General features: G+C 44.4%; 1 protein-coding gene across 1 annotated transcript; it reads left to right on the forward strand.

Moving 5' to 3' along the window:
• The first annotated feature begins 6,891 nt into the window (after window positions 1-6,891).
• On the forward strand, window positions 6,892-133,477 carry FNDC1 (fibronectin type III domain containing 1). Its single transcript, XM_090042275.1, has 20 exons — window positions 6,892-7,038; window positions 62,340-62,546; window positions 66,740-66,838; window positions 68,647-68,764; window positions 71,695-71,882; window positions 72,135-72,242; window positions 75,769-75,957; window positions 76,783-79,887; window positions 82,136-82,254; window positions 85,089-85,200; window positions 89,157-89,531; window positions 97,980-98,045; window positions 103,089-103,250; window positions 106,527-106,757; window positions 110,094-110,202; window positions 124,313-124,392; window positions 126,546-126,575; window positions 128,527-128,688; window positions 130,129-130,251; window positions 131,709-133,477. Exons 1-20 carry the CDS (start codon window positions 6,951-6,953, stop codon window positions 131,822-131,824), a joined length of 5,787 nt encoding a protein of 1,928 aa, XP_089898401.1. The 5' UTR covers window positions 6,892-6,950; the 3' UTR covers window positions 131,825-133,477.
• Window positions 133,478-288,358: the final 154,881 nt, after the last annotated feature.

A 288,358-nucleotide genomic window follows, 5' to 3' on the forward strand; every position in this document is an offset into this window, starting at 1 on the left:
TACCAGAACTAATGCTCTTCCTCAGAGATTAGGTACCTGATTCAGGGCTGCAAGGGATGTGCCTCCATCATTTCAAAATCAGGACTGCTCAAAGGGGAGCGCCTACTTGAAACTGAATCCCTTACCATAATTGACTTCAGTATAAAGCACAATACCCCACCTTTGCTACCGAACACAGTCAGTGGTGGTGTCAAGGCGACCCAGCTTTTTTGCAACAGTGCTTGTAATACTAGTCCAGAAAGCTGGAATCTTGTATTCAATGTTCTCCTCACTGAGGGCATTCAAACCCATATCTCCCATTTCAAAAAAGACTGCCCAGGACATCAAACCATAGGTTAGGCTCCACCCCTCCTATTAAAACTGGCCTGTTGGACATCCAAGGGTACAAGATCTATGGGGTCAGAAGGGGAAAAGACCAAAAAAGGAGTGTGACTATGGACTCGTGAAGTGAGCATTCCCCGGGGAAGGTGGGGACTGCCGCTGCTTGTGTTATTTTTTGTTTTTTTCCCCCACCCAATGACTGCCTAATGTAAAACACATAAAAAGCCAGGAGCAGAACCAGGGACCCACCACCCCTTCTTCCAGAGAAGTGTCCCCTTCCTTGAGGTGCAATTACATGCCCTTTTGCTGGCTCCATGAACTAGTTAGACATTTTACATCAGACAATCACCAACTGAAAATAGAAGTAGTGATAGGTCTCTCTTGCTTTCTTTTCTGAGCTCCTGAAGGTTGCACTCTTGGTTGCCCAACTTCAGCAGAAAGTATGGAGGGTACCTCCACACAGCCTAGCATGTGGCCTGGTGCCCAGGGCAATCACCTGGAAAGTAGGAGGTGTGGACTTGAATCACTTCAGGCTGAGGCAGGTCTAGAGCTCAGCAATTTAACTTCCCAGGCAAGTGCCCTTAACCACTAGTAAGTTACTGAGCGAAAAATAGCTGGCATCACTACACTGAAGTGTGTTTTCAGTATCAAACAGGTATTAGGTATGCTCTGACCCCACCATAAGAACTGGGATACCAATTGGTCCCATACCAAACTGGATTACAGAAGGACTTAGGTAGGTAGGAGTGAGACACCCACACGACTAGTTTGTATCACTTAGGCTCCCTCTTTATGAATTAGACACCTAAACTCCATCCAAGTTACCCTTTGGCCAGGCTGGGTTAGCGTCAGCACTTACTGATGGATTTTAACTTCTCCCAAAAATAAATACTTGAATGATGTACAGTTTGGAATAGCTATTTCTTGGTACCATAAATACTACTTAGATTCTCTTGTCCTATTTCAGGAAAGCATCTCTATTTAGCACAGCATGTGCTATGTGCTTGCTTATGCAATTTCCTGGATTATAGCCTAGAAGAGGGGCTCTCACTCTCATTCACGGTGCATGGAGAGTTTAGTGTGGGAGGAAATTTAAGGGCTCCACTATGTAACAGTGGTCAATGCAGAGAGAACTTATTCCTTAAGTTCAGCGAAATGCAAGACTGAAGTCAATTAGATAAAATGAGAAAGAGACGTTTTAGGACTGATAAGAAGTGTGCACTTTGAAAAGGGCAGAGTTTAGATTAATGAGGCAAATGGTTAAAAAGTTTGAACATCTGAAATATTAACCAAACACTGTTAAATCTTTATATCATTACCTGTATGTTATACTGCCTGCAGGCCACAGGAGGCTGCAGTACATTCATAGAATCATAGAATCATAGAAGTAGGGTCGGAAGGGACCTTGTAGATCTTCAAACCCGACCCCCTGCCTGGGCAGGAGAAAAAGACTGGACTCAAATGAGTCCAGCCAGGTAGGCATCAAGCCTCTTCTTAAAGACCCCCAGGGTAGGAGCCAGCACCACTTCCCTTGGAAGTTGGTTTCAGATCCTAGCCGCCCTAACTGTGAAGTAGTTCTTGCAGATGTCTAATCTAAATCTACTCTCTAGTAACTTGTGTCCATTGTTCCTTGTCATGCCAGGGGGCACTAGGGGAAACAGCGTCTCCCCTAAACCCTTCTGGTCCCCCTAGTGAATTTATAGACAGTCACCGTGTCCCCCCTCAGCCTTCTCTTGTGAAGGCTGAACAGGTTTAGGTCCCGCAGTCTCTCAATGTAGGGTCTGCCCTGCAGTCCCCGGATCATGCGTGTGGCCCTCCGCTGGACCCTTTCAATGTTGTCCACATCCCTCCTGAAATGGGGTTCACAGAACTGGACACAGTACTCCAGCTGTGGCCTGACCAGCGTTGCACAGAGGGGGAGGATCACCTCCCTGGCTCTGCTTGAGATGCACCTGTGGATGCACGACAAGGTACGGTTAGACCTGCCAACCGAGACCTCGCATTGTCAGCTCATGTTCATCTTGGAGTCAATAATGACTCCAAGATCCCTTTCTACCTCTGTGCTCTCAAGAAGGGAGTTTCCCATTCTATAAGTGTGCTGCTGGTTTCTACTGCTTAAGTGCAGCACCCTGCACTTGTCAGTATTGAAACGCATCTTGTTTATGTCAGCCCACTCCTGTAACCTATCCAGGTCTTGTTGCAGTCTTTCCCTCCCTACTAGTGTGCTCACCTCACCCCAAATTTTGGTATCATCAGTGAATTTAAACAGGTTGCAGGCAGAGTTTAGAGGGCTAGTCATGCTTCTTGTCCCTAATGGCTTGAGGCCTTTTTATTTGAGACTTCTACCCTACAAACTGCCACAGATGTCATAAACCATCCAGTATGCTCCACCTATCTGTTCCTGAAACCAAATATTTCAGGACTGGTGGCATGATTTTGTCACTAGTTCCTCATCTCTTGCAAGATGGAACTTAGTCCTGTTATCAAGGGCCCAAGGCCCTGTTCCTATAGCTTAATCTGTTGGTGCAGCCATGCCGTTTTAGGCATTGGGCTCTACATGGTCATGAGCGAATCTCATTGTAGGATTTGGTGGCCCATCAGGTCACTGATTCTGTTTAGCTTTTGGTCAAAGGTTGTGTTTTCATGTATTTTTTCTGTTTAGCTTTTTAACTAGATATTTTGGTTATTCACATTTTTATAGTTTCATAGTTGGTAGGGTCGGAAGGGACCTGAGCAGACCATCAAGTCTGCCAACCCCCTGTCATGGGGAGGAAAGAATGCTGGGGGCAAATGACTGTCAAGAGCAATGGTTTTGTCTAATCTCTTCCATTGTAGGTAAATATATGATTTTTAAAAGTTTGGCTTAGTTTTCACTGCAACCATCCTTTACAAAACTATTCTGGGGCAATCTTTGAGTAATATAGAAGAAGGAACACCAGGAACACAGGTGCACTAGACTGAGACTTCAGACCTGGGCAGGATTCACACAGCTGCTCGTAAGATAGAAGAAGGTTTTGTCTCTCTTCCTCCCCTAAACAGTTGTGTAGGACAGATGTAGAACCTGGCCCTTACTAATTTAGAGTGTAAAGTGGATGTTGAGTTCACAATATCTAAGCATGACAGTGACTGCAAACTATTTGGGATGATAAAAACTGCTGAGGCTACAAGAAAGATTTCATGAAGATTTTACTACAGTGGGGATAGAGCAGTTTTGTGGTGGAGAAAGTGGAACGATACACTATAAACAGCACAATACACATGGACAACAATATAAGCCTCTTATTGTATACATCTCAACAGGCCTCAACCTTGTAGTATCCCCTGAAATAAGATTATCAGACACTATGGGGAAAATCACTGACGATGCTTGTTCAAGATGCAGTGGTAGTTAAAGCATATTGGAATCAGATTCGTAAGTACGTTAAAAGCACAGAAAACGATACAGGTGCTTATTCTGCAAAGACTTACGCCTGTGGTTATCTGCATACACTATGAGTAAATGTCATGGTGAACACTCACAGGGTATGTAAGCACAACCAAATGAAGGTGCGACTGTCACACTAGTTCATGATAATGTCAACCTAGCTAACACGGGGGTAAGAATAGTAATGAGGATGTGGCAGCTCCAGTGTGAACTAGCTACCCTGTATCCCAAGTGAGCTTCTGTAGCCATCTTTGGACTGGTATGCCACCAGTAAAGCTAGCACAGGGGTACTGCTCTTACTCCTGACTGGGCTAGGCAAGTGTTCCTTGTTCATGGAAAATAAAGCATGCGTAAAAATCCTTACAGGTTTTGGGCCACAGAAACAGGAGATGGTCATCTAGTCCAGTTGCTCTCATGGGGCTCATGTACACGCTACAGTTTTTGCCCTTTCATGTGCTGCAACTGCACGTCTGTTTGCATGAGCGAGATTTCCCGACACTTTAAAAGTTTTTCTTGTGCATTAAACTAAAACTCCTCAGACATAGTTTAGTTTGGCTTGGAAGGGATTAAAGTGTTGTGTCCAAGGATTTGTTGCGTGCAAACACAAAGGCACTCAAAGACATGTAATGAGGCTCTTTGTCTACCAGATGGCGGTGCAACTTTTTTTGTAGTTCACCCCTTTGAATTGCTTTCATTTTCGAATTGCTTCCACTTTTTTTTTCCTTGGGTGATTTGCCAGTTCCCTGCTTCCACAGCTGCATGGCAGGACACAGGCATGGGGTTGTGGGGGGGCCCCAGGCTGGGGGTGAGGGGATGGGCAATGTTGGATGGCCTCACTCTCCTACGGTGCTGGCCAAGGACTTGGCTTAAATTGTTTGAAAACCTAGTGCATGTAAACACAGATGTGACGCTCCAAAATAAACGAGTTTAAATTTACAATAAACAAATTTAAATTTTATAAACCTATTTAATTTAACAAGGATTAATACCCATGGTGTGTACAGGCGCCCATGGTGGGCTGAGGCTTTATGCAATTTACTAAAATTAGTGCACAAGATGGTGAGCAGCAGATGCAGTGGAATCAGCCTGCCTCCACCCTGAACAGTTTTGTTGTCCCAGGCATTTTTGTGTTGAGGTGCCATGATACATTTTGTGAGCCACCTTCTGCATGGAAAGAAACAGAGCAGCCTAAAAGCAGGGCAGGTAGTTCAGCAGAGGGGGGCTGGTTAGCTTGGGAACAGCGCAGGTAAGCACAACAGTGTAGTTTCCATTCCAGAGCTTGCATGTGCTGAGTTACGTCTGGTGTCTCTGCAGCGTGCCTGGCAAGAGGACCAGGAGGGAGCTTGGCTGTGGAATGGTTGGTGGAGTTTGAGGGGAGGAGGGTTGTGCAATTGTGTGGGGAGGTAGACTGTAGGGCAGCAGATAGGGTGGGGGTGGCAATGGAAAGTGGGCTGGCACCTGGGGGCGGGGGAGAGGATGAGCCATGGGGAATCAAAAAGGTTGAGAACAACTATTCTAATCCATCCCTTTGCCCTGAGGCAAGATCAACTGTACCTCACTCATTCTTGACACATATTTATCTAACCTACTCTAGAACACCTCTAGTAATGGAGATTTCACAGCCTCTAGGGAACTCATTCCAGCACTTGACTAATTTTACAGATAGGAATTTTTCTTATCATCTAACCTAAAGCTTCCTTCTTGCAGTTTAAACCTCTTACCTTTTGTCCTGTCTTTACTTAAAGTGACATTAAGGCAAACAATCTTTTGGCCTCATAGAGATAGCTGGGCAATTAGAGTTTCTGCTCCCGAGATGTGATCTGCAAAAAGAATGAAAGAAAATAATAGGTGTTGACTATTTTTGGAGTGATTTTGTTCAAGGAAGAGGGGTTGGAATGTTGTTGTGATGGTCTAAGAAATATATGAGAAGTGAGATTTTTTTTGGCGCTATCTTTTATTTAGAAGACATTAGGCAAGGTTTGGGCACAACATGCCCTTCCTCAAGGTCACTTTGTGCCAGAAAGCTTGCCTAACATCTTTCTGAACTACATCATTGGTCCAATAAAAGATATCACTGAAAAAATCTTTACTTCCAAGCAAGGGCTTGTTGCTTAAACCTTACTTGTGTTAAATGTTTAACCTCTTGCAGAAGCTGTACCCAGCCTTTTCTCCCTGTGAGCAAAAAGAGTGGTGCCAGGTTGGGCTACAGGATGGATCTGTTCCATGGGCCTAATCCAGGGCACAGAGCTAGACCAGCTGGGGCTCCACCCAGGTGCATGGAGTCCAGGCCCAATCCAGCTGTGTGGGACTTGGCAATTTGATGATGGAGTAGTGGCAGTGTTTATTGCCATCACTTTCACACTGCCACATTTCTGGACCTGAGGGGAGACCCACAGGTAGGTTGACTTGACTCTGGATCTGGGCTGTGGCCTGGGGGTTGAGCACCTATGCCAAGGGTGGGCAAAATGTGGCCCACGGGCCGGATGCAGCCCACCAGATCATTCTGTCTGCCCCGCGGGGCCCCTAAAAATTTAGAAAATTAATATTTATCTGTCCCTGGCTGCCTATCATGCGGTCCTCGATGGCTTGCCAAAACTCAGTAAGCGGCTCTCAGCCCCAAATAATTCCCTGCCCCTTACCTATGCTATACTGTATTCAGAGAAGAGAAGTCACAGACAGTGCATGGCAGGGGAGAGAGGATGAAATGGGGGCTTTCCATTAATGATTTGATGGGGAAGTTGTGGAGGGGGCTAAAAGTGAACCTCCTCAAATCTCAGCAATGTGGGTGAAGATATTTCTGAGTCTTGAGGGGCTCCACTCCCTGCTCCGCATCCCTGGCACTTGAGGGCCTTCACTCCCAGGTCTGTGAGACTTGGGGGGCTTCATTCCTACCCCCATATCTCTGAGACTTGTGGGGTTTCACTCCCATCCCCGTATCTCTGAGACTCGAGGGCTTCACTCCCACCCCCTGAGGGGACACGAGCTGCACGGGGGGGGGGACGCAGAGGAGCCACCACCCGGTGCGGTGCGGTGCGGTGCGGGGTCCCCGTGGCGATGCTGAGGCGCGGCAGCAGGGGGAGCCGGCGGCCGGGGCTGGCGCGCGGGGCGGGGCGGGGCGGGGCGGGGCGGCGGGGGGCGCGCGCCATTCGGCTGCAGCGGTGAGGAGCGGAGCGGTCCGACGGCTCCATCCCCGCAGCCCGGCTCCATGGCTGCTGCCCGGGCTTCGCTGTTGCCCTGTGCAGCGCTGCTGCTGCTGTTGCTGCTCCTCCCCGCCGCCTGCCCGGCTTCTCCAGGTACAGCCCCGCCAGGTGCATGCAGGCTGGGACGGGGACAGGGAAGCCCCCCGCGCTGGGGGATGGAGCAGCGGTGGGTGCTGGGCTGCCGGGGCAGAGGAGGGCACAGCCTCGCCTCCCTTCTCCCCAGCGGGCGGGGGGCTGCCGGCGCCTCACTCTTGCCTGGCTGGACCCCCGGGAGCAGGCTGAAGAGAGCAGCCAGTGCTGGGGGTGTTGATTTCCACCCCCGGGGCCTCGCGAGGATGAGGAGACTGGGGCCCGTCTGGGAGCCAGGAGCACAGGCTCTGCGTCCTGGGTGTTCAAGGAGTTCAGCCTCCTGATCTGCTTGCAGAAGAGGGGAAGGCGGCTTGTTCCAGTGTCCGTCGTGTCACTAAAACACCTGTCGCTTTCTCCCGGACTTTCTTCCTTCCGCTGGGCTCCTTTGGTTGACCAGGAATCAGGGCTGTTTGCCATGGTGGAGTGAGTCCCTGTTCCCAGATTTCTCTGCCCGCTCCCCCTCCTCCTTTCCCAGTCTCTACACTATAAATCTCTCCAGCTATGTGGAGTGTTAGCTGGATCTTCTCTGGAGCCTCTGATCCTGGCTCATCTCCACCCCACTAGTGCAGGGTTTACAGGTTAAAGGAGGGTCAGTTGGAGGGGACCCAGAGAGCAGAAGCGGACTTCGGGTTCGGGCACAGTGGAGGGGATGAATCAGTAGGAATTGAAGGAGGTTTTATCTCCCAGGCCCCTTGGAAGCTGTGGTGAGGTCCGTGGTTTGTTTCATCTGCTCTCTGGGATTCCTTTGCCTGGTCCAGCATCAGAGCTTGCCCAGTTTTGAAGGTGGCTTCAGAGGGAGCTGAGTTCTGCAGGTTGCAAAGGCAATTAAGGGAACCAACTTTGCAGCTAGAAGTAGGTTCTGCATATCAGAAAAATGAGGACTGCACGTCAGAAATTTGTCCCTTCTTCTTGCACTTGTGTGCTTTACAGCCTTTATTCCCATAGGCATCAGATGCCAACTTACTCTTAAAATATTAGGAAGAGCAATGAGTATGCTTCCCTGTCACCGAGAGAGTTGACCTTCATGACCTTCCCATTCTTGAACACCACTGGGAAGTCAGCAGGGTGCACAGCTCATATTCTTGCAGTTCTGTCAGTGCTGTCACTTCTCAGGTTTGGTGCAAGGATTTCTGGGGTGTCTCTACTTAGCGCTTTGCAAACTTGAGCAGCTCTCTGTACTGGTTCATGGTATTTTTTGGACCCCTGAACAACCTGTGTGCATGTGTCCTTGGCCCCTCAAACTAGTAGCAGCGGAGCAGTCATGTGTGCTCCTTGCTTCTCTCCATTCCAGTCATTATCAAGCCATAGATTCAGCACTGGTGGATGAATTGTTCCTGCTCATAGCTTCGCTGTTGTCACAGCAGGATACAGAGAGAATATAAACAGCAGAGGATGTTTTTAGCAGCAATTTCTCATTCTTGGAAAGTTGCAGCTTATTTCAGAGAGGACTTTGTGCTGGTGGATGCCTTGGCAAAGCCAAGATGCCTGTTTGTTGTTGCAGTCATGGATGCCCCATAAGGAAACAGATGCTTCCGCTGCAGAAGAACTAGCTCAGTGTAGCGGGATGACATTGGCAATCTCAGGTCTACATGACAATCGGGGCTCCAGAATTCCTGAAAGAGGGAACGGATCTTCATGGGCTGGACCAGAAGCTTGCTCTGACATCATAGCATTAAGATATGTCAGTGAAGAAAGCCCCACCAGTCCAAGTAGACTGCCATTAGTGCCTGGAAGTTGGCTGTCTCAGACTGCTATGAATCTGAGATAGGTTATTTTGGCTTTGGCATGTCACCTGTTGACATTGTGGAGGTTTGTGAAACAATTCATAATGTAGAGTAGTAGAAATAAAGACCATACTTAAAATAATAGCTGGCTTTCAGAAAATTGGCTTCTTAAATGTTGGGGGCTATTAATGGATCTATTTGATCTGCTTAATTTGTCCATTACAAAGGATCATTTTTGCAGTCTTGATTGAATGTCATTGTAGGTTGTACAGTCAAGGGGCATGACTCAAAGGTACTGAGGATATGTAGCATTTGTTTGTCTGGACAAACAGGTACCTGTTCACACCAAATATGGATATTAATGTGATATCTCTTCTTACTCTTTTTGAGAACCCTGCTTATTCTCTTCATGCCGTAACTAACTGTTCCCTGAGCACAGAGCACCGGGAAGAAGAAGGTTTAATTGCACACTCAATAATTGCACAAGAGTGCATTTGGAAGGCAGTGCGGCTCTCTGCACAAAAATGTTTGGATGCTAGTGTGCTTGATGCTGTGCATTGTACCATCCTGTACCCCACACAATGTCTGTCAGGAAAAGGGTGAAATGTTTTTCCTGGAATAAGCTCCAGACACTGCTGAGGCGTAGGCTAGGTACGAACACCAGAAAGTGTGCCTGTTGTAATTGGGGCAGAATCCAGGTGAGCAGGGCAAATAAAAGGTGTTTTGTGTACCCACATTCTTGCTTCACAGACTGTCGAAACTGAGGAAAATGGGATGCTATGATAAGGGAATGTGTTTCTATGTAAGTGCATATTACACATATCAGTATTTGTGCCATTGCTTGTGTGGGATGTTAAGCTTTGGATACAACTTCCTGACTTCTTTCTACCCGTATAATAATTACACAGTTCTCTCATAATGAGCCAGATTGCCTATAATTTTTACTCAGGGTTTTTGTACTGTATATTTTTCTTCATTACACCTGTCAGAAGTCATTCTTTATTGTGTTGTGACATGGTATGCAAAATATGAAAAATTAGACATGGCTACCTATTGATAATTAGTCACTAATTAAACTGCTTTTACAATGTTGCATGTGCCTTTGCTTGCAGCAGTATGGAATATCTAGTCAAACTTCTCATATAAAAGGCTGGTAGACAGGTGGTTGCTGCACTTGTGGTTGTCATAATTTGTTTGGTTGTTAGAGTTTTGGGGGTTTTAATGTGCTGTGTATTGTGTTTGATCCTAGCTTCCATCAGGCTCTTTGAGATGGTTTTATACCAGTGCAGAATTTGCATCTCCCAAAGTCATGATACTTGCTCTGCTTACGCCAGGACGCTTGGTGTTTCCCTCTGGCCAGCTAGTGGCATGCTGGGACATTTTTGGTTGAATTGAGCTGAGCAGGTTGAGTGAAGGATTAAATGTTGGGCAGATAGGTATCACTCTAGAGGCGCCTTCTCTTACACGGGAGGTGAGTGGGAAGTTAATAAGTAGGAAGGTCAGAATGGATAGGCTTGGGGAATGGTGGAACTGATAAAGCATGAGCACAGCTACCTCCGTGTTAGCAGCAGCAGCCTCAGTGCAAAGTGGTCTCTAACCCACTGTTTCTCATACTTGAGCTCACACTGAAAGGGTGGTTCTGAGCGTCAAAGTGGGACTGCCCATGCAAAAAGGTTGGAAACTGCTGCACTAATGCATCTCTCCCACCCAGAGGTACCAGTGATCCCAGACTGGAAGCAAGTATAAACCCAGGTTGAAAGGGACATATCTACCTCGTGAGCTGCAATGTGGTGTAGGACTGTAGGTACACCTAACTTGGCTCAGATGCCCTCTAGGTATGGCAACATAGAACTCAACCTGGGCAAATTTACCCTGCATGTCAGCAGTCTTTACTCAGACAAGCTTCTTTACCTAAATAAGGACTACTGTTCTGAGCTAGTGTTTGGTAAGTTGAAAATATTTCACCTGGCTATGCTACCCTTTCACAAATGTTGCCTGTTGTGAAAGCCCACCATTCTCATGATCACTACAGGTGGAATCATGAAGCTTTTCTTGATTTCTTTTTAAACGTCAGGATCCAGTTGCTTCCAGTGCTCCAAATTAAGTGTCTCTGTTTTCATAAAACAAAGCTGTTATTTTTTCCCCCTCAGCTGTACCTGTGTCTGCTACTGTGATCTGTTTCCAATTAGACAGGTCATGACTGCTTCACACACCAACACTTTATTTACCATTTGGTTCTCATCTGATCTTTTAGCGAGGGGACATCTGATACTCATTTTTGTTTCTTAGAGATCAGCGTTATGTGCATTATTCAGTTTTCTTCTGTGAACCGTTTAGATATTTGATTTAACTTTATCTCGGGGAAACTCAGTCTCACATTTCTCTCCCCAATATCGCATGAGGGAATGAACCTTATTCTTTTTTTTCTGACAGCCTTCAGAGGGCGCTCGCAGCACTTCAGCAGTTAGTTGTCAAAGGCTTCAATGTAGAGCAGTGAGAGCAGCTTTATTACCCTTTCTCTCTGTATGAAGGAACCTGCAGGTGAAAAAAACAGCGCAAAGCAACAGTAACTGTGATGGGTTGCTCAGCTGGACAAATGCACTAAAGTACTTCCCAGTGCTGTTAACAGTTAAATGTTATTAACTTGAGAGTACGGTTGCTTTTTTTTTTATTCACAAGGGAAATGGATCCTCCAGTTTCTGTGTCTTGGAACAGTCCTGTCCTTTTGGACCTCCAAGACTAAACATAGAATATGCTGACAGTTTTTGGGGAGAGGGTAATTTTATTTTTCTTTGGCTTCTGAGGGTCTTTGAAGTTATAGCTTTCACCTCTTTTCATATTCTTTAATTATATCTTAGATGAGCTGTGGCTAGCCTGAGGCATGAATGCCATACCTGGCACAGGCAGCCTCTGTGTGTGGCATGCAGCAGATATGAGAGGGAGCAAGCAGCACAGTGGCAGATAGGGCAGGGACCATAAAGCAGAGCATCAGATCAGGCAGGAGAAGGGGATCAGAAAGGCAATTAGGGAGGTTACATAGTTTAATTGGTGGCACATAGCTTAATTTGTGGTCCGCACATTCATAGATACTTCTCTTGCTACCATGGAACTTTTTTACTTTAGTTACGTGAGGCACTTAAATAACTAACTGAGCTTTCTAAGAAGTGAGATCTAGATTTTTAAGGCCTTACTTTATGAGGAGTCAGTTTAATTCCCTTAGACTAAATTAATTTAGAAAGCTGAACTACTGACCATGTGCTTGCTGCATTGTACTTAACTACTTGCTCATACAGGCTGAAAAAAAATCTTAACCAGATCATATTTCATCACGGACGTGCTCGAGTGTGAACCTATTCCACTCTGCTGGAGTCCCTGAAAAACCGCTAATACCAGCTATGGCAGGTCTTCCTCCTTCTGGTGACTTAATCTTGAGCGATGTTACAAAAGTAGATGTGTTAATGGGTTTTCAGAGACTCAAACAGGATCACCCTTAAGCACCTAGGACCCCTCAGGTATCTGGTGGGTGGAATAAGATCCTGAGTCCTGTGCTGGCAGTTTGGTGTCCAAGAATTATGAGTCATAGCCCACAAAAAGAAAGAGTGGCTTAAAATTCCTGTAATACTTAAAATACTAAATGTTGAGTTTTCCTGATTTGCCTTGTGATTTTGAAGCCTTTAAGAGTTCAGGATTTTCTCCCCACCCAGGAGATCTAGGCTAAAAACAGAAGTTACACATAAACCAGTTTAAGTGATCAGAAACTAGTTTAAACCTGTAACAGAAAATAAGTTCAGTGCACATAAACCAGTTTCAAAATGGCCCAAACTGATTTAAGATAAATCTAGTTGAACATAGTATCAGACTTAACAGATTTGGGTCAAACTGGTTTATGGAACTTGTGTCCCAGACCCCTTCCTGGTTTAAGTTAAGCCAAAGTCGCCTGGCATCCTCTGCAGCCATGGGCTGGACTGTGCTGTCTGCTTCAGGAGCAGGGCTAGTCCTGCCTCTCTGATCTCTAGCCAGGGGTGGGGATGTGGCCAGGTAGCAGCTGGCATGGCCCTTTGAGACGAAGGGAGCAGGGAAAAGTTTTATTTCCTCCCTCCCCTCTCCCACTGGGGGACCGCAGCTGAGGTCTGCTGGGCTGGGATGTAGCAGCCCATCAGGCATTTTCCCCACTCCCCACTCCAGCAGCAGGGGCATGGGCACAGCTGGCTGCCATGGCACTGCCATCTTCCTACCTCATCTGCAGCTGCAGGGCTGTGGTAGCGAGGCTGAGCTAGGCCAGCCAACATGCACTGCTGAGGGCAGACACACAAGGGCTACCCAGGCTGGGCTGCAGGGCCCCTGGCTTGGGCAGGGGGACATGGGCAGCGGCTGGCCAAGTAATAGGCTGTATGGGCCGGCTCAGAGATGCTGGCAGGCCTAGAGCCCAGGAGCCACCTGCTGTGGGGGCTTGCAGTCCTTGCATGCCTGTCCTGTGTAACACCCACCAGCTGCAGCCTCACCATAGCCTGTGCGTGGGCTGGGGCCAGCAGGGCTCTTCTGCCTCCTTCACCTCCAGCTGTTGCTGCTGCCATTGCACAGCTTTGGGTGGGTAGGTGGGTGAAAACTTTAGCCCTACAGCTTCTCCCCAGCGCACAGAGCTTTGGCTCTAGCTGCTTTCCACCTGCTCCCCTGCAAGGGCTGCTCATCATGCTGGGTGAGCGGAGCAGGCAAAAAGCACCTGGGCAGAAGCAACCCCTGCCTCCCTTGCTGGTCAGAGTGGTGCAGCAAGGGCAGGAGTGGGAGGGGGAGGAGCTGCTGGAGGCAAGGGGAAGCTGTGGACAGGGCAGGGCGGTTCTGCTCCCTTCACCTACAGCTGTAGCTTCTGCTCCACAGTGCAGTCATAGCTCATTGCTGTGGGTATAATATAAATGGACTGTATTTCTATTTGAAAAGTGTTTGTTTATTAAAGTATGCAGTGTGTTCTAAGGAAGCCCCTGCAGTAATCAATTGGGGGGGAAAAAAGCTAAAAGGTACATCCAAACGTATGTAAGTACATATTAGAATGTGGTCTGGAGAAGTATGTATTTTAAATTGTTCCTCTTTGACTAGAAATCTGATCAGCAAACCCCACCACTTCCTAAAACAAAGTAAATTACCCTTTAAGGCTTATGAAGGTTGGTCATATTTCATTGTTCCAGTAAAGCTGTTTGACCAAAACTTTGCAAGTCTTATGGGCATCTCAAAATGATCATTGTTCTATTGGTCAGCAACCCACTTTGGAGCTTGTGTTCTTCTGTAATTAAAGATATTATTTTTCAAAAGTTTCTTGAAGGAATTGGAGGTTCTTAATTATATAGGTTTGTTGTCATAAGAACGAAAGGTAGTTTGGCATGCATTTACCTAAATCATGTTTGCTGTGCTATACAGGTGGGTGACATTATCAAACAAAAAACTCTTTTGGGGGGGATAAAACATGTTTAACAACACAAACACTTCGTGTGAATTCACATTGGTTTCACAGGGTTGTTCATTTTGGGAAGAGGAGGGAGACAGAAAAATTCTGATCCTCTAGTTAACCAGTATAAATGAGATGGATGCTTTCAGGTACCCTGAGATGTTGCCACTGTACTCTTCAATTGCAAGAGCAGCATCCAGTGTACAAAAAGTGCTAAAGGAGGGCCAGATTCCAGTACTCTCATTTAAGCTGAGTATAAGCAGCCCCCACTGGAATCTGGTCCTAGATGAGAAGCAGCACTGTACTCTTACATAGTCTGCATGTTCCTCCCTTTCTTCATCTCTAAAAGCTGGACCAACTTCAACTACATGAGTAAGTATGTATGTGTGTGTGCCATACCATAGAAGGCTGTAGGAATTGGAAGTAGGGAGTTCTCAGGATCCGGCAGAAAGCACCCAGTGCCTTTTTATGATATGGTCTTTGGACATCTTTCAGCTAGTTCATTGCGACCTTCTCCATTCAGTTTTGCATCTGGCTCCCTAACTGTCGCATCATCTGTTTGACATCTCTTTCTATAGTTAAAGCGCAAATAAATCCAGAGTTACTGACTGCTAGAAATAACCCTGGGTCTGGCTTAGTTTGACTGAGACATTAGCATAGTTTTAAAATATGTGTGTGCGTGTCTTTTAGTATGCATATTTGACAGATAACAAAGGTCCTCCTATCATTAAGGCTCTGAGCTGGGAATTGGAAGAGCTGAACTAAATCATGGCTCTCACACAAGGTTCCAGAGTGACATTGGAGAAAAATGCTTAACCTTTTTGATCTTGTACTTCCCCATTTTCAAAATAGAGTGAGTATTCCTTCCCTTTCCAATGGGATTTTAGAGGATATGCAAGGTATGAAAATACTGCAATCAGAGGTACCATAGAAAAGTCTATAACTAATTTGTCAAGCTACCTACTATGGGCCTAACCTAAAGAACTCTTTACATTAGCTTTGCTGACTTTTCATCAAGGCCCTACCTGTATGTTTTTGAGTTGTTGCAACTATAGCAGTGTTTTAAGAACTTATTTTTCATTGCAAACAGCATCTTATGAGTGTTCAGAAATTCCCACCAGAAATAAGCAAGTTTGTTGAAGGGAAACTTGATGTGCTAAACTTTTAAGCAGCATACATATTATGCTAATAAATAGCAATCTGCTAATTGTCTAAGAGCTCTTTTCCTTTGGAATATTAGCAATCCAATCATTTCTCTTTATATGAAGTTCTTTCATCCCGTTTTCATAAAATGTCCCTAAAAGGCAATTCAGTGAAATGAAGTAATGGAATTTGAGGTACTTACATTGGTTCCAAAACTAGTTGATGGCAAAACAGAACTTGGCTTAAAAGGGGCATTACAAAGTTATTTAGGATAAAAATGAAGGCATCATTTTTTAACTTTTGTTAAAAAAAAATAACTTGAATAATTTTAGCTTTTATTTTGTTTGGCTTTTTCATAAATATATTTATGTTTGCTAAGTCTTGTTGTCTAATCACTGAGAAAACATAACTCAGTGTTTTCTCTTGCCTTAGACTTTCCAAAACAAAAGGATGTGAATGAAATTACTTTTGAGATGCTCGGTAACATAGAGGAAAACTTTTTAACAGAACAACATTGAGGCTTTTTTTTCTTTGACAGCATAACACACATTTGTCCCTGTTTGATCCAAGGCTGTGAGTTCAGTTTCACTAATGAGGAAGAATGCTTTTGGGGTTTATATATAATGTCTGACTCAGGAAAAGCAGACATGTTGAAATCCTGCCACTTCCATGAACTGTCTGTGGGTGTTTCTACATGTGCTATTAATGCTATAAAGGCTTACTGTGCAGTAAGCCTTCCCTTGAAGCATATCTACATGTGCTCCCTCTTGGGAAAAAATCTGTTCCCAATGGGAGCTGCTTCTACCCTGCTTTGCCCCCTGCAGCAGCCAGCAGGGTCTCCAGGCTCCCCAGGGGCTGGCAGGGAGCTGCCCCAGAAGCAGAACGGTTCTTTGCCAGCCCCTGTCTCCGCAGGGAAGCAGAGAGCTCCTTAGTCCTGGTGCTGCCTAGCTCCTGGCTCTTGTGGGGAGCTGGGAGCTGAGCAGCACCGGCACAGGAGGGGGCAGTGAGCTACCCTGTTCTGGTCTTGCTCAGCTCCTGGCTCCCTCCAGGAGCATACTAAAACACCAGGACCAGGGGAGTTCTCCTGGCCCTCTGGTGCTGGGGCTGACAAGGAGGAAATTTGTTCCCAGTCAGCATCTACACGTGCGTTACTATGCAGTATCTACTGCACAATTAGTTTACTATGTGTGTTTACAGGTAGTGGCTAACTGCTCGGTAGACTAATTTACTGTGCAGTAAATGGTTCATATGTGTAGATGATGCTGATTTACTGTGCAGTAGGTTAGTCTGCTGTGCAGTAAAGCGTCTCATGTAGACACACCCCATGTGTACTAGTGCAAAAAACTAAGACCATTATTCTGCAAACTCTATGGTTTAACTTTATTATCATGAATAGTCCCACTGAAGTTGGTCTCTGTTGGGTCAGATATCCAAGTTCTCGTGTCTCAGTTTTCCTGCCTGTAATATGGAAATATTAAAACTTCTGTAAGGTATAGAAGTGCTCTTAGGTTAATGCTGGTAGGCAGTTAGGTGAATGCTGGTGATGGGGGCCAGGAGGACTTGGATAGTTTTGGAGAATGTTAATATATATAGTAGAAACTCATCCTCCATTCTTTACATTCACACCAATCATGTGTGAATTTCAAGCCCAGTTGGGACCACTGTAATATCAATATCAAGCACAGGCTATTTATATTCATTCTTATTTACTATTAACTAGTTTGTTGAGTTAATTGATTTGATAGTGTGTGATCATCTTTGCCAGGTGGCAGCCCATTTTGCTAGACATGGTATAAAGACATAGCTAAATTGCTAGGTGTAAAAAACCCTAAATGTGTAGGTAAAATTATAAAAAGTTAGGAAACACAAAATTTAAAGTTGAAATGATGGTATTAAAATGGAGACCTGTAAAAGTTTTGTATTTCAGTTTCCCTGGCTAAATCTGTAGTTTAAAATATCAATGCTAATGTTGTAAAATGTTCTCCAAATAATTTTAGGATATACTTTTGTTAGAACCTTAAGTTTTCGCATTTCCTGACATTTTCTGATTTCTTTTTTTTTTTTTTTTTAACTGCAACTTCACTACTGTATTAATTCAGGGTCTGATTCTGCAAAGACATGAGCATGTGCTTGCCTTGAAGTCGCTGCTTACAATATGTAAAGTTACTACTTATAATATGTAAAATAAATATGCAAGTTTTGTCAGAATTGGAGCCATAGATTATTTTTTTAAATTTGATAAACAAGTAATTTGACACTTGTGCAATACATATTTACTACCACTAGATGTCTCAAATAATACATTATTATACACTTCCAGATGGTCTGTCAAATGAGCTGTTTGTTCTAACAGGAATTCCTCACCCAAATATTAGAGGCACCACACCTCCCAAAATGTTACACTCAATATTCCAGTTAATTTTATAGAGGTAACAGCTCTGCCACAAAAACCCCACTCCAAAAAGCCCATTAAACTATAAAATAACACAAGTAAAATAGTTATCCTATGAAGCATTGTGCTTGTTTTTTAAACCACATTTCATGGGTGGGAACCCATAGTCGATGAAAATAAAATACAGAGTAATAGGAACAGAAAATGAAAATAGATAGTGAAGGAAATACAGAAGTTTTAGTAAATATTTCCCAGAAGAGCTGGAAAACTATCATGTTACTATTGTCCTAGGGCAAGAGAGCCAGTAAGAGCAGGAATGATGGTACTGATGATTGTGAGACAGGTTCTTTCATTGCCACTAGTGGTCAGAATATGGAAACTCTAGAAAGCAGCAATGTAACCAAAAAGTTCCATAGAGAGGGCAGGTTCCATGGTCTCCACCAGGACTGAAGAGGACTAGAAATCCTGTATGTGTCTGGGAGGGAAATGATAGGCGGTATAGCTCATTTTCTCACACCTTTTCATTGGCAGTAGGGTCGCAGTATTGTTGTAGTCGTGATGGCGCAGGAATGTATGACAGGCAAAGGTTTTTTATATCTCTTATTGTACCAACTGTATAATTGGAGAAATGGTGTACATCAAGCTTCCATTTCCTAGTCTTGTCATGACAGAGAATTCATATTCATTGAAGGCAGCACAAGAGTGTGACTTGAAACTGTCCACGTCTACGTGAAACACTGACTGTGCAGTTGTTATTGTGCAGTCATTTAGTATTGCATACCCAAGTACTAAATGGCTGGAGCCATCCCTGCATGGCTTCGTGTTGATGCTGACTCTGCAGTAGCTTATTACAACTGAGCAGTAGCTCGTTACTACTGCACAGCAGCATTGCATCACGGTTTGTGCCTTGCAGGAGTATCTTGAGTCGTCTTCTGCTGGATGCAGATCACTCTCTGTGTACAATAACATAAGGGAAAGTTTGTGAGTTCAAATGTGTGGACATGGGGACTCTGTGAGGAGGGCTGACGTGCATAGGGGGAGTGGAGCTCTTTGTTCTGTGTCCATATATATTTTAGATCATAAAAAAGTGGAATTTCAGTTAAAGAAATGTTGGGCCTTGGGGCCAATGTTTGTATCTTGAGAGCTTTTGAAAAGCTGTCTTAGTTTTGAGAGAACCTAGCAGTCTATTCTTGAAGTATTATCATTTGTTCTGCAATAGGATAAGTCAAGTTAATTTGGGGCCTGATTATTTTCTCCAGTGGAAGATCCCATGAGATTCAGGAGGGCTCTAAGCTTTCAGTTACAATGTGGTGTCATGGTTGAAGGACCAGTCCAGATTTTGGGCTGCCTTTTGGGGCCTGGCTATGCCCCCTCCACTCAATCGAGGAGTGGGGAAAAGTCTTTGGAGGGCTTCTGTCTTCCCTCCCCTTTGGCAGTGGCTGGCAGATGTGCCCCCTGGCTTCTGGCTTGAGCCGCTACAAATATGTGCATGCATTTCTTGAATCAAAAGTGAACGTGTGTTTATTTTCTAATTGGTTCAATCTCTGTAGCTTAGACTAACCTTGCAAAGACCGAATCAATTCAGCTTTGGGCTTTTTGACTTTCTGTACTTAGCCAAGGAAACCAAGAGCATGACTATATATTAAATTAACTGGTTTGCAAGATTTTTCACAATGCAGCAATAGGGAGTTCCAGAAGCTTTGTTTTTCAATTGCTTACACTATAAAAATCATATATTTTTAACAGTTTCATAAAAATAAGGTAAAAGAAATGAGATGGCAACAACTGAGACTGGAAGATTTTCTGGGTGATTTGGGTTCCCCTCATACTTGAAGAAGTCTCTCTGTACTTGAGGAAATTCTGCTTCACAAAAAAAAATCATTAATGCTTATGAATTGTAGCAGACAGGTCACCCAGGTGATGGTAGCAAGAAGTCTGCTTACCCTTAAGTAGCAAAGTTGTGCAGGCTTCAAGAAAGCACAGCTGGGACTTTATCACCGCAGGAAAACCTCTCACAATTGCTGTCAAACCAGGGCAGTTCTTGCGGTGCTAGTTGTGCCTAATTCATAGATTGCAGAATCGGAAGGGACCCTGAAGGATCATCGTGTCCGACTCCCTGCCCCAGGCAGGAAAAGGACCGAGGTCGGATGAGCTCAACCAGGTGCCTGTCTAATGGGAAGGTGCAGACCAGGGGTGCTCAACCTCCAGCCCAAGTGGGCCCCCTCACAGGCCTAGGAGTCTGGCAGTAGGGGTGTGGTGGCACTGACAGACTTCTAGACCTGTGGGTAGCCCAGCCCCTGGATGCTGAATCCTGCACCCAATCACAACATGCAGGGCCTGGCAGGGGCAGCATTGGGTCCCAGTCGTGGTTCGTAAAGGTCTACAGCAGGGTAGTGCTAGGACCCAGGGGAGAATCCTGGTGTGGGGGGCCAGGAGGGGGCAGCACCAGGCTCCTGGGACTCAATCCCATAGTGCTGTGGTGGGAGGGGTGGTGCTAGGTAGGGCTGTGCGAAGCTTTGGTAGCCGATTTGATTTGGAGGAGATTTGGCCTGATTTGGCAGCCAAATCTCTGAATCTGAATTGAATTGGGAGACCCATTAAAAGGTCCAAATCGAACTGGAAGCCTCTGAATTGATTCAGAGAATCGGCCATAGACTATGCAGGCAGTCCTCAACGATGCTAAACACAGCTGCCTGCAGGTAGTAAGTCTGTTGTGGTGGGCGGAGTGGGGCATGGGGGAGCAGATCAATGCCCCCACAGCAAGGGAGGGGTTGGGGCAGAGGCTGGGACAAGCTGTCTAGCTGGAGCAGGGGAGTGTGGCACTTGGGGAGGGGGGCTCCCACCGCTGTGTGCCACCATGTGCCACTGGTCTGAGAGCTGCTCTTCTGGTGGCTCCTCCAGTGGCTCTCACCGCCGGTCAGGGAGGGTATGGGAGTAGGCGTGTGCCCCCAGATCTGTGTGGGGCAGGCAGGGCTGGGCTGGGCTGCACTCCACAGGGTGAGCGGAGCCAGGATTGCACTCTGTGGGGCCGGCAGAGCCAGGGCTTCATGCCATGTCCAGGATATTGCATGTCTTGCATATTCCCTCCCACTCCATGTGCACCAAATTCTAGACATGAAGAAAGCCTAAGCTTGTGCCAGCCTCAAGGGCCTTGAGACAGAAGACCTCATATTTAGTAGTTGGCATGTACAGAGGAGAGGCAGTGTGGTAAGGAGCGCTTTGTAGTCATGCTTCTGAGTGTGGTATGGAACTATTGTAGCCAGTCCTGTGCTGTGTTTATGCAGGGCCTGACTCGGTATTACTGGGATTCTTTAGGAGCTGTCATAATAGAAATAGTATAGAACAAGCAGCCTTTTCTCCCTTTATGTGAATCCCTTTATCCAATAGTGCTGCAGAAAGAGAAACTTTGATTTTTTTCCTTTTTTTTTTTTTGGGTATGTGTTTCTGTGTGTGCAGTTGGATTTTTCTCTTTCCCATTCTAGGCCAATTCCTGCTGAGTTCTCTTGGTGTCTATGTCTATCCAGCCCTCGTCAGGGTGCTTGGTCAGCAGTTCTACTACTCCTTTACATGGTAACTGAAAACAAAGTGTATTTTCCTTTCGGTGCACCAAAACAATTGTGAATCCTCCTCTGATTGGCTGAGATTTTCTTTCAAGTTGGTGGCAAAACAACAACAGCTATTAGTTGTAATATTTACTGGGATTGGTCTCTCTTCCCAGTTTTTTTTCCTTCCCCATGCCTTTTCATCCAACCTTATTTTTCACATTCAAGTTTTCCTGTCTTAGGTTGTAGAGTCCTTAGAACAGAGATAGGTATTTATTTAGAAAGACCCATACATTTCTGTGCGTCTGTAAGAAAAAAAATAATTTCTGTCTGCTCTCTCCAGCAGCCAATGTCAGAGGCAGTTTCTGTTACTCAAGTCTATGCAAAGAACCGTCCTCCATGCGCAGATCCATTGCAATTAGTGTGGCTATGGCCTAAGGGCTCAGTGGGAAGGAATAAGGGTGGGAGAATCTAGCTGTACATAAGAATGTTAATTGCATACCTCAGTTAAACAATCCTATTTGATTAATAATTATTGACCTGGGCTGGAGAATTTAGGGATTTTCCCTTCCCATTATGGTGGTTGCTGATGTTGTTTACTAAGTGAAGCTTTTTACTGTTCAGAGAGGGCCTGCACCTAACATAATAATTGACCTAACCAGAGGCATAACAGGGCAGCCCTGTGCCCTGGCCAGCGGCCGTTCACAGGGCACTGTTGGCTGCAGCAGCTTTTTTTTGTGCCTTCTCCACTTCTCCTTCAAGGGGGCATTTGGGGCTTCTGCCCAGTTGCCTCCTCTCCCTTCAGTGATGCTACTGATCCACAAAGTGCAAACCCTACCATATTGATTTGGTACATCCATGTTGCACTTTGACATGCACTCTGCACTTGTATAAATGCCTGCGCATGAGATCAGTTAATTCAGAACAGTAAACACAGGGCCAAATCAGCCTCAGTGAACAGTAATTTCAGTAGGCTAAGAAAGTGCAGCCTGAATGCTATTTGTCTTAACTGCACAATAGACATGAATTAATATGAATACCACAAATACCACAGCTTGTGGGTTTTTTTCCTCCCTTTTCCCCTCCCTCTTTTCCTGCATGGAAGTTAATGGCATCTGGAAATTGATAGATAAAACAGACATGTAAAGGCATGCATAAAACACACCTAGAGCAGCTGGTAGAAATAATAGTGCTTCTGACTTGAGGTTGGGTTCTATTCAGAGCACAGCCTGTGGTGTTTTGCATGTTTGGAAAGTTCTTAGCACTTCTGAAGAAAGAGAACATTTTAAGTGATAACAGAAAATGATAATGCAATGTGTATCCTGCTTCTTATCCCCTTCCCTAATGAATGTGGACAGCACTATTGACATACGCTGGTGATAGGCATTGCAGAGTACTTTACTGTATGCATTGGTCACTATCAGGGTTGTTGGTTGTTATTAGTTGTTTGTCCATAGTTTGCTCTTCAGAATGCTGTAGTAGTTTTTTGATCATTACGTAGAAAAATTATTCCTGTTAGCAAATGTTGACTTTCTAATGATGGCCACAGGATTGTTGGTTGTAGTTGTGTTGGTCTAAGGACATAGGCAGGCAAGGTTCTTTGGGCAGATGTAATAACTTTTATTAGATCAACTAATGATGACATTGCAGCTTTTACAAAGCTGATGTTCTCGGAACAGGTTATATTTTGGTAGCTGGAATCACTTAAAATTTGTTGTGAGAGTAGTACCTAACTCTGTCAACTTCAGATCATATAGGTGAGCTATAGTCTGCAGTTTAAAAGCATTGTGCCACACTTATTTATCAGGAGACCTCTTTCCCCTACTCCGTCAAGGTATAGGGACCTTAACATGGGTGTAAGCATAGTTATTTTCACTTTAAGGCCTCTTTATTTTGGTAGGATGATCTAAAATGGTCTTTTGGGCTAGGGACAGACATTACTAGTTTAAGTGATCAGAAACTGGTATAAACCTGTAACAGAACAGCTGTTCAGTGCACATAAACCAGTTTGAAAATGGCTGAAACTAGTTTTAGATAAACCTGATTGAATATAGTATCAGACTTAACTGATTTGGGTCAAACTGGTTTATGCGGTGTCTGTCCCAGATCCCTTCCTGGTTTAAGTTCAACCGGAGTCCCCCAGCATCCTGGCATGCTCTCTGGGCTGAGCGGGGCTGTCTGCTGGAGCAGAGCAGGGTTGACCCTGCTGCTCCCCTTCCTAGCCATAGCACCATCATAGCTCTGGCTGGCTGAGGGACTGCAGCAGCTGCCAGGCTTCTGCCTCCCTGCCACCCCACCCTGGCTGCTCAAGCAGGGAATCCCCCCTCCTGCCCCTCTCCTATGGCAGGGACCCCAGCACAGGGACCTGGGTATCTAGCTTATGCCCCCACCCCTCATGCTAACTAGTGCTGAGAGGTGGCCATGTGGGTCTCCAATTTCATTGGAACAAAGGGCAGACAGCTAGTGGCTTGCAAATGCACCCTGCAGATGAGAAAAGCTTGAAACTAATGAGGGAGATGTTTTCTTTTGCAGGGCTTGAGGGGCTGAAACTTTGTTCTGACAAACAATCTTCTGGGTGCAATCTGTCGGACTAAAGAGGGGACAGAGAAAGGTGTTAGATATAACTTGATTTGCAGACAGTTTGAAGAAGCAGGGAGATGGAGATTGAAAAGCTGATACAGTCAATTTTCCTTGTATCGATGCCGATGCGATATGGGGCTTGGTGCATCAGTGTACCTCTACCTGTTTCCCATGAAGGTTTTTTTTGAAAAAACTCTGTCCCCTTTTATGACCTGCTGTGTGGATCCCTTTGTGCTACCATGTTTGAGTCCCTAGTGCAGGGGTTTTCAACGTTTTTGGAACAGTGTACCCCCAGCAGCTGGATGTGGAGCATGGCGGGGGTGGTGTGTGGCACATGACTGAATGCAGAGTGGTGGCAGCTGCCATGTGCAAGCTTCCCCCACACCCCGTGTCTGGCTAGATGGGCAGTGCCTGCGTGGCTTTGCAGGATGGTGCCACCTGTCCATCGATACCCCCTAGGACCTTTTCAAGTACCCCCGGGGGTATGCGTACCCCCGGTTGACAACCCTTGCTCTAGTGTGTGCTATAATCTAGTGAGGATTATGCTTTCAGCTGTATAGGACTGTGTTCAGTGCTAATGTGTTAGCCAAGGTGGCAGGGGTGCCGCTTTTTAAAAGTTAGTCATTTTAGGTGTTCTTTTTGTAAAACCTTAAAGTAGTTTTTTTAAAGTTAATAGCAGCTGCATTGGAGCACACACCTGATCTGTGGCTGTTCAGATTCCAGGCTGGTTTGGTTCATAACATTCATATGTTGTTGTAGGAATCTAGGATTTCACCCTGGCCTATAGATGAAGTTATGTTTTTTGACAATGAATAATTTAGGGAGCTATTTGAATAGTTGCTTCTAATGAGATGAACTTAAAACGGTCTGATTCAGATTGCTTGGTTGTTAACTAGTTAGTAAGATTAAACTGATGGAAACATATAGAGGACTGGGTGTTTGTGGAAATAATAAAACTGAATTCTTCATAAGAGCCCTTACAATTGCATCATGAAACCTGAAGATGGGTGGAGCTTCTCAGTTGTCCAGTGTCCAGCCATCGTACAAAAACTCTTCGGCCCCTGACATGTTACACTTAAGATGCGATTAACATGGCTAATCTTGTCTGAAGTAGTGACCTGGCCTCATGTTTGTTCAATTAATGGAGTGATAAAGCCGGGAATAAGTCACAAAGTTATGACCAAAATATGTGTAACAACTTTGTGGCTGGTTCCTTTCACACTGCTAATTGAATGTATGGCCAATGCTCCCAGCCTCTGGAGCACACGGGGTGTGGGGATGTGGGGAGGGAAGGTCACCCTGCACTCCCACAGCTAGGGACTCTATCATTGGATTGGGATTCCCACTCAGGAGAGCTCACTGTACTCCTACAGCTGGGAGCCCCAATCAGCTGACCAGTGCTCCCAGCCTCTAGGCCAGGAGTGGGCAAAATATGACATGCCAGGCCATTCCATCTGGCCTGTGGGACCCCTAAAAAATTTAGAAAATTAATATTTATCTGCCCCTGCATGCCTGTCATACGGCCCTTGAAGGCTTGCCAAAACTCAGTAAGTGGACCTCCACCCAAAATTGCCCGCCCCTGCTTTAGGCTCTAGAGCAGTGTTTCTTAACCCATGGGTCATGACCCAAAAGTGGGTTGCAAGAATATATGAAAGGGTAGCAAACAAACGTTAAAAATGGATCAACAGAATTTAAAATGGATTTTCCTTTAAAAGAGAAAAATGTGGGGAATTATGGCTTTTCCCTTGCAGGCTGGCAGAGTTCCAGCCTGCGAGGGGCTACTTGGGGGGGCCCCCCATGCCACACACCTGACCCCCTGCTGCACTCACTAGGGGGTGGGGGGCAGCAGATAGGAAGTGAGGGGCACTGGGTCAGGACTGGCCATCGATGTTTATAAATGGGTCCTGGTACAAAAAAAAGGTTAAGAACTACTGTTCTAGAACACACCATGCCCATCCATGGCTGGGAGCCCCATCAACTGATTAGAGCTGCTGGAGAGCATGGTGTGCCCCCAGGGCTGGGAGCTTTGATCGACTGACAGGACTCCCAGCTGTGGCAGTTTGTCATCCTGGGCTCCCACTGCACTGGCAATATGGCATGGTGGGATCTGATGCTTATCCTACTAATGCATGTCTTCCCATGCCATGTGTGTGGCAGGAGGTGTAACTGTGGGATCACACATCAGATCCCATTGTGCCTTTTTTTTTAAATGGGTTTTATTGGCCTTAATTAGTTAATATCTTTGCTGAATGTTCTGCTAGCAGTTGGCAAACTCAACATGTAAACCACTTTGATAAGTAACCTTTCGTTACTGGAGTTAAGATCAGTGATTGCGGTTATTCTTCTTGGTTACTTGTATCCAACTGTGGCAGGACAAATTTTAGAAATAATGCTCAATACTGTTGAAATTACTGTGCAGCATTTCAACACACTTTTAATGAAGAAATAGCTTTCAGAAACTAGAGAGCTTTTCATTCTTGTGGGTGATGAAATTATGTACAGCAGGGGTGGGCAAAATGTGGCCCACGGGCCAGATGCGGTCCGCCAGCCTGTTATATCTGGCCCATGGGGCCCCTAAAAAAATTTAAAAAATGAATATTTATCTGTCCCTGGCTGCCTGTCATGCAGCCCTCAATGGCTTGCCAAAACTCAGTAAGCAGCCCTCCGTCCAAAATAATTGCCTGCCCTGATGTATAGGTATGTCAAGTTTTGTTTATCTATCACTGTTGTGCATGGAGAGTTATTCAGAACAGTAACCAAATATTCACAATATTTCCTTGATTTTTTTGGATTTATCTGGTGCCTGCAACTTGTTAACTTTTGAGAACTTAAATTTTCAGTAAATACCTTCCCTTCCCACAGAACAAAAATATGTTAGTTACATTACATAACTTAGAATAAAGTAATTTAAAACAATCAAGTGTGGTTTTACTGCAAGATTTGAATTATGAACAGTATAGCATTACAGATAGAAAGGAAAGGAATATGTCAGTGATTTCCATTTGCAGTTTATAGAAACAGATTTCTATCTTTGTTATTTCAAGATGTACTTTTTGATAGTCTAGGGAATGAGCTTCATTTTTGACATGTGTAATAAAAGAGAGGAGATTAATATTGAATCATCGTATCCTGTATGTCTGTTCTTAGCAAGATTGGACTTTTGGGACCTCTGATCTATGAGAAGTCTTTGGCGTGAAAGGAAATCCGAGATATTTGATTTTCTTTTTTGAGTGTATGCTAAACTTTGATTTCCTACTTTCTGAGTCTGAGGAATTTTGGCAGTTTCTAGTGGAAAGTTAAACATGTACTGTAAGAAGAGATGAAATGGAAAGATTTTACATAAAAAAGTGGATTTAAAAAAATCTTCCCTTTATTATGGGACAAAGGAGTAGCTTTAGCATACTGTTAGTTTTAAAGATAGGTCTGAAACCTATCTTTGGTGGGAAGGGGTCAAGCCCCCGCCCAGGCCCCTACTTGGCCCAGCCCCCCAGGGAGTGACAAGAGAAAGAGTGGGGTACTCACCAGTCCCCCTCCTGTAGGGCAGGGCCCCCCAAATCCCAGGCAGGGCCCCCCTGGCCTGAGAAATCAGCGTTCCCCGATGGCAGGCCCACTGCACATGCACGCAGTTTAAAAGGGCCTGCCAAACAGGGGAAGAGAGAGGGAAAAAAAAAAAAAAAGCTCAGTTAGGCTCTGGAGCGGTGAGAGACGCGCGGGTGAAGCCCACTGCGCCCCCCGCTGCCCCGAAGCCCCCCAGACACCCCCTCAGCAGCCGCAGAGCCCCCTGCTGAGCCCCAGCACAGCCGGAGGTAAGTGGACTCGTGGTGGGAAGGGGTTAACTCCTCGCTGCCTGGGAGGAGGCGTGCCGGGCCGGGTCAAGCCCGCGCCCAGGACCCTACTTGGCCCAGCCCCCCAGGGAGCCACGCGACCGGAGCCGCACGAACAGGCCGCGTAAACAGGCGCTTGAGTTAGAACGGAGTTCGCGTGGGAGAGGGTGCGGGAGGGCACGAGACCGTGCCTGCGACCCCCCAGAGTAGTCAGCCCTAGCCGTAGCCAGCCTACCAGAGGCATGACACGGATGGGCAAGCGCCGCACCCCGATGATCCTCTCGGGCTCTGCGGCCCCCCCATTGGGCACCTCAGAGACAGCCACCCAGACGGAGCCCATGGTTCCGGGCTCCACGCAGACGGAGCCCCTGGCTCTTGGCTGTGCGGGCTGCCTGTCCCTTTTTCAGGCTCTGGGGCCCGGGAGCATGGCCACCTCCCCTTGCGGGGTCTGCTCCCTACTGGGGTCTCTGGCGCGCCAGCTGGAGGAGCTCCAGGCCACAGTCCAGAGACTGCGTGCCATCAGGGACTGCGAGCAGGAGATAGACTCCTACTGCCAGGCCCTTCTCCCCCGGGAGCCGCAGGGGAGAGCACCATCTCCCTCCAGGATTAAGGAGGACTCTGGGACCTCCCGCTCTGCCCAGTCAGGGGCATGGACCAAGGTGGTCAAGGGCCCCAAGGCCCGCCACCAAGGCCCCTCCCTCGCCGGAGCTTAGCAACAGGTTCGCACCTCTTGCAGCCCCAGCAGAGCCTGCTCAGTTGCCAGCTCCCGCAGGCAACCCAGGCTCAACCACAGCTACAGCCCCCACTCTTCCCAAGTCAAAACGAAAGGTGTTTGTTGTGGGAGACTCCATCCTGCGGGGCACTGAGGGGGCAATCTGCTGTCCCGACCCCTTAGCCCGGGAAGTCTGCTGCTTCCCGGGGGCCCGCATCCGAGACATTGCGGAGAGGATCCCGCAGCTCCTCCGGCCCACAGACCACTACCCCATGCTCCTTATTCACGTGGGCACCAATGACACGGCTCGGAGCACCCCCAGCCAGGTCATGAGGCGCTACAGGGAGTTGGGAGCGGGGCTTAGGGGTCTGGGAGCTCAGGTGGTGTTTTCGTCAATCCTCCCAGTCTTGGGCTATGGGCTGAGGAGGGAGAGGAGGATCCACGCAGTGAACCAAAGACTGCAGAGCTGGTGTCATCGGGAAGGCTTTGGCTTCCGTGACCACAGCCCGCTCTTTGGCGAGAGAGGCAGCGAGCTGCTGGGAAGAGATGGCCTCCACCTCACTCCCCTGGGGAGGAGGCTCTTCTCAGCCAGGCTGGCTGACCTGCTCCACCGGGCTTTAAACTAAGCCCGCTGGGGGATGGGACGACTGCCAATGCTGGCCCGCTGAGTGACCCTTGCAAAGCCAGCAGACCAAGGCACGTAAGGGAGCCCTCCCCTGCCCCAGCCCTGGCACAATCTGTGGGCAAGGCAAGAGCCCCTAAGGGCACACTTGTCTGCCTGTACACTAATGCCAGGAGCCTGGGTAACAAGCAGGAGGAGCTTGTCCTCCTGCTCAGTGCAAAGAATTATGACGTCATTGGGATAACGGAGACCTGGCGGGACTCCACCCATGACTGGACCACGGGTATAGAGGGCTATACCTTGTACAGGAGGGATTGTGTTGACAGAAGGGGCGGGGGTGTAGCTCTCTATGTGAAGGAAAGCTACATGTCCCTGCAAGCTGATGTTGGCAACCGGCATGGACAGCTAGAGACCCTCTGGGTAAAAATTCTTGGGAAAAATGGCACAGGGGACACAACGGTGGGAGTCTACTACAGACCTCCCACTCAAAGTCCTGAGCTTGACCAGGAGTTCACCCGGGAACTGACTGAGGCCGCTTGCTCCAGGACCTTGGTTGTCATGGGTGACTTCAATTACCCGGACATCTCGTGGGAAGATCACTCAGCTAAATCCGAGTGGTCGCAAAGCTTTCTCTCGTGTGTGGATGACCTCTACCTGACTCAAGAAGTCCATGGGCCAACAAGAGGCAAAGCGCTGCTCGACCTGGTACTGGCTACGGGGGGCGACCTAGTGATCAATGGGAAGCTGGGTGACAGCGACCATGAGCTGATCACCTTCACCATCCGCCGTAAAGCTGGCAAGTCAGTCAGCAACACAGAAGTCCTTGACTTCAGAAAAGCCGACTTTGACAAGCTCAAGAGGCTTGTCGGTCAGGTCCTCAGGGACCATGACCCCAGGGAGATGGGAGTTCAAGAAGAGTGGTTGCTTCTCAAGGAAGTGATCCTCAATGCACAAGCTAAATCTATTCCAACACGGAGGAAAGGCAGCAAGAAGGCACAGCAGCCCTCCTGGCTCTCCAGGGACCTAGCAGACCTCCTGCGGCTAAAAAGGAAAGCCTACAAAGGATGGAGGACGGGATTCACCTCCAAGGAGGATTATTCTGCACTGGTCCGGTCCTTCAGGGAGCAAACCAGGAAAGCCAAGGCTGCAACTGAACTCCAACTAGCTTCAGGCATCAAGGACAACAAAAAGTCCTTTTTCAGATATGTGAGGAGCCGGAGGAAAAGCAAGGGCAATGTTGGACCCCTGCTAAACCAGATGGGGCAACTGACAACTGATGCCCAGGAAAAAGCCAACCTATTAAATAGGTACTTTGCGTCAGTCTTTCATCAGTCCCATGCCTGCTATGGGACAGGGAGATCCGGGTGATGGGGATCCCCTACCCTCCATAAATGCTGACCTCATGAAGGAACACCTTGAGAAGCTGGATACCTTCAAGTCAGCCGGCCCTGACAATCTGCACCCCAGGGTATTCAAGGAGCCCAGCCCCTGGCACGGATCTTTGAAAACTTCTGGCACTCCGGTGTAGTGCCCGAAGAGTGGAAGAAGGCCAATGTGGTGCCGATCTTCAAGAAAGGGAGGAGAGTGGATCCGGCTAACTACAGGCCCATTAGCCTGACTTCTATCCTGGGGAAGATCTTAGAAAAGTTTATTAAGGAGGCCATCCTTGAGGGACTGGCCCAGGCTAACTTTCTAAGGGATAGCCAGCATGGGTTTATTGCGGGTAGGTCTTGTTTGACCAATCTCATTTCCTTCTATGACCAGGTGACCTATCACCTGGACGAGGGAGAAGAGATTGATGTCATATATCCTGACTTCAAAAAAGCCTTTGATCTGGTATCCCACGATCACCTCTTGGCCAAACTGGCCAGTTGTGGCCTTGGCTCCACCACGATCCGGTGGCTGGGAAACTGGCTCCGTGGTCGGACCCAGAGGGTTGTAATCGATGACAGTCACTCATCGTGGTGCCCTGTGACCAGTGGCGTCCCTCAAGGCTCTGTCCTGGGACCCATCCTGTTCAACATCTTCATTAATGATGTGGACATTGGAGTCAGGAGTGGACTGGCCAAGTTCGCCGATGACACCAAACTTTGGGGCAAAGCATCCACGTCAGAAGATAGGCGGGTGATCCAGGCTGACCTGGACAAGCTTAGCAAATGGGCAGATGAGAACCTGATGGTGTTTAACACCAAAAAATGCAAGGTTCTCCACCTTGGGAGGAAAAACCTGCAGCATCCTTATAGGCTCGGCAGTGCTACGTTGGATAGCACTACAGAAGAAAGAGACTTGGGGGTCATCATTGACTACAAGATGAACATGAGCCTGCAATGCGATGCTGCGGCTAGTAAAGCGACCAAAATGCTGGCTTGCATCCATAGATGCTTCTCGAGCAAATCCCGGGACGTCATTCTCCCCTTGTACTTGGCCTTGGTGAGGCCGCAGCTGGAGTACTGCGTCCAGTTTTGGGCTCCACAATTCAAAAAGGATGTGGAGAAGCTTGAGAGACTCCAGAGGAGAGCCACGCGCATGATCAGAGGTCAGGAAAACAGATCTTACGATGACAGGCTGAGAGCCATGGGACTCTTTAGCCTGGAGAAGCGTAGGCTCAGGGGTGATCTGATGGCCACCTACAAGTTTATCAGGGGTGACCACCAGGATCTGGGGGAACGTTTGTTCACCAGAGCGCCCCAAGGGATGACGAGGTTGAATGGTCACAAACTCCTGCAAGACTGTTTCAGGCTGGACATAAGGAAGAATTTCTTTACTGCCTGAGCCCCCAAGGTCTGGAACAGTCTGCCAGCGGAGGTGGTTCAAGCACCTACATTGAACACCTTCAAGAGTAAATTGGATGCTTATCTTGCTGGGATCCTATGACCCCAGCTGACATCCTGCCCTTTGGGCAGGGGGCTGGACTCGATGATCTCCCGAGGTCCCTTCCAGCCCTAATGTCTATGAAATCTATGAAAAGTCCAGATTGAAATATTTCAACATTTAGGGAGAGTGAATTTTGCAGCAGAGGGGTGGGGGTGGGTGGAAACGGAACATCCCTAATTATGAGAAACTTGGATGGACACCTGCACTTTGTTTCCAGAGTTTCTCACATTCCTAAATGTGTTTCTTTTTATAACAACCATTTTCTTAACCTATTACTAGTGTCTTTTAATTAGCTTTTAACTAATTGCTATTAAGAAGTTAAAACTAGTGAACTAGTTAGTAAGATTGAACTGGTGTAAACATACAGAGGAAATGAGTGGTTATGGAAATGCTGCAGCTGAGTTCTTCAGAAGAGCCCTCAAGATGGAACTTGAAACTGAGGATGACTGGAACTTCTCAGTTCCCCAGCTGACTTACTAGACAAAGCTGTCGCCCAGAGAAATACATTTTTGTCTTAACTAGTAGAACTTTTCTGGAAGAAATCATAGGGCATGTCCACACATGTGAGCACGTGTGCCTGCAGCACCTCAAATAGAAGCGGTGCAAATTTGAGCCAGGGCTTTTTTCCTCAGCACACGTGCTCTGATGTGTACTTGGTTGTGGAGCAAATTGTGCCACTTGGGGCAAAATAACCCTGCCTGGCTTCTCCTGGATCTGCAGCCAGGGGAACTAGAGCCCAGCATCTGTGCTGTCCCCAGAAGTATAAAAAACTGACCTGACCTGGCACCAGCAGTATAAAAACCTGCCCTGGCCAGCAGCTCAGGGTTAGTTGCCTTCAGGGGCTTCTGGGGGAGGAGCCTCTGGGAAGAAGTTGGTCTTGCCCCTTCCTGTCCCAGGCTGCTACTGCTATGGATGGTTGCTGCAAACTTGGTCTCACAAGCTTCTAAGGAGAAGATGCCCGGCCCTTTCCTGCTTCTGGCTACTGTTAGCTGCTGGCTTGGCCTCCGAGCTTTTGGAGTAAGTTGGCTGCGCCCTTTCCTGTCTTGTGTGGCTGTTGCTGCTGCTGTTTGCTGCCCCCCTCAGGGGGGGTGTCCTCTGCTGCACACTGCTGCCCCACTCAGGGAGGGGCCCACTGCACCGCACCCCAGCCTCTGCACCCCTGTTCTGGCCTGCTGCCCAGCCTTCCACCAAGCTGCGGTCAGGGGAGAGCCTGGGGAGGGAGCCTGTGTTGCCTGTGGGCCCCTCCCCCATCATCACTGCCAGAGCCTAAAGGAACCTTGCCTGCTCCAGCTGCCTTGGCAGGCCACCCCCAACCTTCACCTCCACTTTTACCAGAAGCACACTGAGTGGCTGAACTGGATGGCTCCTACCATCATTGCTGCTGTTGTTTCTGCTGCTGCCCCCTCTCAGGAATGAGGGAGATTCCCTGCTGCACCACTTGACACCACACCTGCACTGGGTCACTTCCTAATTGACTGACTGCTCCTACCCTCCCCCACAGCTACCTCATAACATCTGATCCTGATTTGTCTTCCTGCCTCTTGCTCTGCTACTGAGTGATCGGCTGGAGGCGTGAGGGGCTTCTGGAAAGATCTTTCATAGACAAAGCCCCTCCACTACTCCAGCCATCTTTTACACCTGCCTCAGCAGCCTTCCCTGTGTGTTTTTTGCCCTTGTGTGGTAAGTCCTGTGGTCCACTCCCCCGACCTGGTTTTTGTTGTGTGGCTGAGTAAGCCAGCTTGAGTTTCCCCAGCCTGTGTGTGTGTGTGTGTTGTTTTTTTTTCCCCCCCTCCCCTCCCCCTCCACATTCTCAAAGCATAGGCCTCCCATTTTTTTTTCTGTGGGGCTACTGCTCCCTTCCTCCTTATCCCCCTTCTTCCCCACAACCCCAGCCTGCCCCTACTGGATTCAACAGCCCTGCAGGATATTTTGTTTTTCTTTATTGTCATTCCTGCCCTCATGTGAAACAATGGCAGGGCAGGAACCTTTCGGGGGGGGGACACAAATGCCCCCACAGAGCTTCCTGCAGCCCCTACTATGGGGGTGGATCCCAGCCAAGCCCCCAAGGGGATGCTTGCCCCTGTAGTCTCCACCCCAGAAGCAGAGTCTAACCAACCTCCTCCAGGGGTGGAGAAGCCTGCAACCTCTGCTGCAGGGGCAGGTGGGAATCCGGTAGGGAGCAAACAGGGCCAGGTGGTCACCCCTGGCCAGGCCCCCCCCCCAGAGCGGTTCCCAAGTCCCCTCTCCCATCACTGGGGACTAAAGGCAAGGGAAATGGGAAGGGCTTCTCTTCAGCCTCCTCTGCAGCTGGAGGTGGGAAGGAAAAGGTCCCTGCCCTGAAGCCTAGACCATCAGCACCTGAGGGGACCAGGTGCACTACACCAGCTAGCACACCCATTCAGCCTGTCCCTGTCCCTAGCTCAGGCCCCACCAACATGGCTCCCGGGGGGGGGGAACCACAGCTATGCATAGGCAGCTATGGGGAGACCGGAAGTGGGGGGGCACTGCCAGCACTTCCAGCTTGGGCAGTGGGGCCCCCTTTCTGGCACTTGCCTGGGGGCATGGGGTTGAAGTGCCAACTGCTCAAGTGGGAGAACCTCCACTTTGAGACCTGGATGCAGGCCGTGGCTTGGGTAGTGGGGGCCCCCCCAAGATCATGGCTGCCTCCTGCTTTCATGGCAAGGGGGTCTTTTTCCTTGCCTTGGAGGCCACTGCACAAAAGGTGGTAGAGAGGGGGCTCGTGGTGAAGGGTGAGTATGTCCCCCTCAAGCCTGTAGAAGAGCTGGGGACCGGGTGGTCCTCAGCTCCATCTCTCTCTATATTCTTAGTTGGGCCCTGCTCCCCCAGCTCCAAACCCTGGGGAGAGTTATCTCCCTGATGGTGGCCCTCTCACTGGGATGCTGAAACCCTGGCCTCCACCACGTGCGCTCTTTCTGTTGCTAGGTCATGATCCAGCTGGCGGTGGGAATGCAGTTGGTGCCTAGTAATTCCTTATCAGGGGGCCCTAGTGAGGATTTTCTATACACTGTGGGACCTGCGGTGCTTCCAGTGCCATGCCCCGGAGCACTGGCATCATGAGTGCCCCATGGGCCAGGCAGGGAGGGCATCAGGTCCCACTAGACAAAGGGGTGCCCCTACCACCAGTGCCCCACCCCCCTCAGGCCCCCCTGACACCCCAGCCACAACTATGAGCCCACCTGTGAGCTCAAGAGACCCCACCCCCCAATCAAGTCTAGTGGAGTCCCAGGGAGGGCACCAGTCCCTGTCATGGCTGCCCCCCACCCCCACAACCCTCACCTTCTCTTGTTGTAGCCTGTCTACCTGAGGACCGCTAAGTGGGTACAGGTCCCTTCTGGGTGTAAAAGCAAGAGGAAGGCCCGGGCATAGCTGGAGCCCTCTGATGTGGAGAATTCCTTTACCCCTCCCAAGACCACCACATGGTCCAAGGGCCTCCACAGCTGTACCTGATACCCCACCCCCATGAAAGATCAAATGGGCAATCCCCATGGAGGAAGTTTCAGGGCTGCTAGATAGTTCCGAACAGGAGCCTGTGGGGGAAGCCCTTCATTCTGCTGACCAAGGCCTACCCCCTGAAACCACAGGCACCGAGGCTGAGGCCTGCCCAAAGGAAGGCCTGGCGGCAGAACCTCCTCCCTCTGATCTAGGGGATACAGAGGCCCTGGGGCTAACCCCAGTGAGTTCTGAGGGTGGAGGTCCCCTTTTCCAGGACCCTGAGGCAGATACCAGAGCCACCCTGGTGCCTGGTGGGTCTCTTCACTCCCAGGAAAACCTCACCTACAGCCTGCCCCGCCTTAGTTCTGCACCAGAGGGGCTCATGGTGGGGTCCCCTAATCAATGGGGTGATCTCATTAGGAACCCTGCACAGACCCCCCCCAGGGCTCCAGTTCTATCCCACCATTTTGTGAAGGAGCCCCACCCCCACCCTTACCTTCACCTCTGTCCTAGGGGGCTGCAGAGCTCTCCCAATCCCAACCAGAGTCTGGGGTTTTAGTGGACCAGGGGGTTCATATGGTTCTAGAACAGCCCTCTGAGCTCCAGGACCAGGAGGAGGACACCCAAGAACCAGGAGGCTCCATAGAGCCTGCAAACCTTTCGGTCCCAGTGGCCCCCAGGGATGAGCTACTTGCATTTCTTGACTGTGACTACACCCACCAGTCCACCAGCAAGGTACAGCTAGCCTTGGACTGCTGAGGAGATTTTGACAGCGTCCTCACTACTGTGAGGACATTGGCGGGGGAAGGCAAGGGGCCTAAAAGCTGCAATGTCTGGATATATAGGTGGGCCCGCAGTTTCATAGATGTCCTCTATACATATGGGAGGGCGCTATGCAAACCGGCTGGCCCCACACTGGGCATTAAGACGCATGAGGGCCCTGTTGAACTGTCTACTCCACCCCCCACCCCCCCGCCATGAGGTTGTTTCAGATCATGACCCTCAATGTCCACAGCTGCAGGAAAGGACTCTGGAGGTGCCAGGTGCTCTCCTTCCTTCAGCAGGTGGGGTACCCCATGGTATTCTTGCAGGAAACCCTGACTACGCCAGCCGACGAACAAAATTGGTGGCTGGAGTGGGGAAGGCAGGGTCTTTTTTAGTACCTCTCAGCCACCTCACCTGGGGTGGCCACCTTGTTCTCCCCAGGCTTGCAGCTGGAGGTTCTCCAGGATGTTGAGATGGTGCCGGGCCACCTGCTGCATCTCTGGGTCCAGGTATGGGGGCTGGTCCTGAACCTTTTGAACGTGTATGCCTCTGCGAAGGACCTGGAGTTGGCGGATTTCTTCTGCCAGGCGGCCACATACATCAGCATCTTCAGCCCTCGCAAGTGCCTGGTCCTTGGCAGGGACTTTAACATCACCCTAGAAGTGCAAGACCAGTCAGGCAAGGAGCAGAACCAGGCTGCCATGGGTGTCCTTGAGGAGATCCTGATGGAATACTCATAGGTGGACGTCTGGTGTGCCTGTCACCTCACTGAACCCCCTACCTTCACTTATGTGAAGGTGGGGGAAGAGCAGGCATGCCACTCCCAGTTAGATTGGGTTTATATCTCTTTGCCGCACTTTGCCCAGGCCCACCCCTCTGGCACCTGGGCGACCCCTTTCAGCTATCACCACCTTGTCTGGGCCCAGGCCACACTAAGGCCTGGGCATCCGGGGTCAGCCTACTGGCATTTCAATGCCAGCCTGCTGGAGGATGTGGGCTTCAGGGACCCTTTCCAGGAGTTCTGGCTGGACTGGCAACGGGCAGCTTTCCTCTTGGCTCAGAGATGGTGGGATGTGGGGAAAGTGCGCATCTGGCTTTTTTGCCATGGCTACACTCAGGGGCAGTGTGAGTGGGAAGTGCTAGAGCTGGAGAGGCGCCTGGCCACTGACCTAACCAACCCATCCCTCTGCGGAGAGTGTCGGGAGAGCCGGAAAGAGCATCGTGCTCTGGACAGCCGCTGCGCCCAGGGTGCATTTGTCTGCTTGTGCATCCAGCTCCTTCGGTAGATGGACTGCAGCTCCCGCTTCTTCTATGCCCTGGAGAAGAGGTGGGGGGCCAAGAAGTACATCATTTGCTTTCTGGTGGGTGACGGCACCCCCTCACGGATCCAAGCAAGATGCACCAGTGTGCGCGGGCCTTCTATGGAGCTTTTCTCCGTGGATCTGACCAATGCTGAGGTCTGTCAGACACTGTGAGAGGGACTCCCACAGATCAGCATGGATAACCGGGACCGGCTGAAAGCACCTACTCTGGCTGAGTTTTTGGCTGCCTGCCACCTGATGCCTGGCAACAAGGCTCCAGGCATTGATGGGCTGACCTCAGAGTTCTACCAGGTTTTCTGGGATGTCCTTGGCCCAGACCTTGCTGTGGTCTGGGCCAAATCCGAAGGAAATGGGGAGCTCTTCCTGTCATGCCAGAGGGCTGTGCTGACCCTTCTTCCAAAGAAGGGAGATCCCTGTAACCTAAGGAATTGGCATCCCACGTCCCTCCTGCACGGACTACAAGGTGGTAGCGGGAGGGTGGCCAGGACCTGGTTTGCCCGCACAACCAGGTCTTGGCATTCCGCCTTCAGGCCCTGCAGCAACTGCTATATGGTGTTAGCAGCCAGGCGGCATGGGGCCACCAGATCGTGCTTTCCTCCACCACTTCTGGGGGTTCCAATATGACTGGCAGCTCTCAGCCTGCAGGGCTTCTCCCTGCAGGACCTGCGAGGGCTTTCAGATTTTTACCAGGACCTCCTCTGGGTCTGGAGGCTGGTCTGTGCTTTCAGGTCCCCCACAACAGTCGCCCAGGGTGCCAACCTGCTTATCAAGCCCCTCCTTTGGAACCCCCAGCTGGAGGTGCCGACGGCAGAGGCGCCCCGGTTGCGACAGAGGTTGATCCTGGCTGGTGTCACGTGTATTGGAGACCTCCTGAACTACGATAGGCAGGAGTGGGTGGACCCATCTGTGCTGGCCCAGCTCATGGGTCTATCCATGACACGTGATACCTGCCGTCTGGTCCAGGAGGTGAAATCTGCCTTACCTCCTGATGCCCTTGCCTTTGTTGACCAGGTCCTGTGCGTTGTGTGATGGGGGGGATTTGGGGTTTGCAGGAGGCAGTGGGAAGGGGGGTAGGGGGATGTGGGTGGGTGTGGAGGGATGTGGGGGATGTGAGTCACTGTGGGGGGGACTGTGGGTGTGGGGGCTGTTTATGTGAGGTGAGTCCCCGGCATGAATGCCGTGGGCCCCCGGCAGTTGGTATGGCATAGTGGCACTGGTGGCGGTGGGAGCATGGCGGCAGTGGTAAGTGGGGAGCTCCTGCAGACACTGCCAGCGCTGTTGGCAGCAGGGGGAGAGGTGGCAAGTGGCGACCACCCGCAGACACTGCTGGCAGCAACAGTGGTGGCCAGTGGCGATTACTGACTACCTGCAGATGCTGTAGGCAGGCAAGGGGGTGGGGAGGAGTGGCAGGCGGCGACCACCCACAGGCACTGCTGATAGTATTGGCAATGCCTTTTCTGAGGGGGTGCACCGCCATGCTCGGGGGTGCACATGCACCCCCTATGCATTGCCAATGGTCCCCTACCCACCACAGGGAAGAGCCCCCCCAGCATATGGACTACCCTGCTTGCAGGGTCCCAGGCCCCCCCAAGGAGCTACAGCACCCCCCCAGCCTCCCCACTGGTCTCCAGTCCCCTGCTCATTTCCCTGCTCTGTTCCAGCCTCCAGAGGCTGGAGAGAATAGAAAAACTAGCAGAAGGCTCATTCCCCCCATCTCCTGTATATTCCCTCTGCCCTCTGTTCATTCCCCCAGCTCCCAGCTTGTTCTCCCAGCTCCCCACCCCCCACTCACAGGCAGTAGTGGAGAACAAGCAGGAGGCTGGAGAGAGCAGGAGAATGTCTCCAGGGGTTGTCTCCAGCCTCCTGCTTGTTCCCCTGCTGTCTGTATCCTCCCGAGACTGGAGACATGCAGGGGAACCAGCAGGGGGCTGGAGACAAGCCCCTGGAAATGAGCTGGAGGCATTCCTCTGCTCTCTCCAGCCTCCTGCTCATTCTCTGCTATCGCTGGTGAGCATGTGGGGGCTGGGAGAGCCAGTGGGGAGGAAGTGGAACAAACGGGGCAGGGGGAACTAATGGGAGGTTGGGGGAACAAACGGGGAGTTGGGAAAGGTCCCCTCCCCCCTCCTCCAGCTTTCCAACCCCCTAGTTACCTGGCAGAAGTTGGGTCGAGGTTCCTGCAGCTTGAACCACTGCCTGCCCAGCACGGCACTGGGCAGGCAGCGTGCTTCAGGACTGGGGAAAGGGTCGACCACAGAGATGCTTTGGTACCCTGCCAGAGCATCTCTGTGGAGAACAGAGCCTCTGGTTGCCTCAGGGCACAGTCCCAGACCGTGCCCTGACCTGGTTTTTTTCCCCCAGGGTTTTGTTTGACCCCTGGATATCCAGGGGTCTAATGTTGCTCCCCCCGCTGCAAATTTGCAGCAGGGGGAGCACTTTTTTGTTCCCACACATGCCTCTTGCAGCATCTCAAAGGGGTTTGAGACACTTTAAGAGACACGTGTGGGCTTGTCTGGATGCACCGATAGAATCCAGGAATTTAAAAAAAAAAAAAAAAAAAGGCTCAACTATATTTATGGCTATTAAGAGCATTCCTAAATAAACTGAGCTTTATAAACTGTCAGGCTTCAGGGCAAAACCAGTAATTGATGAGGTTTGGAAAGAAACTTGATATAGATAAGACCTGTGCTGAGTACCTCAAAGTTCCAGAAATCCAATCAGCATGTCCTGTCTATCAGATTAGTATGTATAATATTTTTTTTATTACCTCAAATATAAAGTACCCAATTCTCAACTCAGTTGTACCAGTTTTTCTCTTATAATACACCCATTAAAATGCAGTTATATCAATGTAAACATACTGTAATGGAGCAGACAGTTTTGACTGTAAAGTAAAATGCAGGTGCTTAGCATAAAGGTGCTTCTGTTGTTTATGTGGCCTAAATACTACAGTCTCAATAGTTGTTGTCCCCCCCTGCCCTCCAAGAAAGGCTACAAAGAGGAAGGCATGAATGGCAGTGCTAAGGGAGTATGGGCTAATTTGTGTCCTGACTTATGTCCCATGGAACCTCACTGAAGAAGAAGTTTCTTTGGCAGAGGAGCTCTGTCTAACCGGGAAGGGAGTGTGTGGTGTTAGACTGGACAAATGACTATCTGGAAATAAAGTTTTACCTTGTCCATAGTAACTTTCAGGGTCTGTGCAGAGGAAGAGGGATCCATGCATTCTGTATGGTGGACAGGGATTAAAATTTGAGAAACACCACTAAAGATGGAAGACTTTAAAGGTAGCTCAGAGTTGGAAGTCATGAAGTCTAAGCTCACCTGTATGGGATACTGTGTGGGGAAAGGAAGGAAATGCCATTGTTAGTTTAAAACTGCACCAGGTTTTTGAAAAAAAAAGTGTGTGTATGTGTGTGTAAGGTAGAGAATAAACCTCTTCTTGGTGACAGGATCATAAAAGACAGCAGTCATTAAAATGAGATTAGATTGCAGATTCTTTTGTATCATGACCTCACTCTTAAAATATGAAATACATTCAACAGAAAGGAACAGTAATACTAGAAGGTGTCATGTTCCTGGCACTGAAAGCACATTTTCTGTCATGATGGATCTTATCATGTGGATCTCTACCTATACTATCTAACGATCTTTCCCATAGAACTGCGTAGATAGTACAAATATACCAGTTGTCAGCATGAGATTTATAGTTTTGTTGGGTTTTTTTTTTTACCAGAGAGATGAAAAGCTTCATATATGTTTTCTATTGCAAGGTCTTTATGTTTTCATTCTTTCTTTTTCCATTAATGTTGGACAAAACTGCTGTTTGTCGCAATGGCATATTATACTGTCATCACCATTTCTTCTACACCACAGAAAAATTGGAGGATACAAGGAGAGCTTTCAATAGCCCTGAAGCCCTGACAGTTAGTAGAATGTATAAAGAAGTGGTAGTAGCTGTAGAGAATAAAGAGGAGAGCCCTGTTCTCTAAGACTTTACAGTATAATCACCCAATTCTTATGCTTTGAAATCAATGGGAACTTGCCCATTGACTTCGGTGGGAGCTGGATCCAGCTTTAAATAGACAAATATTGGAGTATACACCCAGACTCTAGTTCTTGGGTCGTCTTCATGGGAAGCTAGAGAAACTCAGTTGATCTTAGCAGTCTTTCTGTACAAGATAAATTCTTTCTCTCACTCTAGGAATACCATGATCTTTTGGTAGATACTGCTCTAAGTTACCCTCACTCCCAAGTTAAATTGGCTCCAATCAGTATCAGGAAAAGGGAATTGGAAAGATGGCTTTAAGCCACCTCTGTCATTATCTGCACACTCAGGAGTCTTTCACTGAGCAAGGTTCATCCCAGCGTGAAAATAACGCACAATATATTTCTGGCGTTTCCTTTGCTGATACCGTATGTCCTGATTGCTGAACTAGTGTATGTACAGTTCCAGTCTGTTTTGAGATGCAACCAATTCTAAAAAAAAAAAAAAAAAAAAAAGTAAATAGTTAATATTCAAAAAGTCAAATTCTGCCCTGGCTACTGGCTAGCGTGGTTAAGGCTACACCAGTGTTTGTAAATGAACAGCACACAAGAGAGTGATATGGCCAACACCATAACCAGCTGCCTTGGACCTCGGCCAGAATGACCATGTACTCCAACATACTTTTATACAGTTGGGTCAGCTGGAAATGGCCTGTGGCATGAATTAAACTTATAGTTTCGTAGTAGGTAGGGCCGGAAGGGACATAAGCAGATCATCTAGTCCGGCCCCGGCCATGGGCAGGAAAGGATGCTGGGGTCAAATGATGCCAGCTAGGTGGCTCTCTAGCCTCTTTTTGAAGACCCCCAGAGTAGGGGCAGGCACCACTTACCTTGGAAGTTGGTTCCAGCTCCTAGCTGTCCGGACAGTAAAGTAGTGCCTCCTGATATCTAGCTTGAATCTACTCTGTCAACTTATGGCCGTTGCTCCTTGTTACCCCCAGTAGTGCTCGGGGCAACAGGGACTCTCCCATTGCCTGCTGGTCCCCCTTGGCAAGTTTATAGGCGGCCACCAGATCCCGTCTCAGTCTTCTTTGTGGAGGCTGAACAGGTTCAGGTCTCATAGCCTCTCCTCATAGGGCCTGCTTTGCTGCTTCCTAATCATGCGAGTGGCTCTCCTCTGGACCCCCTCCGTGCTGTCCACATCGCTGCTGAAGTGTGGCACCCAGAACTCTGGACGCAGTACTCCAGCTGTGGCCTGATCAGTGTCGCATAGAGGGGGAGGATCACCTCATTGGACCTGCTTGTGATGCATATCTGGATGCATGACAAAGTGCAGTTAGCTTTTCTGACTGCGTCCCCACATTGGCGGTCTGTGTTCATTTTGGAATCAATAATGACTCCAAGATCCTTTTCTGCCTCTGTGCTGATGAGAAGGGAGTTCCCCAGCCTGTAGGTATGCTGCTGGTTCTTCCTCCCCAGGTGCACTACCTTGCACTTGTCCGTATTGAAACCCATCCTATTCTCATCCACCCACCTCTGTAACCTGTTGAGAACTAGTTGTAGCCTATCCCTCTCTTCTAGCGTGCTCACTTCTCCCCACATCTTAGTGTCATGTGCAAACTTGAACAAGGTGTTTTTCACCCCCTCGTCCAAATCGCCGATGAAGCTATTGAACAGTGCGGGCCCGAGGACCGAGCCCTGGGGAATCCCACTGCCCACATGTCTCCAGGTCAAAAATGACCAGTCCACCACCACTCTCTCGGTGTGGCCTTCCAGCCAATTTGCGACCCATCTGACTGTGTAGCCGTGGACACCACAGATGCTTAATTTTTTTAATGAGGATGGGGTGAGAGACAGTGTTGAAGGCCTTCCTAAAGTCCAGGAAGACTATGTCCACTGCAACATCTGCGTCCAAGGCTTTTGTGGCCTGATCATAGAAGGCCACCAGGTTGGTCTGATAGGACCTGCCTCTAATGAACCTGTGTTGGTTGCCCCTAAGCATGAACTCCCTGCTGGCCCCTCGTAGATATGCTCCTGGATAATTTTCTTAAAGAGCTTCCCCGGCACTGAGGTAAGACTAACGGGCATATAGCTTCCTGGCTCCTCTTTCCTCCCTTTCCTGTCTCTTTTCCAGATGTCAGGCACCTCACTTTCACATCTGGAGCTGTAGCAAGATACTTTAACTGCTGTGCAACCACATCTTTAGGTAGTTGAGATTAGGCGTGTGGTTCACCAGCAATCCATGGGCTACTAGTGGTCTCTGAGGCCACGGTTAAGTGGCCTGCAGTAATGCTGCACACCGCTATAGTGTTTTCAGTTCAAAAGTGATGATAAGAGTTCAGCTGTGCAAAAAATTATGAGGAGAGTTGTCTCTTTATCTAAAAAAAAATGGGAGTCTCTGCAATAGACCATGGTGTTCACTGCCACCCTGTTAATGAGAATAAACTAACTAAAATCAGTATGCCTATTTAATTTGTTTGAGTCAGCAGTTTTCTCTATTTTTTCTTTTAATGTTTTGGTTTTCATTGAATGGCTCTTACCCTGTAACTATAATTGTGTTAAGTTTGCTTTCTTGTTTATAGTCTGCAAAGCCCCAGGGTATAAACAAGGACAATAAATGCACAATGAGAAGTTAGAGTGCTGATTTTGAAATACTGAGGGTATGGGCTTGACTATATAGTTCATTCTTTTAGTCCTAATGAAAGGCCAGAATACCATTTCATTCTTGGTAGGAATTGGTTAAGCTTCTTTCTCCTTCAAACCTGAGAAACCTCAGGATATCATTTGCCACTTAAATCATTTTTCTTTTTCACTTTCTGCAACTACATCTTTCCTACTTCTCAAGAATCTCCGTTGGTTTATTGTTGACTTGCATGCTGAATATAATCTCCCAGTCTTTACCATCAACATTCACCATGACTCACATTCTTCACAGCTTCATAGGTGTAACTGGGAATTTAGCGCCCTGGGCACAAGGGGTGCTGAGATCTGGGGAGCAAGTCTCACATCTTCACACTTGGGCTGCTGCTGCTGTTGCCAAACTCCTGCAGCATGGGCTTCTCAGGGGCTGCCATTCTGGTCTCTCTCTTATCCTTGGATGCCCTCCTTACCTACCCTTAATTACGCTACTTCTTAACCCCTCCTTCTGATCTAGCCACCCTTCCAGTGTTTTTCCTAAGTACATTTTCCCCTCATTACACTGTGTTCCAGTAGTGACATGTAACCCTAAAACTGTCTGGTAGGCCCAGACTAAGCACTCTCATTTTTATTCTTTGTCAAACTTCTTGGAAGCTATCTGTTCTGCAACACATTCCAACCATAACCAGTCCCTGAAACCTCAGTCTATTAACTCCCTGTTTGTCCTGTAATGTTTTGCTTGGGTGTGAAGCCTGTAAAGCAGGGAACCTATTACTTATCCAGCTGATTTCAGTAAGTGGCACACTTCACTCTGATCTGAATAATACTTTTCAGACAAATGTCTCTTCTTTATGTAGGTCATTGTAGATAAAGTCTATGGAGAATCACATAATATTGTCATATCTGTATATAACAGCAAAAGGTCATAATGAATATTATATGAGATTGCAGAAAATGGTAGGCCTAATCAATTCAGTTGCAGTTCTGTAGCTTGTTGAATTTAGATTGTGGGTGTGTCTTGGAGGGTAGGGGATTCATTATCAATGTTTTCAGATATTATTTACTTCCCTTTTAGTTGTAAGAAGCATTGCAGTTTGCCTTTTTTTCAAAGGATAACTGAGACTGTAAATATGAGAACAAGAACAATGTTTAGATATTACAGGTATGTCTACACTGCTGTAATATAGGCATGTCTGCAGAAGACAGATACCCAACCTAGCTTCAAATGAGCATACTCAACAACTGGCCCATAGTTTAGCCATGGCAAAATGAAGCTTACAGTGGGCTTATTTACCCTGTTTCTTAGGCAGGTTCTGCAACCTGCATTAAGCTCTGTGCTCTTGGGCCTACAGTGTCACCAGCACCTGATCTAGCTACTTGAAAGCCAATTTCTCTACAATGCTGTGCAGTACTACGGTTGTAGTGTAGCCATAGACTAAGACTAAATACATGCAGGAAAGTTTATTGTACTCTCAGCCTCTACTTTACATGCACTACCTTATCCATGCTGCTTTGGTTTTTTAAATTATCATAAATTGATGTTTGTACCATGTGAAAGGGCTGCCCACTAAGGGTCTGAAAGGGAGCCAGTCACATGAAACAGGAGGCCTGTAGAATGGTACAGCATGGCTGCTGGCAGGGGTCTGAAAAATCTGAGGTTTGTCACTATAAATGGGAGGCAAATATTCTGTCATTACTGAGGATGCGTATAAGAGTAACAATGGCCATTTGCCAATCAGAAGCAATAACCTCAGCAGGATCATGGAGCTATTTACATTTAGAAAAAAATGTTTCTTGTTGTTAAATTGCCCATCTGATAATTAGTTAATTCACCAGTTTGTTCATCTAGCCTGCCCTTAGAGTCCTTATCCAATGAGAAGAATTCCCGCTGCTGACAAGAACTTTGGGTCAAACTCTTAAAAAAACTGCATCAAAAAACCCTCTATTCTGTTTTTACAGTAGGTGTAATTGGGAGGAATAAATGAGAAAAAAATATATGTGCAGCTTAAAAAGTAATTTTTTTTTAATTTAATGGTAACTGCATTGGAGTACACATCTGATCTGTGGTTGCTCAGATTCCAGGCTGGTTTGGTTGATATCACTGATATGTTGATGTAGAAATCTAGACTTTCACCATGGCTGATGCTGGTAGTTTAAATTGTTTTTTGACAATGAATGATTTGGGGAGCTATTGCAATAGTCGCTTCTCTTGAGATGAACTTAATAAAGGCCTGATTCAGATTGGCTAGTTAACAACCAAGCAGCAAAATTGAGCTGATGGAAGAATACAGAGCGAGGTGTTTGTGGAAATATTAAAACTGAGTTCTTCGTAAGAGCCTTTACAATTGCATCTTGAAACCTAGCTTAAGCTCACTCAAGTAGTGTAGATTGGACTCTTCTTTTTGCTCCTAGACTAAAGTTGAAAGGCCATCAGCCTAATTCTGCTTTTGGTGGCACTTGTATATCTGTACTGTTAGCCCCTACTTCTTGAGACAGCTTCTGGTGGGTAGTCAAAGTTAGAACAGAGAAAGCCACATTCTAACAAGGAAGAGGATTCTTTAAATGTTTAGTGGTGCCAGTTGTATTTACAGTTGATCTGGTTGAGCCATGTCAGAGAAAATCCCCACTGTCAAACAGTATCTTTTTCTTAGAGTTGTCATTTAGGTAGGTACTACAGAACAGGGCTGGCACTGGCAAGAAACTGTAGTTGAAAACCTGAGCGAATGCTAATCGGCAGTAGTTGCAGGAAGGGGAGCCTAAGTGAAGAAAGGAGGCTGGAAGGGAGGAGCGTTCTCTAGCAATTACAAGAGGAAACTGAGCGTAAAGACTCCCAAGTTCTCTTTTTGGCTTTGCTGCCAATTTATTGATTGATCTGGGCAAGCTGCTATTAACCTTTCTATGCCTTGGTTTATCTGCAAATAAAATATGTACCTCCTTTCCTTGTGGGGATATTGCAAGACTTGTTAAATTCAACTCCTGAGTGGAAGCTGGATGCTTAACTTGGACTCCTTGGAAAATTAATTTTGAAAATTAGAAAAGACCCTTAGGATGAAGAACACTAGAGGTATTTTTTCAAGATTTTTTTTCCTTTTATTTCTTTTTTTTGCGGGGGAGCAGAAAGATGGGGGCTGAGAGAGGCTCCTCAGAAAAAGTGAGCGAGGGATCTTTAAGTAGCTGCAACTGGGGTTTGGCAAAGAGGAAAAGAGCCTGGATCAAGAAGGGCTTTGGGACACTGAGCTGAGAACAAATGGTAGATCTCTCTCAGGCAGAAGTGTCAGGACCTTGAAAAGTTGCTTGAAGAGAAGGCCATGACAGCAGAAAATGAGAGAACAGCCTTTAATCAAAACAACCAGAAGCAAGAGGGACTAATTAGACAGCCAGCTGGCAGGGGTGCATCTAGCCAAGGGATGGTTTGTGTCATGGATTGAATGCAGATTTTAAAGCAAGTTTACAGTGCTGTTTGTTTACGCCATTGTTTTTTCCCTGGATATTTTGAAATGGGCACTGACAAATGTTCATATTTTTCCAGCTTTTGGTTATTGGGGAATGGAGAATAATTGAAGTTTTTATGACCCATGCAGTACAGAATTCAATAAATTTGATACCACTTTCTCTAACTAATGCATACTTCTATTTTAGAAGACACACAGTTTCAAAAGACTTTTTTAATGGTCTGTTCCTTGCATATCCATTCTTTGTTCTCTCTTAGAAAATAGTTGATAGTCTGTGGATGATATCTGATTTCATATTTTATTCTAAGTTAAATCATTGCTAAATCAAACTGTGTACTGCAGTTCTTGGAGGACTGAAACAGTGGCTCAATGAAAACCATATGTTTCAGAGCTTAGGGTAGTGTATTTTTATGGGTTGAAGCAGAGAACCCAAATGGAGTGAGCCATCTTGGGTACAGAATTGAGAGCCCACCTGGGAAGTTTTAACTGGAATAAGGAGGTGAGGTTTCTTTATCATTCTAATTAGACTTGAAGGACAAATTCTAACAGAGTAAACTTAGCTTCCTTCTGTCACGCCAGAGTGTACATAGGTTTCAACGTAAACCATTTATATCATACAGATAATTGTATATAGCAGTTACACACTACGGACCAATTGCATAAAATACTGAAGGACTTCTGTTGGGCTTTGGATTGGTCCTTGAACCAATATTCAACGATGTACAAGTTTTCAAGGGTCTTTTGCTTCCTTACACGTGATCTCTGCCAAACATTTCACTTGTTTAAACCAACCAAACTGCTCTGGCTTCCAGAGCCCTTTAATCTGGGTGGGAGGGGAGGAGACAGAGCAGACAGAGAGCACAGCCCAGGTGAAGTGCTGCCGGAGGGAGGGAGCACCTATGAACAGCTAATTGCTTAATTGATGAGTCATTAGGCTGTTCCCTGTTTTCCTTTTCCACAATGGGTACTAGTCCTCCTCTCCTCCCCGGCTTCCTCCCTCCCTCCTTCCTGCCTGCCATCTGCCTTCTGATTCCTGCTGGGGCACTACAGGGCTTCCCTTCTGTGCTGGACTGTACCTGCCACAAGCTAAAGGATAACTGGTAAGCTAACCTGTTATTGCTGCATGTATCAGTTAAACGATTAATTGTTTAACGTTTCACATCCCTAGTACAAAACTGCTGTTTAAAAGGGCATATAACTTTGTTAAAACTTGCAGTTGTTTGCAAAAAAGGTAAAATGCATCAATTCTGGATGAACTAGGTCTGTGCTTTATATGCAAATTACTACAGGTATTTATTTCACTGAATCATAGAAATTGAGTTGTTGGAAGGGATCTCAGGAAGTCAGCTAGTCAAACCCCTTGCTCAAAGCAGGAACATATTCAACTAGATCATCCCGGCAAGGCTTAATTTAGCCAGGTCTTAAAAATGTCCAAGGATAGAGATTCCAGAATGTGTCTGGCTTACCTGTTCCAGTGCTTTACTACTCTCCTAGTGAGAGAGTTTTTCCTAATATCTAACCTGTACTTTCCTTGCTGTGACTTGAGACTGTCGTTTCTTGTTCAGTCATCGGTTACCGCTGAGAGCACTTGAGCTCGGGGGTGGGCAGTTATTTGGGTTGGAGGGCAACTTAAGTTTTGGTGAGCTGCTTGGGGCCACATGCATGCACGCATGTGTACACACATACACGCACACACCCACATATGCATGTGTGTGCTCCCCAGCCCTGGCCCACCCACCCTCTCCTCCCCACCCAGAGATGGCAGCTGGATCTGCAGCTTGGGGGATGCAGCCTGGCTGCAGGACTCCATGCTGTCCTGCCCCATCAACAAGGCTCCTGGCTCATGCATTCCCACAGCCCTCCACCCCATGCTGCAGCTTCCAGGAGTCATGAAAGTGGGGCAGTTGGGACTGGACAGTACAGAGGCCTGTGGCCAGATTACATCCCCCCATGGGCATGGGCTGGATCAGCTGCACTTGGGTCCCCGTGTCTACTGGGCAGAAGCAGCCCTGCTTGCCTGGCACTGCACGACTGCCAGAGCCAGAGCTGTCAGGGCTTGCTCAGGGGCTGCCGCAGAGTGCTGGGTGGGCAGAGCCTCTGCCTCTGCTTGTGGACTGCACAGGTGGCAACTCTGACTGGCCTCTGCTGATGCTGTGCTGTGCTGGGTGGGCGGGGCTCCTTCTACCCAGCGTTCTCTGTGGAGCTTGGGAGATGGACTCCAGCCCCGCAGGCCCTGAGCAGGCTGGACTCCTCCTCCCAGGCTACCATGCGCTGCCACTTCTGCCCAGCGTCTCCCATGGCTATCGCAGAGGTGGGAGCTGGTGCTGTTACCCGCATTGCCCTCCAGCAGAGGCAGGGGTCTGTGTGTGGCTCAGCCAGGGCCTGCCATGCAGCCTTGCTGCTTGCTTGTGGGCCGGAGGCAGGCAGCAACACTGCATGGTAGGTCCTGGGCCCTTCATGTCCCTTGCTAGCTGCAACTCCAGTTGCACTTTGACCTTCCTGACTTCATCCCTGTATGCTCAAGCAATACTCTGATATTCCTCCCTCACTGTTTGTCCAAGTTTCTACTTCTTAGAAGCTTCCTTTTTGTGATTTAGCTCATTGAAGAGTTCCCTGCTAAGCCAAGCTGATTTTCTGCCATACTTGCTAGTCTTCCTATGCATTGGGATGGTTTGTTCCCAAGTCTTCAGTAAGGTTTCTTTAAAATACAGCCAGCTCTCCTGGATTCCCTTCTCCCTCACACTGTTCTCCTAGGGGATCCTGCCCATCAGTTCCCAGAGGGAAAATTCCCAGAGTCGAAATCTGCTTTTCTGAAAGCCAGGGTCCTTACTCTGCTCCTCTGCTTTCTTCCTTTCCTCAGGATCCTGAACTCACTCATCTCGTGGTCACTGCTGCCCAAGTTGCCATCTGCTACTACATTCCCCAATTCGTCTGTTTGTGAGCAGCAGGGCAAGAAGAGCATGGCCCCTAGTTGGCCGCTGCAGCACTTGCACCAGGAAGTTGTCTCTTACACTCTCCAGAAACTTTCTGGATTGCCTGCACACTACTGTATTGCCCTCCCAGCAGATATCAGCATGATTGAAGTCCCCCATGAGAACCAGGGCCTGTGATCTGGAACTTGTGCTAGTTTCGTCCACCTCATCCTCCTCATCTGGTGGTTTATAGCAGACCCCCACCACAACATCACCCTTGTTGCTCTCTCTTCTGATCCTAAACCAAGACTTTCAAGAGGCCTGTTTCCAGCTTCATACCGGAGCTTTGAGCAACCATACAGCTCTTTTACATAAAGCATAACTCCTTTTTCTCTTCTTCCCTGCGTGTCCTTCCTGAAGTTTATACCCATCCATGACAGTGCTCCAGTCATGTGAGCTCCCACCAAGTCTTTGTTATTCCAATCATGTCATAGCTCCATAATTGTAGAAGGACTTCCAATTCTTGCTCATATCCTAGGCCCTGTGGATTCATGTACAGACAGGCACCTGAGATGACTAGCCAATTGTCCTACTTTCTCAGGAAGAATGAGAAGGCTTCCCCTGTAGCACCTTCCTGTTTATGCTTCCTCCAGGTCACCCACTTCCCCACTTTTCTTAGGGCTTTGGTCTCCACCCTTCAGCAAACCCAGTTTAAAGCCCTTCTCACTATGTTAGTGAGTTTGTCTGCAAAGATGCTCTTCCCTCTCTTCATCAGATGGATCCTGTCTCTTTCTAGCAGTCCTTGGAGCAACATCCCATAGTTGAAGAAGCCAAAGCTCTGCTGGTAACACCGTACATGCAACCATGTGTTATTCTGCAGGATGTGCCCCCTCCTGGAAGGACTTTTCCCCATGACTGGAAGGATTGGGGAGAACACTATTTGAGCCACTGTCCCTTTCACCCTTGCACCCAGAGCCCCATACTCGCTTTTGATTTGCTCAGGGTCACCCCAGCAGCATCACTGGAAGAGCAGCATGGGGAGGTAGTCAGAAGGCCAGATGCATTTCGGTAATAACTCCACGACATCTTGGATCCAGGCTCCAGGCAAGCATAGACTTCCTGAGACAACAGGTCAGGCCAGCAGATGGATGCCCCTGTTCTCCGCAGAAAGAAGTCTGCAGAGGACAGGCCAACCATCACCACCCATCACTTCCTTTTGGTGGCAATGGTCTCAGTCCTTCCAAATTTGAGGATGCCTGGTCTGGATTCTTCCACCAATGTAATGTGCTTTCTTCACTGTTGCTAGAGCTCCGTATCTGTTCTCCACGCAAACTGCTGCAGCTGGAGATGAAGACTTCTGGTTGCTGCCAAAGGTCACAAGCTTCCAGCTTCCACCTTCCTGGGAGTCCATGTCCTGTTTCTTCTTCAGCTCTGCCTTTGGAAGTCCTTCTTCCATGGTCCTAGAGGTCTTCTTCAGCATTGAATCAATCAAATCCTTATGGTGGAGGATGCTTTGGAGCCTTGCCATCTCTTCCTATAGCTCTCTTGCCTGCTTCCTGCTAGCTTGTGCCTGTTCTCTGCTAGATGCCCCAATGGCAGATTGGGGCAGGGGGCTGGGACCTACCCCACCCCTGCAGCTCTTTCCAAGCCCCATGCCTTGATCACCCAATTAGGGCATGGGGCTGGGACTTAAAGCAGTGACTCCTAACCTCAGGGCTTGAGCCAAATCAAGGTCATGGGAGGTCTGCCCCTTGCTCTGTCCTCCTGCCTGTGGGGCTCTCCTGGTGTACAGTTTGAACAGCACTCGCCACTGCTGCCCCTGCAAGCCTGGCCCACGCTCTGCTCATGCCGCCAGGCATGAGTGAGTTGGTGGCGGGAGTGGGGGTTGCAACCCGGATTTAGGGTCACAGCAAAAAAAGGTTGGGAGCCACTGGTTTAAAGAGTGGTGCTGAAATTAACTTGATTTATGAACCAGTTGCGCACCTCCTTTTCATGGTCTGGAAAGTTACTTGAAATTATTTTTGAAAGTAAGTAGTACAATGTTAAAAATATACATCTGCAGTTCTGAATACATAGGAAAAGGAGGAATGGTACTGTCATGTATTTCTACTGGTGTCTTGGTACATGACTTGTATTTCTTATATAAATGTAATCCTTTTAAACTGGATTCAATAAAGTAAAACACCTTTAGGGAAATATGTAATTTTAGTAAATTGGTTGTGTCTAAATAGGTGGTATCTATTTTTTATTTCCCAGTTTTGAGTCTTTCCCTATGTGCCCAGTGAGGGAATGAATGAGGCTTATATTCTTGGTTTGTGGGTGGACAGGGTACTTTAGATGAAGTGCTCTTTGAAGTTAAATGTTGTTGTTACTGAGGAAGGACACTTTCTATCACAGCATTGTAACCACTTTACTTGAACTTACTGATGTGTAAAGCCTCTGAAGACCAAAGTGTTGTTCACCCCAGTCCTGCCACAAGCCCGTTAGGGGCTCTCAGCCTCCTGGCAGCTCTCGTATCTATGGGACACCTACCAGGGTAAAAGTTAACACGCTTCCCCGTTGGCTTTTGGAGGCCTGTCAGGTTTTCTAGCTCCTCTCTCCTAAGTCTACGAGGGCTTGTAGACTCCTGCCAAGAGCTGTAGAAAGCTCCCACCTTTCCTGAGACTTAGGAGTCTGTAGCAGGAATTTTCTTCTGAAGGCAATGGGAGGCTTTCCAGTCACTTCAATGGGTTTTGGACTGGTCATGGAGGGGTGCTGTGGAACATTAACCTATCAGTGATTCACTGTCAGTTATTTGTAAGTAATAAAGAATGTACTGAACATACTTCTTCTTTGAATTTTACTACTGTATTCGAACTCAGAGGGTTCTTCAAAGGGAGTTTTTGGAAATGTCTGTTAATCCTGTCAATTTAAAAAAATGTATTCTGAATGCCAGGTAGCTTCCTGAAGATTTATGACGAATAGCTTCATATAAATCAGACACTACCACTGGCTACTGGTACACTGCCTGAAATTCTTGGCCCTGGCTCAGGGAATTATGGCACATTTTCCATTGTGTTATTAAGGCAACTAAATTATTCCAGTCCTATTGTCTATAGCTGAGGAGAAATGCAGAAAAAACATTTCTTCCCACACACTTAGAAACGAGAAACAAAGTGTAGAACTTCTTTCAACTCTTAACTGCTTGGCCAAGTGCAAAGAAAGGATCTGATACTGAGTGGTTACAAATCCATCATAAAACTTCCATTGACTGAACTGAGGGTGCAGAATCTGGCCCAGAGCCCGTATAAACACAGTATCTTCCATGAGTGTTGATTCCTTATATCAGAACATTGTATTTTAAAAAGGAAGGAGAGCTTACCTCCTAGGCCTATGGAAAGATCTTGCTCCCACTGAAATCAAAATGGAATTTACCACTGATTTCAGTGGGAGATAGATTAAATTCCTGCCTTTCGTATGTCCAGATGTTGAAGCCCATACATATGTTCAGTACTGTACACCATGCTTGGTCCCACCGAAAGGTATGAGACTACTCGAGGAGTAAACTATTACACAACCTAAGTGGAGCCTCCGACTCCATTGATGAGTGCAATAGGTGATCTTGGGCCTGATTCTCATCTCCTTTGTATCAGTTAGTGATGCAGAATTGGAGTGAGAGATACAAGAATTATGTCTAGTGAGTTTTAAGGCATGTGTGTGCGCATGTGTATGGGAGCGAATTCATATTATTATATAATAATATAGTAGTTGATTTATATATAGTTGATTTATCTCTGTGCTGTAGCTACTGTAGCCAAATAATGGTTATAAAAATAAGCAGGAGAAAAATGAGAGTACCACATCTTCATTGTTGAAGCTGGCGCATCTTTTATTACAGGAAATACCTGTGCAAACTGAACTCTCTTAACTAGGGCCCTGATCCAGCTCTAACTGAAGTTAATAGAAATGCTCTGATTAACTCTGTGGGGCTTGGACGAGGCCTAACATCTCCACTCTTTGCACTCCTCCCCATTCCATAATATTTAATCATGGTGATGTGGCACATTAAACTTTAGGTTGAAAGCAAATAACTTCCCGTGGTATTATATTTTCCTTAAGGTTTTTTCCCCCTGTTGAGGTGATACCAGGGTACTGTAGTGGTGTAACAGTAGCTGAACTTGTGCCTTGGTGGGTAGTTGAGGTGCTGCTTTCTTTCCCTTTTGTCAAAATATTGGTAATATATACTTATTGTTTGTCTCGATGAATAATGGAGTGATATAAAACCTCAGGCAAGATTAATTTGCTATACAAATGAACATAAAGTTTTATGCACTTGACATTGCTAGTGGACGTCCATTTTATTCTCTTTCAGATCCATGCTTTTTCATAATCCATATATTTTCAAATGGAATGAAAATTTAAACTAGCATATCAGAATTATACCCATACTTAAAACAGATGTATGATATTATTTGCCTTGTGAAGACTGAAGAGAAACAAGTGGAAAATAATAACTGTCCCAAGGCACAAATTCATGAGGGATTACCATATTGTAAAGTAATTTATTGACAATGATCATGTACTCGCTTACCAGAAGATGCTGCTTGTAATGATTGACAGCCACACAGGAGAGGGTGCCTGACATGATGCAGATGTTGAAAGCCTGACTTTGTTGAAATCAATGAACGTTTTGCCACTGATGTCTACAAGGCCATGATTTCACCCTGACTTTTTCTGTGACCTTGGACAAGTTTCATCCATATTCTTGAAGGTCCATCTTGTATCCCTCTACTTTTCAGCTGAAGCAGGCCTTTCATGCCACTCTATAATAGGCCAGGGCATTGGACATTATTTTACAAAGTGCAACTGTATTCCTTACCCTGGCATTTAGCATTCATAGCCTTTGCAGCATAAATAATGCAAACTTGGGACCAGGGTCTCTTGCATCGTAGCACTGAGCGCTGCCACCTGGCAGCCAGTGTGATGTTGGAAACGTGAAAGACAGAACTACTTATAAAGCCCTTTTCTCTCTTATTGTTTGTACAAGTACAGCTGAGTGTGTCTCTAGGTACATACAACTGTTTGCTTCACCTGGTCTGTGTTCATGCTGCTTATTTTAAGCTGCCTACATGTAGACCAGGAGCAGCATGTACAGCTGTTCACTGCTTCTAGGAGCCATGTGGGGAACCTGTAAGTAAGTCAGGGGTTAGAGTCTGCAAGGCAGGAGGGCTTCAAAGGTATGGGAAAGGTTGATGGGATTTGGGCTGGCAGGTCTGTGGTGGTGGGGATTGACCAGTCATGGGGCAGGCCAGAGGGCTAAAAATGGCCCAGTCAGGTTTAGGGGGTGATACTAGCATAACTCCAGGGCTGGTTAGGCTGATTTTAAACCCTGGTTAGGTTGATCTACTCCTATAGGGGTAGCCTTTACATTTAGTCAAGATAGCAAAGTTATGTCAGGATTGTATTGTACTCTGTGTCTTGTTGTGGTACTTGCAGTTGGCTAGGACACCCCTGTTTCCTGTCCCCAGTAGTCAACTTCATTAGGTAGGTTGTGGAACATTCTTAGTTGGCTTCCCCTTCGCTCTGGAATAGGCTCCCTTTTGTAGTCTGCCAAAACTTGAATTTGATAACTTGGAGATGCATATGCATATGGTATGGTATTTAGCTCCATTAATGGAAGTATATAACAACTTCTCAGAATACTTCTCTTTATACATGGGCTTTTATGTGGATAACATTGAATAATTTGAAGGGGGTATTCACTACCAGCCTCTTGCTATTTAAATGAAATATTTTAACAATATGGATATGTAGCTCCAACTCTTTAGCCCCAAATTAATACCACAGGTGGGAAAAACACAGACCTTCCAGCTGGCTAAGGAAGAAGAAAGCAAGCATTTAAAAGTAATTGCCTCCCATTATGCTACATTGACAACTGATATTTTTGTGGTAACTAGCTTCAGATATTTGTTAAACCATATTAATACATTTTAATTTGTAGGTTTTTTCCCTACAGGTACAGATGAGTTATAAAGATTCAGTCCTCTTGCTCTGCAGGTGCTTATTTATCAGGAAATCGCTGAGCTCTTTTGAAGAATTTCATTAAGCAAAGCTTTATGCCATAATCATAATGAAGACAAAATCTCTGGCAAATACAACAGACATTTTGACTGTGAAAAGATGATAATAAAGTGTAAGCTGGCTCTGCATTCTTGCAGCTTCCATAGTGTATAAATAGGTAGAGACCTATAGGCGGATAATATGGGTTTTCTTGCTGAGAGATGGTATGAAAGAAATAGTTAATAGGACCACACCTAACTTAAAAATGAAAAGTAAGTATTTATTGAAGTTATGGGCAGCTTCCAAGATGTCTGGGTATCTGTAGCTAATTCCTTTTTCCCAAATAAAGGCCTAGAGAAGTTTTGAACCAAGGGCAAAAATGTTTGGTAGCATTTAAAAAGCATAAAAGGAGAAACGACAAGGGGAATAAGAGAAGATAACAAAAGGCTGGCCCCAGATATAACCCAGGAGTCATAGTCAGCAAACCTCATGCAATGGCAAAGACTCAATTCCAGGTCTGAGCATTTCACTTAACTTGGCTACTAATTCCAACATTCTTGAAGAGAAAAATGACTGGGTGTGAGGAGTTGGGGAGTTCAGCCATATATAAAGATTACTGACTTGGGACCTGACCCAGGGCCCGCTGAAGTCAATTTACATCCTTCCATTGACTTCATTAGACTTTAAACGTTGGGTAACAGTGGCTGTCTCTCTTCCCATGAGAGGCCCCAAAAGTGGGCAGAGTTCAAGTTTGTGTCTGGTGAACCAGTTTAGTTAGCTGCATGGGTTCAGCATACACCATCAGTTCCTGCTGGGAGACTTCTCTGTAGATTCAGAGTTTCTGCCTCCTTCTACAAGAAGGGAGATTTCATTTAAAAGCCATTGCATGAGGTTTGCTGACTATGACTACTGGGTTACATCTGGGGCCAGCCTTTTGTTATCTTCTCTTATTGCTAATCTGCTCTGAGGAGAAGGAAAGACTTCCGCCAGACCCCAAGTAATGATGGATGATCCTATAAATGACTGATCCCCAATCTCTCTCTCACAAATAACATATTGCCCACAAAATTGTCTAGTGTTGCTAGCAGCTACAGTAAATTTTCCTTCCCACAGATGTATGTTACTTTGGGTTAACAGGGAGAGCAACGTATGACATGCTCAATATTGTTGCCCATTAGCCAGAGAAGGTTGGAGACCACCACTCAAAGTGGACTTTTGAATTATTGTGCCATTGCCTTGCCTTTGTCTCCACTTTCTGTTCCATTCTCTTTTCCCCTTTTCTTTTTTTTTCCAGCCTTACCATCTTCTCACTCCGTTCTGAACCAAATTCTCCTCCAATCCTATTTTCATCTCACTTAAGGTTATCAATAATAGACTAGTAAAGCAGCTAGTAAAGTGAGCAAAATGCTGGCTTGCATCCATGCATGCTTATCAGGGGTGACCACCAGTATCTGGGGGAATGTTTGTTCACCAGAGCGCCCCAAGGGATGACGAGGTCAAGTGGTTATAAACTACTGCAAGACCGTTTCAGGCTGGACATAAGGAAGAATTTCTTTACTGTCCGAGCCCCCAAGGTCTGGAACAGCCTGCCAGCGGAGGTGGTTCAAGCACCTACAATGAACACCTTCAAGAGCAAATTGGATGCTTGTCTTGCTGGGAACCTATGACCTCAGCTGACTTCTAGCCCCTCGGGCAGGGGGCTGGACTTGATCTTCCGAGGTCCCTTCCAGCCCTGATGTCTATGAAATAATCATCCGACTTCTACCTCGCCCTCTGCAACCCCTTCTCTTTTTTACCTCTTGTAACCAGTGGGATCTTATGGACCCTTCTGGGTGATGGGGAAACCTCAGCCACATTAATGACAATGTAAGTGCTCAGTGGGAATTCAGGACTTGAATGTTTATAGTTCTGCATGACAGGACCATAAATTAGCCCTGAGTAATGTATATTATCTTTTAGCAACTGATCTTTGAAAGTGAATTGTGCAGTGACACCTGTAGGAAACAGCTACTTAAGGAACCAAGAAAAAGCAGGTGGCTTTTTAATAAAGGTTACGAGGTGACTGAGAATGGTGGAGGGGAATCCCATAAACCACATTGCACTTATTTTCATATAAAAATATTTTATTGTTCATAAAACACTTCAAATCACTCTCCTGCTACCCTTCGGCTGATGTGCACAATTCCAGTCACTCAAGGCTATAATAAACCTGTTTTAATTGGCCGGTTAATCTGGTTTATAGCTCCTTTGGCTTGCCAGAATACTGGAAAGCAGCCAGAAAGCTGAGGTCAGCCCCATATGAACACTTAAAAGGTTGTTCTCTATCTTGGTTGAACACTAGATAGGTGAAAATTAAGGAATGTATGTGATATATGCTAAACTATTATCTGGTTTGTCATTAAAAAACATTTCAAGTGACACATGCAATCTTGCAGAGAGCCCTGTGTACACACTGTGTGTATACTGTATTCCACATGATCAGCAAAATCCAAATCTCTTTATGCAGTCTGTTAGGAGAACCCTCTGGCAAGGTCTGGTTTTATCAGATAAGGGTTTTCCATAATAGAGATAATTTAACATTGTAACTTTGTAAGCCTGGGCATATGACATACTTAGAATGGTGTAATTTATGTTAGTTTTTGTATTCTAAGATCCACTGCAGGGTAGAAGAGCAGCTATCCCAGGGTAGCTGCATGTAATGGGTTGCTATTACTGTGCCTTGCTACTAGGGGGCAAAGGAGCAGGTCATAGTTTTGTCTTGAGCAAATGGCGTTCCTAGAATAGCTGAAGACACATGGCAAGTATACCAGAGTATTCTATACCAGGGTAATTTTCCCAGGGTAATGCTACACTGGATTCAAATAAGTAGGTTTACACTGGTATAGGGTTGTACATATTGTGTCTGATTCTTTTTCATACCAACATAAAAGCTGATTACATCTATGTAATTATCACCTGTCCAAATTCTATGATATTTGGAGGTGGTTGCTTAGGGAAGATTTTTTCATAATAAAGATAACAACAATAGTTACATTTTTAGAACTACTGGCAGCACCTTACCACTCAGCTTCAAAACTGTTAATCATTGTTTGTGAATGGGTCTCCTCTTGGATGTTTTCATTCAGAAAAGCATTTAAAATTGTGCTTGACTTTCTGCACTCCAATTTTCATCGTTAAATCTAGGTACAGATTTAAAAAAAATTCCTTTTTAAAATAAAGTTGCATTTTTCATATTTAAAAATGCCAAAACAAAACAGTCCAACATTTTTTTTTTCCTTGTTGGCCAAACAATTTAACAAATACAATGCTAATTTGTACATAGGTGTCATTGACACACTTCTTTTTGAGGGGTTAAATATTTGAAAAAAGGTTGCCCAGCATTAGGGTTGTCAATTAATCACTGTTAACATGGGTGATTAACGCAAGAACCAATTTAACGTGTTAATTTTTTAATGCATTAATCATGCACGTGGTTTTGGAGCCTGCTCCTGGGCTCCTCTCTGCCACCATCACCACTGCCTCTGGGCTGCCCAGAGGAGCAGTGGTGGCAGTGCAGAGCAGCTACAGGGCAGCCTGAGCACAAGCTCCAAGCCACACAGACACTAGAGGTGCACTGATTATATGTGTGAATTCAGGAATGCAGCCTGGCGGTGTGTGGAGCAGTGCCTAGCAGGTAAGTATGTGGCAGGGGAGGGGAAAGGGGCCGGGTGGGGGCAGATCAAGACCCCCACAGTGAAGGAGGGAGTGGAGCAGGGGCAGGGGCTGGCGTGAATGGGACTCTGGGGCGGGGGCAGGTCATGTGATGGAGCCACAGGAGGCTCATCCAAGGACAGGGCGGTTCCCTGCTGCTGTGCGCACTCCTGCGGGAGGCATGGGGAGCATGTGCCCTCTGGATTTGTGTTTGGGGCAGAGATGGGCTGCCTGCTGTGGACTGGGACCCTACGCCCTGTTGCTTTGCTCCGGGAGCCACGTGATGCTATGTTGTTCCTCCTGCCACGGGGCGGGCCGAGGGTGCAGCGCAGCCAATGTGCAGCTCCCAGGGCAAAGGCAGCAGGGTGCAGAGCCTCTGCCCACATCTTTCCCATGCACAGATCTGAGGGCACGTGCCCCCATGCCTCCCTCTGGGGTGTGCGCAGCAGCAGGGAGTTGGCCCCCCTTGTCCCTGGAGAAGGTTCCCATGGCTCTTGTCCCATGACCCATTCTGGCCCTGGGGTCCCATTTGCCCCTGCCTCTGCCCTACTCCCTCCCTTACTGTGGAGACCTCGATCTGTTCCGCCACCCCTTTGCTTTCCCCCTCACCCCTGCCTCTACCCCTTCCCCTTCCTGTCCACAGAACTACCTCCTGGGTGCTGTTCTATATGCTGCCAGGCTGTGTTCCTATAGGGTTACCATACTTCCAGTTTCAAAAAAGAAGACACCTGTGTGTATGTGGGAGGGGGGCGGGGGGGAGTGTAATATGATTGTGGGGGGAGTAGCGATATGCCCATGCCCTTCTCCTGCCCCTTCCCCTTACTTCCAAGTCACAACCCCCCCCAAGTCCTGCTGCTGCCTCTCACTCCTAACCTGGCATCCTACCTGGGCATGTAGGGATCCCCCTTCCCCAGGCTCCAAAGCCCTCTGTGGGCTCCAAACTCCATACCCACAGCCCCCCACACCTTCACAAATTCCCCCCCCACACCCACATCCCATACTCGCCTCCCAACCATACAAAGTACCTGCATAATTTTGAGTTTTTCTGTGCATAATTTTGACTTTTTATCTCTGCAATTTAAAATCGTGATTAATTGCAACTAATATTTTTAATCACACAACTAATCATGATTAATTTTTTTAATAATTTAACAGCCCTCCCCAGCACTAAATCCGTCCCTATTTTAGAACATTGTTGGGACAATGGAACATCTTTTAAAGCAGTTTGATCATGTGTAGGAGATATGCCTACATCTAAAGAATGTACTAGTCTCTGAAAGGTTCCTGACCCGTTTAAGGTACAGAAGAGTTGGAGAGAGAGCATATAGCTCCAGAAACGCTCATATAGCATCCCTCATAGTTCCCACTCTTTGCAGCTGGTGCAGTGAGATTTTCCCTAATGTTCCTACCTGCTGAGCACTTGTTAGAATGATGCAATCTGTTTAAAGTGGAAACTGAAAAATTGGCAATGTCATTCAGAATGAGCGAATCTGTCACTTGAATAATACACACTGAAGCAGGATGTTACTACCTTATCAGCCAGTAAAAAAATACAGTGACTTTTTATAAAGTACAAATTACTGTGGTGAATGGTTATGGAAGTGTATAATGTAAATTTGTAATTGTCATTTGGCGAAAGCAAAGTTAAATAAGACCATGCCAGTGACCAGTTAGTGATGTGTACTGGGAACAGACATGGCTTTCAATTTACATACTGCATTATTTATAACTTTCCTTTAAAAAAGTATTTCTGCCCTGCATTTTGCATTGACCTTTAACACTTGCCAGAAAATAATGTCCTAGTATGCCTAAAACTGGGGAGGGGATAAAAAAGAAAAAGATGAAACAAGAAAGTTGTCAGACAGCCAAGATGTCTGGCAAGAAGCCTCTCAGTATGGTATGTTTTCACTTTGGGTGTCTTACACCATTCTGTCTGAAGTGCCTGGGAAACGAATGTATTGACTGTTGTATACCCCTTTTGGAAAACATGTTTTTATTGGAAGTGGTTTTAGAGCAACATGAAAAGGAGCTATAAAATAATGACTGATGATCTTTATTTTGGGCTTAATTTATGGATGAGCTTGCAGCCAGATAACAATTCCTGCCTTGTCTGACAAGCTCTTCATAATAACTGTTATGGTGTTTGCTTGCTTGTGTTTTTAAGAGAAGGACATGCCAAGCAGACCTTTGAGAATGCGCATGCGATCCTCAGATGACAAATCCCCTGTCCGGTGGAGGTCGCCCCATTCATCAGGCCTCAGGAGTCCGCACAGATTGCAACGTTATCCCTTTGGGTATGGAGAAAGCAGACGAAAGATGAGCTATTCTTCTCTGTCAAAAGATCAGCGAAACCAGGAGGCTAAAAAACTAGGTGAGGCAAGTTTCCGTGGCACAGGTCGGGCTTAGATGATGCAAGGCTAGCCTTGGCCGCCAGTTCATTATCATATGCTTTCTGTTCCTTTGGTTTCATATACTGCACTGAGATGGTCTTCTGGGGAGAAGAGCAACAACCTATCTTAATCTTTTTTTCCATCTTCTGCTGTTGATTGGTGATCAGAGGCCATATTTGGTTTTATCCATCAAAAGATGTTACTAGTCTATTTGCAGATGCCTAATAAGATTGTGTACACTGTTAGGGCATGATCCCTGTGGAAGTGTGGAGCATAGACTTATAAGGGCATGGTAAAAGATGACAGGATAGAAGATGCCACAGAACCTGATACTATATTTAAAGAGCAGAGAAGTTATTTCTGCCTAATAGCAGGAGTCATGCTGAGGAAGAGGAGTCAGAGCCAAACCTCTCCTTTGCATTCCTGAGAGTCGCATGTAAGCCCAGGCCACCTCATTCTGTGCTCAGACTCCTGTGCTCTTGTGAGGAACAGAATGTATTTCTACTCAAGGCCGGTGGCCATGGAAAATACTTTAATGTAGTAAAGTAAGAGCTGCTGCTTGTGCCATTGCTGAAGCACAGTCTCATGATCCTGTTTTGTTTTGAATGAGGATTTGAAGGTTTAGGTTCGTTTGAGTCAACGGAGCAGGATGGGGCCGCGGAGTTTCAGTCATGGCTCCATCACTCTCTAGTCAAGGGGGAAGGGAACCTTTTCTGGCTGCTGGCCAGATATGCCCATCGTGGGTCAGAGGCAAGTGGGTGCTAGGACTCTGCCTTCACTGTTGCTTGCATCCCTGGCAGCCAGGGGAGAGCAGCTATAGAAGGCATCCCCCCACCATTGAATGCTGCTGAAGGCCCATGTCCATAGGCCAGATCGGGTCTGCAGACTGTTCAGCTGCCCACCTCTGATCTGGTCCCTCAGATGGTGTACTGTCATCGTCCAATGTTGCCAGTCAGAGATCCCTTCCTATTTTGCTTTTACCTATCAGTAAATCTCGTGGCTGTCTTTTACTGACAACTCTGTTGTCCCGTTGCTGTGTGGATGCCCAATAGATGTCATGCTGAAATTCCCCAAAACTGAGTTTGAATTCTGTTGCAGTGTTCTCTGGCCCACTCACTGGACATGTGTCAGATAAGCTGTACCTTGCCTTCAGTTTCCTGACGTCAGTCCTTACTTAAGTGTCTTCCAGAAAGTCCGCCATCCAGAAATGACAGAAATCATCTACTGTGGCCATGCAGTTTCTGTCACTAGAAGTAAAACAGATCTGTTCCAGCCTTCCCATGCAATTACCACACAGTCCATTTCTGTTTGTAAATTGAATTTATTTTTATACCTGAACTGTCCCATGTGTGGTCTCAATCAGAGCTGTATGATGAGTGTATGGTGGCTGAAAAGAAAAATTATTTCCTTTAATGAAAATGAAAAAATTGGGGTGTTTTTTTCCTCACAAATGAATTCCCTTTCTTTCCCCCAAACATTACTCCCCCCCACCCCACATACACATTTAGTTAAACTTGGTCATAAAACATCATTTTGAAACCAGAAAAGTCCTTGAAACATTTCATTTGGAAAACATTAAAACAAAATGTTTTGACTCCATTCTCCCCCTTTTTGGTCACAGAACTATAACTGAAACTTCATATTTTTGGTAAATAAATTATTAATCTTAAAAATTTCACTCCGCTCTTCTTTTTGGTTGAGCATTCATGTGCAGCCAGAGCCTACACTTACTAACTCGTCCAGATATTCCTGTATCTTTTAACAGCGAGGTAGATATTATACCATCAGCTCTTAAATCTTCTGGGATTACTGCTCATTTTCCTGTAAGCAATATCCTTTCTGGCCCACAGCTTATCCCTCACCTGGTATTAGGGGGAAATCTCCTGTGATGCTTGTTCCTTGTGACTTAACTAACCCAGGCATATAGACTGATTTATTGCCTGTTGACCCCTATCTGATTTAGCACTTGTTTGGACTTGTTTAGATCTTCCTAGCAGAGGCACAAAGTTATAGCATGCTACAGGGTCTATCTCTTGTTCCACCCATCCAGCTGCACTGAACTCTGGAAGGTATGCCCAGTTTCTTGTACTTGCCACCAGTAAGGTCTTTTCTGGATGGTACCTTATCTTTGCATCCTGTGCTGGCCTTTTACCACCCTTCATTATAGACATATGGGTGCACTTGGCAGTTGCTGTGTCATGATTTTCTCCAGTGGCTTGCGATTTTGCTGCAGGTCCTCCTGATTCTCAAAGGTGAGCTGATGGAATCACTCCATTTCAAAATCGTGGTCCTTTTCTATCTGAGCACATCTCTTTTCTGGGGTTGTTGTGGTTATGGGCTGCTGAATTTGCATCACAGTTGCTCGTATGCCTTCTGAGGCCTCCACAGCATGGTATTACCTCTTCTTTACTTTTTTTTACTCTTTCACGTGACTGTTCTGGAGACCCTGAAAGTATTCACTCCATGTCTTAATTTTCTGAAGGGTTTACCTCCTGATAGTTGTGTCCATCTCTGTTGGTTTCTGGACTTCACTTTCTTTGGTGTGGACATTTCTGTGAAAGCCCTCAGTTTCTCAGGGTTCAGTTAGATCCGTTGGAAGTCCATGGATTCAGTCTGCAGTAAAGGACCTCAATTCTTGTCAAACTTGGCTTGTCTATATTCAACCTAATATTCCAGTTCTCTACTCTAATGTGTCTGTCTATTCCCTCTTCTTCTGCTTGTTTTTTCCCCATCCAAGAAAAACAGATCCTTTAATGACCTCAGTCTCTTTCAAATCACAGAACTCCACATCAGACACATTTCCAGTGCTTTCCAGTATTATTTCTTGAAACAGTGTCTCTTGCACTCTTGTTTGTTTTCCCCAACAAGATAGTAAGAAAGCTTTATGTTCATTCTTCACATCTGTCCTCCATAGTTGGCTCTGTCAGTAGACTGAACTCTGTTTCTACGCTTGTGCAATGTTTGTTTTTGCCTGGAAATCCAGAATTCCTGATGGACTGAATGTTTCCCTACCACCTGTTTCAAGGTGCCGTTTCATTTTCATTTTAGCTGCATTCTCTTGTAGGTGCTTCAGTGCATTTGCAGCACACAGAAACAGACCCAGTGTCCTTTGCACACAATGCACAGGGCTGGATCTGGTGTGCACTACATACAGTGTTCAGGGCTTGATCCAGTGCATACACTGCATGGCACAGATGTCCAGTTTTGTCACAGGCAGCACACAGGGTGGTCCAGAGTGCCTGTGGTGCCCTCACCAGACCAGCCCTGAATGCTGGATCCAGTATATAGACCTGATTCAGCTCACAAACTGGCCTCATGCCACTCATCTGGCTTTCTGGGCTGATGAGTTCTGATACCCCTTGACTAGACTTCTTTTAAAATTATTTAGAGATGCTTCAACCAGGCCTAAACTGCCCTTCCTGTGCAAGCATAATGATTTCCCACTTCTGCCAAGTCTTTTCTCCAGCAGCTTGTGCTCTTCTGTCCAAATTTCATGCTAGTATAGGGACAGTACCTGGTCAGGTGCTAGCCAGTCATGCAGCGCAGTGTGGAAAAGACGTGTAATTTGGAGCCCAGCAGAGATGCTTTTTGAATGAGAGAAGGAACTCTAGGAGGGACTTTGTGTGTTCTACCCCCAGCATCTACCAGAATGACTCGGGATAAATTGTTTGCAATATTGAGGATCCTGATCCAATACCTATTAAAATCAATGGGGTCTTGTGACTTGGTAAGCATTGGGCCTGGCCTTTTAGTGGTGAAAAATACGATACAATATTGTTTTAAACTTAAATATCTTTTTTTCATTGCCTTTACTCTACATTTCAGCTGCCTTCAAGAGACAGAGCAAATACTATTTTTAGAGGATTTAAACAAAATATTGAGAGGAAAAAACTAAATCTTCAAATGACAAGATTTCTGCAACACTTATTCATGTTATAGCTAGTGTACCTGTTTCTGAAATGCCATGCATACCTCTATTCTTATAGGCATGTTTAAACCTTTAGCTATCAATGCCAACAAGTTCCAGTTACCCTTCAAGGAGATTTGTTTCCTTGTATCTCATAAGAAAATGAAACAAGGTTTTTGCTTCATAATATTGAAACATTTCTTACAAATACTGTGGGGGAAAAAAGGTTACACAAAAGTCATTCTCTTTTTTTCCTCTTGAATATAGCATCTGAATCAGTTTATGTGGTTTCTGTGCCATCACGGAATTCCCAAGGACGAAATCAACCTCTTTATAGGTCAGCTTTAACCAAGAGAAAAGTCACAGGTATGTTTATTTGGAGTCATACAGCAATTTGTATGAGAAGTTCTTGCTTTGTGACTTAGCTCCTGTCCTTTCAAAGCTTATAGGCTTATCTCAAGTTTTTTCTAGAGAGCTGGTTTAGAAAACACTGGCAGGACCCTGGTTTTGACAATGTCTCTGATCACTATTGTCATTCAAATGGTAAATATGATTAAATTCTGGTTAAAGTGATGGGTCCTGCTCTCCCTGCAAGTCACAAAGTGGCAGTGCTTCTTTTAGCTGTAATAGCAACAGGAAAAGGCCTAATAGGAATCGAGGCCTGCATTTTCAGATGGGGTTTCTTGAATTTTAGCTAAGTGGGCATCTGTCTCAGATGCTTGCTCTTCTGAAATGCTGGGCACCAAAACCATTTTTGCCCTTTTTTATGGAATGAGGGCTTGTAGCTGAGGTTAGAAAGGAGTGAGCATGGTCTTGAGTCATGGTTACAGCTCAGCATTTTTCTTACCACTCCATATTGTACTCCATCGAGTACTGAGGGAATTGGTTGAGGTCATTGCAAGACGCCTGGCACAGCTTTACGAGCACTCGTGGTGCTCTGGTGTGGTGCCAGAGGACTGGAACAGGGCCAATGTGGTTTCCATCTTCAAAAAAGGAGGAGGACCCAGGAAACTATAGGCCAGTTAGTCTTACCTTGATCCTGGGTAAGCTTTTTGAGAGATTTATCCTGGTGCATGTCCACGAGGGGCCAGCAGGGGAGATTATGCTTAGGGGCAACCAACACAGGTTCATTAGAGGCAGGTCGTGTCAGACCAACCTAGTGGCCTTCTACGACCAGGTCACCAAATCCTTAGATGCAGGGGTAGCAGTGGACATAGTCTTCCTGGACTTTTGGAAGGCCTGTCTCTCACCCCGTTCTCATAAAGAAACTGGGGGACTCTGGTGTCGACACCCACACAGTCAAATGGGTCGCCAACTGGCTGGAGGGCCACACCCAGAGAGTGGTGATGGACGGGTCATTTTCAACCTGGAGGGATGTGGGCAGTGGGGTCCCCCAAGGCTTGGTCCTCAGGCCCACACTGTTCAACATCTTCATCAGTGACTTGGACAAGGGGGTAAATAGCACCCTGTTCAAATTTGCTGATGACACTAAGATGTTGGGAGGATGTGGGCACGCTAGAAGGGAGGAATAAGCTGCAATCAGACCTAGACAGGTTACAGGGGTGGGTGGACGAGAATAGGATGGGATTCAACAACGACAAGTGCAAGGTGATGCATCTGGGGAGGAACAATCAGCACAATACCTGCAGGCTGGGGAACTCCCTTCTCATCAGTACAGAGGCAGAAAAGGATCTTGGAGTCATCATTGATGCCAAGATGAAGGTGGGCCAGCAGTGTGGGATGCATCTCAAGCAGGGGACCAGCAGGCATTGGGGGAGTCCCTGTTCCCTGAGCACTACCAGGAGTGACTAGGAATAACAGTCACAAGCTGGCAGAAGGTAGATTTAGGCTAGATATCAGGAGGCACTACTTCACTGTCAGGGCAGCTAGGTTCTGGAACCAACTTCCAAGCAAAGTGGTGCTGGCTCCTACCCTGGGGGTCTTTAAGAGGAGGCTAGATGTACACCTTGCTGGGGTTGTTTGACCCCAGTACTCTTTCCTGCCATGGCAGGGGGTCGGACTTGATGATCTGCTCAGGTCCCTTCCAACCCTAGAAACTATGAAACTATTGCACTGAGAACACACTAGGGCTTATCAAACATTTTAGGTATGTTGGCTGGTGATGAAAAGAATGAAATTCTCATTTCTGACTCTGTCTTACCACATAATTTCAGAGGAGGAGGAGCTGGAGGTGGCAAAAGACATAAGTGTTCGAGTTATGTCCTCTCAATCAGTACTCGTTGCTTGGACAGATCCTGTATATGAAAAACAGAAGAAAGTTGTTGCAACCAGGTACTTATCTTTGTTTGCTTTTTCACTTCTGTACTAAAGATGTACTGATTCCTGTTGACTATGGCTTAGTTTCATGTTTAGCTAATAATGTGTGGTTGTGAGCACAGCGTAGTTGAGGGCAAGATAGGAACATAGGAGTGGTCATGCTTGATCAAGCATCCATCCAGACCAATTTCCTGTCCTTGACAGTCGACAGGCTCAGGTGCTTCAGAGGAAGGTGAAAGGAGGGACAGTCTGCCTCATGTTAAATCTCATTCAGATCTCTGGTAATTAGAGACTAACTTAAACTCCAGAGCATAAGGTTGTAAGTTGCTTCCTCAGTTGTTTGGCATTGCTGTTATACAGGGATGGATCCAGGGGGTTGCAGTGGTATGGCCACACACCCCTTTGGTGTGAGCTCTGATTTTACTGTTATGTCAGTCCAGCTCCTGCCAGAGCTCCTGAGCGCTGTTGCTGCTCACCCTTCTTAATTTAGTGACAGGAGAAAAGAGGGAAGGGGGGAGTGACACATAAGCAGTGACCCCTCTGGCTGTGAGGAGTATGCTCAATGAAGGGGTGGGGTGCACTCTTTCCTTTCTATCTTAGCTGTATTGGGCCAAAATATGTGTGAGGTCAAAAAGTCAAGGCTCTGTCTAGCATGTCCCACCATGCTAGCATAGCTCAAGCCAGCCGGTTTCTTGTGGCCTACAAGGGAATGTTGTGAGTGGCATCATATTTGATCTCCTGTGATTCCTTAACCTGGCTGACCAAGTGCCCATGTACAGCTGGGTTGACTGGTGGTGGCTTTTCAGTATGTCTGGCACAAAACTCTGATTTATGCCTCTGGAGCAGTAGCAAGGCGCCTTAACTGCTCTGCCATAAAAACTGTGTTTTTTAGTTGATATTTATAGGGAAAGATATTCCCCACTGGGCTGATTAAAGAGTCTGACAGGAAGCTATAATTTCTCAAACTAGAGGAGTTGTATAATACTGCTGGCCACTTTTCAGACTGAGAGTTACAAGATATTTTTTCCCTCCATTAACGAAAGCAATTGATAGAAACACAAAATCCCATGTTTGGACACAGCTAAATTTTAGGATAGTTATGATCTAAATTTGGGGTTATGCCCATTTCAGAGTTTAGAAAGGCAAGCAAGCTGTTGAGCAAGACTATTGTAATCACTTGGACAACTTTACAGACAAATCTGGAACTGAGAGTGAAACTTGGGCTCAAAAGACAGTGCTGCTGTAAGCCATTATAGATCTTTATTTTTTCCCTTTTCAAATACTAACCTTCCAGAAACCCAGTGGAGTTGGGGTTGAGTAGGTCATGGTCTTGTATGAATGGAGGAACTTGGCATGTAGCAGCATGCCACAATGGTCAAAGGCAAACGTGAACCAAGAAACTAGGAAGTTGCCAGTTGTTTGTATTCATTGGAATGTGTTTCTCAGTATGGGAATAGTTAGGGGCTATGTAGTGCTAGGTTGAAAGTATACCAGAGGACACAGAAGGAGTAATAGCAATGAAGGCTGTAATCTATACTCCCAGAACAAGGAGAAATGGTCTGACTGAAAAAAGAAAAAAAAAAAAACCGGGCTGGCCCCATTGGCAAATATACGGTAATATCATTTGGAGCCTCATGGATCCCCAGGATTTGCCAGGGAAAAAAAAAGTCTTGTCAAAATCAAAATGCAGAGGTGTTTTTTTGGTGTTTTTTTGTTTGTTTGTCTTTGCGGGGGAGGTGTATCTAGAAAAACTAAAACATCACCTGGGATTACTGCAAGTGGACTCAACTAAAGAAACATACATGTTTCCTTGAAAGAGTCTTGGGATTGTTTTTATTTATATTTCAATAACTTCTTCAGACTCCAGTCAGGATCAGGCACTACTGGGAGCTCTTCACTTTATATAGTAATCGCATTTTATAGAATTTAAATACATAAAGAGACTAGACGGTGGAATATGTTACCTTCAGAGGGGGTGACCCTTGACGGTGTAAAGGACCAGTTGTTTGGGTTTTGGGATAAAGTATGCCACAATCTCTCTTCCACTGGAGGAGCCTGCCACTGCATGATTCTGGCCAGGGAGAAGAGTCAGGAGATAAACTAATTTAGCTGTCCCACAGGCAACCTCCATTGGCAAGGGTCCTATTAATCCCATCCATAGCAATGCTATCCTTTCCCTGAGACAACCCCTGGAAGGGCAGTAGGGAAAACACTACATCCTTCATCTACAGCAGATTCCTCCCAGGGTACAACCAGCTCATAAATCATTTAGTTTGATGTTTGGGGAGCTCAGAAGGTCAGTGACTGGGTGTTGTAGTGATTGATGCTGTATAAGTATCTTGGGGTGCCTATATATGTTGTTTGAAACATTCTAATTAGAACGTGCTGCAGCGTCATGTATTCAATATCCTGTGTTTCAAAATGGTGGCGGGAGAGCTTTAACTAAAACTTGTTGAATGAGCTTTAGTTAAACATGAGATGCTGAATACATGTGACACTGTGGCATTGTAATTAGAGTAGTGTGTGCTCATGAACAAGTTATCATGCGGTAAGCAGTGTTGGGGATTTAGAGCATATCAGCTGCTCTGCAGTAACTATGCTTGTACCCCACAGTAAATGAAAACTGAACTGAAATAATTTAGCTCTTAGTGAAATAGGTCTAATGTACTGTGTTGTTATACTAAGTTTTCATTTAATGCAAAATAAGAGCAGGCACATGGGCAGTTACCGAAGAGCAACTGATGCCTTATAGGTCCCCACCTTCGTATATCTTGAGGTAACTTGTTCTTGACTGGAGCATCTCTATGCTCTGAGATGGACTACTAAATTTTTTGGATTATTTTATTAGCCATGCATGTTAATAGAAAAAGATATAAACTATGCTTGATCCTGGTGGCATTACTGGATGGGTTATGAATTTTTACCCCTCTCATTTCCATTCCCAGGCAATATACTGTTCGTTATCGTGAGAAAGGGGAATCAGCAAGGTGGGATTATAAACAGGTGCCTAACCGACGGGTGTTAGTGGATAATCTGATGCCAGACGCCATGTATGAATTTGCGGTCCGCATCTCAGAGGGAGAAAAGGAAGGCATGTGGAGTGTTTCCGTTTACCAACGAACCCCAGAAACTGGTGTGTATTAATGTGTCCTTCAATGTGATATACATTTTGAGACTTTAGAACTAGTTCAACCACACCTGGCTCTGATTGACTGATGTATTTTAATTTTTATCTTTTTAAAATGGTCACACACAAGTTTTTGGAATTGTTGGTTTGGGGTGGGAGGGGTCATAAGGAAGGATACAGGAGGGACATGGCAAATGATATAACCATTACTTCCCACCTTAACTGCTGCTTTTCTGAATATTACCGAATGTTTCACAGCTCCTGCTAGTGCTCCTGAAAATTTAGATGTCTGGCCAGTATCAGGCAAACCAACATCTGTCACTGCATCTTGGGAACCTCTTTCAGAGAGTGAAGGAAAAGTCAAAGGTAGGTTATTACTACCAATTAGTTACTGAATGAGACTGAAGATACTGAACTCTTGAATTTGTGCTATCATTAATGAAGCCAGGCTCTGCTGCTGTATAATATACAATAGTAGGAAGCTGTGCTTCTCTCTAGAAAGACTTCTAGGCTGAGGCAGACTTTGATAAAGGGAACTTTCGTGCAAACAGCAGACCATATCAAGTTTCTTGTTACTGACAGTCCTTACAGCTGAATGAAATGAGACTCTTCTCCTTTCTAATTCAGTGTCAGCCAAGTGAAGTCCCTAACCTTTTCCTGGGATGATACAAAGTTTTTGCTGCTGAAGTGACGTTTTGATCCAAAGGTCTTTGGATGGTTAGGCATGAAAAATAGGATAAGCAACAAAGTATTGAAAAGATTTGTTTCCTGACCGTCTTAAATTTATTATTTAAAAGGTGCTTTTTAATGAACAGGAATAAACTGGATTATGCCTGTTAATTAAAGAACAGGCGTAAAAAAAATTACCTCCTTTTCTTTTTTTTAAAAGGTATGCAACACTTCATGGATATGATATGAAATTTCATGATATGCACTGACTTCTGAGCACTCCACATGCTTTGCCCTAAATTTTCAGAAGTGAAGAATGATTTGGGATGACTCCATTTCTGAGTGGGCTTTTAAAGAGGTTGTGTTTTCAGAAATTCAGTGGACACTACAAAGACTCCTCTAAGGCCCTACGCTTTGGGGATCCACAAACTGCAAAATGACAATCACTTAGGAACCTTAAAGCCAACTATTTCTTCCCAAGATGCAAAATTAGGGGCATCTTTACATGAGCTCTGGCTGGGGGAGAAGAGCATTTTAAGTACAGCGGCTCTTGGGAACCACTCTAATAAAAATGCCCCCAGCATCTTGTGTATTCAGTGTCCTGCACTTCAAAATGGCAATGGAGAAGCTTTAACTAAAGCTTATTCAAAAAGTTTTGGTTAAAGACCCCCTGCCGCCACTTTGAAACGCAGGGATGCTGAATACATATGACGCTGAGCCTGCTGGAGTGTTCTAATTAGAATACAGCAGCAGACTAAGTTAATCGAGTCTGTTTGATCAAGCAGGCTCAATTACTCAAGTCTGCTCTGACACATTCTAATTAGATCACGTCGGAGCAGGCATTCAGCACATGTACAGGTGCCCTAGTTAATTAATTCTGTCCACTCCTATATAAATGTCATTAGAATAAAATAGCAATTACTCTTTGCATGCCTAAATTGCGCTTGGACACTGCAGCTGGATTGTTTGGCTCTGTGACAGGGGCAAGCTTGGGGCAGTCTTAAGTCGGCCTGCCCTCCTGTCTACATGACAGTCTGCCCAGTCTCGCTTGCCATGACTTTGCTGTATCAATGAATTGGTGGTAAATGCGGGCGACTACCCATTACATGCCCTGATGCTAGGGAGTGCTATGCATGTCTCTGCACCATCCCTGCAGATGGCATCCACTATGTCACTATGCTCTCGGCCTATAACCAGGTCAACTTAATCCTATGTCTGGTCTGATTCCCTCACACACTCATACTGCCTTCCTCTCACTGGGGCATCTTGCACTCCACACTCTCTCACAGGGTCTCTTGCCTACCGCGTGATACTGTGCCTCCTTGAGTGTTCCTGTAGGCCATCAGGCTTATCCGAGTCATGCCTCGGGCAGTGACATGCAGACTTTGGGCCTCTCCCGTGACCCTCACCTGGATAATGGCCAGTTGGTTCACTGAATGGAGGGCTAACTCTGCCCTAGCCCCTCACTGGGCTCCTTGCACCCCACAACTTGATCTCCTGGGGGTTGGCCCATGTGCTGCCCTTCTGACCATCCCACAACTCTACTTAGCACACCCCCTTGGACTACCCTTCAGGCTGACCCTCAGCCCTACTCAACCCTTGTCAGGGCCTTCACTACCACCCCATCTCTCTGGGGCTACACAACTATCCCCAGGCCTGCCTTCCTTGGCAGAGTGGAGTTCTAGGTCATGCCCAGGACCAGGAGCCTCCAAGCTATCCCTCTAGCTCCTGCCCTTACCTCCAGGATGTTTCACGCCACAAGGGAGCTGGATGGTGCTGCTCCCTCAGCTGCAACCAGCTAACTGCTGTCTCTGCTTGGCTGACCTTTGTTTGAAAACGACTGCCTTAATCAGCCACCTGGGCTGGAGCAGGCACTGCCCCAGGCTCTTACAAGTAATTTGCAGTTCTATTGCCCCTGCTCTGTGGATGTGCAAGTTCATGTGCATATGGTGTGCATGCTCAGTAGGCATGCAAGGGCCAGGAAGCTATGCATACACATATACTGGTATAGGTCCTAGAAGGAATGCGGAAGACAACAACTTCTCTCCCATGTTTTAGCCCCAATAGCCAAAATATTAAGGTGCTTTCCCATGAAACAGGAGACTCAGATTCTAGGCCCCACTCACCCAGAGGGTAAGGTTTGAACCTGTATCTCTGGCTTCCTAGAATAGTGCTTCATACACCATACTGCAGGTTGAACAGGGCTCATCAATGCACACAATAATGCATTGTTTTCCAGGGCCCACATATCTCCCTTTTGTTGTCTGCTTATGGGCCAGCTTCAAAAGCAATGATAGAGAAGGGCCTGAATAATACGTAACCTGTGGTGTGGTAGATAGAGCATGATGCTTGGCAAGTTTAAACCTCTCATAGGCAATCACTCAGCTCTTGCAGCTAAAATTCCCCCCTGCTAGATTTTTGTCCAGCAACAATTTTGTGCCTTATGTGCATATCCTCTGTGTGTGTGCAGGTAGCCACATACCCCCCCCCACCAGAAAGTGTGTATTCTTCTGAGTGTGCTAGGGTTTACACATGTACACTACGTCTGTGCTGTGCCAGTAATACAGTCTTAAACTATATATAAATGCCAAAAAGGGCACTTATGTGGCTGAACAGCTGCCATTTGAGCACACAAAAGGTAATAGAATTTCATCTTTAGTAGCCACTTCATTATATAAACCACATTTTCTGCTGTTAGATTAATTTAGCTAAATTTGTATTAGAAAAAATGCCTTTGCAAAAGGATAACATAAGGTTTTTAAACCCCCAAATCTTTAATGTTTAAAAACAAAACTGGGATTGGTTGAATCAAATAATATATTACCAGAGCAGTAACTGACCATGTACCAATAATTGACTCTAATTATTTTTTTTTCTGTTAAGCTTTATTTAGAATGCTCAGTTCCCATCAAAATTATTGTTTGGTATATATATCAACAATGGGGATTGTAGTCTAAATATTCTTTAGAAAGACTTAACTTCTGTATCCTGTGTTCTTAATAAGCTAATTTACTTTATGTATTTTTGTTTAATAGACTGAATGAATGTTTATTCAACTTACTATATATCATGTCTTTATGCTCCAGCTGTTGACTCGACGTGCATTGCTAATGTATTAATTTTAGTAATGCACGTTCTAATTCATCCTACCCATACAGTCTGTCCGCTGGAAACAGGACTGTTTTCAGTTTCCTCCTTCCAACCGTCTGCCAAATCATTTCAGAATACATTCTTTCATACGCCCCGGCTCTCAAACCATTCGGAGCAAAGTCCATCACCTATCCTGGAAGTACAACCTCTGCCATAATAGATGGTCTACAGCCTGGGGAACGGTATATTTTCAAAATCCGTGCAGCAAACAGGAGGGGGCAAGGTCCTCAATCTAAAGCCTTCAGTGTCGCTATTCCAGCAAGTAAGCATTCTGTGTTTATGGCTCAGTCTACCCACTTGAGTCATTGTCTTGTTTGTGTTCATTTTTATTCCATTATTTGACATTTTTTAGCATTCCACCAAAGCTGTAGAATTGCAATTCATTAGCGCTGCTTGTTTCATTTAAATAAAAAGTCACAATATGTTTTATAGCAGCTTATCATTGAGCATCTTTGTAATGCATACAAATTGGAACAGAATATTTTTAAAGTTAAACATGTATCTGTCTGTATTGGTACCCACTACATGAAAATATATATTCTCTTTCCTTTATAAAGTTCTAACTCTACTTTATTACTTGCATTATTCCTGACTGAATGTTCCATTATTTGCAACATAAATAAATTTCAATTTTAAAAGTTAATTGGCTAAATCCTACATTCTTTACTTAGGCAAAACTGTCAACTCTCTACTTACTACTAAATGTATGTTGTTACGTTGGTAGAAAACTTGAAATGTTTAAAAGAGTTAATGTAGGGAGCAGATCGTTGGCTGGGGTAAACCAGCATAATGCCATTGAGGTTAAAAAAGCTATGCTGAGTATGTGGCCCCAGTCATTTTCTTTGGTACTCCATTCTTAGATAATAAATTGCTTGTTTGATTCTGTGATGATAAAAGAAGGATATTTCTGTTTCCAAATAGATTTATTAATAGAAAAAGTATTATTATCTGGTGTTCTGAAGCATGATTTGGCTTTTGCTGGCTGAGTGATACTTTTTTTTCCTTGGGGTTTTCTTTTTTGCTGTTGCTATGTGTATATGTAATGTTGTGACTAAAGCAGAGGATTTTTTTTCCTTCCTTTTTACAGCAATTAGAGGTGATTTGGATGTTCATCAGAAAACAAACTTTCAAGATGATTTGGAGTCTAAGAAATCTGGGAATGCTGCCCCTTCATCCCCTTCTCAAACTTCTGTTTCTTCTCAGAAATTATCCACTTCCTCTAAGCATACTGCTGTTCATTCTTCTAGTTCTGTCACTGGTACAGATAAAAATAGTCATCTTTCTGAGTTTAAGAATAAACTCTTGGCTGGCAGTGGGGTCCTAAATAAGTCACAGCTATCCTCTAAAAAGACAGCAGAGTTGGAACCTGATCCCCAAGCCACTGAAGTCACAGATGAGCATGATTCCTCTAATGAATCTCCAACAACACTACCTAAGAACCAGGATCAGAGGAGACATGTTAGGCTCCTGTCACCAAGTAGGCCATTCCACTCTGTCCATTCTTCAGGTAGAATGCCAGTTAGATCACGCACTCCCTCCCTGACGAGGCAGACGAACACAGACAAGCATGGCTCATCATCAACATCCTCATCACAACGCTTCTCCTCCTCTTCCTCAGCATCTTCTTCCATTCCTAAGTACACAGACAATGAAACAAAGCGTCTAAGACAAGACAACCCCAATACGCCGCCTCCTCCTAAAAACCCTTCCGATAGCCTGGCTGGTGAAAACGTACATAATGATCTCCTAGACAGTGTGAAGGAAAAACAAGCAAAGGTAGATTCCGTGCCTTTTAAAGACACAGGGTCAAGTAAAACACCGTCTAGAAATTTGGAGCATACTCATTTGGCTTTACCATCAAGTCGGCAGTCAGCTGTGTCTCACAAGGTAGTCAAGAGCCATCGAACTAAACCAGACCCTGCTTCTGGGCCAGTTGAATTACCTACCTCATCAAGTCCAAATTCTCAAAGTCATTCACACCATCCTTCTTCTAAATTAGTTCATAGTCACAATGATTATGATAGTAAAGAAACCAGAGATAGAGATGAAAATTCAAATTCCAGATTTTCTTCTCATGATGGAGGATCGTCTCCATCACCCCAGAAAAGGCTTCCCACAGGTTCCAAGCCTCACGTGTCAAGGGATCCAAACTTTGCCACTGCAGCCGTGTCAGCAAGGACTGCTGTTTCTGTTTCTGCTAGTCATTCTTCAGCTCACTCACGCTTCCCATTTTCTGCTAACCATAAGTCTGTAGGAAGGGATGTTTCCAATGATGGTGATACTGATAGTGAGGGCTCAGAAGCAGAACATGAAAAGAAAAGACCAGACTCTTCTGTATTTAGGTCTAGGTCATCTTTAGGACAATCCACATCAGAGCGTTTTAATCTGCCCAGGTACAAGTCTTCTCAGACAGCTAATAGATTTCTAAACAGGGTTGGTATTAGCCCAGAATCTAAACTGCAACCCTCTAAATCACCTTATTCTACCGTTTCATCCAAGGTTCATCCTCAGAGTAGTGGACACCTAACTTCAAGCAGTAGGTCTAGTTCCAATACTGACAAAGAATTGGAAGAGGAAAAACCATTACCTTCTACTATAACACATGACCCCTCACCTTCCACTTCTAGAGAGTCTTCAGCCATTTATTCTAAAAGAAGAAGTTCTCAGGTAGATGTTAGTACTCACCACAGAGAACCATACCACTCCAGTTCAGAGGATGAACGTCATGGTAGAGAAACAGAGGCAACTCCCACATCACACTCTTTGTCTACAGTCCGTCAGTCGCCATTGCCTGGACAGTCTTCCTCATCTGCTAGAACTAACCATCAAGTAACAAGTGTTCAGGATCCAAGGTCAAGAACTTCATCATCTTCATCAGCTTCCACTGGGTCTTCATCAGGGTCTGCCACTTCCAAGCATCAACATGGAGAGAAGGACAAAAAAGAGGTAAAGGGAATCCTCGCTAAATCAAAACAAACTATGCCTTTGTCCAAAAAACCTTTAACTGAAAGCTCTCATTTCTCATCCCAAAAAACTCTCCATTCAGAACCCAGCTCTTCCCAAAGGGCAAGACCTAGTCAGTCTCAGCTTCAGTCCTCATTAAATTCTAGAGACCAAAGTAATGAAAAACTACAGGAAGATGAGGATGTAGTAGAGGAGGAGGTGGGTGACAGAGTATATGGCCGTTCTGTATTTCCTAAAGAGATTTCTTCTAAAAGGATACCTACCTCTTTGTCTCAGGGAAGTTCTACTTCATCTCTTTCAAAACAGCAACAATCAGGTTCTCAAACTAGTAATGCTGAAGAAAAACACAAAAGTAGACAGGACCCCATAACCTCTTTCAGAGGATCAAGTTCCTCTCTGCCAGTAAGCAGACATACTGGATCCAGGGTAACCACTTCAGGCAAGCAAATGCCAGATTCACATAAACCATCTTCATCCTATAAACATACTCGGCCTGATACCGACTCTCTCAGTGATGCATCAAGACCCAGTCAGCATAGTAGGGACACTTCTTTATCTTCAAAGTCATCCTCCACTTCTATGAGACCAAATCATCCTACACGTCATTCATATTCCAGGATCCCTACTAGAACAGCATCCCGAACTGAGAAAAAATACAGTCAGTTCCTGCCAAAACCATCAAAAGTTGAATCTTCTCCAAAAGATCATTCCCTCTCTCTACCTAAATCTCGCCAGACAGTTTCAAATGAGGATGATGATTATAGTGAGCATGATCAAAGAGAGGTGGAGGAGAAACCCACATCATCTTCAGCAGCAAGGTGGTCATCTTCCATTTCTAGAGGCAAAGTTGCCAGTGATAAAAGAAAAATGATGGAATCTGTTCTACCTCGCAAAGTAAGTTCTGTAGAAGAAGAGCATGAGGAGGGGGAGGGTGTGGAGCCTCCCCATTTAAAGCATTCTCTTCCTGCATCGTCAGCCAGTTCTGCTTCTGTGGCCTCGAGAGTTTCTCAGTCTCCTAGCAGACAGCATACACCTTCTAAACCAAGCCTGGTCTGGCCACACCTCTCTCCATCTATGTCTGGGCCTTCTCAGCCACATCCTACGCATGCTGCTTCTCCAACTATTTCTTCATCTTCTTCTCCTTCTCTATCCCCCCGTCAGCGACTACTAAACTCAAGGCTGCGAAGCCCTTCTCAACGGCAGTTCATTAGACCTCCTTACAGACAAGGTAAAATGATGCCTCCTCTGCTTCGTTTTAATTGGCTGTCTTAAATGTTGTTTTCCCAACCACTGTTAGATGAAAGGAAAAGCATCTTATCAGGACACAGATTCAATTGTTTATTCTAATGTGCTAGGTATCTTTTGGTAGTATCCAGAGATCATAGCTAGAACTGTTTGCCTATCACTTGAAAACACGGGGTGCTCAGCTTGAAGCACTTGTCAATCACAGACTTGCAATCTGACTTGGACACACAGACCTTCGTGTCTCTGTGGATTCTAATGAAGCCAACAGGGCTCGAGGGGTCTGCCTAAGTGATTCTGATTGTAGAGTCAGGAGCTATGTTTGGAAATCAGACCATACTAATTTTAGACTAAGGACTTGCATAGGTATGGGCTAAAGAACATGTGTATGCTAAGTACAGCTCTTGGGAAGATTGGACTTTCTGGGCAAAGAACAGGGCTTCTGTGCCTTTTATAAATTACAAGAGACTTTTCTAAGCTCTGAATGAAATCCAGTGTTCTGCTCTTTACTCTGCTATGTAAGATGTTTTATTTTGATCTGGTGTGCCTTGCTTTTGCTAGTTCTTAAGTGCTATTCACTCTGGAGGAAATGCAGCTCCTAGGTTATTTCGGGTTGTACCACTGGCTATGATTATTTGCCTTGTGGGCAACTACATTTTGGGTTCTGATATTTTAGTGATTCAGAGTACTGGTGCTTGCCATGGGCTTTCTAGCAGAGTGTGTCTGCTCACAAGCACCTGCTGGTAGTGACTCAAGATTCATTAGAATACTGATTTGTAACCAAATATATCACATTTGATATTCCTGAACAGTCTCTGTGGCTATTCCTTAGTTAGGAGTGCCTGTACTCTCCCTAGTATGCAGTCACTCGGCATTAGCATTGAACCATACTCAGTAGTATTTCTGTTTGATTTAGAACTAAGAGGGGGAGCATTTTCTGCTTGCACTTATTTTGGTACAAATTAGATGTCATCCTTAGTTGTATTTTCCTGAATTACTGTAGTGTAGCTGAGAGGAGTATTGGGTCTAGGGCACATTATCTGATGTTTTTGATGTTTTCGCTGTCTACCTTTTAAAATTGCATAGAAACTAAGGTCTTGATCTGTGTTCCATGCGCCAATAGCACACTTCCTATTAACATCAGTGGGAGTAAGACCAGATCTGCTGTGTATACTTTAAACAAGCCCATAATTTTCTCATTTGAACAAACTGAAGACAAACAACTCTAGAATCCAGACTGAAAAAATATTTAAATACATTTATATTTATTTATTTTATAGAAATTTTAAATCCACAGAGCTAAGGTATTGCATCTGACGTGGTCCATTTTCTCTCGAAAGCTACAAGACATTACTCACATCAGGTCTAATTTTGCTCTTGAATGCACATAAGTGGTTGCCATTCATTTCAAAGAAAGTTCCCTCCTTATAGTACCTGCTTTTGACAGTAATTCTTCAGCTGTGGATCCACAAGTTAGAACTTGCAAGTGCTGGTGACAGGGCTTTCTCAATAGCAGGTCATCAGTTCTACAATTTCTTGCTGGCCAAGACAGATTTCTTACATAGCATGGTGTAAGATGAGATCACTGGAATTCATTAGCAACTAGTTTCATGGCTAGTGATCCCTTAATCGTGGCCTTTTAGGAAAGCTGATTTGAGTGTCATGGGTTCACTTAGAATATATGCTGTGTAGTTTGGGAATTAATTTAAGGATCTGTGGTACATTTTTTTTAAAACTGAGGAGTGCCTCTTCAGAGTTTGCAATAGTGATAAGTGGTTTGGGATTTGTATTTAATTCTGAATTTTGTGATTATTTGTAATAGTTTCTGGGCTGGGTTTTGTGGTATGCCATGGCTGCTTTTGGACACAAAGCAGCTGCATATCTTGTTCCAATAGCCAGTTATACCACATTTGCAGTGCACAATAGCCAAAGAGTGTTCTGCTAAATCTTAGCCTCTGTATTTAATCTGCTTTAACACAGATTTTATGCATTGGGCAGATAGCTTTGTGTGTGAATAATTAAGCATGGATTCAGAAGACAAAAGTGGTTATAAAGCCCTCAATGCCTTAAAATGGTATTTATTTTTATGAGTCACTCTAATCCCCTCTGTCAAAATAACTGTGGGAGCTACTGTTGTAACAGTAAAACTTCCTTAAATAGCCTTTGCTGTAAAATGTGGTTTGATTCTATGCACAGGTTTAACAATACTGAAGATACCGTGTTTACCATTTCAGGTTATAATGGTAGGCCCAATCTTACCACAAAAACAAATGGAAATGGAAAACCACTATCTGGTAATAATGGGAAACCAACTGGACAGAAAATAATTTATGGTCCTCAAGGAACAAAGTGGGTAGGGTAACCTTCATTGCAAATTCAAGATGTTTTGACTTAAAAAAAAATTGTCTTTTTTTTCATCATTGGATTTCCTAATAGTCCATTCTGTCCTTTGAAAATAGATGAAAAAATACTGTTTTTATTTGTTGTGCGTTTTAAAAGGCTTAATTAAAGCTTAATAAATTGGATTTTCAAAGGTACCAAATTACTTGGCAGCATTAACATCATTAAGTTCAGTTTTGTGTTTTTTTCAAATTAATAATGTGATTTGTGTTCCAAAGTCACTTAGGCTAAGTACAGATGGTCCAAAAACCAGAAGTTTAATTGATTCGTTCTTTGCAGTTTAGTTTAAGCTGTGCAGATTGAGCAGACGTTCCCTTTTGATTCTGGAAATGCAGCTATATGCTTGCAGTGGCCCAGGCCAGAAGCCAGGGGTTGTAAGAACACGCCTGGACTGGAGCAGACAGCTTAGGCTAAACTTATGGCTGCTTGTGGCCTGCCCACCTTGTGAGGTTGGGTTTGCAGGGGAGGTGCAAGGTAACCTGGGATGCTAGGGGACTGTGAGTAACTTGGATCTGGAAGGGATCTGGGACAGAAGTTTAACACACTGATTTAATCTAAATCAGTTAAGTCTGATCCTACATCCATTGAGATTTATCATAAACCAGTTTCAGCCATTTTAAAAATGGTTTATGTGCACTGAACTTCTATTGTTACAAATTTTGAACTGGTTTTCAGTTTATGTAATATCTATCTCTAGCCTTAAGGCTTGCCTGAAGAAGGAAAGTGACTATCATGGGTACTGTGGAATAATTCTTCAATAATGCTAATTCCAGAAAGCGCCAGAATAAATATGTCTAAACAGGGAATTCTAGAATGTATATAAAGTATAAATGTACGTCCTATCTTATTTCAGGATAACTTCTCCATTTCGACAATCCCTTGGGCCAATTTCTTAAATATATTTAGATGCCTAACAGGCAGAGATATTTCTAATGGAATTTTAAAAAAATGGCTAGATGCTTAACTCCCATTCATTTCAATAGGAAAACCCCAGAAACTACTACTCTGCATCTTTAGGCAGCAAAATATCATTTAAGATCAGCTCCTGAATGCTTTTAAATTTCACCCAACATGTTTATAACCAGCCTACATATGGTAATTTTTTTTTAAATATAAGCTCTCACTGACATTGAGTAATATGTAGCTTCACAAGTAGTTAAGAGTATGGTATAGCATGAATAAAGGGAGGGGAATAAATAAATTTTGTGACATCTTAATCTCATTACCAACTATTAGATTAACATTAAAGTGCATTGAATGGAGTATGTTTTCAAAATAGTCAGTATTAAAAAAACATTCACATAAGCATTTAAAGCAATCCAGAATATTTTGATTTGGCAGCTAATGGAGTATATCTTTTTTATTAGACTACATGTTAATAATGCCTGGCTTTTCACATGTGAGCATTTTGGGTTTTTTCTAACCATATGGGGCCACCTTTGTAAATACTTAAAATTAAAAGACATATAATTAACCAAAGTGTATAGTATATTTGCAAAAAAAAAAAAAAAAAAAAAAGGTGCTCTTAACTAGCTAAACTCATGAAGAATGTCTTGCATTGAAAGCTTGTCTAACTTTATTCCAGCCATGCAGTTGGTTCAGTAGAAGAGATCATCGACAAAAATCTTGCATAATTTGTGGACCATCACAACTACAAGATCATTCTAACGCTAACATAACCTGAATTAGCTAACTCAGGTTAAAATATTAGTGAAGATAAAGCAATCTGAGTTTGAGCTGCTACCTCAAGTTTTAAAACCCAAGTTCCCTTAAGTGCTCTTTTAAGCTGAATGGACTAACCTGGGTTAAAGATCCAGCTTTTTTTGCATTTCAGACCTATATTACAAGTCTAAAAGCCTGGGCACACAAACCATTTACACCAGTGTGATTTACATTAACTCTGTGTACCAGTGTAATTTAGGAAAGGGCCTGGATGGACAGACAAGCAACTATTGCATGGCTTGTCTTAGACACTTTTTCAGCACTTCACCACTAGGTGGCAGAGGACCAAGTAGTAGCATTAGGAAATGCATAAGCTGTGGATATACAACATCTAAATTGATGTCATTTTCACTGGTGTAGTTTTACCCCTGATTTTTTTCCTTGGGTGATTCTATACCAGATTCAAGTAAGGCTATATTCTCTTTCTCAATTTTTTAACACCAGTATGAAGGCTGATTACACAAGTATAAGATCATAAGAAATAGGGCTGGAAGGGACATGACTAAACTATCCAGGCAGTATCTATTTAACCTGCCCTTGAAAATTTCCAAGGACAAAGATTCCACAACTTCTCTGGATAGCCCGTACCAATGTTTGACCACACTCATAGTCAGAAAGTTCTTCCTATTCTCCAACCTCAGTTTCCTGTACTGAAGTTTAAGGCCACTGCTCCTAGTCCTGTCCTGTACAGCAGCAGAAAAAGGGTTATTTCCATCCTCTTTTATAATCACCCTTCAGATATTTGAAAGTTGTTGTCAAATCCCCCTCTTAGTCTTTTTTTCAACAAACTAAATTACCCTAGTCAGTAGGTTGTGTCCAACCTCTAAGAGCCATTTTCAAAAGCACTTAAGTCTTCCAATAATCTTAGGCTTCTAAGGGAATGGTTCTCAAATAGTAGCAAGGGACCTAATTGCTAATTATGCCCATGAAAATCTCTTTATAAGTGATTCTGTTACTTGTAAAAAACATATTTCATATCCATATTTTCCCAGGTTATAAGAATACAGTAACATTTATTATCACATTCTTTCATGTTATAGGAGTTTCAGTGTACCTTGTTTTTAGATTGTAGATCTTGACCGAGGGCTGGTATTAAATACTGAGGGAAGGTTCCTCCAAGATTCCCAAGGAAACCCTCTCCGAGTGAAGCTAGGAGGAGATGGACGCACTATTGTGGGTAAGTAAGGGGGGGAAAAAAAGAGTGTTCATACAGATGGTGCAAAAGCTTTCATAAACTTGACAAAACTGGCATAGTGGTTTATTAAGGGTGAGGCTGTAGCCCAGTCTCTTGTGGCTACTGGAGGGAATAATGGGAAATAAAAGCCATTGACACCTAGTGTGACCACATTGTTGTGCCCTACATGGCAGCCAGAGTGAAGAAGGGTCATTTGCCAAGTAGTGTCTGCCTCCTTACCACTGGGCAGGGAAGGTTCAAGCCTTGACTAGTCTAACCCCTCTCCCATGAGCTCCAGTCAACATTGCTGAGCCAAAATGAGGAGAAATTAACTGAACCTTAAAATGAATTGTATTAAATTACTTCCTCAGAGGAGCAAGAAAGGTAATAATTCCTTACCACAGCTGTTTCTGGGATGACTTAACTGTAAAGCAGCCTTTACTCAGGTGGGGTATGGGCAAGAGTCCAAATGAGTCCTTGGTCAGCTCCAAAGTCCATTTGAGCCTAGTAGGCTAGCTTAGTTAAGGCACACCAACTTCTTATGCCAACAAGGCACAAGAGAGCATCATATCTAGACACCTTTGACTATCCAACTGGAATGACTAGCTGGAATGACCAGCTGGGTGGACTGGGGACAGGATTCAGGACAAATCTAGAGCAAGATTTAAATATATACCTCCAGATATGCAGCAAGACATCATATCAGTCTCTGCCACCGCACCCCAGCTGAGACCTCACTATTTGTATGTGCTCTGAGACTCTGATTAGGATATTGGAGCCCTGTATGACTAGATGCTGTACAAACAGGAAGGGAAGCACAGCCTCTGCTCTGTAGAGCTTGCAGTTTTATTCTCTTCAACCTACAAATGGGTATGGCTCTAAAATGTACTGTAATGGAAGTATTAGCATGCCCCTGCATTCAGCTTGAAATCACCCCTATACCCAGCTGTCTATGCTAGTAGTTGGAATTATTTCACATAGGTGGTTTTACATGGGTACAGTTATTTGTTGCAGCTTGCCACTTGTGAGCAAGACCACATCTTCTGTGGGCAGAAACCTTTTAATATCATGTGTTAAAGAGTCATGCATGGTGTTCTTGGACTTCCTGGAGCTGGCAGTTAGATGCAAAATGAGCATAAGATGTGTTCCTCTCCCTAGCTGGCCCGAAGAATTTTAGTTGGCTCCCCTCAATCCATCCTAGTTGCTACCATGATTAGTTGCCAAACACAGAAAAGAATCTGAATGTCTGCCTTCATGTTTGCCAACCAAACTTTGACCCAGATATGCATCTGTTTGTGATCTGGCCACCAGACTAAGCCAGAGATGTGTATCTGGAATAACTTTTTCCCTGAAGTGAACTTTTAAGTCATTGATTACAATGTGTGTTTAAATGTTATATATGCCATATTTTAGGCAGGTTGTTAAACGGACATAGAAGCCCAAAGCCCATTTCACCTGAAGGCATCTAAGTGTTACCTATGTCTAGCTGTAGCTATGTGCATTATTAGACTTGTAGTCCATATACACTCTGTAGTGATTCTGTTCCTTCTGAACAGACATGCAAGTTCCAAAGGAATTAGAGGAAAACTAGGTAGACTGCCTGTTTGACTCTCCCAGCCTTTAGTTTAATAGTTAAATGGTTAGGGCACATGGCCAGGAAGTGAGATCCTCCCCTCTCCCAGTGTTTGGTCTCCTTAGCTAGAAAGGGATTGAACCTACATCTCCTACTTCCCAGCCAAGCGTGCAAACCAGCCAAGAGTATCCTCCATCTTAATGGTGAAGCTGACCTAGTAGACAGCCAAGAGTGAAAGCTAGATGGGGCCAGAGGAGAGAAATCCAGAGGGAGTATGGATCAGTGAGATGAGGCCTGCCCTAGAAAGGAGGGGCCCCTGGGTTCTAAAAAAAGGCTCCTAAAAATATATTTTTGTCTTAAATGTTGACAGCTCTTTTTAGCAGTCAGATAAATTATTTGTAGTAAATAGGCTATTTATATGCCAAGTACGGATATTCAGGATGTTAAATTGGGTCCAAAATGGCCCCCCAGTTTAAAATTAGCTCATCCTGGTGCTGACTTTATGCTTACAGATCCAGTCTCAGTGACCAGCAATCAGTCTAAACCTGTAACCGAACAGAATTTCCATGCACACAAACCGGTCAAAATTGCAAAACCCAGTTTAAAATAAACTTGGATCTATGTGGTATCAGACTATTTGATTTAGATCAAACTGGTGCGTGGAACTTCTGTCCACTTCCCCTGCACAGCCAGGGTTAGGAAAACCCAGGCACTGGCCACAGCCCCCGGGCTGCTCTTTTCACTCCCTCCTTCCCCTGGACTAGGCTATTTCTTGCCCCGCCTCCTTGCTTCCCCCGCCAGCTAGTGCTCTTAACTCCCATCCTACAAGCAGCTCCAGGTGTAGCTGCTTTTATGAGTGTTTGCCACCACTACAGCTAAACGAGTAAGTCCCAGGATTGGGAGGCATGGGGGTATAGGTTCACTGTGGGGGACTGCATGTCACCCCACCCACAGGTTGCATCTGCACCCCTTACCCCCCTGAGGGTTGCCAGGGCACAGCAACTTCTGCACCTTGGTCTCTCTACCCCTCATGGGTCACACCTGCTCCTCCCCACTCTACCTGTGGGATGCACTTGCTACCCCTACCCTTCATGGGTCACGCATGCTCCCCCTACTCCACCTGTGGGTCACACCTGTCCACCTATCTCACCCGTGGGTCATGTCTCCTTCCATCCCCTGGTGGACCCTCGATCACCTCCAGCCTGCTGGACTCCCAACCCTCTGACTAGCCCCCATATCCCAATGTATTTGGGATTGTGCAGCCAGTTTGAATTGATTTAATCTTCCCCTAATGTCCGTGAACATGTGTACATAGCCACAGTGTTTAGCACGACGTTATTTATTTTGTGAATAATCTGTTAATAGATGTTGATGCTTAGAATGTATTCATTGTTCAAAATGGATTCCTGACTACTTTTTGCAAACATAGTTTGTCCCAGGGGTTGCTTTGGCAATGTCATTGACTCTTGGTTACATAGTATTTGAGATTCATGGTAAATGATTAATCCTTTAAATCTCCTGTTGTTATATTTGCTTCCAGATATGATGAGTTTTTATGCAGAGATGGTAAGCCTTCCATTACAAAAAGCTGAGCCCTATATTTTCATGCATATATCAATATTGTAATTTACATGGCATGAAATTCATTAAGTAGGCTCCAGGTGGTACCGATGCTTTGTGCTAGATCCTGGTGTGGTATGTCCAGGGGCGAATTTTATCATTTAAAAAAACTCTTTCCCAAAAAATTCAGATGAACAGATACTCTTTCTGTGACTCAGAGATCCTTCATGCTGAAATTATCTTTTGTGATAACCTGGCAGGAGGGGTACTGCTTTGGAAACGGCAGTCAGAATCAGGCAAGCAGATAGGGGAACATACAGTCTTCTTAGGGTAAGTGGGAGAGCCCAGCCCTTTGAGCTGCTGATTACTCCTATAGATGCTGACTATGTTCAGTTCCTATGGAAGTAAATCAGAGTTGACAACGTGTAGCTCGTGTTCAGCACACCACTGAATCTGTCTCATACAGGACTAGGACCTAAGCCTGTGTTTTTATGTAGCAACATTGCCACTGTATTATATTTCTATCTGCTTTATCAATTGAACAGCTGTTAAAATTGGAGAGTGCTGTAGTCTGAGGCTCTCCTGAATCATTTCTGTTTCTTATAAAGTGTGGGACTTCTAGGTTCCTAAGGGAAACTTTCTTCTGTGACAACTCCATTACAAGAGATTTACCACTGTAATGGGGCTCCGTTGCCCTGATCCTTGGCTATTTAATGTTTCTGCTGCCATTGGGGTTCTTCTGTGGGAATCTATGAATGATAAATAATATGAGTTAAGCACCCTCAAGATTGGTAGTAAAATGTTCGTTTTTGCTTTTCTTTCATAGATGAAAAGGGTGCTCCGCTCGTGAGTCCTGATGGATTGCCTTTGTTCGGACATGGGAGATTTAGTAAGCCTGTAGCAAATGCCCAAGATAAACCCATTATAAGCCTTGGAGGAAAGCCATTGATTGGCCTTGAAATGGTTAAAAAAACAACTCCTCCTCCCACGACTACGACTCCTACAACAACTACTACCACAACTACCACAACAGCTACCACCACCACGACTACTACTACAACTACTACACCTGAACCAACGACTACAGAGCCACCGACTGAGAAACCACAACCTACTTGTCCACCGGGCACCTATGCCCAGTATGACGATGATGGCAGTTTGGTGTTAGGGTTTGATGGCTTGCCTGAATGCAGTTTAGAAGGTAACATCATATCCTTTGATATAAGCACAAAAGGTATGAATAGTGTATGTGGTGGTTACAGCACAGTTACTAACGTTAAAAAACAGAACAAAACACACATACATACACACACACACACACTTCCTATCCCCCTCCATCTGCCGCCCTTTTTTAAAGAGATCTCTTGTCAGTAAAGTAAGAAAAAGTTGATCAGAAAACCTGCCAGGAGCAGATATTTGACCCAGCTGAGAATTTTTTGCTAAAATGTTTTTCCATTGGAAAAAAGGCCAATTTATTGAAACCTGAACTTTTCAAGGAAATGTATTAGTTTCAAATACATTCATGATGGAGGTTTCTCAGGTCCAGGATAGAATTTCTGGTCCAAAGCAGAGTGTGTGAGACCCTAAAAAAGCATGTTTCAACTGTGTTTAAGATTCTCGCTCAGGATGCAGAAGAGCCAAAGACAAATCCCTACTCTGAGTCAGGCAGAGCGTGGCCTCAAACATAAGTTTCCCACATTCCATCTCTCATGTGATTTTTCTTTTTCTTGAAAATTTTTGAAAAGTCTCATTTTTGTTGCAATGTGGATCATAATCAAATATCAACATCTTGAAACTTTCTGTGAAACAAAATTCTTGTTTTCTTGCCAGCCTGAACTGTTACAGTGTCAAGCACGGATGTAACGTGTTACTCCCAAGAGCTGGGGAAAGACCAGCTGTGTGTGTAAAGTAAAGCAATCAACAGAACTTCCTTTCCACATGTTAAATATAGGATAATCTCATTGCAGGTCGTTACACCTTTTTTATAATAATGAAAGGTAAAAACATTTGTACTTGCATCCCTGGTTTTTGAGCTTGGCTTAAAGTTAATGGTGTTAAGCTTGGTTTTAACACCAAGTCTAACTTCCACCCATTCATTAAGTGAATTCTGCAACAGAAAACAGCTATTTATACTTAAAAAAAAAAAAATGTTAGGCACTGTTTTCAAAACCATCCCATTGAATTCTATAGGTAGATAGTCTCCAATTGGATTTAGAAACAGGTAATACAGATGTAACTAGGGGACCCAGACTGCCAATATAAAGAGCACAGATGAGATGGAAAGAGGAGACATGGTCAGCTGAAAAACTCAGTGGTTGAAACAAGAAAAACCAAAGATAGAAGATTGGATTTCCCCCAGCCCAGCTGGATTGGGTGAGTATTTTGTTGATTTGATTTTTTTTTTTTTATTGCCTTGTAGAGAGCTGATGATTAGTAATAATCTTGTATTCTGTTTTTATTGATGTCCATGTGTAAATGCATGCACGTACACATGCATGAACACGCAGAGGAAAAGGAATATTAAATATAATCTCTCCGCTACAGTGGATGCTTCTTAATTTGCTGCTTTTATTGTTTATAGCAGTAATGCAGTTGGCAGCATTCTCTTGGTTTCAAACGGGAGAATTATAGCAAATCTCTCTGTTCTAATTTGGGCTAGGATTTTGAAAGGAACCTGTGGGAGATGTGAATTTTCAGTTCAGTTTGGGCACCCAGCTCTATTATGGTATTCCAGTTTTGCACGAGGCAGTGCTATGCTGAGACATGGTGTGCTCATACATATAGGCACATTTAGAGTGTGTGTGTGCATGTGTGTGCGTGTGTGTGTGTGTACTAATAAGCTGTAGCCCTCACAGAGCAATGCCACACTGCCACAAGTGCCCTGCTGCTTGTTTGAGAGCTCATAACCACTAGGCTATCAGCCTAATAGTTGTATGTCTTATAAGAGTCCTGTCAATATATAGACAGAGATTTCTTGGGAAAAACCAGCCTTGTCTTCTAAATGCAGTTCCCAGAATACCTTCTGCATGTTGATCCACATGAAAAATTGTACCTTTGATTGCCTCGTGGGAATGAGAAGGAGAAATGCACCCAAACTGTAGAACAGCTTCTAGAAGCATTTGGCTGTTTACTTTTAAATCAAGATGCCACAAAAAAAAGCTTTCTCTTCTTTTTTCCTAATTACAACAAAGAATGTGCAGTCGGGGCGAGTGATAGATTTAAGATATGCTATCCCACAATCTACAAAAGCTAGAAATAGGCTCTAGATGATAGTGGAAATATATGACCTTGCAGCTTTCCAAGAAGTCTTTGCTTATAGTTCTGGCAAATCACCGTGCCGTACTTGCATGAGGACCATGCAAGTCAACTTCCATGGTCCTCATCACTGTAGCTTCTGAGCATCTCCCACTCTATAAAGCATTTATGATCATAACCTCCTAGTACAATAGAGAAATGCAGTTATCCCAATTTTATAGAGGGGAACCTGAGGCACAGGCTAGGCCTCAGATCCTCCCAGGTATTTTGGCAACCTAACTCCCACTGAAATCAGTGAGGCAGGTGCCTCAAATACTTTCAGAAGTCTGGACCTAAGGGTTATGCAAGAAATTCAGAGGAACAGGAAATTTAACACCAGTCTCCCAAGTCTCATTTTAGCATCCTAATGCTAAGTCCTCTCTAGATCATGGCATGGTATCATGGTATTATAATATTAGGAAAATCACTGCAATAATTTAAGACATTTCTAGTAATTATAAGTTTTTGTTTCTCTGAGATGTCTTATAGTGGATCCAATAAAAAAATATCACAAAGAACCCTGAGGCATGTGGTATTTCAATCATGATAATCAAAACACCCCTTCTGACAGATGAAAGTTTTTCCTAATATAGCTGTATGCCTATAAAGGGTTTATAGCTCTCGTTAAAAAATTGTTGGAAGCTCTGATCTGGCCACATCCATTCAGGTAGACCCGTGTGCCTATACAGAATCCTATGGAAAGGGCCTAAAACACGTGTGATGTGACCCCACTGCATATTTCATGAGTTACATGCTCTGTAACCATGCCTTTGAGATAAGTAGCTTAACTTTTTGTGGCATTGCCAGTTGTAAGACAGCTGAACCAAACGTGTGTTTTGAAAAACCTGTTTACCTCGCTGACTGCATCTAGAATTCCCTTCATATCTTTTCTGGTCACTATTTTTTTTAGAACCGCACTTTTGTGTGGTTATTTGTTCTTTGTATATTGTTGCTAGTTTTTTTTTTTCATGCCTTCATTGACGTGCTGCGTTTTACAGTATTAGTAACTTTTTTTTTTTTTTACTGTAGTTATTTAATACAGCTGTTCTTTATAAGTGGTGGGAATGGGGACAGATGTCATCTATATTATTTTTACTGCTATTACTACTGCCTAAGTCAGGCCAACTCTCTCTTTGGCACTCCTTTTGTTAGCTCTTTTCCCTTATTTTGCAGTCTAGCATACTTTTGTTAATGTTTCCTTGAACTTCTCTCTCTCTCTATTAGGGGAACACATATTTCAGGTACAGTTCGATTTGAAAAGAAAAGTCAAGTGAAATCTATTGGCACACTGTCTATCATGTTCTGTTTTCTTCCTTCCTCTCGCATTGTCTCTCTCTCTCTCTCTCTCTCTCTCTCTCTCTCTCTTTTTCTTTTCCTTTTCCTTTCCTCTGGCAATTCAGTGATGAATTATGTTTCTTAGGTGCCCTGTCCTTATTATATTCATGCATCAATTAACATGTTAACAGCAGCATAAATGGATAGGGTGTCACTAGTGTATCAGATTTAAAGTGCCGTAAAATGGGAAATGAACCATAAAAATGTTCCACAGATAATTCTTATGTTTGTGTAGCCGTGGCTGACCGTCAGCTCATTGTTGGTACTGGGGGCCAAGACTACACTGTGGTCTGGAATGGCCCCAGGACTCACAATCAGTTGATTGTTGGCCTGGGCTGGAGGGTTGGGGGAGCCCAAGGCTTCTGTGAGGGCTTTAAACCCTGTGTCTGGCAACTCTGGCTGGACTGCCAGGCATGGAGATCCTCTGTGCACAGCAGCCTGGCCAGAGTTGTTGGGCACTACATTTTGACAATCAGCTGATTGACCAGAGCGACAGGTGAACTGGACCCAAGGCTTCCTGAGTCAAGGCTGACAATTAGCTGATTGTCAGCTCTAGCCCTAGGACTGCACTAGAGACTTGAACCGGCCCCCATGCAACCTGGGGCCCAGATGGACACTGAGCTGTTTGTCAGTCCTGGGGTCACTCTGGGGCTGCTTTTGAGATCTTAGTCAGAGGAGACAATCACTTAATTTCTGGCACGTGTGGCATGGCAGGAGGCATGATTTTGGAATCTGGGATCAGATTCCACTGCACCATTAAATGAATGTTGTGCGTGTGGTTTGATTTACAGGGCCTATAGGGTATTTATATGGCCCACAGTGGCACCATGTCAGACCACCTTCTCATCATTTAATGAACTCTTCAGTTCAATGCTATAAAGAGTATCCAAGAGGTCTTGAAATGTTGGGGACAGTCTAGCTTTGTTAATGAGGTGCTGTGCCCAGGTTAGTTAACCATGCCTGAAAAGCTGAGTATTGTTAGCCTAGAGAAGCTGACCTGCTTCAAGTATTCAAGTACGGGGCCTTGTTCTGACCTAGTTTAGATATCCTTCCACGGCATTGCACTGTGCCATGCAGACATGACCTAAGGTTAGATTCTTCTCCCTTTCATATGAGGTAGCACCATGTCTCACAAGCATACCCACTAACTTCAAAGATTGTTCATGGAGTCATGGTGTACAAGTGTGCTGCATGCACATGAAATTGTCAGAAGCTGGCTCTGAAAGTATTACCTTTTCTTATATTGGCTGAATTTTCTCTTAAGTTTTGAAGAGCATTAAAAATGGGTATTTCTTTTCTTTCTAGCATTCACGTCACTAGGAGGGCTGACCCAAATGGCATTGCTTGCCAGAGCCATTATATCAGCCATGGATCAAAACAGATCGATAGAGGACCTTATTATGTGTTGCATAAAAATAGTCATATGTGTTGCCAGGACTTTGCTGCCAGTACATCCAACCGAAAGTCTGAAAGGAAATGATGTTGTCTCAAACCCATTGCTTACATATTATATAGTTTAGGAGCTATTAATCCTTTCTTGGGAGTTTAAAAGATTTCTATGGCATTTTCATTTAGCTCCTCTGCACTCAGCTTTGCCAACATTTGACATGCAATAAAACAGTCTTCCCTGATGTGAGGAATATGTTTAAAGAGCCAGGTCCACCATGATGCCTATTTAACAACTACTATATTATATTTCAAAAAGGATAATTAATTGCTGCTTATGGTGCTACCAAAATGTCCCAAACATTTCATGATGCTCTGTCCTGAGTGTTTCCAAAAGATGCTTTTGCACTGTCTGTCTCTTCAGTCACGGTCTGGAAATACGCACCATCCACTTTAATGAAACAGCTAGTCTGCCAAAACTTGATATTTTCTCACCATCTGCACTTGCCTTCTAAACAGTCTCAGGCTGTTAATGCTGGAAATGCCACCGCATATTCTATATTTGGCAGAATATTTGCTCATCCCAGACAACATTTCTGCAGATTTAGCAATATTTAACATAGAAACGGATCTGGCAGCCCAGGCTTAGTTTGTCAGCAAAACTGTCCAAGCAACCCAACTGTTTTGATATACCCTCACTGGTCAAAAAGGTGCAATTTTAACCCCTTGTTAGCTAGCATATGGTAAAATTCAAGTGGAGGCAAAGTAGATTTCATGCAGGCTGACAATTTGAGGTAAATGCCAGTGTAGAGCTGACTAAGGAACAGCATTCATAAAATCAAAGGAAAGTGGGCCTGGAAGGGACCTCGTAAGATCATCTTGCTCAAAACAGGATCATTCTTGGCTAAACCATCCCAGCGGAGTGTCTGTCCAATCTACTCTTGAAAATTTCCAGGGAGGATGATTCCACTTCTTTAGGTAGTCTGTTCCCATGCCTAACTATCCTCATGATCAGTGTAGGAGGGGCTGACAGAGGAGCTACAGCATCTATAACTAGGGGTGGGCATGCAGGGCACCAGCACTAGATGCTGCCTTAGAGGGAGCACCAAAGAGGGTTCCTAGAGATTTTGAGGGGCAGCAACAGCCAGCAGCAGGGCACTGTGCCACATCTGGGGGTGGGAAGACCCTTCTCTCACTCCCCTACTTGTCCTACCCCTTCTCTTGCTGTTGAATTCCCTACTGCCCATCCTTGCCAGCAAGGTGAATTAGTGGCACTCAGCAGTGAGAGTACTCAGTAGCAAGGGTGGCAGCTGCAGTAGAGGGTGCAGGAGTACCCAGCTTTACTATGCTGGAGCATAAAAGCATCAGGTTTGGAAAACACTGGCCTGGGGAACAAAACCTGCTGGTTACATCTCTGAGCAGCAGTGGGCATAAACATGAGAAAAACTTAGATTTTTTTTTAAAACTAAGAACTACTGCTATTTCCATGCCATAGTTGATGTTAAAGAAATCCAACCTCAAGAACTGGGAGAACTCAACCTGACCAAGTGCTAACATGCTGTCTGTTGGATTATGAGCGTGATGAGAGATTTATTAACTGAGCAGTGAAATCTGCTCACTCACAATTTCCAAGCTTCCTGCATATCTGAGCCTCCAAATTTACCTGGCAGTCTGTGTTAAAAAAAAGAATGAGGGAGCGTATGTATATTATAAATATTGGCCTTCCTGGCTGGCTGTGTTGCAAAGATTCATTGAATTCATGCAAAAAAACTATTGGATTGCTGGTGAGCCTGGTAGAGAACAAGTGGACATTCATTACTGCATATGCTTGATGACTAGCTGCAGCAGTGCAACATGAGAAAATCTAGACTTCTGCTATGTTAAAATCTCACAAGAATGAATTAATTTCCTGTATTTTCTAAGTTTATTTTGGCAATAAAATCATTGCTATATTATTGAAGTTGTATTTTTTTAATCTGAGTGCACTAGCAAGAAATAGACATTTTATGTTTGTATGTTCATTGCTTAGTTCTAAAATAAGGAGACAATAAAATAAATACTAATATGATTCAGATTTTATTTTTAATTTATTCTTTGACACTGCTAACTGAGATTATTCCAACACTATACTCCATTAATATGCCTAAGTTTTTCTCCCCTTTTAAGTGCTACAAGGCAGCTATGACTTTTTAAATAAAGTAATATAATGTCACTGCATAGATAAATATGAAATATGTCAGATAGCTGGATTGTTATAATTTATACTGGTATGTGCAACTGGACTACGTGCAAGATGGTATATGTTCATATCCATTTGAATAGCATGTGTAACACAGATTAGATATCTGTATGCAATACCTTTATTATCAGCTTACAGACACGCACCGTATGTGCATGTATACAAACTGCATTCTATACTGTATAATACATGCATACACACATATTTTACTCTATATAATATAAAAAATGTATGCAATGCATATGTGTGTATTATATGTGCGTGTGCACACCAGAAGATGCACACAAATACATATTTGTCTCTTGTTGAAATCCGTGTTGAGCAGAATTCTGTTTCCCTTCACGTGTGTGAATTGGCAGTCTTCTAGCCAAGTAAGTGTGTTTTTGGCACTTACACACAAGTGTAGTTCTATTATCTCAGCACTGTGGACATATAAGTATGCACATGCACATTGAGTGTGTGCAGTAGGCTACACATGTGCCTCTGTTCTGGATGCCTAAGTGTATACAAGTCATAAAAACATAGCCAGCCAGAATTCCATGACTAAGCTGTTGGTGCCAAAGGTGGAGCAAAACGTTACCACGTTTTAGTCCCCAAAACTGAGTAGTTAGGGCACTTGCCTAAGAAGTGGGAGACCCAGGTACTAAGCCACTCCCATTTCCCTGAAGGAATTTGAGTCCACATCTCTCTGACTTCCTAGCATAGGACTTCCACAGCACAGGTCAGGCATCACCTAGTCTCTTCTCCTCTGCTCCTTATGCAGCTGCCTCCTGGGCAGCCAAGAGAAGGAGATATGTGCAGCCAGGATATCAGGACCAAGCCAGAGGGTGTTTGCCTCACTGGGAGAGCTGCTGTCTGGCGTGGGAGTAGAGCCTGGGTCTAGCCTTGATCCTTGCTCCCATTGAGGCAGAAACTTGTGCACTGCTCTCTGTTTATTTTATCCAATGCCTGTGACATATAAGGGGCAGTGACACAGTTTCAAAAGGCAGAGGATGCATGACCTGCTGCAGTAATTAGTGTAGAGGAGTAGAAGGGTAGGGAGTTTATTACAGGACTAGAGAGAGAGATGCAAATCTTCTTTGGTCTGGAACTTTGTAATAGACTCCCTACTTTTCTATTTTATCTGAACTGTCTCGTCCATTTGTAGCTTATAATCCTTTTAGGTATTCTAGGGCTTGAGGTACAACAGATTTACAAAAAAAACCACATGCTTCTTGGCTCATTTGCATTATCAACCATTCATCATCTATTCTTGCTATTTATAGTATAACTGTTGATGTCTTCTCATTTCCTATACAAATAATCAGCTTTTTACCCTTATTTTTAAATTTGTTCATGGAAGTTTGGGAGGTCAGGAAATCATAATTTTTATAATAACCTTTCCTCCTTCTGCAGATTCATTCTCAGGGATGGATTCAGATGTGACAGCAACTCCAGAGGCTTATGTAATATATGATGAAGGTACTGGTCGATTATCAAACTCCTTAACAAATGCACTGTTTGGGGTTGTTGTTGTTTTTTTTTTTTTTACTCTTCTTTCTTTAAAACTGCTTTGCAAATAATATATTTTCAGCATGTTAGAAGGGAATTTAGGCTGTCAAGCATTATGATCATGAGTTGAAGCCAGTCGCGTGGGTTTCAAAGCAGCCCTGTGGCAGGAGTGAACAACAGAAGCTTGCAAGGCAGTCGCACGCACACTTAAATTAGGGGTGTGAAGAGATGCACAAATTATGCAGAGTGAAAAGATGGGGTAGAGAGAAATTTTCATACATCAGCTGCTGCATGGTAACCAGTTTGTGTGTGCTTGCTGCTATCTCACAGTAAGTAGAAAGCAAGCTGTGATAATTTAGGCAGAAGGAGGGTAGAGTTACACCTTGTGGACTAATTCAGAGATGTATAAACTCTGCTTTCTGCCTAACTTCAGACTAGCACAGTTAACTGTCTCTCTGCTGTGTGATATTAACAGTTTCATTCGGGGACAAATAGCTCTGGTTTAGCTTCTACTTGCCATGGGATAAAAGGGATAATTGAAATAGCATGCACCAGCTGATCCGTGTCAACTAAGACCCTTTCAAATTGATATAACTTAATTTGTTTCTCCATCCTTAAGGCTTCTTCATATCACTCTGGCACTGAAAAGGTGCATCTGAGGTGGGAATAAGTTACAGCCATGATGTAAAACAGAAATCTTATTTCTTCTGGGAGAAAGCCTTTTGTGTAGGGATCCTACAGACCTTCAAGTCCATTGCCCTGCTTTAAGTACTGCGTAGCATACAAGATAAGATGTGCTAACACCCCCACCCCATGCCCCTCCGCACATTGCTATGTATGTCTAAGTGACATTACTTCATGATGTTTTCTTGCTTTTGCCCTTCCCCTCCCTGTTACAGAATCCAGCCCTAATTCCAATCCAACAAAGTTGATTAATTAATCTAAAATAGAAAATAATTTGCTCTGTGCACTGAAAACTTGTATTTCTGCTACAGTTTTCTGGCTTTCTGTAGAACTGTAAATCTGTTGTGCATTTTTGCTTTTGGATACCTACTCTATTTAGATTTATATAACATGCCCACAGGGAATGAAATCAAGTTTGCGTAGAAAGATGGAGCTGCAAAACCCAGGAATGTAGACTAAGATGATCAAAGGAGATATAATGAAGAAGAGGGACGTTTTTTATAGAGCTATCTTAATGTATCATCTGGCAATTTGATGCAATAACCTAGCACTCAAGAACAGCTGAAGAGGAAATTTCAGTTGCCACTATTTAATTACTAAGCATAGAGTCAAGGGACAACTTAGTTCTAGATTACTAGAAACACCAAAGACTTTCTGCTCTCAATGGCTTCTGATGTTCTGTGCCTTATAATTCTCATTTTTGTTGTTCCTTCCGTTCCCCACTTATATTAAGCTACCTAAATACAGACCTTGGTTAAACCCAAGGTGTTTTACTATTAACTTTGTTACATTCTGCCACTATTCCAGTATTTCTGGGTTTAAGGGTAATAACATTTCACTTTGTAAATGCAACACAGGGATTTTAAATTAAACCAGAAGAGGATTTAAGTCTTGGGAAAAGGGCAGTGAAACATTTGAGAGAGAAATTTCCTAGTAACTGAGCAACAACTTTTGAGGTTGTCTTTTAATACGTTGACAAAGATATTATAAGGGAAAATTCACCCTGTGTAACAGGCTAAAATAAGGCCCAGGGACAATTTAATTCCATGCAAGTTTTCAAATTACAGTTTTGATAGGACTTCCATGGTACATTGGCCAAAGGAGGGTAGAGTTGCACCTTATAGACTAACTAATTCAGGGATGCATAAGCCGTCTTCTGCCTGACTTTAGACTAGCACAGCTAATTGGCTGGCACTCTGCAAAGGAGTGCTTTTCACCCATACAGCACCGAGAGTTCAGTACAGTAAACAAATGGCATTCAGAGCAAAGCCCTGCACTCACAGACCATATCAGGACATCATAAGAGAAAATGCCTTCATGCATTTTGGTTCTGTCAGCATCTCAGCACAGTGCCTTTTCTGTAAAGAGCATTAGAGTTACAGGGACCAGACGTCTTCTGGCTTTCATACATGACTCTTTCATACCTTGCCACTTATCATAAGAAATAGATGGATTCATTGATTCAATATTTCCACTGGTTGGAGAGCTTCATTCTGTGTGACTGGGACGAGCTGTGCTAAAGCTGCCATGCCTGTCACAGCTGGGTCACTCCCCTGCATAGGAAGGTTCCCTGAGTGACAAACCACACTTCTTATAGGAAATGGCTGGAAGAAAATGGTGCATAACTAGGTTGCCCGTGTGCCCCGCTTTACCTTTGTTTTCAGTACTCCCACTGGCACCATTAACAGCCAATATAAGCCTTTGAATGGCTGTTTGGGCTGGAGGGCCACTTAAGGAGTTCTGTTGAGCTGTCATGACCCAGGTCAGCACCTGCCCCCTTCCTCCTCTGCTACCTGAAGCAGCTCACCAAAACTTCCTATTTGGCTCTGATGCACTTGCCTGGACAGATGGGATGGGATTGCAGGTGGATGGGGAGTGGTGTTGGTGTCTGGGAGCACAATGGGTGGACAGGGCCAGGATCGGGATCACTGGGTGGTGACAGTATGGGCCCGGGCCTAGGGCAGAGCCACAATCTGCTCCCTGCATGCCCTTGCCCATGGAACCAGCGCCCATCATAGGGACATGCAGACAGTAATTCACAGCTCTGCCTGGGGCCCTGGTTCCATGCTGTCATCGCCCTGTGATCCCAGTCCCAGCTCTGGCCCTGGTCCCGGCCCCACCCACCAATCCTGCTCCCCGGCATTGCTACCTGCCTGCATGGGTCCTGGGCCAGTCTCCACAGAGACCGTGCCCGCCTTCCCAGCCACTCTTTCTGGCACGCCCGGCAGTAGGTGCAGGGCGGATGGGCTGGTGTGCCCGGGCAGTGAGTCTGAGTCTGGTGGCAGAGACTGGTTAGTGGCAGTTGGAAAGAGCTGTCACTGTGGCGGCCGTCGGGAAGTGAGTCCAGCTGTTGCGCCGCCCTAGCCCCGCTGCACGTACAGGGACAGTGGGACTGGCTGCAAGAACCATGGCTTGGGTTGCCTATCCCTGCTCTAAGGTCCCTCTACATACTGCAGGTATCGCACAATTAATTGGTTAATTGCTCAGTTACCTTGAAACCAGCTACATGTGCAGAGTACTTACCACACCATAAAATGTTCCAACCAGCTACAAAGTTAGACTTCAAAAATGCATACTAACTTTATAGCTAGGGACCTGCTGAATTTGCAGTGGAAGTGGGTTGCGCAGTGGCTCCTTTAATCTTGCAGAATACCCTGCGCATCCCTCTTCCCCCTTGAACGCCACTCACTGGCAATGGGCCCCATCACTCGCTTGTGATCATCAAGGAGGTGAAAAATGTGGTTTTAAATATGGCACTGTTTTTGCCTCCCAGCCGGTCAACACCAAACAGTGGGGCCACTGGGACCCCTCGATCAGTCAGTGGCAGGAGGTAAAAATGACACCATATTTAAAACTCCAGTTTTTGCCTCCCTGCCAATCAGGAGCAAGAGGTGGGGCCCCTCTGTCAGTGAGTGGTGGTGGTGGTGGTGGGAGAGGGGCATGCATGGGGAACATGCAAGATTAAAGGAGCCACTGCACAGCCTGCTTCTGCACAGCCTGCTTCTGCTGTGAATCCAGTACGTCCCTATTTAAAACTAGTTGCTATCAAGCTTTAATTTGCATGCATAGTAGGGTCTTCTCTCTTTTGGCAAGAAGCCCTGTCAGCTGATAGGGCTCCCAGCAGCAGGGGTGCACTGTCCCAAGACAGGGTTGGGAGACCTGCAACTGAGGGGACTCTTAGCCCCAGTAGCTGACTCTGGGTCCTGGTAGCATCCTGCAACTGCCAGGACTCAGAGTTGTGCAGCTGCAGGCACTGGGTCCCTGCAGCATGCCTCCCAGTGTCAAGACCCAGCTGGATCCTGGCAGCCACAGGGCATGGCTGCAGTCTCCCAGCTCTGGGGGTGCATGGAGCCCCCTGGGATGGGAGATGTAGCCGTCGTGATCTCCAAGTCCCGGAGGTTTCACATACCCCTGAGGCTGGAAGATCACAGTAAGCGCCATCTCTTAGCCCTAGGGGTTTCACACTTCCCCATGGTTGGGAGGTCACAGCAGTGGTATCTCCCAGCCCCAAGTGTGCACTGGGTGCCCCTGTGGCAGGGAGACCTTTAGGTGAGGGGACTCCCAGCCATGAGAGCTTGCTTCTTGCCAGTGCAGGGGGAACCTGAATTTTAGCATAAGCAAAACCTATCTGAAAAGGAAGTTCAGAATCCCATGGAATAAGAACTTTAACAAAAGTACAATGAATCAGGTTTTTCTTTGCATTGTAGTCGATTTAGATTCCAAATGAAATAAAAGTTTGGTTTTGCATTTAATTTTGTTTCTTGCTTGAAGCCCCTTCTACTTCTCCCTGGAAAGTTTATAATGTACTGTTCTACTTCTCCCTGGAAAGCATATATGTATTGTATCTGATGTGTAGACATATCTTCTGCTATATAACTTATTCCATTTAGAATCATTAAGGTTAGATGATGTTTCTGCTGAAGTTGATGAGAATGTTGTCATTAACTGTAATGGGACCAACAAAATATTAATATACCCGTTATTATTGTGAGTTTTTAAAAGCGGTCTTTAACGGTTGGGAGAATTGCCTTAAGTCTTCCTTCTTTGTTTCATAAAAAAATCCCTTCCACTATTTTGTACTTAACAAGTTCAGTGAAAAAAAAAGATGTCTTTTATTATTTTTGGTTCAAAGATTGTACTCTTGGTTTTAATCAGTTTGATGTAAAGCCCAGTAAGAGATCAAAGCATGGTGTCCTCTGACAGCATTGAATATTGTTTTTATTTTTCTGAGCAAAATTTATGATGCGAGAAAGGGAAAAGTTCCCTTTTTCAGTTTAAGCCAAAGTAACATGAAGTAAGCTAATGTTTTCAAATCTGTGTTTTTTTAAGACTATGAATTTTTTGAGAGCACTTTGCTGCCAACCACCACCACAATCGCTACCACCACTTCTACAACAGAAGCAGTGCCTGAAATTGTCTACCCAGAAACCAGTGTTGTTGGTTCTGGTCCTCTCTCAGAATTTGACTTAGCTGGAAAAAAACGATTTACTGGTAAGTGTGTCCTTTTTTGTGTTCATCTCACTTTGCAAAATGCAATTGATTTAAGTTCTAACTGCATCAGTCCACACAGAGACAAAAAACGTGTACAAATATGGCTAAGAAGCCACAGCTCTAATTGCTAGGGCAGGGGTGGGTAAAATGCTGGATCTAACTGGCAGCCAGACTCCATTTCCCAGCACCCACTACCCCTGCCACTTCTGCCTGGTGTTCATGGAGACCCTAGGAATGGCAGGGCCGTGACAGCGTGGGACCAGGTTCTGCAGTCCTGCTGCTCCCAAAGTCTCCAAAGAGACCGCCCGGGAGTGGCATGGAGAGGGCACGTGGCTGGGTGGGGAGCTGTTTTGGGGCTAGGGCCAGGGCTGAGTTCAGAATCCTGTGGTGGTGACAGCGCGGGACTCCCCTGCCCTTGGGACCTGCACTCATCGCAGGGACATGCAGGCAGCAGATCATGGCTCTCCCTTGGCCCCAGTCCCCCACCAAATCCTGAGGTCCCTGGCCTGGCTCACACATCTTACTCCTGCCTGCAGCCCCATCCCAGCTGTGCGCCTTGCCCACGTGGGTCCCGTCCCCAGTGGTGGTTGTGGGGCAAACTGGCAGGTGTGCCCAGGCAGGAGGGGTTGGTCCAGCAGCCACAGCCAGAAGAAGCTGCTGCCACAGAAACTGCTGGGAAATGGAGTCCATCATGGACCCAATCCAACTCATGGGACAGACTTTGTCTACCCCTGTACTAGGTTATGGTGCTTTGGTGGGTTATCGCCCAATAAACACAAATAGAAGCACTGTGAGTTCTAACTTTGACTTTAGGCATTGTCTACATACAAACTTGCACAAATTAAACCAAATTAGTTAAACCAGTGCAAACCCTTTGGTCAATTTTCTTATTTCTGTGGAAGAGTATCTTGTTTTGGCACTGTTTAAACCTGTTCCTAATCTGTTTAAGCTGAATAAAAATAAAAGTGTCAACTCTGGAATTTGTTCCAGTAAAACAAAAACAGTGTAAATTTAATTCAATCAGTAGAATGGTCAGTATAAATATGTTGTCTGATGGGAATCTAGGACACAGTTTCCTTGTGTTACATTAGTGGGAACCTGTTGACTTCAGCAGCATACTTACATATATCAGAGCAGAATTTAGTCTGTAATTTATTTAATTCTGAATGAAGGGGAGAGTAGATAAATGAACAAAGTTTTAAATTTGAAGCAATAGTGATTTGTTATTACAATTTTTTAGTCGTCTTCTTTTTCTTTTTTTTCTTTTAACTATGACTTGGATTTGTAATTGTAAAAAGAAACTGCAGGCGACTGAAATGAGCCAAAAGATTTACATACCAAGGTCACATCCTCATTGGCATCAGGCAGCGTGGCTCCATTGACTGTAGTGTAACTACACCCATTTGTCCCAGCTGAGAATCCTGCCCAGACAAAGACTGGGAGGATTTCTAGGGCCTGAGGACACGGCTCTTATCCCTGAAGTAATAGTACACAAGGGACTAGTAAAAACTGGCAGAAGGCGCGCTGAGGGTCTGCCCAGTTGCTGGCTGCCCCCAGGATTAGGGGTGGAAGAAAACGACTGAGAGAAAGCCTGACTTCATGGCATTTCTCCCCCTCGTCACACCCACGAGGTTATACAGAGCCTCCCTGTCAAATGCTGATATGACATTACTGTTCTTTCATTGATGATACCTTTTGGTTGGTTTATGTTGGAAAAGACTGCAGTGGCTAAAATTAAATAGCTTACAAGCTCTGGAAAAACTCCCTTTAGGGTGGGAAATCAAATAAGATAAACTTAGAAACATTGTTTTATGAACACTTCAAGGCAGTAAGGAAAAAATGGAAATATTATTCTCCCAGTGAATTGTATTATCATAACTAAATAAATATTTCCAAAGGCAAATGTTAAAACTGTTTCTGTTTAAACACTAAAATGACTGTTAAGGCAAAAATTACTCGTTAGTTATCTACTGAATTAAGTGCAGTTCTTTTCATTATATAGGACAACTTTTGAAGTTACTAGTTAGTTAAAATGATACTTGTATCCTTCCACTGAAAACTTGTGAATTCGGAGCTGATTTTATACTAACGTCTAGTTTTTCATTATTAAGCACTTGTCCTTGGAGTAAACCATGCCCCACTACTACGAAAGGCTAGTAACTTGTTCCTGTGATCTTTTACACATCTCTCTTATGGAGCTCATGATTATATGGAGGGAAGAAACCTAAACAGAGAGCAAAGGTGTCCAGTTTCCAAAGCAAGAATTCTATCATGAGCAAAAGGAGCTACGATTACTTTATACTTTAACCACATTCACTCAAAGAACACAAATCTTTAATTTCTACATTCACTTGGCAAAATATTAGCACTGTTCTCAGCATGAGAATCTAGTTGAGGGTGTGCAAGAGAGGGAGAGCATAAAGACAAGATGACCACCCAAGCAGGCGTCCGCTAAAACGGACTTATTTTTACATGCAGCTCCTCAACTGGTGTAAGCTGGTGCCTCGTCAGTGAAGTCAGTGGGCTCTGCTGATTGATACCAGTTGAAGTGGACCTGGAAATAGAGGGAAACAGGTGGCCAGTTGAGCTCCAAACCCAAAGCACCCAAAAAACTAAGCCTATGGCAAGTGCCTGCTGCCCAGGGTGGCGTGCCATGACTGATACTTTTAAATGAAGAATGATCCTGAGGACATTAAGAAGGACACATGGCTCTACAAGGACATCTCCCATCAGCACACTTTCAGTCTGATATACCCTCATGAATTCAGGTGGCACAGGTTTGGCTCCAAAATCTAAGGTTTAACTCTTAGTTTTAGAGCAAGAGCACTGGGTTAATCAAGTGCTATGTCCCTAGGCTTTTACAACACTGACTGCAATGCAGCATATGCTGTTATGCCCTAGCTATTAAAATCTCCCGTGTAGGTCACACTGAATATTTGTCATGTTTATGGTTTCCATGGTGCTATATTTATGTGAATTATAAGAGTTCTCCAGAAAGTTTCCAGACACCATCAGTTTACAGATTTGAAGCTTTAGTGAAATGGTAGGAAAATATACAAGAGGTAAATATTGGAAGTTCAGGAAATGAATGTCTAATTTATTTTTACAAAATACAACATAGTCCATTTTTACAAGTGTGACATTTTGAACAGGGTGCAGACAAATTTAAAAAAAAACAAGAAAAAACCCTCCATGCTCTTCCATGTCTTTTGTTGCAATAATCTGTCTATCTGTACAGACTGTTAGGTGAATGCCACTTACCTCTGTCTCTTCCAGCTCCTTATGTGACATACCTAAATAAAGATCCAGCAGCGCCATGCTCCTTGACAGAGGCCCTGGAGCATTTTCAAGTGGAAAGCCTGGATGAACTCATACCCAGTGACCTAAAAGAGAGGGAGATGCTTCCCCAGAAAGCCCCCTACAACATTACAGTGGTAGCAGTGGAAGGGTGTCACTCCTTTGTTATCATTGACTGGGCCAAACCCCTACAAGGAGACATGGTAACAGGTACAGTAAGAGAAACTTTGAGTGGTGGCTCTCATACCTAGGGCTTTTTAGCTGTTGTTCTGTTTGAGTTCAGGGAATCTATACCAAATGGAGAGTTTTTTCCAAATTAAGTCTTTTATCATAAACTGAATTCAACATGGATCATTTTTGCAAACATTATCTCTCTTGTAGTTCCCTCAGAAGGAGGTATTGATTATTTTCTTGGGTCTTAGGAAGAGCTTGCATGTCATCTGTCAACTGTGTACCAGTGATAAGATTATAGGCAATATGGGGTGGGGTATAGGATGGAGGGCATGTGCCCCTCAGATTTCTGTGCCAACAGTGTGGGTGCAGGACAGCAGCCCAGCTGGAGCCAGTGCCTGGCAGCAGTGGGGGCAGCAGCAGCACTGGTGTGAAGTTGTGCCCCTTCACTGTCAACACTTACACATCAAGCCTATGGATAAGATTGGTGGTTCAGATCTTTAAAAGAACTTAACTTCACATCTGTTTTTGTGCATATAGTTTTGAAGTTGATATGTATGGTAACTTAATCATTAAACTACTGAACGGTTTTGCTCATGAGATGCACAAATAATATTGAGAAGCCACGTTTCAAAATCGCTCTCTTTGTTTCCTCTGTTGGTTCCCCTCACTTTCTGAAACCAATGCTCCCTTCCTTAAAAAAAAATGTCCATGGGAATGGGGAGGGAATAGAGAACAGAAATGTAGGGAATATTCTGTAGACCCTCTGTTGTGTCTTGCATACGTTGCATGCCGCAGTACAAATATTAATGATGCAAGCTGAACCAGAAATGTTGCTGTATACACAGGAAAAGCAAGACGCTTAGTAGCTGAGCGAAAAAAGAAGAAATTAAGCTTTTGATAAAAGAATCAACAGCTAAAATGCAGTGGAACTGGTTAGCTCTTATGTGCCATATAATCTAAACTATCTTGATTTTGTTTAAACTGGATTTTGTTCAAATGCAAGTCTGACAACCTGTGGTTAATGGTTAAGCAAATGCATTAAAATTGATCTCTGTTTGTCTTTAGAGCATGTGATAACAAAGAGATTATGAAACTCAAGTCTTGCTAAAAATGTTAAAGTACATAAATCACAAAAGAGTTTGGAGATTAATCAAAACCAAATTTGTCAGTGTATCAGATTACTGGAACTGAGAAACAGAGTGTGGCATCCTCTTAGTTTTTCTTTCTTGTTGAATATTGACCATCTCTCTTTGGCAACCTCAACAGAGGGGCCAAGAACTGAGTGGGTATGCAAACTACACTAGCTTTTTAAAACTGGTAAGGTGTTGTGAAAGAATGGGGGAATTTTACATTGCTACACTGTATACTCATGTTCAGTAGTTAACTAAAGGATTTCAGGGTTATTAATCTAGCACCTTATTGAATATATGGTTTACTTAAAATAATGTGAAATCTTACAGTTTAATTTTAATGCAGTATGTGATCTATGCAATGAGTTGCTTGATCATGTCCAATGCATGTTGATATTTTTATTCTGTTTAATTCTGTATTTGCATCTTGGCACTTTTTCCTGCTATGAGTCACTATCTTCCTTTTCATATTCTTCTCAGAGGCATGCTTCCAGTATTTCATTTTTTTTTTAATATTGTCTGTCAAAATTCTTGCTCTAGCAGTCTAAAACTGTTAAAGGCAAACTGCAGATGATGATTAACAAGCAAGCTTTTGCCCTCTCCCTCTCTTTTAATGAATACAAAATTAAGCAATTTTTTCTCCTTATTGAACTGCAATTTTTTGTTGTATATATTATAACTGATTTCTGAAGCTTAGGATAGACTTAAAACATGGATTCTCCTTTTGTGTCTAACAAAATGTATACAGTGTGCAGAAAAAAAAGAATCTCTCATTCAAAATCTTATTTCCATGATCCTACAGTTGTTTTTTGTATTTTTTTAATTCTTTACCAAATTAACAAAGCTACACACCCTCTCACTTTGCTATTTATCGCTCCTTTAGCAGAAAATGAATGAATTTGGAATAGAACTAGTATGATATTTTGATCCACCTACTTTTGTCAGAGCTGTCTAGTTTAGTCAGTAGAGTGACAGGCTATGCAGACTGGAAGGACCTGGGTTCAAACCGAGGTAAGGCTGGTGGAGTTTCACTTATCCTTTCCCACTTCCTGGGCAGCACCCATCCAATGGGTACCTGCGGATAAAGGCAACTAAGCCTGTAACACCCTTAAAAGGATGTCATGGTACTCTGGCATGCTGTGATACCCCTTTTGAGAGTTCCTGTCCTAGAATTTTGTTCTGTCTGCTTAAAAGTCTGCTGCATCTCAAATATCAATTGGCAATATATACAATATAGAAGACAAAATTTAGCTGTATGATCTATACTCTGAATTCTTATGCAAAACTCATTGACCTCAACGGGTTTTCCATGCAAGGTATGAATGCATATAATACTCAAATGCCCAGTGCAGAGCTGAGATTTATATATCCTGCAGAGTGGTTGCATCTACATGAGATGCTTACTGTGCAGTAGCGTCACACGGCACAAACCATGATGTGACGCTACTGTGTGATAGTAATGAGCTACTGTGCAGTCAGCGTCACCAGGAAGCCATGTGGGGACGCTACTGCGCAGTAACGCCTGTAATGCAGTAACCCTACTGCACAGTCATGTAATACTTGGGTATGCAAGATTGAATGACTTGTGTAAATGTGACTAGTAAGTATCAAGTATATAGTGTTATTATTTTGTAAAATAAATAACAGGCACATTTTTGCTCCCATTAAAGTTAAAGGGAGTTTTATTATTGACTTAATTGGTAACAATATTGTGTGCAGCAAATAATTTTTTTACTGGAGTGTTTGCCAAAACAGTGAAGTACCACTGTGAATGAGTTTGACATCTGGTTATCTTCTACTACAGTAAATTGTCACAACCTCATTGAAGCTTAAGGAGGCATAACAACTCACTAAGTACCTCCCACATCCTACTTGACAGTTTGTGTCACAACTTAAGTATAATTTATTGTCCGATTCACCCCTTAACTCAATATGCTTATACCAAGAATTAAACTGACTCCTTGTTTTAATATTCACTACCTTCGGGCTCAGGCTCTGAAATAGCCTATTTGCTTAGAAAGGTCTATAACTATATAATTAATTTTTTCAAAAAATAAAAATCAGATACATAGGGGAAAAGAGATTGGGGAAAATGTGGGGTTTATATTTATTTTATATTAAGAAATCTTAGAAAGCATAGATATTGACTCTTTTGACCCATAACATCTGTCAGTGCATCTAATCCTGAGGTTATTGTTTGAAATTTAGACTTCTGGCTGACACTTACCTTTTCCATTGACAGGTTACTTGGTTTACAGTGCATCTTATGATGATTTCTTAAAGAACAAATGGTCAACCAGGACTGCGGGCACCACTCATTTGCCTATTGAGAACCTGAAGCCAAATACAAGGTAACAGTTTGACCTGTTCTTTCTCAGTACTCTTGTTAATTTGAAACAAATGTCACCAGTTTTGGTGGTCTTGGGAGAATCCATATAACAGCACATCTAGAACACAAAATTCACATCTTACCAATCATCTTCCTATGATTACATGTCTATGACATGTACATCACAGTATCACTGGGCAGAACAGCAGTGTAAGTTAACTTTATTAACGCATTGTGGGCTGCAGTTGCAGAGCAGCTAAGGTTTCTGTTCTGGAGTAGATGTGCATGGAGTGGGAGCAGGTGGGTGGGACTTATTTCCTCTGGTGAAACTGCACACTGTTGTCATGATGCAGATCTGCCCTTGCTATCACTGCATCAATTCTGTTTATCCCATCTCTCATCACTGCAAACCCCACTCTGCTCCCACACACAGGAGTCTAGGATTCCTGATCATCAGTAGTTTTCTACTGACTAGTAAGTCACTGTATAACATGCTGGAAAAATCTGTATCTAGTCCTCTGGTGGTGGCTTATTTAGAAAGGTGCTAGAAATGATAACTCCAGCTTAAGTAGTAATAAGAATCTATTCAGTGAAATGGCAGTGTAATTATACTGTGTACTAGAGTACCGGTGCTAGCTTAGTAGCACCAAAGATACAGCAGTACAGGCTTCAGCACATGCTAGCACCCAGAGTGTGTATCCAGGGTCCCTGGATAGTTTGTAGTTTGGTTGTGAGTATATGGTAGGCCTACACTGCTGCGTCTTTGTTTTGCTGTCATTGTTACCTGTGTTATCTGGTTAAAGCCAGTGCAGCCATGCCAACATATATTACCATCTCACCTTCATTTTGCTGCACTGACATGCCCCAAAGTTAGGGATCTGAAGGTCAAAGGACTTATATTGTTACAGTGCTCTTATGGTGTTCTTAAGGAGTGTATGTGACACACACAGGAAAAAGACATCTTTAAAACAGATGTTGTAGTAGGCTTGCCTGTGAATTGAATCACCAAACTTCACATTTCAGTCGCTTGTAATACACTTTCCTAGGATAACATGCTGGTTATTATAGTATATGCTCTCTTCGGTGTCTGATCCACAGAGGATGAGTCTGTAACAGCTCTCTCAGTATGAGAGTCTGGCTGTTTTGCATATGCTCTTTGCAGTGCTGTTTTTAGTTCTGGAGGTCATTAGCTTGATTCCTGGTGCAAGGCAAGACAGCAAGAGGCTTACTTGTAGGTGTCCTATATTGGCATGTTAGTAGGTTGAGAAGTTTCCGTTGTCCTGGCAGGAATAGGGCGCTTAGAGGAAAGGGGAACCCAAGAGAGAGACCTGCTCATGGAATGCAGGCACGCCCACCCAAATACTGCAGCTGCTTCTGGCTACAGACAACTTCTAGATGTGTGAGGGGTTGAGGAGTGATGATTTGCCTCCACAGTTGCCTTTTGGAGGTTCTGTACAGCTGATACCTTGTCAACAGTGCTAAACAGGGAAGGTTGCTCTTTCTGTTCTTTCTTCCAAAAATTAAAAAAGAAGAAAAAGGCTGTATTGCTATAGAATTTACTAGGTGCATCATGGCCTCTCATGCTCTTTGAGAGAGTCAACACAGGCCAAAGAAGTTTCAGCGACACAATTTCTCCCTCTGATTCTTTTGCAGGTGCTATTCCCCAGGGGTTTTGTGCAACAAATCTGTATTAAAAAGAATAGAAACTTTTTTTGTGGTGTTTCAAGGGTGTGCACGCACACATCATGCCCCCAGTATGTTAAAAAAATAGAAATAAGGGGTGAAAAGGATTGCATACATTTTTACCCTTATGTTGCTTTCAATTGCATCTCCAGCAGGTACCAAGAACCAAGACATGGTCCAGCTTCATAATCTTGAGTCTTAGCAATGATGCAATCAGTGGTAAGAGGCAGTATGACTCCCCCAGTGATTGAAATGCATCATTGGAGGAGTCTTTTAGGTTAACTAATAGAAAAGTAAAAACATTTCACATCTGGTTGCTAAACTGAGAGCTCAGGACTATTGGGCTCTCTTTCAAGGTTGTAAGGGGAGCAGAGTCCCACCCCTGCCTTGGTCTTCCAAGTGTCAACTCTTCTGCCAACAGCCCCTCAAAGTTCTGTTTCTGTTTTAGTGGTCCTAATTCCACCACTGTCAACTCTACATCCCAGTCCTCTTTCTGCTCCCTGCCCCGGTCCCTCTCCTGTTCCCCACTTTGCTGAATATCCCAGTCCTAGTCCTCCTTTTTCCCATGCTCTCTGTTCATCCCCCATTCTAACTTTCCAGCATCTCTTCCCAGTATCTCAATATTTAGTATATCGCCACCTCCCCCTCCCCTGCCCCATTAAAGAAAAAGCTGTGTGCTTCATTCCAGTCAAGCTGCAGCCTTCTATTCTTCACTGCCTGGCAGCCAGGAGGGAGCGGATTAAAAGCATGAGAGAGTCCATTTCCTTGTTCTCCATCCCTGTGCCCAGCATCACCAGGTTCCCAGGAAGAGCGATTGGTGAGAAATTCCTGCTCGGCCTTTGCAGCCCTGGGCTACAGCATGCTCTGTACAGATGGAGTCTTTGGAAAAGGTAGCTGCCAAACTCCAAGAAACCCACTGAGCATGTGTGAACTGAGATGTTCAGAAGTTTCCAATATGGCCAGATTTGGATAGATGAGAGAGGTTTTAGAGAGTCTCAACCAAAAGGATATATGAATTCTACAGTATGGAGAAAATATGTATTTTCCTGACCTCATTCTAAGAAATGGATGAACCTTTGGCCCCAGTGTTCACTGTATTTTTATTGTATATAATCCATTACATAATTACAGAGGAACTTTCTTTTAGCACAGGAATCAGGGAGAGCCAGTGGGTGGGGCATGAGGATTCTTTTCAACACATGAATTGTGTGCATTGGCCAATACCATTTACATATTTCATATCCACAGACTGAATTGGCTGCATACTTTTTGTCTTAAAAATAACCATGTAACCACTAAAAAAAATAGCGCCTAATTGATAAAATATGATGTGAAGGATGAAACTAGACAAAAAAAAGCCATGTGTTCCCAATTGTGTGCCCATTTATGAGAAGTCTCTGATTAAGTACGATTTACTGTATACAAATGATGATATTAAGTGCTCACCATTTGATATGAGAAGCATCTTTTAGCAAACTGTGGCATACATGGCATGTGAATCGGGGATCAGCTTCTAACCAAAATGTAAAGCTGTCATCGCACTCTGAATAATGTGATTGGCAGAGCCTAAAACAACTTAAAATTCTGCAGTAGCTTTGGGCATTTTGACATGCTCAAATGTTTTACAAAACAAACAAGGCAAATATAAGTTTTTAATCAAGGACCTATTGAAGTCAGTAAGAGCTTCTCCAGTAGCACAGTGGGAGCAGAATCAGACTTCTTATGACATGAATACATAAATAAATAAAAATCTCTCAAAGGCATAGCATGCCTGTCTGACAACTCCCCTTCCCTCACACTGCACTTCAGACTTCTGCAAAAGACATGTCAGACTTTAGCAGAGTGCTCTCAAGCCCACTCTTTCTTTTCTAAATCACTTTCCTATGTCTCTTCAGACTCTTTCTCCTCCATTCTTTTTTCTTTTCCCTTAAAGGCCATTTTTCTGATCCCCAGCTTTATTAATGTTAGGCACTTCATTGGAAATATCTGATAGCATTTTACAAATGTTACAGATGACCACAAATCCAAATGCAAATAGCTACTGGATCTCCTGACTCTGAGGGCCAGAGGTATTGATATGTTCTAGCTACTTTATGCTGCTCCAGTGAAGCAAAGCAACTACACATTTAATGAAAAAGTTCTACCACATTTGGGTTGTCTTGTATCCCCACAACAGCACAAAGCAGATAGGGAAGATCAGCAAGTCAAGTTTTTCATTTTACATCTTAAGCAGTAGCTCAAACCATTTGGCCCATTTGTAGTGTCTGTTTTTTACAACAAGTATGACAGGAAGTTCTTTCTACATTCCTGTATAAGAACCACATCAAAAACTGGATCCATTATACTGACGGCAGGATCTTCAGTGGTGAGTTCCAGTTCATACTGACCTGCTGGGTCTGCAGGCAGCTGGTGTTTATTTACAGTAAAATATCGATTATCTGGATTCGCTGGTGTCACCATCATTCCAGATAATCAAAACCCACAGTAAGAAGTCCTGAAAACTATACTTTAATTACTGTACTGTGAAACAAATATTTAAAAAACAATAAGCAGTAAACGTGGTATTGTCTAATGCAGTTGGCTTACAGCAAGGCTGTCCAGCTTCTAGTAGCTGGTAGTCACATGCCTTACAGGCTGCACCAGGGTGAGCCATGCACATGCCTCTGTCTCCCCACAACTGTACTGTGTGCATACATGGCCCTGGACTCCCGTGGCTGACCAGGCTGTGCATCACACTACCCTGCTCCCTAGGCCAGAGGCAGGAAGAGTGGGAAAGCTCAGTTACTGTTGCAGCCACACTGATTAAGTGAGTGGTGGCTGGGTGAGAGCCCAGGGGCTGTGGGCAACCTATGGGGCAGTGCTGACTTGCATCATTAAAATTGCTATATAGTCACATAGATAAAGCACTTGTAAATAAACAACAGTTATCTCACGGATTATCAAAATGTATGCCACAAAGCATAAAACCAAGATTATTGACTGAGCCTGTATGAATTACAGTGGATGTCTCTGATGCACAAATTCCATGTACGTTACTAGACCCAGAACTTTTATTGTGCTGGCGGACATAACCACTTTTTAAAAATAATTCAAAACCTTCTGGTGAATTGATGTGCTGGAGAATCACCTTCCAGATAATTGATGCTCTACTGTATTTCCCTACTTAACCAGTAGCATAGTTATACTGGGAAAGATTTCAATGGTTACCATACACAGTTACATAGACTTGACTGAGCAGTGCTTAAATTACCTCGTATTTAATCAATTTTTAGACTCTTGTATAAAAGCTGGTTATGGGACAAAGTTCAGGTAGTGTGTAACCTGAACCAGGTCCTGTTTTTGTTGAAAGGTTCCCACTGAATTCAGTGGACACATTCTGTACAAAATGATGGTAGGAAAATGTTCCATTGCATTTAAGATGTGTCTTGATTACACCAGAATGACAGTTACTCTTTTTGCTCATAGCAGAGGGCCTGACTATTAATAATTCTACAGATGGCTTGCATACCAAGACAGCTTTTTAATGGAAATGGTCATTGCCAGTGAGTGGTAAATTAGTGTTAATAACATAGACCAGGAAAAAGTTTTGGAGGTGGTGAGAAAATTGCCCTGCAAGTTGTTCTCTTTGGACACAGGTTTCATTTGTGGACTCGGATTTCATCAAGACGCTGTGTGGGGGTTGGAGTCTGTCTGTTCAAATATATGGTTTCAACTGAGCAATTCAGCTTGCAGGATCAGGGGCCACATAGACTAGTGACATAGCAATGTATTAAATGAGTAAGTGGCATGCGTCATGTCTAGAGTGCCCAGCATAATCAGTGTCACTGTTTAAATAAGATGCATCTGAACTAGGTAATATTTTGGGCGTCAATGGCATGTTGATAGGGCCACAGTAGTGGTTTACTGGCATTGGTGTCAGCAGCTAATGAGTGGTTATTGTAACATTTCATGCTTGGCAATTAATATACAGTAAAAAGATATAAACCAATGAGTCACCTTTTTATACACTAATATTTATATCGAGTTAACACAGTTGAACTCTGGTGAGCGTTTATCTGACTTGGAGTTTATACAGTACTAAGAAAAACATGCCATATTTTATTGTGTACAACAGTGACCATCTGCTAGAAATCAGGATGTACATTATAAGCAAGAAATATGCAACAAGCAGCTTCTGCAGCTTATGAGCTGAAAACAAAAAGTAAAATCTGCATGCATGCAGAACAGTGGCCAGGCTTCACTCCCTAGCTGCCACTACTCAGTTACTTACTACCAGGAAAGGTCTTTTTTTCTTCATTCTGCATTTCAAAAACAAGGTACTTACTATATTCTGGGACCTGTTGTTTGTGAGAAATTATGGTATTGTGGCTCCTTATTGCCATTTGTATTATACTGCCAGAACCAGCATAGTTTAATTTTGTTGAATTTGCTGGGGTGTTATAAAGACAATGTCTTAGTGGTGGGAAGCTGTCTCCCTTAGTTGTATAGATAAGTTAGATTATAGTTAAACTATTCTGAACTATTTTAATATATATTAAAATTATAAATGAAAGCATAACAATTGGAGTAGGCTAGAAAATGGAATTTCTCCCTTCTAAAATTTGAACATTTTGATCTTTCTGTTCATCCTAAATCAGGGTGTAAAATCAAAAACATCAAATATTTTCATTAATAGGAAAAACTCAAAGCAATATCAACATGAAACGTGGACACTTTTGGTTAAAGAGAACGAACACTTCTCATTTCAAAATGCTGATGCTTTAAAATGTTTTGGAGATTTTAATTTTTGCCCTTATAAGATTTTCCTGCTTTTGACATTTCAAAATAGTGAAATGTTCATTTGAAACGTTTAGTTACCTAATTTCCCCAAAACACTTCAACCAGCTTTGTCCATACATAACGTGCTTCCCTATAGAGAATCATATAATAAAAGTTCAGGATCCCAAGTTAAAAAGAATAATTTTGGTTTTAATTAACTAATGCAATGTGTCCTGATTAAGGATTTGATCCATTAGCTTCAATGGCTTTTTGATCAAATTCCAAGTCATTAAGCCCCTCCCCCACCTTCCTTTTCATATGCAGTGAATGTATGAGATCATGCCATGTGCCCTAGCAACATAAAACAGAACAGAAACAGAGCAGCGATGTATTAATTTCAGAATTCTGCAAGAGTCCTGATAAGACATTTCCACTGGGAATAATGTTAGTGGTTGATCTCATTACTTATTATTTTGTGTCATATTCCCATAAGAATATTAATTTTCCATCACTTGTAGACCCATAGTTAAGCAATTGTCTTTCTATCTTGCCTATCTGAGGCAAAGTCCAGAGGGGTTCTCCTCACTGCCTTTCCCCTCAGATTGTTGTACCATTGGGAAAAGGGTAATGAGGAGCTGACAATCAGGACCTTTTGGGGTGGTGTCTGTTTGGATGAAAACTGATAATGGGGTCAGACTATTTTCTAAGCATGCTTTGTTTACAAAGATGTATGAGAGCTTTGTTTCTTTGGACTGCATGGGAACTGCATGGAGGCAGTCTTTTTTTACTGAAATCCTTGATAAGGCACACCAGTTCTTGTCCCAAGAATACTGACCTTTTTGCTTCTGCTTGTTGGCAGGGACCCACAGAATCCTGCTCACTGACTCCAGTCACTTAACACATGGTGTTATTCCAGTCCTCAGCGCTTTGCTTAGAGCCTGGAAAACCCTTTTATGCTATGCGCTCCCTTGCAATCGCACAGCTTCCAGAGATGAGCCGGAGTCACCAACCTCACAGTCTCCCTGAAAGCTGTCTGGATGGTTGCCTGCATATGTGCACGTTTCCTCTCACCTTAACGAACAGTTTATTATAAAGCATTTCCATAACAATATTTAAGTAGTTGCACTATATCATTTATATCCCCCCCCTTTCAAATCAAACTTTAGAGCAGGGGTGGGCAAAATGGCGGATCCAGCCACTGCCCACGTGGCTCCCAGCTGGTCCCCACGGAGAGCCCAGGATCGCAGGGCCATGACAGTGCAAGGTTGCAGAACCAGAGCTTGCCCCGGCCCCATGCTGTTACAGCCCCACGATCCCAGGTGTCCATGGAGACCAGCCAGGAGCCATGTGGGCAGAGTATGCAGCTGGGTGGGGAGTTGCGCTGGGGCCAGGCTGGCGCTGTGGCCAGGGCTGAGCTAGTATCCACTCCCTGCATGCCTGTACCTGCAGAACTTGCATTCATTTAAGGAGTTTGAGGGCAGCAGATCATGGCTCTGCCCTGGTTCCGGTTTCCTGTTGTCACCACTCCAAGATCCAGGGGTCTCCCTGGCCCTGCCCAGCCAGCTTGCTCCTGGTTGCAGCCCCATCCCAGCCACCCAGCTGCATGCCCCATCCACATGGGTCCTTCCCCCAGTGGTGGGTATGGGGCAGATGGGCCTTGATGCCTGGGAAGCACAGCTCAGTCTGGCAGCAGCAGCCAGAAGTAACCACTGCTGCAAGGGCTCCTGAGAAATGGAGTCTGCTGTGGTCCAGATCTGGCCTGTGGGCTGGATTTTGTGCACCCCTGCTCAGATAGAGGGAGAGCATGTAGATGACAGTGACTGTATCTTCAGTGCAAAATAGTGCTTACTCAAAATAGCTGTTTCAGTTTACAGATATAGGAGAGACAAGGCATAGAGCTTCCTACCTCACCATAACTAGTCAGAGTTAGATCTGTAGTTTGCCAAGAGAACTCAGAGTTTCCATCTTGTGGGAATTTTTTGACATTTCCAAATTCGTATTCATTTTGATTAGGAACAAAATCAAGCATTTGGGAATTTTCCAGAACAATGAAAATGACAGAAAATTACATTTCAAAAATGTAAATTCAGAACAAGGTTTTCATTTTCAAATGCGTTGTTTTCCATGGTTACATTATTTCTTTATCTTTACATTGTTTTAGGACATGTCTGATAATGTATAACATGATGATACTGCATCATGTCAAGTCATCTTCTACCATAAGAAGACACATAAAACGGGCAGTCTTTGGGCTTACAACATGATTGGTTCCTGACAACTGCATCTTAAGTCAAAATGCTGTAACTCAGAACAGATTTTCCCATAGAAAACAATGTTATAAATGGGGGATTTGTTCCTGAACCGAGGCTCGATACCTTATTTTCACCAAAAATAACCCAGAATTTTGTACTCAATCAACTATAGATGAGTAATATACGTACATTAATGTATTTATATTATAAATAGCAATCATATTGATTTGGAAGGACTTCTTTGAGGTGACTGCTGGACTTTTTGAAGGGCTCTTGGCTGGAGTCTTCTCAGGAGTCTTGGCTGTAGGTTTCTCTGGAGTCTTGACTGCTTTCTTAAAGAAAGTGTCCAAGGAACTTTGGACAGGTATTCTCCAGGGAGATGGGCAATTTGTTCCCATCAGCGAACTTGTTTGCTGGCATGGCATGGCGTCAGATGGAACTCAGACCCACATCTCCCATGGGTCTGTCCTAACAACCAGATTAGAGACAAGGCTTCGTGGGCCCCCTCTTCCTTTCTGCATTCTTACCTTTCAGTTCTCAAGGCTCCTGCTGGCTGGAATGTGTGACTGCTCCGAACTCAAGTTAGCATTAACACAGATCAGAATTTGAGCAGCCCAAAGGGCAACATTTAACAAGACTCAAAAAGGCATCTTAGCACACAGTTACAGTCTGGCCTTGAGTGATTATCCTCCCTTTCTGCTAGAAAGTGTTAAACTATTTTATTGCCAGAGAAATTAAAGGCACTGTGATGCAGAAAATCAGATCTTTCAGTCTGTAGGAAGGATCACTGCCCTTGAGGATTTCAAACAATAAAATATTATTGTAGAATATTTTAATGATTATGTCATAATATCACACTATTTTTTGACATTTCAGTGGAAGTTGTCTATAGTGCCTGAAGGCAGTCTATTTAGGGGGAAAAATTAATTTTTCTCTTGCCAGCACTAAAAATGGATTGCATGTGGTGCTTAGTTTGCTGCTATCCCCATGTTTTTTTAAAGTGTTAGTTGGGTAGTTGCCACCTCATTGCAATTCTGACAAGCCAAAGTGTAACCAAAGCATGGTTAATTACACGGTTGGTTTTTTTTATGTATTACTTTATTCATGATGGGAAGTGAATGAGGTTAGATTGAATAGGACTTCCCAGCATATTCCTCAGCAGTAAGGCAAAGGATTAAAAACCATAATAGAAGTAAATATCTTGACCAATATCAGTAAGGGTTTGGGAGTTAACTTTTTTATTTACAGTTTCTGAAATGGGTTTATTAGCTGACCTGGTTATTAGAACTCCCTGATTGAAGTATATTAACAGAGCTGTAACAGGACAGCTTTATGGTTGCGTCATGGGAAAGTCGAGACATCTGGGTTTATATCCATGTCTTGCTATCTCTTCATCTTCCAAAAGTGGGTAGTAACATTTCAGTATCTCGCAACAGTTCTGAGGCTAACATTAATTGTTATGTTATGTATAACATATATTGAAATATTCATACTGAAGGTGCTATTTAATTTAACTGTTATTAACAGGAGCAATTTGGCAGTAAAAAGATGAATCTACATGTACTTTTTTACATATGTAAACCATAGCTAGGCTGGAACTAGTCTCTCTCTCTCTCTCACCTTACCTTGAGCCAAATCTTGGCAGATATTTCCATAGCCAAAAGCACAGTGTTAGGAATTAGTAGAAAACACAACCTTCTGAAATTCTAGTGTCTCTCACAGTTTTCTGTGCTACAGTGTTCACTGCAGGTACAAAGAAATTACAAATTCTTTGTGGATATCATGCAGTCATTAATTATATTCAGGACCCTGTGCAGAAAGCAACAGTAACAGTAAACTGAAAAAAAAACTTGTTCGTTTTTGTACTTGTACTTAAGGAAAAAGACAGTCAGATAATCAGATCCAGCAGAGAGATGGGGGCCGAGTAATTGTGGAGCTGTATCCACTGAGGATCTGTCGGTAGGCTGGAGAAACCTTAGAAAATATCTCCAGTCTGGATATACTATTTTGTTGGGCAGTTAATTGAAACCATGTTGGCCTTTGTTTTTAAGCTTAGACTTTTCCTTCTGGCTTGTGAAAACAGAGACATGCTTCATACCATAAGTGTGACTAGTGTGGGTGGGAATTGGCATTTGATACTGACTCTAAATGGTTGTGGAAGTCAAATATTTCACTGTAGAATGGCTTTTTAATCAGGTTAATCTTCCTTCTTATGTCTGTTCATCTTACTTTCCACTTTTAAAGGGTTTTTTTGATTTTTTTAAATCTTGTACTTCTGGGAGAGCTCACAGGTTTTAAAATATGGAACTGCAGATAGCAATCACTAGACCTATCTGCAGTGTGCCTAAACATCTGTGGGTTCACGTGTTCTTCACCCCTTCACCCTACTGTATTGGTTGTTTCTTTGCAGTTTTCAATACAGGAAGTAGAAGGATTCTGTTCTGCCAGGGTTTTATCAGGCAACATTTTTCAAAGAGAAGAGGGACAAGGCTTAGGGAGGCAGAATTGTTGCATGTAAGAAGGGTTGTGTGGGACAAGACAAGAAAATCAGTGTTATTCTGCTGCCATTGCCCCTTATGAACTCTAGCATAATGGCCATGCTGGGGGTGCAGAGATTGTGTACCTGCAGTGCACCCTTGGTATTGGCCAGTTGGTGGCATTATGATCCACAAGTGAATCTTGAATGTTGCAGACAGTCTGCTTCCTTATTTCATTTCTGTCCATAAATACGACAATAACCCCTGTGAGTTTAAGGTACATGTGGTTAAATTTTATGTAAGATACCCACACTTTGTCTTTTCCTGATAACACACCCCAAAATAATTCCACAAGATACAGTTGTGTGATGTTTGTTGTTGTTATGTCTCTACATTTTAACCTTCTGTTCTTTTTGGTACCATAAGAGGCATCTGTTCCTCAAAAGCTCCCATACGGGCATGAAGGCCATCAGCTGGTCAGACCAGAGCCATTTGTTAAACACTTATGAAACTATTAATACCCAGGATTTGCGAGATTCTTTCTTTATTCTTTTAAATAAAAAGTAACCGACTTGCTATTTGTCCTGCAATGTAAACCTGCTTAAACCCAAGGTAGGATTGAAAGGAGTATGGAAATGAGACCCATTTCCTCAGCAGGAGAGTGGTGGGAACATGCACCTCCAGAGCTTTAATGTAATACAGCAACAATTCTCCTTATAAGTTTCCCTGTGTGTGATGACTACCGAAGCTGCCAGGTATATTCAGTGAAGTGTTTGATCCAGGGGAAGAGCACCCCTAGCTGCTGGCTCTGCAAGCCCCTCCAGGGGGCCTTTCCTTCCTTCCCACCTGCATCCCTGCATGGAGAGATGCACCATATGGTGCCTACTACCCAGGGCTCTTGGCATTCCACAGGGGATCCGATTGGAAAGTGAGGAGCTCGTGTTCTCTCTCAGGGACTGAATGTAGAGGGCACAGAAAGTAGCAAGGGGGATCTGCTGAGGACCAACTGATGATCTCAGGACCTGGACATTACTGAAGAACGTTCTGTGATGGTACAGGCAGGGAGCCAAGAGGAAAGGGTTTAACACGAGGTGTGTGTGCTGCTTAGCAGAGGTTGACTATTTCCATAGAAGGCAACTGATCTATGGATTCTGTGGATCCCTGTGGACTTCCCACCAGGCTGCTTTCCCTTTGAAATACTTTGACCCCTTTGGAATCTTGTGACTGAGTTGTCTTTTCCTAATGAGCGATGGATGTAGCCTACAGTTGTACCATGTGATGCTCTGCTCTTATTAGAGTTCACAAGCTCGGGGGTATTAGGCCTACTACTTGGATGGTAAGTGATTGAAGGAAATACTCCAGGGGTTTGGTAGCATTCTTCCATCTGAACAAAGACTGATCCAATTAGGAGAGTCATGTTTGGTCTATTGTACTTTTGCAGATGCTCAGTTTTGGATTGGATGCAAAATGAAGGTTTGGATGTTTTATGGTCATTAAAAATGCCTGGCATTTCTTGCAAGCGAATGCAAGTGTAGAAATGAGCAAGCAGCAAGGAAAGAAAAAGGTTAACATGAGTGTTTACGAAAATATTAAGGTAGAATTCTTGCCATAGGACTTGGGTTTCATTGTCTCCTGAATCCTGCTGTATTGTTTCCAAACAACAGCTATTTAGTTTCATTTCAACATCAAATATCTAATATTTAGAAACTTTAGGTCTTGTAGTTCTATCAGTAGCACCCCTGAAACTAATATCCTGTATGAGTGGCTGCCAACATTTCTATAACAAACCGCAACATCTGAGCTGGGAATGTGGGGTGCTGCTTTCTACTAAATGGACCATGGGATACAGCCAGAAGTCTGATGGGCCTATATGGATCCTAGAACCTTTAGCCTTAAAAATTACTCTGACCAAGAATGTGTTTTTCAGTTCCTGGCAGTGTGGAAGCTCTGGTTTTATTGGAGCTGTACTGCCCCCGGAGCAGCCAAGACTACAGATACTGTGGAAAAGATAATGCAGCCCAGGCATAGAACTGGTCAAATGATCAAAATAATCTTTTGTGAAAATGTTTGCATTTTGTTGTGCTTTTATATTTTTTCCTAAAAGATTTGACATTTTTGAACATAAGAACAAAAACCAAAGAAATTTAATCTTTTATTATTTTCTACCGCTTGCTGTCCATCTCCCTTCCTTCTATTTCTAGCAATAGAAAAATAGTTAAAAGAAAAAAGGAAAAGAAAATAAAGAAATGAAAAGAACCATAAAACTGAAAATAAAAAAATGTTATCTTTTTAACCCCAAACCATACAATTTTGGAAGGAAATGAAATTATCTTCAAGTATGTATTTAAACACGAGATACCTAACTAATCTGGTTTCCATCTTTGAGTTTTACTGAGACGTGCTTAAAGTTAAGCATATGCTTTGAATTCTTTCCTGTATCAGGGCCTTAATATCTAAATAACTAACACTTCTACGTTGATGACTTTTCTCATATTATCAGAACATACTCCAGTTAATAAATGAATGTAAAAGCTTAGATTCTAATCTCAGATGCACCTGTTTAAAACTTAAGTTTACAGCACTGATTCCATTGGAGTGAGTCTGTATTTACTTTGCTTTCACTAAGGTCATAATATCTCTCTCCACAACTCTTGCATTTTTGTATAGACAAGCACTCTCTTCAAATCACCTAGTTTGCAATTATATCCAGTTTTCAAAGAACTAGGACAATATTGTCCAATATATGATAGTTCTTTCAAAAAGAAGTGAACACATGAATAACAGCCAGATCTTCAATTGTTATAAATTGACGCAGGTCTATTAAAGTCAGTGGAGCACTGAACTCAATGGAACTATGTTAGTTTGCACTCCTATAAGATCTTTCCCCATCTGTGCAGTTGTTTCAAATGGACTTGTTAACATGGAAAATATGCTACTTTCAACAGGCTGCTTTTTATTTCAGGTATTATTTTAAAGTCCAAGCAAAAAATCCCTACGGTTATGGACCTGTGAGCTCTTCAGTTTCATTTGTCACAGAATCTGGTATGGATTATTATTATTTGTTCTTATTTTAAGCTTGAGCTTCTAATGATAGGTAAGCCAGGAAAATGGCCAAACTGTAACACCTATGATGATTGATAATCATGATGATAAACTTTCTGTGTTAATATTATCGGGTTGTTAAATTTAAAGACAATGAAGTGAAAGCATCTATTCTTTCAGGTCAATATAGGAAATGTAATAACATGGATCTATGAAATTTAATACCTATATGAAGTGCACCTGGGAAGTTTAAATTTCAGTACAAAAGACTACTAATATTCAGTGATATAGGCACACTAGGAGATTTAATACATCTTTAACAGATTGTGCAGATAATAAATTAGCTTCCTAATTGTGAACAGCTGAATGGTTGAAAGTAATTGTCTTGAGGTGGAACATAGGAAGCAATTCCATCAGACAGGAACATTTCAAATGAATTTTGCCTTTTTTTGACAACGTGCACTCCTTTTCATAGGGACAAGAGCGAGTCAGCTGTGTTGGCATGAAGTCAAGCAGAAGGCATGTCAAGATAGTACCTTAAAGTCTACTCATTCAGAAAGGCATAAGATTTTGTAGGCAACAGCTTACTTTATCAGATTCTATGCTATAGTGGTAATAGTGCTGTGCTGTAGGGTAATATGTACCCTATAGACTAGCTATTTTTTTTCCAGTGAGCCCCAAGCCAGTGTTATCACTGAACAAGAAAGGGCCAAGTTCTACAGTCTTCTCTCATGTTAAATATCCAACATCTTCCTGGATTACAGATTTTAGCCTTGTGATAATTTTGGTGCTTACTGTCTCGTTTGTACCCATTTAGCTTAATGCAACAGAAGTCCAAGAACTCCTGTTAGGATTATGGAAGTTCTGTCAGTGAAAGCAAACAAAATAGAGCAACTGCAAAATCAAGTAAAAGGTTTGGTGTAATGGACCCAGAATGTTTAAAGGAATAGGTTTTGTTTAAATGTAATCTAACAAGAACTCCTATTATCCCCTTCATTGCGAGAATACAGTATAGCCTGTCTTCCAGAAAGTGTCCAGCAATTTACAGAATTAGGGCCAAAGGATTTACTTTTGCCATTTGAAATCAGTCAGATTAGAAATGTTATTGAACAAGTTAAATCCATTATGTTTTAAGTTCTGAATTGCAATATGGCCAAGAAGGCTTTCAGACTGGTAAATACCAAAAGAGTTGTTGCATCCCATGCCCAGTGTAGTAGTTATTGTCACTGAACAAATCAGGGGAAAGAAAAAGCTACTAGTTCAGAATGTTTCTCTGAAGAATTTGAAGCTTTCAGCTGGTGAAAATGCAAAAGAATGTCTCAAAGAAACAATTGCCATCATGGGATTGATTGACAGGGCTGGAGTGCTGTAGCCATGATCTAGACTGGAAGAAGAGCACTTTGTGCCTGAAAGCTTGTCTAACATAACTCCAATTATACAGTGGGTTGAGTAACACATATAATGGGATTAAATAGTATAGTAAAGGTGTACCATTTTACCCAGGTAATTCTCTGAGGAAGACAGCAACTTACTCTTTGATTTCTTGAGTAAAACTTCCTGGAACTTTGCCAAACAATGGATAAACATATATCTTTGCTCGAGGCATCCCGTGCTCAATAAAGGGCAATTCAGGAACATATATATATATCACAATGACAGATACAAAAAAGTGCTTGTATTTTAATCTAGCGTTAAACACCTTTTTCAGTTCAGTCTTGAAAGTTAAGCCATAAATCAGAAACTAATAAGCGATAAACCTTTTATCACATATTCATTTTAAAAAGACAAAATTTCAGATGATCAGAAACTATTCATGCTTTGGACAGGGCTCTCAGGGGCTACCAGGAGCTTCCTATAACTGAACTGAAGGGAACACTGAAATCTTTTTTTTCCCCTCTTTGGTTGCAGTGAAGTTTATCCACTTCTGGGTATTGGTAAATCATAAATGGCGTAATCCAAGTATAGTTTCCTTCAGTTGAGGCGGTCCTTGATATGGCATGAATAATGTTAGCTTTGAAAACAGCGTTCATGAAACAGCTTGAAAGAATTGTTCTCTGCAAATGCCATTCTCTTTGACACCCAATATGTTTAACTTTAGGAGATATAAGGCTTCAAGGCAAAACACTGAATTGTGCTTTTTAATTTCATTATAGATAATCCTCTGCTTATTGTCAGACCACCTGGTAAGTTTTTCTTTTGATAATGTCTTGAAAACTGATTGTAAATTCTTTGTAGCAAGCTGCTATTGTAGGCATACATATATAAGCACATGCACATAGAATGAAGGTGGATTCTACTGTTTATAATAAAGGAAATTACTGTGTTTACTCAAATTCAAGGTGAGTTTTTTTTTTTTTCCACTAGTCAAAGGGGATTGTGGGGTGGGGGAGAGGAGAGGGAAAGCCCCTCATTGTGCAGTCACATACCAGGACACTTCATTACATTGTCTGTGTCTATCATTAAACTGTTGCCAGGAACAGCATGTGTTCAGTTATGAAAACCACCTATAACATTGATGAAATGCAGCCAACAGTGAGCATAATTATAAAACACATGGCCCAGATGGGGAAACACTGATAGGAACTTACCACAAGGCTAGGTAGGGAGGAACTGCAGAAAGAAAAAGGGGCAGGGAGGCTACCTGGCCCCCCGATTTTATTTCCCCTGTAGCAGTGGCAGGGAGGGCAAATTTAAGCTAACTCTCCAATAAGTATATTCTATATGTGGAAAATTATAACAAATTTATAATTTTTCCTCATATAGAATCTGATTATTGGTGGTTTGTCTTATATTCAGGGTTGTCTTGTATTCAAGTAAATGCACTGTATAACAAGCCAGTTATTTATAATATTGAATCTTAGCAATGTAATTGATATAGCATTCAACCACTTAAAATAGTTCTAGTTTGAGTTCTTTAGGAAAGCTCTCATTTCTTGCAGGCATCAAATCTGTTATTATTTCATTGAGTCTCTGATATAAATTAAAGTTTCTGCACAAAAAAACCCAAAACCTTTAATGAGGTTTTTTAATCCTATCTTTTTACCTTAACAGCAGCAACAGAATTTATTTCACACTCAAGTGTACTATCCATTGTTGCAGGGGGGGTTGTTTTTTCCCATGTGTTCTTTAATGAAGAGACCCATTGCCTTGTTTAATATTAAACCACATGGGGCTACATACATATAATGTTAGTGTCCAAACTACTCAGAGTCTCTGTTAAGTCTCTTTCTAAATCATATGCCCATTTTTAGGTACAGGAGCTACCTCGCTGAAAGTAATGAGACTATGCATGCTCTTAAAATTGGGCATATGCTTCAGTACCTTGCTGAAATGCAATGACATCAGGGGAAATAAGAACAAAACCAAGATAGTGCAGGCCTATTTGTGCTTTTAGCTGTACCATTGCAACCACATTAATTTCAATGTGGTTACATGAATGTGACAGAGAGCACATGGTCTGTACCAAACAAACTGTGGGAGGGATTAGTTATGCTGGACAATGGGATAATCTACTGTTTGAGACCCTTTTGCATTCTAGATGCATTAGGATGAATTAGGAACAGGTGCTTAAGAGGAATCTTTTGACACTAGTCTACATTTTTGTGGCTTTGTTTTCTGTTTTCCAGTCACAATTAGAATGAAAAGACATAGAGACCTCTCCCAGAAGTCCAGGGGGAGGGAGACATAATTCATTAATTGTCCCTTCTGTATTGCATCTTATAACAGAAGGTCCTTACAGAGATAATGGATCTGATGATTAAGTCGGGGGATTTTTCCATCTCTAACACGATTTTTAAAAGTGCTACATGTAATCATATTTTAATGGCATATGATTAATGAATGTGTAGAAAAGACCTGACACAGTTATTTATTTTATTTCATTCATGATATACAGAAAGCAGGGAAGGGTAGCACCTTAGAGAGTAACTGGTTGATTTTTGACCTTGAGCATCTAGAAGTAAAAAGGATAGCTTATTATCTTGATCCTGAAACTTGTGATCCTGATCCTGATCCTGTTACTACTCGACTCAGGGCATGAATCTCAGTAAAGTGTTGACATTTCCTTTTTTCCTAGATCTGTCCTTCACATTTTATTTTATTTTAATTTATTTTACTTTATTTTGTTTTTTCAAGGTGGAGAGCCCATCTGGATCCCCTTTACATTTAAATACGATCCTACCTACTCAGATTGCAGTGGCAAGCAATATGTGAAACGGACTTGGTACAGAAAATTTGTGGGAGTGGTTCTCTGCAACTCTTTGAGATATAAGATTTACCTCAGTGATGACCTGAAAGGTATGCATGGGGCTTGGGGTTTTTTTATGATGCCAGGATTCAGATATGTGAGGCTGTTTTTATTCACTGGCTTTATTCATCAAAGGAGGATGGAATACCATCTTGAGGACACTTCTGAGAGCCATAAGTTGCAGCTGAAGATGCTATGGAGCCATATCATGCTATTAGTTTTTAAACAGATCTTGCCTCAGAGATCAGTGGAGAGTCCTGCTTAATAAGTGGATGACATGGCTTTGATACCCTGCAACAGGGCACTGTCATAGTAAAAGCAAAGTTTTGCATCTAAGTAACCCTACAGATCTCTCTGCAGAACTTCTCAAAAGGAAATTAAAAAATGGCCCCAAGTGATAAAGGTACACATATAGGACTACTAAGTAAGAAACAGGAATATTGAAGCTTTGGTCTGATTCCTGCAGTTGACCAGTATATAAATCATTATACTTATAGACATTCTTTCCACTCTGAATTAAAGCAGAAAACATATTTCACTTATAGCACTAAAAAAAGGCCCATGAGTGAAAGGCAGAACCTATAATTACATTTATTGAATGGGACACTTGTGCTCAGAAAGAATCTGTTTTACCAGTTAGGTAGTGCACCAAATCTTAAAAAGCTGTCACTAAGCAACTCTACAGATACCTCAGGAATATTCTTCATGCAGTCCTCCTGCAGAGCTTCTGAAAGCATAAATGGAAATCCACACCTGTGTTAATTGCCAAATATGTATAGGGGATCCATGGAAAGGGTCCACATAGAGAGTTTTTCTCTTTTTAGATATACCCTCAGTGGATATCCAGAAACTGATAGGGAATCGACAGTAACCTTCACAAAACTGTAGACACAGGAATCTATTTTACCATGAGGGAATATTAGTTAGGGTTCTAGGATTATCCCTAAGTTTTTCAAGCTTCTTTGGAGTTTTATGGCAAAACATTTGCATTGTTTCAGGACCCTGAACAAATGACATGCAAACAGTCAGAACAGTAGGATCCCAGTGTATGAGGAACCTGCAGCCACACATCCTAGCTTGAACCTGAGACTGCTATCAAAGGAGCACTACTGGCCTAGGGGTATTTTTGCTTCCTCATCACACATTGAAGTAGCTGGTCCAGTTGGAATTCCCTGCACTATCATTGGTGTTGTATTATAGATAAATTATTGTTTTGTGGAGTTCCAGTTTAAGAAAAGTTACAGTGCTTCCCCCCCCCCTTCCTATTAGCAAATACAGCATTCTTTAACTTTTACAGTATTATGTATCTGTTGATGCCTTGGTATATTTACCTTTAAAACTTTATTTATTAGTGTATTACTTTTTGTCCTGTATTTACTGACTTTTTGCTGTCTTTATTTTCCTGCAAATGGCAAGTTGCCCCCAGCAAAAATAAAGCTCTTTGTAATAGCACTAAGGGGGATAGTTCTGATCTTGGATGTACTTTTCAGATACATTCTATGGTATTGGAGATAGCTGGGGGAGAGGAGAAGACCACTGCCAGTTTGTGGATTCTCACATGGATGGAAGAACAGGACCTCAGTCATACGTTGAAGCCCTGCCTACCATTCGAGGTAAAATAGTGGAACTAAGATCAAATTGAATGGAACCTGGAGAGCTTGTGGACATCACCACTTACGAGTTTCTCTCATTCTGTCTAGAGTTATAGGAACTTCTGTTAGAATTCATACCGATGTAATAAGACTATAGGCTCATCTATGTATACACTTAAATGTGCATTAAAGCATGAAAAAAAGCATGAACTTTTGCTAATGCTCCTTAAAATAGACTAATGCACATTTTTTTTCAGACCTCACAATGGAGGTACTAAATTTAATGTGCATTAGCAAAAGCGCACGAATGAACATATAGAAAAGCCTACTGTAAAGGATTAATAATCCACAAACCACAATGACCTGTAAAAGTTGAGGAAGAATGCCTCTACAGATCACTTAGTGGAATAAATTAGAAAATTACTAAAAGCCCTGACTAGCTTTTGAAGCCCTTTCACCTAATTATAAGGTTTGGCTCATCCAGTCACAAACTGAAACAATACCACATGCCATATATGATTAGTTGCAACTATATAAATATGGCTTGAATTTTAATGTCAAGCATTCCTGGTAAACAGTATATGATCAGTTCAAAATCATACATGCATATAAGTATTCCATGAGGAGAAAAAGAGGCTGTTTTTTGTGTAAATGCTTTTGCTCTGATATTAGATTTTGGGCGACTGTGAAACTCCAAGTCGGTTACATTTAGATAGCATAGCATATTATTGCACTTCTGTATTTGTTATAAGGATTGCTAATCCAGCTGTGCATTACCACCTCTCAGAAACAGATAGGGAGCACACAAATTCTGTCTGGCACAGTAATCAACAGCTCAGATGTTCCACTGCATAAACTATGTAGAAAAGAATGCTGAGGATTTTTAATGTGTTAAGCTGTCAAATTATTTCTGCAGATGGGGAAAAGAGTTACCAGTTAAATAAGTGGTGGTTAACTCTCTGATTTCCTGTGTTACATTTTGCCTCCTTATTTTGTTATAAGGTGGGGATTATTAAATATTGTTCTGAGTCCTTTAAGATGCTATGTTCATTTATTTTTAGGGCACCTTTCATCCTAGACTGCTTCATGAACTTAAATTGATATGACAGCTTTATAGAGAGGAGAGAATCCACTGTTGACATGTAGTGTTCTGTTGGAGTACAGTGCAGAAGGTGGTTAAAGACAGATCATAAAATTACACAAGAAGTTCAAGACAGAGCTTTAGAGTAGAAAATTCAATTGAAACTGTCAAAGAAATGTGTATAGATGGAATGAAATGATAGAATTAGGCAAGGTTGAAAGGACTTTTGACCTTACGTTTTGCAAAGTGGCCTGGGACTAACAAATAACATTTAGGTCTTATTTTTTGTTCTGGTAACTGCTATGTATGAGCCCCCTTAGCTTTCAGTAATGTAGAAAAGTCATTGGTCAAGTTATTTCCCTTTGGTTTGAACCACCCTTTGCTGTTTCTCTGACAGGGTATTATCGCCAGTTTCGCCAGGAACCTGTATCATTTGGGCGTATTGGTCATACAACGCCTTATTACTATGTGGGCTGGTATGAGTGTGGCGTGCCTATTCCAGGGAAATGGTAATCATGTAGCAGTCTGCCTGCAGACGTGACGCAGAACGCACCATCCATGCCTTTTGAATGATTTGTACCAAAGGACTGTGAGCAGTTGATTGAAAAGCAGAAACAAGAAGGGAACCACCTAAGACCAGCTGCTCAGAAGACCCCAGCCAAACCAAATGCTGTACACATTTTGTCAACCTAAGTCTGTGGTGCTGCTTGATGTCTCTGCTTGGGAAACGTGGACAGGGTTCGAGTTTGGTGTCCTCCTTTCTTTCTCTGGGTCTTAAAGGCATGGAGATACGGTTGCATCTGGTGCGACCTGTGAAACCTAAAACTTTACTAGCCATGAAAACTTGGAAGTTGCCTATATCTTGCAGGAATGACCTAAGCATGCTGTGCTTGCTTAATGGAATTGCTAAACACTTTCCACTGTTAGGAATGGAGTGCTCTGTCACGTACCACTGGCGGAGCTCCATGCTTCAGAATTTTACTATGCAGTCATGCCAAGTTACTAGACATTCACCAAAGGCAATATATTCTACTTAAGACTTTTTCTATGGGGTTTTCCCATTGCTGGACTAAACACCAGGTCACAATGTAAATTCACTTATATAAAATACAGTACTGTATGTCTGCAGGAGTACTACTTAGAGATACTGAGGTCTTCATGTTCACTTAATAAATATGTTTGGGATTATTATGTAAAAGGTGCTGTTAGTTCCGTGAAACATTTTCTTATGCACAATATATTAACCATGGAAAGAACTGTGTTCTTCTTGTGAGTACTGTTGAATTGTTACAATACTGACATTTTTACTGTTGATCAAAGGGCTATGTCAGGCTTCTTCTCAAACCAATGGACTGGATATTAAAGGGGAGTAAATCCCTTTGTCCATATTAAAATTGTACTGTCAGCCAGCATAAGTGCCAGTTCCAGCCGTGTGTCAACGTTAGTTAACTTTCTGTCCAGTACTATTTAACAGGTTTAGCGCAGTTTTTGTTTGATCCATTTTCATCTTGTTCATGTATTATTTATTCCTTGCCACTTTATTAAGTATCTCTTTACTGAGGTACTGAAGAGGTAATGCAGGACTTGCAGACAAGTTTTAACTTATTTTCTGAAAAAGCAGATACCTTTAGGGATGTTCAAGGGACACAAAACTCTTCTAACTTTGATCCATCATGGGAATAGAGTATGAAAGTCTCCATGCTCTTTCTCTAAAGTACCTCATAATGGCAGACCAGTACAGTGCGTCTAGGAAGCAGACACCTGATTTTTGCCAAGGGTTGCAACACTTATTTGAAAAGCTGGCAAAGAAGTAGCATTTCAGTGCATCACAGCATCAGTTTTCTTCTACCCTGTTACTCTTTCTGTACAGTCTTGCATTACCAGTTTACTTTTCACCAATGGGTTGTAGCCTCTGTGGCCAAAACATTTCACTGTAAAAACCTCTCAGCCTTTGCGCATTGTCAAAACAAGACTCCAGCACTCTGACGGCCTGGGAAAATAGCAGTGTACCTCGGGGACAGATCCAACCTCTGGTTAATCTTTTGCTCTTATTTCAGTTTACACACAGTATAGGACTAATATCTTTAAAATTGCTTGTGTAGTTATTGTAAATGTTCGGGGAGAAAAGTAACTGAAATGATCATTAAAAGAGCTTTTTATTTTTCACAGTGATTCTGGGATTGAACATTCAGTTGTTTTCTAATCTTTTTGCTTCCATACAGTGCCAAATATATGATCTTTAAATATAACTTTTCCCTAATAAACATATGATATATTGTTCCATTTTAATTGTATCCCTTCTGGTTGTCTGTGCTAAAAGGCTGACATAGATTCAAGTCTCTCAAATGTCAGAAACTTGAGAGTTGGAAGAACAAAAGGTGCCACTTTTTATTAACAGAAGAAGTGTGTGTAAGACCAAGTTTCATAAGAGCTTTGCAGCCAGAATAACTAGGGAATAGTGTCCCAACTACTCCTTTAAAATGTTTTCCCCTACTGAACAATATAACAGGAGAAACTGTAGCATAACTTGATAACTGGAAAGATCATGAAGCAGTCCTGAAGGAATCTTTTATGAAGCACCTAGAAGAGAACAAGGTGGGCAGGAACAGTCAGCATGGATTCATCAAGAGCAAGCCATGCCTGACCAGTTTGATTTCTTTCCATAAGGGCATGGGTTCTGTGGTTGTGAGGAGAGTAGTGGATGTGATATACTTTGACTTTAGCAAGGTTTTTAACACCATTTCCCCCAAGCTAAGGAAGCATACAGATTAGAGCAGTGGTCCTCCGGACTGCATGTGAAATCCACCCCACACTGGGTCTGGCTGTGGCCCACCCCTGTAGGTCAGCCCAGTTCAATAAACAGGGCCATGTCACCTGGCTTGAGGAGCTTGCCAGAGCTCCAAAATTAGTGGCAAGGGAGCAGTGTCAGAGATGATTGCCACAGGACTCCAAGAACTGTGGCAATTAACACTGCCACTATGCTCCTATCCCCAATTTTCTGAACCCATAGGGAGCCCCACAGGTTTTGAGACACAATATTTGAGCACCACCAGACTAGATAAAAGTACTGTAAGGTGGATACAAAACTGGTTGGATCACTGCTCAATGAGTAGCTCAATATCTTGTTGGGAGGAGGTATCAAGTGGTGTTCCCCAGGTCCATTATTGTTTTCCATCTTCATTAATGATTTGGACGATGGGACTGGGTGCACACTTAGAAGATTTGCAGATGATAACACATTGGGTGGAACTGTAGACACTCTAGAGGGTAGGGCTAGGATCCAGAATAACCTGAGTAAACTGAAGAAATGGTCTGCAATCAGATTTAATTGATCAAGGATAAGTGCAAAAATTTGCACTTAAGATGTAATAATTGCAGATACAAATACTGTGGAATGATTGGCTAGGCTGCCACACTTCAGAGAAGGACCTGAGGTTATATAAGCTGAATATGTGTGCTTTTCTTGCAAAACAAATGATGATCTGTATGGTCCCTTCCAGGGCCCTAACATCTATGGAACTATGAAAAAAGGCACAAGCATGCTGGGTTGTATCAACAGGAGTGTCACTTGTAAGGCAAGGGAAATGATTCCTATTCCACTTGGCACTGGTGAGACCTCACCTGGAGTACTGTGTCCAGTTTTGGGCCCCACACTTCAAGAAAAAATATGGACAGATTGGAAAGAGTCCAGTGGAGAGTGATAAAAATGAATAATTAAAGGTCTGCAAAGCATGAGTTATGGGGACAGGCTGAAAAAACTATGATTATTTAGTCTGGAGAAGAGAAGATTGAGGGGGGGATTTGTCAAGTCTTAAAATATCTGAAGGGTGATTATAGAGACAGCCTTTTCCCTGTGGCTGTCAGGGATAGGACTAGAAGAAAGGGCCTCAAGCTAAAGCAGAATAAATGTAGGTGGAGATTAGGAAGAACTTTCTGTCTATAAGGGTGGCCAAGTTTTGAAGCAGGCTAATTAATACGGGTGTGCGAAATAGGCCATATTTGATTCAGATTTGGATTCGACCTGAATCGGGGACAGTGATTCCATTAATTGATTCAGATCACCGTCTCCAATTCGATTCAGCTGAATCCGAATCTGAAGATTCGATGATGATTTGGAGAATCAGTCATTTGTCCATAGATGCAGCTTCAATGTTTTTTCTACGTACCTCAAGGTACCAGGTGGCTCATGAACACTGTGATGCTGGGGAGGATGGAGCATCCCATAGGAGTGCAGGGGGGGTGAACCTGGAAGTGGACTGGAAGTACTGGAAGCTGTGTCTAAGTCCAAAACATTGAATGTCTCTGAATTGATTCGGAGAGTTCTGATTTGATTTGATTTGGTTTGGAAAGATGAAAGGGTCCTCTGATTGTATTCTGATTCAGAGATTTGGCCACTGAATCTGACTGAATTTCAGCTGAGTCAAATCAGGGACTGAAGCTTTGCACAGCCCTACTAATTAGAGAGGCAGAGAAATCTCTATCCACACCAGTTTAGTCAGACACTGGACTGGGATGCTTTAGTCACGGATGCTCCTGCCTTGAGCAGGGGGCTGAACTAGATGACCTCCAGACCTACTTATTTATGATCCTATGATCTTTCCTAGGCAGAGGTAAAGAGAAAGGCTCTTCCACCAGTTGCTCCTGTCTGGACTCATGAGAGGTAGAAATTCAGTGTATTCCTTCTAGCTAGACTCGTATTCCAGTCATGGAGAGCTTTTAAACACATCATGCCCAGCAGTAATGCCTTCTAAGACATCATATTGGTCTGCACCAGTGTGCTTTCTTAACTAAAAGAAGAGTCACGGGAAGAGAATCTGTGAAATAAAAATGAGAATTGAACCCATGTCTCCCAAGCAAGGCAAGTTGGAGCTTTCTCAGTAAAATTTCTTGCTGAAAACTGTTGGCACCCAAACTTTTTCGCCTGAATTAAGTAGTTGTAATGAAGCTCTTGTCAGGAAAGCTTTCTCAAGGTCCAGGTTGGTATTTCTGGGGAGAGGAGCCCACCACAGAATAGCTAGATGAACAGGGCACTTACTAGGCTACGGAAGAGCAAAGCCTTGAACATGGGTGTTCCATAGTTTAGGTGTGTGCCCCAGCAACCATGCTTTTGGCTAGTCTAGACTCAGAGGGCTTTGGAAGGGTGGGGGAAGATAGACACCAAAACCAGATTCTAAAAGGTCTTGGTTTCATCCTGATGACAAACAGGAACACTTTTGAAATCTCTTAAATTTTGAGAGATGGGAATACCGAACCCCACATACCCAAGTCAAGTCCTTGTCTGGTTCCCTAATCAGTGAGCTATCCCCTCATCTCTGCTGTCCCTCTCCCAGAGTATTTGTGCTGTTCCTTTTCAGGTGAAAGAGAAATCAGCATCTAATAGAGTAGTGTTGCTGCTGGAACTCTTTATATGATTTATCCTAGTCAGCTACTGGATGAAAACTGGCATAGCCCTGATTGTGGGGAGCTGGGCTTGGGTCTCCCTTCCCCCTGGATGTCCGGATCCTTAAACTACAGCATCAGGTTCCCTTCTGTTGCTGTCTTTCTGACTTCATGACTCTTGCCTGCTCAGTTGCCCAGTTCCTCCTCGGGCTCACTTCCTAGGTAAAAGCTGTACCTCCCCAAGAGCATGCCAGACTCTGAATCTGGAGTGGATGTAAAGGGTATGCTGTGCAGCCCTGAGTAAGATAGCCTAAGCTCTGGAGTGGAATGGGCATTTAAACACACTCCTGTGATTAGATTTTCATATTAGCGACCTCTAGATGACTCCCTTTTCAGCACCTGGATTCTCTGAATTGCTATAGAAGAACATCTAGCTCCCTCTAGCTGAAGCCTAAACTGGGGAGCCTGGTGGGCCAATTTGTCATTACCCCAGTTGCTTGGTTACTGTATTGGTATAACCCCACTAGCTTCAGTGGAATGATCAGGGACCTGGAGCAGCTGCCTTACCAGGAGAGGCTGAAAAGTCTAGGACTCTTCAGTTTAGCAAGGAGAAGGCTGAGGGGGAGATATGACAAGGGTCAATTAGACCATGGAGGGTTATGAAGCAAGTGAAGAGGGAACTCTTCACCGTGCCACAGAAGACTAGAACTAGGGAGCACCCACTAAAATTGGTAGTTTAAAAGTAACAAGAAAAACTACTTTTTTTTATACAACACATAGCTAACTCATGAAATTCATTGCCACAGGAAGTGGTGGAGATACAGATAGCATAGCCAGGTTCAAAAAAGGAACTGGATATATTCATGGATGATAGAGCTATTAATGGCTGTTGAACAGAAAAGTTGGAGATGTTTCCTCACTAAATGGTGGATGCAAGGAAGGGTAATGGATAAGTAATCAATCACTTTTAGAGATACCCAGTTTAATGCTCTCCCTGTATAGAATCCACTTCTACCACTGTTGGAGACAGGGTACTGGGCTAGAGGGACCATTGGTATAACAATTCTTATGTTCTTATGGAACTAGCCCCATCTGCAGGGAACAGATAACATATGCTAAAACGGTGATCAAACTTAGATTAGCAATGGGAATCAAGGACAACAAGAAGTCCTTCTTTAGGTACATAGGGAACAGGAAGAAAACAAATTGGAGCGTTGGGCCATCGCTCAACAACTCAGGAGAGCTGATTACTGGTACTCGGGAGAAAGCTGAACTCCCGAATGACTACTTCACCTCAGTCTTTCACCAGACCAAGGGGTAAACTACACCAGGTAGAGTAGAGGATGAGCATAGTAGGAATAATCGCCTTCCTACTATTGCTGTAGAATTGGTGTATGACCAATTAAAAAAGTTAGATGTATACAAGTCAGCGGGACCGGATGATCTACATCTGAGAGTGCTGAAGGAGCTGACTAAAGTCATTGTGGAACCCCTGGCGAAACTCTTCCACAGCTCGTGGCACTCTGGAGAAGTCCCTGAGGACTGGAAGAGGGCCAATGTTGTGTCCATTCAAAAGATGGGCAGGAGGAAGGACCAGCCTAATTTCCATCCTAGGGAAAATCCTAGAAAAGTTCATCAAGACATCTATCTGTAATAAGTTTAAAGAAGGTAAGATTCTGAATGACAGCCAGCATAGCTTCATCAAAGTCAGGTCTTGCCTTACCGACCTTATCTCCTTTTATTACCAGGTAACTCAACATCTGGACATGAGAGAGCAGGTTAACATTGTATACCTTGACTGCCAAAAGGCCTTTGATCTAGTATCCCACAATGTTGTTGTGACAAAATTGGAGGATTGTGGGCTTAACTCCAGGACAGTCAGGTGGGTGAGAAACTGTCTGCAGGATAGGACCCAGAGAGTCATAGGAATGGATCTGTGTCATCCTGGTGAGAAGTGGGCAGTGGTGTCCCATAGGGGTTGGTGCTTGGTCCAGTACTTTTCAACATCTTTATTAACACTTTGGATGTGGGGGTGAAGAGCCCACTGGCCAAGTTCATGGATGACACCAAGTTATGGGGAAGCATGGTCATGCTTGAAGATAGGCTACAGTTACAGGTGGACCTAGAGAGGCTAGCAAGTTGGGCAGATCGGAATCTGACGAAGTTCAACATAGAGAAATGTAAAGTGCTCCACCTCAGAATGAGCAACCTCCAACACATCTATAGGCTTGGTGGCACCAAACTGACCAGCACCATGAATGAAAGGGACCGGGGGGTAATAATAGACAACAGTATGAATATAAGCCAGCAGTGCAATGCTGTAGCTAGTAGGGCAAATAATACTCTGGCATGCATCGATTGATGCATCTCCAGAAAGCCAAGTCGGTGATTCTTCTGCTCTACTCAGCACTGGTGTGACAGCGGCTGGAGTACTGCCTCCAGTTCTGGGCACCACACTTTAATGAAGACATGAACAAGCTTGAGAGAGTTTTAAAGAAGAGCCACCCATATGATCAGAGTCTTAAAAGGCAAGCCATACGAGGAAAGGCTGAGGGATCTGGGACTCTTCAGCCTGAGGAAAAGAAGGTTAAGAGGGGACCTGGTAGCAGCTTACTGCTACAGTAGGGGAATACATCAAGGGCTCGGTGAGCAACTGTTCACCAGGGCACCTGAGGGAAAAACCAGGAAAAATGGCCACAAACTCCTGGAAGTTCGATTCAGGCCCAACATTAGAAAAAACTTCACAGTCAGGGTGTCCAGACTGTGGAATAAGCTCCCTCCAGAGGTGGTGCAGTCACCTACCCTGGAAATCTTCAAGAGGAGACTAGACAGTCACCTTCCTGGGGTCACCCAACCCCCAGTTATCTTTCCTGCTCGGTGCAGGGGGCTGGATCCAATGATCTTCCAAGGTCCTTTCCGGCCTTGCAATCTATAAATCTATGAATTTGAGTGAGGCCTTTAGACCTCACCTTAAAGATAAGCCTGGAGTATTTGTGTGTATTATAGATTCACAGATTCATAGATGTAGGGTCAGAAGGTACCTAAGTAGATCTTCAAGTCCAACCCCCTGCTCTGGGCAGGAGAGAATACTGGGCTCATATGACCCCAGCTAGGTAATTGTCAAGCCTCTTCTTAAAGACCCCCAAGGTAGGAGCCAGTACTACTTCCCTTGGAAATTGGTTCCAGATCCTAGCTGCCCTGACTGTGAAGTAATGCCTTCTAATGTCCAGCCTACTCTCAAGCAACTTATGGCCGTTATTTCTTGTTACTCCGGGAGGCGCTCAGGGGAACAAGATCTCTCCTGCTGGTCCCCCCTGGTAAGTTTATAGATGGCCACCAGGTCCCCACTCAGCCTTCTCTTATGAAGGCTTAACAGGTTCAGGTCCCATAGCTTCTCCTCATAGGGCCTGCCCTGCTGTCCCCGGATCATGCAAGTGGCCCTCCTCTGGACCCTCCCCAGGTTGTCCACATCCCTCCTGAAGTGCGGCACCCAGAACTGGATGCAGTACTCCAGCTGTGGCCTGACCAGTGCTGCATAGAGAGGGAGGATCACCTTGTTGGCCCTGCTTGTGATGCATCTGTGGATGCATGACAAGGTGCAATTGGCCTTACTGACCGTATCCTCACATTGGCAGCCCATGTTCATTTTGAAATCGATGACTCCAAGATCTCTTTCTGCTAATGTGCTTTCAAAAAGAGAGTTCCCCAGCCTGTAGGTATGCTGCTGGTTCTTCCTGCCCAAGTGCAATACCCTGTACTTGTCAGTATTGAATCCCATCCTATTCTCATTCACCCACCCATGTAACCAGGCCAGATCGAGGTGTATCCTGTCCCTCCCTTTTAGCGTGCCCACCTCACCCCAAATCTTGGTATTGTCAGTGAATTTGAACAGGGTGCTTTTCACCCCCTTGTCCAAGTCACTAATAAAGAAATTGAGCGGTGCAGGCCCGAGGACCAGACCCTGGGGGACTCCACTGCCCACATCCCTCCAGGTCGAATATGACCCATCCACTACCACTCTCTGGGTGGAGCCCCTCAGCCAGTTTGCAACCCATCTGACTGTGCAGGCATCAATGCCACAGTCACCTAGCTTTTTAATGAGAATGGGGTAGGAGACAGTGTCAAAGGCCTTCCTGAAGTCCAGAAAGACTACATCCACCATGACACCTGCATCCAATGATTTTGTGACCAGATCATAGAAAGCAATCAGGCTGGTCTGACAGGACTTGCCCCTAATGAACCCATGCTGGTTGCCCCTGAACATCATCCCTGCTGCTGGTCCTTCTCATATGTGCTCCTGGATAATCTTCTCAAAGAGCTTCCCCAGGATCAAAGTAAGACTAATGGGCCTATAGTTGCCCAAGTCCTCCCTCCTCCCTTTTTTGAAAATGGGGATGACATTGGCCTTCTTCCAGTCATCTGGCATCTGGACAGACCACCATGAGTGCTTGTAAAGCTGTGCCAGGGGCCCCTGGATAACCTCTGCCAATTCCCTCAATACCCTGGGGTGGAGAGCATCTGGACTTGCTGACTTGAACACATCCAGCCCCTCCAGAAGTTCCCTAACTGGGTCCTTCCTGCCCCTAGGCTTGGCAAAGTCTCTCCTGAATCCGTCTTGAATCTTGGTGGGGGTCCCGGTCCCTGCCCAAAAAAATGGAGGCAAAGAAATGGTTAAAAAGATCTGCCTTTTCTTCTGGTGCAACCACCAGATTTCCAAGTGTAACCTGCAGGGGCCCAATGTTATCCAGTGCTTTCTTCATACTCCCTATGTATTTAAAAATTAGATTTAACCAGTATCCATAAAGCAGGACTAAGTCTGTAACAGAAATATGACCTGGGTAAAAATGCTGGTGGCAGTTCACTGGCAATTTATCTGTAGGAGGCAGCTGGGGAAAGCCTTGTGCTTCCTGACTCTCCCACTTTCTCATTCATCTGTTTGTGGGTTTGAAATGTTCAGTTATTGCCTCCTAGGGATGGCATCCTCCCTGCCTCTGGGTTGCCTCTGCAAGGCCTTGGTGTGGGTTCTCTCAGCTCCAGTAACTAAAGAAATAAGTGCTGATCACCAGTCTCTTGACAGTGGGCTGGGTAGGTCCACAGCCAACATCTGTACAGCTCATGTCAATCACTGTTTCCTCTCTTGAGTCAGCCGTTCGTCTCTTGCTATTTTCCAGCCACAGTGGGATTACAGTAAACTGCACATCTTCTTTCCCTCTCCTTTCAACAAGAGCATCCTGCTTGGGACTACAGGTTACGCCTGTCAGTACAGGTCACGCAAGACAGTGCAAATTATCACTCCTAAGGCTGTAACTGCCATTTGGGGTTGATCAACATGTTTTCACTGTGAAATACTGAGGAAACTCTTGGCAGCAGATGGATACACACAGAGCTGTCATCTTTTTTAATACTGTTTGATTTAATGTATCTAAGGTAGGCCTATCCTTGGCTTCTCATAGACCTTATAGTTTCATAGTTTCAGAGTTAGTAGGGTCAGAAGGGACCTGAGCAGATCATCAAGTCCGACCCTCTGCCATGGCAGGAAAGAGTACTGGGGTCAAACGACCCCAACAAGGTGATTGTCTAGCCTTGTCTTAAAGACCCCCAAGGTAGGAGCGAGCACCACTTTGCTTGGAAGTTGGTTCCAGATCCTAGCCACCCTGACCGTGAAGTAGCACCTCCTGATATCTAGCCTAAATCTACCCTCTGCCAGCTTGTGACCATTATTCCTGGTCACTCCTGGTAGTGCTCGGGGGAACAGGGACTCCTCCAATGCCTGCTGGTCCCCTCTGACTAGTTTGTAACAGGCCACCAGATCCCCACCCTGGCCTTCTCTTGTGGCAGCTGAACAGGTTCAGGTCCTGGAGCCTCTCCTCATAAGGCCTGCCCTGCTGCCCCCAATCATGTGAGTGGCCCTCCTCTGGACCCTCTCCATGTTGTCCACATCCCTCTTGAAATGCAGCACCCAGAACTGGATGCAGTACTCCAGCATAGAGGGGGAGGATCATCTCCTTGGACCTGCTTGAGATGCATCTGTGGATGCATGACAAGGTGTGGTTGGCCTTCCTGACTGCATCCCCACACTGTTGGCGCATGTTCATCTTGGCATCAATAATGACTCCAAGATCCTTTTCTGCCTCTGCATTGATGAGAAGGGAGTTCCCCAGCCTGAAAACTGTCATTCAAACTTAGCTGTTTGCAACCTTAAAATGAAAAGGGATTAAATACGGTTAGAGAAAGAAACAACAAGCATTTTGGCTAGGGACAGATATTACAAGTAAACTGGTATAAGTGGTCAGAACCAGTTCAAATCTGTAACACAACAGATGTTGGGGGGACCACTCTCAAAATGGCCAAAACTGGTTTACAGTAAACCTGGATACTTCTGTCCCAGATCCCCTCCATATGCAAGTTAACTTACAGTCCTCCAGCATCCCAGGATGCTTTGCACCTCCCCTGCAAATCCCCCTCTTGCAGGGTGGGCAGGTTAGCCTTGGCCCAAACTGTCTGCTCCAGCCAACCAGTGAGGTGTGTTCTTGTGTCCCCAGCTTCTGGCCTGGGCCACTGCAGGCATGTGGTTGTATTTCTGGAATCAAAAATTAATGTCTGTTCACTCGCTTATCAGTTCATTCTACACAGCTTAGATAATCAATTCAGCCTCAAGCTTTTTGACTGTTTGTACTTAGGCTTTGAAGGATCAGAGGGGGAAGCCAGGAGATAAAGGAAGCAAAAGAGAGTGTGCTTTGTTTGAATAAGTCTTACCTGGAAGATTCACCCTATAAAGAAGGAGGCTATATATCAATCTTAAATAAAGTATTCATGATGAGAGCTGCAAGTTCAAACTCTAGTTCAACACAATCTTATTAGTAATGGTGGTTTGTGTTTCTCATTTATTCCCAAAGTTCTTTCTCTAGGGCTGCGTCTACACAAGATGCTGCCTATGCAGTAGCTTGAGACTGCTGCACAATAGTGTCATCTGGCAGAAACTGTGACACAACGCTACTGCCTGCTGCATCCCTTGCCCAGTCCTGAGTTTCCCCCCAGGGCTGCCAGCCCTACTTCCCTTGGCAGCAGGGCCAGCACCTGTCCCTGCTCCTGCTCAACCCCACCTCTGTATCTTTACAGGCACTATGGTGAAGTATCTCTGCCATGTGGCTCAGTCCTTGCTTGTGTCCCTGTCCTGGGTGCTGCTGGCAGCCTTCCAGGGCTGGCATCACAGGGACAGCTGTATAGAGGCCCAAAAACTAGCACGGTGAGCATGTCCAGAACATCATCCCCTTTAGGTCCTGGCTTCACCTGCATGCCACAGCCATCCTGAGTGGCCCAGCCCACAACTGGACCTGGGAGGAGGTGCACGACTTTGTGGCACTCTGGGGCGGGGCCGACATCCAGAGGCAGTTCATGTGGGGTTCTCCCCTCACAGCATGTAGAGAAGCAAGACAGTTCAAAACTTTATTGATTAGTCTGTGCTCCCACATCTGGGTGGGCCCAGGCCTCTCACATGCTGAGGAAGGTGTCGATGACAGTGGCAATGTCCCCCTCAGCATTGGGGGGCAGCGACTTGTGCTGCAACAGGTAGCCCTCCAGGTGGTGGTAGAGGTTACAGGGCCACCTGAGCTTGCCCCCCATGCCATTGTAGCTCAGGGTCCCGAACCACAAGTGCAGATGTGCCCAGGGCACCAGCAGGATCATCATCAGCAAGGCATAGTGTTTCAGGCAGCCGTCCACCTGCACAAACAGCTCATTGCATACCATCTGGGGCACACACAGCAGGGGCACACTAGGGGTACAGAAGTGGCACAGTGGCGGGGGTGACCTTGCATCACCACCCCAGAGAGTCCCCCAGTAGGGAGGGAAGGAGCATGGCCAGCCTCTTGCCCCAGTTGTCCGGGAGTCCTGCGCACATCGAAGCCAGGCACCATGGGTTGGGCAGCAGCACGGCAGAGCAGCTTGCCTGCAGGGAGAGTTGGGGGGAGCAGGGTCTGGAGTTTTGGCAGGAGGTATCCTAAGAGTACTGAAGGGATTTATTTCTAAGGGTTCATTATAGACCTTTTCCTTTGAAAAAATTGCAGATTTATAAACTGGAAATCTTATGCAGCTGAAAATTATTAAAAGCAAATTTATCTGTTCACTTCTTTAATTCCAGTACTTTCAAATTAGAGGACTAGCATCATCTGTATTGGAAACTTCATGGCTTCAAATGTGGCCAAGGCATTTTCAGTCATTATATTACATAGCATTTGGCCAAAATTATTTATTGCTCTTCAAAGAAAAAAATAAACCCCAAAGTGGTTTTAAATGTTTGTTTTAATTGTTTTAAGTCTTGCTGACTTCTGCCCACACTGCCATAGTCAGATCAGAAATGACACAATCAGACAGATATAAACAAAGCTCTGACAGCTTCACCTAAGCTAAGGAACTGGATCATTAAGTTATGGGCAGTCAGGTTCGAAGTGGAAGAAATCTCCAGTGTCAGCAGAGCCCATGGGTGTGTGCATATAACAGGTTTCTTTCTCTGCCAAACCTCAGAGAATCTGTGCCATTATAGGCCTTAATTTTGGAGACTGGTCCACTGTAGCAGCTCATGGTTTTTAACTCTAGTGTTCCTCAGTTCAGTTCCCTGTGTTTTGCCCATAGGCTGTGCATCATGTAAAAAGTCAGGTCACTCACATCTGTAGACAGACTATTATAACTTCACCTGACTGGAATGTAAAATATGTGTACTTTTAGTATATAATTGGAATACCCTATACCCATTCTATCATGGGTGACAAGGCTTTTCAGATGACCTCACTGCAGCACAGAGACACGAGTCTGAGCCCTGGTCTGGATTCACAGGATCATAAAAAAGTAAGGGACCTCATGAACCCTTTCCCTTGTTCAAGGCAGGACCATCCCTGATTAAACCATCCCAATCAAGTACCCATGTAACCTGCTCTTGAAAGTTTCCAGAGATTCCACAGCTTCTCTAAACCCATTTCAAACCTTAATCACCCTTTAAATCAGAGAATTTTTCCTAATTTGCAACCTAAATGTCCACTGCTGATGTTTGAGGTCATTGTTCCTAGTCCTATCCCCTCTATGTTGAATGTCATCCTTGATTGACTTGGTCAGCTGTAAATGTATACTTGATTATTTGACTGGGGTGTCAAAGGTGGCTAGAGGCAATTCCAGCCAGATTACTTCTTTGTGTGCCTTGGCTACAGCAGTGAATGCCCCTTCACCATGCTAACCCCATAGGCTGCTAGACCTGAGTGGATCATTATATAAAGGATTTTTAGTGTGTCTTAAAGAAACAGTGGTGTATTGGTGATGTTTATCACAGATACTGGATTATAAGCACTACGCTTTAGGGTTATAGCATTATACCTTAGGCACATCTTGATATACCATGAGATAATATCATCATGGGTTTTCTGGGTTTTTGGAAGACCTTCATGTGCACAAAATGTTCCTGCAGATGCTCCAAAAATTAGATGCTTTCTAGAATGACAGCAGCAGAAAAAATATTCTACTTTAATAATTGAAAGAGAAGTTAAGTGCCAACAGTAGAATGAGTTAATGCAAATTCATGCAGAGACAGCTGCTTCTTTTGAGAAACCAATCTCTGAATTGTAGAAACCTTGGAAAATTATGAAAATATTTGGAGAACTTCCATAGACTTATCTAACACTACAGTCTCAAGAGATCCTTCAGGATTTCTAGCCATTATAGGTGACACTAAACAGCTTGAAAAATTGGGTTCAGATCAGCAAGAAAAATGTGACAGACCTCATGCTTCAACAAACTTCTGAGTTTCCCCTACCTCAGTTAACACACACCACCCTGTTTTTGAAAAGTAAGGGATGAAGTAAGAGCTGCCACATTCAAGGATGTTTTGTTCAGGGGTGTGTCTTCAGTCATCAGAGAGACAGGTATGGATGGCAAATTCAAAACATTTCCCATACTTTCACAGTGTTTTAATTTACTAGTGCTTATACCTATGCCTATATTGCTACCCACAGGAAATTCAGACACCCACTGACCATTCATATTAGAAACTCCTTAGTACTCACTCTAGTGGCCACCTAGCATGGCACTGTAAGCTTTGCTGAGCATCAGGATCAAAGTCAAGCTTTCCATTCATTAATGCACCCCTTCTCCCACACAGTGGGTATGTCTACAGAGCTGCTTTACTGCAAAGTAGCATAGTTTACTGCACAGTAAGCATGTGTGTCTACACGCACACATATGCTGACTATGTAGTAAACCTTGCTAATCACAAGTAAATTTGCTACCTGCAAATGCAAGTAGCAAATTTGCTCACAAGCAGCTACTACGCAGTAAGGCATGTATAGATGCCTGACTGAGAGCAAATCTACTCCTGGTCAGCTGGCCACCACAGGGCAGGAGATTGCTCTCATGACATACTGAATCTACTCCCAAGCTCCTGCATGTGTAGACGCCTGCCCCGGAGCATTTACTCATGAGTAGTTTACTTTCATGATTAAATGCATGTGTAGATGCACCTTGTGTGTTCACAACTCACCCAGGCACAACATAGTGGCCACATCTACATGTGCGATGGACTTGCATTACTGTGCAGTACTGTCACCCCATGGTTTTTTCCCAATGCTGCTGTGCAGTAGCAATGAGCTACTGCTCAGTAGCTCAACAATACTGAACAGTATTGTCGCTGCATGGTTGGTAATGCTAATGAAAATGCTACTGTGGGGTAGCAATGAGCTATAGTGCAATAGTTCATTGTTACTGCGCCATAGCATCTCATGTAGAAGCACCCAGTATAGCCCAAGGAGTTGGCCATTGACCCTTCTGTACCCTACCTTCTGTCTCCCCTGCCCATAATTAGAGTCAAGGGACCTTTGTACATGCCACAAAATTGGCCTTGAAGTGGCTTAAATGCCTTTTTGCACTGCTTTAATGGTGTTGCTGTTTGCATGCTCGGCAGTGTATTCCGCTTTAAATGGCTTTGGTACATAGAAAGCTAAAACACCTCCAAGGTGTTTTAGTTTGTTGCCTAACAAAGTACAACAGTGCATGGGGCACTGGAAGCTCATGTGGTCAGCGCTTGGGGGGCCCTGTGCAGCTCTGGGCCTCAGTGGCAGCCCATGCAGGGAGGCTCCACTGAAGAAAAACAAAAAAGTGGCTAGCAGGCCTGAGCTGTGCAGGGGCCTGGTGCTTCCCTCCATCACTGTGGGGAGGGGTAGGGAAGGCAGTGCTTCCCTCTGAGGCTGTAGCACCCCTGGGACTGCTTGGGCTGGGTGCCAGAAGGTGGGTGACACCTGGGGGGCCCCTGCACAGCTCAGGGACTGCTCAGCCCACTGGCAGCTTGCCCCACCCCCTGCTGCCAAAGAGGCAGGTAAGGATCAGGCCCTGACCCTTGTGTACATGCCATGTGTGTTTAGTTTGGTTTAATTCTCCCTAAACTGAAGTAGTGTTTTTAAAAACCCACCATTTCAATTTAGGGGGAACTAAACCAAATTAACCCCCATGGCATGTGCAAGCAGCCAAGGGCAGACAAGGAGAGACGAGGAGCAGGTATAATTCATAGAAAAGCTCTGTGTTCCTTGCTCTTTGAGGTATTAGTCTGCCCTTTGCTTGTCTCTTCTTTTGCTCTCTTTGACTCTTGTCACAGCAAGCTAATGTAGATGTCAAAGGGGTGGCTCATGTGGCTTAGGGTACCTGAGGCCAGTCGTCAACTCACCCCAAAAGAGATGAATTGACATTTCCTAAATACAATAGTTTTCCCTGCAGGGCCAGCATACCCTTTAGTGGGCACTAGGCAAACTAACAAATGGGCCCTGGGCTGGTCAAGACCCCCCTTCCAACCCTGGTGCTGCTGCCCACGGGGAGTGGAGCTTGGCGCCACTGCGAGGAAGCAGCCACCACAGCGGCAAGGCCAGTGGAGGGGAGGGGAGAGGAAGGGAGGCAGATGGAGCCATTTGTGCCGCTGCCTCAGAGGGATGGACTGGGCCTCCCCGCAGCTCAGGGCCCTAGGCATGTGCCTAGATTGCCTATGCATTAATCCGGTCCTATTTCCCTACCATCATCATCCAATTTTTCATTGCATCTTCTGAGAGATTATGTACATCTGAGGCATCATCTAGCAAACATAAAGCCAGACTGACCATGATGGCATAACTTCAGTCTTTTGGGAAACATTTCCAACTTGAGAACTAGAAAAATGACTGCAATATAAGATAATACCAGCCCTACAGCAAGGGTCATAGTTTCAAAGGCATTCCCAGGACACTGGGATGTTTATGGGTGTGGCTACAAAGACGAGCAAAATTGTTCCTTCTCTCTCTAGCACTATTTGTTAGCTCCCTTTACTGTGTGATAAACACGTATTCTTTGTAACAGATACCTGCAGTCTGCACAACAGCTCAGGGTACTGTGTTTTCCAAAGGGAAAAAAAGTGAAAATGAAGCACAGGATTTCCTCATGTGTCTGCAGACTTCTTTGTGTCATCTTACTCATTTGAATATGATGATAAATCTATCTGCTGAGCACAGATAAACCATAGCTCTTTTAATATAGAAAACATTGCAGTCTGCAAATACACAGAGAAGTGGCTGTTCATATAAAGAAAACACAAAAGCAAGGGTTCCTCCAGATCCTTTGGCTCTCACATTGGCAAATGATTTCAGGAATAAAGAATTTGTTTTTCTGCCCATAATTAACTCTAACAAAGGAGAAAGAAAAAATGAAAATGATGGCCTGACTCCCAGTGAGTTTAACAGGGTCCAAGAATGGGTGGCAGAGAACCAGCACTCCTAAAGACTCCTTTAACTCAAAGAAACCCCAGAGAGCCTGCTAACCCAGCTTTCAAGCTGCTTTGCACATCCAAAGAAGCCGAAAATAACCTCAGTGCAGGCCAGAATCTGGTCCTTAGATTATTATAGACAGGTGAGGTTTTTCACTGCTCCAGTATTTAGTAGGTCTCATTAAAAGGATGTTTCCCTTGATATTGGCTCACAGTTTGTAATATCATGTCATTATTCCCACTTACACTATTTCCATTTATAACCATTTTATCACTGAGTCTGCAAGAAGTCCTGTAAACCACTCTGCTGTGATACTCAGGCAATCTATGGATGTTGTTATGTGAGAGACGCCTGAACCAAAGCCATGAAGCAGAAGTCTCTAAAACTTTAGGGTACTCCAGATCCACAGTTGCCAGCTGCTAGCACCAATAAGGAAACAATCCAGAGCACCAGGTTTGAGGCTGGTTTGGGGACCTCTTCTTCCTCCTCACTATTGGGACAGAAACTCTGTCACTTCAGATCCTTTCAGAAAATGCTTTATATGCATTTTGAAAGCTGAGGCCTTCATGTAAACAAAGACATTCATTAGTAGCATTTGCTGTCCTTTGCTTTGGATTTCAGAGTTTGTGGCGTCACATGAGCCTCAAAAAAAGAACATTTTGTGGTTTTGAGTTTGACTCACTACTTAAAATTGGACAACAAACCATTTTCAGACACAAACTAACTACACATATATCGATTCACATTCACATGAATTTTAACTTCCCAATCACAAGGCTGACTGGAAGCAAACATCATTATTGTTACAATTGTTATTGTATGGTAATGTAGACACTAACACTGACCAATCATATTGACCCTTTACATTCAAGTGATCATAGAAAAGCCACTAATTTGCACGGAAGGTGCCCAGAACATTTGTCATGTGCCTCATTTAAAAAGGTTCACAATTTCCTACTGTGATTCTCCTGTTATTACACCTATCATCTTTCAGGTTACTCTGAAACCTTTTTAGTTTTTCTTTATACTCAGACTATGTCAGTGTTTGCTTTTCTATTTTATGGGAGATATTTTTTTGGCTATTCATGTTGCTTTTTTCCACTTAAGTTAGACTGTGAAATGCCACTCATTTAAGTTTGTGAATGTTTCCAAGGGGAAATAAATCAATGTCAGAATGTGCAGATATTGTTGGACCAAAAAGTTAAAAAAATTGAGATTCTCAGATTGGTGTGGGAAACTTAGTTCTTAATTATCTGTAATATTCATACTGATATCAAGGGAGCTGCAATAAGCATAAGTCTGACTTCCTCAGTTTTTCAGTATTATTGTTCTTCTGCCATAAAAATTGGATGACACTATCACTGCATGCAGAAATGCCAGGAAAAGGCACTTACAGCTAGATATGCTAACCTATAATTTAGCTATGATACATAAACGATTTGCAGGAGCACTTCTGTATTTACACACTCTATATGCACTATAGGCATAAGTGTCAATTTGTGCACATAATTATCTTGTCAAATACACAAATAGAGGTTTTGTATGTGGAATTTTAACTGACCACATTTAGATACCCATTCTGATGATCTATGTCATCTTGCAAGACAGGTAAAATTACTAGTATCAGGATTATACTGGCTGCATTGTTCACTTAGATGTTTTATGTTGAAAGGGTTTCTTTGGATGGATTTTGTTCTGGCTGGAAAAGAGCTAATGGCTAGATTGCAGAGGGGCTGGGTGTGGTCTGGCTAATTGCACTTTGCCCTCTGGATGATGCTAGAACTGGGGTGGGCAAAATGGTGGATGTGGCCTGCAGCCAGACTCCATTTTCCAGTATCACAGCGCAGGGCCAGGGTTTCCATGGAGCGCTGGTAGGGCACGCGCCTGGGTGGGGAATTGTTCTGGTGCTGGGATCTTGTGGTAGTGACTGCATGGGGCATGCAAGCAGCAGATCACAGTTGTGTCCTGGCTCTGGACCACACTCTTACCACTGCAAGATCCTGGCCCTGGAGCAGCTTCCTGCCTAGGGTTACCATATCTCTGGGTTTTCCCAGGTATGTCCTCTTTTTTGGACCTCTGTGCTGTGTCAAGGCAACTTTTTAAAAAAAGAGAAAATGTCCAGGTTTTCTGCTGTCACAGACTGGCTGCTTTGGGTTGGGAGCAGCGGGCAAAGTGATTGGTTGTCAGGGGACAAGTGCTCCCCGTGCTGGCTCAGGCAAGCCAGCGAGAGAGAGTGAGTGAGTGAGTGTATGTGTGTAATCAGCAGAGCTGGGGGAGCAGGGGTCTTCAGGTCAGGAGTGCTGGGCACCAGCAGAGCTGGGGGGCAGAGGCTGCAGGTCCAGAGTGCAGGGGACTGGGAGGGCTGGGGGGCAGGGCAGAGGGTTGCAGGTTGGGAGTGAGGGGCACCAGCAGGGCTGGCAGTGGGGCAGGGGTTGTACATCAGGAGTGCAGGGCACCAGCAGGGGTCAGAGGGACATGGGGTTGCGGATCAGGAGTGAGGGGCACAGGTGATGGGATGGGTGACTGTGGGTTGGGTGTGCAGGGCACTGGCAGTGCCAGGAGGCTGTGGGTCAGGAGGGAGGGGCACCAGCAAGCAGTGGGGGGCAGGGTACTGCTGTTTGGGAGGGGCACTGGCAGGGCTGGAGTCAGTGGGTCCAAAGTGAGGGGCACTGGCAGGGCTGGGGGAGAGAGGCATGTGGCTTGTCAGTGAGAGGCGACAATGGGCAGGGGCAGGGCACTGCTGCCCCCCTCATAATATTCCCTCTGCCCCACCCCATGAGAGGTGTTCTTTTTTTTGGAACTGGAAATGTGGTAACTCTATTCCTGCCCAGCCACATGCCCTGCCAGCGCTGCTGGGGCCAGTCCTCATGGAAACCCCGGCCCCACACTATCACAGCCCCGCTGGTACCGGGGTCTCCATAAACGCTGGTCATAGAGCTGTGGGCAGGGGCTGCTGGGAAATGGAGTCCACTGTGAGCCCAAGCCAGCCTGTGGGCTGGACTTTGCCCACCCCTATGCCGGAAGGATTCCTGTCCTAAGAACTCTGGTCCTTTCTAGAAGCTTGGGGGGGAGGGATATATAAATCAGAGAATGCGTACCTTCATGGCCTTGGCTGACTCAGGGTCCAATCACAACTAAGAAAAAATAAAATAAATTTATGTATTGACATGTACCAAATGTCTCTTCCAACCTAGCTGTTGTCATCGTTCAGTAATATATATTGGTTACCAGTATTTGGAAATTTGCCTTTGTACATATCTTTTAAAGTGTAAATATATTATGTGTCTACAGATTTAGAACAAAAAGATATAGTCAATATAAAATAATAGCATCATAAAGGAAGGAAATGGAAACAGATTATTAGGTAGAGCAGTTCAAAAGATTTTTAATGAAAAAGGAAATCAGTAAAAAAATGGCCTTCTTTAAAAAAAAAGTGAGAGCTTCCAAGGTTGTTGTCAAAATTGTTGTCTTTCTTGCTTAAAACTGAAAAGCACAACATTTTTGTATAGGTTTTTCAGTTTCAGTTTTTCATTTTAAAAAATATATTTGCCCTTTAACAGTGCCATAAGGAAGGTCAGAGAAAAAAGGGGAAAAAAAAGTTAAAAATAAAAACAATAAAAACATCTAAAATCTGTTCTTTTCTAAACTTAAAATACAACTTTTTAATTTTTAGCAAATGCTCACCATTTTTTATTTTCAGGTTTCAACTAGCTCAGCTCATGGCTTATCTAACCAAGCGCTCCTTCTGCTAATGTAGAATATTTCCATAAAGCATATGGACAGAAAGATGGAGGAATGCCTTAGTACTAAAGAGAATATTAGCCAGCTATGCAATGCAATTTGTGAAAGGATTTTGCCTGTTCTGCCAAGGGAGGTAGGTGTGATCAGTAAGAAACAACAGAAATATTTGTATGCTACTATGAGGAATCTGGACAACAACATGGTGCAGGACATGAAACTGAATGTTATAGTTGAAAAATGTTGTAGAATGTCAGTCATGCCTAGAACACAGGTACCGAAGGGTGTACACTGTTCAGGAATAACAGAATCCAGATATGGTGGGTTAGCATGTGTGTTAATGATGTGATAGACTGCAAAGAAATAGAACAGAAACTATTTAGATCAAAAACACTATAGGGAAAGGTAGGTTTACCCCAGCTGGATGGTACCAGACTAACTTGGTCCCTTTTTTTGATAACATAGCTGATTCTCTAGAGCAGCGTTTCTCAACCTGTGGGTCATGACCCAAAAAGTGGGTTGCAGGAATATATGAAAGTGTGGTGAACAAACTTTAAAAATGAATCAACAAACTTTCGATTTGGATTCTCTTTTAAAGGAGAAAAATGTGGGGAACCATCAGGGGCAATGCGTAGGGAGTGAATGGGGGTGCACATGCACCCCCTGAGAGCAATGGTGCACCCCCTGTCAGGATGCACTCCTTGTTTAGCCAGCAGGCAGGGGGGCAGGTGGGAGCACCAGAGCCCATCCTGAGAGTGCCACCTGGGGAGTGGGGCCACCAGCAAAAGCAATCATGGTGAGTGAGATTGGCTGCGGGGCACCCCCCACCCCTGGTCAGCAGAATCGGCCACCGGGGGACCCCCCCTTAGTCACTGACTGGTGTCGGGGGGACACATGCCCCCCCCAACTCAAGAGGGACTGGATACCCATGGGAACCATAGCTTTTCCTTTGCTTCCCCACCATGCCCCACACACTGAGGGGCTGAAGCCTAGGAGCATGGGGCAGTGGTTTGGGAGTGACGGGTACTGGGTTGTGACTGCCCATTGATGTTTACAAATGGGTCCTGGTACAAAAATGGTTGAGAACCACTGCTCTAGAGAAAGGAAACACAAGACATCTAATCTATTTGGGCTTCAGTAGATTGTTTGATAACGTCCTAGGTGGAAAATTATTAGTTAAGATGGAGAAAATGAGTATTGCTACAAGAATTTTGAAGTAGATAAATGACTGTCTGAAAGGGAGACGAGGCACATCTACATGAGATGTTTACTGTGCAGTAGACTAATTAGCTGCACAGTATGTATATCAGCATCTACATGTGCACCCTTATTATGCTGGTGTAAACTAATATACTCCACAGCAGGATAGCACTTGTAAATACAAGTGGGGCATAATGGTGCTTTGGTGCAGGCTACTAGCTAGCCTAGTGCTGAAGCACCCTCGTGCCCCAGCTAGCCTCTCTGCAGCACACTGAGCTGTGGGGAGCAGCCCTGAGCTGACAGCTGAGCTCCAGCAGTCCCTGCCATCTGGAACTGCTCTGATTTGGCTCAACATGTTATGGTCCTAGGTGCACATTCACATGATGCACCCAGGAGCAACGAACTCTGAAGCAATAAACTCCTGAGTTTATTGCTTCACATTAACTGCATGTGTAGACATGCCCAAGTAGTACCAGAAGGGAAACAATCTGTGTGAAGAGAAGTTACTAGTGGACTTTCTCAATCTGAGCTCAGAGATGGGACAGTATCTATTAAAAATATCTGTGTGTTTCAGATATGGGTTCAGCTTGCTGTTAGACTTGGTTATACAATGTTTCTACATTTAATGTGCATCTTTGCACATCCTTTCTAGTAAACCCTTAAACATGCTACAGCATGCCCATTGTTTCAGATGGGTTTAGGAAATCCTAAGCTCATGGTGTAACTGGAAAGACATTTTTACCTCAGTAAAATTGGGAAGAAATTTTTACTTGTCCAAATCCCGTTAACATAGAAATGTGTATCATAAAAGCAAGCAGAAATGGCTTGCACGTGACCACAATTTTACCTGTACTCCTCAGTGTTGAGTTCATAAAGGGCCATATCATATCGTCCTCAGTCGAGTTAGTGAGCATTTACTCATGTGAGCATTTCCTTTCTTTGCCACCTGTGGCCCCAGTTGCTGACTGGTGACAGAGATGATCTGACATTATCAGCAATTAATGTAGAATTTGGGGGCATGTGGCCATGAGATGATTTCTGCAGAGAACATTTTTTCAGAGTGTCCACTGATTTTTGGATGCTACAGATTTGAGAAGCACCATCTGAGACATCTCAGGGTGCCTGTACACGAGCATGGAGACTGCTCTGACGTGCTGTAATTGCAGTGTATCGGAGAAGACTTGATTAGTCGAGTCTGCCGGAGCGTGGTAATTATTGTGCTCCAGCAGCCTCCTGTGTCTCATATTCAGTGCCCCTGCACTTCAAAATGGCAGTGGGGGCACTTTATCTGAAAGAGCTTTAGATAAAGCACCCCTGCTGCCATTTTGAAGCATGGGGATGCTGATGCATGAGACGCTCTGGGTGCTTAATTAGAGATGGTCTTGGAGCCACTCTAATTAAAGCACTCCCCAACCTCCCCCTTCCCCTCCAGGAGCACATAAACACCCTCAATGCCTATTTTCATAGATTCATAGATTGTAAGGTCAGAAGGGACGTCAGAAAATCATTGGGTCCAGCCCCCTGCTCCAAGCAGGAAAGATCCCCAGGGGGTCAGGTGACCCCAGCAAGGTGACTGTCTAGTCTCCTCTATTTATGAGAAATTCAGAGCACCCACAGCTCCAACTTCCAACTAAATTTATTCTTCAGCTCCAGGCCCCCAGTCAACTTGCAGCCTTTAGTACTGTTCTCTAAAAAAAAAATCCCACCATATTGCAAATAAAATTCTAACTCTGTGATTGCAACAGGAAAACAGAATAGATTTTGACCCCAGCAAATTGTGCCTGGGTGACTGGGAACTGCCAATGCTCTTGTAGGCTCCTTTGCCTACTATTGATCTCAATGTTCTTATTTTGACAGCCCTTAAAAGTACAGGAGCATGAATGGTGCTTATCACTAGAATTACCCAAAGCTGTGCATTTCAATCCCATTGGGCACTAATGAATTAACATAAACACGAATCAAATGCATGATGTTCAGTTTCCTGAGCAGGCCCTGCTGCAGGATTGTGTTGGTCCCAAATCCATTGAGAAATGGGAGGTTTCAAGAATTTAAATGAAAAAAAAATCTCTTTAGCAGTTACAGAGACATGGAATATTTCAGTTCTTTGTACAGCAAAGTGTCATCTGCTCTACAACCATTTTAAAACATTTTTAAAGGGAAACATAAAAATGAAAAAAGCACGGACATAGAAAAAATTCGCAGATTCCAGCAACGGTAAATATACACCCGATTAAAGATTTTCTTTTATCTCCAGTTCACTCTGGTGTTGTATCCATCCAGACCTGCGGAACTTCAGCCAGCTTATATGTTCCCTGGAGGACCCATAAAAACTTCACAGCCTGGGGCAGACTCCATGAAGGCAGTCAAAATCTCCCACCATGAAATTCCACCTCCCTCAACCACCCACATGCTACTTAACTCTTCCACCTCCTACTTTATACACATCCATACTAGTCTGCTTCCTATACACAGCGGGGGCAAGAAATCTGGGATGCTCTTTTCTTGTGCTTGGCTCAAGAGAAGGAGAGAGGATGGGACAAAGCTCATTTAAAGCAATGTTGCCAGTTTCTGAATCACTAATGAAGGATACAGGACCTGCCCAAGCATGTCCAGATGCTGGAGCAGGTTTAGTGTGGCTTTCTGCAACTTGGTACAGCCACCTCCCCCCACACATGGCTTGTTCTGGCACTGAAAATAACCTGAGGACAATCTCAAGTGTAGAGTGGCCACACCTCCTCTTGCCCCTTCCCTGGCTCTCCTCACCTCTGAACTGCAGAAGAACAGATTACCTTTCGCTTGATATAGGGGGAAGCAAAACAACCAAGCCAGTTTGGTGCACATAGATGCTGCACTGGAACAGGGACCTGATACAGTGTATTTCCTCCTTGCATCCTCATGGGTAACTCTAGTGATAAGCACCATTCATGCTCCTGTACTTTTAAGGGCTGTCGAAATAAGAACATTGAGATCAATAGTAGGCAAAGGAGCCTACAAGAGCATTGGCAGTTCCCAGTCTCCCAGGCACAATTTGCTGGGGTCAAAATCTATTCTGTTTTCCTGTTGCAATCACAGAGTTAGAATTTTATTTGCAATATAGTGGATTTTTTTTTCAATAAACCTATAACCCCTTTTGTGTCTGATTAGACTAGGTATTAGGGCTGTGTGAAGCTTTGGGAGGTGATTCCATCCAGAGGAGATCCAGCCTGATTCGGTGCCTGAATCTCCGATTCCGAATCGAATCAGGGGACCAGTTAAAAGGTTTGAATCAATTTCTAGGCACTTTTAGGAATTTTAGGAACTAACTCATCATTTTGGCCAACTGGTGGGTCAATACCACACCAGTGCCACTCCTGGCAAATTCAGAAAAGGTCACTTCACAGGGAGGCTTCTTTAGAGTAAGGGCCTTGTTGCATGGGACACTTAGCCCGTGTTTTATGTATTGTAATAAGCATTACTATGCTGTATTAAAAGTTAGAACATGTTCTGAGAAGTTTCATGGTAACTTCTACTATGATCCCTAACATGCACCCCTCACTGGCTGTCAGCCCCAGCCTCAGTACTGCACTGGAGTCTTGAACCAGCTGCATCGTGGTGCTGGGGCTGGGACTAAGAATGGAGGCTTGCTACAGCAGAGGGGTTCCCAGCTGACATCATGGCTGGGTGAGGACTGCAAATTGCTCATATCTGGAGTAGTCCAACAATAGCTAAAAATATATTGCTTAATACAATCTGGAGATACTCATCACACAAAGAAGTCCTAACTTTTGATCTGATACGGTAGCACTTATACGTTTTACTACTTGACTGTCCAGACAGTTGTGTTTTAAGTATAGTTAACACATTGTAAGTGTCCTAAGAGACCACTTTCTACAGTGCCTCTGTGTACCGTTGACTGCAAGGAAGGCGTTTACAATTGAGCTTGTAGCAATACAATAAAGCTAACCCCAGAAACCCCAGCACCAACATATACCAACTAGCAAATGTCAGTAATGTTTCTAATTTGCAGAATAAAACACAACTTGATTTGCTGGAGCACAGCTTGCACCTACCTATCACAAATATTTTCTTGAGTAAGGATCAATACACAGGTATTGTACTGTACAGTGAAACTATAGGAAACTTTTCCATTCGTTGTGTCTTTTTCATCATGCAATAGTTTATCCTTTTTGTTCATTCTTTCACAGAGCCTCTCAGTACAGAGTCAATAACCTAGGTTTATTGACCTAAGTTATGCAGTAGAGTTTTCCAGTTTTGTGTATCTCAAGTGTAGAAATCTGGAAACCTCACTGTAGGGTAAACAGAATAGCTTCCCTCAAATGTTTTCAGTATAAATTGGCATGATAATGGCCATGGCTGAAACTGTCCCGCAGGGAGCTGGATCCCTGTAATCGGCTGAAATATGTCAATCTCGAACCCTAGGGTCTAAATACAACATAAGGTTCCCATCAAATCCCTGCCAGCTGCTAATCTGAACTGTACTTTTTATTCAATATATATGTAATTCCAGTCCTCTTCATCATATTTCCATATCCTGTTCTGCTTAATCTTTATAATTTATCCTGTTGCAATGTTAGCAGTTCTGGGAGATTAGCTCAGTGATCAGGCAGGATTATTAGAACTTCTGAATAACTATAATAGAGGACACTTTCAGGATGGAGAAAATTGTCAGACTAGAAAGTAATAATGAAATTTTACTAGTGTTTTCCTTTGCTTCCAGTGCAACAGCTTTGCCAACATATCTAATTCAGTGCAACAAAGGATGTCAAAAATATCCTTTGTATGATTTACAGTTACTAAACCACAAGGGTGGAGGGCTCTGAATGAGTTTATCTGGGTGAAAGATTTTTAATTTTGTATTGTAGTATTAATGTATTGGACAACAGAGCATGTACTTTATCTAGGACTCATCTGATTCTCAAAAAAGGCTGTACATTTAAAGCTGGAAATCCAGATATCAAAATAAAACCACGGGAAAAAACGCGGCCCAGGGCTTGCTCCTAGAGTGTGCCTTGAGGCAACCAGAGGCTGAGTCCTCCAGAGAAATGCTGGCCGGAGCAACTCTATGGAACCCCCTGCTGTCCCAGCAAACAGGAGTGGGGCAAGGCTGCAGCATGACCCAGACCTGGGTGCTGTCCCAGGTAAGTAGGGACATGGGGGTAGGGGAGGACTGTGTGGTTTCTGGGGGAGCAGGGGGGATATGGGGGGAGGGATGTGGGGTTTGTGGGGGGTGTATGGAGTTTCTGGGGGGGGTTGTGGGTGTGAGGTTCATGGTGTGGTTTTGAGGGCAAGCCACCATACTCCTGCCCTCCCCACCCCCTGTGCTGTGCAACCCCCAGTACGTGCCAGTACGTGGTTATGCAAGCAGAAGCAGCCATGCCCACTGCAGCACAGTCCCATGGGGCGCAGCACTGCCTAACCTATGGGCCCAACCTGGCCTGGCCTGCCCCACTGGTGGAAGCCCCACCTCAAGCTCCCAAAAATGCCCCCATAGACCCCACCCTCCAACCCCTCATACCTCTTTCCACCCCTCTCCTGCAAACTCAACATCCCCGCCACATCTCAGATGCTGGGTGCCCAGCTGCCAGGCAGGATATAACCTGCTGGCAGGAGCTGTGGCTGCAGGGGCAGCTGTCCCCACATCCTGGTTAGAGAAGGGGTCAGGGGAAGTTCTCATTTTTCTATGATAAAAAAACCCCAAAAGTAAACACCAAAGCATATAGATACTTAGAATTTATGTTATTATGATGATAGAGGCTCTGATAGGCTTCCAGATTGCTTTAAAATTGTAAATAAAACATTATCCAACTGATTTCTCTCTCTCTCTCCCCCTCTCTCTCTATATATAGTGTTGTTTCATTTTAATTATGGAAGAACATGGATTTTTGGGTATTTTAAAGAGTGAATTTGGGATTTTTTTATCAGAGAATTTGCAATTTTTGAACAGAGAACACTAGGATTCCTGCCAATGAGGCAAGTGGCAGGACTCAGGCAGAGGAGCCTGCCCAGGGCTGGCACCGGGGTCCCAGCTGGAGGTCAAACGAGGTGGCTGACCTGGACATTTGGGGCCAGGAGGACATGTTTGACATGTCAAAGCAGGCCACCATACAAAGCACAGCTTTCAGGTGATAGCTGTCCAGAAGGCAAGGTGGGGCACACATGGCAGCAGTGCTGCACAAAGGCCAACTGTGCAGCCACAGCCCACAGGCAATAGGCCCAGAGGTGCAGACGGCTCTGCTGCAGTGCCCATTCCACAGCCCAGATGGCTGTGCAGTCCCTGTCCAGGTCTGGCGGGTGCACAACCATGGTGCAGTAGACCCCAGAGAGTGGATGCTGTCGCAAGTGGCAGCAGGTCACAGCCAAGCAGCAGCCCCCACTGCCAGACTGCTGCAGTGGGTAGAGGGTGCAGGGGCCACTCTAGGTCAGGGCTGCTGCAGCAGTCCAGCTGGCACAGGGGCTTCATAAGCTCCAGAGAGCAAGTAGCACTGCTCGCCAGGAGAGCATTTCATACTGCTGGGGCCAGCACCTGTGCTGGCCCCAGCCTTTGGCTCACCCTGGCTGCAGATCCAGAAAAAGCTGGGCAGGGTAAGTTTGCCCCAAGTGGCACAATTTGCCCCACACCAAAGCGCATATTCAGGCATGTGTGCTGAGGCAGAAATCTCCAGCACAAATCTGTGCTGCTGATATTTGAGTTGCTGCAAGTGCATGTGCCTGCATGTGCAGACCTGCCCAAGGGGTCCAGAGTTCAGGTTTGTCTTGGATAATTATTTGACATATCAATCCTCCTGGGTTTGCAACATGGAGTAGGGACATTTCTGGGATTTCACACTATTTTTGGCATGGGAAACAAAAAAAAGTGTGCGTGTGCATGTGTGTGGGGGGGTGGAGGCAGACACTGTTGTCACTGAAATTATTTTGGTGAAATACACTGGCATAAATGAAGGCAGAATTTGGCTCCATTTGAATAATGTTTCTCATAGTATTTTAATACTAGTATGTTCTTTCTTGATAAAAACAGATAATAAAAACACCATTTGAAAAAAATGAAAAGAAACATTGAGTAATGAAGTGCTTGAACCACAATTGTTCAATTATTTCAGTGCAGGTGAAAATTCAAGGGGCAATGATGAAAGGGTATTTTACTGTATCTGAACCATTCAACTAAGAAGAACTTACTAGTCCCTGGTCCTACCCTAAAAGCCAGATTCCTGCACCCATGTATTGTACCACTGCAGCGCACGGAGCTTGGAACCTAAATCGAACTTCTTTTCCACCTTCCTGCACTTATGGTAAACTGGCATGAAAGTACAAGGGCATTAGGATGACATTCTGTCCCCACTGAAGTTAAAAGGAATTTTGACATTGATTTCAATGAGGCCAGGATTTCAGCTGTAACACTTTGTATGGGGCAACAAGAATATGACAAAGTCTGTTCAGAAATTGTAACTTGCTCTTTATACATCATGCATCTATGAAAGTGGTGCAGTCTGTAAAAAGTTTGTATGATATTGGCTTCATCTACATAAGATGCTTACAAGCAATAGCTTGTTACTACTGCGCAGTAAGTATCACTAGGCAACTGTGCTGGGATGCTACTGTGCAGCAATGCCAGTTAGTGCACAGTCATTCAGTACGTGGTTATGCAAGTAGTAAACGACTGCACAGTAACAGCTGCACAGTGGGCGGCTCACTCCTCTTGAACAGTGGGCTCACTGGATTGCACCCTGAAAACAAGAGATCCAGTGGTCTTACTAGGCTTAGTGATCAGGATCAGTGACATACAGGCTTTCAGGATAGATATGGACCTGGCTGTCAGAAGAATATTAAGAAATGGGATCTACAGGCTGTAGAAAATGATGTAGAAGGGCAAATCAGTGCTGATACAAAACCCTGCACTTCTGGCCTGAAACAAACTTTGACTGAGGTTTAGAAAAGCTTGGTTAATTTCTTTCCTAATGTTTCTCCTTTCCATATTACTTTGCTCTTCAGGGCTATGAGTAATAATGGAAGTGCTAAAATGCATTCAGCTGCCATGGTCACCATATTTCCAGCCAAGTTTTGCCGATCCAGAAAGGTTTGCATAAGTCCCAATAAGCATCCAAACTTCTGCAAAGATAATCAGACCTCTGACCCTTATGAGATTTGTCCAAAACTACTGAAAAAGATGGAAGACTAATCTTGCAAACAGTTATGTGCCTGAGTAACTCATGGGTTTACTTACACGTATACAGGATCAGGCTGTACCATATTTGTTTTATTCAGTTTTATTGGTCTCCCACACAGGTCCAGGACATCTGCCTCTAGAGAAATAATTCCCAGGATAAACCCTATTTTTTCACTTGAGGTGATTTTTATGAACCTTTGCAGGGGATAAAATTCCTTTGGGAAGAGTGAGACAACCAGAGAAGGATACCAGTCAGTTGTAGTTGTTCTGCAGTGAGCTCCACTGAGGGAAAAGTTACCCTAGGCCCCAAGCTTTGGTCTGCTCTGCACAAGTATTGCCAATCCTAAGTGTTCAAAAACCCCCAAATCTTCCCCCCACCCGCAAAAAAAAAAAAGATCAGATTTTCAAATGTAATACACTGGGGCAGGGGGGATTTGTTTTATTGTGCTGGAACCTTTACAGGTCAAATATTCAAGCTTGTTTTCCACAAGCATGATAGCTAAAAACCTTTTGAAACAAAAGCCGAGATTTTCAGGTAATAGCCTGATTTCAGAGATTAGCATCCTCACATCAAATATTGCAAGACTTGACCTAAAATTGGAGAGTTGTTAACACCATGCTGGGATAGACCCCTGGGCCCAGACATGGAGAGTTTCCTGGATTGTGATTAAAGCACTCTGTCCTATTCTCACTTCTGTCAATGGAAAGACCCCTCCTGATTTAAACTGGAGTTTTACTGGGCCTCACACATTGCTGAAGGTGCAAAAATGGAGTATTTTCAAGCTGTAGTGAAGGCCACTCCAAGCAGGAATGATATGTAAGTGAGAGTTAAAATATGCCTCAACCAACAGCTCCTGCTGTTTTGGTCCAGAGATTAAAAAGATTTTCACATTTAAAGGCTTGAAGAACAGTCAAAGCTGTAGTTAACTCAGCAGGTGTTATTCATAGCACAATAGGCAGCTGTCAGCACCTGAGTTCAAAACTAGCTGGAGCATATCAGAATAGCTTATTATTACTACTAGGTAGAGCCATGGGTTTGTGTCTGGGTGAGATATGAATGTGTGTGACAGCAATGCTAATTCAATGCTAATCCAAGCTTTAACCCTTAGTTAACTGGATACCGTGTCAATGCTCATTTCCATACCACCATCTCTTTCCTTTCCTTTCTTGTGTCCTTGTGACAAGGCATCCAGAAGAATTCACAGATTCATTGGAATCTGACAGGGCTGCGCTGTAAGCACTTCTGCTGTGACCTCAAGCTTGAAACCTCACAGCTGTCAACCAGGCACCTTAGCAGCCAAAAAAGTTTTGTCCTGAAACCTTATGGTTGAAATCTTGGCCCTCTGGAGGTTTTTTGTTGTTTCCTTATGCTGGGACCAATGTTCACTCTCCTACTCTCATCCTGTTAAAGTAAGGCATAAGTGCTGAATGAATAAAATCTATGCGTTTGTTTTATTTGCTTTGCAACAAAAGCAAGCTGTTTAGAAAGCGCACATACCCACTCTCCTCCCCAATCCCAAATTCAGCTGCTGGAAATTGGGATGTGCATTATAATCAAGAAAATGTGGTATTCTGCTACTTAAACCTCTGCCAGGGGAAGCAAGTACAGCTGCATGTGCTGCACACAGGGTTCCCTAGCTGCTAGGTGCGGACAATTTCTCCTCCTACTCCCCGGCAGAAACTTTCAAGGAAAGTTTGTTTTAGATTCAAACTGCCTTTCAAAAACAAGGTGTGTATTTTACTTAGGAGCTTGTGACTTCCTTGCAAAACTTGCACTATTTATATTTCTTTATGTCTCAATATCCAATGGAATGCAAATACATGAGAGTCTTAGCCATCATTTTAAAATAAAGTAAGTTTCTACAAGTTAGGCCCTTGCACCTTCTATTTAATATTCACTGGAAGGATAGAAGAGGGTCCCTCTTTCTACTAGCACAGAAACCATCTTAGTGTGTCTTGTTCATTTCCTCTTGGCCCCACATATCTGTAAGTCAGTAGCAGCAGATAGCAGCTTGATTGGTACTCAAAAATCTTGCCATTCATGCTAGCTTAATCATCTAGCTCCTTCTGTAGGTCATAAAGGGAGCACAAGCCAATACCTGAGAAATCAGTTCTCGTCAGTGGCCCAATTTTGTGATAGAGGCACTTAGAAAAATAAAGTTAAGGAAAATAAGCACATTAAAACGTAAAAAGAAAATATGGGACAACTGCAGGCATACAGTAACTCCTTTGTTTTACAGTCCAAATGTCAGAACGTGTATAACTGGTGTTAGGCTGAAATTATTTTATTATTTCTTATTGGGAAGGAATGATGAGTAACAAAAAATAGTAATAATGATCTACATGTGTTTGGCAAATGTTTCTATTACCCTTTCTTTTTATTGCTTTACCATGTTCATCAAAACAGCTTTTTCTAAAAATACAGTAGGTTTCCACTGATTTTCAGTCAAAAAGGCTTTTTAATGCACTAAATAAATAAAAGAGTAAATATTTTGATTTCTAAAGAACTGGAAACATATAGCAACCCCCCCCCCAAACATTCTAATTCTGATATAAAATTGAGTGTTTTATATAATATTTATTATTTGCATTATTACAGTATCCAATTCCCTTCTGCTAGGCAATGTGCAAACACATAAGAAAAATAGCCTCTGCCCTGAAAATCCTGCAAGCTGAGAAAGAGAAGAGTCAGATCCAAATGCTTTCTATTTTAAATGTTGAAAACAGGAGAGAACATAAGGTATACATCAAGCTTTCAGAGGAGAGAGAAGAATACATCTTTTGAAGTAATAAAATGGGAGAAGCGATCATAAAATGGCTCCTTTCAATCCCAGTATTTTTAGTCAGTTTAAACAACAGTTTTTTTTACCCAAAGATTTTTCTGCTCTGGTGCTTTTCTGTTCTTAAGCCAAGTTGCTAAATCAATTTAAAGGTGGTGGGTCTAGTTCCACTGTGGCAGACATATGCAGAGTAGAGCCAGGTACAAGATGGGTGTTTTCAGTATACTGAAATTCTTTTCTGCCCAGGAAGGACAAAAAATAGAAGTCTGAAAAAAATGTTCCCAAAACATTACCTTCATTTCAGGGTGTTCCATTTTAACTTTTTGGCTCCTTTAAATTGAAGTTGTTAGTTGGATTTTGTTCTTTTCAAACTAGTTTAATGCTGTAAATATAAATGAATTAAAATGTCTAAGGGAAATGTCATTGCAAATCACAAACTTTTTTTGTTTCCAAAGCATCTAAACAGGGATGCTTTGCCAGTTTGTTCCCCCTCCTCCTCACCTCCAACCCCATGGGAAACTCCTGGGTGTGCGCGTAGTTTGTGGTGTAACCAGGGTAGGGCCAGCAGGGCAGCGGTCCGAATGCCAGTTTATGGGATCAGAAGAAAGAAATGGCTGGCACGTTGGAGCAGAGACCTTACTGCTTGGGTCCTGATACCCCTGGGAGTTTTGTTGCTGCCTTCAAAGGGTAAAGGATCAAGTTTTCATGCAGCAATTATAATGTCCGCTTTGATGGGTGTTTGTAGATGTCATGTTACGTTTGGAAAGCTGCCCATAAGCAAATGGCTCAGCAAGCATGCAGGAACCCCTCTGTTTTCTAAGAAGCAGAAGGGCTCTAATGTTTTTTTACAACAGCTCAACTTCTTGCAACAGCAACAAAATGACTTTTACATTTTGAATGGGACTGACTTGAAGGTGTCTGTCCCCATTTTTCTTTTGTTTTGAAAACAGTTGGACAAATGAAAACTTTCTAGACTGCAGACCCTCATTTCCATGCCAGCATTACTAAATGTATGCTTACTGTAACTGTGAAAGACACAGATTCATCAAACCAGGGGATGAGCCCATAAACAATAGTTTCATTTCAAATCAGAGCATCCACAAATTAAAATGTGATCTCCCTTCACTTACTTAATCCTGTTCATAATTGTTTCTTTCTATTCAAGATTATACATTTCCCCTAAGCAATCCCCATCCTCCTCTCTTGGTGCCACATGGATGCCCTTATTTGTGAACAGGGGTGGTGATGTGAAAATTTTCTTCCACATCCTGATGCTGGACTTTCTTAATGAACCTCTTTTCCTCTCAAAAAGCTGCTTTGTTATCAAGAGGAGTCAGGGTAAAATAATGGTTCCACTGATTGTCAATGGCAGAGCTCCTATTGACTTCAATAGGGCCATGTTTTTACCCTAAATGTTTATACAGAAAAAGAATTAATTTTTTGTCATAAATGTGTCAGTAGATTAGCACAATGAGCTCTCATAATGCAAATAAGTTATTACTGCTGCTGTTGTTGCTGATGAGGAGGAAGAGGAGGAGGATGATACATAACTTGTGACCTACCTAAGTGTCCTGGTTCCTTAAGGCTATGTCTATACCAGATCCTTTGTGTGCCCTGTCAGGAGTGCCCAGGAGCACACCCAGCCCACACACTTTGAGCACTTCAAACCCAGTCATTTGATTGTGAAGTTGGTACAGGTACATCTCACTGCAGTTGCTCTTGAGACTTTGGCCTTTGGTGTGTCTGAGAGAGGTACCTGGGGTGTACCCAAAATGGCTTTACTGGTAGTTATTTGGGTTTGAAGCATGTGAGCAGGAATGCATGGGTGGGATCATCCCTGATCAGACATGCTGGAGACACAGTGTTGACCCACTCTAACTGAACAAGATACAGAGGTAGATCCTCAGCTGGGGTAAGCTACCATAGCTGCGCTGAAGTCTCTGGGCCTGTGCTGATTTATATTCAGATTGCTCACCTTCAGTGTCTTAACAATTCTCTCTATAATTTTATGGTTTAACACCATAATTTTAACATACCTTTTAATATAACTAGTGCTCTGCAGGTAATAAAACACCCTTTGCTTCCCTTTTCTTTCCATAGGGGAAATTTTGAAGGCAAGAGAACTATAGGGCAGGGTGGCTAGGAATAAGTTTTGCAGAGAGAAAGATAGAAAGTTTAAGAGGGAGATAAGTATAGATGTGAGAAGTGAGTGGATGATAAGATAGGAAAATGTGGTAAGGATAGAATGAGAGTCAAGGTGAGGGGAGACAGTAAACAGAAAAAAGCAAATTGAATGCAGTTAGGGCCTGATCCAAAAGCCACTGAAATTCATGCTTAGCATCTGATCCAAATTATGCTTGTAGGTGCCTCCACTCAGGTATTGAACACTTACGAATGAGATGCTTTACCACAGCTGGAGATTCCTCCTCTCTAGGTTGAGTACCTTGCATTTATCTTTGTTGAATTGCATCCTATTTCGTTCTGCCCATTGATCCAACCTGTCCAGATTGGCCTATATCTGCTCCCTGCCCTCCAGTGTGTTAACTTTGCCCCATAACTTGGTGCCATCTGTGAACTTGGAGACGGTGCTCTCCACACCCTCGTCCAAATTGCTGATGAAGATATTAAAAAACACCGGTCCAAGGACCGAACCCTGCAGTACCCCACTGCCTACCTCCTTCCAGGCCAAGAACGATCCGTCCACCGCCACTCTGGTCACATGATGTTGATACACGTGACATGTGATATGTCACAAGTGATGCTGATACACGTCTGCTGGAGCACAGTAATTGCCATGCTCCGACAGACTCAATTAATTGAGTCTGCTCCAACACGCTGTAATTACAGCACATTGGAGCAGCCTTGCTGCATGTGTATAGGTGCTCCTAGAGCAGTGCAAGAGGAGTGCCAGGAGCAAGGGTGTGTTTCAACTTTCATGCCAGAGGCCTCAGTGCTGTAAACCAGGTACCTCCATCCACTCAGAATCATAGATGATCATAGATAAATAGGTCTGGGAGGGACCTCACAAGGTCATCTGATCCAACCCCCTGCTCAAGGAAGGATCACCCCTGTCTAAACCATCCTAGACCAGTATTTGTCTAACCCAGTGAAGCTCAAGTTTTTGACCCCTTGGGCCAAATGAATGGTGCAAGGCTGGTCTGTGGGCCAGACTGAACCTTGTACTACTTCCAACCAGCCCCTTGTGCCTACATAGAGCCCCACAGGGCCTTAGCTGCCACCTGTGCACCAGAATCATGCCCTTCACCAGCCCCACATGTCAACATCAGGCCCTGGCAGCCTGTGCCACCCTTGCCTGGTCCTGTGCAGCAGGATTGGGCCCTGGGCCCCAATGCTGCCCTCAGTCTGGCATGCAGGGCCTGGGGCTCTCCAATGGTCTGGAAATTTGGCGGGAGGGGAGTGGTATCACAGTCTTCTTGGTGCCAAATTTTTGGACCTAGGGGGAGCCATATGGGCCAGTTGACATGGTACAAGGGGCTGAAACTAGCTGTGGACCAGGGATTGAGCACCCCAATCTACAATGTATCAGGGTGCACAAAGGGGAGATGCCCACCTGGGCATGATGACTAACTCATGCTGACAGCAGCACTGAGTTCAGTGCAGAATGCAGCACCCACAGTGACCTTCACCCTCAAAGATGGCTGATGGTGCTGATGCCTACCTTCTGCACAGTATCTTTAGGGTAAAGGGAACTTTCCCCTGAAATGGTACACCTGGGTTCTGGGCATCATCAACCCAAGGCTCCCATTTCCCAGAAGAGCATTCTAATCACCAGGCTACGTGCTACCTTAAATAGGGGCTCCTCCACCCTCCAATTGAAAGTGCCAATAGTGGAAGATTCAAGAGTCCAGAAAGAAAATAAGCAAGATAGAGCAAGACCCTATAGATTCCTGGTTGCAGAACTCTTCTACGAGGGAGGACTCCTGTTTTCCACCCCCTCTTCTCTGGACGGTTCATGCATGTTACATTAAACAATCATTGATTTAGAAAACAGAAATGACTCTGCTAGGAGGGAACAGAACCCAGGACTCCACCATCATAGTGAATGCTCTTCTCACTGGGTCTCAGGGTCATGATCCCTCCTGCTTGCTCTCCTTCCAGTCCCATAAAGCTTATATTCCTTTCTGCACAGTGGCTCAGCTTCAACAAGAAGGGTGGATGGTGCCTCCAGCCAGGCAGTCCCACTTCCAGAGGAGTGAGAGATCTGAATTTGAATCTCTCCAGGATGAGGGGGACCTAGATGCCTAGACTTCCACTTCCTGAAGGAGTTCTGGAATCAGTATGTTGGCCTATAAATCATGGGCACTGCCACCGATGCCAGTTGTGTGTGAGGATGCAAGTGTCTCTGTTTGTATATTAAAAGGTTATATTAAAAAGTTATAGTTTTAAACCATAAAATAATAGAAACAATTGTAATTGTACTGAAAGGGAGAAATCTGAATATAAATCAGCACAGGTCCAAAGACTTCAGTGGAGCTATGATAGCTGACCTCAGCTCAGAATCCAACTCTGTAGCTTATTCAGTTCAGGTGGGTCAACACTGTGCCTCCAGCATGTCTCAGCAGGGATGAGCCCAACCACACCTGCCCACATACTGAGTTCAGCACTGCTGTTGGTGTCAGCCTGCTCTGAAAATGCCTGAGGGATCATGGACTTAGGGGGATAATATCCCAGCTGGATCACAGCTGGGAGTTAGGTTATTTGGTGCTTGCTCTGGATCACCCCGAGCACATGCACAAGCCTAAGTCCAGGCATCTGTGAAACTCGTCAGGTCAAAATGGAGGTTTTGACTAGTGTCTAAATAGCGCTGGAAATTAAGGAAATTGAAGTGGGCAGACAAAATAAACAGTTGGGAGGTAATGAGCCACCTGAAATTGTGTCTACATGGTAAATTTTTTGGACGTGGCAATGTTCCCTTCAAGCATGCCTCACTGCTCATGGCAGGCTGCTTCCTCAACTGGGAAGCAAGGCAGGTTGATGTCACTACAGGCCGGCTAATTAGCTTGTGGTGAGGGGGACCAGGGACAGTTGACTGGTCCTGTCACTCACTCACTAAAATGTCAGAGATGCAGCTACACTGCTTTGGGTTTAGGAGGCTGCCTGGCTGAAAGGTGCTGCTGTTGAGCCAGATAAGGCTCCTGCATAGATGTGGCAAGGACAACAGCAAAGGTACAGTCATGCTGAAAAAGTCAGGGCTCCCTGTGGCTATGAGCTTCTAGCTGCACAGTTTTCTTGCAGGATCAAGGCCTGAGTGACAATTAATGATGAAAATTGCAGACAGAAGCAAAGGGAGGGAAACTTGGTGCCTTTTGGAGTGCTGGCTAGGGGCAGAGGGAGATTTGCAGCAGATTAATGGTAGAAGAAAATATTTAAATGCTGCACCTTGACAGGACACCAGCAGCAAGTCAGCATGTGCTCTCCAGATGTCTGTATACTCCCCCTACCTTCTGTCTGCCAGAGCCAGACATGTACTCTTCCCTGATGCACTGCAGGGCAGTGGATACAGCCTACCTAGACTTAATGCAGGTGAGTTTATCTGTCTGCCCAGGAAGCCACACAGTCGTTGTGTTTAATATTTTGACAACGATCCTTCAGAGATCCAGCAGAAGTGGGGTATTTTTATAGCAACGGTCCCAGTATGCTTAGGAGACTAATACTTTGCTCACCCCATGTTATTTGTTCTTAAAAAAAAGTGAAAAACAAGGAAGTAGTTTTTGCAGTTGGTGTGTGTGTGCTGTTCCTGTCCTCTATTTTTCTTCTAAAAAATAGAGAGCATAAAGGTATTGGGTTTCATATCAATAGAGGACAGGGTAGCACAAAACCAGAATGCCCTCTATAATAGTCACTCTAGCCGTGGCACCCTGGGGTACCTTGAGATCCTTTGAAGGGTGTTGCGGGGTACCATGCAATATTGGTACTGTTAGGTGTACAAACATGATTCACAAAGTAAATCCAGAGATTTCTACTAGGGATCCATAGTGTCAAAACCATTCTGACAAGTTACATTTTTGGCCACAGAAGAAATTGCTCTGTTATTTTTCTGTAGTCCAAAAAAAAACAAAAGTGAAAATGAAGAGCTAGCATTTTTTAGGTCTGTCTTGAGTCTAATGAGGAATGTCTTGAGACTAAAAAGTTTAAGAACCACTGGACTAGCAGCATGAGAGCTGGCCTTCCCTGTTGATGCTCTCTGCAAAAAACTAGAGGCAATCTACCCCCACTGTTTGCACTGGGAAGAAAAGGCTCCTTGAGGCTTGCTTCACTTTTGTGCCTCAGGTGGCAGGATTTAGCATTTTTTCCTGCCTCCTGTTACTAATTAAAGAGATTAATATAATTAATAATACTAGACCTTTATGATGAGATTTTTCTTTGTAAAAATGCAAACCAGTTTTCCCCTTGCCTCCAACTTTCGTCTCCCCATAGTTAAAATACTCCTGTAATAAGTACTCTAAGGGAAAAACACACGCAGGTAAATGGATAACGAATATATTGTGTCATGTTCTTCCTGTGGCTGTCTGCTGGGCTTTCTTACTTTCACCACAGCTACTGTTCAGAAGCAATCATAGTAACATTTTCCTTTTCCAACTTAGTTTCTTTCATTTTACAAACACGAATACATTCTGCTCTATCATGCTGTGTTTCATAGTTTCATAGTTAGTCGTGTTGAAAGGGACCTGAGCAGGTGATCAAGTCCGACCCCCTGCCATGGCAGGAAAGAGTACTGGGGTCAAACGACACAAGCAAGGTGATTGTCTAGCCTTGTCTTAAAGACCCCCAGGGTAGGAGCCAGCACCACTTTGCTTGGAAGTTGGTTCCAGATCCTAGCTGCCTGACAGTGAAGTAGCACCTCCTGATGTCTAATCTGAATTTACCCTCTGCCAGCTTGTACCTGTTATTTCTAGTCACTCCTGGCAGTGCTCGGCGGAACAGGGACTCCCCCAATGCCTGCTGGTCCCCTCTGACTAGTTTGTAACAGGCCACTAGATCCCCCCTCAGCCTTCTCTTGTGGAGGCTGAACAGGTTCAGGTCCCATAGCCTCTCCTCATAGGACCTGCCCTGCTGTCCCCTGATCATGTGAGTGGCCCTCCTCTGGACCCTCTCCATGCTGTCCACATCCCTCTTGAAGTGCGGCGCCCAGAACTGGATGCAGAACTCCAGCTGCAGCCTGACCAGTGCTGCATAGAGGGGGAGGATCACCTCCTTGAATCTGTGGATGCATGACAAGGTGCGGTTGGCCTTCCTGATCGCATCCCCACACTGCCAGCCCATGTTCATCTTGGCATCAGTGATGACTCCAAGATACTTGTCTGCCTCTGCACTGACAAGAAGGGAGTTCCCCAGCCTGTAGGTATGGTGCCAGTTGTTCTTCCCCAGATGCAGCACCTTGCACTTGTCAGTGTTGAAACCCATCCTGTTCTCATCCGCCCACCTCTGTAACCTGTCTAGGCCTGATTGCAGCCTATTCCTCCTGTCTAGCATGCCCACATCCCCCCATATCTTAGTGTCATCAGCAAATTTGAACAGGGTGCTTTTTACCCCCTTGTCCAAGTCACCGATGAAGATGTTATGACTTGGACAGTGCAGGCCCGAGGACCGAGCCCTGGGGGAGCCCACTGCCCACATCCCTCCAGGTCAAAAATGACCCGTCCACCACCACTCTCTGGGTGCGGCCCTCCCACCAGTTGGCAACCCATTTGACTGTGCAGGTGTCTACACCACAGTCCCCTAGCTTTTTAATGAGAACGGGGCAAGAGACTGTGTCAAAGGTCTTCCAAAAGTCCAGGAAGACTATGTCCACTGCAACCCCTGCATCTAAGGATTTTGTGACCTGGTCATAGAAAGCCACCAGGTTGGTCTGACAGGACCTGTCTCTAATGAACCCATGTTGGTTGCCCCTAAGCATAATCTCCCCTGCTGGCCCCTCTTGGACATGTGCCAGGATAATTCTCTCAAAAAGCTTACCGAGGATCGAGGTAAGACTGACTGGCCTGTAGTTTCCTGGGTCCTCCTTCCTCCCTTTTTTGAAGATGGGAACCACGTTGGCCCTTTTCCAGTCCTCTGGCATCACACCAGAGCACCACGAGTGCTCATAAAGCCGTGCCAGGGGTCCTGCAATGACCTCAGCTAATTCCCTCAGCACTCTGGGGTGGAGATCATCCAGACCAGCTGATCTAAATACGTCCAGTCCCTCCAGAAGTTCCCTGACTAGATCCTCACTGACCCTTGGCCTAGGTGTACCTACCCTGGGGCCTGAGGGGGGCCCATTGGGTGGGGCTGAGCTTGTCCCTGCTCAGGAAAATGGAGGCAAAGAAATCGCTAAACAGGTTAGCTTTGGTGTGACGACCAGATTTCCTAGTGTGTCTTGCAGGGGCCCCACGTTACCCAGTACTTTCTTTTTGCCCCCTATGTATTTAAAAAAGGACTTCTTGTTATCCTTGATCCAGGAAGCCAGTCCCAGTTCCATCTCCACCTTGGCCTTCCTGACTGCCCTCCTGCATCCCCAAGCAACCACAGTATAGTCTTCCCTGGTGATGGCCCCTCCCTTCCATTGGGTGCACGCCTCCCTTTTAGCTAGGAGACACTCCTGGATGCTTTTGGTGAGCCATGGGGGCTTTTGTGCCCTCCTGCTCCCTTTTATCCGTGTTGGGATTACCTCCCTTTGGGCTTGGAGGATCGTCTCCTTAAGGAGCGACCACTCTTCTTGGACACCTGGCTCCCCTCCCCTCTGGGACCTCAGTGCCTCCAGTGTTAATCAGGATAGACTAAAATAGATGATGTAACAGATGCCTTTGCCCTCTATTGCTGTGCACCTAATGGCAGGAATTTATGCCATAGCAAAGTGAGTACAACATGGGGAGAATGGCTGTGCATTGTACCCACTTTGCAAAGGTGCAGGACGACAGAGAATCAGGCTAAATCCATGGTCACTGCAAAACTCTAGTTTCCAATTCCTGTTATTACCCCATTTGTGGAACTCCCTCCCTGGTTCCTAAATACTGGTGTAAATGCCTATATCCAGCACAGGCAAAATGGTGTTGGGTGGGGTAGGGAGAGAGATCTCAAGGCCAAGCTGTCCCTGACAGTTTCTGACTGCCACAACAATTTCTTGAAGCCATAAGCAACTGATCATAAATAAGAGCAGTCTGGAGACCAATCCATTTTTTTCTCAGGGATCAGCCTGGTTGAATGCCAACCGTACAACAGGGGGAAGATCAGTGCAGCTTGAAATGACTTTTAACCCTTTCCCCATTCTGATCCTGCAGTGAGTACAGTTCTACTGGGATGCAGTGTATAAGCCCATAAAAAACAGTGATCGTTTTGAATAAGCTTATAGGAACATTGATATGACCTCAGCTACAAACCTACTGCCTAAAATTTGGTTTAAAGTCACACATCTCACCAGTTGCCAAGTGCTGGATCATATTTTGCTCCTTGGGACAGATAAGCCAGTTTGCATTTCTTGGTTATTTCCAGCTCCGTCTGATCTATTGTGCATCTGTGCTTATATACGGGTGCATCTGTTTCATTTCTACTAAGATTCACACTCATACTAAAGATATTAAACATTTTGTTTTTTCAAATGTGTTACAGAAAATTAGCCAAATGCACTGAAAATTCAGCAGAGAAAGGAATCTCCAGAATTGAGTACAAGCAGTTTAAAGCCAAGAACATTTCCACTCAAGAAGGGGTGTGTGAACCAGAGAAGCGGGAGATCTCCCAGATTTTGTGTCCTTTATGTGTCTGCCCAATCAGGGTTATCTCCCTTGATGCTTTTTGGTAGGCGCCTGTAATGCATCTACAGGGTAAGGTAGATAAGCACTTTAGGCTAGGCACAGAAGTTATACATAGTGATTGGAAACCAGTTCAAACCTGTAACATAACAGAAGTTCAGTGTACATAAACCACTTTCAAAATGGTTAAATTGGTTTATTGAACTTTTGTCCCAGATTCCCTCCAGATTCAAGTTAATTCAAAGGCCCCCAGCATCCTAGGATGTTTTGCACCTCCTCCACAAATTCCCCCTTGCAGGATGGATGGGCTAGCCTAGGTCCATGCTGTCTGCTCCAGCTGATCAGCGAGGTGTCCTCTAGTGCCCCTGGTGCCTGGCCTGGGCCACTGCAGGCATATGGCTGCATTTCTGGAATCAAAAGTGAATGTCTGTTTACTTGCTTATTGGATCAATCTATGCAAAGCTTAGACTAACCTGCAAAGACTGAATCAATTCAGACTCAAGCTTTTTTATTGTCTGTACTTAGCCTTATAGACTATCTAAACAAGATATATATAGATAGCACAAGCTTTTGTGAACCCTAGTTCACTTCTAATCATTTTCACATCACTTAATAACTTCTAGTCAGTAGAAAGACAACAAATCTGTTTAGCAATACAGGAGGAACTTCTAACAGATTTGCTGACCATGCTCCAGTTAACACTGTAGTTTCTTCTTGTCGCCGGTTTAATAGAACATCTAAATCTTTTCTGAGCAATTGATTTATCATCTCACAAAGAAGGCAAAGTGTCTTGATTTGCCCTAGTGCAGAGCTGCCCAAGTGGCATCCTCACAGGCTCCTGCAGCTGCCTCTCCCCCTTGTCACATGGCAGGGATGGGTCTGGCAGGGACCCAGATGCTGCTGGCACTGCCAGTGCAGTGGGGGAAGGGGATCCCAGGGGGCCATGTGGCAAGGGAGAAGATCCTAAGGGGCCATGCGCTGTCACTGCCCATGCAGCAGAGAGATATTTTAGGGACCCATCCCTATAGAATACAGCCTGTGTGGTACGTGGTCCCAAGCTGGACCAAAGTTGGACAGCCTTGCCCTAGTGCATTGGTTGTTGGATAAAGTGAATGTGAATGGAATATGCTGGAAGTAAGCATATTAGGCCAAACCATCACTTGCATCATACCTATAAGTAAGGGAGATGGCTTCCCACACCAGTCCTGAGGCCCACATCTGATTCTGAGAGTGAGTAGAGCTACAATTTTCAGATAGGATCACAGAACATAAAACTAGAAGAGGTTTCTCAGCCACTGAGTTCAGTCCCCTCCTACGTAGGCAACCATGCCTATGAACAGGATTGACAAACTTATCACAAGTTCTCTGAACTTATGCCACTTGGGAGGCTGTTCCAGAAACTCTCTCTGTGAGGGTTAGAAATTGCTTCTAATTTTCAGACTAAATTTACTCATGAACTGAAGCATAGCTGTGGGAAACACTATGGCCGGCTAGTGAGGCCATTGTGATGATGTCATAGCTGTGTATTAAATTCCCTGTGAAGCACAGCTGAGATCTCATCACCAAAATAAATACAATATCTCTACCTCTTTAGGCCACATTCACCCCTGGTGTAATATCATGCTTTTATAACAAAGATGTATTTGGATCACTATGTGAAATGAATCAAGTAAAATATTGTGTGAAATCTTTGCCCTGGTGAAATGAATGGGAGTTTTGTGGGGTCTCAGTGGAGCCAGGATTTCAGTGGATAAGCTTTTCCACCTTCCCCTACTTTCCCACTGTGTTGTCTAGTACTGTGTTGTGTAGTAAGCCCTGTGTTCCCTTATTTCTTTGTTTCTCTCTCTTTCCACCAGCTGCTCTATCTTCTACCTCCAGGATGTGAAATGGCATGGGGTATCTGTTTGTTTTTTAATATAAAGAAAGCAAACTAATGCCCTCAAGTCAAAAGGACTCCCACTCTTGACTTACAGGTACTGGATTGGTCCCATTGTCTTTACCTCAGGTCAAAGTTTGAGCGGTCAGAAGAATTGCATCTCTTCTGTAATGTTCAAGGAAACTTGGAAAATAGAGAGAAACTGCAGGGGGTTCTTTGGCTATATCTCCATCCTTTATATCAGGGGTGGTCAACCTGTGGCACAGGCAGCCTCTTACTGTAGCACATAGCAGGTTAGGGTGGGGGCAGGCAGCACACCAGCAGATAGTACAAGGAGCAGAAAGCAGTGTGGAAGAAAGGCATCAGAGTGGCACTCTGGCTGGTGGGGGCTTAATTGGTGGCACGTCTGCCAAAAAGGTTGGCCCACACTGTTGTAGATCATGAAAGGCAGGCCAAGCCACTCCAGCACCTTGCATTTCTCTCCGCAGAACTCGCATGCAGCCCAGGTCAAAATACAGGGGGGAAGGGACTGAGCCCTCCCATTAGAGACAAGAGCCTCCCATAAGGCCCCCCCATAAGAGACGAGAGTCCTTGGCCCCACCTGCGCCTTTCTAAGCAGCTCACGTGGTGGTAGCAGCAGCAGCGGCTCCTTCCAGTTTCTGGCTGCCATCATTGCAGACTCCCCCAAGAATCAAAGTGTAATTTGAACCCTGCCGCAGCCTTTTTCCTTATCAGTTTGGTTCCACATCTTTCACTTACTTTCTGCTTTTTGAACTCTTAAAGTGCATTTTTCAAACTTTCTGCTCCTCTGAGGGCTAGAAACATTGGTTTTTAACAACATTTTTAATGAAATCTTTTTCATGAAAACTCATATCATCACAAGACTCCAGCTAGGGCTTTAGAAAATCCTGCAAGTATTTCTCAATTTACATTAAACCTATAGAAATTGGCAACACTGTGATTATATGTGCTGTTGTCAGATATGACACAATACTGGTGTAAGACCTGTGGCCTGGACAAAGCTCCCAGCTGCCCAGCTGCCTGGCTATGGTGCAGCATAGCACCCCTTGCCACTCGACACCACCAAGACTCTCTGCTGCTGAGCACTGCCAAAGCCACAGGTCCAGAGATAAGATCCATGGCTTTGCAGGCCAGATCCCATCTGCAGGCCATAGGTTGTCATTCCCTGCTTGAGAAAGTAAGGAGCTCTCTGTTCCCATCTATTGGTAAATGTGTGTGTGTTTGTGTCTATGTGTACACGGGCACTCATACTTGACTAAAGTGTCCATCAAATTTCTTTGGGCCTTTTTTAGAATAACGTTTCATTGAGTATTTTCATTTGAAATTTTCCTTCTCTTTACATGCCTCCAAAAAGTTGTTTTTTAAAAGAAAAACTAAAACTGATTGGTTTATTTTTTCCCTTTTGATTTTTTGAAAATGAAAAAAAAAATATTCCCTGTAAAAACAGAACATTTTTGATGGTTTCTTTAATTCCCAAATTCCACCCCTGATCTTGTAGCATTCTTTGACCAGCTCTAATATTGACTTCAAGTCCCAGATGATAACAGATCATAAATTCCCTGATATGGCTAATGCCTAATGCAGTTTGCAGTTATACTCAGGCGATACAGCTCTGTCTTTTGCAGGCTGAAGGACATGGCTCAGGATACAGCTAAGCAGATGTGTGTTGAATTTTGCATAAATTATGGGCTGGGTTCTTTTCTTGCTGAGTAGTATCCTCCTCCTCTAGAAATCCAAAGGATTATGTACAGAGAAGGGTCTTGCTCGGTGGAAGTAAGGGTGACAGAGCCTGCCCCTGAGTTGGCTGGTAGAAGCATATGGATTTGTTACAAAGCAAAGTTACTCTGCAGCCTTAAATACATCCTCCTTCTTCATTCCTCCTAAGATTAATTTTACCTTAGTCTATACTAACACTGCTATTCATTCTCCCTCAATTCCAACCACTTATTCTCTTGTGCACTAACAAAGTGATGGAGTAAAGAATTCTTTGCAAGGAACATGCTGCTTGCAGGGGAAAAAAAGGAAGAAAATGTACCAGTGTAACCACAGAAAATGAAGAGTGCTGAGTAAATCAGATGGATGTGGTAAACAGATTAAGACTTTCAAAAAGCCATTCTGACAACACAGTATGGAATTACAGGAACATATTATGCTTGGTAATCGATGAAGCACTCTAAAAGAATAACTGAAAACATCAGAGCATCGGCAATTGTAAAGCCTGCAGAATGAAAACATTTACAAAACTGCTGATAAATATTATTTTAATCCTGTATAAAAATGTGGTGAGAAAAAGGAAATTTATATTGGCTGCCTTCTCCAGTAAACCAAAATTGCTACTCTTTTTTTCTGGTAATAAACCTCCCTGAATAGCTGCTGGTTTGATTCAATTTTACAGCTGCATCTAAAGGCAGACCGCAGCACATCAGAGCAAATGAAATGATGTCCCTGATCCAGGTAGCTTCTCACATGAAAAGAAACAGGAAATGAATGTTGGAAAACCATCAAAAGAATTCAGATTGACTAGGCATTTGTGATCCTTTTAAGCACTTCAAAGTGTTAGAGGAGAAGGCAACAATGAGTGGGGTAGAGGGGCTGAGCCATACCCCATCATGAGACTGTAATAGATTATACAAGCCAAATGCAACTTGGACAAACATGGTGAAGGGCAAGGAATTAACTGAATTCCTGATTAGGTAGCAGAGGCCTATATATAGCCAAAGAAACAAATTTTAGCACAGTTTTAAGCTAGCTTCTATGTTTATTCCGTCATATCAGTTATTCAGATATCTTGGGATATGTCAAACCACAGCGAGCCAAAAACCCATGACTAACAGTAGTCAGACTCCAAAGGAAAGCCCTTCCACATTTGAGACTCAAGAGCTGAGTGATTATAACACTTGTCCGGGATGCTGGAGAGCCCAAGTTCTTAGCTTCCTTCACCCAGAGAGAGTCTGAACCTGTATCTAAAACATAGAGTTCTAACTACTGCACCACCGGTCAAGTATTATCTGCCACATATCCAGGCAGTTCACGGTGTGACAAAAGCAGAAACTAGCCACAAAAATATGCCACAAAATATTTGTAACATGTCCTGTATTGAGTGTGTGGGAGGGTAGCTCTGCCAATGCAGCCTGATGCTGACTACATGGTGGGGCTTGGATGACGGCTCCCTCATGTTGGCAGGTTAATAGCCAAGTGGTGCAGTTCTGCTTGGAGATGCACTCTTCTGTTTTCAGTTTGAGTCCAGGGGAGCCTATCCCTTGGGCTGGGATGCCAGGTCCTCACAAGTTGCAAGGGTCACCATGACCCAGCTTGATGCTGTGATGAAATGCTGTTACAGTGTCCTCCTTGCCCTGGGAGTAGTCTGTTTCCCCCTCCCTCTCTCTCTCATATGTCTATCACTCTGGTTGTTGAGCAATCAACTCTGCCTACCTGACTGATCACAGGTAGGAGGGTGGGAACTCACACTATCTATTGTTTAGGCAATGATATCATGGCCTGGGGGGTGGAGGCAGGAGACCCTGTCACTCCACCAGATAACCAGTGATGCATTTCAAATTGATTGGCTAGCATCCAACAACACCTGGTCAGGATTGGTTCAGGAGAGTGATGTCATTTGAAAGCAATGGACATCAATCACTGGGGCTGCTTCTGGTGGGACCTTAGTGATGAGGTCACGACAGGGGTATAGAAGGGGTCCCCATGAGGAAGAAGGGGGGAGAGCCATCCTGGAAAGCATGGCTTAAGCACATAACTTCTGAGGCTCTTCTAGGCTCCAGATGAACTAGAGGAGAGCCATACTGGGGACCATGTGTGCAACTGGCTGAGCAGAGAGATGGGGATCTCTCTGGAAACCCACTGACACATCATGAACTGCTTGCTTTCAGAGGAAAGCTCAACCAGCCTCTGGATGACACTTGTGAGTAAGCTACTTGCAACCTATCTAGATACATAGCTTGCAGTAAAGCAGATACATGAACAAAGGCTACCTAGCCACATTGTTTGCTCTAAGGTTATTCTGTGATATTTCTCTATCCTGTACCCTTCCCCAAGCCTACTCTCTGTAATCAATAAAGTTCTCCATTGTACCAAGCATGGGGAACTGGCTGGGAGAGCGGGAGGGGCATGCCTCCATGTCCCCTTGGTCTGGCTGACTAAGGAAAGCTACTTTTTGTGCCTTAGGCTAAAGGAAGCACCCCAGTTTCTCACAGTGGGCCAAGCACCCTGAGGATCTACAAGGTCTGTGTACCACAGGGGGCACAGGGCCAAAGACAGACCAGAACCCCTGGGTGGTGGCAACAGTGACCACAGGCTTGCAGGTGTGCTCCAGGAAGGGCGTTGGCCAGACATGAGGTGCCCCTGAGAAGGCACTTGGAGCTTGGTAGGTGGATGGGTGCAGTGAAGTGGGGAGCTCAGTGCAGGAGTGTCCCCTACTTGATTGCCACAGGTGCTTGCTTTGTCCCACAGTTCTGGCAGGGGCTGAGGAGCCAGGGACATTCTGCTGCTGGGTCACAGTGCCTTGCTTCCTCAGCCCTCACTACTGCAGCCGGGCAAGGCAAGCATCATGCTGGGTAATGGTGAGACATACTGCTCACCAAGACCCACCAGCCAGTGGGACATCTGAAACTGGCTCCATCCTGGGGCATCTGGAACTGTCTGGAATTGGCTGGGGAGCATCTGGAGCTGGTTCTGTCCCAGGGCTGCACCAGCTTCTCAAACTGGCTCCTGTGCAGTCCCTGGGCTTGGACTGACAATCAGCTGATTGTCTGCCCAGCTCTGGGACCACACTAGTTTATGCTGCTCTACGGGCATCCAGATTTCAAATTGCCAGTACATGGGGAGCCTGGGCTCCCAGCTTTTCCCTGAACTTACTAGTCATAATGGCATGATTGGGATCTGATCCCTGATCCTCAAACTGCATATCTTGCCATGTACACGTGGTATGGCAGGACCCACAATTGCTGGCATCAAGACTCAGATCCCATTGCACTATGAAATGAACTCATGCCAAGGACTTCAGACACAGGCATACACCCAGAATAGATGTATGTATACAGCCATATACCGGTCCAGCCAGTATGTAGCCAACTATGTGTGCTCAGTCTATGCATGCATAGATGTGTCAATACTGCAGGAGAAGTAGAATCACTACTTTTAAATAAGTGCCAAAAATACCACTTAGTCAAGTAGAAAGCTGCCATTTGGACACACAAATGGAAACAGAATTCTGCACCAGGGCTCAACTTCTTTGCCACATTTTACCAGCTGAATCAGATAACATAAAGGCCCTTCCACCTAATTTTAATGCATTATTTGTACAGGATTATTTGCTGTGAGTTTGGGTTTATGATATTATTTTAAAATTAGCATAAGAGCCACAGAAGTAATAAAGCACTAAAGCAAGTATTAAAACAATTATCAATGAGGAGTGAGATTTGCCTTTTGCTTATTGATTTTGAAGGCAGAAGTGAAATGTGATGGTCTGTATTAATGCTGGGATCAAGTCTTAGACTGCAGGCATATGCTTTCAGTGGCTTTCATTCTCCTAAACAGGTCTGTACCAGAGTGATGTGCCCCATTAAGAGGGACAGCCAGCCCTGCTGAGTAATTTCAGCTGTAGGGAGACTGCTAAGAAGGGAGCTGCCCACTGGGAGCTTAAAACCCCTAGAGAGAAGAGCAACTGTACAGTGAACTGTGAAGAAACAGTTGTAAACCAGAGACAAGTGGTGGGCTGAACTGCTGGCTGCATAGAAAACTAGACTGCTGTACATTGGCCAGAATCACAGGAGTCCCCTCCCAGTGTCTCAAACAGGACAACCAGAGTTTTGTTTGCTTAAAGACTCTTTTTATTGGGTGGATAAGTTAAGGAGGTCTGCTGGGAGCAGAAGCCTGGAGAAACCCACAGGCAAGGTGATCTGCTTAGTGTCCCCAAACTTATGTAAACCACATTTAAACCAATATATGAACATCTGCACTGACAGCTGCACCAATGTAGACAAACTGGTCTAATGTCATAAGTTAAACAAGGGCAAGTGTAGGTGTAGACCAAATCTAGGGAACACAACTGCATTGTTCCAATACACTCTCTCCAGATACCTTTCTCTCCCTTAACCCTAGAAAAGTAGAGCTGGAGGGACCTCCGTAGGTCATCTAATCCAACCTCTGCATGAAGGCGGATCATCCCAATCCAAAGTATGCCATACAAATTAATTGTCTAACCTCTTTGCAAAACTACAGTCAACCCTGACACAACACAAGACATAACCCCCTCACCTGCCATTGGTAAAGCAGAGGGACCACAGTGGCCCATGTAAAGGGTGTTAATATGCATTCAAATGATCTCAGGAAGAGGGCCATGCCTCCTGCTACAGATAAAGGTAATTGTCAGCATTAAACTTTATCTTGTTAGCTTCAGCCCAGCCTTCCAATCGGTCGAGATCCTTCTGTATTGTGTTCCTGTCCTCCCACATGTTCACAATCCTTCCATTTCATGTCATCTGAAAACCAGCTCAAGACTCCAAATCATTAAGAAATAGATTAAACAGCCTTTCTCAAATCCTGCAAATGCCCAAGGTCAATGCCAAAGCAAACAGCTACTCTCAGAATAGTAGTTAAAAACTGTTACATTGGCTCAATGATATATAGATTGGTTCCACTTTTTTCTGTGTGTAGAGAGAAGTGACTTGTCCAGGACCATAAAATGAGTCAATGATGGTTAGAAATAGACATCAGCTCTCCTTACTTTTAACTTCCCAGCTCTAACCACTAGAAACTCTTGTCCCTTATTTTTTAGGGAATTTTAAAATTACCATGTTTTAGCTAGCTACCTGGAATATTTAGGTTCTGAAACAGGGTTATGCAATGCAAAATATATGTGTCTGAATGCATTTGTGCATGGATTACCGTTTGCAAATGGAGCAAGTTCTATTTTTTAAAAGTCCCTTAGTTACTCAGAAGCACAATCTAAACTGATAAACTAGGTGACTGAAGGGGACTTTGGAACATTGCGCATGTCTACACGTGGGCTTTAATGCTCAATAGAATATTCTACTGCACACTACAGCGTCACATAAAAACTGTGATATTACGTGAATGTGCAGTAAAATAGTCTGCTGTGCATTAGTGTCACTAAAAAAGCATGCAAATGCACTACTGCACCTAAGCTCAGGCTAATATGCATTAATTTAGTACCTTACTTTGGAGGTACTAAATTTAGTGCACATTAGAAAAAGTACATTAATGCATTTGTAGATGTACCCATTTTTGTGGAAAATACAATTCCAAATGCCCCTGCCCACCAGCTGTAAAACTAAGGAGGTGCCTAACTTCATTGATCATCTACATTTATGGACTACAAAGATCTGAAGGTACCCAAACTTAGGCTTCCTCATGTGCTCAGTAGTGATCCCACCAGCTCCTTCTCCTCCTGAATGTTTGAATGATGCTTTGTGCTGTTCTCAATTATATTGGTTTGCAGTAGGTGTTCTGCAAACTCACCTATTGGATTTGGGTCATCTGGGATTATAAGAACTTTGTTACTGCTCTGCCTTATTTGTGGATCACAACAAAGCTTAGCCTAACTGCTCAGCCTGGGTCACTTCTGTGCACAAGCAGCACCCTATATTCAGGTAACTGGGGAACTGTCAGGGCCGAAGCATAGGTGCAGAATGAATGTAGGCACCTAAAAGCATTCGTGGCTGCTGAGGCAGATGTTTTTCATTATTGCTTTTTTGATGTGTATGTGTTTAAATTACTCCTAGCTCCTGACTTAGGCTTCTGAAGTCCCTTTATGGAGCTCATCCCAAGTCATGTCAGCGACTTATGTTGGGCACCCAACATCCTGATTTTTAGAGATGCTATGTACCCCCAGTTCCCCTTGCAGTCAGGCAGAAGAACTTGGCACTATGTATTGCTTGTTTGCTTAGCTCAAGCTTTGTTTGTCCCAAAAGGGCCACAAGAGTCTTAGAAACCCTGTGCAACAATTGGGGTTGATCTGTATTTAGCTTCTCTTTTCTGGAACATGTAATTATACTTGAAATATGTTTTACTTTTTAAAAGATCTGTGTGATATATTTTACTTCACAGACTAGCCAGGTGTGGAAAATACATCAGTTTTCCTGTATGTTCAGTTGTCACAGTTTTGTCTGCCAGTTCCAGCTCATTGCTTTCAAGCTTCTGACACATCTGCCTTAGCACCACTGCTCGTGATGAGCCTGCCTTGCTTTCTAGTTACTGATGTGCCTGCCTCAGCATCTGTGCTGCTGTTCATAGATGACCTTTTCAACTCCTTTAAAAAAAAACCCCAGTCCTTAAAGAATATAGTTTTTAACAGCTGGATGTCCACCAAGCTAAGAGTCTATTAAAGAAATAACCACTTGGAGCACTGATGACATGATGTTGCAATAAGAGTGTGTAGACAGCTTGTTCGTACATTTTGAAAGCAGTACTGCATACCGGAGCACTCACTCAGGCAGAAGAGCTCTCCAAGGTGTTGGAAACAGAGTGGAGAAGCTAGTACTTTTAATAAATGGTGAAGTGGAAAATGTTTTTAATATGGCTAATGGCCTGGCTGCTTTTCAAATATACATTAAAAAGTCTCCTGGTATGGAAAACAGATCAATGCTAACTAAGCAAAAAATGTAATGGAAGTCTCAGAATAAAAATGGTACCTTACAGCCAGTAATGGTATAGCCAGGCAGATAGCATTTCATCCTTGGCAAGAGAAGTACCCAAAACACCTCTGCAAATGAAGTAATTGTGATCGTGGCTATCTTTGCTTGGCCATTCAAATGAGGCATATCCTTGTAGCTGTAAGGCTTTTATAAAAGTAGGACATTTATTTCTGCTGTACTGTGGGTCATGAATGACTCTTGCAAGGACAAAGATGCCCACATTAATTGATATTAAGTGACAACTACTCAGCAAAACACTGGCTGAGAAATTTTGCTGGCAGTTTCATTTCAATGTTGTTTAGACTTGTTTTGAGCTCAAAACAGCAAAACTGAAACAAAACAGAGAGCTTCGAAACAGCCTCAAAATGAAATGAAGCAAGTTGAAATGTTTTGAACATTTAGAAACGTTTTGAGGGTCGAAGCTCAAGCTGGGTTTGCCTGCAGGGAAACAGAAACTAAAGTAAGGAGAGGGAGGAGGAAGAGGGGGGAGGCGGGGGGAAAGAGTGTTTTCATTATTGACTGTGTAGCTGGCCAGTGACTGTCATCCTTCCCTGAGGTCCCTTCGAATCCCAGTGCTGTGGGGGAGGGATGGAAAAACTGCATAAAGGTAGCATTGTTGGAGCTGCCCTGCTTTCTGCCTTGGTGTCAGTTGAGTGAGGGCGCATCTTAACACACACACAGTGTCACTCACCCATGTCATGAGTTTTGCCTGTCAGCAGCTAGAGATGCAGGGCCCCAGAACCCAGACTCCCCCTGCACCGATCTCCTTGACAACTGGCTGGCTTTGTGGCCACAGCAGGGCCTAGCAGGCTGTCACAGGAGCACCAAGGTGTCCTGTGCCATGTAAGTGAAAGTAACAGAGCTGACAATCAACAGGGCAGTGAAGCTGCGGGTTGCTATGGGAACCAGCCAGTCAGGTGACCAAAAGGGGGCAGGCCCGGGCCCTTTATAACAGCCCAGGCCAGAGCCTGAGCAGCAGTTCCCCTCTGGCAGCCGCAGGAGCCGTAGCTCTGCGGGAGAGCTGAGCAGCAGAGTCAATGGTGGCTGTTTGACCGGCTGCAATGATGCGAGGGGAGAGAGAGAGAGAGCCCTGAGAAAAGATATTGGTAAGAGCCAGCATTGTATAGGGTTTGTATTATAACCCTGGCATTTATGGTATGTTGTAGCTGGCTGGCTGACTCTTTGGTTTACTTATGACTACACTGGAGGACCGGGTGAGGCTGTAGGGGCGTGAGGAGGCATCACAGGAGTGCCCCAGTGGCTTGGGGGCTCCTGGTGCCCAGCGGGGGGCACGGAGTGTGTGACGCAGTTGGCACAGCGGACGAGTGTCAGAGAAGGGGGCAGTGGGCGCGAAGAGTGCAGCATAGGCCCCAGAGTGGGGCAGCGGGCTGAGTGGTAGTCCAAGGGCACAACAGGCCCAGGGGTGCTGGTAACAGGGCACCGGCTACGTGCCAGGCCCAGGGGCGCTGGTAACAATAGAAGTGCTGGAGAGGGGCGCTGGGGCGGGACAGTCTCGGGGCGCCAAGTGTGTGGTAAGCCCAGGGGTGCCAGAGAGGGTCACCAGGGCATGATAGGCCCAGGGGCGCCAGAGAGGGCGCCAGAGGGCAAGGGACCAAACAACATCCAGAGAACAGCTGCGAGGCTTGGGGCGTGCTAAAGGGGAGGTAGGAGGCACGCATTGCCCTTAAGGCAGGGGTGCGCTGAGGCACCCCTTACAAGTAGGGGCAGTAACACGCACCGTTCACCAGGGGATAGAGGCAGCCTCCCATCTAAACCTATTATCAGCAAAGACGTGGCAGGCGAGAAACCAAGGGTGCTGAGTCCACCTGAAGTGACGGTAGGGGGGTGCTAGGGAGTTCACGGCCGCTCCTAGGCCCCACTCCCTCACACACGCCTGCAATTTTCACCCTGCTGTGCCTTAACACACACAATGTCACCTATGTCATGTGTTTTGCTTGTCCACAGCTTGAGGTGCAGTTTCCCTGAACCCCCTGCACCGATCTTCTTGAAACCTGGCAGGCTTCATTGCTTCAGCAGGGGCTAGCATCCCTGAAGTTTTGACCCTGCTGTGGCTTAACACGTACACATGACATGAGTTTTTTGCTTTCAAGACTTTGGGGTGCAGCTTCCCCAAACCTCCTGCGCCTATCTCCTTGCAACTTGGCAGACTTCATGCCCTCAGAAGGGGCTACAAAACAGAATGGTAGTTTTGAATCAAAACAAAATTTGAAATGAAACACTGTTCCGTCGAAACACAAGTGGAAATGGAACAATGCCATTTTGAACAGCCCTACTGATAACTTTTGCCTTGCACTGTTGCAACTATGAATTGAAAATAATATGTGTCCCTGACTGAAGGTATTCCAGTTCTGGAGACTCAAGTTTTCCCAGCCCATGCTCAAAATTCACTTTGTGTTTAATGAAGTATTTTGCTGTATGCCATAGTTCTATGACTGTGGGGAACTAGAATGAGGAAACTGATTGTGAAGTATGGATTCTTAGTGTAATAAATGAAATGTTTTTTCAACATGGTAGTTTTTTATGAGTTAGTCTTAAGGCAAAGATGATGGTATATTATAAAAGTAGGTGCATTGCTAGATTTTCAGGGACACTAGCAGGGTGGATGTGGCGGCAAGACGCCCCCACAGGCTGTCGGGGGGGGGCAGTCCCCATGGGCCCCAAGCCACACAAGCAATGCCCCCCCCCGGGGAAACTCACCCCTGGGAGCACAGCCGCAGCTGAAGCAGGAGCCATGGCCATGGCCGCATGAGCCGGCGTTATGTTGGCTGTTGAATCAGCTGTTCCTGAGGCAGGGGAGAGCAGAGCCAATAGTGGTGGCCAGAGCAGCCACTGCAGGAAGATTTAAAAGCCCCACCAGAACCCAGGGGGAGGAGGAGAGGGATCACACCAGCGTGGAGCACGCCAGGCATGGTGAGACTCCTGTAGTCGGCAGAAGCGTTGCAGCCGGCTCAGTGCCAGCATCCAGAACAAGGGGAAACTGATTCTCTGTATAAGGCTGAGAGGGAGGAGGCAGTTCCAGCCTCTGCCCTCCAGCTGTTTACTTTGTAAAGATCATTAGAGGTGTCCTGCCTAGAGGCGGTGAGAAGGATGCCAGCAAACAGGATCCTAGCCCATCAACATTTGAGACGGAGACACTAGGTGTTGTGACAGCTGGGCTAGCCCACCAGAACCCAGGCTGACACTAGTCACTCCTGGAGAAAGGGGTCTACAGGGTGTGGCTGAACAAGGCAGGTGGCACTCATTCAGTTGGTGAGTGGACAGGTTGTAGGGAAGGTGGAGCCCCGCAGAACATCATGTCAAGACAGTGGGTACTACCATCCCTGGGGTCCTCCAGGAAGAGAATCTCCACTGAACCCCTCCTTTTCATTCAGTAACACCAAGTCATGGCAGGTGAGTAGAGGAGAGGGGCCCTTTGCCGGACAGATAGTACGGCACCTGACGTAACCCCCACCTTAGGCGCTTCCACAGTGGAATACATTTTGGCATCTCTGCTACTTATACATCTATTAGGTGAAGTAGGACCTAGTGCTTAAAGTGTAATCAAGGCCCTATATTAGCTGTTCTGCCAGAGGTGCTAGGAGACATGATGAATCAGTGCAACCCCGAGTCCCTGGCCTCATCCTACTCCTGTCTAGCACTGTCCATGCTTGGAGCTGGCTGATCCTCTTGGGACACCTAAAGAAGCAGAATTTATGGGTACAATATATTGCTACTGTAGCTTCCTCTCCCCTGCCCATGGCATACCTACCATGGAACTGTGACATAAGGGTCTGTGCCACAGAAAGCAAAGCAAATCCATATAAATGAATTGAATTGACACCCAATACACAGAAATGAAATGTGTTGTATTTTAACATGTTCACCACACTGGATCTTAATTTATTAATTAAATTAGTTTCTTCCCTTTTCCTAATTATTTCTTCCACAATATCTTTCTGTCTCCCTCCCCCCCCCCATATCATGGGAGAGACAGCAGCACAAAGATAAATGTGTTTATGGAGTAGATTTGGGATGGTATTTTGAATTCCTTTTTGCTACAAACAGTTACATGACTTCACTTGCTGGCCACACAATAAAAGAGAGGAAGGTTGCCAGCAGGCTACATCAGCCTGTGTACAGTTAGTGACAGCTCCAAATTTGCAGTGGGAGGTTCAGAATATCCAGATGTGGGTCACATTAGCCACAATGCACTTTCAAGCAAAAGATGGGTGTCATTGGAAAAAGTTTTTAAAGATATGTCTCTACTGCAGAGTTTGCCTTGGTCTGGTCCAGAGGGGCATGCCCATCTGGCAGCATCCATTCTGGAGAGCTGCAAGTGATTCATATCTGGTTAGCATGGGTTTTATCTTTCAAGTATGCACAATGTGTAAACTACTCTCTATAGAGGCATTTTAGATTGCATCCACTATAGAAATGTGATCAACTTGCTAGTCCCCATGGCATCATCTGTCTTATTACTCCTCCTTGGGTGTGATGACTGAGTGGTAGTAAGTCACTGTAGGTAGAACACTAGTGTCAATAAACTCCAGTAGTCTCTAGCAATAATTTAGCTGTCTACCATCCAGGTTTCAGAGTTGGAGACAAGAGAGAGGTGATCTGGGTTGCTTTAACAGACACCCTGCTCATGATCATTGAGAATGGCAGAATGTTCACCCTAATATTGCTTGACCTATGTTTAGAGTAGTGGTATCAAAATGCACAGAAAACTTTGCCATGGTGAATACAGTTGATTCTTCTCTCATCCATGTAGAAAAAAAAAAGTGAGATTCACTTAATAAACTATTCACAACTCTTTTTCACTGAGTTTTACTATATTTTTTCACATATAACACACCCACATATATAATACTCACCTTGTTTCAGAAGGGGAACCTGAAGGAAAAAAGTGATTGTCCTTCCTGGTAACTGGTAACAGTTTGCTAAGCCTTCTTCAGAGCCTGGTCCCATCCCTCCACAGCCAATGGGACCTGCACAGTGATTGATACACTGGATCTAACCCCATTCACTGGCTCTGATGTGCTAAGCCCTGGACCATATGCCAGGCTGAGACCATGTGCTGGGTTGTTTCTGGCATACCAAATCTTGTACGTCACATTGGGTCCATGGCTGCACACTGGCCATGTGTTGCTTCAGACCTGTTATGCCAGCTCTGAAGCCATGTGCTGGGTCTGACCCCATGTGCCAGTCCTGGGACCATGTGCTGGGTCAGACTTGGCATCCTGGCTCCACGGCCATGGGTTGGGTTGGGCCTGTGGATCAACCTGACTGCCAACCCAATCTAGCACATGGCGCCATGTAATAGAATCCTAGAAAATGAGGGTTGAAAAAGACCTCAGGAGGTCAGCTAGTCCAACCCCCTGCTCAAAGCAGGACCATCCCCAGCTAGATCATCCCAGCCAAATGATTTCAGAGAATAAATTACATTGGCTTTCTTGTTCTCTAGTCCACATTTTGTAAGAGCTTGTGACACCAGCTGGGGGTGGCTCCTCATGGGTCTGGAAATTTGGCAGCAGGGGAGTGGTGACAGTATTAAATGTTTAAGCGCTGGGAGCTTCGGCAATTAATGCTGCCATATTTTCAGACTCGGAGGGGATCTACTTTTGACACCTATAATACACACCCCACTTCTCCCTTGCTACTTTTTCTAGGGAAACTGCAGGTTGCATGCTACACAAAACATTATTATAAAAAGAAACTGATTTTCTCCTTTAGTACTCAGCACTGTTTAAAGTCTAATAAGTGGTATCATACTTCAAAGAGTGAAGGAACTTCTAAGCTACTTCTGTCTTCAGCCTCAAGCCACATGCTCCTGCCAATACAGGATGGTATCAAATGTAGCCTAACAATTTGTTGTTTGTGCCTAATCATGGACTTGATTTTTCTCAAACCACAGACCAGAACATTTAAGTTATATTCCTTTTCAGGTGCCAGTTCCAAAGTGAAGCTGGCAGTATGCCCCTTTGCTAGTGGAAGGATTGAGGTTCATTTGCTTTTAGTTTGTGCAGAAGCTCCTAAGAAACAACCATGAAAAGAGGGGATGAATGGCTTAGTCTTGATCTCTTTAAAGACAACAGAGTTGTCTCCTCCTGCTTCCTGGTTTCCATAAAGAAACTCTAGGGGTTCAATTCAGAAATTTGATGAAAGTCCTGCAAGGCAGAGATTGCCTTGAATGTGCACTCAAGTCAATGAGAGAAGCACAGCACCTGTTAGCATTGAGCCTTTGTATAGGTTTTGGGAGCTATGATTTCAAAGAATACTGGCTTTCCTGTTCTCTAGTCCACATTTTGTGACAACTTGTGACACTATCTTATAGAGGGAGACAGGTTTTAAGTCTCCTTTATCCATACTGCCAACTCTTATAATTTAAACACAAGTTTCACACTTTGTCACATTTTTCTTAAAGGCCTACCTCCAAGAAGCATAGGCTTAAGTGTCAATCTCAACTGTATCTTTTTTTTTTAATGGAGTCTGTAGCAAGGAGGAATCTTGAAAATGCAACCCAGCTAAAGGTTCAAAAACCAGAAGGTAAATAACAATTCTTTATATGATTATTTTTTTAAGCTCAGGAGTGTTAGCCAATTTCATGGTTTTTGAATACTTGAAGTTGACACTGTTGCCTGGGATTTGAGCCACTGGCATAGCTGGACCAATGCAAACTGTATTAATTATAAATCATTGCCCAGAAAAAATCATGTTTATGCTGGCAGCGATGGAAATTTTGCCTATACTACTGGTGAAATTCACAGGGAAGGATTCTGTCCATCTTCACACTTGTACAGATGCCATATAAGAGCTGGAGAAGAAACACAGGGGAAATGTCTTTGCATAAAGACCCCTTCCTCACTGCAAACCCTGGCCTAGGGAGCATGCCAGGGTCCAGAGCGAGGCTGAGGCTGCGTGCACTCTATTCCAGGGATACAGTATCGAATTTTACAGCACAGTGCACCTTTCTCAGCATGTTCCAAGACATATTTTCCCCCTGAGGTAGTACTTTATATAAAATCCATTTGACGAAAGTGCCTAGTATTGAAAGACATTTTCATGCTCCATTCTGCTGCGTGTGCCAGCAATTCCTCCAGAACACTTTCAGTAGGAAAGAAAAATACCTCAGTGGAAATATTAGAGCCCTCTGTTGTCGGGGAGAGAGCAGAGTTATTATACAGGGTCTCCCTTCAGACTTTACATTATCAGGGCCGGATTAACGCATAGCCAAGCTAGGCACATACCTAGGACCCTCAGCTGCAGTGGGCCCTGGTCCTTCCCTACGTGGCAGTATCCGCCTCCATTCCTTTCCATCTTTTCTCCACTGGCCTCATCATAGTGGTGGCCGCTTCTTAGCAGCGGCACCAAGCCCTGCTCCCTGCAGCCGGCAGCACCTGGGTGGGGAAAGGGGTCTCAACCTTGAGTTTGTTTGCCTAGGGCCCACAAAAGGTTTAATGCGGCCCTGTGCGTTAGAGATGGATTTGTGCTGTAAACTTTAGGGACTTGACTTTCCATTGCTCCTGACTCAGTGCATGATGAGTGTAATGTGAATCATTACTATTTGGCTTTGTTAGTAGCCTATACCCATTGTGCATGGGTGTGAATATGTACACTGGAACACACTATGGATAATCAGCCCCAGCCCCTGATTTGATTTCACAGGAGATTTTTTTCAGCTTTATTAGGTCAACTGTTCTCTAAGGTCTTGTTCTTGAAAGGACAAATTAAAGGAACCAAGAGACAGCGGGAGTTATGAGTGCTGTCAGGCTGAGGCATAACATGGATTGCAGGTCAAAGGACTGATCTTGGAGGAGACTGGACAGACACCTTGCTGGGATCATTTGATCTCAGCAGTATTCCTGCCCAGAGCAGAGGTTGAACTCAATGATCTTTTGAGGTCTCTTCTAGCCCATAATTTCTACGATTCTGTGATTTGTCTGCAGAACTTGATAAGAACAGGTCTGAAGCCCAACAGGTAACTACCTCCATTAGACAAAGGGATCAACAAGATTAACCTTCCCTTCCAAAGGACTACATCCAAATTAATGAGTCAGCAAGGAAAAGTTGATTTATAAAAAATGCTACAACCCATCCCAAGAATTAAGGAGCTCCTTAAGACTCGTAGATAGGCTGCCTACCTCCCAGATCACAACACAGGGAAAGCTGCTACTCTCCAGTGACAGTGAGGAGAGCCATGGCTTTCTTTTCTACAAAGAAGAAGCCATCCCTAGAAAAGCTCATTTCTATCCTGGAACAAAGTAGAAACAGAGATTAAACTGTCATGCTCCAAGTCTTTCATCACAAGACAGTCCATGCCCTGCTCCCGGAGCACAACAATTAAACCATGCTGCTTACTCAGGGCCTCATGCACAGTTCTAATTCTGTGTGTTTGGCTTGTTGCATCTTTGTATGGTGGACTGTGTGTATTTTGGGCATGTGCTCTGAGCAGCTGGGAATGCTGGTAACCAAGCCATTGCTGTGTAATTTCTGGGCGATTGCAGCCTGTGTCTGACAAAAGCCCTAACAAGGGGGCAGAGCCAGTCCAGGGCAAGCAGAGTATAAAAGGAGCAACCAGGGAGCAAGCAAACAGGGCACATGGTTCACTGGGAGCAAGAGGAAGAAAGGGAAGAGGAGCCAGGCCTCAGATCCTGCTCTGGGAAAGTAAGTGAGCCTGTGTGTTTGGCTTGCTAGGTGTTTGGTGGACTGTGTGTGCTTTGGGCAGGTGCTCTGAGCAGCTGGGAGTGCTGCTAGCTGAGTGATTCCTGGGTGATTTCTGCCTGTATTTGACAAAAGCCCTAACAAGGGGGCAGAGCCAGTACAAGAAGCAACTGCCACCACCTTGTAGTTTTGCTGATAAATATACAGCTTGCTCCTGAGAATTAAAGAAATCAATTACAAAATCTTCATTACAAAGGGTCACAGCAGTTTTCATAAGGGACAAAACTAGTAGCAAATAACTGGTATATGAGAAAAGTGAAATTCATTTTAAATGTTTTTGTTTGCCCTGATATCACTTTGGGAGTCACTGTAAACAAGGAAGAAGAAAAAGTTCAAATGGTGAACAAAAGAAATAATAATAAAAAGCAAAGTAAAAAGGTAACATGAGGCAGACCCATCATATCCTACTGTTGTACCTTCACTGAAGTGCTATCAGTATTTATAGAAACCATCCTGAAATCATTTGTCATGTATAGAGGAAGTTTTCTACAAGATGCCACAGATTTCCTCAACAAGACCCAGAACAACCCCATCTCTGTGTAGGCTATAGCTAGGGATAGACATTCCAAAAGCCTCAGCCTGAATTGATTCAATCTTTGCAGGTTAGTCTGACCTACAAAGCTTGAACCAATAAGGAGGTGGATAGACATTCCCTTTTATTCTAGAAATGCAGGCACATGCCAGCAGTGGTTCAGGCTAGAAGCAAGGGGATGCTAGAGCAGCCCTCCCTTCACCTATACAGGGCTAAGCTGAGGGGGACGTGGCCAGGCCCCAGCAGGACACTGATTATTCCCCCCATTCCTGTGCACCCCAGCAGGGAATGTTTATTACCCCCAACTCTGTTTATCAACCAATTAAAAAAACAGTGTCTCTCTCCAAGCTCTTCTTAAACAGTTTTTCTAAGGAAGGACATTAAGCTACTTGTTGATTAGCTCCAAAAAGCCTATCTGCCTTTGTCGTCTCCCACAGCATGGTCTGCTAGCTAATGTTGAGGTATCTGCATAAGGCAGAGGGGCAGGGGGAATAATCCCTGCTTAGCAGGGAGAAGCCAGGCAGACAGTCTTTGCCTGCAAGTCTCCACTGGAGCTCCAACCAAGGAGCAGAGAGGAGGGACCAGCCCTGCTGTGGAGCAGAGAGCCCTGCCCAACCCAGAGAGCATGCTGGGATGCTGGGGGAGTCTGGTTATCTTAAACCAGCAAGGGGTCTGGGACAGACATTGCATAAACTGGTTTGACCTAAATCAGTTAAATCTGATACTGCATTTAATAAGGTTTATCTCAAAACAGTTTCAGTCATTTTCAGACTGGCTTATGTGGAGTGAACATCTGTTCTGTTACAGGTTTAAACCAGTTTCTCATCACTTAAACTGGTTTATGTGTAATGTCTGCCTCTAACCTCTCCCTGCAACCATTGATGTCACCAGCCTGTATACTAACATCCCACACCATGAAGGCCTAATTGCTTGCCAGACTACTACAAAAACTTGGACTACTTAAACTTGCAAACACAATATATTGCACAATTCATTCACTTCATCCTTTCCCACAACAGCTTCAGTCTCTTCTTTCAAACCAGTTATAGACACCAAGACATATCTTTCCAATATGCCAATCTCTCTGTTGGCCACCTGAAAGAGAAGTGTTTAGAAAACTGAACCACTAGACATGAGGAAGGGCAATTTGGCCCAAAAATCTTTTAAAAAATCTCTCCCAGCTATGCAGATGGTCCAATAAAAGATATCATATCCAAAAGAATCTTTGCCTCTTGCAATAAAAAGCAAACAGTAAGCAGTTGCTAAGAATAAAAAGGCTTTAAAATTACTTTTTTGACTTGCTGTTTTTCAACTCCACTGACCTGTGTTATCACCAGCTCCTAGTTCTTCCACCCAAATTCCCAAGAAATTTCAAATAAAAATACTAACATTTTTGAGAACACAAAACTAACACTTATAAAGATTTAGATCCCAATATACATTTCTTCATAACACAATATGATCAAAGCACATATTTATCTTTGTAAAAATGTGCATAATTCCTCTCATTCCAGGCTGCGGTACATGTCAAGAAATCACAGAAACCCCATATTTTCTTTTCAGTGTCTCTGTAATAAAAAATGATACATAATTTAAAACAGCTCAGTCATTTCTAACCTGATCTCATCCCAGATCTTTGTCTGATGTTAACTAAAGGAAAAAGGATTCAGCTCTGTCAAGCTAGAGTTGAACTTTCTGAATTTTGTGCATTTCAATTCTTGGCCTTAGTTATAGAAATCGAAATCCTTATCATTTTATCCAAAGGGATTATCTGCATGGTAAAGGCCCAGAGGTTATTGAGTTGAACTGAACCATCAGTGTTGTTTCTACATGCTGGGAGTGTCTACACAAGACACTTACTGCGCATTGGGCTAATAACACTGAGCAATAGTGTGTCATGGCAAAAAGCATGCTACTACTGTACTACACAGTGTTATTAGGATAATGAGCAGTAAGCATCACTAACCATTTGCCGGTGGTACTGCACAGTAACTTTAGGTACTGTTCATTTAGTTAGTACTTTATTAAGGAAGTACCAAACTAAATGTGCACTATCTAAGGTGCATTAATGAATGTGTAGACATGCCCACTGTAATTAAGAACCTGGGATAGCACTTTCAAGTTGAGCACTCAACACTAAAAGTTGGGCACACCAACTCATGTTGGGAACTCAACACTAAAAATTGTGCCTAACTAAGTCAGGGGTTTTCAACCTTTTCTCAGCAGTGTACCCCCGGCAGCTGGTCAAGGAGCAGCGGGGTAGGGGGGGAAGGAGGGAGGAAAGTAGCAGCAGCTGGTCATGGAGCAAGGGGGAGGGTGGTGGTGGCCACACACAGAGCAACAACACAGGGTGGTGGACGGCAGCTGCCACTGCTGCATGCAAGCTTTTCCCTTTGCATCTGGCCAGCCAGGTGGCACCTGTTTGGCCCACAGAGGGGTGCCACTACCCTCATCCCACTCTGGCTCTGCTCTTGTGGGGTAGTGGTGCTCCTTCTGGGACTTACTCCCTGGGACCTTTCAAAGTACCCCCAAGGGTACAATACCCCCAGTTGACAATCCTTGCTTTAGGTACATGGTATTTACCTACATTTCACTCGAGATCAGACAAACAAGGGTGTCTTGTGATTTCATTTTGATGTATAAATGAAATTTACTCACATATCTCATACCCTTTAGGTAATCAAATTCCTACATACCTAAATGAAAATATTACAGCCCACTGAAATCTATCATAAGGCTATTGCTTTATTTTCACAGCTGGCTCTTATTACTAACCCTCCAGCCAAAGTTTCAGGCCTTGCAGTCTAGTTTCCATCAGGATTAGAACTCAATTCTAGGAGCCAGGTATATTCTTAGTGCAATGTTTTTTATTTCCAAAGAAACTACTGAAATCCTGTTCCCTGAACACACAGGAACAAGAGCATAATTAAATATGTGTCATGAACTAAGAAATGATTTACACTACAAAGGGTTTGCCAATAAGGCCACACTGATGAAGCTACATATTCAAAACCCCGAGGGGAAAACACAGCTCATACCAGGAGCAAGATTTTTTGCTAGCTTAGTTAAACATTTCTTAAACTGTAAGGCAACTCCCAGGAGACAGGTAGACATGAAAAGTTCCTAGTGGGGACCATGGCAATGATCAGCTGTGTCCTGTTTCAGCCACTCTTGTGTCTCTCTACTTCAGCTGCCAATTCCCTTGCCACTAATTGCTGGCTGGCAAGGTAAATTGGCAGCCAGGGAAGTAGTGGCAGCAGCTGAAGTAGGGGGTACAAGACTGCCCGACTTTCCTACAGTGGGGTGTGAACCCCCAAGGTTTCCCCTGCCACACGACCACCAGCAGAAGGCATGTAAAGATACCCCACACTTTCAGCTGGCCAGAATAGTCCATTCACCAGCTTGTGCCTTCCCAAAGTCCAATACTTGGCCTGCCAGCACAGCTGCTGAGTGGTGTGGTGTGGAGATACCAGGAACATCTGGGTGTCCATGTACCTGGTGGCTGGATGGTGGCAGCAGCTCTCTGAGACAGCTGAGTGAAGATACCCTGAGTCCACTCAAGTTGGAGGGGTTGCTGCTGGTTGCTGGTGGAGCTGTACTCCAATGCAGCTACACCAACAAACGCAGCACATTCTGGCCTTAAGATAATCAATGCTCAAAATGTATAAAGTATGAGATAAAGAGTAGGAGTAGTCAGAAATGTCTTCAGATAGGGGTGCTATTTTCTCTCAGGTTGCAATTCAGGAAGGTTCTTAAGCAACCACCTGCTTTCAAATATTGGACTGCTCACATACTTAAAGTTAGGCAGACGATTTGCTATTTGAGGCCCTCAAATTGTGCAATTCTTGAGCTCTAATAACAGCATTTAGATGGGGAAAAAAGAATGACTCAAAAAAATTTGAGTTTCTGTTATGAGGCCTGTAAAATCTGAGGGGACATCTAAGGTTTTGCAAAGTTTTAGGGCATAGGGTTATATTTTTATGCTAACACGTTCATTTGTGAAAGTCTCTAGAAGGAGTGTATGTCTCACAAGGAATTCAGCCAGCAGATTTCCGCCTAGAAAATACAAGTATCTCTTATGTTTATAGTGGATCCTGGGAGCAGAAGGGAACAAGGTAATTTCACTTACAAGGTCATTCAGCTAACAAGCTATAGACATTTTGAGCAGCTCTGGGGATGCAAAGTTAAGAGCTAAGCCAAGTTTACTGCTGTCTTGTATTATCAAAAGCATCCAGGAGGTAAACTAGCAGAACTTCTTGTGGAGTAAGGTGTTACTCCATGTGAGTAAGGAGGGTTGGCTCTGTTCCCAGCATTGTTTTTAGAGTTGCCAAGTGCCCGCAGCACTCAAGGAAATCTCTGGGCTGAAAACCATGGCATTTCTTATTTAAATATGGAAAGGCTTGTCTTTGCTTGTTTCTCCTGGGACTGACTTAGTGTTTTATCCTGACAGAGGAGATATTCATAAGGGATTTTCCAGAATATTTTAAATTTATTTTTTTAATTAAGGCTTGGTAATCTAAAAAGTGGACTTGATTGCAGGGGCCAGCAGCACATGGAAAATAAGTCTCTCACCCAACCCTACTAGATATCTTCATCACCACTCAGAAGCCATTCTTATTCAGGCTTGTTCTGGGTTTGCACTCTTGTGTTGTTCAGTCTTTGGATAGAGAGTGATGTGGAGGGAGCACCCTTCAAAGTCTATGCCCCTGACAAACAGATCACACACAGCTCTAGTATGGCACCTTCTAAAGTGAATGAATTCACTGAAGTTGTGACAGGAAGAACGCTAGCTACTTTAGTTAAACTAAGATTAATGCCATTTAAAACTCTGAAATTCCAGGGGAAAGTGGCAAACAGAAAGAGGGGGAGAGGAAATGAGAAAGTGGGTTGGGACATAAGAGCTGTGCTGCATGACAAGGTGTTTTATGAATGGTACTGTTATAAGTTCAGGCAGTACAAGATAGCCAACCTGTTACTGTTATCACAGACAGAACTTGGCACAGGAAATGGCAGAATCTACTAGTTTTAAAGTGTCATGTTGGTAACACAGTTTCCAAGGACTCTCCGGCTTGTCACTGTTGCTGAAGTACAGACACTTCTTGAAGAAGGAGGATCCAGGGAACTACAGACTAGTCATCATCACCTCAGTCCCTGGAAAAATCATGGAACAGGTCCTCAAGCAATATATTTCGAAACACTTAGAGGAGAAGAAGATGATTAGGAACAGTCAGCATGGATTCACCAAGGGCAAAGAATGCCTGACCAATCTGATTGCCTTCTATGATGAGATGACTGGCTCTGTGGGTGCGGGGAGAACAGTGGACATGGTATATTTTGACTTTAGCAAGGCTTTTGATACAAACTCCCATAACATTCTTAAAAGCAGGCTAAGGAAGTATGGGTTAGATGATGGGACTGCAATGTGGATAGAAAACTGGCTGGATCATTGGGCTCAAAGAATAGTAATCAATGGCTGCCAATGTAGTTGTCAGCTGGTATCAAGTAGAGAGCCCCAGGGGTCAATCATGGGGCTGGTTTATTTCAGTATCTTCATCAGTGGCCTGGAAAATAGGATGGGAGTGCACCCTCAACAAGTTTGCAGATGACACCAAGCTGGGAGAACTAGTAGATAAGCTGGAGTGTAGGGCTAGGGCTGAGAAAGACATAGACCAATTGGAGGATTGGATCAAAAGTAATCTCATGAGGTTCAATAAGGAGAAGTGCACAGTTCTGCACTTAGGACAGAACAATCCCATGCACTGGTACAGGCTGGGGACCAACTGAACAAAAGGACCTGCATGGTTCAATGGATAACCTGTATGAGAGCCAAGTGTGCCCCTGTTGCAAAGAAGCTAAGAGCATACTGGGATGCATAAGTAGGAATGCTGTGAGCAGATTGAGGGAAGTGATTTTTCTCCTCTATTTGGCACTGGTGAGACCATATTTGGAGTCCTGTGTCCAGTTTTGGAGCCCCCCCTACAGAAAAGTTGTGCACAAATTAGAGATAGTCCAGCAGAGAGCAACAGAAATGGTGAGGGAGCCAGGGCACATAACTTCTAAGGAGAAGCTGAGGGAACTGAGCTCATTTAGTTGGCAGAAGAGATGACTGAGGGGGGATTTCAGAGCAGCCTTCAACTACCTGAAGGGAGGGTCCAAAGAGGATGAAGCTAAACAGTTTTCAGTGATGGCAGATGACAGAACAAGGAGCGATGGTCTCAAGTTGCAACAAGGGAAATTTAAGTTAGATATTACAAAAAACTCTCACCAAGAGGGTAATAAAGCACTGAAACAGGTTATCCAGACAGTTTGTGGAATCTCCATTCTTGGAAGTTCTTAAGACTCAGTTTGACAAAGTTTTGGCTGGCATGATATAGTTGGGGACAGTCCTGCTTTGAGCAGGAGTTTGGACTAGATGACTTCTTAAGGTCCCTTCCAACCCCAAATTTTATGATTCTATGATAAGTGACTTCATGGTAGCAGGGAGGCTTTGAAATTTTCCAGCATTTTGCCTTCACAGTTGAAGAGGTTTGCTGGAAAGCACAGATAAACTAAATTTGTTCACAGGTCTCTATATCAAGAGCAGCTCAGCCCCACAGGCTGTCAGTATGAGAGTACCAGAGACTGAGAAACATTTTCTTTTTTATTTCTAGTTGACAGAGGCTGTCAAGTGCATTGTTATATTTTAGCAGGATTTGCTCAGAAAACATTCAGTCAGATGCCTTTTCCTCCCAGTGGCTGTAATCTAATATGAAATGGTACACTCTGGTTCTGTTCTCACCTATAAACTTTTTACACAGGGTAACCTGCTAGGTTCCAGTGGCATTAATTCTAATTTATTATCATGTTTACATCACCCATTTCAAGATGTGAATGTAATCTGCAAGTAATTTCATTTCATTTTCACATGGCCTGAGCATAAAGATGAAGAGGTCAATTTTTCTGCCTTGATCATATTTACATCTCGTCAGCAACTTTTGATGCATAATTGGGGTGACTATATTGTGTTTAAGGAAATCCAGGACACTGCCCCCACACCCCCAAGCCAGTGGCACTGCTGGAGGCAGAGGCAGGTAGTCAGGGGTGGAGGGCACTATCCATGGGGAAGGCAGAGCAGCATGGTGTGCCAGCCAGGTGGGCAGACAGGCACCGCTAGAACATGTGCTACTCCACTCACCTGTGCCTGGCCCAGCTCCTTCTGAGAAATTTCTGGAGGTGGGGGGAAAAGGGGGCGGACTGGGCTGCCCACCACTCCAGTCCACCTGCCTTGCTCCCAAGCAGCAGCAGTGGTGCCTGCTTGCTTGCCTGCTTGGCGCACCATGACGCTCTGCTCCTCCACTCGACTGCGCCCCTCGCTTCTGCAATTCTAGGACTTTTGAGTCAATTTTTACCAACTGGCTGGGCTGCCGGAACAGCTTATGAAATCTGGGACTGTCCCAGCCAAACTGGGACACATGGTCACCCTATGCATAAGGGTATTTTCAAAGCACTCAGCTTATAACAGAGAACTAGATTTTATCTGCCTACATCTTTCATGCTAATTTTTCAAAAGTCTCCAGGGTGGAGTAATGTGACTTTCTCCAGTCTCTCAGACAATGTTCATTTATCTGTTGTTGACTGTGGTTGATTACTGATTATTAATTATCTCAGTAAAATACCCATGGAGTCAGCACTGAAATGTTCAGGTTCCTTAGCATCAGACAAAACTAATTTGTTTTCACTGGGTATTTTCAATGGAGAGAGGATCAATATCCACCTTGAAACAATGTGACCTAACTGGTTGCTGGACAAACCTAGTTTTTTCCTATATACTGTAGTCTCACAGCTCCTTAGCAGTCAGGAAAGTTTGGACTGCATGAGTGGAATTTTTGGCTGTTGGGAGAGAACTGAGTTTCTATGGACACATGACATTGCATCCTACCATAACTTATTTCCAAAAATGTGCTCTTTTCAGCTGGGATATTTGATTTTTAACAAAAACACTTCAAGAGTAAAACATGATTTTTTTGTTTTAAAATATGCTGTTAGAAATTGCTCTCACAGCAACAGAGCAGCCTTGTTTGCCAATTTCTGATCCTTAACAACAGCATGTTTCTTCTAATCTAATCTACTTCAATTGGAGACAAGTTACTAAATGAACAAGATTTGGACAGTTTCAGAGATTTAATAAAGAATCTCATATCACTGTCATGTAACCTGTTATCCAGTTAAAAAAGTGATGTATGACTATTTGTCCCAAAGCTTCTGGAGCACATGGAAGATGCATGTAAGGGAATGGAAATATTGGCGTTTGGAATTATTAATTTTCTTTTCTTTGGAGATATTCTATTGGACTTCCTAAATCTAAAAACCACTTTTTTAATAAGTATTTCTCCAAAATCCTGGCTAATGCAGAAACAAGAACCTGAATGTACATAATAAATGACTTGTCTAAAGTTTCTGTTGTATTTCTATTAATAACTTGGCACTCTGCTGTGTGCATGTTCTCTTTTTGAAGGTGAAGAAACTGAACTGAAGCTTCGAAACCCCTCCAGGATTAGACACTTTTTTCCACCATGGCCAAAGGCAAGTTGCCTGCCTCCATAGATATCCCTTTGCAACCAAGAGGGATTGGGTGAAGTGATACAATGCATGTCAGCAGTGGGATTTTTTTTCCCCTATCTGCTACTAATTTCAATTTTTTATTCGAGTTATAGTCCAAAATTTCTCTCTTCCTTTTCTTCAGTGGTGGCTTTTCTTGAATTCAAGCATTTTTGTGGGGTTTTTTTGTTTGTTTTCTGAAAAGAAGAGGAGGCATTTTAACCTCTTTACTTCAGTTGTTTCCATGTGTGAAAAGGTTAATAGCTTCTCTCTCACAAAGGCATTAGGAAGATTCAAGTGAAAAGGACTTTGACGATAAATTCTAAGACCGAAGAATAATCCCAAAGGTTTGTCACACTGGCTCAGGTAGGATTCTCCTACCTCCTAGGGGTAGGAGAATGCTGCACTATCCTCTTCCACATTTTTAATCTTGAGGTAGATCTGTGGGAGAGGAGACAGCATTGCCGAGAAAGAGGAAATGGCACTGGGAATTGAGTTTGGGCCACGGTGACAACCCAGAGAGGCAACTCATATTTTAGGACCCAAAACTCAAGTTCTGTCAATTGGGTAAGCTGGAGCTCCTCTCTTCTCTCTATAAGAAGGGATCACACTGGCATCTGGTGATTCCTAGCCATCCCTCTAGGGCAGTGGTTTTCAACGTGTGGTCTGTGGACTCCTAGGGTTCCTCAGACTATGTCTAAGAGGTCCGTGAAAGATGACTATGATCAATCAAAAGTATGTGAATACTCAAACTTACAATTCAAAGGTGTCTGCACCTCCGTTCGAAATTTTTTTAGGGGCCCGCTAATGAAAAAAAATTGAAAACTACTACCCTAGTGTGATGTCAGAAAGAATCCCAGGGTTAGATCCAAGGTGGGATTTAGGCCTCCAATGTGGGACTGAGATGGAATTGAGGTACTTATGTCCAAAATTGTGATTCTGAAAGCCCCACTGATACACTGCCTAACCCTGGATATGCCTACGCTCCATCGGTGCCTCTGTTTTCTACATTGAATTTCCCTCAGAACTGCTGAGAAAAACGTTCTGCTTCTGCACATGCTGAGAAATGCATGAGCCTTGACAGAGCTGGGCAGCTGGGCACTAAGGCCTGATAGGATCCATACACTAGTCCTTTCTCCCTCAGCTATGTTTTTTGAGGAGCTGGATCCAGCAGGTATGCTCACAGCACATATGTTTCAGGCCTACCCAACTGGGCTCTGTGCCCAATGCAGTGGTGTGGGATGCTTTCTTTTTGAAACATAGCTGAACAAGATATCTCCCCTTTATAAAACTGCTCAGAGGCTAGTGCACACACACAGAAAGTAAGGGACCTATGTTCAATTCCTTCTTCTTCGTGCAGAAAATTCAAATGAACATCTTCCAAGACAATGACCTAACAACCAAGCTATATGTTATGCTGAGGGGGAGTGGCTGGGTGGGATGGAAAGCTATCTTCACCCTCCCTATGGCAGCTGTGCTACTTTGTAGAAAACAATTCAAGATACCTTAAGCCAAAGACAGCATCACTCTGAAGCCTAGATATTGAAGCATTCAGAAAGAAGGAATTTTGTTTCTAATCCCTATGTATTTTATCTATCCATAAAACTTCCTTAGAGCAGGAACTATTCCCAGACCTGAGAATGGGCAATTTGTACCTGAAATGTGTGCCTATTGTTTCTACAAAGTTTAACTCGTAGTTAGAAGGTGAAAGTGTAAGTTCACAGCTTGGGAACAATTATAATCCTCTGCATTTATAGAATAATTCCTACATGAGGATTTCAAAGAACTTTACGATTATGTTCATTAAAGGGACATCTTACCTCCAAATGCATGTATATCTAAAAACAGTTAGCTGTATTCTCTGCAGCTCTTCTTGGTTCATGTTGGGGTTGAAGGACAGAAGGGAGGCATGCACCACCTTTGAGCTCCTCATAGTTTGGCCCTGGAACAAGCTAGAACAACCATAGGATTTGCAAGTCCTGAGAATTATAGTATAAGTCTTGGGAGTGCTTAGATAGGGAACTAGCCTGACTTGCAGGATGGCTGACAAATGTATCCTATTCCCTTGTCTTCTAGTAATTCTCTCTTGGGATGCTTACCCCTCAATTTTTACCCTGTTAAAAAGACCCAGGAAGTCACTCATTGTATAAAAACCCTCCTTTAAAAGGCTGCAGTGGAGACTTGAGTATTGTAACAAAACTATTTCTCAAGTTTGAAGAGCTGTTGGAATGCCTTACCTCATTACACCAGTCCAATCAATGTTAAATCTCTTTATCTTCAGTGCAAGCAAATCACCACCTTAAGCTATGTGGTGAACAGCTTCTTGCTCAGTTGTGTCTGTAGAAGCAGAGGAAGACTAAATGCTGTGAAATCTTAGTGATGCTGGTTAAATAATCCACGTGTATTTCCTTTATGTGAGATGTGGCACCTCATAAAGAAGCAAAGAGTTCTTCACATATCTCATCAATCTGCTTTACCTCCTTAACCTCCTTCTATCCTTTTTCAAAGCTAGACCTCTTCTATGTACCTTTTATAACCCTGCTTCTCTTCCTAGGAAATAGGAAAAGAAAATGATTCTTCTGTGTGTTTTTAATGGTTGGACCATCAGGATCTGATTAGCATCAGTCTTCACAACTGTCTGGAGGCCCTTTCTGCGTTACTAAGGTCTGCTGGCTTAAGCTATAGTGGTGAAGGCGTGGAACGCTTGCTTTCACGAGTCAAAATAGCTCTGCTAGCAAACCTCCTTCATGTGGACACAACTCTGCCGGCAAAAGAAGACTTCTGCCATTTGGTAGAGTAGAAAAACTCCTGCTGGCAGTGCTGCACTGACATCAAAGGTCCAACTGTCATAGTTAAACCAAGTGTGTAGACTAAGCCTAAGTGATTAGAGTCTATGTGCAAGGCTGTGAGCATCAGAGGAGTAGTAAGAGGTATACTTTTACGAGTGAGCCCACAGAGTTCTATAGGTAAAGGTGTACATTGCTAAGTCTTCTGGCTTCATTTCATGCTGTGGCAGTCAACAGCTTTGAAACATCTTTGTTTGTCTTAGACCATGCCACAATTCAGCCATACATTTTTCATCTAGTCCATCTGTTTTCAAATTGTTCCTTTGGAAAAAAAGATGGGGCCTTTAATGAAGCCAGGGAATGGTCAAAATACAAGCTCTCTAATTAAATGTACCCTGGGGAATTCATTTGGAAATACTTTTAATTTCTTCTGTTTCTTGATCTGCCAGTGTTGAACCACATTATAACAGCCTGCTAAGATAACCATCTCTGTGTGCCAGCATCCAACCAGAATCAAACTCAAACCTTCCTGTTCGTTAACATCAGAAATGTAATGGGGAAAGAGCACAGCAGAAGCAGCATATGAAGATGAGTATGCAAACTATCCAGCTGAGATATTAGAAATGCTTTCCTTTTGTGATGATCACACACCCCAATCCCTGAGGTCCACAGGCAGAGAACCACAGAATAAAAGGAAATGCCAGATGATTACTATTAAAAAAATAAGGCAGGGCTGTCCAACCTGTGGACTGTAGTTACATGCAACCCACAAGGGTCTAACCTGTATTCCACTGGTTTTTAGCCACTGCTCTTTCCACTGTTTCTTCTGATGCTGCCATGGTTCCTCCTACCTCCTCTGGCCTCCGTTCCTTGCCCCCACCACCGGGGGAGACAGCACTGCCTGCAGGGAACTGAGCAATCTTCCCTTCCCCACACTTCCCTGTGGGGTACCTGATTTGATGGATGCAGCCTGCTCTAGCCATGCTCCGTGTTCTTCCCATCTTCACTGATGGGCTCTACAGCCTCTCCAGGACACTTCTTTGAGGCTTTGGCTCGGCATGCCTCTGCTGGAGTGCACCAACAGCCCTGCTTGCCTTCTAGGCCATGCATGGTACCCCTGCCCATGGCTCTCTCTGCTTTGTCGACAGGCTTGGCAGCCTCTCCGGCACTCTTTCCCAAGGCTTTGCCTTGGCATTCCTCCCTCAGAGCTTGCTAACAGCTGTGCTCCCCTCACAACCTGTGTGCAGCTCCTTGGCTCCAGCCCCTGCCTCTCCATGGCATCTCCATGCCATACGATGCTCCCTTCTCCATCTTTCTTCCAGCTCCCGATCTGCAGGCTCAGGCTGCTCCTGAACCAGGGTGCCTTAGCCTGCCATCCGAGCACTTCCCCACCTGCCATGGAGCCTAGGGAAGATGGGGAAAGACTCCGACGGCTAGCTCTTCTCCTATCACAGTGTCACCAACCCTCCAAGCCATTCAACCACCCAGGGACAAAGTTGTTGAAAAATCTTCATTTGAAGACATCATCACATTTCTAGTCAACTCAAAAAACTCAGATTCTGACTGAACAAAACAGCAGTAGCTTGAATGATCCAAATCTACGAAACTCAGAACGTAGGCGCAGCATCTCAGAACTTCTTGCCTCCTGAACTCAGAATGTCACTTTTCCCATTAAAGGAAGTATCAAGACAGAAAGTAAATCAGTGTGCTTTAACTCTGTTCATGTACAATGGCAAGGAGGCATTAATGGTAAAGGAATTCTGGACTCATAAAATAAAGCATTGATTAAGCTGTTTTGAGTCAACTGATTGCTGTTGGAATTTATGGCACAGAATGAGCATTTAGAAGTGTTTGAATACTGTCTCCATTGCTGCTGTTCTTTTTATTTTTTTAAATAATGCCTTAATTGTTTAGTTATATTATACTGTTATATCCTGTCACTTCAAGTAGCATGGGAATAGTTTGGTAAACATTGACTAAAGCAACAAAATTGCACAAATTCATATTAGTGTATTCCAAAATTCTAGTTACAGTTTGCTCTAGCAATTAGGGTGGGGGTCACTTAAAGAAGAAACAGAACTCCTCATTTCTGTAGTATAACAAATTAAAGGCTTCAGTAAAGGGAGTTAATTTTTTTTCCTGTTTCCCCACTTCCCTCAAGCCATCATTAGCTAAAAAGCTCCAAACGTACAGCACACATCTATCGCTCTTCTTTTGTTGCCCTCTTTTCCTTAGCTTCATATGTTTGAGGATGTTTCATGGACCTAAATCTGACTGCAAAATAAAAGCAAGACACTCAGTGATTCAGCTTTTATGTTCCTGTATTTATTATTTATTTTCTATTTATACTGTGTTAGTCACATAACTTGACATAAAATGTCATTCAAGACTGACATAGTATGGCAGGCAAGGGATTTTTCTATAAATTACACATATTCATTGCTATTTATTTACTAGTACCAGCTGCTCACAACGAGGATGGAAAAAGACATCTTGTTTAGATGACCTTGTTAAAAGAGTACCTTGGAACCTGTATCTTGTATTTATTCATTTGATTTCTCCTCCCTAAATACAGCACTCTGAAATTCTATATGATGTCTTTCTTTTTTTCTTTCTTTTTTGCTTTCTAACAGTTTCTCTGGCCTATGAAGATCATCCTAAATTCTGAATATGTTCCCGTAGTGCTTGCACTCCTTCCTAGCTTGGTGTCGTCAGCAGACTGCACATGCGCCCTGATACTCAATCAACCACATTGTTAATGAAGATACTGAAAAAGAATAAATCCAGGATAGATCCTTGTGAGACCACAACACCCTGGTTGGTGAATACAAACACCATCATTGGCAATTCTTCACAGCTGAGGATTGTCTTCCATGATTGCCTGATCTCTGGGTCCAAAGCTGGCTGACAAGGTCAATCCAGGATCAACAGGCTCTATTGCAACTCAGGCAAATGTTTCCACGTGGGGTGGGTGGCTCTAGATACTTGGTTCAATCCATGACATGCCATTCCTGACACTCCTGCCTTTTCATCTCCTTCTGCCATTGCAAGGTTTCAAAGTACTGAGATCCTTGCAGCAGACTCTTTCTCCATTTCTGGTGGTCCTGGGTGATAGTATCCCACAATGTTGTATTTTTTTAAGTTGGCGTTGAGAACATTCTTGAAGTGCTTCCTCTGCCCTCCTCTTAAGCAAGAGCAAGGTTTATTTGCCCAACCTTGATTGAGGAGAGTCTGGAGTTGGACATCCAGATGATGTGGCCAGCCCAGAGAAGTTGATGATGGATCATTACTGCCTTGATGCTCTTGGTGTTTGCTTGCAGGAGGATGCTAACATTGGTGCATTTGTCTTCCTACTAGATTCAAAAGGTCTTGCATAGGCAGTGTTAATGGTACTTCTCCAGCGACTTAAGGTGTCTCCTGTGTACATTATCCATGTCTCATCTCTGTACAGTAACTTAGGAACTGCGACTGCTTGATAAACCATGAATTTGATTTCTTGGAGTCTGATGTCATGATCTCCAAATACCCATTTCCTTAGGCCCTGTAGATTCTACTTGCACATTTGAGGTGGTGTTGAATTTTTTTGTCGATGTCAGCTTTCTGTAAGAGATAGCTTCTGAGGTATGAGAAATACTCAACTCATCTTGAGCAGATAGAATCCCTACCAACATTTCAAGCAGAGGGCAGAGGAGTTTACATCACAGCTCCATGCCCTCATCTTATGGATCTGTAATGATGATGAAATCCCAAATGACCTCAGGGATGCCATGATCATGATAATCTTCAAGAAAGGAGACAAGTCCAACTATGGAAATTATGGAGGGATCATCTTGTTGTCCACCACAGGAAAGGTCATTGCAAGAACCCTTCTGAACCATCTCCTTCCATTTGCTGAAGAGCTCCTCCCAGAATATCAGTGTGGGTCTAATGCATCAAGAGGCACAACTGACATGATCTTTACTGCTTGCCAGCTGCAGGGAAAATGCTGAGAACAGCATAAACCTCTATACATAGTCAATATAAACATAGCACAATGGTCATTTCAGAATTTTCAAGTGATATTGTGTACTATTAAACCTGAATGTGTTGTTTTTGAGGATTTGTGAAATTACCATAATTGGTCTGGATTTATGGAAAAGCAGCAGTATCCCAGTCTTTGTGGGATTTTAAAAAATGCTTAGCGTCAACCCAATTGTGATCCAACTCACAATACTATGCAGCTCAATAAGAGTTAGCCTTCTTCAAAGTACTTTTGAAAAACCTATAATTTCTTCTTTAGCATTGGGTTTTAGTACATTTTACATTATTTAACTCTTGTGTTTTAAATGTGATGACTCAACACATGCTTTGCCTTGCTGAAAATAGCTTTTGTACCACAAGGAAAGAGTGGAGATCTGCATAAATAATATTGACACTGTATAAAACTCAGTTGGTTCCTATCTCCACTGCAAAACAGAACTGGTTAGCTCATGCGAGATTCCTCAGCACACTTCCATTTGTGGTGTAGAAATGACTGAGAGGGAAGCACTGTATTCACTATGAAACTCTTCATTATAAACTACCTTAAGGTCTGTTACTGGAAGATGGCTTCACATGCTGTGTCTTACTCTAAACCTTAGAAAGTTGGGTGGATGTATGGGAAGACTAAAGCGAACTCCGAAAGAAGAAAAGTATGAAAAGGGGTAACAGAAACTTATTAAACTGAAAACTACTTTCCTTTTCAATTTTGACCAAGTTCTATTCCAACCATCAAGAAAAAAAATGTACTAAAAATTCCCAGTTATACAAAGGGGAAAATTGAATTAGCCATCTTCAGAACAGATCAGGGCAAGAAAGACAAAATTATAAAATGAATGGATTAGATTTCTCCTGTGAGAACAGCTTGAGGTCCCAGTATATTCGTATTACAATGAAGTGACTACATATGTGTTACAGTCTCATCAAGCACCACATTCTCCATTTTGTTATTTGGCATGCTAAATCAGCCCCATCAACTTGTTTTACCCAGAGCTGAAGCTGGAAGACCTGAACTATGTAAAAAAGTCCCCTGTCCCATTAGGAAGAATGTCTTGTGAGTTTTCTGACAGGTCCTTTGAAAGGTACGATGGTATTAGCAATAAAGTGAGACTACATCTCTGGTAAAGACTCTCCTTTATGACAAATCATGATGTGATGACTGACTGAGATTTTTCCATTAGTGGCTTATAAACACACTTTCATATCTTATGGGATAGAAAATTTCTCAACCAGTTATCAATCTAAAGGAGAGAGGGGAAGTTAAAAATATAGTGAATGATGACCATCCTTGTTTACACACTGAAATATACAATGCTTGGAGCAATTTCAGCTGTTTTTTTTGACAAATAAATTTAGGCAGGATCTACTGGCATTTTCATAGCTTGTGTTGGCTTTACTATTTGTAATCTTAATAGGCAACATGACCTATTTGTGATCATTTGAATTTAAGGCTCTGATATATGATACATGCTATGTGAAAGCTAGGCTACAGAACTATATAATCACCTCTAGCTTAAAATATTTTGGCCTATTAAATCAAATTTGATGTAAATGACACTTCTTTTAGCAGGTGTTGTTTTAAAAAACAGCATATTATTGCATCAGACATATTCTTACCAAGATTTGTGTTGAAACATCTCACATGGCCATCTTGATATGTCTGTCAAAATGAAGAAACTTTAACTTATGACTTGAGGCAACTAATCACATGCCTCAAACAGCAAGTTGTAGACGCCTGTGGTGAACAATTTTTGAGCCAACCAGAGACAGATGTTTGCTGATAGAAAACATCCAACTATATTTATACAGTAAGTAATATTCTAAAAATCATATCTTCACAGGCAATTTCTGGTGTTACTTGTTATTTGTTTTCTCTGAATTGGTTGCCAGTCCTCTTTGAAACTGAGCTAAGAATTTGTAGCCTAGTTTTAGCCTTTGTCTGAAAAAATGGATCCATATAATTATGAATGTATTAATTCATTGTGACTGACCCATGAGCATGGAGAGAATGCTACTTCTGTTGCTCTAACCTTCTGTACCTGCTGACAGCTTTTTGGTTGGTCCTGCCTCTATTCCTACAAGTTAAAAACAGTGGAAATTAACAAATGCAGGAAATTGCAGCATGTTTGAATAATGCTAGTGATGTAGTATAAACTCACCCAAACAGGGCAGTTTCCAGTTGGGAACAGAGTGGTACCCTCAAATACGTGTCTCAGACCAAAAGATGAGTCTAGCCTGTTCAAAACTTACCCCATTGCATTTCTATATTGAATAATCAGGACAGGATTCTATAGAATGGCTTTAGCTGAAGCACACAAGAGGGTACCCAGCAGCCGCATCGCATGACAAGCCTAAGAACATCATGAGGAAACAACATTGCTCATTTTGGAAAGGATGAGAAGGGAAATCACCTGAAAACACAAACATCACCTTATCCACATGGGCCACCAGCCCCAATGGGGATTTGAGGTCCAGGTCATTGGCACCCACTGCTGGAGACACCCAGATGTGCCAGCACCCGCAGCAGTGCACCCAGGACCGGACCACCCTACTCCAGCAGCTGGTGGTTGGGGCTGCAGGATCAGGCATGGGACCAGGCACAGGAGCTGACGAGGTGGGCGGAGGATGTCTCCTAGGAGGAGGCATGACAATGGGCGATGCGGCAGAACTGGGGTCAGATGGAGGCCCTCAAGAAGTGCTGCATCACGGTCCTTGAGCAACAGCCCAAAACCCAGGCCCAGGTGCTGACCACCTGGTCCTGGATGCCCTCCTGGGCCTGGCAGGCACACCCTTGCCCCTGATGCCCTGCCCCTGGCCCTGCAGAGCCCCTCACTCCTGCCTGCTGCCCCACTGCTGCCCCCTGCCAAGATCTGGGAGGAGATCCTCCAGTGCGTCCCACCCACAGGGGCCTCTGCCCCAGCCCTGGTGCCTCTTGCCAAGGCCCAGCCCCACCACTCACCCTGGTTCCACACAGCCAAAAAGCCAGGGATTTCAGGTGCAGCCCCACCAGTGATTGCTGGCCCTCCTGGGCCTGGACTCAGGCAGGTAGGAGGGGCACATCCTGCCCTGCAGGAGCACCAGCCACCTGAGCTGCAGCAGCAGCTCACTGACCACTGCAGTCACCACAGTCCCTGGACCCACAGGGGAACAGTTCAGGACCGAGGTGCTGGCCACCTGCTGCAGGGCTGTGTGCCCTAGGCAGCCTCACCCCTCAGCTCCCCATGCTAGGACTTGGGGAGTGGATCAGACACCTACACATCGTTGTCAGTTTGAGATGTAGGTTTTAACAGTGGGTGGGTGGGGAGGGTAGTAGAGGGGCACTGTTGGTGCAGGGGGCATGGGGAAGGAGCTGTGTTTGTTGATGGGGAGGCAGGAGGGAAGAGAGTGGGTTTTGTACAGAAAATAAAGTTTTTATAGTTTCACCCATGTGTGTGTCCTGGAGTGGTGCTCGGTGTGGGTAGGGGGTTGGAGGTGTGTGAGCAGTGGGGCAGGTGGGATGGAGCAGGGAGTGCAGGAGGAGGGGGTCAACCAGAGCCTTCTTGGCATGGCTGTTCTGGGGCCTGGGCAGGAGGCCTGGTGGGGCCAGCAGGTCCAGCACCATGGTAAGCAGGAGCGTGGGGCACTGCTCATTGCTGGCAGGGGCCAGGCTGGAGCTGGGCACTGCTGGCAGGAGCAGAGGCAGGGGCTAGAACAGCTGTGGCATGGGAAGGCAGAGTGGGCAAGTAGGGAGCTGCCACATGTTGCCCCTGCACTGGACATGCAGCTCCTGGGCAGGAGAGGGGCTGGGCAGGGATCAGAGGGCAGGGATGTGCTTTTAAGATGACCACTACATGCTGGCAGCTGCCTCAGCATGGCTGGCAAGTGCTGGCATCCATGTGGCTGAAGGCTGGAGCTCCCCCAGCCGGCCACAGAGGCACATGGTGGACTGCTGTGACTTGGGACTAAATCTAGTCTCAGGTTGCCTGCACGTGTAGGTGCCAGCCTATTCCTGCTTACTGCACAGTAAATTTAGTGTGACATAAATGCATGTGTAGATGCACCTGGTCATGAGTTGTAAAATGGCTTACACTTACAGCTGAACACGGTGTGAGGCTGAGCCTGTCATGATGCTGAGAACATGTGGGATGACGGAGGTGGAGATGCTATAAGCCAATGTAGCCCAAAACCTGATATTTTCCTTTAAAAGCACATATAGCAAAGAATCAGCTCTAAATAGGGTTCCATGGTAGTTCTCAGGCAACACTTATCAGCTGAAGTTAGGAAGGATGGGGGCCACCATGCCAGCATAGGACTGGAAACCCCACACTCAGTTGCCTCTTCTTGTGGGCATATTACATAAGGTACAGCTAGTTTGCAATCCAGAGATGTGACTGCAGCTCTTGCAGATATAACTGTCATAGCATTAAGCACAATAACTTGTGCATTGATAGTAATGGATTTTGGTTTGGGATAGCTATCTGAGCATTTACCTTATATTCTGTGTATATTTTGCAGCCTTCTGTGATTAGGCTGTCACCAATCTAGATAGATTATAATGCAGACAGACCCATGGCTTCTCTGTTCCTCAGTTTCCCTCCTGTAATCAGGAACTAGGGCCTTTTAACATGCTACCCTTAGGCCATGTTAAAGGCACTTAAAATGCAAGCATTCATGTGTTAAAAGAGGTGTGCTTTGACAGTCTCAAAGTTACGTCACTTGGAGCGAGGGGTATCGCTCACTCATGCTATCTAGCTATGTGGTGGTAACAGGCAATTTGGATCTTCCAGTATCCCAGGATGCTTTGTTCCCACCCCCCTGACTTCTGCTCCATAGACTATCTACGCACCCTCCTGAACTCTACTGGTCCCACCCTCCTCAACCCAGACTTGGACCCTGTCAGTACTGGGGCTCCTGCAGCGGACCCCTATGCAATACAGCAGCTGCAAGGCCATCAGGAAGATGATGGCCTGGCTGCCTTATGGCAATATGCTCCCCAACCCCACTTCCAGCAGCTCCATGCTTCAGCTCCTCCTATAAGTGCAGAGCCACAGCTGCTGGAAGGGGGTTTAGCATGCAGGAGCATGGGCTAAGCTTCCCCTCGCCTAGCACTCCATGCTTCTAAACCTCCTCCTGGCATTTGTGGTGCCACACTCATAGGGGAAGTTGGAACATGAAGCCACCAGGAAGGGGAATAACAAGCTCTATTCTCCCTGTAGCAGGATGGAGTCCCAGGGCCGCTGTGCTGTCCCTAGGTCCCCTCTCTGTACTATGGCAAGAGTGCTCCAAGCACCCTCAGAATCTCGCCCACTATGTCTTTGATCTTCTAAATCATAAGGAGGCTGCCCTTTGTCCTCTTGGCTACAGTTCCTGCAGTATGCCGGACCAGTGTTCAATATGGTTGTTCAGGTACACCCCTGCCTCATGGGCTATGCGTGGCTCCAACCACCCCTTTACCACACCCCAAGCCTCACTGATGGACTGGACGTTCGTCTGTCTCTCTTGCCCGCTGCCTCACTGGGCCTTCTGGTGGCCTGCTGCCTCACTGGGCCTTCTTGCTGCGCCTTCTTGCTGCCCAAGCTCAGGCTGGGACTCCCACACTGTCGTGGTTCCCCCATGAGGCCTCCTCCATCCCCTTATAGCCTCACCTGGTCCTCCGGTCGAACACCACAACAAAACACAAGCCCCTGCATCATAACTTAAATTCAGGCCTCACTGCTAAAACATCCTCTGAGCCACACCACAAGTGCTTCCTCTCTCACCTGTATCACCAGCTGCACCCACATTCAGCCTTTTCCCTTTCTTCAGCAAGGCCTTTGACACCGTCTCCCACCCCATCCTCATTAAAAAACTAGGCGACTGTGGCATTGATGCCTACACAGGCAGATGGATTGCAGATTGGCTCAAGGGTCATACTCAGAGGGTGGTGGTAGACAGCTCCTCCTAGTTGCCCCGGCAACCAGCACCTGGGCGGCCATTCCTGCTCTTCAAGTAGCAGGCCCTGCTACACTCTCACTGCCCCAAACTTCCTCCAATGGATCCATGCTCCATATTCCCCCATGAGCATGGAGTTGCAGCTTCCCTATAGCACAGACATCTTCCACTCCCCCAACCCAGGATAGGAATGTAGGGGGCTACAGGCCCCAACAAGCTGCCTGGCTGGGGAAAAATGGCAGTGCTCAGCAGAAATATGGCCAGGATTTCACTTAACCATGAGTGACCACTGTTAATTGAACTTTCCTGAGGCTTTCACCTGGCTCCAGGAAAAAGACACAGGCCTCTCTGGGGAAGGCTGGGTGCCTGGTACAGGGGAGCTGGAATCTAATTGGCAGGGGTTGGCAGAGCCATCTGGCACAGGCTCAGCTCCAGGGCTTCCCAAAGCACCTCTCTCTCCTATTCATCCCAACCCAGAGCAAGGGTAGAATCCAGGTTGTCCTGGCTCTTCACCATGCTTCTGCTCACCATCCCGCTAGCCGCAAGCCTGAGATTGTATTAACTCTTAATGTACGATTGCTCAGAGCAGGTTCTAAATTATACTGCATAACAGTCCATAGTTTTAGCATGTGCAAATCATAATGGGTAACAGCACCCTAAATAATTACCTTACAGGTTTGGGCTGAAATGGGAAATGCTCTGATACAACAGGGTGCATCTAAATAGCTGTATGGACATGATGGTGGTGCTCACAGCCTTACTGAGGTATACAAAAAGGGATGGCTCCTGATACAAGAGATTAACATTTCTGTTTTAAAATGTTCAACCATGCCATGTCTCCAGGGCACATGGGAGACACCATTACCAAGTATCATTTTGTGCTCCATGAAGTAATAGCAAAAGCCACCATTTCTTGCTAATCCAAATAGTTGTTTCAGCTTGTATTTTACACTATAGTGAGTTAGGCAGTTTTGAAAAAAATCACTTTCAGTGGCAACATAAATTTGAAAAGCATCTGGAAAGCATCAACACTGAAAGAAAAATCCACGTATTGAAGTTCAAGTGCATCTAGAACCAGAGTCAGTGTCTGGAGTCAAGCTAGAAAATATCATATTTCCATTATGGGAGGATGAAATTCATTTGGGAATTTAGGGTGTTGCCCAGACAGCCTAAATTGCTGGAACATTAGAAGATGAAATAAGTTTTAAGGGTTATGAATATGCTAACATCTTCTACAATAAACATTAATTAGTGTTTTTAGGTAAATGTTACGTGCTGAGAAATCCCTCAATTTTCATTTTAATAGGAAAGCAAGATCTACAGTAAAATGAGTTGATTTGCCTGGACATGGATCTTACTCTGAACTTGACAAAGGAATATATTTTATTCACGGTTTCCCTTCTGACAAAAAAAATCAGGGTCCTCTGGTGGCCAGAATAATACAGCTAACCTTCCACAACATTCAATTGCTTTCATGGTGCAAAGAGAACAAATGTAGCAGAACCAAGGTTCTGTGTTGCTAACCCATGATTTAAATGCGAGTCTCATGTTATTTAATGTCTCATCTTACATTCCCAGCTCCTGAATCCTGTTGCTGTGAGAGAATTCTAGCTTTCATTTTGGTTAAAAAGTCAATTTTCAGCCTTTTGGGGTACGGACAAAACTTGAATACAGGTGAACCTGGACAGGCTGGAGAGTTGGGCATACCAGAATCAAATGAAGTTCAGCACTCAGAAGTGTAAGGTGCTCCATCTCAGGGCAAACAATTCCCAACATACCTACAGGCTTGGTGGCGACAATTTAACTTGTACCACAGCCGAAAGGGACCTAGGGGTAGTGATCAACCATCACATGAACATGAGCCAGCAGTGTGATGCTGTGGCCAGCAGGGCAAACAACACGCTGGCATGCATTAACCATTGCATCTCATCCAAACCTAAGGATGTGATACTCCCACTGTACTCCGCACTGGTGAGACTGCAGCTGGAGTACTGCATTCAGTTCTGGGCGCCACACTTCAACAAGCAAATGGAAAAACTTGAGAGGGTCCAGAGAAGTGCCACCTGTATGATCAGGGATTTGCAAGACAAGCCATATGAGGAGAGGATGAGGGACTTGGGCCTCTTCAGCCTACAGAAGAGAAGGCTTCAGCCTACAGAGGGGGGACTTGGTAGCGGCTTACCACTATATCAGGGGAGTACATCAGGAACTCGGTGAACAGCTGTTCCCCAGGGCACCCCTGGAGAAGACCAGGACCAATGGATACAAACTCCTGGAAGGCCGCTTCAGGCTCAATTTCAGGAAAAACTCCTTCACAGTTGGGGTGTCCAAACTGTGGAATTAACTCCCTCCAGTGGTGGTGCAGTCATCTACCCTGGAAATCTTCAAAAGGGGACTGGACAGTCACCTTGCTGGACAACTTGACCCCGGTTGTCTTTTCCTGCCTAGTGCAGGGGGACTGGACCTGATGATATACAAGGTCCTTTCCAGCCCCTAACAATCTATGAATGCTAAAACTCAAAGCATGAAGGCAAATTAAAAGTACCTATGCTTGGTATTTTCCTGACCTAATCTGTTATGATTTGTGAATACTGGGGATTATCAGGAATGTGTGCTGAAAGGATCAAAACAATTTGTAGAAGGGGGAAGGAATCAAATATCTGATGGTAATAAAAGTCCATCATTTGACAACAGATGTCAAAATGGGGGCAACCAAAATGCATTAAGATATAAATGCCTCCATTAGCAAACTAAATTCTACCATCATCTTTGGAAACTCAGTGGCAATTGTGCCTCTGGGCTGAGGTAAATGTTGCCAGGTGCCTTTCCATGCAGCAGCAGTGCAGACTTTTTCGTGGAAATTCTTGTGGGAGTTCTGACAATGTTGAGAGCACAAGTAGGTCACAGCCCTGGGCAGGGACTAAGGGATGTTATTCACCTGGTTGGGCTCCAATCCAGCAATGATACAAGCAGGTATATGCTATGTTCTTCTGCAGACCCTTGATGGATTTCATTGAAGGAGTGGGACCCAACAAGTACACTGATCGGGTATCAACATATATGCTTTTTTCACTGTTACGGAAGTGTCCTGGCTAAATCTTTCCTGTTGTGTATAACATCAGGTGCAGAAGAGACATTATTGTAGCTGGGGGAGAAGAATGAAAAATCAGCTCTTGGAAAACAGAAATATTTTTCTCCCCATGGTACATCCACAATCCTCCAAAAGACGAACTCCCTGAGAAAAATTCTGAAAAATGATTTCTTTTAAATTATATAAAATAATTAAGAGACCAGAGAATGATGACAAAAGTGGTGCTGCAGAGAACTGTTTCCCAGACAGTTGGAAGGCTGCGTGAGGATGTTATATGCTTTTGTTCCTTTTCAGTCCAGCACCTGCTTCCTTTTCAGTGCCTTAAGGGAGAGGAGGAAAGACTAAACTGTATTTAAGAGTACAAAATGTACCCTTAAAGGTACACACAAAAATGGTACGTTCGACCGGGGAGTCTTAAAAATGCTGCACCTTGAATATGCTCTCCCATGTGGCACTAAATTATTTCATTAGTTGGAGAGACATAAGCTATGCTGCCAAAAAGAGATAGTTGAATTACTCTGTCTCTCTCCCTCCTTCCATCATGAAATGGTTGCAAAGCTGCTCACTGCATTTGCTGAAACTGGGGCACCCCAAGAAAAGGAGTGACTTAAGTAAATACCTATCTTTAATATTTACATGCAAGACCCACTGTGCCCTGAGTTCTGATGCCATTGTATACTTATTTCCATGCTTAGGAGAAAATAATTGGATTTATTCAGGTCATTTTTTTAGTTCCTTCGGAATGAAGATTAGACAAGAGTTTATTCTGTATCAATTCTCCGTGATTTTATAGATGAGTCCAGAATTCCAAGCAGAACCACAAACACAGAAGATTGTTCTAATCAAAGCAAATTCACACCAAACTGGAAGGCACTCAGGTTAGAGTTTGTAGGGGTATTTGCCTGTCAATCAGGTAGCAACTTGCAAGAGGCACAGACAAGAGGGAAGAGTTTGCAGTCAAACCATGTGCACGTTAGCTGCACTTGCAGCATCTTTGTAAATGGTTCTCTTAACAAGAGTCCATCAAATTCTACAGACATGGAATCTCCATGGGTTCTTACCTGGTCCATGAAACATTGTGGCAGAGATTAATCTAGAGGCACTTGTAGCAAGAAAGAATGTAGTGAACAGACAAGCAGAACAACAGGTGGAAAGAGGCCATGCAGCAGGACTCAGCTCACTGGGAATGCTGAATTTCCAGACCAAAAGAAAAAGCTACACAAGAAGGTAAGCAAGAATTGAGACCTACTTCCAGAGTTGATTGTGGAATTGCTGAAAAAAGTGTGTTGAGGTCTATTGCTGTAGACAGATTTAGACTACAACTAAGAAGTAGAGGGAGAAACAGATTTATTCCAGAGCTGAGAATTCTGGCATCTCTACGTAAAATTTTGGCAGTGACAAAATTCTGTATTCAGAAGCAGGACCATTTGTGAGATGTGTGATTCTAGTTTGAAAGAGATTAGCTTCTCTTGATCTAAGGCAAAATCTAAATTGGTTTCCTAGGAACCTGCAACTTTAGCTTTAGAATGTTTAAAAATTAGTTACCTGATGGCTGATAAGGCACTTCAGCTCTCTCTGCAGAAAACAGGAGAAGGTCAGTGCCCCGAGAGGCTGGTTCAGAGACCGATGTTAGCCAAAAGAGTGGTGGAAGGTAGAATCATTACCTGGAAATACTAGATCGCTGTATTCGCTCAAAGAGAGAAGCTCAGAACAAAGACTCTGGCCACCCACTGGACTACTGACAGGCAGAATATAGCTCATAGAAGCCGTTAAGAGAATAACAAGATAGGCCATCCACTAGACCCAAAGATCCAAGGTCACTGAGCACAGGTGCACAGGTCTAGATCCAGTCATCAAACAGCTACACAAAGCAATGGCAAAAGGCAATGGCTGTTCAAGTGCAAATGGGACACAGGTCACAATAAGGTAGCTGTTGATTCAGAGTGGTGGTATAGATGGAAACAAAGAGCTGTTGAGTAGTGGGAGGTGAGGTTCATGCCAGTACCAAGAGGACTTTAGTGGCTCAGCCATATATAGAAGAATCAGAAGAAACGAGATCTAATGAGCACAGTATAGAGGCCTGCTGGGATGCCACCCAACCAAACAAAGGCAGCAACAGGGTGGAAGCAAGTAGGTCACCAAAAGCAGCAACATGAACAAGAAATAGGAGATTATTAAGCCTGATATGTTTAAAGGTGTTTTCTCTGCCCAATAGTGCATTTTTGGGAAAAAGCTAACCAAAAATAAACCAAATATTTTGACTATCAGAGCAGTGAGAAAAAAGGCATTTTCACATCTATGTGGGGGGTTTGGAAGTCTTTTTGAGCTGATTTAGCATCTCAGTGAAAAGAAGACTTTTGAAGTTTGTTGGGAAGATTAATCTTTAGGTCAGACTTACACCTTTTGAAACTTTATGTAAAACTATTTTTATTTGGCCAAGCTATAGTACATTAGGTGCACTTAATTTATTTAATAGCACTGAGAGTTAAAAACATGTTTAATTGCCCTAAAAATGCATTCATTATTGAAAGCATCTTTTGCAAACCTAAGGTGCTCACTTCTTACAAAACTGGAGTCAACTACACGTTTGTGAACTTCAAACTGTGAATGCTATTTTCTGAGTTTGTTGTGAGTGACCAATCACCCTTCAGACATTTCAGATACACTTCTGAGCACAGTGTCCTTCTACTTTGTGGTTCCTAGAGCTGCTGGAAACATTAAGAAGGGTTAATGAATTTTATTTAGGGCATGTTTTTATAGTTATCTCTAAAAGGTAATAAAAATATATTCTGCTTCTCTGAATTGCAGCTCCATGTAACTGAGTTGGGCTTTCTGTTTAAAAGATTGCTGAGTCTTTGAAGTAATCAAGCCACTGGGGTTAGCTAGTATTTTCCAGACAAAGCAACACACCAGAACTCCTAAGGAGGTTGAATAAAAGATCCTTTAATCTGAACAAGAAGAAAGTGAAACAGTAAAAATTATACAAAGAATCACTGGAAGAAATTAATCACTGGAAAAAGAAATGAGGGAACACACTCATAGTGTCTCTTCTCACTGCTGCCTCTTCCCTTCTCTAATGGTTATTCTGATTTTTCCCAGACCAGGATGAAGCTGAAGCATTATTTGGCTTTATCTAATGCCCATGGAAATCAGTTGAAAGACTCCTAGAGCATTCAATGGGTAGTTCATCAGGCCTCCTAAAAAGAAGAATTCCTCCACATTCCTTTCCTTAGTTTAGCACTGGTGACAAACTATTACTGATAAAGACTCATTCCCATGTGATTCATTTAAAAATATTCTTATAAAGAGTTATATGAACTCATTTGTTTTAGATATATTAATCATTTATCTTTATAGATATTAAGATGATGTCATGCCAGACGTTCAAGGCAGGAAGTGTGATGTTTGGGTTGGAGTATAAAATCCCTCAGATCCAAATCATGCCATTGCGAGGCTGTTGTTCATCCCAGTCCTGTGGATAGGGTACAGGAGGGCTATGGCTCAGACCCAGGGGTTGCCCCATGCCCAATCCCTATGTGCAACTGAGCATTGGCATTTGGTACAGGCTTTTTTGTCTCCCAGGGCTGTCCAGGGTTGGTGCTAACAATCAGGTGCCACATATTCTATTTAAGGCACCATACAAACCAGTCACAGAAGGGTTCTACATTATATGTGTAATATCTCTGTTGCTGGTTTGCCATTTAATGGTGCCACAAATTGGCTGAATGCATAACATGTTGTAATTCATGGCATGATAAACATGTTAGCCAGGGACCTACGTAATGTTAAAGAATTCCTAGATGTTAGCATATCTCCTGCATTAGTCTGTGGAATCCAAATCCTTTTTGTAACTATACCTTGAGAAAAATGTCCTCAATTTTAATTGCATTTTTGGTGAGGCAGATGCTTCCCTCCCATACTAAATTAGGAGGTTTAGGAAATCTCTCTAAGAACTACCATCAAGAACTCACCCTCCTTCCCTGTCTTATGTTATCAGAGGAGTGGGGTATGAGAGAGAAATACACACACTCTCTCTGTGCAAAAGATGGTATAGTCCAATTCCATACCTGATGGATTCCTCTAGGACAGTGGTTCTCAACCATTTTATACATGAGCATGCTTAAGTGCATGCTTAAGTAGACTTGAGAAACCCCTCAAAAGAATTACGAAACCTCTTAGAACATGCCAGCTCCTAGTTTTCACTTTTATTGACTACAGAAAAAAATAATGGAGCAATTCTGTTGCAAAGAACTCAGAAAAATCACAACAGGTCAGAATGTCTTTAACACTACTGATTCATATTTGAAAACACTGGGTTCATCTTACGGATCATGTTTGCACACCTAACAGTGCTAATATCACATGGCACCCAGCAGCACACTTGAAAGGGTTTCAAGACATTCCAGGGTGCCACAGCACTCTGATTGAGAATCACTCCTTTAGGATTGCCTGCAGGCAGCCAGGTATCAATACACAGTACTGGTAAGACTGCTGCTACAGTATGGTAACCATGTTCAGAAAGGATGTGGAAATACTAGAGAGAGAGAGAGAGAGAGAGAGAGAGCACAAAGGAAAAAGCTATAAAAGCTATAAAAACAGGGAGCTTGAGGAAGTTTAGTTACTGAGCTAATTAAAGAGAAGGTATAGTCACTGCTATATATAGGTACTTACACAGCAGGGTGTTTGAGAGTTGCATAGTGGGCGATGTGATTTCACCCTTCTCAAAAAGGACACGACAAGCCCCAACAGCTAAAAGCTGAAGGTAAAGGCAACCTTGAAATAAGGCATGATTTCCTAGCACTGGGAGTGATTCAGCTTGGGAATAACTTATCAGGGCTGGCAATGGACTCACTGCTATATGCATTCTTTTAAGGAAGGGCTTGATCCAGCTATTGGGAAAAAATCTTCACTGTGTGTGAACAAAAGAAGGGTGGCTATGAGTCCCCTTGTTCATTTTGTTCTTTAATGAGGCCTGAAAATACTCATAACAGTTCCAGGGTAGGAGGAGGACAAAGAGGAAATCACGTTTCAGGGCTTTAACCACTCACCTATAAGGGTTAGAAAAGGATAATTTTCTGCAATGCATAAGCATAATATGGCATCTGGTGGTGGGTTTTCCTCTACCTTCCTTTGCAACATCAGCTGTTCCAGAGCTGGAGATGGGACAGGAAGTGGGGTGGGCTGGTGCCCTAAGGCAGTTCAAAGAAGCCTCTCAGGTGGCTAGCTGGTGTGTCCTGTTTACACACTAGGGCTGTGTGAGGCATCAGCCAGAGCTTCAGATCCAGAGAAGCTTGGGACGCTTTGGGGTCCAAGGCAGCACATCCAGGTCACAGCACTGGCCTCGTTTGGCTCCCCGAAGAGCTTTGGAGCCGCCTTGGAGATCTGGCCATAGGGTATAATGGGGAAACAATACAATATCTATAACTTTGTTGTGTTTTGTCCAATTTGGATGTAATTTTCTGGGGTGGTAGACTGCAGAGAAGATGAAGCCTAGTTTCAAGAAGATAGGTGCAGGGTTTTGGGGGGAACGGCACCCCAAATTCTTGAAAGCAAAACTCATGTCACGTCTATGTGTTATAGCAAGGTGAAGACTGCAGGAGTGGTAGCTCTTACTGAGGCCACAAAGCCTGCCAGGTTTCAGGAAGATCGGTGCAGGGGTTTTGGGGCAACTGTAGGCCTGGCTGCTGAGCTGTTGTGTTACCAGTTCCTAATCAATCAATCATGATTCACTCAGGGACTTGCTCAATACACAGGACCTAGCTACTACATAACAACTCAAGGAGCATCAATTAGCACCTACAAAACCAGGCTAAGGAAAGGAAAGACTCGACACAGACAACCAACTGCCCCAAGATGGACACAGTCATGGCACAAGTTTTGCCAGTCAGCAGCTAGGGGTGCAGGGCCCCAGACCCCCCCTGCACCGATCTCCTCGACAGCTGGCAGGCATCACAGCAGGGGCCACCATCCCTGCAGCTGTCATCCCGCTGTGCCTTAGGACACGCAGGATCACCCATGGCACAAGTTTTGCCAGGCTGCAGCTTGAGGGGCAGTTCCCCCCCAAACCTCTTCACTAATCTTCTTGAATCTTGGCAGGCTTTGTGGCCTCAGTAAGAGCTACCACCGCTGCAGTTTTGACCCCCTTGTGGTGTAACACATAGCCGTGACATGAGTTTGGCTCTCAAGAATTTGGGGTACAGTTCCCCCCAAACCCTTGCACTGATCTTCTTGAAGCTTGGTAGGTTTCATGCTCTCAGCAGAGGCTACCATCTCTGCAAGTTTCATCCAAATTGGACAGAAAACAACAAAGTTATAGTTATTTCATCGATTCCCCATTATACCCTATGGCTGGATCTCCAAGGCGGCTCCAAAGCTTTGGAGCCGCTTTGGCCGGATCGAGGCGGAAACCTGGTCTGGAGCTCTGGATCACATCACAGCCATCCAAAGCAGCCGGATCCAAAGCCGGATCGGATTGCTGCCGGCTCGCACGGGCCTATTACACACTAGAGTCATCCTGCTAAACTGATTTAGCACTGGGAAGGAATTACTCCCCACAAGATCAGACTGGCAAGGGTTTTAGCTATCATCCCCCCCCCCGCAGCTCCTTTGGTAGCCTGGGGCTTAGTCCATCTGCTGGAATCTTCTGAAAATACTTCCTCTGAGATCCCTCCTGTTTTCTTCCAATGGCACTCATTTAGGTTTTTTTGAAACATTTGTCCCTAATTAAAGTCTTTGGGCAAGATATAAGGTAATGTAGGTAAAATTTAATTGCCTGTGTTATATAGGACTCTGTTACATGGTTGCCCTTCTGTCCTTCTCTTGTATGAAAATATCATTGCAGCTTTGTATACACAGTGAGGCCCTATAAACAATTCCATCTACTGGCAAGTAAGAATTGGGTATTACCCATAAGTTTCAATAAAGTGGTTGTTCTGCTGAAAATGGGACTCCAGCTCTTAACCAGCATTCCCTCTAAGTTGCGTGGCATGCATGGCCGCGCAGTTGCTCCTGGCAGCGCAGCATGAGCATGTCTGTGGCCGTGCACACCGCACAGCTTATAGGGAACACTGCTCTCAACATCCCGCAGCCTGGAGCAGGGCTTTCCTGCACCTTCCCTTAGCTTCCAGTTGTACATGTGTTATGAGACTAACAGATGAGAGATCATGTATGAGAGTTCAGGTATGCATCTTGTATGAACTTTCTCTTGTTTAGCATTTTAATATGTTGCTATGTTACAGTGACATGCTAGCAGAGCTTGTCAAGAAATGTGCAGATGTGAAGGAGCTGTGGTGTACAGGACAGCACTGATGTGAATAGTTCAGTGAGAAAGAATCTGAAGAAAGGAACTGAAAGTGAATGGCACAGAGAAAGAAGCAAGATGTTCCAGCCAGGTACATGCGTGGGTTAGGAAAAAACAGAGTCATTGTGACTGATGGAGAATGGTAAGCAGCAAGACACACTTAAGTGGAAAAGTACAGGGTATGAGAGAGGAGCAATTGTTTTGTTTTTTGGCAGTTGAACTGGGATATGAGAGAACTGCATTGTTTTCTCAGCTCTGCCCCAAATTTACGGGGGACATTGAGCAATTAAGCTTTCTGTGCCTCAGTTCCTTCACACTTAACAAAAGGTTTCAGTTTCTTGGTTCTTGGGTGGAAAATAAGGTCTCATGTAAGCCTGTTGTAGATTCAGCTGTGATGTTTCAGGCCTGATCTTGTTATAGTCTGTGTCCTCAACTCCCCCTGCCTTCAAGAAGATGTGAAAGACACTTTGCAGCTTACAGAACTGAACACTTATAGACTGCAACTTGTAGGATATTACTTGGGTAATATCATTTTAAATAGTTTTAAATCCACTAGTGTTCCTTGTTTCATTCTTTGATTTGAAGCCAGAGCAGCAGTGTTTATCATAATTGGACCTTTCATGTTCACAGATACCTACCAAATATTGTTGTTTGGTTAATACAAGATCCAGGCAGTTTTTACATATTTGCTTGTCTTAGGTAAAGACCAAAGGATACACAACACAGCCACATCTGTCTGGCTAGTTTGTTTTACACAGTGAGAACTTCAAACCTAGTATGCATGAAATTAAATATTAATCTATGGCCCCTGGCAGATTTTATTTCCATCAAGCAACAGGTAATATCACTTGATAGAAACTGTCATGCCATGTGGCCTGTTTTATGTTCAAAGGGCATCTACCCAAAGGGGGGAAAAGCATCTTGGGAACTTGCTCTGCCAGTACTCACCAGCAGAGGGAGATGAAGAGCCATCACCCCTCTCCAGCTGAGCTGGCAATGAGAAGTCAGCTAGACTCCCCCTGGGTGAAGGAGCTGATTCCCCAACCTTGTGCAGATTTGGGGAGACCTGTGTGAAAGACAAGGGTGGTGAGGCAAGGGCAGCAGGGCTCAAGCTCTCCAAGGACTTTATGAGTTGTTTTTGTGCATGTGCTTCCCTTGACCCCATACACACATGCATGCGACACAGCACTGGGTGCTTGTACAAGCGCCCAGTACTGCATCACATTCATTTATATAAATGGCGAAATGCATGTCAGCACTGAGAAAATGGCAGCATTTGTACTTTGTACATGTAGCATGTCTAAATTTATTGTATAATTAACCAGTTAATTGCATAATAGATGTTACATGTCCCAAGGGCTTATGATTCCATCACTGATAACAACTTCAGACTTGTTTATTAAATAATCTGAGTTTTACAGGTATATTTCTAGATCGGGGTGGGCAAAATGTGGCCCGCAGGCCGGATGTGGCCCGCCAGGACATTTGATCCAGCCTGCGGGGCCCCTAAAAAGTTTAGAAAATTAATATTAATCTGCTCTTGGCTGCCTGTCATGCAGCCCTCAATGGCTTGCCAAAACTCACTAAGTGGCCCTCCGCCTGAAATAATTGCCCACCACAGCTCTAGATGAGTTCATTAAATTTAAATGTGAAGATTTAAGAAAGAAAGAGCAGAATTTGTTCTTGATTACGTTTCCTATCCCTTAATAAGAAAAAGTTTCTGATTTAAGTGTTCTGGCCTCATTATTTTCAAAGAATCATTGAACTAGAGAATCAACAAATTACAAAGCAGGATGAGTAGCTGGCATAAATCACCTCCTGTTAGAGTCTATGAGTAACTCCATGGTACTATAGAAATGTCCAACATGGAGGTGAAGCAATCTCACTGAAATAGGTGTATTGAATAAGTTGTCTTTGTTTATAAAAAGCAAAACAAAAAAAAAAGAAAAAGAAAAAGGGAAAAGAAAAACTAAAACACTTGCAGAGAGAACATTTTTTTCTCCAAAAACTGCTTATGACAATAAAAGAACTTGAGTTTTAAAGGAATGTAAAATGAATCCTAATTAGCCAGAGATGTCATACTTTATCAGTGACCTAGTGCACCAAAATTCTGGGTAACAGGACATATTGGAAGCAGCATATCAGTTGCCCAATACCTGTCTTTTTCCTCCCTCCCCCAAAATACACATGTTTTTTCAGTGTTTATATAATAAATGGCATGTTTCCTGGTGCAATTACAGAGATATGACAAATGAGCACAAACCATATCCATGCGAAAGGATTACTGTTCAGCTTTTTTCAAAAGAAATGCCAATTTAGCTAAATCATAGTGATTCTTGTTTTCTAGTGGGAGGTACACCACATAAATGAATGACTCCGTCTGAGCACTGAGAAAAAACACATGTCCAGTAGAAACAAATTCCTTCAGAAACTTTATAAGCTTATCATTGTTCAGACAAAGAAAACAAAAGCCTAATAATATATTCCTAATCACTGGAACATATTATTTCCTATCAAGAGGGATGAAAAGCCATGCCATATGCTCTCCTTTTACTTAGGAAACAAATGTTTTGCCTCCTGTCAGTGAGCCAGTGACAGTGTTTTACTGATCTATTGGAAGGCCATGGAAAGCTGCCAGGCAGAATAAAACAAACTGTACAAATAACAAATACATGGCCTCTTCCACTCTTCCCTTTGAATCCAGTTTTGTGTTAACATAAGTTAGCCACAGTTCATGTTCAGTGGGAATCTATCATTGATAATATTTTAATTTGTAAGCTGTAGTTTCTTGCGAGGGAGGTTTTTTGACTTGGATTGAATTTAAGATAGGTTCCAGGGATTGGATCTCAAGCTGAAATAGGCAAAGTGATCTCATCAGTTGCACTGGTATCTCCTGAGATGGAGCTGTGAGACGCTGAAGCATCTCTTGCTCAGCTTCACTTCAGAATCAGACAATCGTATTGCAAACTAGGATTCTCTCCCTCCCCTTTCCCAAATAATATCTGGCCATTGGGTTGTTCTGGCTGCCCTACTCATCCTGATTTGTTTTCACATAGGAAATTATAAAGCTAGACAAGATAAATGATACATCAGCTCCTGTACAAAATGGCAGGTTTGGAATATATGATGGGAAATTAATAACATACGTTGCATAAAGGTTATAAATTTAGCATTAAATTTGCAGCTGGGACTACAATTTGGCTGGGGGAGGGTGGGAATAGTGTCTAGCCTCAACATTATACCAGTTACCACAAGGCTTATTGGAGCCATGTTGGATATAATAGGCAGCTTGCCAGATGCTCATGCAATGGCTTCTATAAACATTATTTATTTATATTTGTTAATTAAAAATATAACCATCTTCCCCCAAAATATTTATTGACATAGGCTTTTCTAAGGTGTCTCCTAACATGGTGATTCCCAAGTACATTCCATTATTAGTGCAGTTCCACTAATGTAATGTACACATGCAACAGACATAGATTATTTGGTGGTCAAAATGAGAATTTGCCTTTTGAGAACCACTAATATACAGTGACTGTTGATTCAAAGATGGGAGTTTACAGATGATTCTGATTGAGAGCAAAGAAGGAAAAGTGACCCAAACCATGAAGCAGGGTCTATTAAACCTCTGTTAAGTAATGTTATAGGTTGACTGTTTCAACAGACACATTTTGTTTACAACATCTAATGTCTTTTTAAGGGGAAAAACTATGCATTTAGCTGTAGAAAGTAATAAAAAGAGCAGAGTCTTGCTATATTGACTTTTTTTGCATTTCAGGTTCACAAGCCACCTTGGGCACATCCAGATGAGTGCAGCTGTGCAGTATGTGGCATTGCAAACACATCTGGATATCCAAGGGTCAAAAATCCTGTGGAAAAAAAACCAGAGCAGCACATGCATGGGCAATGTGTGCTGCTGAAAAGCAGAGCTGGGCTGCCCAGAGCTGCACTGCAGCTGTCAGCCAGGCTCTGCCTAGCAGGATTGCCGTGGCTGCAGTCCCAAGAGGCCCCCGAGACCCTAGGTAACGTACCCCTGGGGTAACTTGTCATGCGCCAAAGTGCACGTGGCACAAGCGTTCCCATGGGACACAGCTGCGGCATAAGGTGTGCCGCTGCTACTTGTCCCGGGAGAAACCAAACGTCAGCACTCATCTGGATGCGGCTCTTGTGTCTGAAAAAATGCCATGTTGGTTTTCCATTCTTTGTTTAAAAGTTTATATAACAGAATTTTTAAAGCAGCTGTAAATAGCAAGGGGTGGGAGATTATGTAAATGTCATTATCAGGCTGGGTTTTTCACATATGTACATTAAACAATTTGGGATTTGCACTTCTTTTAAAATAGACACAAACAATCCAGGCCCCGGTCCATATTTCAAGCACTAAAGGACCTTACTTTCAGAAGTGCTGAGTACCCACCCCCCAGGTCCTATGTGTTCAGTGCAAGCCCTTCACTGAAGCCTTCTTATCTGTCCCTTGCCCCTTCCCCACCTGCACCCACACAGCTATTTATGCTATTTACAAAGCCAACAAACTTTCCTGGTTTTGCAGCAGTACCACTGCAATGCTGATTATAGCCCTATCGACTGATATTGTGAAGATTTCAGCCCAGCTGCATTCTTTGAAGGATGCACAAGGCTTATACATTTGTGCTTGCGTTTTCCCCCTCAGGGCTGGGATGGGATTAACGGCTTCTTTGTCGGACTGTTCCAGCTCTTCAAGCCTGCTAAACTTAAAAGAATTCCACAGAGTCGAGGGAGAAGGAGAGTAAGGTGCAAAGATGGAACTTCCTCCCCACTACAACCCCCGACACGAGGCATGGTCTACACTGAATTCAAGAGGCATAACAGGCCTAGCTTTAGTTTAGCTATTGCAGGTACTGACAGCAGTGAAAGATCCAATGGAGTGGGCTTCAGCCAGTGCTGTAGCAGGGGGCGGGGGCAAGTGGGGTGACTGCTCTGGGTGCTGAAGCGAAGGGGCACCAACAGGTGCTGCCCAGCCAAAGCAAAGTGCAGAACAGAGCCGCAAGTGGCTTATTTGGGGGGTGGGGTGGTGCAGGGATGGGGGGAGGGCAGCTCCTGCCGATGCGTGCACTCCTGGGCAAGCATGGGGGTACTTGTGCACCCCTGGACCTGTGCGTGGGACAAGGGCGGGCTGCTGCCCCGGGCACCAAACTTCCTTGCCATGGCACTGGCTTCAGCTCAACTAGTCATTCAAAAGCTGGCCTACAACCCTGTGTAGTTTATTATAGCCATATTATAGTAAAGTAATTGCTAACACCACATTAGTCCTCAGAAGTGAGAATCCTACTATTTCAAACAGTGCTTTTACAGAAGGACCTATACCAAAAAAAGTCAGAGATAGGTCATTTGGGCCACACATATAGATTTTCTTCTCGGTACCCACTGCCCACCACAGCAGTTAAGCTGCATCACAGGTAACACGACCCTCCTACATGCGCCTTGGAAAGGCCTATTTGACTTGCCTCTGATTAAATATATGAAAACATTTCCAGACATCTGTTTTAAATTTCTCCCTATGGTTCTCATGCAGATATTCCCCCCAGGTCCTATCACTTGCGATGAACTGAAAATAGAAGACTGACAAAACTGGCATGGTTCATTTAATTTTGTAAATAAAACTTCATAATCCTACTTGGTTAGGCTTCCTGGAGGAAAAGGATAAGAGAATAGTCTTGGCTTTGGACACTTTAGGGTTTCAGCCTTGCTCTTTTAAGTCTTTACAAAAAACATCTTGAAATGAGTTTAAGCGAAGAACGTCAGATAAATGCACGTGTCAAACAGCCCTAAATTAAAAGGTGCATTTTTTAATACACATTGGCTAATAATGTGAACTGGAATGACTTGTTGCAATAATTCAAATATTTGTATTTCACATTCAGGGGCAGCAATTGGATGGGACCTATATGTTAACATCTTTTGTTCTGCAGAATTTTTTAAAGATGAGATGGCCTCCACAATCCCATGATATTTTTCATGAAAAACTTTTCATATAATTATACATAATCTGCCACTAACAATTGACAAAATGAAGTAAACAGTGTACAAATGGAGAGTCATTTCTCTGTTTGTATACAAAAACTTTCTTCTGGAGCCTTGTTCCATATCAATTACAATGCTCGTGATATATCTTGCTCATTGCAAAAAAACCCTCTCATATTTAAATGATTCTATTATTCCTACAAGAGAGATGATATACTGAAGCAACTTCAAATATTCTAAGAGCATTTTTTCTAACAGCCTTTAAAAGGAAAGCGTTTCAGAGTTTTGTAATTAACATGACATTAGAGAATATTTGTCTTCCTTTATGTTAGGGGTGGTCAATGTGAGGCATGGGTGCCACAAGTGGCCCAAGCAGCCTCTGTGTGTGGCACATGGCAGATCAAGGAAGGGACGGGCAGCAGAGTGGTAAATAGGGCAGGAATCAGAAAACAAAGCAAGAAACTGGGCAGGCAGCAGAGGGAAAGCAGCAGAAAATAGAGCAGCAGACTCTCCCAGGCAGGAAGAACAGGGAGCAGAAGGCAAAGTAGCAAATTGGGCAGGAGAAGAAAATCAGAGTGACACTTGAGGTGGGTGTGGGGCTAATTTGTGACATGCCTGCCAGAAAGATTGGCCCCACTGCTTTCCGTCATGGTTTGGTTCATATGCAGTATTTCTGAGGGTCTGGGACGGGCACATATTGACCAAACAGGCACTAATTTTCAGTTGCTTCGAATGTATAGCATACAAACCTGAGGCAGACAAGGTTCTTTGGGTGAATCTGATATCTTTTATTAGACCAACTTAAATAATTAGAAAAAAAGTTTAAGGAAGCTTTCGGGTTTAAAAACCCTTCGTCAGGCTGAGGAAGTTTCTGCAGTTGGTGTGTGCTCTTCCTGCTTAATTTTTTTCCCCAACTATTTAAGTTGGTCTAAAGATATCAGATTCACTCAAAGAACCTTGTCTGCCTATGTCCTTAGATCAACATGGCTACAACCTACGTAACATACAAGCCTGAGTACACTTTTTCTTTTTATCTGATTAGATGTAAATACAAGATCTGTGCAAAGAAAATGTTGGAGCCTTAATGAGAACTCAATGGCTGCATCCAGATTAGTGCAGACATTTGGTTCTCCGGGGCAAATAGCAGTGGAGCACCTTGCACAGCAGCTACTTGTTGCCAGTGAACACCTGTGCCGCGCACGCTTTGGCGTGCAGCAAGTAACCCCAGAGGCAGCAGGAAAGGCTGGGGCCAGCACTGTGCTTGCCCCAAAAGCCTTACCCGGGATCCTTGAGGCCTCTCGCGGCTGGAGCCGCAACAATCCTGCCATGCAGAGCCTGGTTGACAGCTGCAGCACAGCTCCAGGTAGCCCAGCTCTACTTTTCACAGTGCACACTGCCTGTGTGTGTGCTGCTCCAAGAGGTAAAAAAAACCCACAGAAAAAAAACAAAACAGAGCAGCACGTGCACGGCCAGTATGCCCTTGCAGCACGGAGAACACCTGAATGTCCGGGATGTGGCACTGCAGACGTGTTTTGGCACCACATACCAGACACCCATGCACTTTACTACAGTTGACTAATTAGGTCTGCTGTAAAGCACCACTGTCTACACATGTGCCAGAAGTAGAGTGCAGTAAATGAATTAACTCTGCCATAGGGTAGTATTATCAAGGACAGTACTTTCATGTAATTATGTATGTTGAAACGTGTAGATGGTGACAGAGATTGGCTGGGGCATGAGGGTGCTAAAATGCTGGAGCTGCCTGCTGCCTCACACTTTAAAACCCTTGTGTCCCAGCCAGCCCCTCCACTGTCCTATGCCACCACTTGGAGCTCAGGTCTGGCACCCCAAACCCCCTGCCAGTCCAGGGCAGCTCCACCTTGGCGCAAAGTGCTGTGGTTCCAGGCACAAGTGTAGATGCTGCACCCAGGAACAGCTGATGCTGATGTCAACTGCACCAGAGTTTATTGCTGCACATGAATTGCTCATGTAGAGACACCGAATGAGTCTAAAATGCAAACAGTTCTTGGAATCAGGTGACTATGAAATCTAACCTGCCAAAATACCTTTGGTGACTGCAATAAAAATGAAATCTACAGCTGGCTTTGGATGGTCAGAACTAAAATCTGAAGAGACCTGGCAAATGAACTGATGGTATATAAGACACAACCAACATCTTTTTATCTGAACCTCCTGAGTGATGTTCAGATCAAATAAAATCTTTCAGTAAAGCATCACACATTACATTTTTTCAAGAATGAATCAAACATCCTTGACGCCTGTTAGGCTTCAGAGAATGAGCTGTAACTTTTTACTTTTCCTCTTCTTGGGCACTCTTCCAGTTAACAGATCTACATCTACCTTCCTTTCAGAAAGGAATGTCACAATTCCTCTGGTTCTTATACTGGATCAATAAGTCATAGCATGCTCTGCTGACCTTAACAAACCCATCTGCCTTTGGGCTTAGCTATGGGCTTCTTTTCAGAAGCATGTGACCAGTATGCAGTTGCAGATACTCTGGGCAGTTTTTTCAAAACAAATGTGACTTATAGGTTGATAGAAATATAAAGAGAGAAAAAAGGGTAAAATAATGAGAGCCTAGACTCATAGGTTGCAGCCAGATAAGTGAGCATGTGCCTGTTGTGGCATCTCAAAGCAGTTTGAGATGCTGCAAGAGTTCGCTGGGAATGAAAAAATGTCCCCCACACTGCATATTTGCAGCACGGGCTCTAATTTTGATATTGGGAAATCCCGGTATCAAAAAAACCCCCAACGTGCTGGGAAAAAGCAGCACAGGGTGTGCTCCTGGAGTGTACCTGGAGAGAACCGGAGGCTGGGTTCTCCAAGGAGATGCTCTGGCACCCATCTTTATGGCTGCCTTGGACCCTGCTGCTCCAGTACGCTGCCTCAGCAGGTGTGGGTGTGGGGTTTGTGGGAGGATTAGGGCGGGTTTGTAGGTGGGTATATGGGTGGGTGTATGGTTTGTGGGGGACATGGGGCTTGTGTGGGGTTTGTGGCTGGGTGTGGGGTTTGTGGCTAGGTATGTGGGTGTGGGGTTTGTGGGGATGGTTTGGGGTCAATGAGTGGGTGTGGGGGGGACTGTGGCAGTGGGGGGGTTTGTGTGTGGGGAGGACTGTGCAGAAGGCATGGGTCCCCCGCCTGTCCCTCCACATGGTGTGCAGCACCCCCACAGAAGCAGCAGCAGCAGCTGTCCCAGCACTCATAGCCCATTACTGGCAGAGCCCCTCGGAAGCACAGTGAAGTCCCAGCCGCATGAAATCCAGTGCTGCCTGTGCCACATGGCACCTTGCCAGCCTAGCCCAGTAAGGTGCACCCTCAGACAGAACCAGGCCACTCTTGCTGTCATCTGGGGTCCCAGCACCATACGCAGGGGCCGCACACCCTTGGGCCCTGCTGGGTCCTGCCTGCATGGAGTACTTGGAGGCAGGACCCGGTCAGGTCCTAGTGAGCGCAGCCCCAGTGTGCAGTGCTGGGACCCTGGGTGACAGCAAGACTGGTCTGATTGCTCTTGAGAGCATGCACTAGCAGGCCAAGCCAGTGCAGCATCATGTGGCACAGGTGGCACTGGATTCCAGGTGGCCAGGGCCATGCCACACTGCTGGGGGGCTCTGCCAGTAGTAGACGATGAGCGCTGGGATGGCTGCTGCTGTGGTAGGGCTGTGTAGCATGCGGTGGGGGGGCAGGTGGGAGACCCATCCCTCCCGAGCAGTCCCCCCCATCCACAGTCACTCTCACACCCACACACACAGTGCCCCCTGCCTCCAAGTCCCTGCTTACCTGGGACAAAGCCTAGGTCCAGGTCACTGATGAAGCCTTGCCCCACACTTATTTCAAAATTAGAGTCTGCGCTTCAAATATGCAGTACAGGGAACATATTTCCTATCCAGCGTGCCTTTTGCGGCATCTCAAACTGCTTTGAGACACTGAAACAGGCACATGCTTGCTTGTCTGGGTGCGTTCATAGCGTCTTACCTCAACTTACCTTTTTTTTGCCCTTCAAATTTGGTCTTACTTACCTTGGGCACACTGCTGCCACCCGGACCACAGAGGGCCGGGAAAGATAAGATTGGGTCCCTGCTACTGCTGCTTCTCCAATGAGCTGATTCCCAGTCAGTGTGTATCAGGGTCCCTTAAATCCCAGGCTACCTGTTGTACAGTACTGTGCACACCAATGGTGGTTAGTAAATAACTAACAGTCATCACAGTTGAAGGTTGCAATCAAACAATAACTGAGGCAGAAAATGGCTGTGAACAGTTAATACATGTCAGTTCTGAATTCCTCTGAAGTTACTTTGAACCAAAAAAGATTAACTCACTGACATTTCATGTGAAGGCACAACCTATTTCTTGCTCTTTCAGATCTCCCTCACAGCAGGCAACACTAATCTCAGAGCCCTGGGCCATTTTTCGGCTTAAGTCACAAGTATGAGGGTGATTGCCATGCCTGTGATGGCGCTGTAATCTGTGAAGTACAAGGATAGTTCTTTCATCCCTGGTAATATTCTTAGCAAAGGACTATGAGGAATATGCAGTGGGAATGGCATTGCTCAGCTTCCAGGCAGCACTTCTTGAAGACCAGTTAGCTTATGTTGCATAAAGGTGATAGGAGGCTTGGTAAGCTGGAGGAACCAGACCAAAGCACAATGATGACTACCTCTTTTTATTCTGTTAAGAAACATTCCTAGGAAGACACCTTCGGTCTGGAGACAATGAACAAAGGAAACATAACTAAACTAGAAGAACTGAATGTTCCTCTGGACTTTGTTGAAGGATAGGCAATGTTGGGGTTAAATAACCAGAGTCTCGTGGGGAAGTACAACACTACAAATGGGAATTCTCCCATTCTCCAGCAGTTTCCCCCGCTCCCTTTGACCAACACCAGAGGCAGCTTTTTGTAAAAGAGGGAAAAAAGCCTATTTTAGTTTGGTTATGGCCTGTTAGCAGTTAGGGACTACCTAGGTTGAGTCAGCAATTTTCTCCTCAGTGAGATTTGCCATCTAAGTGTGCATCCAGGTGAGCCTGGCCGTGCGGTATGTGGCACCGCAAACATGTTTGCAGCACCACATATACCGCACAGTTCTCTGCGCTGCAAGGGCACACTGTCCATGCGTGTGCTGCTCTGAGTTTTTTTTCCATGGGTTTTTTTGACCCCTGGATATCCAGGAGTCAAAGATGCCCACTTAAAACCGGAGCAGCGCATACACAGACAGTGTGCACCACTGAAAAATGGAGCCAGGCCACCCGGAGTCACACTGCAGCTGCCAACCAGGCTCTGCCAAGCAGGATTCCTGCTGCTGCAGCCCCAGGAAGTCCCCAGGATCCCAGGTAAGGCTGCTGGGGGCAGCCTCCCCTACTGCCCCTGGAGTAACTTGCTGTGTGCCAAAACGCACGTAGCATGGGCATTCCCCAGGGACAAGTAGCTGTGGTACAAGGTGCGCCACTGATACTTCTCCCCAGGGTGGCAAGCATCTGTGCTCACCTAGACACAGCCTAAAAGTCCGCTACGGGCCAATGGTTAGACCAAACTTGCTAAGGGGTTAAAGCGGATGGATGTATTGAAGGATATGGGGGCCAACCCCCACACAAAGGAACTGAGTGGGTCAAGGCAAAAGATGTTCAGTTTGAGGAAGCAGTAACACAGAGGTGAGGCTAATTAAAAGAAAATGTTCTCAGCTCTCCATCTGAATGGACAGTTTGTCTCAGGTTATTTACAGTTCCATACAATGTTTTATTGCTCCTTCCTTTTGTTTTTAATGACAAATCTCATGCAATCAAACAATTTTGAATGATCTGGGCTGGCACAAGGAAATGGCTGCATACCCAGAAGCAGCCTAATCTGGAAACAAAACCAAACAGGTTCAAATATTGGTCAGTCTCTTGGAATCACTGTTGCCACATCCCACATAGAGTCTTTCTGGACTACTCTAGATTTCTCTATTGGTGATAGAGATTTCCACATAGCATGTAGGTGTTAATAGATATAGCGTAACAGACAGCCCAAGGAAGTTTTTACATGCTTCCTTTATGGGGAGACGAAGCTTGTTGGCTATAGGTACAAAGATGCAATGCTGGGAAAGGTGCCAGTAACAAAACATAATTTCATCAAGCTCAGTCTCTATAAGGAGAACCAGGAAGTACTGGAGATGGCTACTGAATGGTATTGATTGTTGAATGTCAGCAAAGTCTTGAAGTCTCTGCAAACAAAAGGCTGCTTAGAAATAGCATAGAATGAAAACATTTCTACTGCTCACCTTGCCTTCATTCCCAGACAGCTTGACCCATATTTTCACCATATTACTGGCATACATGCTCCCTGTGGCTTAAACTCCTTCTGGGATGAAATGGCTGTGATACTGCATTCATGATCAGCTGTTCCATTCTGGGTAGTCCCACTGCAGCTGAATCCTTTTGTTTCTCTTCTCATTCTGCAGTTCGCTGAAAGGAGGGAGAAAAGAGAGATGAAGGCAGAGAGAAACAGCAGTGTCAGGGAGTAGAGGGCCATGCACTCTGAGATGTTAGGTCCCTACCACTCTCATTGGTTTCACCTCTCAGGTTCAGGCCTTGATAGAAGTATTGTAAAGGCAGAGAGGTGGAATCCTAAAACTGTATCTACTTTAACAAAGAAACAATGCTAAAGCAATGTTTGAATTGTAGCATTAAAACTTCTAGCATTTACAAAAGAGACAGCACACTAAATGGCATAAGTTCCTCCATGTTAAAGACAGAAAAGGTAGAGTGTGGATAGATTAGTTTTTCCTCACTTTTAAAAGCACACTCCTTTTTAATATTAAAATCACCACCATCATCCTATAGTAGTAGATAAATTGTTGTATGTACACTATCGTAAGCTGTAGTGTGGAGGCCATTTATTGCTACATATTTCTGGTTACTAGCTTAGTAAGGGGCGTCCTAATGATTGAACTGGCAAGGAAAAATGGTCATATGCCGCTTCCCCTTTTACCCATTTGTTCTGAGGACTCCCAACAGGCAATGCTGCAGTGTGGGGAGATGGCATAACAACTTACCCAGATTTGCTGGATCTATTTCTCCCCAAGCATGTGCACTGGGATGGCCCAAGACTTGTAGTGATCCTCAGCTTTTGTGCCCTACAGAGTTCTATAAACTGATCATACATTTTGGCAGATGCAGTTGGGCACAGTTCCTGGAATAAATACAAATTTCCTCAATAATATGAAGTTGCATTGTCACAGTGCCTCCAAAGCTCTTTGGCAGCATTGTCTGTTGCTGTCAATGGAAATTCTGATTCATCTTAGAATACTTGCAATTTCTTGATGTACTTTAACTCATGCCATTGTTTTGGTATGCCTTTGGGGCACATTCTGCAAGAAACATGGGTACTTATCTTTGCAGTAACTGTGCATATGCTCTAACCCACTGTGGTACTAGCATTGTTTCATGTGTGTTAATGAAAAATAAAAAGCTGCAACAGAGAGCCCCCTTTAGCCTTCTATTATCTGGGCTAACACAGTCAAAAAGCCTACAGCTGAATCAATTCAATCTTCACAAGTCAGTCTAAAGTTCTAAACTGTGTAGATTGAACCAATAAGCAAGTGAACAGACATTCACTTTTGATTCTGGAAATGCAGCCACATGCCACAGGCCAGAAGCTGGGGGCACTAAAACATGCCTCCCTGCTGGGCTGGAGCAGACAGCTTGAGCCAAGGGTAGCTTATTCACTCTGCAAGGTGGGGAGGTTGCGGGGGAAGTGCCAAGCTTCCTGGGATGCTGGGGGACTGTGAGTTAACTTGAATCTGAAGGGGATCTGGGACATCAGTTCAATAAATTGATTTAACCTAAATCAGTTAGGTCTGATACTACATCCATCCAGGTTTATAATAAACTGGTTCCAGCCATTTTGAAAGCAGTTTATGTACACTGAATTTTTGTTGTGTTACAGATTTGAACTGGTTTCTGATTACTTACACCAGTTTATGTGTAATTTCTGTCCATCGCCTTAGTGCTATCAAAGACAGAAAATCTGCTGTTTATTCTATACACATGCCCTCTTTATTGCTAAATTCATTGCAATGATCTCATTATTTTTGGTGGCATTCTCCTGAGACCTTAATTTGGATTGGATGTTATTATGCTACATAAACATGCAGTAGTTCAGCAAACCTAATAAATGTTTTAACATGCCTGGAATGCAGTCATAAGTGATTGCGCTGTGGCTTTTTTACATTTTAAGACCCACGCACAGTCTTCAACATTCAGGCGGTGCACATCAATATGACACTAGGTATGTAAAAGATGAAAATACCTTCCAATTAAAGAAAGCAGCCTCCTTAGATGGTCTTAGCTAAGTGATCGGTAGATGACCATCCAAGCAAGGATGCGGACATATATATTCTAAGGTCAGCCCGTATAATTTCCAGGGTGCTCATTTTAATGCCTTTCTCCAGAAACAGATTGTATTTGTCAGACAAGTATGCGCAGGATCAGAGCTAAGGACCTGTCTTTTGCAGAGAGAGGAGGAAGCTGTTTGAATATAGTGATGCAATCTGCTGTAGAGTTGGAATGAGCAAATCTGTTTGGAAAATATTAGAGGCCCTTGGACCTCAGAGACTTCATCCATTTCTACAACCATGCTGAAATCTGCTTTTTGTGGTAATAAGTATTCTAGGTTAGCTCCTTCCCTGGTATAAATTACTGTGGCTCCACTGAAGACTATAGAGCTACCCTGATTTACAATAGCTGTTAACCTGGCACTCTGTCTAAGCCAAGAATGTACAGATGTCTAACACATACAACAGAGATCATTTAATTAAGAAACTATATGTCACCAAAGGTCCCTGCCAAACCAAGCAGTCAGGTCACTATAGCATGCGGGGCACATATTTCTGTAGCCAGAAGCACACATGGGAATGCTGTAGCTGGCATTCACATCCAGATGCCTTGGATTATTTAGCCCAAAGCACCAGGTGCCCAATAACAGCTGGGATGATGAGACAATCTTTAGCATGAATCTGGAGCAAGATTTGAACTGATTCTTCTGTACCTGTAGAAAGATCACATAGTCACTCTGCTGTTGTGCCCTATTCGATAGCTACAAGAAATCCTTTGCTTTAGCTGTTGAAAAAAAACTTTAAAATGGGAGAGTCTAACTGTTGCAGATGGGGGATTGTTCCTTTCAGTGGTAAATCATAAATATTTTCATGTGTGAAAAACATGAAAAAAGAAATAAGTGAAAAAAATAAGTGTCTTCCTAATTTTTTGAGTATTTGTTGGAGGTAATTCAGTCCAAATCATTGAGACTTGGAAGGGTTCAACAACTACCTGCAGCAGAATAAATTCCCAGATATAAAGGAAGTCTAAAAAAAGAGTCACACAACACTTCTATAGACAAAGGCTCCAGGGCATGCTCTATTAATTTTTATAGAACAAGTGGGCTTCAGAGAGTCAAAGGCATTGGCACATCCCATTGCTGTACAACATTAAAATTGTTCAACAATTTGTTTGAGGTTTCAGATACAGAAGCCTGAGCTTGCTTAGTTGGAGGGAAATGATTACCAGTAAACTCCCTTTAGCCTTTCATTAAATGCCTAAAAGAAGTAAAAGCATTTGAAACTTAAAAGATTAAGCAAGGCTTTCATTTTAACAACATTCCTCTTAGCTCTCGAAACATCTTGTGGGAAAGTCATCCCATCTGATGGTTTTTGAGATATTAAATGTGGCAATAACTGTTGTCTTTGGGGGGAAAAAAGACCAGTGGAGATGGATTAGAAAAAAATGTGACTTCTTTTTTCAGGCAAAGTTTTAAAGCCTTATTATGTTTAATCAATCATGCTGCTTAAACCAACACTCAAATACCTATGAGGTGCTACTTTCCCTTTATTTTTTCATTAGCAAAGAGTCAAGTAGGGAGAAAATTGTACTGGAGTTGCTGGGGCAGGCACTGCTTGCAGAAGGGCTGTTGGTCTGGCAGGACCGAACTGTGTACAGCACCCATTGCAGTCACTCTGGGATCCACCCTGCCGGCAGCATGAGTTCCAGACCAGCTGGAGTGGGTCCCAGAGCAGGGGTGATGGGGAGAGGGAGGGTGGAGAAGCAGGGCAAAGGGAGAGGTCCCATGGACACTATCTATCCCATGGACTGGCCTCATGCCAGTCATCCAGCCCACAGAGATGAGTTAGACACCCCTGATCTAAAACTCCCTATTACACAAACTTGAGAAGTGTTCCCAAATGTACAGTAGCAATAAAACTTTTCAGTTATCCAAGACTCTATTATCTAATTCAATGTTATGCCCCAAAACTTATCTAACATCTCTTCCAATCATACCATGTCTACAACAACGTTCTAATCTTATCACCTGCCTAAGAAGAGAAGTAAAAGGGGGTGCAGGACTCACCCCAGCAAAAGGTGTGTATTAGGGCATTGTTCATAAATTCTTATCAAACTGGGCCCACTTATACACTTTAGAAACCATTTGCATCAAAGAAAACCTGAGCAAAAGGTATCCTGTGGAAAAGGGCACAGTCTCCAATTCTGAGAGGATCTTGATGCTCCTAAAATGTCTACTGCATCTTTCTTGTATTAAACAAAAGAGAAAGATCTCCTCAGACTCATGCTAACTACCATGACAAATGCCTTTTGCATAATAACTCAGAGGCAATTCTAACCCTACACACCGGGTGAAAAGGGGATAGTTTAAATAAGCTGCACGATGATTCGGATAGGTACCCAGGTCACCTACAAACCTTTTGTTTCAAAAGTACCTGGGAAGCATAACACAGAGTAGTTCCTGCTGGCAGGGTGGTAGTTACAAATCTGTGTTCACAATGGTTGCTGAATTAGCTAGTTGTAACCATATGCGATGCATAGACAGGGCACAGGTTAAGGCATGTGCCCCCCCCCCCCCCGAGATTGGCTGTCGCTAGCCAAGGAGTTGGGGGTGATGCCCAGTGCCACCCCTGAGAATGTGGGGGTCCCAAGAGAAGCACCGGCGGCACTCCCGGGTGGTAAGCAGGGGAGTTCCCGCAGACGCTGCCAGCACTGTCAGCAACGAGGGGGCATGGTGTGGCGAGCACCAGCCAGGGGTCGGCAACCAACCACCTGCAGATGCCATTGGCAGTGTCTGTGGTGGCCAGCGGCAATCACTGACCACCCATGGGCACTGCCGGCAGTGTCGGCGGTGAGGGTGGCAGGCGGCACCCACCCACAGGTGGTGCCTTTTCATAGGGGATTCACCACCATGCTCAGGGGGTGCACATGCATCCCCTATGCATTGCCATTGAAGTTGATAAAGAATTATTACACCCCACACTCTTCTCAGCTGTGCCAAGTGTCACTTCAGCATCACTGAGAACTGAGCTGCAAGCCTTTACATCTTTTACCAATAAAAGTGGTTTGTTTTGATCTCTGCAGGTGCATCTACATGAGATGCTTTACTGTGAAGTAGCATAGTTTACTGTACAGTAAGCGTGTGCATCTATACATGCACATGCTTACTGTGCAGTAAACCTCGCTAATCGCGAGTAAATTTGCTACCTGCAATACAAGCAGCAAATTTACTCATGAGTAGTTACCGCACAGTAGCACTTAGGTAGATGCCTGACTGGGAGCAAATCTGCTCCCAGTCAGCCAGCCACCATGGGGTGGGAGATTGTTCCCTGCCTCCGGGAGCTGCCTGCAGCTGGGGTGAGTTCTGCCACCAGAGCTCAGGCAGGGACTATGTCTCCCTGCCCAGCCCCTACTCCAACTTCGTGATCATGGAGCAAGGGCTAGGAGATCATTATTAGGCCTGTGCGAAGCAGCAAGTATTCAATTGTGATTCCGATTCAGTTGATTCAGGGGGACAGTGATTCAATTCTGCGATTTGAGTCACTGTCCTGATTCAATTCTGCTGAATCAGATTTGAAAATTTGGCACTGATTAGATCAGCTGAATAGTTGGAGAAATATATCTTAGCAAGCTTTCAGGTTTAAAAATCCTTCATGGGGTAAGGAAGCATCTGCAATTGGTGTGTGCTCTTCCTGGATGGACTGAATAGTAAAGAAGCCAGGGGCTGGTATGCATGCAAGACAGGCAGTCACTGAAGATGTAAACTGAGGCGTCAGGGGTGACAGACAGGCTGGGAAGGCAGGGCGGGGGGAGAAGTGGGATGTAGCATGTAAAAGTGCAGAGGTACCTGGGGAGTCAGATGTCAGGCAGGTATAGTATGTCATAAATCAAATGTCTATATTGAGTCCATGAGTTTTCAGTTGATGAAGTGCTACCAAGCCAGAACCTTTCAGATGCTGCTGCTGCTTTTGCAAGACAGACACAGCTTACAAAAGGCACAGAAACAGATCACTTCACACACAGCCTTTGATGCTGTTTCTACATCCCTCCCCCTGAGCACTGTGATTGGCAGAGGACTCAGGATAAGACCACAGCCACTGGCCAGCAGGGCTGTGTGAAACACCATCATTTCATTTTGACATCTGTTTTCCCATTTCAAAGGGACAGTGTTCCATTTTGTTGTCTTGTTTCAAAGCACTGTCCTATTTCATTTAGTTGAAACTGTTAGGCTGTTTCAATGCATTTTGACATTTAACCCCATAGGCTATAACGGGGAATCATGAAAATGACTAAAAAGTTGTCATCTGTTGCCTGGTTCAGATACAAATTGCAAGGATGCTTATCTTGCTGGGACCCTATGACTCCAGCTGACTTCCTGCCCCTTGGGCAGGGGGCTGGACTTGATGATCTTCCGAGCTCCCTTCCAGCCCTAATGTCTATGAAATCTATGAAATCTATGGTAGCCCCTTCTGAGGGCATAAAGCCTGCCAAGTTTTAAGGAAATGGGTGCAGAGGTTTCTTGGAAACTGCACCTCAAAGTCTTGAAAGCAAAACTCATGACACTTGTTGGCAGCGATAGCCTCCTGTCATCTGGCACAGATCTGGGGGCCTGCACCCCTGGGAGGGCTGTGGGGCTGTGCTGGACACCTCCTGGGGGTGCAGGCCGGTGGACCTCTGCTGGATGACAGGAGGCTGCTACTGTCACCAGGGACTAGCACTGGGCACAGCCTGCACCTAGCACCAGGGAAGACAGATGCTGCCGCTGGCCCCAGGCAGCAGTGGCGGCCTCCTATCCTCTGGGTGCAGATCAAGGTGTGGGAAAGCTGGGGCTAGAACTGCTTACTCGCTTTCACAAGAATGTACCAAAGAAGCACCTGCAACTTAATTTTCCGTTTTGTTGCGAGAGACTGCAAACCACAAGCTAACGGCTAGAAAGTCCCAAACTTTGCAACCAATTTCACAACTATGTAACCCGAAGTACGCCTGCGCTAATAGAATTTTCCAATACCTTGTAATCAAGTATATAAGCAATGGAGAATAGGCACTCAGGGTCGGCTTTGATCTGAGTCTCATGACTCCAGGCCAACCTGCTTGCAAGCAATAAAGGCTTTGTCTCTCTGGCTTGTGGTGTGACTCACTTCTGGGGACCAAATTGGAACTTAGCCTCCAGGAGCTCGAACGGCCCCTTGTGCAACAATTCTGGCGAGCCAGCCAGGAGAGCTCTTGGACCACCCCGGGGCCGGACGACAAGACTGCTGTACGTACTCGTGGAGTGCGCACCAAGCCATAATTTGGGCTTGCCACGAGGCTGAAAGCGTGAGTCGGGGCACCCGGGAGGTTAAAGGCTCTCTATTTCCATTTGAGTCACCCCAGCCGCGGGCTCCGAGGACGAGGTACCTGGGCATGTTTGGAGTGAGTATACTAATTCCCTGTCTCATTTTGTTAGTATTGTTATTTGTTGGTCCGTCAGGATGTTGGTCTGGGAGTACTTTGGCCCAGAATTTGGAAAGAGACATAATGGGTACGGGTCGCTCCCCAGTTGAAAACTCCAGCACCCCATTGGGTTGTATTTTGCGCAATTTTGATAAATTTGTCAAATATGGAAATTATGGAATAAAAATGGCTAAGGATGAGCTCACGAAGTTCAGCCAATTAGAGTGGCTGACCTTCAGAGTAGACTGGCCAGGAATGGGATCTTTTGATGTTAACCAGGTCACAAGGGTATATGATATAGTAATTCATGACGGACATTGGGACCAGTTCCCTTACATTGACTGTTGGTTGGGCATGGCCCAGGACCAGCCATCTTGGATCAGGAAATATGCAACAAGTATAACTGTCAGCATATTCTTTTGCATTGTGTCAAGCTGCTGTCTCCTCACCTGTTGTGTACAGTGCTGTTTGCAGGCAGACTGTCACAGTTTGGATTTTCAGGCAGACTGTCATAATTTGGATTTGCTTCTGCTTTTTTTTCTGGCTTGCATGCTTAGGGTGTGTTCAGATGTGCAGGCATGTGGGCTGTGTGGTGTCAAAAAACTGCACTCATTGCATGTTAAACCGTGCTTGGCACTGCTAATCTGCAGTGCAGGATTTTCTGGTAGCACAAATAAACCCCAGAAGAAAAAAAAAAAAAAAAGCATGCAAAAATAGCATGTGCTGGGACAAACTTGGAGATGGGGGGAGCAGGCAGCATACGACGGCTTGCTCCCCCATCTCTGCACCCTTACTCCAGTTTATGGAAAAGGTAGATATGTTCTGTACTTCAGACAGATTTATAGGGTGGTGGGGCAGTGGAAGGGGTGATCTTTTAAAGGTGAAGGTATAGTAACCATTTCATTTGAAGCTGTAATGTTCCAGATATGCTTAGAATTGGTAATCTGTTTTGGAATAATGCATGCATTTAGTTTGGAGGTATCCTAAGAAGAAAAGAGAACTTTTTTCCTGAAGCTTTAGTTTTGGAATTTTCAATCCATCTGCATATGCCTGAGTGCCTTGATACCTTATTGACTGGTTTCAAGACTATTGGATTTACTTGGGTATTTGGGGGTTTCGTGTCACAGGGAGTGGGACGTGTCGAGACAGATACATGTGCCTATTGCAAGGAGAAAGGACATTGGAAGAGGGAGTGCCCTCAGTTGAGAGAAAAGAGGGGGGAGCACCCTAAAGCACACCAAATGAGAATTGAACTTTCTGGGGAGGAGTCCAGTTGATGGGGACCGGGATCCAAAACCACCACCCTGCAGGCGGAGTCCCGTGAGGATCCCATGGTAACAATAAGGGTTGGTGGTAAAAATTATGAAGCACTAGTGGAGACTGGAGCTACATTTTCAATGCTCCCTGAAAAGCCCCCATCCGGAGAAGAGAATGGGAAGTATGTAATGGTAGACGGAATTGAGGGGAAGCAAAGTAATTACCCGTGTGCGGACCTCTCCTCACTAAAGTCGGTAATAATCTACTTGAACATGCTTTTGTTTACTCCCCCGCCTGTCCGGTTGCTCTGTTGGGACGAGATATCCTTACTAAACTCCAAGCTGAGATTTTCTTTCGAGGAAACCAGATGGTGGTGCAGTTACCGGTGAAACAAGGATCCAACTATCAGATGGCCCTCCTGAAGGGCAAAAGCTCAGCGGTGGGAATCGAGGGCTTGGAAGACGTAAATCCGCAGGTATGGGCCGACGGGACCCCTGCAAGGGCCAAGCATGTGACACCGGTAAGGGTTTACCTTAAGGAGGGAGAGGGGCCTGCCCGTGTAAAGCAATATGCCCTTAACAAGCAAGCCAGAAGGGGATTAAAACCCCTCATAGAGAAATTTAAAGGATATGGATGGCTAGTGGAAGGCTCATCTCCATTTAACACCCCCATACTCGGAATACCCAAGGCCGACGGGATCTCATACCGATTGGTACAGGACTTACGAACTGTGAACCAGAAGGTTCTAGTAGATCACCCGGTGGTCCCAAATCCTCACACCATCCTAACCCAGGTCCCACCGAATGCAAAGATCTTCACAGTGCTTGACCTAAAAGATGCCTTCTTTTCCATCCCTCTCCATGAGGATAGCCAAAAGCTCTTTGCTTTTGGATGGGAAGATCCGGACGCTCACCGTACGTCTCAACTTATGTGGACTGTTTTGCCTCAAGGATTTGTATCTGCCCCACACATTTTTGGCATCTCTCTCCAAAAGGACTTAGAGGAGTGGAAGCAACTACACTCGGATGTTACCTTAACTCGTATCCATAATACACCACGAAGAGGTATTAAATTGTCCCCCTACGAGATAATGTTTGAAATGCCACCCCGAGTCTTGCCACCAGGAGCCCGAGAAACAGTCACCTTTGAATTAGGTATTACCGAACTTAGAGAGTATGTTATTGCCTTGCAGTCTGTCTTAACCTCTCTCCGCAGGTACACCGCCTCCTTCCAGTGACTTCCCCTAGACATGCCAGTCCATAACTTCCAACCAGGAGACCGGGTATTGGTGCAGCAGTGGAGGCGCGAGCCACTCTCGGAAAAGTGGGAAGGCCCATACCAGGAGGCGGACAGCAGCTCCCTGGGTGAGCCCGCACTGGAAGCCGGGCCACCCTCGGAACAAGAAGCCGACACCTGGACCAGTGAGCAAGCAGGGGACCTCACGCTCCGACTTAAGCGATCGTCTAAGACCTAGTAGTATGGCAAAACAGTTGCTTTGCTTGCTTTTTCTCTCATTCCTCCCAACTACCCCATTCCCCTTTCCTGAAGGAATGTTAACCTCCTCCTACCAGCTTGCTAACCGCACAGCTCATAATCTAAACCTTTCTGCCTGTTGGCTTTGTGTATCCCAGCGAAGCTGGGGAACTGCTATCCCAGCCCCACCATCCCTGTGGGGTTCTCTACAGGCTAGTAATTCTCAATGGACAAGAACGCACCCTAAATCAGACAGGGGTCAGTCTCTGAGGGGAGGGGAACAAGCACTTAAGTTGGCATGGAAATTCAAAGATCAGCCCTTTACAGCAAAAAGCCCAGCATCCGGGTCCATATTCGGATATATTACTAATCATGCTGAGAATTTATACCCAATTTGCTTGCAAAGTAACTATGCCAGCTACCAAGGTGCGGTCTATCTTGGCAGCATAGAACCCTGGCAGTGTAACCTTACCTTCGTGGTCCAAGCCCCTGGGTTCACCCCGAGTGTCTTTAATTCGGTGTTCTCCCCCTCACAGCTTAGCAGCCCTCCAGAGCCTAGACAGTACTCAAATTATTCCTGGGGCAGGCCAGTAAACTCTCACCCTGCTATGAAACAGGGAGCGCCAAATGCAATCGTATTATATCACTCTTCGCGGCCTCAAGGACAGGTCCTTTTCGATGCGGGCCGAGGATCAATCTTTTTCTCCCCCGCGAACGATACCTCCTATAAAGATCCTCCCTTAGACCCTTTGCTCTCGGCTACCATGGCTGCTCAGACATTGCAGGCCTTTGTTGCAAAGGAAACTCAGAATGGGAAGGAAGTCGACCTCAACCCACAGCATTTCTATGCATCCGCTATCTTTAATAGTGTCCTGTCCCCCGCATCAGGAGTATACTGGATATGCGGTAACCGAGCCTACTGGGTTCTGCCTCCCGGCTGGCAAGGAACCTTCTCCCTAGGGTTTGTGCTGCCACAAATCGAGGTGGCCCCCTTGAAAAAACGGGTGAGACTTTAACCTTGCTCCAGCAGCAACTTGACTCCTTTGCAGGGACAGTGCTCCAGAATAGACGAGCTCTAGATCTTTTGACCTCAGGACAAGGAGGAACATGCCTGTTTCTCCAAGAGGAATGTTGCTTTTATGTAAACCAGTCAGGGCAAGTACAAGAAAACATTAATGAAATACTGCAGCATGCCAGCAACATCAAGTCAGCAGGATGGGGAACCTGGGCAGGGGGACCGATACAATGGCTATTATCCCTTCTATTGCCCCTCATACCAGTCCTACTCGTCGGGCTAGTTATCTTAATGTGTGGCCCTCATATTATACAAGCCCTGAACCGATTTATTTCTGCAAGGATCAAAACTGCTACACATTTACAACTCGCAATGCTTCACGGGAGACAGACGAGGAATTAAAAAGAAAGCATCTTGAGGGGGGATAATTGTGGGACAAGCTGGGGCTAGAACTGCTTACTCGCTTTCACAAGAATGTACCAAAGAAGCACCTGCAACTTAATTTTCCGTTTTGTTGCGAGAGACTGCAAACCACAAGCTAATGGCTAGAAAGTCCCAAACTTTGCAACCAATTTCACAACTATGTAACCCGAAGTACGCCTGCGCTAATAGAATTTTCCAATACCTTGTAATCGAGTATATAAGCAATGGAGAATAGGCACTCGGGGTCGGCTTTGATCTGAGTCTCATGACTCCAGGCCGACCTGCTTGCAAGCAATAAAGGCTTTGTCTCTCTGGCTTGTGGTGTGACTCACTTCTGGGGACCAAATTGGAACTTAGCCTCCAGGAGCTCGAACGGCCCCTTGTGCAACAAAGGGGCCCACACAGATCCTGTGCCTCCCACTGCCCGGCTGAGCTCCATGGGGCTGCAGAGCCACTTGGAGCACAGCCTTGGCTCTCTCCTGCCTCCTGACACTGGGCTGCTTTGAAACTTGAAACATCACAATTTTCAAAATGTTTCCAGTGCCCTCATTTTGTTTCAAAGCTGTTTTGAAGGTTTTTGTTTTCTTTTGATTGCACTGTTTCAAGCTCAAAGCACATTGAAACAGCTTCAAAATGAAATACTCGGCAAAATTTTCCACGGCCCTACTGGCCAGCTATCAATGTCAATATTAGAGTAGTCTTTCACCTCCTCTTCCCCCTCCCTCTTCTCAGTTTCTTTTCTCTGCAAGCCAGCCTTCTGAATCTCCGAATCTTTTCCGAATTGATTCGGATGCTTCCAATTCGATTTGGACCTTTTAATGGGTCTCCCAATTTGATTCGGATTCGAAGATTCAGCCACCGAGTCAAGCTGAATCTCCTGTGAATCAAATTGGCTACTACTGAAGCTTCACACAACCCTAATCCTTATCTCCCAGCCCCCACTTTGCCATTGTGATCACAGATGTGGAGCTGGTGTTGGTTGCTCCCTGCTCGTGGGGGCTGGCGACGCTGTCTGGAAGGTTCCCAGTCTAGATGTAGGGTTTATCTTCACACACAAATTGCATCACTTTAATCATTAAAGTACAATTTTGCAATTTTGGTTTTGGGTGCAGTTAGACCACTAAAGCTATAGGAAAAAGAAGAATCTATACGGGTATATGGTGCCCTTATACTGATATAACTGCACCCACCCGAAGGCTTGTACCATCTGTTTTGGTTAAAAAAACCCAGATGGTATGCAACAATGTCATATATAGAGACACAAATACTGCCCAGTATGAAAAAATAAAAATGAAATACAAACAAATTTTCATTTTTCACTGAAGCACAAAGGAATATTTTAAATTCAAATCCCACTACAATGTATGTCTTTTATTTCCTTCAGAATCAATAAAAGCTGAGCATTTATGAATTAAGCACTGATATTTTTTATGTTGAATGGTCAGATAGGAGTGGAAAGGAAGCCATGGGACACTGAATATAGTCTCTTAATAACAGGCAACTATGTCTTAGATAAATTGATTGAGCTCCATGTTAAAGCTATTTATATTCTTGTGCTCTCTAGTCTGATTGAAAGTGGGTCTAGAACCTCACTCATATAATGGTTAGAAACCTTAGTCTAATTTGCATTCAAAATGTACTCATGGCCAGCTCATACCTACTTGTTTTTGTGCTGGCACTGTTCCCTCTTTCTCCCTTGTGGTTATCCCCCCCAGTATTATTATACTGAGCAATCATATCCCCTCTCAGCCTTTGTTTTGTAAAGCAACATAAGCCAAATTGTTTTTTGGTTCTATCCACCCTGAGATCACAGGAGTTATAGTGTGAAGAACTGAATGGATTAGAGGAGGGAAATAAAAATGGGATTTTTGCCTAATTAAGGACTGATGTGATCATGCCCATTGTATACAAAGGCATCTCCTTGGCTTCCACGTTTCCAAACTGTATGCATTTCAAATTTCATTTCCTTTTCAACCCTGATGAATGTCAGTGAATTTAGAACTCTTTGGCTGCATTCAGACATTCTCTGCCCTGCTACCTTGCAGCACGGGGGCAGGGGGTGGGGAGTGGGGGGGGGTGACCCCTGGAGATCCTGGGGTCAAAAAATCTCACACAGAAAAAAAGCGGGGTGGCACACATAGCAGCAGCAGGCACCATCCAAAACCAGAGGATAGTTGGCTAGGGCCATGCCCCCCCAGCTGCTGGCAGGTTTCCAGCTGCAGAAGCGATGCAGCTGCAACTTCCCTGGCTCCCAGGTAAGGCTGCTGGGGCCAGCACAGTTACTGGCCCCAGCCTCTCCTACTCCATCTGGGTTAACCTGCCACATGCCAGAGCACACGTGGCATAGGTGGATATCTTCAGCCTGTTTTTGACAAGTCGCCTAACCACGTCCAATATTTCTCTGCAGCCTAAACACTGATGGTGCAATTAACAAGCAGAATATCCCCTTAGAATGTCACAGCTACCATATGAGCCTTTAGAGCCCTATGTTTATGGTAGCACAGATATAGCACATAATTTCAATGGCTATTAGCACAACAGGGTGATCGAAGCAAGTTCAAGGCTACTCTTTCAACCTGATCTTGAGGAGGCGAGGCTTAAGCCTTGCATTGTATTAATCCACAGAAATCCTTTGCCAATTCCAGTATGGAAACTTTTTTTTGTATGACTCTTTTCCATGACTGTGCTTCAGTGCCAAAATACAGGCTATGAGCATGTCTCCAGTAATCTGTGCTGTAAATCTGTCTTGAAAATAGGCTTCTTGGTCAAGCAATGTTTCAACATTTTCGTTCAAATTTATTTACAGATGATCTCATGAAGGGAACTGCAATGAGAAACAATCTTTTATTAAAGACAGAAGACCTGGAAATCATTTAAAAATCCTAAAATCCAGAAAAAGAAACCTTTACATTATCATTATGTACAAATTTTATTTATTTCCTCTCAGGTCACCAGCTTGCTTTATGGGACACTGCTTGGAATATTAAAGTTACAAAGCCTCTAGCTAATGTAGCAGATGTCAAATTTTTCCATATGTTACCTGGGAATGGAATTCAGTATTGTATAGGTAAATAAGTAAATAATACAAGTACATGTATTCTAACCATATTCTAAATTTTTCCTGTCTGCTTTTGAAAATATTACTGATTGCATTAAATATAATCATCCATGAAGATAGATTTTGGCTTTTCATGAAGATGTGCAAGATTTTTCTGAGCAAAAGTGGTTCATTTTTTAGATTTTATGGCTTAGCTACGCATTCCTGCACATGAATGTGCACACGCACACACCCACAAAGACATAGTGGGCAGCTAAAAATAAAGTTTACATTGAAGCTGCCTGAAAACATGAAACTGTATGCTGCAAAATCCTGTTCAGGTACAATAATCATTCTTCATCAGAATTGTTTAGCTTTTCTTCTTAAGCGTTAGTGCTCATGTAGACCCACCCAGATACCACATGAAGAATTGCTGCGTTCAAACAAACACCGAACCTCACGAACCTCATCACCAGGAGCAAACTTTCTACAGCCCAAAACACACTGAACAGATGCAAACCATGCCATGATAAGAAATGCAAAACCTGCCAACATATCTCCACCACGCCCACAATGACTACACCCCACAATAGCACCATCAGCATTCTTGGATCTTACAGCTGCACACCTCCAGAAATGCAATATATCTCATCCAGTGCACTAAATGCCCTGATGAAAAATATGTAGGAGGGAACAAACAACAACTGTGCACCAGAATGAACGCATACTGGAAGTCTATCAAAGACAAGAATACCCAGTTACCTGTGGGGGCACGTTTCTCACAAGAACACCATTCTCTTCAATCTCACAGTTCTAATTCTCAAAGGAAATTTACAAAACACCTTTCACAGACAAACCTGAAAACATCACTTCATAAACCTACTGGATACAAAAAATCATAGACTAAATATAGACAGTGGATTTATGATACATACTAATTTGCCTAACATCTGACTCCACAGATAACTCTCCACTATTTACCAGTTACATTTATTCCCCTCCCTCCCCCCCGGCAACCTGTCTCTCACCCACTGACTCCTCAATTTACCTCTTCACTGACTGCCCTTCTTGCATGCACACCAGCCTCTGGCTTCTTTACTATTCATTCCATACAAGAAGAGCACACACCAATTGCAGATGCTTCCTTAGCCTGACAAGGGGGATTTGTACCCAAAAGCTTGTAAAGACGAATCTTTCCAACTATTTAGTTGGTCTAAGAAAAGGTATCAGATTTACCCAAAGAACCTTGTCTTGCAAAGTTAATTTAAGGTTCTTTGGATCCTTTTTATTTTTAATATCTTTAAATGGCCTTACTGTAGAAGTGTCTCTAAGAAAACAAATAGGAACTTCAGTGGCAATCTCGACTACCGAGAAAATAGAAATGATGCAAGTCACATCGCTTCTCAGCTGCATGGTGGTCCTTATTAATTGCATTAGGTAGCAAGTGAAAATGTCTTCAGGTGCTTGTACTTGTGACACATATCCAGGGGTCAAAAAAAACCTGTGGGGAAAAAAACGGAGCAGCACACACATAGGCAGTATGCGCGGCTCAAAAGCAGAACCCAGCTGCCTGGAATCGCACTGCGGCTGCCAGCCAGGCTCTGCCTGGCAGGATCATTGCTGCTGCAGCCCTGGGAGGCCCCCAGAATCCTAGGTAAGCTTTGTGGGGCCAACACAGTGCTGGTCCCCGCCTTCCCTACAGTCCCCAGGGTAACTTATCACACGCCAAAATGCACATGGCACGGACATTCCCTGGGGACAAATAGCTGTGGTGCAAGACAAGCCACTACTACTTGTTCCCAGGAAACCAAATGTCCATGCTCATGTGGCCATATAGATGCACTGCAGACTGTTTTATTAGGTTCATAATGTGGTTTAAGCCAAGATTCACATGCAGCAAGAACGGAATCAAATAATTTCAGAAAAGTTATTCTACACATTTTGGCCTAAAGGTCCACCTTCTAAAACATGATTGTTCCATAGCACACATTAAATGAACAGCTTTGCCATCTGCCATAAATCATGTTGGTTGGTTTGAAATCTTGAGAACTCTATTCTTAAACTCCTAATCTAGCAGAAATTAAAGGACACTTCAAATGTCTTTGGGATGCTAATTTTGCCACTTGGGCTTTGTAGAAATACATCTCTGAAATGAGCCAATAAAGGTTGTATTTTATTTTGGTTTTGTTTGTTTTGTTTTTAATAGGTTAGACACTATGATTTACAATATAGTGATAAGAAGGAGATCTATCACTTAGAAATTTCAGCCCCAATTGATCTCAGAGGGGTGCTTACCTGACTTTCTATGTTGTTAAATGGGATAGCATTCCAGGATGGATCCTGATCAGATGGGCAGGGAGGCAACAGAGAATTGAAGAGGAGGTCATACTCTGGAAAGGGAGCTTTCAGGCTGAGAATCACTGAGCTATTGCATAGGCAGGTGTATAAGCAGGCAAGGTTCTTTGAGTAGATGTGATATCTTTTATTGGACCAACTTGATTCCTGGACTAAATACCAAGAGGTACTAAAGATTATGTAAAGCTAGTAAATGTAGTTCTTGCAGCTGTAGGTTGGCTACAAATTTTATTAATTTATTTCTTTAAAAGTCTATTAACAAACTCCATGAAATTAGGAGGCCTGATTTCTGTGAGCAAGTATGGCATGATATATAGTTGCAATTTAATTTCTGGAGGATAATCTAATGGATGTAGATTTTCTTATATAAAAGAGTTCCACTAGTGTCTCTCTCTCTCTCTATAAATATAGAAAGGTTTTTGTGAAAATAGCTCTCTAGAACAGTTCTGAGTTGCAGTCTTAGACATTTAGCCCATAAACACCTTTTTACCTAAGATTTTCTTTATGCATAGAGCCTTGATTTTAAGTTTTTGCACAATGTTTGAAATAGTACTGATATACCGTGTTCATACAAGCGCAGATGTTTGTTTCCCCAGGGCCAAGGAGCAGCAGCACAACTTGTACCACTGGTACTTGTCCCCAGAAAATGCCTGTGCCACACATGCTGTGGTGTGTGGCATGTTACCCCAGGTGGGAAACGGGAGGCTGGGGCCAGCAACTGTGCTGGCCCCAGCAGTAGGGTTGCCAACTCTGACTGAAACTATTCCAGGAGATTTTTTTTTCCCAATGTGACATAATGTCATTAATTGTACTGTTCAACCCATTCACAATATCGGTCTCCTGGATTGCTTTCAATAGTCACCAGGAGATCCATGCCAATTCTGGTAGACTCCTCGCCAATCCAGGAGGATTGGCAACCCTACCCTGAAGCTTTAAGCTTTACTTAGGACCTGGGGGCTGGAGAAGTTACAGCCATGGTGCTTCTGCAGCTGGGAGCCTACCAGCAGCTGGAGTGTGGGTCTGGCCAGCCAGGCTTTAGTTTTGGGTGATGCGCACTGCTGCTGTGTGTGCCGCCCCACTTTTTTCTGCGCTGGTTTTTCTTACCTTGGGTTCTCTTGGGGTGAACCCCCCCCCGCACACACACACAAACTGCAAGGTAGCAGCACGGGCAAAGCCTGAATGTGCGTGTGTGGTGCCACAGATGGGCCTGTGGCTTTATATACTATATGGCTGCATTCATCTGGTCACTATCACCTTCGCAAATGCAGCCACAAAGCTATATGCTTTTTAAGCTCTGTCTATTGAATAAGTGTGGGCGGGGGTTGATTTGGGGTTTTTTTTTTCTTAGCTCCTCTTGGGTCTAATCAAAAATCTATTCATGTAATTGAAAAGTCTTTCTTTGACTTTAATGGGCTTTAGATGAAACAACTGTATAGACAAATACGAAGCTATGCCTTTAAGCACCTACTTAGCATTTCCCCAGGGTTAGCCAGGGCAACTGTCTTCCTGATGTCAGTGCCTGTGCAGAATGGGAAAGGTGTTAGTAACTCCTAGGCCATCACACTTCCTGTCCACTGTCCCCATAGAGCCATCCATCTATTCAAGGAAATGCACATGAGGAAGAAATTAAACAAGGTTCAGAACAGGTATATTATGCACAAGATCCCTCCACTATTCAGCAAGGTCTGATGAATAGGATGGGTAGAAGCATCACAACTTACCTGTCTTTTCCACAAAACCCCTCCTTGCAATGAAAATCCATTTGAGGCAGAGGTGGAGGGCGTGGTGCAGTCAGCCTTCAGCAAGGGAAATACGATTAATGTAATTGCACTGGAGCCATTGCTAACTGAAGCCAGAATTGAGTGAGAACCCCCAAAAGCTCTTCAAAGCTACAGATGACCCCTGCCTATAGGTGATCTGATGAGGTATACCAGCTCTACAAGATTAACTCCTCCTGACAGAAAGACCTGAGAGACATTCCAGGAAGAGGCAGACTTTAGAGAGGTTTCCATTCCAGTTTGATAGCACTAGGTTGCCAAAATTTGGAAGTTCTAATAACAAACAGCGAATCCTCAGTATGTATTGTACAAGCATCCCATAGCACTTGTAACCAGGTATATGATCCTGAATTCTAAGTCCCAAGTGAGATAAATTGTTCCAATTTTCACAGTTTAGCTTCCCCGTGAAATGGAGTATTTGCTTGGAGACCGACTGACTTTGCCTAGTTTTTCAAATAAGCAGCAAAATGACTTCCAGATTAAATGTCTATTAGGGGTGTGCGAAATGGGCCATATTTGATCCAGATTTGGATTCGGCCCAAATTGGGGACAGTGCTTTGATTCATTGATTCGGATCACAGTCCCTAATTTGATTCTGCTGAATCCGAATCTGAAGATTCGATGCTGATTCAGAGAATCAGCAATTCAGCCATAGACACACCTTTAAATGTTTTTTCTTTATACCTCAAGGTACCAGGCACAGCTTATGAATGCTGCAATGGTGGGGTAGATGGAGCATCCCACAGGAGGGGGGGGGGTGGGGGGGCTACATGCTTAGTGGCAAACCCAGAAGTGGGCTGGAAGTACTTCCCACAATTGGCTGCAGGGGGACCTGAGGTGGCCCCCCAGATGTGGGAGGCACCAGTCATCGAGCCACGGGGTGGGGGAGGCCCCCCAGCATGCTCCCCAGTATACCTGAAAGTGGACCGGTTCATTTCTGGTTCATTTCTAGGTCTGCTGCTGAGCACACTGGGGAGCCCCCCACACTCCTGTGGAACACTCCATCTGCCCCAGCATCGCAGCATTCACGAGCCACCTGGTATCTTGAGGTATGTAGAAAAAATGCTTAAAGCTGTGTCTATGTCCAAATTGCTGAATCTTTCCAAATTGATTCAGAGGGTTCCGATTCAATTCAGAGAAATGAAAGGGTCTCCTGATTTGATTTGGATTTGGAGATTTGTCCACAGAACTGAGCCAAATCTCTGCCAGATCGAATCAGGGACCGAAGCTTCACACAACCCTAATTTCTATTATCAAGTGGAACAATGTAAGATGACCCTTGCAGAACTAAAAATATTGCTTCACTGTTATCTATAGGCTTTTCTTTGTTGCGGCTGATTTTTTTATGTGAGTGTTGCATGCATAATTCTTATCACTAAAATGTGTGGCCTAATGGGCACTGTCTTACACAATGGTATTGCCTGATAGCCCCTGAGTTAACATAGCCTGATCTTGATAATCCTCCAAACCAACATCCGCTTTGGCAGGTTGACTTATCTTATATTCCTGTTCTACCCAGTGATCAAGTCAACATGGAAAGAGGCCAGGGTCATTGGAACCTTCATAAAGCATCCAAACCACTTGGCAGACATGCGGGTTTCACCCTTAATAATTAGCGTTTGTCTTTGTCTTGGAATATATATCCCTGTGTAAGTACAGTAGTATGCTTTTAAGTTGCTTTTGAAAGAATAAAATGTTGTTTATACACATGCTCCGGGAACCCCCGGGGGGGGGCATGGGGGCACCTTAATTACAGTGGTTCCAAGAGGGAGCAGTCTCCCAAGTAGCAGTGGGCCTGGGACAAAGTCATGAATGTGGATTCATGGTCCATATTCAAAATATTTTTTCAGAATCAAGCCTTCAAATAGAATACTGACACCTCCTACTACCTAAGGACCTGTGATCTGGATCAGGACTCTCCCAGAGTACAGCAGAGAGATAATTTAGAGAGGAAAATTGGTCAGGGAACTAGGTCAGGAGTGATTTTGATTAAAAAATACTTAGTAATGAAGTTGAAATTTGTCATGACACATACCATAACAGACATTCTGCTGCTCCATATACACTTAAGGAGAAATTTGGATTGGGAAAAGAAAGCCTAGAGCCATGATTAATTTATTGTAGCCATAACATCTGCTTATATTAAGGTGAATTTTTATTGAGCTCTGCTTGGACTGTGTGTGCACTAGTCTCAGGCACTCTAGAAGGAAAACAATAGCATCATCACAACATGCTGAGGGGATGTTGTTATTGTGGGTGTTATCCAAGAGAACCCTGATAACATTTTCAAGAATGCCAAGTGCAGTTTAAATTAAGTCATTATTTTAATAAGTAATGATAACCATATGGATTTAGCTGTTGTTGATACTGATACTTCATGCACAGATTTTTGATATCATCACCCATCAGTACAGAGGGGTCACTGTTACCTTTTCTGTTCCATGTTCAAAAAAGTCATAGGCCAATACAACTAGTCTAGGTTGTATCTTGGCCAAGAAAAACTCTGCTCAGAAGTGAATGTTGACTTGATTATTTATAAATGATAGCAGATAAAAAGTTGGATCTAGTCATACAATCATAGAAAAGTACAATTGGATGGGACCTTGAGAGGACATCTAGTCCAACTCTCTGCCAGAGGCAAGATCATCCCTATCTAAACCATCTTATACACATCCGTTCTCTAACCTCCTAGCCAGTTAGCCCAGCCTCAACACGAGATATAACTCTCTACTCTGCCACAGGTAAAGCAGGGGGACCACATTGGACAACATCCTACTGCTGTAAAGGTTGTTAAAATACACTTAAGAGATACCAGGAAGAGGCCCATGTCCCCCACTACAGAGGATACCTAAAATTCCTTCCTAACTCCCAATATGGTGATTGGTCTGACCCTGAAAAGATGAGAGAGACCCTTTATCCTGAAACTTTCAGGTTTAAATCCCAGTGGGAGCACTGACACACCACAGTCACAATCCCCGGCCTCAGCTGCAGCCAATACCCAATATTGAGGAAAATATATCAGCAGGAGAGGAAAAACTCCCTCCTAGCCCCATGTGACAAACAGCAAAGTCCAGAAGCATGAGAAATACCCACAGTACAAAGGCAAGCATAATTATGCCTAGATCATCCCTATCCAAAGCCTGTCCAACTTCTTCTTGAACACCTCTAGTCCTGGAGACGTTTCTTAGGCAAAGCTCTTATTGTGGGAGTTTCTCCCAAGGAATTTAAATCTGACTCTCCTATATCCCACCTGAGTGCCCCAATTGCTAGCTGTAGAGTAAGCGTCTCCTTCTGTCATGAAAATTTGGTGCCATGAAAATTTAATCATTTATGCAAAGTGGAACAAGCCTCACTAGCATACACAATGGCTTCTTAGGAAAGTCCCCTCACAAGGAGGAAAACCCTCTTCACATCAGAGAGAGTGGGGGTTTGAAAACAAACCTCCCTCTCCTTTGTGAATGCACTCACTAATGGGTTATCATGTAAAACAGGACACAACCGACAGCCCCATAAAGTTTCTTCCCTTGTCCTCTCCTGTGTAAGGCCTGATTCCATAGGCACACTCTAAGAACATGTATCAGATCGGACTTCACAGGCAAGGTAGTCGGGGAAGCACCCGCTTCAAAAATCTGGCCACAGCTCAGGCACCAAGCTGCATATCTCCGGTGGCTCTACACATGTCTACTGATAGAAGCTTACAAAGCTTACATTGTTTAGCAGTTGAGCAGAGGCTTTGAGGATCTCAGTGTTGCTCAAGCCCCCTTTTGGATCTTGCCATACGTCTAGAGAAGTTTGCCAATTTCAGATAGAGGAAGAAAGAGGAAACCTCTGCCCCCATTCTGCCCTCCTTTCTAGACACATTCTCTCTTGCTGAAAGAAAGGAATGCTAGTGTCAGTTTTTGATAAAGGAAGGGAAAGGGAAGGTTGCTGGCAGCTCTGCCACTGGAAGAGGAAGATTGCATGATGTATTGTAAGACTTGTGACTATGGTTCTGCAATGCAACAAAATATGTACTAATTTATTTTGGAGACTGCCACTAGAAACAGAGTATACTCAGTCCCTTGAAGAAATGAGCCAAACATTGATGCTTTATGACTGAACACATGCTGTGAACAGCAGCAGCAACAGAGTTGGTGAAATGTCCGTTACCCAAATCCAAGGGCTTGTTTTCACTCTTCAGCCAGATGCACCCAGACAGCGAGAGGTATGCACACACGCATGCGCATGAGCCTAATTCACAATCAGTAAAGAATACCAGGCTAATTACAGTTCAAGAAAATAAATACCAATCACTTTTGATGAAATCTTTATTTTTGCCCAGAGGGTTAAGTATTATTATACACAGTGCACAGAAGTGATGTGCATACCAAAACACCTGGATTTTATTCCCAGCTTTGCTAGAGATTCATGTAACCTCGGACAAATCACCTATCTCCTCTTTTTCTAGGTAACCATCAGTAGAATAAAGACAATAATACAGTAATGAGCACAATAAGGATGATAAGCAAATACTACCTTCTTCACAAGGGAGTTAATGATACTGAAATGATTAACAGTGGTAAGGTGAATTGAGAATAAAATGTCCTACATATTATAAATGAAAATTGGTTAATGTTACTGTTAAATTTACTATAGGTAAAGGGTCATGGGATCATAGAACCATAGGAAGAACGGCTGGGAGGCCTCTCACAAGGTCATTTAGTCCAGTCCCCTGCTCAAGGCAAGATAAGCCCTGATTACACCATCCCAGCCAAATGTCTGTCCAAACTGCTCTTGAAAATTTCCAGGGATAAAGATTCCACATTTTCTCTAGGTAGACACTTCCAGTGCTTGAATCTCATGTGCATGTATGTATGTATGCATTTAGCTATTCAATTGTGCATTTTGCATGGCAAGTCTCCTCCTCTCACAGCAACACTGCATGATCTGGGGAACCCAGTTGAGAGCATCTCTTTCTGAAGGCCTTGGCATCCTTCATAATGGAGAGATCAAGCAGCTGTCAGTAGTGGGAAGAGGAAGAGGAAGCAAAAAAGACTAGCTAGCCAAGTACATCCTTTCCCCTGACTTTATATAGAATCATAGAAAATTAGGTGTCTAAAGGCGGCACTTGCACATTTGAGGCAATGCTGGATTTCTTCATCCATGTCAGTCTTCTACAAGAGATGGATTCTGAGGTATGGCAAATACTCAACTTTCTCCAGAGTCTCACTGTGGATCTGGATTACCAGACCTAGGGACTGTTCATTAGGAGCTTGTTGGTGGAGGACCGTAGTCTTCTAAATGTTAAGCGTAAGTCTCATTTTCTTGTATGCCTCGGTAAAGAATGATGATTGCCTGAAGGTCTGCTTTCAAGTGAGCACACACTACAGCATCATCAGCATACTGGAGCTCAGTGTTTGAGGTTGGGGTGATCTTGGTTTTGGCTTGGAGTCAGCTGAGATTAAACAGTTTACCATCTATTTGGTAGTTTAGCTCCACTCTGACTGGAAGGTTGTTGGCAGTCAGATATAGCATCGTGGTAAGGAATATTGAGAAGAGTGTTCCCAGCTCCACAATTGCAAGGTAGGAGCTGGGAACAAGCTCCTGGACTGTTCCTGGCCCCTACTCCATGATTGGGGAGTGGGGACTGGGAGCTCCCTGGTGCTGGGGCAGGGGGACGTTGTCCCTTCCTGGGCTCTCGTGGTGCAGCTCACCTTGACAGCAGACAGCTCCTGGAGGCAGGGAGCAATCTCCTGCCCCCTGCTTCCCGACAGCAAGTTTGCTTCCTGTTGGCAGTCTACATGGGCCATACAGCACAGAAAATTTGCTGTTTGTATGTACAGGTAACAAATTTATTCATGATTAGAACAAACTACTGCGTAGTAAGTGTCTGCAAGTACAGACGGTGATGCTTACTGTGCAGTGATCTGTGCTAATCTCAAGTAAAGCATTAGGCCTATGCAAAGCACCAAGTATTTGCTTCAGATTCAGATTTGGCCAATTTGGAGGGACAGTAATTCGATTCAGTGATTCAAATCACTATCCCAATTCAATTCAGCCAATTTAGATCTGGAAATTTGGTGCCAATTCAGAGATTCAGCCACAGACTATGCAGGCAGCAGTCCTTGATGGTGCTGCACACAGCTGCCTCCAGCTGGTAAATCTGTTATGGAGGGCAGAGTGGGGAGGGAAGGGGCACTGGGGGCAGTTCAATGCCACCACAGCAAGGGAGGGATTAGGGCTTGGGCTGGGACAAGCTGCCCAGCCGGGGCAGGGGTGTGTGGGACTTGGGGAGCAGGGCTCCCGCCACTGCACATCGATGTGCACTGCTGGTCCGGGAGTTGCTCTTCTGGTGGCTCTTGCTACCAGTCTGTGAGGGCATGGGAGTGGGCATGTGACCCCGGATCTACACGGCGGGGGGCTGGGGCGGGCTGCACTTCAGATGGGCAGTGGAAAGTGCTGGGAGGGGGGGCTATGCCCTCCTGCTGCTTGCCCAGCAAGGCAGGGAGGTGCAGGACAATACCTCTGTTCTGCCTCAGACAAGTGGCGCACATGGCGGAAGTCGCTCCAGCCTCCCCATGCCTCCCAGACAAACCATGGCTTCACCTCATTCTGCTCCACCTGGGCAAGCAGCAGCAGGGCATGGGGGCAGGCACGTGCACCCAGATCGAGGCAGGGCCAGTGGCAGGGCCTATGGGAAATTTTAGGGAGGCTGTAGCCCCCCCTATAGCCTCCACTCCACTGCACTCTGTGGGGTGGGTGGAGCCAGGATGGAGCACAGCCCTGGCTCCACCTGCCCGACAGAGCACAACCCAGCAGCAGGAGGCTGGGGCTAGCCTCCCGGAGTGCAGCCTGGCTCAGCCTGCCCCATGCAGATCCGAGGGCACATGCCCACTCCCATACAGTCCTGGATTGGTGACAGGAGCGCTACCAGAAGAGCTGGAGGTGCCACCAGAAGACCAGGTCCCGGACTAGGATGCGTGTGGCGCGCAGTGGTGGGTGTCTCTTCCCCGAATTCTGCACCCCCCTCCACCCCAGCTGGGCAGCTTGTCCCAGTCCCAGCCCCAATCCCTCCCTTGTTGTGGGGGCATTGATCTGTCCCCCCTCCTCACGCCCCTTCCCTCCCACCACTGCCCACCACAACAGGCTTACGAGCTGGAGGCAGCTGTGTCCAGCATCGTCAAAGACTGCCTGTATAGTCCGTGGTTGAATCTTTGAATCTGTCTTTTAATGGGTCTCCTGATTCAATTCGGATTCGGAGATTCGGCTGCCAAATCGGGCTGAATCTCCTTCAAATTGAATCAGCTACTGAAGCTTCGCACAGCATCTCATGTAGACATGCCCAGGGAGAACTGAGTTGAGCCCTGCCCACATCCATTGACATGCACCAAACCAGAAGTTTGCCCATAAGGCTGCTCTAGAGTTATCCCCAGTCTCCTCTCTGAGTGTTCAAGGACGGGTGCCAGGGAAGAACCCAGAGCAACCTGGCTGACAAAATATTGGCTTTAGAGCTTCTGAGTGGCTGGGGGCTGTAAGCTGCACAAAGCATAGGCCATATCACATGCCCTCCATTATCCCCATCACACTATGCTGTGGATATCCCTCTGCTGCACTATACCAGTGCCCTGGGTCCTCTTGAGCTACCTGGCCATGGGATCACTTGACCCTGTAGGCCATGCCACCCCCCCACTGTCACCAGGGGTGGGAGCAGGAAGTGAAAGCTGGAGGAGGGAAGGGACTTCAGAGACTCCAGTTGCAGGACAAGGGGGAGCATGCAAAATGGGAGCCCAGGAGCCACAGTTTAACCCCTTGGGGGCCACATGCAGCCCACAGGCCACCAGTTGGACAGCTCTTCTCTAGACCATGTTACTGGACTCATGTGAACAAGAAATGCTCTACCCTGTGCTTCACAGGACCTACCACTAACCAGATGGAAACAAACATTGTTTCCCCAGTCCAGATTAAAAACCACTAGTATATACTTTCCATCGGATTATGCTCAGGCAACTGTTAATGATGATATTTAGGAGGCTGTATCTACTAGAAAGTGCCAATTTCACTAGAGTATGACAGGGTTTGATCTGGCCTTGGTTTAGTGGAAAAGTGACAATACAATAAAGCACAATTAAAATATTAAACGCTGGTCCTAATTTTGGTGTCTGTGGTGAATCCTATAACAATTCCACAGAGTTCCCAAACTCAGAAGTTGTCTCAGAAAATCCTGGAAGAAGCCAACATTTTCTGAAGTAGCTATGGCGCTTGCATGTGGCTTCAAACTTGTGGCATATCTAACTGTTTTCCTTTCCTATATGGCAGATTCTGGCAACTGGAGGATGATATCTTTGCTCTCAAATGGCCAGGATCTGGCACTTTGGTAAACAGCTTTTGTCATGCAGTCAGTCCCTGCCTAACCATTAAAAATAAATGTAAAAGCCTTTGTCACAAAAAAGTTTTAAAATAGACTTGAGGTTCCAAGGTCAAAGCAGTTGCTTACTATTAGGGACCTTGCAGAACTGTTCCCATTAGGAGGAAAGAATGATATGACAAGCTGTCAGCTATAGTAGGCTGTCAGGTATAGTCTTGCTATTATAACATTTACTTACAAAAACCCACATTTCATCATTCTGTTTCCCTGAAAAAGTACAAAGAATTGCAGGCAGTTTACTTGCTCTGAGATCCCCAAGTGTTGCTGTGTCCAGAGTAAAGAGCTCCATCTCTCTCTTGAGGCCTTCTGCTAGCTTTCTGCCTCCAGCCCCTACAGCCTTCTTCCTTCCTTTGCTTACCAAATTCTGAGTTCTGGGGAAAATGTTTCTCAATTTGACAATATCCCGAACACACAAAGCACAGCCAGGAATCCATTGTGTTTGCAACATTGGGAAGCAAGCATGGTAATATGGTTGATATTGCATGTCTTCCTCTCTTACATGTTCTGTTGAAAAGGAAAACAAGACTGAGAGAGAGAGGGAGATTGATTTTACTTTCCCATAATTCTCCAGAGTAAAGCTTTTATTTATTTATTTTTAGAAGAGACTCCCTTTGCTTAGTTTTCCACATGACTGTCCCCTGCTCAGTCTTATCTTAGAGTGACTCACAGCCTGGGTCAAAAGGGGAAGAGAAACATTATAGTAATCTTTTCATAACTTTTTTGTAAATTCTGTTTTCTCTGGACTTTGCATTTTTATTTGCTGTCAGTTGGCAATTTTCTTTCAGCTTCTCTCTCCACTATGTTTAATGCCTTGTTCTGAAACATATGACCAGTACTGTAACCATCAGATGGACTTCTTCACCTGGAGATGTTACCTTCTACATACATTGGATCAATAAATCCGAGCCAGATCTTCAGCTGACATTAATCGGCAAAGCCCACTAACTATAAAGGAATGTATAAAAGAGGGCTGTTCGTCTGCACCAGTGATCAATCTAACTTCTGGGATACATACAGGCAATGTGCTCCTAGTAGCCTCTTAATAAAAATGGGCCACTAATATGAAGATATAGTTGGAGTGATTTCCCAGTTTCTGCTGGTACTCTCCTCCTATGCGGATCCTTCCTCAGGATGAATTATTCTGAAAGGACCAAAAATACTTCCAATAAGCAATATTTTGGCCTTTGAATGGAGAATGTTCTACCAAAAATCAGACAGTCTATACTATTTCCTTTGGAAAGATGCCTCTAGGCCTCCTACAAGGTCTCTGTCTCCATCCCCTCATCAGCTCACCCAAATTGAGCATTTTGCTTTCCTTTGTTCCTTCCAGACATTTTTCAGAAACAAAGTAGAAGCACCAGTAGGCCTCTCATGTAATAATATATTTGTCTGCTAAGTGGGATTGGCTCCCCTTCTTCTTCACAGGCTGTCATTCCTGTTGAAAGCATTTTTGCTTAAGTGGGAAACCGAATTAATAGGTAACCCAATCATCCCTACTTCCTCTGGGCCATATTTGGCAAAACTTGTCTATTCAAAAAAATCCAGTCTGCGCTTAACTTTAAAGTCAGTGGGACTTAAGATCTAGCTAAGTTTTTGTTTTCAGTGCTTTGTTGAGCAGGACAGATTTAAATGTATGCTTGAGTATCCTACATTTGTGAATCCACAGGCCTCATTGCAATCATAGGCTAGGCAAGAAATTGTTTCTGGCTCTTTCATTCAAATAATAACAGTAACTTACTAGTATATACATGTATCTATTTATTGTACTGGATATGCAATGAAGAGAAAGAGTGAAGGGAAAAAGAGATGAAGCAAGAGCACAAATGATATGGTACCAATTTCAATTATTAACTTGTTTCAACAGATTTATCGTCAAACACATAAGGATGCCTGGAAGATTTGACTAAAAAATTCAGAAAGAGTAAAAAATGCACTTAGCATAAAGTAAATGCCATGAACAATTTCATTAACTGATTACATCAGTGCTCACAGCCGTGAACTTTTCCATTTCTCATTTGCTACCGCTCAGGTCCATTCCTATGGTATTACATTATGGAAAAACTAGGGTCAGAAAACCCTAGATTTTTCCTTAACAGATTTGTTTCTTTTCACTCCTGGAGGAAATGTTTCTTTTTTTCCAGGACATCCATTTCTAGTGGCTTTTTTCCTTGACAAAATATAGGTACATACATACATATACATATATATTTTCTGAAGACCTAATGTCTGATTCATACCAAGGAGTTAGAATCATAGAAACATAGAAAATTAGGTTTGGAAGGGACCTCAGGAGGTCATCCAGTCCAACCTCCTACTTAAAGCAGGACCATCCCCAACCAGATCATCCCAGCCAAGGCTTTGTGTAGCTGGGTGTGAAAAACCTTCAAGGATGGACATTCCCTCTCTGGGTAACCTGTTTCATATTACTGTCAATTTGCAGGAAAATCTCTTGCCAGAATTCCCATTTTTGAAGTAGGTACTGTGCTTAGGAATAAAGCTATGATAGCTGATTTGTTACAAATAATACTCTGAAGATTTAAGTCCAAATGCAGGAAAGCATGGCAGGCTTGATATTAAGTATGTCTTTGAATATTATCCCATAGTAGAGACTACATATTTTTTCCTATGAGGAGTTTGAGAATAGAAATTGCTTTTCATTAATGTTTTTCAAGCCCATGTTTTACAAAAAGGTAGAAGAGTGTAGTAATTTAAAGGGTTCTAACCTACTGGATGCCTAAATTGCAAATTATCCTTTCTCAAAGGCATACAAAGAACAGACCAGAGTCAGTACATCTCCTGAGTAAATGGAAGGGCCTAGAAGCTGAACAAATTAAACAATTTCTGTATCATAATCATTGCATGTCTTCCTCTCTTACATGTTCTGTTGAAAAGGAAAACAAGACTGAGAGAGAGAGGGAGATTGGTTTTACTTTCCCATAATTCTCCAGAGTAAAGCTTTTACTCTCCATAACTGGGACAATGGGATCTAAACATATAATCTGGAATAGAGCTGTGCCCAACTTTGTGGAGCTGGTATACAAGACAACCTGAAGGAGCAGTAAGTGAAGCTTTATAAGAACCCTTACAAAAGAAAAAAAAAGATTCACGTGGATGAATCAGGCAGGGTCTTCACATCATTAAATTTAATGAGAAAATTCTAGCAGTGTTTGTACAGTATGATCTAAATGGAGTAGGGTGACTAAATTATGCATTGTGGAAGAAAAGGAAAGCACAAGATGAAAATAAGGGGTCTAAGGTCTATCTAGACCTCACCATTTTCCATTGTTGTTATTTTCCTTTTTCCTAATTCACACGGAATGTCCCTTTGGAAAAGAAAAGGGGGAAAAGAAGACATAAAGAAACATGATAGAAACAATTCACATCACTTCATGGACTTCTAGAAGGGATTTAGCTGCCATGGTGATGAGTGCAGCATAAGAACCAGACTAGACTAGAATAATCTGAAGTCTAGATTCCAGTCTCCAGGATTAGGTTACAGACACAGACAATGTTTATTCCACAGTAAATTTACTCCACTGGGGTTGCATCTACACATGTGCTTATACTGCAGAGTAGGCAAATTAGCTGTGGAAGAAAGTGTCACCATCTACACATGCAAAACTATTAGGCCACAGTAAACTAATTAACACTACCTTAAAATAGTACTGTCAGGGACTGTACTATTTTATGGTAGGGTAATTAACTGCAATTAAACGCATAGGTAGACACTAACCATGGGTATAAAATACACCCAGTCAGCACAGCCAGCAGGGGACCAGACTTCTGCCTGCTGCCTAGCTACATGGCCCTATACTTTTAGTGCCCTTGTGCCCCAGCTAGCCCCTCCACTGCCCAACTGTGCCACAGAATTTGGGGCTAACCTCCCCTCACCCCATGTCACCAGCCCTGGCATAAACTGCTCTGCCCTAGCTCAAATTGCTGCTGTCCCAAGTGCACATGTAGACACTGCACCTGGGAGTAGGTTGCTCTGGTTCAAACTGCTCCAGAGTGGATTGCTTCAAATTAATTGCAGTTGCAGATGCACCCTGGAAGAAGCAAACACACAAACCAGTTCTACCACCATGGCTGCCCTGAGTAGAGTGTACTACAGGGCCTAGCCATTAGTAAGGGGGAGTTGGTTTGCATTGAACAAAGGGCTACTGTGGGATAAAAATGACCAAGGGGATTGGACACAGGACACTTTCTTCATGATAAAACAAGTATGCATTTTCTAAGGAATATCTCTGCACTGGATTCAAATGATGTAGTTAATGTGCCATGCATCTGTTCCCGTACACGGTTATTAATTTGGATAAACTCTCTCAACATTTAAAGTGGCATAATTTAAGTCAGAAGCTGTGCCAAGCCATTTATGAAAGGACAAGGCAAAATGCTGGTCTCTGTTGCACGTGCAGGACTATGGAAATGTTTTTGTATCTAACGCTGAGAGCTTCAAAAAACAGCTCTGCCTTCCTGGCTATGGCCTGACAAGTTCAGAAATACAGTAACTGAAATGAGAGAGAAAAAAATGATAAAGATAAAACCTAAAGCATTTTGCAATCAAACTTGAAATGTAATTTATTGATTGCTGACCTTTACTGAGGCACCCATTTCTCAGACTTTTCCTTATTCTCAGCTGGCCCTGGCCAATCTTGGCAGGACAGTTTTCCCTTGGTATGTTGTATATTATAATAGGGAAAAAAAGTATGTAAGCTGTAGCAATAAATCAGTCTTCAATCAGCAAGAGATTAAGTATTTGGCAGCACACAATAACAACAAAGGGAAGACATCTGTAATGAGCCAGCTAGACTGCATGAAATCCAATGCCCTCTGTGGGATAGACTCAGAATTTCTCTAATGGTCCTGTGCTGATAGGCCTCTGCAACATGCTCCCAGGTTTTGACTTCTCCCCACTTTAGAGCTGTGAAATTCCATGTGGCCATGGCATACAACAGTCTAATAAGTATACAATATTAAACAGCTACAAATTTATGACAACATGCTGGAGGGGAGTGGAAGATCATTATCTAGATGATTTCAAACAGATTACTTTTATCAGAAGTTTAAATGCTTTAAATAAAATTATAAACACAATCTGTTCTTCCATTATAGAGCTCTGAAGTCATGGAGTTATGATGAAGTGATCCAGCTGAGGATCTGGCCTACAGAATGGGAGATAGCTACCCAGTGTCCCCAGCCATATCACCCCAAAGCTATGAATAGCTTCCTGCGCATCCTAAGACTATCCTGATTCATTTGGGCTCCGTTAGTTCTGCCCCAGAAGAAGTTGTATAAAACATGTGGACTGTTTATTACAAAGGGATCAAATTCCTCATTTGAAAGGAACAGCTGTTGGCTTGCTCTGCCTTCCAGTTTGTTCTGCCTTCCTTGCTTGCTTTAATGAATGCAGACTGGAGAGCATGCAGAAGGAAGGCGAAGAGAAACACAACATATATACGTGATGACACCCCTAAGAGAACTAAATTGGTGCATCCTGACTTCTGAGTGACTGGGACTGTGGGGTGCTGCACAGAGTCCATCATCAGCTAGGGGCTTACCTTTGAGTGCTCTGCTTTGAGTGGATAGTGGGTCTTCATGTACAGACCTGAATCAGACATCTGAGTTCCACATCTGTGGAAGGACAGGATTTCACTCACCCCTAAACTCAGTGTTTCCTATTGGCTTCCCTTAGGCACCTCTATGTTCAGCAGCTAGGCCCTCTGAATTGCCCACTGGAGGCAACTAATGTTCTCCATTAATTGTATAGAAATCCTAAGGGGGTCTAATACTGTTAATTTGGATCACCTTTAGGTATCCTGAAACTCAAAATAGGGGTACCTGTGAGAACCATGAGTGGATCCAGGTTTAACTAAAGGTAGGGGTAGGGAGAGGGGAGGGCACACTGCCCCTCAGATATGCGGGGGGCGGGAGGGGGAATGGGAGTTAGGCATGGCTGGAGCACCCAGGTCGGCAGGGGACACTAGGGAGCTAGGCAGGGAGCAGGCATACAAATGGGGGAAGGAACCCTCCATTCCACCAATACTACTACCACTGGCCCCAGTTGAACAGGGAGGAAAGGGCAAAGCCCTATCCCACACCAGCTGGGGTCTGTGGGAAGCAGCTACATGGGGTGCTGGACTCAGGCAGGGGCAGTGGCAGCAAGCAGTTTCCTCCTTCCAGCCTCTGCTCTATGCCTTCCCCATTCACCCCCCAAACCTTGCCCGCCACTGGCTAGGAGCGGGTTCTGGAAGGAGGGACCTGCATGCAACAGCCACTGTCCCCAGCTGAGCTCAGTTCCCCATGCAGCTACAGCCCACAGATGGAACAGGGCAGGAGCACCAGGTCATCCATGGACAGAGGTAGTAGCGGCAGAAGAGGGGTGCAAACACACCTTCACACCCCTCCCACCCAAATCTTCTCCGGTAAGAACTCTTTGAACCTGTCTCTGTGTCAGCGTGTTAATACAAAGCCTAATTCTATATGTCCCCCAGTGTCAGCTAAGGCCTGTCATCTCCACTAAAATACAAATATACTTACTAACAACAATAACCGTCATGCCTAGACTCTCAACAGATGTCACGCACCAGTGGAGGATTGGGCAAACAGTATTTACAGATAAAAACCACACAAAAAATAAATCTCACACAGTAAGCTTGTTATGCTTTGCATATGAGATATTTGTGCAGTGTTAGATATAGGGTCATGTAAACCATTACATAAATGCCTACACATTTCCAAAGCCATGGCATAAATCCCAAACTATTATATAAACTAATTTTATATGACACTTGTAAACAACGCCCGAATTCTGTTTGTAACAATGATGCTGTTATTTCCAAAGTAACAATGTGTGCCTGCCAAAGGGGAAACACAAGAAGAAAGGTGGCAAAAATACAGATAATTGAAGTTTTATTGCTACTTATTTGAGATCTTTAGAAATCATTCTTTGCACTGTTATTCCTAAATAGATGCAAGAAAATCTCAAGAGCTTCAGTTAATAAGCTTCTACACCAGTTGCTTTTACACCAACTTTTCACATTATTCCAACTTATTAGTTTTACTTTGAAATTCAGTGTTGAATAAGTCCCAGAAAACAAAAGTGGATTTAGTCCAATCTTACTACTACATTTACATCAATGTTATCAAAAGATTGTACAACCAAGATGATCCACTGTCTTTTGAATGTATGAAATAGAGCTGCTTGAATTGTTTGGAATGAAACATTTTAATTGGCAAATTACCTTGTTTCAGCAATGATTTTTACAATAAAAGTAGGCAACATTTTTATAAAGTTTGTTTTTTAGGAAAATTGCCATGCCTTTTAAGTATTTTTTTTTCAAACTGTTTATCAAAAATGTTACAGAAAATATTATTGCAATGTTTAATAGCTAGTTTCATTTTTGGTTGATGAAAAACCATTAGCATCATTTGGACAATGTTTGCAGTAAAAATAGAGATGATTTAAAAATCACAAAAAAAACTTCTAAAAGCTGGATCCATTTTAAAGACTGAGAAAAATAACAAAAATAAATAAATAAAGCCACTTGCTTTTAAATGGAACAATGTACGTAACATTTTTACTAAGCAGACTTCTTATACCACGACCAGTTCTAACGGCATACCCTCAAGCTGTATCTTCTTTACATTTTTATTTAAGTGGATTTCCAATAATTAAGGCAAAAGTCCTTCCTTTAATGCACAGGTGTGTCTCTTATCTAAATCAGGCACATACATGTATCCAGAAGCAAAATTTTTCTTTAGGAAAAACACTCAAAAGTGAATATCAGCATTTAAACAACTTTTTATTCCATGAACAAAAAAACAGCAGACATTATTAAGTCTCATTTTCATGAACATTTTGCATTCATCTGGATTAAGAGTAAACTTTCCATCAACTCTATACTTTCATTTTTTCCCTTTCCAGTATTTAGCATGTTATCTGAGAGTTCCAAAATGAATGAAAGCATATTGCCAAACTCAGGAATACTAACAAAACAGTGCAGCCAGCTAGATAAATATCTGTATCACATTACACCAGCTGTTTGCGGAGATCCTCTTAAGGTTGTGTTTTTATTAACCTTTTTTTCTTTGTTCACACCCCTCCTTTTTCTCCCTGGACCTCCCTCCTTTTTCTCCCTGGACCTCTTGGCTAAGCTGTTGAAGTTGTTTGCCTAGTTGCTGTGTACAGTGAGGTACCATCTACATACCCGAGACAGACTGAAAGACTGACTGCGGTACACAGTAAGCTGGTATTATGATCTATGGCATGTGCTACCTGTAGGCTAAATCTTCTCACCCTTTGCCATGCCCTGTTCCTGAAGGCTAGGGACAGACATTTAAAAAGCTGGAGCCTGAATTGATACAACCTTTGCAGGTTAGCCTAAACTGGCTAGGCTGAACTGGTTTGTAACTGGACAAATATTTGCTCTGGACTGAGGCAATGCTGCCACTTGGTCTGTACTGGGGCAAGTCCTGGAGGGGTTAACTTGCAACCTCTGGGCTCCCAACCAGTAGCTGCTCCCCTCCATTATTCCCCCCTGAGCTTCACCTGCAGCTGGGCCAGACAGACCCCGCTGCGGCGTCAGCAGCTGAATAAGCCGGAGGGCTTTCCCCAAGCACAGAAAGGCCACTTGCACCAACCTGTGCTCAGGGCAAGTAGCCGGTCTCTGGCACTGCAGCAGGGTCTGCCCAGCTGCCTGTGCTCCATGCTCAGGGCCAGCAGCTGAACAAGCCCCTTCCTGCTGGGAGGGAGCTGGCCCCGAGCACAGGCTGAGCGGTGGCTGCAGCAGTAGGAGCAGACTCTCTGTGCTTGGGACAAGCAACCCAGGCTGAATAGTCTGGCCCAGCCTCAGGTGAAGTTCGGGGGGAATAATGGGGAGGGAGCAGCCACTGGCTGGGAGCCCAGAGACTGCAAGTTAACCCCTCCAGGCCTTGCCCCAGCACAGACCCAACGGCAGGGGCCGGGCCCTGCTCCGGCCAACTGGAGCAGCGAGTGAGGTGATGAGCAGCAGCCCTGTCATGGCTTACCTGAGCGTGAGCCCCTTCCCGGCAGGAAGAGCTGCTGTGGAGCATGGCAGTGCTGCAGGGCCATGACCTGGCAGGGCCCCAGGGGGCGGGCCAGAATGGGCTTTATTCCTCCTCCCTCTGTCCTCCAGCGGGGTACACCCAGGGGCCTATTCCAGGCAGGGATCACGTGCTGCGGCAACAGCAGGCAGACCCAGCTGCCAGTGGGGGCTAAGGGGAAACTAACTCTCCTCCCTGGCCCCCTGTACCTCAGGGGCCATGGTGCCTGGCAGTGATGCAGAAGGAGATGGGAGCAACTGGCAGACCTCACTCAGGCAGACTCACCCAGTGGCACAGGGAGGGGGGAATTAAACCCCTCTCTGGCCAGACCCCTGCCCCTGCCTGCCTGTACTCGGGCTGGAGAGCAGAGGGGCAGAGGCAGCCCGGCTGGAGCAGAGAGCCCCACCCAGCCTAGAGAGCATGCTGGGATGCTGGGGGTTTAAATTTAAACCAGCAAGGGGTCTGGGACAGAAGTTGCATAAACCGGTTTGAGCCAAATCAGTTAAGACTGATACTACATTCAACCAAGTTTATCTCAAACCTGTTTCAGCCATTTTGAAACTTGTTTTACATGCACTGAATGTCTGTTCTGTTACAGGTTTAAACCAGTTTCTGGTCACTTAAACCCATTTATGTCTAATGTCTGTCCCTAGCCAAAGAGTTGTGTTGGAGCTAAGTGGAACTGCTGCCACCACATGATGGAGCAACCATGCAGCAGCCATGCTGGTTCAGGAGCTGAAGAAGCTCCCAGAAAGTCACTATACCCTCCCTACTGCTCATCAGAGGATCTGTATAGTCAGGAACCCACTGGTCCACAGAGTGCTGCTGTTTTTAACCCTTGCCAAGCAGATGATTACAGCCTGAAGGTTATGCTAACACCTCTCCTCCAGATCAACAGCAACCTTCTCCTTCCCCTTGCACAGATGGCAAAACCACACAAGTTCTGCTGTCCTTCAAGTCCACATGCCCACCATAGGATGAGCAAGATTTGACTCACCAGGAAATGATGGTGCTAGTGATGTTGTGGATGGGGAAAACAAGACTAAAGAACACTCTCTGTATATTAGCATGAACTTTCCTGACCAGGGGGACACAAAACCACGCCAGAGCAACTCAGAAAAACTACAGAAAACACCATACAATATTTTGAAAAGCAAAATATGATGAGATGTCAGCTGTTACTTATTCACAGGTTTACAGATTCACAGAGGTTAGGGCTGGAAGGGACCTCGAAAGATCATCTCCAGCCCCCTGCCAAGGGCAGGAAGTCAGCTGGGGTCATGGGATCCCAGCAAGATAAACATCCAATTTACTCTTGAAGGTGTTCAGTGTAGGTGCTTGAACCACCTCCAATGGCAGGCTGTTCCAGACCTTGGAGGCTCAGACAGTAAAGAAATTCTTCCTTGTGTCCAGCCTGAAACGGTCTTGCAGTAGTTCATGACTGTTCAACCTCGTCACCCCCAGATACTGGTGGTCACCCCTGATAAACTTATAGGTGGCCATCAGATCATCCCTGAGCCTGCACTTTTTCAGGCTAGAGAGCCTCATGGCTCATAAGGTCTGTTTTCCTGACCTCTGATCATGCGCATGGCTCTTCTCTGGACTCTCTCAAGCTTCTCCACATCCTTTTTGAATTGTGGGGCCCAGAACTGGACGCAGTACTCCAGCTGCGGCCTCACCAAGGCCGAGTACAAGGGGAGAATGACGTCCCAGGATTTGCTTGAGAAGCATCTATGGATGCAAGTCAGCGTGTTGGTTGCTTTACTAGCTGCAGCATTGCATTGCAGGCTCATGTTCATGTTACATTATTACACTGGCTGCTTTTCTGTCCATTACAATATGTAGAAGTAATATTCTTACCTTAGGATTACAAATGACACTCATATCAGCAAAAAAAGAATAGCAGATTGTTATTTAATGAGTTTGCCTAATGAGGAACTAGTCTTTTCTTATTTTTCATCCTTGGAGCACATATTGAGTTCATCTGCAAAATGTGACAAATGCCTGAACAATAGGAAACCATTTATTATAGAGATTAAATGTTAAATAGTGCATTTTTTTCATAACACCACTGTTGCCCAGCCCCAAATGACCACTCCAGACTTGAAGTTTCCTTTGGGGTGGATTTGGATAACACATAGGAAGGAGTGGTGGCATGAACTTCTGAAATGTATACAGATGTTAACAATGCAGAATAGATGGTACCATCCCTTCTGCCCCAGACAGTCTCTGAGCAGCAACAAAAGCATAATCAATCACATCAGGATGGTTAGGGAGATCTGCACTATTCTGGCCTTTGTTTCCCCTACTTCTGTGCTCTGCAGGATTTTTATGGGACCTGCAAGTGAACCCACGTTCTTTTACAGAACCACTTTCTTCCACGGTACATTGCAAATGGTAGTCACCAGTAGCCCATGTACTGTTGCCATCTGTTTCTGCATTTCTTTTTCAGCCATGGCAAAGTGGCAAGACACTCAAACCTCTCAAGCCAGTTTGTCTTAAAGTGTTCCCTGACTTTTGTGGCAAAACTTAGATGCATAGCTATAATGTGTGCACCAGTGTTCAAAGTTGTGATGGCCAAAAGATCTCTTCTTCTGGCCATTTCCCTTCTACCTGCTCAGTTCTGGCCAGGTGCAGCTGGGGAATGATGGGATCTAGTACATCCTGGGTGTGGCATCCTCCACCAGTGCTTCTATAGAGACCCAGGCTGCCAGGAAAGTCATGGTCTGATTCCTGAGGAAGGTTAGCAATGAATTATGCAAAGAAAGTAAGGCAGCAGGAAACAGTGGATGGAGGAAAAAAAACAAAGAGGCAGACAGAGGAAAGGACAGAGGTGAGGAAGTGGTGGGCTGAGAAGCACGATAGGCAGGGGAGGGAAAGGCCTCTCATATGGAAAGATGCAGTGGTATGGGAGGGGAAGGGTTAATTGAGATGAGCAGCCACCAGCAACAGACATAAGCTCCAACTTATTTTTGCCTGAGGGAGCCTAAGATGTTAGGGGCTGGAAGGGACCTTACAAATGCCTCAGGTCCAGCCCCCCTGCACTTGGGCAGAAAAGACTGCTGATAGACATGTGGAAAGTTTTACACATTTCAGGTGGCAGTCCTCTTCCTGATGGGGGCCAGGCACCTCTGGCAACAGCACAAATGAGATGGACAGCAACAAAACTTCAGAGCTGAGGGAATGATGCCAGCAAAAATCTTCCCAGCTTCTGTTGCAGTTCCCAGGTCCCCCACATAGGACAGGAGATGCAAAGGCACTGGGCCCAGCGCTCTCACCTCAGTTTGGAAAGACTTGCTTAACAGCCAGCGCCAACAGCTGGACCTGGGTGCTTTGGGAAGGAGCCCAGTGTGCCGGGGGGGGGCCCTTCCTAGGTCACCTGCACGAGCTCCTTCCAGCGGCCGAGTTTCCCCACATGGAAGAGGAAAGGACACCAAACCATTTGGCTGAAAGCCCCAACTAATCCTTGTGGAGGTGATGGGGAGCAGAAGGAAGCACTCACTCTCTGCATCTGCAGCTGGCACCGATTGCCTCCAGCCTAAATTAGCACTGGAGCTGTGTTCTGGACCAACGCTGTAGACAACTGTCATGTTTCTTTGAAGGCCATTTCTTCTAGTAAAGTAATTTAAATGAACAATCCAGATTATTGCCCAGCTGCAAGCAGTCTTGAATGCTTCAATGCACTAAGTATACTTTCTACATCCTTCCAGGAAAGCACCGCTACTGTTGCTGCTGAGATCTAACTGGCTAGTTCATAACACCTGGCCAGCCACTCCCTTATTTAAGACCAGGGGGAGGAACAGGAAATGTCCCTGCTCTTAGTCTGTGCTCTGGGGACTCTGCTTAGTTCTTGATTCCTTGGCTCCTGACTCAGCTTGCTCCTGACCTCTACTTGCCTCCTGGCCATTTGGGTCCTAACTTAGCCTTGTCCCCAGACTCTGCTCACCCATTCCCACTCTGGCTTTGACATTACAGCTCTCCAATGCAGTAACCTAGATCCCTAGTCAGTCCTCCAGGTCTGGCTGTCCATGTCCTGGCACTGACAAAGAGAGGCTAGATGGCTCATTTTCTTCACCTTTGCTCTTTAGGAGCAAATAAGGCATGGCCATTCCCCTTAGATCTATCAGAAATGTCTTCAGTGTACTGACCAGCCCACTCAATATCCATATAATCACAAAAAGCAGGGCTGAAAGGGACCTCGACAAGCCCCTAGTCCAAGGCAGGATCACTCCTATGCAAACGATCCCAAATACTTGTTTATCTAAGTAACCCTTTAAAATGTTGTAAACAAGTCCCTTGCCTCTAGCACAACTTCTCATGCCCAAAACATCAGAAACACTGTAATTTGTCCTAGGTAAAGCAGGGAGACGAGTTAAAGCCAGACCCCCACCCCTTGCACCCGTGCCCCTTGCCCTCCTACCCCTTCCCTCCCTGTGCCCATCCCCTTACTCCCAGCCCCCCTGCCACTTCCCTTCTGCTCCTGCACCTCTGCTTTGGCTCCCGGGCAGTCAGTAACCGCAGTGGTCCTGGCTCAGCTCCAGGCCAACCCAGTCAGAGAGAAATAGTGGCAGTGGCTAGCCAGCCTAGGATACAGCTGAAGGGACTGGAGGTGAAGCAGGAAGTATGGGAGGGGCTGTGTGGTCTCCCCCGTGTTCCTCCCTGCTGCACACATTGGTCTCCCCCTTCCCCCACTACCTCTCCATGATCTCCCCCATACTCCCAACACTATGAGCCCCACCCCCCAACAAACAAGTCACCCCAGCCCCGGACAAGCAGTAGCTCAGCTCTGGCTTTAGTCTCAAGCCTGGAGCCAAAGTCAGAGTCAAGCTGGCGCCAGCTCCAGAACAGTACTCTAATCCAAAATGAGGCCTCTCCCCACCCCTGTAGGGGAAAAAACTTCATCTTGGATTTGAGTAAATAGGGCAATAGAGTCTTACGAGCCATCACTGCCAGTCAGATCCAGACAGCCTTTCCATTGAAATTTCACCTTTTCAGCTCACTTTATTACTCAGAGAGACAAAAATGCACATTATACATGCCCAAACACACATACCAACAAAAGTGCTCAAGGATACAAGGACTTAAGTACCACTTTTTCCTGCTGTAGAAAACCCCTGTGCACAACCTAATTAAATCTTTCTATGATTCTCAGCAACAGAAAAAGCTACTTATTCTGAGGTAGATCACCACATTTATCAACACAGAGTAGATCCCTGTGTTAAGACATACTACATAAAAGTTTTCAAACTAATGAAGACAGTCAAAACACCCATTCTGCTCAAACGCTTCTGCAAGGGCTACTACTGTCCATAGGGTAAGCCTGTGGTCTTAACTGTTCAGCAGGACTGAGCTTTGTACCTCATTTAAAGCAAAATAAGATTTTTCCTCAGCACGGACTGATGCCGACTCATATTCATTTCCCAATATAAAAACAGAGCTGGAGAGTAATAAGGCAGGCAGTTATCCACAGAAAAATCATTCTGCCCAGAAACTGAAGCCGCGTCTACAAAGCAAACTGACTGTGCCAAGCAGAAGCACTCAGATGTACCATCCTGTTCCTCACAGGCTGTTTCAGGAAGGCAATTAGCACTGGTGAGTGATGGCACCAGGTAGCCCCTTCTCCTAATTTGCTCACCTATGGGACCACATTGATGCAGCTGCAACACTCCTGGAAGCAGCCTATGGCTAAGGTGCAGGAAGCATAGCATGGATGAGGGCACTCCTGCTTAGCAGAGAAAGGGTATGTCCATACCACCTTCCCAGTGCTCTGAAAGCAGTGCCAAGAAGTATGGTCCTGTCCACTCACTCATTCCTCATGGAACTAAACCAGATATAGGGTGGTGAAGCCAGCTTGAGGGTGCCTCTACACCTGTTTCCAAGCATAGCAGAGACAGACAGCTCAAGAAGGGCAGTGGGGGCTGGCTGCAAGCAGAGGAGCACTCTGCCATCAACGTGTCAAGGGTTCTGCTCCAGCTGTGGCTGTGATGCCCCTGGAGCATCTTCAGCCTTCATTCATCTCCCTTTGGGCAGTCACCCCTTCTCTCACCTTGATGTATTTATCTTTTAGATAAAAGGAGGCTGCTTCAGGGCTTCCCAAGCTTGATTGCATTCTCATGACCACAGATGTCCATGGTCATTGCTTTAAGGACTAATTACATGGCTCCAACCTCCCTTTTATACCACGCCCATGTCTTGCAGATGTTACTCCCATGGACCTGTGATACTCGCCCCTCCTGGACCCCAGACCTCTGGGCTGTCTGGCCCTGCTGGTACCTCTGGGTCCCTCCTGGGCCTCTCCCTGGGCTCTGGCCCTCTAACCCCACACTCTGCCCTCTGGGCCCCCTGGCTCTAGGCTTTGCCCCTCTGTGGCCTCCAGGCCCTCATGCTCTGCCCTATTCCCAGGCTCCAGCCTTGCTTGCTGGCCTCTGGCCCTCTTTTGAGCCTGTTGGGACCTCCCACTCCCTTAGTCCCTTCCACAACCTGCTGTACTGCTTAGCCCAGCTCAAACATTATTCAGGAGCCCTGCTGCCCAGAAGCATCTCTCTCTGTGGCACCCAGGACTAGACTCCCTGACCGGCTCATGCCCTGGACTTATATGCCTCAAGTCCACCCTCCCTTCTGGTCAGATGACTCTTTAATTAGCCCCTGCCATTAACTTCTAATTAGCACCTGCAGGCTGCTTCTCAAGCAGCCTCTTTCACTTAAAGTGATAGGCATGCCAAACACCCTGTCACAGATGACAAATCTCCAGTGAACTTTTTCCTTATGAATTAACTTTACATCTTTCCATTTTAAAATGTCCTTTCTTACTTTCTTTTCCAGCAAAGCCAAAGGTGAAGGGTGATACAGGACAGGAAACAGAACTCGCTCCTAACACAAACCTTCTCTTTCTTCTTTTAAAAAAAGTTTTACAAAAAGAAAAACCATGCCAATATTTATTTTACAAAACCCCACTGCCTGCACATAGTTTATCAGTATGTGACAGGGGGCCAATCTCCCAGGTCCAGTCACAATACCAGCCCGCCTACCTGTTTAGGGCAGTCTGCCCGGTTTCTCCTGCCATGCCTTTGATGTATTATAAAACGGTGTTACAATAAGCGGGAGGCTGCCCATTTAAGACCCTGATGTCTAGGAGTTTGTACATGACTTTGACCTTCCCTTATAGTGTCCCACGCCTTGCAGATGTCTCCTTTTGAGTTGCTCTGAACTCCAGCTCATGGCTGGGCCAAACCTAGCCCCTTGTTTGGCCTCATACATTCACCCTTTCTCTGTGCTCTAATGGACCTCATTCATACCACCCACTCTCACCAGCCATCTAGCACTTTGCCCACTCTCACTGGACCTCTTACACGTTGCCCCATGCTGGACCACTCTTGACCTGCCCTGCTCCCTCGAGCGGCTCCCATAGACCATCAGGCTTGCCTACTCACAGCCTCTTGGGCCCTCTTGCAACCCTCATCCAAACAGTGACCAGCCAATTCACCTTGCCCTGGACAGGGTCCTGACCTGAAGCCCCTCATCAGCTAACTCATTACTCTCTGTCCCTCACTAGGGCCAATTACCTACCCACTCGGCCTCGGGCCCACTTGTGGCCTCAGGTGTCCGAAGACTTACCTGGGCCTAGCTGCCCCCTTCCTGGGGCTTCAACACATGCGCCCTCTCTGGGGCCTCAACACCCCCCCCCCGGGGCCTTGACACACACTCCCATCTCTGGGGTCCACACTCTGGTCCTATGCTGGGGCTTTGGGGTATTACCCCCCCATAGGCTCAGGTGCCTCTCAATAGGCATACCTGGCCCCACTACTACTTTAATCTTACACCCCCATGGGCTCATGTGCCCCTCCCTGGGTGTGCCTGGTTCCACTATCATCTGGGGTCTTACACCCCTACAGGCTCAGGTGCTCCTCCCTGGGTGTGCCTAGCCCCACTACTCTCCGGTCATAATGACCCACTGGATGTTGGGGCCTGGGGTTATCAGGCATCCCTATCCACCTTTCACTGGGAAGATAACTGGCCTAGCATTTCTGGGGGACTGTCCCTGCATGGACAGCCGCACGAGACCACCCTGCCCTGGGAGGGTGCAGTTTCTGGTCTTACTCAGAACCAAGCAGGTCTACCTGCTCTGGTCTAGTTCTCTCTCTGGGTTCTGGATTTAATCCTCGGGCTGCTTGCTCTCCTGGGCCCATTTCTAATGCTGACCCCCTCTTGGAATCCTCCCCTCCAGAGGCTGTATGGCAGCCTCCTTCATCACAGCCAGCCTGCTGGCTGACCTCTACCCTCTGTTGGCTGTGATGCCCACCCCCTTGAGAGGACCTTCAGTCTCTCTAGGCCCTGGCTCCGCCTCCAGGCCAGTCAGGGTGCCAGATGGTTCTCCACAGCCCTGGCTTGCTGCTTGTGGTGGGCTCAATTGCCTTTCAGCCTAATTTGACCAGTCAAGGGATCAGAAGGTCAGCATGGCAGCCGCTGCCCACCATTCGCTAGAGGGGGCCCCCCTCTAGGTCTCACAATAGAGTCAGCACCCCAATCCAGGCTTCCCTAGTGCCCAGCAAGGCTGCATAAGACCTAGTTCTACTGCGCTTACCTGAGCCCCCTGGCTTCCCCCCTGCCAGATCTACTTGGGGGCTTGCCTGGCCCCTGTGTAGGCCTATAGCTGTTAACTCTCCTGCTAGACTGGGCCTTCTTCTCACAAGGCCACTGTTTTCTCCCTGGAGCTCAAGACCCTCTGGGCCTCATAGGAACCTCCTTCCATCCCCATAGTTCTTCCCTTACCAATAAAGTATTGTGTGAGCAGCAGCTCAGCCAGGTGTTGCTGCTCCAGCTGCCAGCAGCAGACAGCTGGCTCAGCCCTGATGCCTAAGTTAAAATGGAGGCAACTCAGTTCTCTCCACCAATCACATGGCCTGGCCTGCAGCCATGTGACCGTCTCATCAAGGCTGGCCCACACCTGCCAGTTGCCCTGCTGACTGCTTAAAGTGGCCACAAGTAGCATAACTTGAGGAGGGCAGAGGGAGGTCAAGCAGGGCATCAGGTGTCCCCACCTAGTGCTTTGCCACTTCAGGAGCACCCCTATGACAGCCCATGACAGGGCAAGAGCAGCAGAGGTCTCCAGGAAAGTAAGACTGATCACCTGTCTACCTTCCTCCCCTTTCCCTCCAATGCTCAAAACCCCTTTACCCACCAGCAAAATTTTGTCCAGGGTACTAAATTTGGTATACTGCACAAGAGTGTATCAAAAAGTTATGGCAATTCTGAAATAAAACCATTTCATGTGTAATGTGCTGGACCACATAATTTCTCTACATAGTCATGAACAATGGGTGCATTGGACAATGCCACCATCAGTGTTCCCCGCTACTGTATACTCCCACTCGATGCAAACAAAATGGTTTTATTTTGAAAATGCTGTTACTTTCCAAAACACCCACATAGTTCGTTCTCTGTAATTTACATTAAACAAATAGAGATTTTTTTTGTTAGTTGCTTTTGCCTGAGGTTACAAAAGATAAGCTCCCTAGACCAGACTTGGGTAGGACCATGGTAATTTGCTTGTGAGGTAGTGACATAATTTTAGATGGCTACTGTCCAAGAATTACCGGGAGCACAGGATGCTTACTAACATAAATAAGGGGAGAGATGTTTCAATGTCAGTCTGAAGTTAGGCAGAAGGTAGAGCAAAAGGGCATCTTGGAGACTAACTCTTTCAGAAAAGCATGCGATTTCAGTGGCTACCATCCTACTTCATCAGATGCTATAAATAAGGATGGATTTTGGTCCTGGTCATATCTTTTCTATTTCAGTAATGGCTCCTGCCACCAACTTTATTTGAAGAATGAACACTGAACTGAAATGTTGGTACTTTGTCAATACCAAGTATCTGAAGCAAACAGCAATAGAAATCCAGAAAAGATCAGGTAGAGGAGCTTTCCAAAGGGGTCCCATAGAATCTGATGAACTACTCGGGGGTAAGAAGGAGATCAACTTGCTTGGTAGGATTCTGTCTTGTATTCATTTAAAAAAAATATTTGCTTCCAAGTAAGATTTTGCCTCCACAGCAAATATGAGCATAGACAACTGCAGAACACACAAGGAGATAAACTTTTTATAATAATTTTTGTTTTGTTGCTCTGGATTTATAATTAATTTGCAGTGAGCATTCATAACACTAACCAGACAGAAGAATACATAAATAGATTTAAAATGCCTACATGTATTGATTTTCTTTCTAGGAGCTGATCCCAAACTGCAGTATTCAGGTCTAGGTTTTGAGCTAATCCTTCCTCAGTTTTCTGAGACACCCATCAGTCCATTCAAAATCCTGAAGCATTGCCTTTGCCACAGTCATTTTGTACATCTGACGAAGAAACAAATACAATATCTCCCTTTTAAAATTATATCTGCACCTGAATGAGTTCCTGGAGATGTGACCACTTACTGAGCTAGTAAAAAATTTTGCTTTAAAACATTCTTAACAAAACATGCCTGATTTTATATTAAAAATATATTTAGGTTTTCACTGAAAACTTAAAAAACAAAATGGATTTTTGTCCTAGATAAATTAAAATTATTTTTTAATTTATCTTAAATAAACATTTTATCTGCTAAAGACTGAAACAGAAATGTTCTTCAGTTTTTCAATGGGCACAACAATTTTTGAAGAAACGTTTAAAGCATTAAAACGTTTTTATTATAAATGATTTTTTTCTTCAGGAAAGTATTATTTCACAACTAGCACTACTGAGGAATGATGATGAAGGAAATGAAAGTGAAGAAACCTGAGAAGGTCACAATAGGTAACCAAGTTACTAAGGATATAAAGAAGTACCAGCATAACATATGCATTCTGAGCCTGTTTGGCCCATCTTCTGTCTGGCACTCATTAGAAATAACACCAGTTTACTATTTACCCAGGGAAAGTGCCTCATGTGATAAACAATCAAATTTCCATTCTTGTTAGTAACAACTAGTTATGGATTTTATGGACGATCATCTCTCAGAACTTATTTAATCTTCATAGATTAATATTTCATAGGGTTGAACTGCTTCCCTGTCATTGCAGTAGCAGGACATTGGCAGTGCTCCCATCTCCCCTGCTTTTACCTGGTGTCTTTGTTGTTTCAGATATTGTTCTTTGTATTTACAGATGAGGATTTGCTAACAATGGCCCGTGAATGAAGGGGACCAGATGTGATAATGATCCCTTCCTACTATGAAAAGGACCATTAGATCATCTGACAATTAAATTAAATTTCCTACAGTTCTCCCTAGCTTGAGCCCAATAATTTGTTTTACTAAGGCATATTTTTTGGTTTTGCTAAAGCATATCATCCATGAAGAAAGCTGGTCTTGGTACAAAAACATAGGTTTTTTCCATTGCTAAATCATCTTTCCTGTTTAAAGTTTGTGCTTTATATTTCTAATGTAAAGTGGTCTGATTTCATAAAGTGTTCTGATTAGCTCTTGCTATATCTTTCTTCACTTTCTTCTCATGAACTACTTATACACTGTAATTAATTTATCTTTCAATATTCTTCCTGGTTAAGCAGATTAATTTTTAAATATTTTTTCTTTAGGAATACTCTCCAATCCTTGCTTCTGTTTTGTGTGTCTTTCCTAAACTCTTGCCAATCTTTCAACATCTTTTTGTAAAGTGTGAATACCAGAACTGAATGCAATATTCCAGCATCAGCCTTACCAGTGAACTATATCTAGATAAACTCACCTCTCTTCTTTCTACTCCTCTACTTAATCTCTAAGAAGTATAATAGTCCTTTTGGCTATGGCATTGCCCTGGGAGGTCATTCTAAGTTACTAGTCCTCTGCGATCTATAATCACAGCTTTCCAAGATAAAGTCCTACTGTGGGTCTGGTCTCCCATTTTCATCCTCAACATAAAACTTGGTATTCAAATACCTTAAAACTTGTATTGTCAAGAAAAAATGTATTTTGGTCATGGGGTGGGGGTGGGGGGGTGCTGATGACAATGTTTTTGACCTTACTATTGTACTAGGTAAACAAAAAAAAATTCCAAATCTTTGTTGTCTAGGATAAACATATGAAATAAACATTGAGTTATCCTGTTGTTTTATGCTGCTGTGTTAAATAAACTCTTCAGTTAATCAAGAGTCAATCCACAAGGCCATTGCTATTTTCTCTCGGATGTTTTTACAGACTTTATCAAAAAGTCATACCTCCCACCCTCCCTCCCTCCTTCCCTATCTGAAAGAGGCAAGAATTGTTGTGGTGATATATTTTATTGGAACAACAGTATTGTTGGGAAAGATCTATTTTTTGGACATAAGGTACCTCTTGTGATTTGAGGGAAGGGTGCCTTGTGCCCCAAAGTTTGCTTAACTCTTTCCCAATTATACCATTGGTCCAATAAAAGATATTACCTCCCACATCCACTCCAAAGTCCTTGCCTTTCACATATTTCCTGGCCCATCACAGCTACAACATCACTCCAACACTACCACAAGGAACCGAAGGGTATCTTTTATTACTACTTCTTTGGAACCACTGTTTATATGGGTGCATCTACACATGGCCCTACGGTGACATAGTGATATGCTACGCTGCCGTATGGCATGCTATGGTGATGTAGTGATCACACGTGCCTACATGTGATCATGTTACATCACTGGAGTGGTGTGCTCTCCAGGTATAGCATGCCATTATAGGTATGTAGCAGCAAGATCTACCCATATGCTGCACGCACAGCGCAGTAACCACCTGTACTTTGCCATGCTTTAGTACTTCCTTTTGGAAGTACTAAAGCATGGTGCCATAGCATTGTCACCATACGGTGACATGTAGACACACCCTATATATAGAATATTTAAGCTTGATATATGGTGTCAAAGGAATACACAGCAGCTACAAATAAGCATGTAAACTGATGGATAAGCACCAATTGTAGAAATGTCTGATTGTATATGGTAAAGAATGTCTGGCAAACATATACAAACTGTATCTAAGAGAGTTTACCCATGGGGAATTAAAGCTCCCTGTTAATTGAAAGTAATTCCTCATAGTTTAGCATCCTATTGTAAATCTGCCAGTTGGAAGAGAAGCCATCTCCTAACAGGTCATCATGATTCCTGAAATGGAGCTGATTCATTAGCTTTGGTTTCCTGTTTAACTGAAAAGGGAAAAAAGGATCAAAGATTTGTATGCAGGTTGAGTCAAATGTTTGGACGAGCTAAGTTGAGCAAGC

This window comes from Crocodylus siamensis, chromosome 1 (assembly GCF_052110815.1).
Source record: "Crocodylus siamensis isolate JL-2025a chromosome 1, ASM5211081v1, whole genome shotgun sequence".
NCBI classification, from domain to species: Eukaryota; Metazoa; Chordata; order Crocodylia; family Crocodylidae; genus Crocodylus; species Crocodylus siamensis.

Excerpts from the sequence above, each read along its gene's own strand:
- FNDC1 (XM_090042275.1), top strand. The coding sequence starts at position 6,951 with ATGGCTGCTGCCCGGGCTTCGCTGTTGCCCTGTGCAGCGCTGCTGCTG. Across the intron at positions 68,765-71,694 it reads AAGAAAGTTGTTGCAACCAG|GCAATATACTGTTCGTTATC; the intron begins GTACTTATCTTT and ends TTCCATTCCCAG. Across the intron at positions 103,251-106,526 it reads TGGAAAAAAACGATTTACTG|CTCCTTATGTGACATACCTA; the intron begins GTAAGTGTGTCC and ends TGTCTCTTCCAG.